Source organism: Schistocerca nitens, chromosome 3 (genome assembly GCF_023898315.1).
Source record: "Schistocerca nitens isolate TAMUIC-IGC-003100 chromosome 3, iqSchNite1.1, whole genome shotgun sequence".
Taxonomy (NCBI): Eukaryota; Metazoa; Arthropoda; class Insecta; order Orthoptera; family Acrididae; genus Schistocerca; species Schistocerca nitens.
Genome location: NC_064616.1, coordinates 610,284,714 through 610,573,071, shown reverse-complemented (window position 1 = coordinate 610,573,071; position 288,358 = coordinate 610,284,714). Strand labels below are relative to the sequence as shown.

At 42.8% G+C, this 288,358-nt stretch overlaps 1 protein-coding gene across 1 annotated transcript; it reads left to right on the top strand.

The window, feature by feature from the left end:
• Positions 1–137,851: 137,851 nt before the first annotated feature.
• LOC126249358 (uncharacterized) lies at positions 137,852–259,861 on the top strand. The gene is made up of 6 exons (XM_049951010.1): positions 137,852–137,897; positions 155,004–155,151; positions 219,895–220,037; positions 228,732–228,885; positions 241,312–241,426; positions 259,670–259,861. The coding sequence occupies exons 1-6, from the start codon at positions 137,852–137,854 to the stop codon at positions 259,859–259,861; spliced, it is 798 nt and encodes a 265-aa protein (XP_049806967.1).
• Positions 259,862–288,358: the final 28,497 nt, after the last annotated feature.

Genomic DNA, 288,358 nt, shown 5'->3' with positions numbered 1-288,358 from the left:
ACTCCTCACGTAACTGTATAGCCATTATGAGTTTTTGATCAATTTGCCACATGAAACATTTATAACCAGGCGGATGACTGTGACATGCTTAAGTAGCCATTCTCACAATAATGTTTTTCCTAGTCCTTGCAATTATATAAAAATGTCGTCATGCCAGATGTGGTTCTTTGAAACATTCACAGGTATAAAGATCATGACCTAGTTTCTATTGGTAGCTGATTAAGACACACCGTGTTGTTGTTATATTTCTTTGGGAAGGTTGTCGAGATTTTGTGAATATTCTTATGTTTTGTTTATGGTATTGGTATCAAGATAAACATTCTAATTCAGGAACAATTATTTAAATTAAAAAAATTTAATATACCATATATTTAATCGGTTTAAAAGAATAAAATAATTTCTCCTAGCCTAATAGAGATCCCTAACCCCATAAAGATATCCCTGAAAATCTATGACTGTGAGTTTTTAAGAACTATGAAAACGCTTGCATGATTTAAAAGGAAAAGCATCGAGTGTATGCAAGGATAATAGTAAGCAGCTGATCTCTTTATTAAGCAATTATGTACTACATACCTCCCACGTTTTTCTTTTTAATTCTTACAAGTATTTTCATAACTTTTTTAAAATTCACAATCACAATTTTTCAGGAGATTCTAAATAAGGTTAGGAATCTGTACGGAATTAGAAGAGAGAACCTTACCCTTTTTAATGGGATTAAAAACGTGATAAATTTAAAAAAACATGTTTTATTTAAATAATTACAATATGCTTTTAGGTCTTGTGTGCATGGAATTTTTCAATGGATTTTTAAATATATTTATGAGATTACAAGAGAGAAACGTGTTAAATTTCCGGGTACATCTCAGTGTCTTTTCACGTTATAATATTTGAAACAGAATAGTGTTACACCTACCTACCAAAAAGACGTCAGTTTCTTTAATTGTCCTATTCTTAACAAATATAATTAACAATCAAGCAAAATTAATTTCAGAATATTTTTATGAGAGTTTTATTTCCTTATTCGCACAGCCTTGCACGTGTATGCTTATGTACTGCACACGCCTCCTCCTTCCCCTCTCTCCATCTTCTTCTCTCTCTCCATCAGTACATCTGCTCCTCTGCCATCTCTCCCCATCTCCTCCTCCCCCTCCCTCTGTCCATCTACTCCTCCCCCTCCCTCTGTCCATCTCCTTCTCCCCCTGCCTCTGTTCAACTAATCCTCCCCCCCCCCCTATCTCTATCCATCTTCTCTTCACCTCTTCCTGTGTTCAGCTGTTCCTATTTAGAGTATACCGCCTCAAACGCATTCTGTTTCTCTCACAAAACACACCTGTCGTGAAGGAAGCCTAGATGTCTAATAGTATACTTTTTCAACCCCACCGTATCGAAAAGACCGACAAGAAAGCAAGCTAAAATTTCAGGTCTCTAGCTCATAAGGAAATTAGTTAAAAATTAATTACAAAATTTGTACTGAAGAGACAGACAGACAAGAAAGCGACCTAATAAAAATGTCGTAAAAATTTCCTTAAATTTCATTACCTTTGGCTATATCAATGTTATTTTAAAAATTTAATAGTGTAGTTAGTTGATCGGCTCTTTAGGTGTATTTCCTTATCAGATTCTTTAAGTTGCTTTATTAAAAGAATGTATCAAAGCTTAAAAGCGCAAAGATGGCTCTTACTTTCCATAGGCTGTATGGCTGTGTCCTTCTTCTGGTGAAATGCTGAATCTATATGTACTTTTCTAGCCCTTAACATTGCAAAACTAAGAAGGAATGAAAAGAGCTAAGTTTTAACTATACTACTTCAAATCTCTGCCAGGGTTCATCAGCCATAGTGTGTGGCGAATGGTGGCGTCCCAATCTATCAAACACCTATGATCGGACTTCTCTGCAGATAAGAGATCTGAAGAAAGTGCTGGCCAGGGAAACAATCTAACAACCTCTGCATCGAGGTACGTCAGGAGAGCATGAGCAACATGCAGTCTTGTATCATCCTTTTCAGAGATTTGCAACAGTATATGTGGCCGAGCGTCTCTAGGCGCTTCAGTCCGGAATCGCGCGACTGCTACGGTCGCAGGTTCGAATCCTGCCTCGGGTATGGATGTGTGTGCTGTCCTTAGGTTAGTTAGGTTTAAGTAGTTCTAAGTTCTAGGGGGCTGATGACCTCAGATGTTAAGTCCCATAGTGCTCAGAGCCAATTAAACCATTTGCAACAGTATCGGAGATCTCGAAGATAGGATGTAGCCGCCAGCGTTAACACGTTAGAAACGTGGTAGCTGCGGTCCAAATTACTGGCTACGCATACCACTCCATCCTTCACCCACGTGCTGTGTCTGTATGACGGTGATGAATGCATCGAAGCCTCGACACACAGATACCTCTATCGTGATGCTGTACGCAGAACGGAAACTTGTCGCAACATACGATGAGGCGCCATACCTGCGTCTGGTGTTGTTGGATGCAGCACTGTTCACAGGTTTTTCTGCGTTGCTGCGTCGAGTGAATCTGCACCAAAGGTCCCAGTGCTTTTGCGTCAAGTGAAGTTCCACCAATGGTCCCAGTACTGACAGACACTGGCACTCCAAACATCGTCGCACTATCCATGTGGACACTTATCCGCCTTCATGGTGTTGCAGTTTTGATAGCAAACAGTTGACTCCACTGACATACGTGCAGATGTTGTTCAAGGATACCATATGAGAATTTCGGCATAAAGGAGCCATGGTCTCTGGAGTCTCGTTACAGAACTATTGTACACTCCTGGAAATTGAAATAAGAACACCGTGAATTCATTGTCCCAGGAAGGGGAAACTTTATTGACACATTCCTGGGGTCAGATACATCACATGATCACACTGACAGAACCACAGGCACATAGACACAGGCAACAGAGCATGCACAATGTCGGCACTAGTACAGTGTATATCCACCTTTCGCAGCAATGCAGGCTGCTATTCTCCCATGGAGACGATCGTAGAGATGCTGGATGTAGTCCTGTGGAACGGCTTGCCATGCCATTTCCACCTGGCGCCTCAGTTGGACCAGCGTTCGTGCTGGACGTGCAGACCGCGTGAGACGACGCTTCATCCAGTCCCAAACATGCTCAATGGGGGACAGATCCGGAGATCTTGCTGGCCAGGGTAGTTGACTTACACCTTCTAGAGCACGTTGGGTGGCACGGGATACATGCGGACGTGCATTGTCCTGTTGGAACAGCAAGTTCCCTTGCCGGTCTAGTAATGGTAGAACGATGGGTTCGATGACGGTTTGGATGTACCGTACACTATTCAGTGTCCCCTCGACGATCACCAGTGGTGTACGGCCAGTGTAGGAGATCGCTCCCCACACCATGATGCCGGGTGTTGGCCCTGTGTGCCTCGGTCGTATGCAGTCCTGATTGTGGCGCTCACCTGCACGGCGCCAAACACGCATACGACCATCATTGGCACCAAGGTAGAAGCGACTCTCATCGCTGAAGACGACACGTCTCCATTCGTCCCTCCATTCACGCCCGTCGCGACACCACTGGAGGCGGGCTGCACGATGTTGGGGCGTGAGCGGAAGACGGCCTAACGGTGTGCGGGACCGTAGCCCAGCTTCATGGAGACGGTTGCGAATGGTTCTCGCCGATACCCCAGGAGCAACAGTGTCCCTAATTTGCTGGGAAGTGGCGGTGCGGTCCCCTACGGCACTGCATAGGATCCTACGGTCTTGGCGTGCATCCGTGCGTCGCTGCGGTCCGGTCCCAGGTCGACGGGCACGTGCACCTTCCGCCGACCACTGGCGACAACATCGATGTACTGTGGAGACCTCACGCCCCACGTGTTGAGCAATTCGGCGGTACGTCCACCCGGCCTCCCGCATGCCCTCAATACGCCCTCGCTCAAAGTCCGTCAACTGCACATACGGTTCACGTCCACGCTGTCGCGGCATGCTACCAGTGTTAAAGACTGCGATGGAGCTCCGTATGCCACGGAAAACTGGCTGACACTGACGGCGGCGGTGCACAAATCCTGCGCAGCTAGCGCCATTCGACGGCCAACACCGCGGTTCCTGGTGTGTCCGCTGTGCCGTGCGTGTGATCATTGCTTGTACAGCCCTCTCGCAGTGTCCGGAGCAAATATAGTGGGTCTGACACACCGGTGTCAATGTGTTCTTTTTTCCATTTCCAGGAGTGTATTTCGTTTTCATGCTTGCCCCAATTAGATTTATAGTTATATTACACTGAAAACAGTGCAAGTGTCGTGGATATGTGCTGTGTACCTTGTCTCCATTCACTCACAATACTAGCTGTTGACAACAGTAAAGCCCCCTTACACCGATGCCATCAAGTTTGCATTCAGTATTAGTCGACCACCTAGGAGTGAGGGTGCGTCAATCGACTTATCGTGACTTTCAGTTGTGATATTTCACGAGCACATGCTGAACCGCTAGATAGTATATGCCAACGGATCTTGAAATCATTCACAAAGAAATTCGTATTCCTTAGTCATCGCTGTACTTGTTTACTGAAATGTCACCGTGTCTTCAAATAACGGCCACAGGAGGCCAGGAGCAACAGTATCGTGGTCGGTTAATAACGCTCGGTTCTATCTAGGGTTTTGTTTGCTGACAGTGTTAATAGTACGTTAACAGTGACATAAAGAAATACTATGGATTTACCGAGGGAGTTTTGGCCGATATACACCTCGTATTTGTGTTCACTGAATGCAATGGACTAGCTGTATAACAGCACTACCAGTGGCAGCCAGTTACAGCACTTTAGTCTCTAAGCTGTATTACATCAACGTGTGTTTTGTTTTGTACGTTTTAGTGATTCAATGTTACAGGCTTTACCATTGTTCTGAAGGTATTTTCAAAGAGACAAGGGTCACTGCTGTAACAAACTGCATAAATAGTAATTGCGACATTAGTCTGTAACTAGCGCTCGGAGACTGTAGGTCCGTTGTACTGTAACACTCAGGTGGATTTCAGGAACCAACCTCGTCGTGATCATTCCACGAGATGTTTTCGAAATGAAGAAATATGTAGCCTGTCTACTCTTGGACCGTACATTCCAATAGGTGAAGCATTCATGTTATTTGATGTGACGAAAACTATTACAACCACTGTATCACTTCAGGCTTTGTTGACATTCATCAGGCCTTATGAAACAGATTCACATACTGCGTCTAAGCACTGTCCTCAGCTGTTTGCGACGCACGAAAATTTCTGCCGGGCCGGCATTCGAACCCGGATTTGCCGCTTACCGTGCGCGATCGCTTTAACAACTTCTTTTTTACTTGATGCTTCTTCTAGATCTATAATTGAAACTGTCAGTTAAAATGAGTTTGAATTTGTAAAAAAATAAAAAAGAATGAAAATCCACGGGCAGCATTTTATATACAGCATCTAACATGAGCATGTCTAAAGCTTTAGGGCTCACATACTTCAATAAATATTAAAACTTGCATTTTAAACATGTGCAAACGTAATATGAAAACCTAAAATCTTTAAATCCTCGCATACGTACTATTTTTCGCAATTGCCTTCATCAGCGTTATAGTGATTCTCCTAAAACTCTTCTCTTGAAAAGAGTAAATGAAATATAAGAAACTTAAATAAACTCCAGAGTTTTAACTCATTTCCGTGCATATGCACCTTCTCTGTCACTGATAAATTCGTGAGGTTAAGAGGTCTAATATTATTTTACATAATGGTCTTACTCAAGAAATTCGCAAAACTTTCGTTATAGTTTTTTCGATCGTGTCATGTTGAACGGTCAGGTATATCTTAAAATCTTCCTTTTTCTGATATTCTGTACTGAGAATGTAGTGTGTGTGTGTGTGTGTGTGTGTGTGTGTGTGTGTGTGTATGTGTGTGTTTTGTGTGTGTGTGTGCGTGTGTGTGTGTGTGCTGTTAAACAGTTCATAGAATTTAGTTTCGTCTTTGGAAATGGGATTGCTTTAGCGTTGAGAGAATCGGCTGTCATTATAGCTTTCCGAGAAGTCCTGCTGATTCCCGGGTTCGATTCCCGGCGGGGTCAGGGATTTTCTCTGCCTCGTGATGACTGGGTGTTGTGTGATGTCCTTAAGTTGGTTAGGTTTAAGTAGTTCTACGTTTTAGGGGACTGATGACCATAGATGTTAAATCCCATAGTGCTCAGGGCCATTTGAGACAGTCCTGCTGATGCTTTCCAATTTCTGTCTTATGTAATCCCGTATATCTTTTACTATTTTGAAGACGGATATGTGCTCATCACTATCAATGATGTTAGATGCTATGCACAATAATGGCTCTGTTAAATGGATTGCGTGGAGCCTGAACTTGATCGGAATTTTCCTGTTGACAATTGTGAACTATAACGCTTTCACATGTGGTGGCAAGTGCGGATTATGAATGTTTTCACACATCACATTCCAGTTATTGTTCGGAAATTTCCGTTCTACGAAGGGCGTTCAATAAGTAATTCAACACATTTTCTTCTGAAAGGAGGTTGGCTTTATTCAGGATTCCTATATACTGTCTTATCATCCCGCTCTTTTGGCTACAAAACCGTATTTCTCAACTTAATCTCCGCTCAGTGCGACGGTCTTATTCCACCTTACTGGGAGGGCCTGTATACCTGCATAATACCACCCTACAGGTCGACGTCGGAGCCAACCTCTTACTGCATTAATAACCTCCACGTCATCCACGTATTGCCTCCTGCAGAGTACATCCTTCATTGGGCCAAACTGATGGAAGTGGGAAGGTGCGAGATCCAGGCTGTAGGATTGATGAGGAAGAACAGCTTTGCGTAACCTTTTTGCGATGATGACAGATGCCTTGCCCAATAATTCTCCGTGCTTTTATTCACTGCCAGGTCTCCGTAGGCACTCTGAAAGTGCCTATTAATATCAGCGATGCTCTGGTTTTCCGATGAAAGAAACTCAATGATAGCTCTTTGCTTGGAAAGCACCATTTTGAAGGCTACGTATAAGCGCAGCTACCTATCTGGACTTCATGAAACTGGGAATATCCCACGATGTCCCACAACAAATTCCACATTTTTTCCACTGAAATTGGCCGAGAAAAATAAATGTGATATGTTACTTATTGCGTATGTTATTTGTTGATTTATTTTCCATCATGATTTTGTGAACATCCGGAACCTTCGTCATTTTCTGTAAGAGGACTCTCGTTTGTATGTAGCTGTATTTTGTGAGGAAATATCTGAACTGGTGTAGCACACTGGTTATATGACGTAAATCAATTTTTGGCTGGAGATCAGCGGCGCAATTTCGTTCAGAAGACGAGCGGTCAGACTTTTAGGTAACGTTCTCCACAGCTTGTAGGTTTTGCACACGTAAAGGGTTTGTGTCTTTAGGGATTGTGCTTTTTTGTGCACATCGGTGAACTTTAGTCACCCATTTCGTGTCGGAATAGTCACAGCGTAATATTAGACATTAACGATGTCGCCACGACATGTAAAGCGTATAACGGATATCAGTTCTTTGTATTGGTTTTGAATTGTTCGATATTTCTAGTATCATATTGCCATCGTTGGATTTTAGTTCGCGTAATATCTTTGTTCTTGCTCTTAAATTATCCAATGTCAGGTGATAGATGGCGCTCACTTCATCGTTTACCGTATTTTGGATTATAGTTCTGATCTTCAACATTGTATTGTAAAGATACAAACCCTGTATAAACACCGACATTGTAGCCGTCAATGATGTATCCACGCCTCGACCGGCTAAAATGACGATATAATAATATTTGTTTCCCTCTGCGTAAATCGCGAAATGTGCAACGAATAATGGTTGTGACTATGGGACATACGGAAGTCTGGATCGGGCCTGGAGGGGTGCGTGGATAGCCGAAGCGGCAAAGGTGGCTGCCAGCATCCTGTCGTGGACATATTTTCATGTGTCGAAAACAATTGACATCAATGCATAGTTGCAGAACACGAATCTATTTCGTAATTTTTAAGACAGCTGTAATAGTCAGTGACAATGTCAATACCTTCTGAAATGGATGCATGTTACAGGTTACTCTCCGCCATGCACCGTAAGATGGCCTGCGGTGTATGTATGTAAATGTAGATGTAGATGCAGATGTAGATGTAGATGTCTGAAGACCATTGTATTGCGAAGTACGGACATAATATAAACACAGACATTGTAACCATCAGTGCTCTATTCATCAGGCCACTTCCAACACGGGAAACAACACCTCTTACATCCATTCTTACTGTAGAGAGCAGATGCCGCTTGTTTACATTCGTGGATTGCACCCATACGCTTTTCTGCTGTCTTTGCCATTGAGAATTCCAGTTCCCCATTGAATTTAAGACCGTTGACAAGGTTTCGTGTGTACCCTTAGAAAGCGGTCACACTGGCTGCTCCCATTCAGAAAAAGGCAGATTCAAGTTTTTTGCAAGAGTCTGTTTCTTCTCCCCATTCTCTCCCCAGTGAATAACGTGATTTAGTCGCCGATGAGATCGAAAATCGGAAGAATCGTTTAAGCAATATCAGCTTTAGCCTAAACATAAAGAATATTGAGTATGTGAAATGTGGGCCACAAACTGGCACTTTATGACTCCGAATGTTTTCCAGCAACCACAAAACACGAACAGCAGATCCATGGGAACAAATGAAAATGTGCTGGTCCACGCGTGCTCCAAGCCAGAACCATAAGAAAATCGAACAGATGGGAGTTACAGCACTCACAAATAAATCGACAGAATTACACCTTAGGTAGTATGGGCACATCACCAGAAGCGACGACAACTTCATTACAAAAACTGCCCCCTCCCCCCCCCCCCTCCCATTACGGCCCAGTAAGATGCTGATCCGTGGTTCTCCGAAGGATCGATGGTTAGACCATGTAAGGTTGAACATCCTAGTGAGAGACCTCAAACCCGAAAATGCCCTCGACAGATAATTGTCACGGAAAACAGCTAAAGAAGTAGACCATGCATTAATGTAATGCACACACTAGGAAAGGAGAAGGACTCGCCGTAGAATGTATGCTCTTGGAATTATAACAGTGAACTTCTCCGTAGTGCGACCTGCAGAGGTATGCAAATTCAAACAGTGCAACAGACAAGGCAGCAACTTAGGAATCTCTTCCTGAAGTATCAAAACTGGTCTTCAGAGCTACCCATTTCTGCTTCTTGTACAAATATTATTTAGTAACTTAGGAAGCCCTTAATGAAGTGTCCTAAGCCCTTGATGGCTTCAAAACTGGTCTCCTGAGCTACACAGTTCTGTCTCTAAGACAAAGATTATTTATGTGGTGGGAGCTTTAGCCTCTTTTTTATTCGTTCATCTCGTTTGGTAGAAGCAAGTAGTTGGGTATGCTGGGAGATGCAAACTCGCTTCTTCCCGTGTAGCATATTGTGGCACTGCACCACCCCAAAAGCATAAGCAGCCATTCACCTGTGGTCGCAGGACATGGGAACGCAACGTTCTCTCACCAACTGTACCTGCCCAGTTCCATGATTTCTCTACTTGCTTCATTGTTTCAAGTGAATTTCGCGACTATTTCATTCTATCTCTGTTTTTAATCAGATGCCTTGTAACTGTCAGCTTTTTTCGTGAATCTGTTGTGCAGTTATTAGTAAGGGACAAAGACAGCAAGTGGACTAATTGTTAGTGGGGGTTGCCTACGTTCAGGTGCAATCATACATTCAGGGGCAAACCTATAGTTCTGTTTTGCTACACATGCCCTTCACCAATTGTACTACTAATAGGGTTATCCCCCCTGGGGATAATCCAGCACTTCGACTGACGGGTCCTTAACCTATTGTTCCTCAACCTATCCCTCTCCGCCTCCACCTTCCCGCCGGTCGGTGTGGCCGACCGGTTCTAGGCGCTTCAGTCCGGAACCGCACTGCTGCTACGGTCACAGGTTCGAATCCTGCCTCGGGCATGGATATGTGAGATGTTCTTAGGTTAGTTAGGTTTAGGTAGTTCTAAGTCTATGGGAATGATGACCTCAGATGTCAAGTCCCATAGTGCCTAGAGCCATTTGAACTATTTTCCACCTCCCCCTCCTCCTTCTCTATCACTCTGGGAACTCCTTCGCCGATACAAGCATACTTTTGATATCAATTTGACTGACTAATTAATTAAATAGATCAATTAACTCAATCCCCCCCTTTGGCAAACCTCCAGCCCTCCACTTCCCCTACCCCACCAGAAAATTGGCGGTAAAAATACTCTGTTGTTCGGCCATTTGCAGAGAAATCGATTGCAGTGTATGGAATATTGTTTAAACAATTTAGACATTATAGTTTATTTATTTATTCAAAGTATTTGGTGGGAAATCGATTGCAGATTGTTCAAACAATTTAGAAAAAGTGTGTAATATTGTTCATTTAAACAATTGATGGGATACAAGTCCGTGTATTGAATACTGTTTATTAAAAGAATTAGTCAAGAAATCGATTACACTGTGTGGAATATTTCAACAAATGTGGTGTTTTCTCATTCCGATCGCGTAAGGAAACACATAATTACAGCGTCACAGACCGCTTAAACATATATGAAAAACTTTCTTACGTCAGATGACAGACGTAGGCCGCCCTTGCCGCGCACTCAAGGGTCCACATCGACTGCCAGGCCGTGCCACACCGGCGAGAGCCTGAGAAGTAGCGGCGCGGTCGGGCTTATGCGCCAGGGCCTTGGAACCAGCGGTGTCCATGCCGGCCGCTACAAGTAGCAGCGAACTAAGTCATCCCTCAACAGAAATACACTTCCCGTCGGCCTTCACCGCCATCTTAAGTAGTGTGTATGCATGAACCAACCTGTTGGATATGGGCGTACGCTAGAGATGCCTTCCTTCCGAAGCAAATGATTTACTGGGAATCAATCCAAAAATACTTCTGCAGCTAATCAATAATTAATTCCAAGTCATATTATTGTGATGTATGGGATATAATGTGGACGTGGTAGCTATTTCACACAAACAAATTGACGATGTCACAAAGTTAGTAGCAGGTTGAACCAAAACACACTTTTAAGAAATGATTGTTGCATGCAAAGAGAGAGAGAGAGAGTTTTAGTTTGCTTTGCAGATGAAATAGGAAGTAGCATGGGATAGTTCATTCTCCCATGGGCTCTAAGCTTCCCCAGCCTTCCTGGCGCACACTTTTGTGCTGCATTTCGCGAACTGCTTCTGGAGTTATTAAATCTGGTGCGGAGTATGACATCTTGAAGATGTCACAAATGTTGCTTCAGGAGACGTGTCATGGGAAAATTTAATTAAATCGTTAATATATAGTGTTCATACAATTTGCTTCACACAATTTAAAAGTAGCCAAAATAAAAAAAAAGCTCGACACTGCACATTAGTTTGCGTGCATACACAACAGTGTTATGTTTTTGATGAGAAATTTGATAAAATAATTCAAACCCATTATTATCTGACGTCATGATTAGACGCGGTGATGTATGAAATGATGGCTGAAATTTCGAATTTCTATGTGAAACATCCGGAACAAAGAAAGTTCTTCTGCGTGATAGGATAGAGACAACAGCAAATACCACTGCAAGGTAGAGTTAACTGCCATGTGCTGAGAAGCACTAGATGCAACACACTTAAACCATGACACAGCCCATAGCAGTCGTTGCTGTGGGTAGATGTTGGAGGTCGCTGAAACACTCGCACATCCCATGCAATCACCTCCCAGATATCCACACAAAGTGCTCCCTTCCCCTCGCCACAGTCGCAACGGCAGTCGTGGATCCACACGTATGGCAGAGTGTACCACCACCGGCCGTGGAGGGCATCTGGGAATGACTGGATTGGTAGGGATGCGGATGTTATCAATATGCCCAACGCAAACATCCTTCATTTTGATTCTTCACTCAACCAACACACTCACGTCTGCTTCTGTTGCTCTCATCCAGCACACTGATCACTTCACCAGGTTCCCTGCCTTGGCCAAGATCGGAGAGGTCTGCGCATTATTTGTACCCAGTCCAGGCTGAGTTTATCTGTTACTTCTGGTTACCAACTCCTCGTGACCGTTGCTGCAGCTAGCCATGGTGCACTGAGAAACAAACAGCTGCAGCTAGGAAGTATACAGCAGTTCTAAACAATTACACCCTGATATAGACCTACCGGGATAAAATGTCTGATTTATCCAATCCGAGGCAGCGATGTTGTTGATAGAATTTCTCGAGCAAAATGTATATTCTTCCCGCTTATAATAGCTGTTTTCGAAGATAGAACCAATCGGACAATACATGCGTTTTCACATCGCTAAAGTATCGTTATTTGTTGTGAAAATCCTGTATAAGGACTATGGCATAGGCTACAATCTCGCTAAGTATTCTTTCATTAGGTATAAAAATATCTTTCCTGATCTGTCACATCCTGCATCAGAGGCCTAGAATATTAAACTCATTTCCGACTCATGATGGAATTTTAAGATCTATCACTGTCACAGAACGCCTCCTCAATTTTGGAATTTGTCTTAAGCTAACAGCACAGAGAAGTTGTAAATAAATGGTTTATACTACGTATTACTTTATAAATTCGGTAACACATCTACTTATATGCCCTAGCCTTCACCTCCACCCGCCAGGTGGCCTATCATTGGAATCAAATTGATAGGCTAATTAATTAAATTTATCATGAGAGTCAGTTTGAATGGAAAGCAATTTTTCTTTCTCAGTAGTCGGATTATACTGACCAGGTATGGGCATCCCTGTAGGGAAGGCGATGTCATTTTCGAGGAACACTATTGAGAACCGACATTGGAAGCTGACCACACAAGGACTCTACAGCCGCCAACATACGTTTCGCGTAAGGACTGCACTATTGAAAACACGACAATGACTATATTGCCGTCACCCTGCTTAAAAAGTGGTCTTCGCTCTACAGGTACACATGAGAGTAACTGACAGCATAACGCTTTCTTTCAGAAATTGTGTCTGTTATTTGGAATCAATTCTATCCAGTTAGCCACATAGTTGCACTGGATCCTATGCAGACGTCTTTTAGCGATTACAGCCACTGGTGAATCAAATTCATGCCACTCACATACCTCGAAATGAGTCACCTTTTTCGAATCTACCTGCTACAGCAGTACTCGAACATGGCTTTAGACAGTCCCTCTGCGTCTTGTAACTGTTCCTCAGTCTGTGCCCCGCCCTCCCTGCAGCTTCGTCCATGTGATCATCTCAGTTTAAGTCACAACTGAACAGAAGTCGGAGAGTGCTATATCTACCAGCATCTGCAACCCATGGAGAAACAGGTTGAGCTGAGTTAATGCGGCAGGGTCGTCTTTTTCGATCATTCAGTGGAAATGGGGACATTTTGTCATAGCTCCGCCAACAGCGTACGATGCAGATGGCGAGTGCCAAAATGAAGCTTTCTCCTGCACTACGAGGTGGTATAAAGGACAGTACACAGACTGAAAGAAAAATGAGGAGTTTGCTACTGCATCGCTGTGTGTCTCCAAACTACATACGTGTACTGCAGTCCAAAGGAGATCTACATCACTCATGGTGTATTCACTTTTGTCACCCAAACATTCTCTTTATCATCGCTATTTTGTACCAGCCAACAGAGTAAAACTACGAACTATAAAGGCTGCGCTAACTTCATCCGACAGAAAACTCAGTAAGATTTTATCGCAACTCTCTCTTCAGATATATCAAAAACAAACACCGTCTGTGTGCTGGCATCGAGCATATCTGGCAATCCTTTTAAATATACAGGTATTGATCCAATGGAACAGGTGACCAGTGATCGACGTCTCTTACACACACCAGTGTAAACTTTCATCACCTGTAGTGTAGGAGGACCATATCCCACAGACTATCAGCCACAAGAAAGAGTCCCTGTTTTGCTGTTTGGTACATTGTTTTTTCTGCTGTAACATATCAAAGCAGTGTATTACTATAGCTTTTTGTCACCATGATACACATTGCTTTTTCGATCATGTGTTCGAGGTCTGTGTCACGTTCTATACTGACATTAACATTCTTCAATGCATTGGCTCTCACTGAAAACTGGACATCGCACAGTGTAGATAACGTTGCTGCTGCTCCCACAACACACGCACTGGATGATTGAAATAAAAGACAGTCACGACATAAGGAATTTGGAAGAGTTTCTTGGCATTGTAGAGCGTTTCCAAGCAGCTGTCCAAAGGTGGTGATGACCTCTACTTTTAATCATCTTTCACAGTGATGGGGTAGCAGATGGCTCGGTGTTCCATTTTGATTGATTCCTCATATTGCAGTCATATATGCGATCACTGTTTTGCTGCTGGCCATTACCAGAAAGTGTTGTCCCCACCAAGACTCCCTCTCCATCTCAAATAAGTGATGTCAGTCAATTAATATGTGATAATCAACAGTGTACCAGTGGATGGATTTCATGGAAAAGATACCATTGATGTATTGTAATAAGCACCACAGTTGATAGTGCAATCAATTTTAGTAATTTTATCAGTTTTTTTCTGTAATTTCAACACCAACCACTGACATGGCAGCATGCTTCCCAATTTCTGTATCATCGCTAAACCGCCCCATCACTACTTTGCAAGTGCCGTTGAGAATTTAGATATGCAGTACGAACATTCATTGTTAATTCTCGAACATATACACGAAAGTATACCAGACAGCAATCTACATATTTCTAGCACTTCGATCGTAGGGCGTAATTTACGATTACGATTGCCCATCTTTTCCTATACGGATAGCAATCACAGAGCATTCTCACATTATTAGCATGAAAGATGTCCTCGCATTGTCTTTGACCAATGCTCCCTGCAACACTTCCGCTGATTTAATTTGTAGTTGGCCAAAAGTAGACTACTACATTCCATGTCTCGTGAAGGAAGAGAGCAAGCCGGATCTGTAACTGCTGTTCAGCGAACACTGTTCCGCACCAGTCGTACTCACAGTACCCATCCAAGTGCACAAGATCTCTCCAGATGCACACATGTCAGACAGGTTAGCACTCCTTATCGATGTATAGTAGATATGAGAGTGTTGTGGTGAAATAACAGACAGTTATGAAGAAGAAACGTGTGGTTTATGCATTACGGTGCTCCAGACTGATGCACTTTGAAGTATTTTACATAAATCAACTGTGCTACCAATTCATAAGTATTGTTCTAGTGTCTGAGGTCAGTACCAAGAAGGTATTGGTAAGAGAAAAATGATCATGGAACGTAAACACTGGCATTCCTAAGGCTATACTCTTCTGCACTTACAACATGCTATAAAGCTAGAGTGGGACAACTTCCGACCTATCAGCTGTGCAGAATGCAACACTGTTAACATTCCAGTGTAAGAAATATATCCCCAGCACATGACATACATTCTCCATGCAAGTTTCTCTATACAAACTATGGTGACAAACTGTAATGTGATAAAACTACTACCTTGCATGCCAAAGAAGACATCGATTCTTTGTAACACAAACATAACACAGGTTTCCAGAGGCGTATGACACCTGCTGTTTACGAAGTTCATGACTGATTATGGTTCAGAAATTATGATATGTTCACAACAGTCACATAAAATGATCGTCAACATCCGAAAATGCATACAAAGAAACAGTGACATTTTAGGAGGAAATAAACTTATGATCAATAGCCAGAAGAGATGTAATCGTCTTACCGCAGTTTGCCAGCGGCCCTGGTAAGCTTCCTATTGCACGCAGAAGTCATGGTCCGACGTTAGGATGTATCGCTCATATACGGGATAATATTGCCTTTTCGCCTTGACCTGATATTTTTAGAATCCTCCTCTCTCTCCACTATTAAGGTAGCATCAGTCTACTCTCGTCCTCCAAAACACGTAAGTTATTGATTTTGCTCAGTACTCTTTTGACGGTATTTGGCTCTAATTTTATGTATTCTCAGTCAATTTCCGTAATTTTTCTAGGTTTTCGCGATTCTACATATTTTATAGTATGTTACTCAATTTTTACGTATCTCACAAAAATTTTTCCTTATTATACCAGGTTTTTCTTGAATTTTACCGAGTTTATGTCATCTTCCATATTTTTACCACAGTTTTCCATATGTGTATGGGCATGTTGCTGACATATTCATGTGCTGTTTGATTTTCTACAAGAATATCTGCGCTACTTACACACCAACCTACTACAAAATCCTATATGAAACTGAAGACTCGATTAACGTCCTTTATCTGTCAGAGAAATGGCCTACTTCACGTACATCCTCATTCATCTAGAGGGAGGTATGGAAACAGTTTTTCCACTGATGGACATGTTTTATCACACGTGAGTTACAAGTTCTCTGATGACCGTGTTTTGGAGAGGTTTGCTTTTAACGATCACATGTAGACAGTGCTCTAAATCGCACACGGAACGTAATTGTATACGAGTTGATCGCATGTTATACCGCACATCTGATTCACCCAGAGAGAAAAACGGAAAAAAATGGTGATAAATGACCTGCAGCAACATCTCCCACTCTCTGTCTTAACTGATCACTCCATCTGCTTGCTATCGTCCTTTAACGGAGATCCATGTAAGTTTAGAGGCAGATGGTTCTCTTTTCCAGGAAAGTGTCAAAGACAGCAGTCATCTTGCATGTCACCCCACCCAGTAATATAACCCCCTTAGCTAAGGACACTAAAAAAACTTATAAGGCGGTTGCCAATAAGACTGAGGCCACACTTGGGCTTGTGATCTGACGTATGTGAACTTATTCCTCCCCCCCCCCCCCCCCCTCCATTTGTTGGTCATATATGTTAAACATTCTGTTCCAACCGTCTTATCGCTGCCGACGAAAACTGACAGTTTCCCTGGTTGGTGCAAGTATTCCCTTAAAATTCCCTCATTCCAGTCTTTTTTTCCTCAATTTATACTTATTTTCCATCATTTTTCGTAATTTTATACATTTTATGTCACTTGTACCCATACGATCATGACATCACTTCTCGTTCCGTATTCTAAAATTGTTCATCGACTTTCCGTATGTAGTGACTGTCTTTTACTTCAACCACCCAGTGTGTGTGTGTGAGACCTTAACTTTTACCGGTGAATCGAATGTTAAAATAACTTACGGGTTTGCTGCCGGGTGACGTCGTCGAACACCGCCGATATTTCGACAGGAGCACACCCTGCCATTCTCAAGGCACAAATGCAAGGAAGGAAAAATGTACAAGCAAATTTAATACCTCGGTTCATAGAGGAGAAACAAGGAAGACACCACACACAGAACAAATGTCAACACAACGAAAGATAACCAACATCAGAAATATCGATGGTTACTATTAATCAACAGGTGAGGTAGCACTAATTCTGTCCCTCTGTTATTTTGATGAGAGACAGAGCCGGATTCCAAGCAGCATTTAAACAAAATCCACCATCTCTGTTAATAAGGTTGCTTGATAGTCTGATTTCAACAGCTTCCTTAATAACACTATCCCAATAGCTTGACGTGCAAGCCAGAATCTCCGTGTTGTTTTAATCCATAGGATGACCGGTGTCAAGGCAATGTTCTGCAATAGCGGATTTGTTCGGCTGTTGTAAGCGTCTATGACGCTTATGTTCAATACACCGGTCTTCCACGGTCCTCATTGTCTGACCAATATATGACATGCCACAACTGCAAGGAATACCATAGACCCCAGACTTACGCAAACCAAGATTTTTACGGACACCAACAGGGCCTTAATCTTAGAAGGTGGTCGAAAAACACATTTCACATCATATTTCCGCAAAATACGGCCAATCCTGTTGGAAATGCTTCCTGCGTAGGGCAAAAAGGCCGTAGATTTAGGTGCCACTTCGTTATTATCGTCACTGACCTGTTGCACAGAAGGCTGGTGGCGCAACGCACGTTTGATCTGCCTCTCACTATAACCATTCTGACGAAAGGTGACTTCGAGATGTGCTAGCTCAGCCGCCAAACTTTCAGGGTCTGAGATAACGTGGGCCCTGTGAACCAAGGTGCGAAGTACTCCTTCACGCTGAGCTGGATGGTGACAACTATCAGCTCGCAGATACAAGTCAGTGTGGGTGGGCTTCCTACAAACAGAATGTACCAACGTACCATCAGTCTTCCTTTTGACCAACACATCAAGGAAGGGAAGGCATCCATTCTTTTCCACCTCCATAGTGAACTGAATATTCGGGTGGATTGAATTCAGATGTTCCTAAAACCGGTTTAAATTCTCACTACCATTTGTTATGGAGGACTCTGAGGAACGTGCATTGGAGTCAGCGACCTCGAAACCTGCGTGTTTTTTCAGATATGTAAACAATACTTTTGTTGTGTGGCCTCATGGTAGTGAGAATTTAAACCGGTTTTGGAACATCTGAATTCAATCCACCCGAATATTCAGTTCACTATGGAGGTGGAAAAGAATGGATGCCCTCCCTTCCTTGATGTGTTGGTCAAAAGGAAGACTGATGGTACGTTGGTACATTCTGTTTATAGGAAGCCCACCCACACTGACTTGTATCTGCGAGCTGATAGTTGTCACCATCCAGCTCAGCGTGAAGGAGTACTTCGCACCTTGGTTCACAGCTTCCACGTTATCTCAGATCCTGAAAGTTTGGCGGCTGAGCTAGCACATCTCGAAGTCACCTTTCGTCAGAATGGTTATAGTGAGAGGCAGATCAAACGTGTGTTGCGCCACCAGCCTTCTGTGCAACGGGTGAGTGACGATAGCAACCAAGTGGCACCTAAGTCTACGGCCTTTTTGCCTTACGCAGGAAGTATTTCCAACAGGATTGGCCGTATTTTGCGGAAATATGATGTGAAATGTGTTTTTCGACCATCTTCTAAGATTAAGGCCCTGTGGCGTACGTAAAAGATGATCTTGGTTTGCGTAAGTCTGTGGTCTATCGTGTTCCTTGCAGTTGTAGCATGTCATATATTGGACAGACAATGAGGACCGTGGAAGACCGTTGTATTGAACATAAGCGTCATAGACGCTTACAACAGCCGAACAAATCCGCTATTGCAGAACATTGCCTTGACACCGGTCATCCTATGGAATAAAACAACACGGAGATTCTGGCTTGCACGTCAAGCTATTGGGATAGTGTTGTTAAGGAAGCTGTTGAAATCAGACTATCAAGCAACCTTATTAACAGAGATGGTGGATTTTGTTTAAATGCTGCTTGGAATCCGGCTCTGTCTCTCATCAAAATAACAGAGGGACAGAATTAGTGCTACCTCACCTGTTGATTAATAGTAACCATCGATATTTCTGATGTTGGTTATCTTTCGTTGTGTTGACATTTGTTCTGTGTGTGGTGTCTTCCTTGTTTCTCCTCTATGAACCGAGGTATTAAATTTGCTTGTATATTTTTCCTTCCTTGCATTTGTGCCTTGAGAATGGCAGGGTGTGCTCCTGTCGAAATATCGGCGGTGTTCGACGACGTCACCCGGCAGCAAACCCGTAAGTTATTTGAACAGTGTGTATGTGTGTTTGGGAGCAGCAGCAGGATGATTTACACTGCGATGTCCAGTTTTCTGTAAGATCAAAGTTTTCGTAGAATGTTAATGTCAGTATAGTACATGACACAGATATCGAAGTCTGTGGGAGATAACCGTCGTACACCACAGGTGATGAAACTTTAGACTGGTCTGTGCAAGCTACTTCGATCACTGGCCACCTGCTCCAATGGATCAGTAGATGCCTATTTAATAGGATCGCCGCCTATGCTCAATGCCAGTACACACACGGCATTTGTTTTGTATATACCTGAAGGGAGAGCTGCGGTATAATTCTACTGAGGTCTCTGTCGAACGAAGTTAGCGGAGCTTTTATAGTTCGTAGTTTTTCTCTGTTGGATGGTGCAAAATAACGATGGCCGACAGAGTGTCTGGGTGACAGATGTGAATGCACCCTGAGGGGTGCAGATCTCCTTCGGACTGCAGTACGCACATGTAGTTTGGAAATGCACTGAAATGTAGTAGCAAAATCCTTGTCTTTTTTCAGTTCCCACTTTGTCTTTTATACTATCTCGTGATACAGGAGAAAGCTTCGTTTTTACACTGGCTTTACACATCGTACACCATTGGTTGAGCTACGACAAAAGTCCCCATTTCCACTGTGTGTTCAAAAAGGATGGTCCTGTCGCATTAACTCATCTCAGCCTATTTCTCCACGGGTTGCAGAAGCCTGAAGATATAGTGAGTTCCAACTTCTGTTAAGCTCCGACTTAAACTGAGATGATCACATGGACGAGGCTTCAGGGAGGGTGGGACACAGACTGAGGAACAGTTACAAGATGCAGAGGGACTGTCTAAAGCCACTTTCGAGTTTTGCTGTAGCAGATACGTTCGGAAAAGGTGACTCGTTCTGAAATATGAGAGTGGCCTGAATATGATTCACCAGTGGCTGTAATCATTAACAGACGTCTCTATAGAATCCAGCCAAAGTATGTGGTTTACTGGACAGACTTGATTCCGATACGCAGAAAGCATAACGTAGCCAGTGACTCTCGTGTATATCAATAGAACGAAGACCGCTTTTTATGCAGGGTGATGGTAACATAGCCATTGTGATCGTTTTTTTTTAATAGCGCGGTCCTTACGCGAAATGTATGTTGGCGGCGGTAGAGTCCTTCTGAAGTCAGCTTCCAGTGTCGGTTCTCAATAGTGTTCCAAAAAATGATATCGTCTTCCCGACAGGGATTCCCATTTGAACCACCTGGCGAGTGTAATCCGACTACTGAAAAAGAAAAATTACTTCCCATACAAAGTGACTCTCATGATAAATTTAATTAATCAGCCTAGAATTTGATCCCAATGATAGACCACCTGGCGGGTGGAGGTGAAGGCTATGTCAGCACGGATATGATTCTTGACCTGACATCTTTTTCGTTGCAGCGATATGTTTTAAAGATATCTGAATCTCTCACCTAATCAGGGAGAGACGACGATCGTAACAAAATCAGATGTATTACCGAGTTTATAAAGTGGTACGTAGTATAAACCTTGTAGTTACAACATCTCTGTGTTATTAGCTTAAGAGAGAGTCCAAAAGTGAGGAGGCGTCCTGTGACAACGGCAGCTCTTAGAAATCCATCATGAGCAAAAAATAAGTTAAATATTCTAGGCCTGTGACGCAGGACGCGACAGATAAGAAAAGATATTTTTCTACCTGATGAAAGAATACTTAGAGGGAATATAGCCTATGCCAACGCATATATCGTACGATTTTTACTGTCTTAGAAAACAACTCACATAGAAGGAGGAATATATACTCCGCATGCGAAACTCGAGGTGTATGCTCAGCCACATCGCTGCCGCAGATTGGATAAACTGGATTTTTTAAACTAGTGGTTCTATGTCAGCTTGAAATTGTTTAGCACTACTGTATACTTCCATGCTGCAGCTGTTTGTTTTGCAGTGTACCACAGCTGGCTGCAGAGGCGGTCACGAGGAGTCAGCAACCGGAAGTAACGGATCAGCTCAACCTGGGCCAGGTACAAAGAATGCGCTGAACTGTCTAGCCTTGCCCACGGCAGTGAGGGCTAGCGAAGTTACACGTGTGCTGGGTGAGCTCGACAAAAGTGGACACGGGTGTGTTGCGTGAGAGAAGATTCAAAATGATGGATGTTGGCGCTGGACATACTGATAACATCCGGATTCCTACCAATCCAGTCATCCCAAGATGCCTTCCATGGCCGGGGGTGATGCACTCTGGCACACACACGCGTTCACGACCGCGGCCGCGACAGCGTCAATAGTTCTCACCGACATCTGAATGTCGGCACTGGAGGTTTACGAGGAGACGGCGCGGTGTGTGTGGATGTCTGGGAGGTGAGTGCACGGGATGTGCGAGTGTATCAACGACCTCCAACATCTACCCATGGCAACTATCGCTACGGGCTGTGACATGGTTTAAGTGTGTCGTATATAGTACTTCTCAACACTTCGCAGTGGACTCTGTCTTGCAGTGGTATTTGCTGTTGTCTCTTTCCTATCACGCGGAAGAACTATTCTTGTTCCGGTTATAGTGGAGAGAACAAATTTAGGAATTCTATAGTGCTTTAAAAACCCAGTTGATGCGTCATATTCCCGATAGATAGCGATCTCTGAGATCTAGCCATGACAACTTATCACTATTACCTGGATCGTAGTTTAAGTGTGTTGTGTTTAGTGCTTCTCAGTACATTGCAGTGCACTCTGTCTTTCAATGGCATTTGCTGTTGTCTCTATCCTACCATGAAGTAGGCCTTCCTCGTCCCGAATGTAGCGGAGAGAACCAGTTTCGAAATTCAATAGTATTTCTAAAACCTAGTCGCGACGCCAAATTCCCGATTGATAGCGACCTCTGACATCTAGTCATGGCAGCTTATTACTACGGACTGGATCATGGTTTAAATGAGTCGTGTTTAGTGCTTCTCAATATATCGCAGTAGATTCTGTGTTGCAGAGGTATTCGTTGTTGTCGTTGCTACTATCCCCACATGTTGTATACACTTTCCTTCCTCTTTCTTCGTCCTGGTGTAGCAGAGAGAAAGTCAAATTAGGAATTCTATAGCGCTTTAAAAAAGAAAATACTTTTACCAGACCTGTAGTGTTCGGGAGCTCTATTACCTCGATGGTTTAATTTCACATCGAAATTCTAAGTGTGACGTCAGATAAAAATAGGTTTGGATTATTTAATCAAATTTCTCGTCAAAAACATAACACTGTTGCATATGCATGCAAACTACTGCTCAGTGTCGATCTTTTTCAATTTTGTGAAGCAAATTGTATGAACGCTATATTAAGGATATAATTAATAATGTTTAAACGCTGTATTAACGATTTCATTAATATTTCAGATCACACATCTTCTGAAGCAAATTTGTGACATCTCCAAGGTGGGATATTCCGCCCCAGATTTGATAACTCCTGACGCAGTTCGCGAAATACAGAACAAAAATGTGCGCCAGGAAGTCTGGGGTAGCTTACAGCCCATGGAGAAATGAAAGATCCATTGCTAGTTAATATTTGTTCTGCAAAGCAAACTAAAGCTCTCTCTCTTTGTATGCCATGATCTTTTTTTTAATAGTGTATTTCGAGCCAGCCTGCTGCTAGCTTTGTGACATCGTCATTTTGTGTGTGTGAAATAGCCGCCGTGTCCACCTTATATCCCCTGCATCATGATCGTGTGACCAGGAATTAATTATTTATTAATTTCAGCTCTATTTTTGGATCGATTCCCAGTCAGAATTTGCTTTGGCAGAAAGGCATCTCTCACGTGTGCTGGTATCTGACCGGTTGGTTCACGCATACAGACCACTTGTGATGGCGGTGAACGCTGACAGGAAGTGTGTTTTTGTTCGGGAAAGGCTTAGTTCTTTGCTACTTGTAGCGGCTGGCACTGTCACCGGTGGTTCCAAGGCCCCGGCCGTTAAGCCCTACTCCGCCACTACATCTCAGGCTCTTGCCAGTGTGGCGCGGCCCGGGAGCCGACGCGATCCCCCGGGATGCGCGGTTGGGGCAGCCTGTGCGGGCGGTGTAACGTTTAATAGATCTGTGACGGTGTAATTACGTGTTACCTTACGCGATCGGAATGAAAAAAGGGCCACAATTGTTTAAATATTCCACACACTGCAACTGATTTCCTGACTAATTCTTTAAATAAGCAATATTCCATACACATCCTTGTATCAAATAAATTGCTTAAATGCACAATATTACACACAGTGTCTAAATTGTTTGAACAATCTGCAATCAACTTCCTATCAAATTCTTTAAATCAAGGAATAAATTATATTGTCTAAATTGTTTAAACAATATTCCATACAATGCAATCGATTTTCCTGCAAATGTCCGTTCAACAGAATACTTTTGCCGCCCATTTTCGGGTAGAGGAGGGGAGTTGGAGGGATAGGGGTTTCCCAGAGGGGGTATTTAATTAATTGATCGATTTAACTAATTAGTCAATCAGATTGATATCAAAATTATGCTTGTATCAGCGAGAGGATTTCCCAGATGGATGGTGAAGAGGAGTGGGATCAGGAGGGGGAGGGGGAAGCGTCAGGGAACAATAGGTTAAGGACCTGTCAATCAAAATGCTGTATTGTCCCTATGGGGTCATAATCCTCTTAGCAGAACAATAGGTTAAGGATCTGTTGATCAAAAGAGAACAAGAGGTTTGCCCCTGAATGTATGGTTGCACCTAAATGTAAGCAACCCACACTAACAAATTGTCCTTGTGCATTCTTTGTCTCCCTGCTGATATTGCTCTAGATACATAGGAATTTTGTTGTTTTAAGGTGAATTTTTCATTACTAACATCCTTGTCTTGTTACAAGCACCTTAAACCCTTTGTGTACTGTAATTGCAGCTGCATCATACTACAAATATCTACTCTTCACCATAATACTAGGTGTCCATGGAGGAATGGTCAGTATTCATGAATATGACAGGAACAATCATTCGAAGCAATGTAGTCTAGCAAACATGTACTCTAGTGTGGAAACAAATCTTTTGTACTGCAAGATCTTTGCTTTCCTAAGTTTGGGAGGAGGTATTATGCACCAAACCAATAAAAAATTGTTGAGTTAAAACAGGCTCTAAAATGCACACCTTAAGAGCTACGAGCACTTGTTCAGTAGAAGAGATGTAGTTCACAGTAGCGAATTTGAACAAGTTCTTATAGCTGTTAAGGTAAGCACTTTACTGTCCATGTTTACTGGACTTTTTTTTCTTATTTTGGTCCATAACACCGCTTATAAAAATATGGAAACAATGTGTTTGCAGTAGAAGTGATTTGTTTCACAGTATCAAAGAAGTGGTCATCAGTACAGGTCTACAACGGAATCTGTAGTAGTTAAAAATAAAGAGGGCGATGACGAGATATGTAATCGTTGGAAAGAATACATAGAAGAACTGTAGGTTGATAAGGACTTCAAACATAAACGTAATGTAACTGAAGACATCAATATTTATGAAAGAACTGCAAGGTCCTCTAATTATGAGACATGAGTTCGAACGCGCCTTTCTTAGTCTCAAAGAAGGAGAAGCACTTGGTTTTGATGACATTCCTGCAGAATTGCCTAAAATTTAGGTAACAGAGTGTAAGACCAATTAAAAAATTATTGCTGCGAAAGAAGTATCATGCCAGAGGACTTCATAGAATGCAGAACCATTACCATATCTAAAATAGGAAAAGCATTTGACTGCAACCATTACAGATCACTGTCAGTGCTGTCTCATGCATCCTTAATACTCTCTCATATAGTTAAAAGCAGGATAAAGGAAAAGTAGATAAGGATATTGGAGAAGACCAATGTGTGTTTAGAGAAGGCACAGGAACAAGAGAAGCAATTTTGGCCGAGCGTATGCTGTTGAAGAGATGGATGGACATGAATAGAAGAACTTATCTTGCCTTCATTGACTCAGAAAAATCACTTGACAGTGTGAACTGGCAGATATTCTTCAGAAATGTAAAAAAATATGACTCATCTGGAAAGAAAGAAGTATGATTAATCAACTGTACCAGAACCAAAGCACAAAAATGAACTTCAGTGAGGTAGAGAAAAAGACTAGGTTTAGAAAATAAGTTAGGCAAAGACGTCCCTTACCCTCATATTTATTGGAAGTATTAGATGAGAAATCTATTCTGATCATGAAGGAGAATACAAAGCGAATAAAAGCCAATGTTGAAAGGCCGCATTGCATTAGATCTTTTGACGACGTGATAGTTGCAGACTCCGAGAAAGAAATAAACAGGATTATGCAAGCCCTATCATACACTCTTAAACTATGGAAATTAAAAGTGAAGAAACTAAAGTAATAGTAGCACGTAAAAAGTATGGGAGGAGCTAAAACTAATACAAAAATTGATGACGTCAGCTTTGAACAGTGTAAAATATTTTTTTATCTCGGTCGTATGATCAAAGACGACAATAGATGCTTAATGGAAGTGTAAATGTCGTGTGACTAGGGCCTCCCATCGAGCAGACCGTTTGTCGGGTGCAAGTCTTTCGATTTGACGCCACTTCGGCGATTTGCGCGTCGATGGGGATGAAATGATGATGATTAGGACAGCACAACACCCAGTCCCTGAGCGGAGAAAATCTCCGAAAATCTCGAACCTGGGCCCTTAGGATTGACATTCTGTGGTGCTATCGGGGCGGACTTAATAGAAGTGAAGAGGACGTATTGGCAAGACAGGCGTTTATAATTAATAAAAACATTTCAGCCAGCAAACTTACAAAAATATTTGCCAGAAAATCTTTGTAAAATCATTTGTATGGAGTACAGTGCTCTATGGTTGTGAAAACTGGGCTCTGGGTAAACTGGAAAGGAATCGAGTTGAAGTTGCTGAAATGTGCGTATGGCGCAAAATGACGAGAATGAGTTGTACGGAAGAAAAACCACCCTGAAACTCTTTAGGAAAGGCAAAGAATAGAAAAGATTATTAAAGGAAATGGAAAAGAGAAAAATGAAATTTATTGGACATGCCATCAGACCAACTCTGTCATCATTAAAATTCTTGAAGGGAAAGTGCTGGGAAAGAAAGGAGGAGGACGGCCTAGGATGAAGTATTTAGAATACATAGAGATATGTGACAATTACATGGAACTGTAACTAACAGTGAATGACAGAATAGAGTGGTTGCAACGGCAAGGCATTATCCTTTAGAATATGTGTATGAACTCGTTACATTCACACTCTTACCATGTATTAGATTCAAGACCACAGTCGTATACCGAATGCAACCATTTTAAATAGGTCATGATGTCTGATATGTATGTCAGCAGCTGTTTCATTTTTTATAACTGAAGGTGTGGAACACCTGCTGCTGCCAAATATGTCTGGAACTGTGTTGGTTCAGTTACAACGGTAATATTACTGTCTCCAAGTTATATGACTTTTCTACCAAAATCTGCACTCCATATCTGTCATATTTCTAATAGCGGTAATTTCTTCCCACAGTTTTTCCAAAGTAATACCTCATGAATGTACGCGAAAGCAGGTGGGGCTGGTGTTAGGGTTTTTTTTTTCGATCGAGCATAGTTTACTCAAGTCAATTACTTGATCACTCAGAAAAGCTTCCTCCACTGTACAAAGAATTAATTTGCAGGCGAAAAAACACAATCCATCTTCTTAATGTTATTTTTAATATTAAGAGTGGTTTGTTGTTGTAAACCACGTTTTAATTTTCTGCGCACATCTCTTCACCTTGGAGTAGCCATTGCACCAAACTCCAAGAATTATTTGACGAAAGAGAAATTCCGACATCAGATGCAACGGGGCACTGAAATTAATCCAATGACGAAAAGTGAAAATTTGTGCCAGACCGGGGCTCGAATCCGGATATCCCCCTTATGGCGAGCTGTCGTCTTAACGAGCGCGCTACCGGTCCAATTCAAATTCCCATATGTCCCCTGTCCATTATCCTGATTCCTCGCAGCCTCACTTGACATGTCCGAAAGAACAGACACCACCCATATGAAAGAAACCATGAATTATAATTTGTCGGATATGTTCCAGTCTATGCCTTCTCTCAGAATGGTTGGCCTCCAGTGCTCCCAATAGTACCAAGTAAGCTATTCCATCGCGTCTTAAAATACGTGCTGTCATCCTGTTCCTTCCAATAAGAAGTTTTCATATATTCCTTGCCTCGCCATTTGTGCGGAGAACCGCTTTATTTCTTATCCCAACAGACTAGGTATTTGATTCTCAGCATTCACGGTATCTCAAATGCTTCGGTTCTCCTATTTATCGGTCTTCCCACAGTCTGTATCCACTAGCTGTGCTACTTATGTGTATCCTAAATTTCTTATCCACGATTTCCAAATCCTAAAGCAAACCCTTCAAAAATCTTTACATAATTTATTGATTTCATTAAGATTCTCACTAAAATGTCTGACAAATAAATGTTCACAAGACAGAGGAAATGCCTGGAAATCCTTATCATTTGGCAAAAATGCTGTGCTAACCATACGACAGACAAATTACGGAACGTTAAACGCTAGAAAGGGACTAGTGCACTAAGCGTTCTTCCTTCGTAAATATTTACACAGTAATATGAACCTTGTATCCCACATTAGATACATTAAAATTTACAATTGAGTAGGAATATGAAACTGTAAATGATATTTTAACTACGTGAATTCAGCATGCTGCAGAGTCTCCATTGTGACACGGAATCATGATGGAGGTCTGGATGAGTTGTCGTGTAATATTTCTCTATGCTGGTAGCAATTGAGACCAGAGAGCTGCAACAGAGGTCGCTGGAGGACCACTCATGTTCCAGAGACGTTCATTTGATGACACATCTGGACAACATGAAGTCGGAGACAAAACATTATGACTACCCACAGCGGGATTAGAACCCGCCAGATGGAGTTCTGCGGGCACTACACGGTAATGAAAGCATACATGATGTATCACAATTAGCGGTATAAACACATACAGCTGGAAGTATGCAACATCAGAAGCAAGAAAGTCTCAATACACATGGCTTCTAAAACACTTACCTTGAGAACTATGAGCACATCTTCATCTTCGATGTTGTGAAACAAATCCCTTTAACTGCAAACTTTCCGATTCCATATTTTGAGAGGCGATAGTATGGGCCAAAACAGGAAAAAAGTGACCAGTAAATATGTGCTGTGAAGTGCATACCTTAAGAGCTATGAGCACTTGTTCATCTTCGATACTGTGAAACACTTCTTTTGTCCGCTCATAGCTCTCAAGGTATGCACTTTAGAGCCCATTTTTACTGCACTTCTTTACTTGTTTTAATCTTTACTATGTCCTACAAAAATATGGAAAGCAAAGAACTTGGAGTACAAGAGATCTGTTTCACAGTATCGGAGATGGAGAAGTGCACATAGCTCTTACGATATGCGTTTTACAGCCCATGTTATTCCCGGCGGGGTCAGGGATTTTCTCTGCCTCGTGATGACTGGGTGTTGTGTGATGTCGTTAGGTTAGTTAGGTTTAAGTAGTTCTACGTTCTAGGGGACTGATGACCATAGATGTTAAGTCCCATAGTGCTCAGAGCCATTACAGCCCAGGTTTACTGAGACTTGTAGGCTGTGTCAGTGCTATAATGGCGCTACAAAAATACGTGAAAGTGGCAACTGCTTTATTTAATTACGCATTTCCATTTATATATCATCATCAGAGTAATCAGGGTTTGCGTGAGCACGTTGTACATAGGTATGAAGTAACCTAACTAATCCATAAGAGAATGTGAAGCTGTCCGCCTCGATGGCTGAGTGGTACCTGCACGGTAGCTCAGCGTGTTCGGTCAGAGGGTTAGCTACCCTCTGTAACAAATGAAACTTAGTTACTGGATGAAGGATGAACTTGAACAAACGTCATGGTGGGACGTCCGCCCCGAACAAATAGAAGGAAAAAAAAGTGATCAGGGCGACGGAACGCCATGCAAAGGGGCCCAGGTTCGATTTTCTGCGCTCAGGGACGGGGTGCGTTGTCTTCATCATCCTCATCGACACACAAGTCGCCACAGTTACTTTAAATCAAAAGACTTGCACCAGGCGATAGGTCTACCCGACGGGAGGCCGTAGCCACACGACATTTCATTTCATTTCAGTGTGAAGGTTTTTTATGGCGTCCATTATTGCACTAATGTAACCTTCAAATTAAGTAAAAATGGGCGTATATCTCTCACGTAACTTCACATGACACCTGTTAGTGAGACTTTTTTGCTTGTACAATTGTATACTTTCAACTTTATGCCTTCAAACCACCAGTTATGATAAACACTGTATAAACAGAGCATAGATGAATGGGAAATCATTCTAGCAAACGTACAGGCTGAAAATTGGGAACTTAACACGTATAATGGATTTCGAAAGGGCGTGTCGGAAACTCATCACCCGTTGTAGTGCAACTGTTGTGAGACTCTATATGAACTTCTAAAAGGATCAGTGAAACCACCAATAGGTGTCGGTTAGACCCTCAGTGACAGACTACATTGCGTTCCTGCTGCTATTAGGGCGTGTACATCGTTCGTTATTTAAATTTTTTTATGGGCTACAAAAGCGGAATGACTTATTCTCAGTTATCTGTATGGTTACTACTTTAATTTTGTTAAATTTCTTGCGTGTTGAATGCTTACTAAGCACAGTCTAGAGCTCTAATAATTGTTTAGTATAGAGTTTTTCCGTCTTTGGTATGGATAGGAACTGTGATTGCTGTGTTCAGATGCGAGCTTAGTTTGGTGGCCCTCCACTCGCAACTCCAGGCAGTGTTGTCTTCGGTCTCACAGCTTGAGGATATTGCCAATGGGCATCACTGTACAGGACTGGGTGTGGGGATCGCTCCACTACTGAGGCTGCTCTGGGTACTGCCCACACGGAGGATGACCCCTCACCCATAGTCATTCAAAGGTGTGGCACGTAGCGAGAGACTTTCCAGGAGGGCCGACTGAAGGGCCTCCCCAGTCCGTCTGACGAACAGGTTTCGGGCAAATGTCTGATGACAAAGCCCATGGACCAGATACAGTCGCTCACCATGTTCCATAGGAAGCTTCTCAGCCTGCAAGGTCTGGAAATTCACAGAGGGTGGGTTTACTGGTAATTTGGAGCTCTAACGTTAGGCACATAATGTGGTGCCTTAGACATATGGGCGCTAAGGAGAGGAAGAAATCCAGTATGCATTCTGTGTGCATGCTGGGAGGAGTTGTTCCAAATGTGAAAAGGGTACTTCCAGATGCTATGAAGAGCACAGGGTGCAGTCAACTGCAGGTGGTGGCTCATGTCGGTACTAAACATGTATGTTGGTTTGGATCAGAAGAGATTCTCTCTGGTTTCAGGTGGTTAACCGAAGTGGTAAAGCCAGCCAGTCTCGCTTGTGAGATGTAGGCGGAGCTTACCATCTGTAACATCATCGACAGAACCGACTGTGGTCCTGTGGTACAGAGCCAAGTGGAGGGTCAGGATCAGAGGCTCATATGGTTCTACGATCGTGAAGGCTGCAGATTCCTCTTATTGACCCATTGGGTGGTGGGCACCTGGGTTATGCTTAATTGGTCAGGGCTCCACTACACACAGGAATCGGCGGTGTGGATGGGACTGGGTGGTGCATTAGGTTAGAGGGTCTCAGGAAACTACAGACAGTCGGCGTTGTAGATATAAACTGTCATAGCTTTGTTGTAAGAGAAGCAGAGCTACGCGCAGTAATGGAAAGCACTGAAGCTCAAATCGTTATAGGTACGGAAAGCTGGCTACAGTCGGAGCTATGTTCAGTAGATAGTTTTACCAAGAACTTAACCGTGTTCAGAAAGGATAGATTAAATACAATTGCTGGTGGAGTGTTTGTTGCTGTCAGACGTAGTCCACCTTGTAGTGAAATTGAAGCCGACAGTTCCTGTGAATTAATATGGGAAGAGGTTATACTTTACAATCGGAATAACTTAATAATTCGTTCCTTTCACCAACCCCCTGACTCAGTGATACATTTACTACGGAGTTCAAGAAAAATTTAAGTAACATTTCAAATACATACCCCACTCATACAATTATGTTGGCGAAAATACATGTTTGAAACCGAAAGCAGGAATAAAACGTCCTCCAAAATCGTACTTAAGGCGTTCTCAGAAAATTATTTTGAACAATTAGTTTAGGAGCCCACCCGAAGTGTAAATGGTTGCGAAAACATACTTTACCTCTTAGCAACAAACAGTCCTGAGCCGATAGGGGGCACCATGGAGGATACAGGGATCAGTAACCACGAGATTGTTGTAGCGAGACTGAATACCGTAACATCCAAAAGCTCCCAAAGTAAACGCAAACTACCTCTACTTAAAAAAAGAAAAGCAGATAAAATTTCTATTGACGTCTTCCTAAGAGACAGTCTCCACTACTTCGAATCTGATTATGTAACAGTAGAGCAGATGTGGTATAAATTCAAAGAAATAGTATCTACGGCAATTCAGAGATATGTACCAAATTAATTAATAAGAGATGGTACTGATCCCCCACGGTACACAAAACGTGTCAGAACACTGTTACAGAAGTAAAGGAAAAAGCATGCCAAAAGAACGGAAATCCGTAAGATTGGCGAAGTTTTACAGTAGCTCGAAATTTAGCGTGAACTTCAATGCGAGATGCTTTTAATAGCTTCCACAACGAAACTCTGTCTTGAAATCTGACAGAAAGTCCAAAGAGACTCTGGCCGTATGTAAAGTACACCAGCGGCAAGACACGATCAAAACCTACATTGCTCCATAACAATGGTGATACTGCTGATGACACTGCCACTATAGCAGAGTTACTAAACTCAGTTTTTCGAAATTCCTTCAACAAAGAAGACGACGTAAATATTCTAGAATTCGCATCAAGAACAACTGCAAACATGAGTGGCTTAGACGTAGATATCCTCGGTGTAGCGAAGCTATTTAAATCACTTAATAGACAAGGCCTCCAGTCCAGATTGTATACCAGTCAGGTTCCTTACAGACTACGCTGATTAAATAACTCCATACTTAGCAATCATGTACATATCCTCGCTCGTCAATAGATTCGTACCTAAAGACTGTACAGCTCCACAGGCCACACCGATACCCAAGAACGGAAATAGGAGTGGTTCAAATGGCTCTGAGCACTATGGGACTTAACAGCTATGGTCATCAGTCCCCTAGAACTTAGAACTACTTAAACCTAACTAACCTAAGGACATCACACAACATCCAGTCATCACGAGGCGAAATAGGAGTAATCCGCTGAATTACAGACTCATCTTGCTAATGTCGATCTGCAGTAGCATTTTGGAATATATACTATACTCGAACATTATGCATTACCTCGGAGAAAACGAGTTGATAAACAGCCAATACAGATTCAGAATATATCGTTCTTGTGAAACACAACTATCTCTTTATTCTCACGAAGTAACGAGTGATAACTACAAGAAATGTCAAATGGATTCCATATTTTTAGATCTCCAGAAGCCTTTTGACGTCGTTCCTCACAAGTGACTCCTAATGAAACCACGTGCCTATGGAATAGCGTCGTAGTTGCACGACTGCATTCGTGATTTCCTATCAGAAAGGTCACAGTCCGAATAACTGACGGGAAGAAGGTGTGAAAAGTGACAGTTGACTGTAGATAGTGAAAATTGTGAAGTCATACACATGAATACTAAAATGAATCCGATAAATTTCGGTTACACGATAACTAAAGGCTGTCGATTCGGCTAAATACTTAGGGATTACAGTAACGAATAACTTAAACTGGGACGATAGTATAGATAATGTTGTGGGGAAATCAAAGTAAAGATTGCAATTTATTGGCAGAACACTTAGAAAATTTAACAAATCTGCTATAGAGACTGCTTGCACTACGCTTATCCGCCCTCTTCTGGAGAACTGCTCTGCGGTGTTGGATCCGAATCATTTAGGATTGTCAGAGGACATCGTAAAAGTCAAAATGAGGACAGCTCGTTTTGTATTATAGCGAAATATGGGAGAGAGTGCCACGGATACGATACGCGGTTTGGGGTTGTAATCACTAAAACAAAGGCGTTTTTCGTTGCGGAAGGAACTTCTCATGAAATTTCAATCACCAACATTCTCCTCAGAGTGTGAAAATGTTTTGTTAGATGCCACCTACATAGGGAGAAATGATCATAGCAATAAGAGAAATGGTCTTCGTCGATAAGAGAAATCAAAGCTTGCACGGAAAGATGTGAGTTTTCGTTTTCCCGTGCGCTGTTCGACAGTGCAACAGTAGAGAAACAGCTTGAAGGTGGTTCGATGTACCTTCTGCTAGGCACTTAATTGTGAATTGCGGAGTAATAATGTAAATTTAGGTGTAATTGTAGGTGTTGGATGTTCATGCCTCGTCACAGAACCAGGAGGTCGCAGGCGGTACAATGCTGGTGCTGTTACGGAGAGCATCGTTCAGCGCACGTTGCTGAACGTGGAGCTCTGCAGTAGACGCCTGCAACGCTCTCCTATGTCATTCCAACGACATCGCCAATTACGATTGCAGTAGACATGGGATCACGGAGATTGGACCGTGGATCAATGGGAAAGTGTCGATATGCTGTCATTCAGGCGAACGACTGCCAGGAACAGGTAACGCGCTATGGACGCAGGTCGATGGAGCTGCAATAGCTCTCTAGCACTCAAAAGTATTTTGTAGAAAGTCGTCAGCCCTCTGCCTAGTTTGATGCGACGCACACGAATTACTCCTTTCGCCAATCTTTTTATCTAAGAGCAGCGTTTGCAACCTATGTCCACAGCTATCTGCTGTATGTATTCCAGCCTCTGTCTTCCGCTATAGTTTTTATCCTCTACAGCTCGCTATAGTACCATGGAAGTGGTTCCTTGTTGTCTTGCCGGCCGGAGTGACCGAGCGGTTCTAGGCGCTTCAGTCTGGAACCGCGCAACCGCAACGGTCGCAGGTTCGAATCCTGCCTCGGGCATGGATATGTGTGATATCCTTAGGTTAGTTAGGTTTAATTAGTTCTAAGTTCTAGGGGACTGATGACCTCAGAAGTTAAGTCTCATAGTGCTCCGAGCCATTTGATCCATTTTGAACCTTGTTGTCTTGACAGATCTCCTATCATCCCGTCCCTTCTTCTTGTCAGTGTTTTCCATTTCTTCTTTTCCTCGCAGACTCATTTCTTACCTTATCAGTCCACCTGGTTTTCAACGTTTTTCCATAGCACCACATCTCAAATGGTTTGACTTTCTTCTGTTCTGGTTTTCCCACAGTCCATGTATAACTACCATACAATGTGCCCGCCCTGCGTACGTTCTCAGAAATTTCCTCCTCTAATCAATGCCTAAGATTGACACTAGTAGACCTCTCTTGTCCAGGAATGTCTTCTTTGCCAGGGCTAGTCTGCTTTTTATGTCCTCATTTCCCCGTCTATCATGGGTTATTTCGCTGCCCCGGTTGCAAAGTAGCTTTTCTAATCCGTGATCCCTAATTTTAATGTCAACTTTCTAGATGTTTCATTTCTGCTACTTCTCATTACTTTCATCTTTCTTCGACTTACTCAAATGTTTAAAATGGCTCTGAGCACTATGGGACTTAACTTCTGAGGTCATCAGTCCCCTAGAACTTAGAACTACTTAAACGTAACTAACCTAAGGACATCACACACATCCATGCCCGAGGCAGGATTCGAACCTGCGACCGTAGCGGTCGCGCGGTTCCAGACTGTAGCGCCTAGAGCCGCTCGGCCACCCTGGCCGGCCGACTTACTCACATTCATTATTAAGTACTCATTAGACCGTTCATTCTGTTCAACACATCCTGCAGTTCTTCTTCACTTTTACTGAGGATAGCAATGTCATCAGCGAATCTTATCATTGATATCGTTTTACCTTGAATTTTAATCCCGCTTTTGAACCTTTCTTTTATTTCGATCACTTCTTTTTCGATGTAGAGATTGTACAGCGGGGACGAAATACTACACCCCTGTCTTACACCATTTCTAATCTGAGCGCTTCGTTCTTGGTCTTCGAGTTTTATTCTTACCTCTTACTTCTTATACAATTGTGAATTGCCCGCCTTTCCCCATTTTCACTCTTTTTCTCAGAATTTCAAACATCTTAAACCATTTTACACTGTCGAACAATTTTTCCATGTCGGCAAATGCTAGTCAACATGTCTTGAGTATTCTTCAGTCTTGTTTCCATCACCAATCACAACGTCATAATTGCTTCCCTGGCGCTTTTACTTTTCCTTAAGCCAAACTGTTCGTCGTCTAACAGATCCCCAATTCTCTTTTCTATTCCTCTGTATATTTTCTTATCAGTAATTTGGATGCATGAGTTGTTAAGCTGACTGAGTGATAATTCTCGCTCCAGTCGGCCCTTGCTATCTTCGGAACTGTGTAGATGATGTTTTTTCCGAAAGTCTGATGGTATATTAACATTATCATCAACGAGAATAGTATGATACTGCAGTGCCTGTGTTACTAATAACAAAGGCACTGCAAAATCATATTTATCGACACGAGGCAATGACTTTGAATTAACATGTCCTCCACTGTACGGGAAATACATAACGTGTGACGAGCAGAGGCTGTGACGCAGAAACAATATATATGAAAGTTTGTATCTGTCCGTGAGTCGTGCACGTGTAGCCAAAGCGTTTAAGGCGAGCGCTCGTTTAAAGCGAGAAGTACAGATCAGAGTCCCAGTCCGGCACAAATTTACATTTTCGTCATTCCTTTATACAGCTGATGATTGTCCATATTCGCAGCTGCGAATACATTTCAGGTATTTCAACGTGAATAACCGTTTTACTGCCACTTTCCTCAACGATTTTACAAATTCTAATAAATGGTATCAGTCCCTTCTTCTTTATTCGATCTTAAGTCATCCAAAGCTCTTTTAAATTTTGATTATAATACTGGATCCCCTATATCTTATCTGTCAACTTCTGTTTCTTCTTCTATCACATCAGACAATTCCTCCTCCTCATTGAGGCCTTCATTGTACTATATTCCACCTATCCGCTCTCTCCCCTGCATTTAACAGTGAATTTACAATTGAACTCTTAATGTTACCTCCCTTGCTTCTAACTTCACCAAAGATTGTTTTGACTTTTCTACAGGGTGGTCCATTGATCGTGGCCGGGCCAAATATCTCACGAAATAAGCGTCAAACGAAAAAACTACAAAGAACGAAACTTGTCTATCTTGAAGGGGGAAACCAGATGGCGATACGATTGGCCCGCTAGATGGTGCTGCCGTAGGTCAAACGGATATCAGCGGCGTTTTTTTGAAATAGGAACCCCTGTTTTTTTATTCCATATTCGTGTAGAACGTAAAGAAATATGAATGTTTTAGTTGGACCACTTTTTTCGCTTTGTGATAGACGGCGCTGTAATAGGCACAAACATATGGCTCACAATTTTAGACGAATAGTTGGTAACAGGTAGGTATTTTAAATTAAAATGCAGAACGTAGGTACGTTTGAACATTTTATTTCGATTGTTTCAATGTGATAGATGTACCTTTGTGAAATTATCATTTCTGAGAACGCATGCTGTTACAGCGTGATTACCTGTAAATACCACATTAATGCAATAAATGCTCAAAAAGATGTCAATCAACCTCAATGCATTTGGCAATACGTGTAACGACATTCCTCTCAACAGCGAGTAGTTCGCCTTCCGTAATGTTCGCACATGCATTGACAATGCGCTGACGCATGTTGTCAGGCGTTGTAGTTGTCGGTGGATCATGATACCAAATATCCCTCAACTTTCCCCAGGGAAAAAAATTCGGGGACGTCAGATCCGGTGAACGTGCGGGCCGTGCTATGGTGCTTCGACGACCAATCCACCCGTCATGAAATATGCTATTCAATACTGCTTCAACCGCACGCGAGCTATGTGCCGGACATCCATCATGTTGCAAGTACATCGCCATTCTGTCATGCAGTGAAACATCTTGAAGTAACATCGGTAGAACATTACGTAGAAAATCAGCATACATTGCACCATTTAGATTGCCATCGAAAAAATGGGGGCCAATTATCCTTCCTTCTATAATGCCGCACCATACATTAACCCGCCAAGGTCGCTGATGTTCCACTTTTCGCAGCCATCGTGGATTTTCCGTTGCCCAATGGTGCATATTATGCCCGTTTATGTTACCGCTGTTGGTGAATGACGCTTCGTTGCTAAATAGAACACGTGCAACAAATCTGTCATCGTCCCGTAATTTCTGTTGTGCCCAGTGGCAGAACTGTACACGACGTTCAGAGTCGCCGCCATGCAATTCCTGGTGCATAGAAATATGGTAGGGTGCAATCGATGTTGATTTAGCATTCTCAACACCGACGTTTTTGAGATTCCCGATTTTCGCGCAGTTTGTCTGCTGCTGATGTGCAGATTAGCCGCGACAGCAGCTTAAACACCTACTTGGGCATCATCATTTGTTGCAGGTCGTGGTTGACGTTTCACATGTGACTGAACACTTCCTGTTTCCTTAAATAACGTAACTATCCGGCGAACAGTCCGGACACTTGGTTGATGTCGTCCAGGATACCGAGCAGCATACATAGCACTCGCCGGTTGGGCATTTTGATCACAATATCCATACATCAAAACGATATCGACCTTTTCCGCAACTGGTAAACGCTCCATTTGAACACAGGTAATTTATCACGAAGCAAATACCGTCCGCACTGACCGGAATGTTACGTGACACCACGTACCTATACGTTTGTGACTATTACAGCGCCATCTATCACAAAGCGAAAAAAGTGGTCCAACTAAAACATTCATATTTCTTTAGGTATTACACGAATATGTAATAAAAAATGGAGGTTCCTATTTAAAAAAACGCAGTTGATATCCGTTTGACCTATGGCAGCGTGAAAGATTGTAACTCTAATTTGCTTTGCTGAATAGCGTAAGATTGTGACTTGAATTTGGTATGCTGAAATCGGGCGCTAATTAGACCATGAAAGCGGTTTAAAACTGTGAGCTGTCTTGGGAGGTTAACCGAGCGTTTACTGAGCCACTGTTTCAGCAGGTAACTAGTCTAGGTTTACCACCTTACCAATCAGACTAACATTGATTATAATCTTTTACAGTCATACAACAACCGGTAATATATCTATATAAAAGGAGAATTTAAATAAAAGAAAGAAATCAGTTTATATTTGCAAATTTATTTTAAAGATTGTTCATTGAAATTTCAGCATATTATACGTGAGTTATAACTGAGCTGGTGCCTTATTTACGATTGTGAAACTGTGAGATTGGAATATTACGGAACACATAAAATATGGAGCCAAGATTGGGAGACTGGATACAACACTGCATTCATAAAACAACACACAAAGAACATTGAAACACATGCAACAGAAAGTTAACCACAACCAATAGATTAAAATTTTCAGTTAAAGAAATTACTTTCGTAGCACAATCCTGTCCGTCTTGTAATTACCCTTCACGTGGTCAACTTGGTTTACAGAAAGCGTATAACTCCACAATAATTTAGATAATAAAAATAAATTAGATCAAAAAGCAAATTACAAAACAAAAACCTCGAACTGGTTACTAACGTCTTTCTATTAACCTGATGGGTCAAACAGTTATATAAGCACGTGGTACTGGTCTCACCAAGTACACGCCACGTGGGTTGAACATAAAGAAAAGTTGGTATATTCAAAATCTTTTCAAGACGATACGTTATAATCACACAAGCATTTGCATTTAAGATTGATCTTACTTAGAGTTACTGACCAACACGTGGTTCCACTTTACTCACAAAGTAGTAACAAAGCAACTACCGCAAATTAATCTGAACTGGACACGAGAATTACACTCCGCTGCAATTAAAGATAACCTTAGCTATTTTAAAGCTAACCCGAAATAAAATGATTAAATTCTCAGTTAACCTGAACTTAACAAATCCATTGTCCTATGGACTTAACAGACACGCGCTTGGCCGGAGATCTTACCACTTCAGACGCTCGCTACCGCCAGACTGCTACTGCTGGACTGCCCTGCGCTACCACTGGACTCCAACTGCCTACTGCTCGGCTGCAACCCTCCAACTGCCAGACTCCCACTGAACTCCCAGCGTGCTCCCGAGAGTCGCTCACAAAGACCAACGGAAGGCGCCAGAGGGGCAGCTTCCTATACCAACATGACAGGGGACGGACCGGACCATACTAAGAATGGAAACCTCTCTGCTTTTAGGAACCGTAGCTACCTGTTTCAACGTTGGTCCTACTGTTCTCTAGCAGACAGCCTTGTCTGCTACCCTCAAGCATGCAGCTACAAACACATTTGATCATTCATCCTCTCACACAGAAGGGAAGGGGGATGACAGTATCTTATCATACACAGTATATAAAAGAAAGCGGATGTAGGTTCCGTATGAGACTGTGTGACATGAATTACATATAAGAATTACATATAAACTGTGCTTTAAAGTGTAGTAGTGTGAGAGATCGTTCTTGTTTACGTGTAAAAGTAACACGTTCCACTACTCAGTCTCCTCCCAGATAGTCAGAAACGCCACAGTAAATTTAGAAGAGGAATTTATTCCTTAAAAGACAACAAATTTGAGAAATTAAACATGAAAGGAATCCAACAGAGACCTTTCAAGCGCCATCTAGCGGGCCAACTCTAGCGCCATCTGGTTTCCCCCTTCAAGCTAGACGCATTTCGTTCTTTCTAGTTTTTTAGTTTGATGTTTATTTCGTGAGATATTTGGCCCTGTCACTATCAATGGACCACCCTGTGTATGCTGAGTCAGTTCCGACAATCATTTATTTTTATATTTTTTCACATGTTTTTAAGTAACCATTTCGCCTTAGCTTCCCTGCACTTCCTATTTATTTCATTCCTAAGTGACATGAGTTTTTGTCTTCCTGAATTTCCTTCTTTCGTTGCTCAACTGAAATATTTCTTCCATTACCCATGGTTTCTTTGCAATTACCTTCCTAGTACTGATGTTCTTCTTTCCAACTTCTGTGACTGCCCTTTTTAAGAGTGTCCATTCGACGTCACCTTAACTGCCTATTGAGCTTTCTGTTATCGCAGTTTCTATAGCCTCAGAGTACTTCTAGCGTATCTCTACTTCATCATTATTAAATTGTAATCTGAGTCTATGCCTACTCCTAGGTACACTTTACTATCCGACATCCGATTCCTGAATCTCTGCCTGACGATGATGTAATGTAACTGGAATATTCCTGTGTCTCGTAGCGTGTTACAGTTATACCTCCTCTTGTGATTCCTGAATAGAGCATATGCTGTTAACAGCTGAAATTTATTGCAGAACTCAATTAGTCTTTCTCCTTTCTCATTTCTACTACCAAGCTCATATTCTCCCGTAATTCTTTGTTCTATTCCTTTCCCTACAACCGCATTCCAATCTCCCACGATTCTTAGATTTTTATGTCCTCTTACGTACTGAATTATCCTTTCAATATCCACATATACTTCCTATATCTCTTCATCTTCTGCTTGCAGCATCGACGTCTATACCTGAAATATGGTTGTCGGTGTTGTTTTGTTGTCAGTTCTGATGAGAACCTGCCTGTCACTGAACTATCCACAGTAACTCACTCTATGCCCTACATTCCTATTCGTAACGAGTTCTACTCCCGTTATACATTTTTTTGCTGCTGTTGATCTCATCCCTATATTCCTGTAACCAGAAATCCTTGTCTTCTTTTTATTTCACTTCACTGACCACCTCCCCCCTTATATTTAAACTGAGCCTTAGCATTTCCCTTTGAAGATTTTCTGTCTTTCCTGCCACGTTCAAACTTCTGACATTCCATCAGTTACAAGTACGTGAAGATACGTGTGTAATAGGAAAACTACCTGTGGATAACTGAAAAGTATGCAGTTATAATCTATTTAACACAAAACTACACTTAGTGTAAACAAAGTTATCTTACATCAATACAGAAATAACAGTTCTCCTGACTCAGAAGTAATTCGTAGATCTAAATATGAAAGAATGAAGCAAAACTATATTGGAACCTAAAGAACAAATCAGTATTTCGTTGCATACCCGTGGTCTTTGATCACAACTGCGCTCTATTTGGCACTGAATCCACAAGCTTGTATAATAGGTCAAATAGGAATTTTGACCTTTCATACAATCAGGCAGCAGCAGATTGATCCTTGTTTGAGTAGCTTCTACCACGAAAACGTCGATCCAATGCATTGAAGAGGTGTTCACTTAGATTTATTTCCAAGTTCTAGCGTGGACACTACAAAGGTTTGATTTTTTTCTGAAAAGAATTTTTTAAATGGCCGTGTTTTTAATCATTATACTTATTAAATATCAAATTACGTGGTGTATTCGTCTTCCCATGTGGAGCCATATTCTTTTCTAAAATTTCACTGTACAGCAAACGATTCATTTTGCGTCCTATTAGGACTATAGGACCAACACCACGACTAGAAACACGTCCCCACACCACGACGCTGCCACACTGTACTTAATTTCCAAAAGAAATCCGTTGGAATTCGATTACTCGATAAATAGTACAATTCTCAAGGCTGTCAATTCAACTAAGTACCTGGGTGTTAAAATTACGAACAACTTCAGTTGGAAAGACCACATAGATAATATTGTGGGGAAGGCGAGCCAAAGGTTGCGTTTCATTGGCAGGACACTTAGAAGATGCAAAAAGTCCACTAAAGAGACAGCTTACACTACACTCGTTCGTCCTCTGTTAGAATATTGCTGCGCGGTGTGGGATCCTCACCAGGTGGGATTGACGGAGGACATCGAAAGGGTGCAAAAAAGGGCAGCTCGTTTTGTATTATCACGTAGTAGGGGAGAGAGTGTGGCAGATGTGATACGCGAATTGGGATGGAAGTCATTACAGCAAAGACGTTTTTCGTCGCGGCGAGATCTATTTACGAATTTTCAGTCACCAACTTTCTCTTCCGAATGCGAAAATATTTTGTTGAGCCCAACCTACATAGGTAGGAATGATCATCAAAATAAAATAAGAGAAATCAGAGCTCGAACAGAAAGGTTTAGGTGTTCGTTTTTCCCGCGCGCTGTTCGGGAGTGGAATGGTAGAGAGATAGTATGATTGTGGTTCGACGAACCCTCTGCCAAGCACTTAAATGTGAATTGCAGAGTAGTCATGTAGATGTAGATGTACCTGGCTCTTTGGTTTTCTGGTCACGTATTTGTACATTCAATTTACTTTCATCACTCTACAAAATCTCAGACGAATCTGCAGCATTCAAAGTTTAAAATTTATTTGCAAACTCTATTCTGGCCTTCCTGTTACATGTATTAATGGATGTTTTACGTAATGGTCGTCTGCCATTTAAATCACCTGCTACTAGGCGACGCTTTATAGTAGAGACATATAGGTTCAGTTAAGGATGCTGCTCCAGATCATCCCTAATTTGTCGAGCCGATTTTCTTGGTTCAGCAGCCGACTGCTTACAAATCATTCTGTCCTCCCTCCTGGTTGTTCTTCGAGGACGACTTAATCTCGGCTTTTCGTTTTCTTTTTTTCTTCTTTTTTTGGGTCATAAGTCTTCTGACTGGTTTGATGCGGCCTGCTACGAATTCCTTTCCTGTGCCAACCTCTTTATCTCAGAGTAGTACTTGCAACCTACGTTCTCAAATATTTGCTGGGTGTATTCCAAGCCCTGCCTACCTCTACGACTTTTACCCTCTACAGTTCCTCTAGTAGCATAGAAATCATTCCCTGATGTCTTAACAGGTGTCCTATCATCCTGTCCGTTCTCCTTGTCAGTATTTTCCACATATTCCTTGCCTCTCCGATTCTGCGCAGCACCTCCTCATTCCTTACCTTATCAGTCTACCTAATTTTCAATATTCGTCTGTAGCACCACATCCCAAATGCTTTGATTCTCTTCTGTTCCGGTTTTCCCACAGTCCATGTTTGGCTACTATACAATGCTGTACTCCAGACGTACGCTCTCAGAAATTTTTTCCTCAGGTTAAGGCCTGTGTTTGATACTAGTAGGCTTCTCTTAGCCAGGAATGCCCTTTTTTCCAGTGCAAGACGGCTTTTGGTGTCGGTTTTGCTCCGTCCGTCATTGGTTATGTTGCTGCCTAGGTAGCTGAATTCCTTAACTTCACCTATTTCGTGACCATCAATCCTGACATTAAGTTTCTCGTTATTCTCATTACTTTTGTTTTTCTTCGATTTACTCTCAGTCCATATTCTGTACTCATTAGATTGTTAATTCCATTTAGCAGATCATGTAATTCTTCTTCACTTTTAGCCAGGATAGCAATGCCATCATCGAGTAGTATCATTGATATCATTTCACCTTGAATTTTAATTTCACTCATGAGCCTTTCTTTTATTTCCGTCATTGCTTCTTCGATGTACACATCGGACAGTAGGGGCGAAACACTTAATCTCTGTCTTACACCCTTTTTAATCCGAGCACTTCGTTCTTGATAGTACACTCTCATTTTCCCTCTTGGCTCTTGTACATATTGTACTCGTATATTACATGTCTCTCCCTATAGCTTACGCCTAGTTTTCTCAGGATCATCTTGCACCATTTTACATTGTCAAACTTTTTTCGAGATCGACAGATCGTATGAACGTGTCTTGATTTTTCTTTAGTCTTGTTTCCATTATCAAGCGCATCGTCAGAATTGCCTCTGTAGTGCCTTTACCTTTCCTAAAGCCAGACTGATCGTCATCTAACACACACTCAATTTTCTTTTCCATTCCTGTCAGCGACTTGGATGCATGAGATGTTAAGCTGATTGTGCGATAATTCTCGCACTTGTCAGCTCTTGCAGTCTTCGGAATTGTGTGGATGATGTTTTCCCGAACGTCAGATGGTATGTCGCCAGACTCATACATTCTACACACCAACGTGAATAATCGTTTTGTTGTCACTTCCCCCCATTAAGTTTAGAAATTCTGACAGAATATCTACCCATTCTGGCTTATTTGACCTTAAGTCTTCCAAAGCCGTTTTAAATTCTGATTCTAATACTGGATTCACTATCTCCTCTAAATCGACTCCTTTTCTTCTACTATCACATCAGACAAAGCTTCTCCCTCATAGAGGCTTTCGAGGTACTCTTTCCACCTATCCGCTCTCTCCTCTGCATTTAATAGTGGAATTGCGGTTCCACTCTTAATGTTTTCACCCTTGCTTTTAGTGTAACGGAAGGTTGTTTGACTTTCCTGTATGCTGAGTCAGTCCTTCCGACAACCATTTTTTTCTGTTTCTTCACAGTTTTCATGTAGCCATTTCGTCTTAGCTACCCTGCACTTCCTATTTATTCCCCTTCAACTGCACTGCCTAATGAGCTATTCCTTATTGCTGTATCTACAGGGTGGTCCCGAATTCATGGTACAAACTTTAATGGTAGGTGCAGGACATTGTAACAAAGATATATTGTATAGGAATGTATAGTCCCAGGTGACGCGGTGAGGCGTAAACAGGGGAAATAACGGCCGAAAGGAAAACGAAAGATTTTATTGAAATCGTTGTTGACAAGTGTCATGTTTACAGTAAGTGTTCAAAATTGCGTCCACCATGAGCGATACATGCTTGACAGCGTCGGTGCAGCGATTGGCGTACACGTTCAAAGATGCCTGGTATTTCACGCACACCTGCAGCAGCTACAGATATGCGAGCAACGAGATCCTCATCTGAGTCAACTGGAGTCTCATAAACAAGGCTCTTAAGATGTCCCCATAAAAAGTAATCGAGGCAAGAGAAATCAGGAGATCGGGGTGGCCAAGGGACTGGTCCACCACGCCCAATCCATCTAGCACCAAACGTGGCATTCAGGTGATTCCGTACAGCAGTGCTGAAGTGTGCTGGCGCTCCATCGTGCTGAAACCACATGCGGTTACGAATGGCGAGCGGAACATCTTGCAGCAGTTCTGGTAACACTTCTTGCAGAAAAATAAGATAGCTTTCGCCACAGAGTCGCGTGGGTAGTAAGTATGGCCCAATCAAAAAGTCGTTCACAATACCAGCCCACACATTAATACCGAAACGTTGTTGATACGCATGTGGACGCGTTGCATGTGGATTATCTGTTGCCCACACATGGGAATTGTGCGCATTAAAGACACCCTCGCGTGAAAATGTCGCTTCATCTGTAAATAGCACATGACCTACGAAATCCGGCTGCAACGCACATTGCTGCAACAACCACTGGCAGAAGTTCACGCGAAGAGGATAATCTGCCGGATTCAATGCTTGTACTTTTTGAAAATGGAAGGGGTGTAAGCGATTTTCATTTAACACTCTGCATACAGTCTGATGACTCACATGTACGTCACGCGCAACAGTTCTTGTGCTTGACTCGGGTCTATCAGCCACTATGTTCAAGATGCGTTCTTCCAGTCTTGGAGTGCGTACAGCTCTTAATCGACCAGCGTCATGTCTGTTGACGTCGAACGTACCTGTTTCACAAAGTTGACGATGTAACCGTTGAAAAATTCTATGATCCGGCATTCGTCGATTAGGATACTCCGCGCGATACATTCGTAACGCAGCTCTGGCGTTACCATTTGCACGGCCGTACATGTAATGCATGTCTGCTTTTTCTGCATACGTAAAGTCACCCATCGTCTACGGCAGCACAATTGTGAATGGCGCTTGTCCCTACTGCGATACATCATGTTCATCTACTGCCCTCTACCGGCAGTGACACCAACCGATCACTCCATTTCTCTTTCCCCTGTTTACGCCTCACCGCGTCACCTGCGACTATACATTCCTATACAATAAATCCTTGTTACAATGTCCTGTACCTACCATTAAAGTTTGTACCATGAATTCGGGACCACCCTGTATAGCCTTAGAGAACTTCAAGCGTATCTCGTCATCCCTTATTACTTCCGTATCTCACTTCTTTGCTTATTGATTATTCCTGACTAATCTCTTAAACTTTAGCCTACTCTTCACCCCTACTAAGAGGGGTATTCGGAATGTAAGGTCCGATCGGTCACAAAATGGAAACCACTGTGAAAATCAAAAGTGTTTTATTTGCAACTGTTAGCTGCAACTTCCAGCTGCTTATCTGCACAGACGCCGATCCGAAAAATTTGTGGTAAGGTCTTATGGGACCAAACTGCTAAGGTCATCGGTCCATTAGCTTACACACTACTTTATCTAACTTACGCTAAGGGTGACACACACACCCACGCCCGAGGGAGGACTCGAACCTCCGACGAGGGAAGCCCCACGGACCGTGACAATACGCCTCAGACCGCTCGGTACCCAGCGCGGCCTCGACAATCCGACTTAGACATTTGTCGTAGCGTTGTACCAACTTTCCAACACCCTCGTTATACAAGACAGCCGCCAGTGCTTTCCGCAAATTCTCTACGCTGGTCTACAGCTCGTTGTGTGCCAAAATGTTGTTTTCACAGCCAGCGGTTCATGTAAGAGAGATGAAACTAAGAGGGAACCAATTAAGGGCTGTATTGTGGGTAATCAAACACTTCCAATTGAAAACGCTGCAGGAGCATCTTCATAGCCCCTGCAGAATACGTCTGAGAATTGTCCAGAAGAAGAAAACGCATGACAGTTATGTGATATGGGCTGCATAGCTTCAGGCGAAATTTCTCAACAGGCCCTAGTACGTGGCGGGAGACATTATTTTCTAGGCATCTCTATGTGTTCACTGCGTGCTCAGAATTGAAAAGAGCGACGTGATGCGATCGACAGGCATACTAAAGACACTGCCCAATACATCTCTGCAAAGCTTCATTCGATTTTCACAGTGGTTTCCATTTCGCGACCGATCTGACCTTACTTTTCGAATACACCTTGTACATTGTGATCTGAGTCTATATCTGCTCCTGTGTACGCCTTACAATCCAGTGTCTGATATCGGAAACTCTGTCTAACCATGATGTAATCTAACTGAAATCTTCCTGTATCCGGCAGCCTTTTCAAAGTATACCTCCTCCTCTTGTGATTCTTGAACAGAGTATTCACCATTACTAGCTGAAATTTATTTAGAACTTAATTAGACTTTCTTCTCTCTCATTCCTTGTCCCAAGTCCATACTTTCCTGTAACCTTTTCATCTACTCTTTCCCCTACAACTGCAACCCTGTCCCCCACGACTATTAGATTTTCGCCGGCCGAAGTGGCCGTGCGGTTAAAGGCGCTGCAGTCTGGAACCGCAAGACCGCTACGGTCGCAGGTTCGAATCCTGCCTCGGGCATGGATGTTTGTGATGTCCTTAGGTTAGTTAGGTTTAACTAGTTCTAAGTTCTAGGGGACTAATGACCTCAGCAGTTGAGTCCCATAGTGCTCAGAGCCATTTGAACCATTTTATTAGATTTTCATCTCCCTTTATCTACTGTATTGCCCTTTCAGTATCCTCATCCACTTTCTCTCTCTCTTCAGCTTGTGACGGCGGCATGTATACATGAACTATCATGGTCGGCCGGCCACGGTGGCCGAGCGGTTCTAGGCGCTTTAGTCCGGAACCGCGCGACTGCTATGGTCGCAGGGTCGAATCCTGCCTTGGGCATGGATGTACTGCCTCGGTCATGGATGCATGTGGTGTCCTTAGGTTAGTTAGGTTTAAGTAGTTCTAAGTTTTAGGGGGCTGATGACCTCAGATGTTAAGTCCCATAGTGCTCAGAGCCATTTGAACCATTTATCATGGTCGGTGTTGGTTAGCTGTCAATTCTGATAAGAACAACCCTATCACTGAACTGGTCACAGTCACTCACTATTTCCATACCTTCGTTTTCATAACGAATCCTTCTCCAGTTACACCACTTTCTGTTGATATTGATGTTACCCTATACTCATCTGAGCAGAAATCGTTGTCTTCTTCCCATTTCACTTCACTGACCCCTACTGTATCTAGACTGAGCCTTTGCATTTCCCTTTTCAGATTTTCTAGCTTCCCTACCACGCTCAAGTTTCTGAGATTCCATGGCCCGACACACAGAACGTTATCCTTTCTTGGGTTATTCAGTTTTTTTCTCATGGTCACCTTCCCCCTTGACAGTCCCCTCCCCAGGATCGGAATGGGGGGCTATTCCGGAATCTTTTGCAAATGGAGAGTACATTATGACACTCCTGCAATTACAGGCCACATGTCCTGTGGACACACGTTACGTGTCTTTAATGCAGTGGTTTCCATTGGCTTCTGTATCCTCATGCCGCTGATCATAGTTGATTCCTCCGCTTTGGGGGCAGTTCCCCAACCATAGGACAAGAGAGTGCCCTGAAGTGGCAGAATAAGGGTGACTTCTTCTGCCGGAAGTCTTCGGCCGCCAATGCTGATTATTAATAAAAATTTAAGTAGTGGTGGGTTTCGAAACCTGGACATAAGAAGTTTTGATTACTTAATCAGAAATGCCACCCCTCCCTTTTTAGTAACTATTTTGTTCATTATTGTTTGTAGTATTTGTTATGTATTCGGAGCAGACGTTCCATGACAGCCATTCAAGTTCCCCGTTGATCCGTTCACTCAGTTTTTTTACTACAGAGAGCAGCTAACCCTCTGTCCGGACACGCTGAGCTACAGTGCCGACAATCCCTAGACTACGGGTTCTTGGATTATTGGCTGCTCCTCCATCCTGTTTTTGCTGTCGGCTTGGTTCAAATGGCTCTAAGGACTATGGGACTTAACATCTGAGGTCATCAGTCGCCTAGACTTATAACTACTTAAACCTAACTAACCTAAGGACATCACACATATCCATGCCCGAGGAAGGATTCGAACCTGCGACCGTAGCAGCAGCACGGTTCCGGACTGAAGCACCTAGAACCGTTCGGCCACAACGGCCGGCTTTTGCTGTCGGCTTCACACACTTATTAGTTGTTATGACATACCATAGTCTCGAGCAGTGATAGACGGCTACTTTCCCGTCTGAAAAGCATGCGAAACAACTTGTTTTCCATCCACCAAGTATGCTTTTGGCTTTAGTATGCTTCTAGTTGTCTCTAAAAATAAACAAACGCTTTTTAAATTCCTGAGTAACAAAACACTTTCGAGCTTACACTGTTATTGTATAAGCTTGCTTGTTTACTCGATATACACTCCTGGAAATTGAAATAAGAACACCGTGAATTCATTGTCCCAGGAAGGGGAAACTTTATTGACACATTCCTGGGGTCAGATACATCACATGATCACACTGACAGAACCACAGGCACATAGACACAGGCAACAGAGCATGCACAATGTCGGCACTAGTACAGTGTATATCCACCTTTCGCAGCAATGCAGGCTGCTATTCTCCCATGGAGACGATCGTAGAGATGCTGGATGTAGTCCTGTGGAACGGCTTGCCATGCCATTTCCACCTGGCGCCTCAGTTGGACCAGCGTTCGTGCTGGACGTGCAGACTGCGTGAGACGACGCTTCATCCAGTCCCAAACATGCTCAATGGGGGACAGATCCGGAGATCTTGCTGGCCAGGGTAGTTGACTTACACCTTCTAGAGCACGTTGGGTGGCACGGGATACATGCGGACGTGCATTGTCCTGTTGGAACAGCAAGTTCCCTTGCCGGTCTAGGAATGGTAGAACGATGGGTTCGATGACGGTTTGGATGTACCGTGCACTATTCAGTGTCCCCTCGACGATCACCAGTGGTGTACGGCCAGTGTAGGAGATCGCTCCCCACACCATGATGCCGGGTGTTGGCCCTGTGTGCCTCGGTCGTATGCAGTCCTGATTGTGGCGCTCACCTGCACGGCGCCAAACACGCATACGACCATCATTGGCACCAAGGCAGAAGCGACCCTCATCGCCGAAGACGACACGTCTCCATTCGTCCCTCCATTCACGCCTGTCGCGACACCACTGGAGGCGGGCTGCACGATGTTGGGGCGTGAGCGGAAGACGGCCTAACGGTGTGCGGGACCGTAGCCCAGCTTCATGGAGACGGTTGCGAATGGTCCTCGCCGATACCCCAGGAGCAACAGTGTCCCTAATTTGCTGGGAAGTGGCGGTGCGGTCCCCTACGGCACTGCGTGGGATCCTACGGTCTTGGCGTGCATCCGTGCGTCGCTGCGGTCCGGTCCCCGGTCGACGGGCACGTGCACCTTCCGCCGACCACTGGCGACAACATCGATGTACTGTGGAGACCTCACGCCCCACGTGTTGAGCAATTCGGCGGTACGTCCACCCGGCCTCCCGCATGCCCACTATACGCCCTCGCTCAAAGTCCGTCAACTGCACATACGGTTCACGTCCACGCTGTCGCGGCATGCTACCAGTGTTAAAGACTGCGATGGAGCTCCGTATGCCACGGCAAACTGGCTGACACTGACGGCGGCGGTGCACAAATGCTGCGCAGCTAGCGCCATTCGACGGCCAACACCGCGGTTCCTGGTGTGTCCGCTGTGCCGTGCGTGTGATCATTGCTTGTACAGCCCTCTCGCAGTGTCCGGAGCAAGTATGGTGGGTCTGACACACCGGTGTCAATGTGTTCTTTTTTCCATTTCCAGGAGTGTATAATCACAGCGGCGTGAATCTCTTGAAGGAGTGACACACACACACACACACACACACACACACACACACACACACACACACACCACAAGCTGGAAACTGCTTTAAACAACTATAAATATCACCAACATCCTTCATTGAAATGTATAAAAATTCTCCCCCCCCCCCCCCCCAATGAACCATGGACCTTGCCGCTGGTGGGGAGGCTTGCGTGCCTCAGCGATACAGATGGCCGTACCGTAGGTGCAACCACAACGGAGGGGTATCTGTTGAGAGGCCAGACAAACGTGTGGTTCCTGAAGAGGGGCAGCAGCCTTTTCAATAGTTGAAGGGGCAACAATCTGGATGATTGACCGATCTGGCCTTGTAACAGTAACCAAAACGGCCTTGCTGTGCTGGTACTGCGAACGGCTGAAAGCAAGGGGAAACTACAGCCGTAATTGTTCGCAAGGGCATGCAGCTTTACTGGTCACACCTGCAAAATACTAACACGAATTCTTTACAGACGAATGGAAAAACTGGTAGAAGCGGACCTTGGGGAAGATCAGTTTGGATTCCGTAGAAATGTTGGAACACGTGAGGCAATACTGACCCTACGACTTATCTTACAAGGGAACCTCCCCATCGCACCCCCCTCAGATTTAGTTATAAGTTGGCACAGTGGATGGGCCTTGATAAACTGAACACAGATCAATTGAGAAAACAGGAAGAAGTTGTGTGGAACTGTGAAAAAATAAGCAAAATATACAAACTGAGTAGTCCATGGGCCACATAGGCAACATCATGAACAATCTCAGTTCAAGAGCGCTGTAGTCCCGTGGTAGCGTGAGGAGCTGCAGAACGAGAGGTCTTTGGTTCAAGTCTTCACTCGAGTGAAAATTTTACTTTCTTTATTTTTGCATAGTTATTATCTGTCCGTTCGTTCATTGACGTCTCTGTTCACTGTAATAAGTTTAGTGTCTGTGTTTTGCGACCGCATCGCAAAACCGTGCGATTAGTAGACGAAAGGACGTGCCTCTCCAATGGGAACCGAAAACATTTGATCGCAAGGTCATAGGTCATCCGATTCCTCCACAGGAAAACACATCTGATATATTCTATACGACACTGTACGACACTGGTGACGGCATGTGCGTCACATGACAGGAATATGCTGTCGACCCACCTAACTTGTACACTTGGCGAATGGGTAAAAAGATTCTTCTACCTCGCCCGATTTAAGTGATGAAAACATAAGAGTTTGTCACATAAACTGAAAATAAAAACATTAAATTTTTCACTCGATAGAAGATTTGAACAAAGGACTTTCCGTTCCGCAGTCGCTCATGTTACCACGAGACCACGGCGCTCCTGCGTTCCCTGTGTACTTGATGTTGCCTATCTTTCCACGAACTACTCAGTTTGTATATTTTGTTTATTTTTTCACAGTTCCACACAACTTCTTCCTGTTTTCTCAATTGATCTGTGTTCAGTTTTTCAAGGCCTATGCACTGTGCTAACTTACAACTAAAACTGAGGGGGGTGCGATGGGGAGGTTCCCTTGTTAGAAGAAAGATTAAGGAAAGGCAAACCTACGTTTCTAGCATTTGCAGACTTAGAAAAAGCTTTTGACAATGTTGACTGGAATACTCTCTTTCAAATTCTAAGGGTGGCAGGGGTAAAATACAGGGAGCGAAAGGCTATTTACAATTTGTACAGAAACCAGATGGCAGTTATAAGAGTCGAGGGGCATGAAAGGCAAGCAGTGGTTGGGAAGGGAGTGAGACAGGGTTGTAGCCTCTCCCCGATGTTATTCAATCTGTGTATTGAGCAAGCAGTAAGGGAAACAAAAGAAAAAGTCGGAGTAGGTATTAAAATCCATGGAGAAGAAATTAAAACTTTGAGGTTCGCCGATGACATTGTAATTCTGTCAGAGATAGCAAAGGACTTGGAAGAGCAGTTGAACGGAATGGACAGTGTCTTGAAAGGAGGATATAAGATGAACATCAACAAAATCAAAACGAGGATAATGGAATATAGTCGAATTAAATCGGGTGATGCTGAGGGAATTAGATTAGGAAATGAGATACTCAAAGTAATAAAGGAGTTTTGCTATTTGGGGAGCAAAATAACTGATGATGGTCGAAGTAGAGAGGATATAAAATGTAGATTGGCAATGGCAAGGAAAGCATTTCTGAAGAAGAGAAATTTGTTAACATCGAGTATAGATTTATGTGTCAGGAAGTCGTTTCTGAAAGTATTTGTATCGAGTGTAGCCATGTATGGAAGTGAAACATGGACGATAAATATTTTGGACAAGAAGAGCATAGAAGCTTTCTAAATGTGGTGCTACAGAAGAATGCTGAAGATTAGAGGAGTAGATCACATAACTATCGAGGAGGTATTGAATAGAATTGGGGAGAAGAGGAGTTTGTGGCACAACTTGACAGGAAGAAGGGACCGGTTGGTAGTAAATGTTCTGAGGCATCAAGGGATCACAAATTTAGCATTGGAGGGCAGCGTGGAGGGTAAAAATCGTAGTGGGAGACCAAGAGATGAATACACTAAGCAGATTCAGAAGGATGTCGGTTGCAGTAGGTACTGGGAGATGAAGAAGCTTGCACCTTGGTGATATATGCAGTGCATCACTGGGACTACGTATTTTTCCAGACATCTTAAAATGTGCAGTTATTAAACCAGGTCATGAGAAAAGAGACAAAACAGATCTAAACAATTATCGACCAGCTTCCTTACTGACACCATTTTCGAAAATATTTCAAAAAGTAGTGTACTCGCGAATTGCTGCACAATTAAGTGGAAACTATTTAGTTAGCATATCATAGTTTGAATTCCAGAAAGGTTACTCGACTGAGAATGCTGTTTATACTTTCACTCATCAAACAGTAAAATCCGTAAATAATAATGTATATCGCCAGTTTCCATGGCGTTTGATTCTGTAGATATTGATACTCTCTCAGAAAAATTCAAGTTTTATAGAACCGATGGCTTTATGCACAGCTTGTTTGATTCGTACTTGACAAACAGAATGAAAAAGATTGTGCTGAATACTTCATACATTAACGAAAAGTAGAAAGTTGAAGTCACTAAGGGAAAAAAAGATCACAAAGTGAGTCACACTGGGTTTAATTTTGGATCCACTCCTGTTTCTAATATATATGAATTACCTTCCACTTAACACTCAATGAACAACATTGGTACTTTCTGCAGACGATACTAGAGTTATAATAAATTCGAATAGAGAGAAAGCGAGGGAAGAGTTGATAAATGATATTTGCCAGAGAATTTTAAGTGGCTCTTTAAAAATGGACTCTCCCTAAATATAAAAAAAAACACACACACACACACCCACACACATTCCCCTCAGCTCTGTACAACAACTAGAGTTGTACTAACAGATGATGTCCGTAGCTCATGGTCGTGCGGTAGCGTTCTCGCTTCCCGCGCCCGGGTTCGATTCCCGGCGGGGTCAGGGATTTTCTTTGCCTCGTGATGACTGGGTGTTGTGTGATGTCCTTCGGTTAGTTAGGTTTAAGTAGTTCTGAGTTCTAGGGGACTGATGACCATAGATGTTAAGTCCCGTAGTGCTCAGAGCCATTTGTACCATGAACAGCTGATGGAGCACTTGATCGGGAGTTAAAAGTAGGGTAGATGCTCCAAATTTTTTGGTGGAAAACATGAACTAGAAGAAGCATATGACTGAGATTCTCAGACAGTTAATTTCGGCTACTTTTGCTCTTCGTATAATTATTAATCTTGGAAAGAAACTTATCAACCTGCTGACATTTTTAGCATATGTCCACTCAATAATATCGTACGGAATAATTTTCTGGAGTAACTCATCACATAGAAAAAATGTACTGATTGCATAGAAGCGAGTAGTAAGGACAATATGTGGTGTTCACCCACGGAGGTAATGTACCTCTTCAAAGAGGTGGCGTTTCAGCTGCGCCATCATGGTACAGATACTCATTAATGAAATTAGACATAAATGATTCATCACAATTTGAGAAGAACAGTGATGTACATACCTACAACACTAGAGAGAGAAAAGACCTTTATTAACCATTGTTAAAGCTGTCAGTGTCTCAGAGACAAGTTAAATATACCCCAACAAAAATTTTTGATCGTTTGTCCAGTAACATAAAATGTCTAACAGGTGAAAGAACAAGTTTTAAATCTCATTTGAAATCATTTCTCCTAGACAACTCCTTCTACATCTCCACACATACTCCGTAAGCCACTTCAAGGCACGTGACGGAGGGTACCCTGTACCGCTACTAGTCATTTCCTTTTCTGTTCCACTCGCAAGTAGAGCAAGGGAAAAACGACTATCTATATGCCTCCGCATGTGCCCTAATTTATCGTATCTTACTTTCGTGTTTCTTACGCAAAATGTATGTTGACTCCAGCAGAATCGTTCGGTAGTCAGCTTCAAACGGCGGTTCTCTAAATTTTCTCAATAGTGTTCCTCGAAAAGAAAGACTCCTTCCCCGCAGGGATTTCTATTTGAGTTCCCGAAGCATTTCCGTGATTCTTGCGTGTTGTTCGGACCTATCGGTAACCCATCTAGCAGCCTACCTCTTAATTACTTCCATGTCTTCCTTTAATCCGACCCAGTACGGATCCCAAACACTCGAAAAGTCCTAGAGAACGGGTCGCACCAGCCTGCTACATGCTGTACCTTTACAGATGAACGACACTTTCCCAAAATTCTCCCAATAAATCGAGGTCGACCATTTGCCTTCCCTACCACTGTCCTCACATGTTCGCTCCATTCCATTTCACTTACGAACTTCTACTTAAAAATCGGTATCCACTAAAAAATGGATATGGTTGCATGAGTAGGACTAGAGATAACAATGTATTCATTAATGTTAACACTAGTCATGTACACGTACCCTGTAAACTGACTCGTTCCACATCATTTCCATAAAAGTATCGTTCAAATGATCTATGGAACAACACACACAGACACACACACACAAACACACACACAAATGCACACCCGCAACAGGTTGTGACATTCTTTATCCCGCTATGGTGTGAAACACTGTACTGTAGGGCACTGTCTCTGTTGTACATTATAATCCGAAGCAATGTTCGTTCGAATATGCATACATGCATGCTTTCCCGACGGCAATGGCATCTTCCAGCAGAATATCTTCCCGTATCATATGGCAAGATTCATGCGACAACAGTTTAAGGAGCATACTAGTGGAATGAGGTTGATACTTGGACCACCAAATAGCCTGATCTGAACCTAATGGAAGACATTTGGATCTCTGTCGGGTGCTAGTTCCAAGCAAACAAACTACCGGCCCGTAATTTATGAAAATTACGTGACCTGTGTGTAGAAGTCTGGTGTCACATATCATCGGAAACCTACAGAAAACGTTCCAAAAACGGACCAGTACGCTATTATGCGAAGGGTTATAGTGTTTTGGCTCATCACTGTATGCCCGGCTCATTACGTGAACGCAAGTGGAACAATCCTCAGGGTCCATAACATCTAATATCACCTTGGAAGCAAAAGAACTAGAATCACATTTGAAAGGCCCAGGGCAAGAATGAGTTAAGTCCAATTTTATAATTTTTACAGGGCATTAATATTTTTGTTTGGATATTTTCTTGATCTTATAGTTATGTAAAAATGTACAGTTGTTTTACAAATACAAACATTTAATAATATTCTGCAAATATTTAACAGTATTATAACATATTTATTCAAATTTTCGTTGCTACATGTAATGAAGTTCGCCGGCCGGAGTGACCGAGCGGTTCTAGGCGCTACAGTCTGGAACCGCGCGACCGCTATGGTCGCAGGTTCGAATCCTGCCTCGGGCATGGATGTGTGTGATGTCCTTAGGCTAGTTAGGTTTAAGTAGTTCTAAGTTCTAGGGGACTGATGACCACAGCAGTTAAGTCCCTTAGTGCTCAATGCCGGGATGGTTCCTCTGAAAGGGCACGGCCGACTTCCTTCCCCATCCTTCCCTAACTCGATGAGACCGATGACCACGCTGTCTGGTCTCCTTCCCCAAACCAACCAACCAACCTTAGTGCTCAGAGCCATTTTGTAATGAAGTTCAGTAAGGGTAACTTATTCAATGAAAAAAGGGGCTGAGCATATGAATTCAAGGTAACGTAAGCATTGCTTATTCTTTATGTACTTGAAGTAAGAATCAAACTGTATTTGAAAATCAGTTCGAGTTTGCCTGTTCCGATTGTGAGAACTTCAGGCAACAGGATGACTGTCATAATATTCTTGTGCTTCTGTCCCATGGAAACCTTTCAAAACCTGCAGGTATTTCTCATGAGGGACGGGTAGTTGGTCTGAAAATATAAATCAGAACATTTTATAATTTGAAACTATATCATAACAAAAAAATCAACAAGGTTTCGAGATTATCTTTACGTCTTATCGGTATAAGAAAACTCAGCCAAATCAAACTCTAGTCCATTGCGCCCTTCAGCTGAATGAGCCGATTTCAGCGCAACAGCCTCCCACGCTCCATTATACGTCGTCCTGAATTTTATAACCGTAGGGTGAGTTCTGTCTATGACGAGTTCTTTAACTGGACTGTTGGAAAAGGACACTTCCGCTTGTACAAGGTCTTCAGGAATGCTGTCCATTGGCGAAGTCTTTGACCGAGCTGATATGAACATATCTGTCCAATCTTTGGGAACTTCTGTATGAGCTTTCTTGCATATAAGTCCCATGTTTTTATCACATTCCAAATAAGAATGCCCTCTTATTGGAAATGTTGCTTTATAGTGTCAAATCTTTTCTCTGCTGTAACTAAATTGTGCAAAAATCGAATAAATGTGTAGTTCTTACTTTGACCAGAACATGAATCACAAAATATGTCCAGATATTTCATGGCCATGCCAAGGTAATTGTAACAAAATCTATGAATCATTGACCAAACTTCATCACTACCTTTTTTGGCAACACATTCAGGGTACAGGAAAAATGTACTCTCTGCACTTGATAAACAGTATATCTTGAAAGAATACATAAATAATTGCCGTTTATAGTACACAACATTAGTTATAATGTTAGGTAGAGACAGATTCTTTCCATGGTCTTTCGACTTTCCCTCTTAGCTTTTTTCTTCCTATCATAAAATGTGTTGACGTGCAGTTTTTGATAATCGTATGAAGTTTTCAAATTCTTCTATTGAGTTTCAATACCTTTTACTTCTACTGCTTCAGTGCACTTTTGTTTTTCTAGTTCCAGGCATTTCACTTTGGCTATATATTCGTCATAGGTACTATATGTATCTGTGCGGGGATATCCAAAGAAAATATTGAAGTTCGTATTCAGAATGTGTGTATATGTTTCATAAGATGCTTCAACTGTTGGGTAAGTCTGTTTGAATAAAATGAATATTTTACTTACACCTAGATACTCAGAGAGATGTACTTTACTTGCATCTCTTTACTCAAAATGACTATTTCTACTCGGAAAGGAGGCAATATGCTGCTTAATGGTATTAACTTTTTCATCACTTAATTTCCACGGCCTGTTCCCGTGTTTCCCTCTCTTATCAATAGGGGCATTCCCAGCGGAGACTAGAAACTAAATATTGAATCTTACTTTTTGATATGCTCTGAATTGCCATAATTACCTTACAACAAACTTCAACATCTTTCACCCCATCCTCTATTTGTCTTCGAACTCTGTACTTCTAGGTTGATTTCCCAGGGCTTCTACGCTGAACTGGAAATACAGTAATGAGACCACATTGATACGCATTCTGCAAATCTACAGATTCTATCAAATTGAATTCATTTAATATACTTTGTCTGGTGTCTTCAAGAACGTTGCAAAAGCTCTGTAGCCTACAATGGCAGTTTTCTCTCTTCTCGTGAGACATTAAATTAAACTTGTTGTTTACCTTTTCTTCATTAGTTGCTGACCTCCTTCTATACTTTCACTACAGGCGTCACTTAATGGCTCACGTTCCATATCCGTATTTTTGCAAAGTTGCAGACTCATTAGTGCGCTATAGAAAGACCTGCACAGAACAGCTTGATGTACCAACGATGCACATAATTACAACAGTGTTTGACAACTGTTTATCATGGTTGCAACCTATATCATTATTGAAAGACCAGCACTTAACGGACTAAGCCTTTTATTTCCCTGTTTCATATGGACTGAGCTCTTTCTTTTCCACTACTGCATTTTTTCAAACCTTATTTACAGTGTTTACAGTGTGGCTGAGCTTCTTTTTCCCTACTTACTACAGCAGGAAATACTGGAACCCTTCCATACATTCATATACTGTTGAAAACTTCAAAAATGAAAAAAAGGGACTTACCTCATTCTTCTCCTGAGCCCTTCATTTTTTTCGATCGGTTCATAAAGCATTACAATTTAGAGTTGTTTACTATAAGGAACAGTAAAGTCAAAACAACAAAGATCGAAAAAGTAAATAAACTGTTAATTATTTGAAAAGTAATTTTCATAACTGTTAAGCCATCTATCCCACTGTGAGGCCAGACGGCCAGTGACTTCATGGAAAAATGTTTGCTGTTCCCTACGGAACCACGATTGGACCTCTTTGTCCGAAGTAAATCAAAAGCCACGAATGTATTTCTTCAGGGCCCGAGAAATGAAAATGGCATGGTGAGAGATCGGGACGGAGAGGAGGAGGTGTAAGGCTTCCCAGCAAAACTGGTGCAGCGTAGTCGAAACAGGCTTAGCAACATGTGAGCGGGGAGTATACTGCAACAGAATGATACCGTATGTCTAAATTCGTGAGCGTTAGGACTTACTGACACGCTTCACTTTTTGCAAAGTGTCTATGAACCACTGTACTTTAATTTTGAAGTCGAGTTTTAGAAAGTTAAAGAGCAGTAGGATCTCGCAGTCAAAGAAAGTGGTCATCATGACTTTCCCGGAGCTGGCGTCCCTATTGTTTCGACTACACTACAGAAGTTTCGTTTGGTAGTCCTTCTACATCCTCCATACAGTCCTGATCTCTGCCCATACCATTTACATATGGTTGGAGCCCTGAGGAAACACATTCGTGGCCGTCGATTTGCTCCGGACGAAGAGATGCGTGCCTGGGTACAATAAAGTTTCCGTAGGAAATCGCAAACATGTTTCCATGAAGGTATTGACCGTCTTGTCTCATAGTGGAATAAATGTACACTACTGGCCACTAAAATTGCAACACGAAGAAGAAATGCAGATAATAAACGGGTATTCATTGGACAAATATATTATATTAGAACTGACATGTGATTACATTTTCACGCAATTTGGGTGCATAGATCCTCAGAAATTAGTACCCACAACAACCACCTCTGGCCGTAATAACGGCCTTGATACACCTGGGCATTGAGTCAAACAGACATTGGATGGCGTGTACAGGTACAGCTGCTCATGCAGCTTCAACATGATGCCACAGTTCATCAAGAGTAGTGACTGGCGTGTTGTGACGAGCCAGTTGCTCGGCCACCATTGACCAGACGTTTTCAATTGGTGAGAGATCTGGAGAATGTGCTGGCCAGGGCAGCAGTCGAACGTTTTCTGTATCCAGAAAGGCCCGTACAGGACCTGCAACATGCGGTCGTGCATTATCCTGCTGAAATGTAGGGTTTTGCAGGGATCGAATGAAGGGTAGAGCCACGGGTTGTAACTCATCTGAAATGTAACGTCTACTGTTTAACGTGCCGTCAATGCGAACAAGAGGTGACCGAGACGTATAACCAATGGCACCCCATACCATCACCCCGGGTGATACGCCAGTATGGTGATGACGAATACACGCTTCCAAAGTGCAATCACGCGATGTCGCCAAACACAGATGCAACCATTATGATGCTGTAAACAGAACCTGGATTCATCCGAAAAAATGACGTTTTGCCATTCATGCACCCAGGTTCGTCGCTGAGTACACCATCGCAGGCGCTCCTGTCTGCGATGCAGCGTCAAGGGTAACCGCAGCCATGGTCTCCGAGCTGTTAGTCCATGCTGCTGCAAACGTCGTCGAACTGTTCGTGCAGATGGTTGTTATCTTGCAAACGTCCCCATCTGTTGGCTCAGGGATCGAGACGTGGCTGCACGATCCGTTACAGCCATGCGGATAAGATGCCTGCTAGTGATACGAGGCCGTTGGGATCCAGCACGGGGTTCCGTATTACCCTCCTGAACCCACCGATTCTATATTCTGCTAACAGTCATTGGATCTCGACCAACGCGAGCAGTAATGTCGCGATACGATAAACCGCAATCGCAATAGGTTATCGTTCGAGCTATATCAAAGTCGGAATCGTGATGGTACGCATGTCTGCTCCTTACACGAGGCATCACAACAACGTTTCACCAGGCAACACCTGTCAACTGCTGTTTGTGTATGAGGAATCGGTTGGAAACTTTCCTCATGTCAGCACGTTGTAGGTGTCGCCACCAGTGCCAACCTTGTGTGAATGCTCTGCAAAGCTTCTTCCTGTCGGTTAAATTTCGCGTCTGTAGCACGTCGTCTTCGTGGTATAGCAATTTTAATGGTCAGTAGTGTATTAACTACATTAAATGAACTCGCAATTGCGAATAAGGACAGCCATCGGCTGCAGAATGGAATGATTACAATGAAAATCTGTGCCGGACCGGGACTGGAGCCCGGATTTCCCGCTTATCGCCAGCGGTTGCCTTACCATTTGGCTATCCGTGCGCGAGTTACGGCCAGACCAAAACTTCCATATGTCATCTACCATGCGTCTACGACCTGTGCTTGTACATCCAATGGATGCATGCATGTCCAAAGGAATTTTGTATCGTAATCAGAATAAGACAGGCACTGCAACATCGTAAATGTTGTGGCGATTACTTTTGAAATAATAAGCACTTCACTTACATTGTTCCCACCCGTCTCGTATTCATTAGACTGCCCGTTATACGTCGCTCAATAATGTAGTCTGTCACATTGATCTCATAATGCGCTGCTGGGCAATAAAACTGCTACGCCGTGAAGACAGAATTCAGCAAAGGTCATTCTGGCGTGAAGAATTCAGAATGCTTCGAAATGCAAATGATTTTAAATCCAACTAAACCGCTCCGAGTCGGTACGGGTGGCGTTTTCTGCATTCTGTACCTAAGAAGCTATAAGGCAAAGAAGTTTCTCATTCAGAAATCGCTTTGAAGGTTGCCTGTTTGTGATATGTTATGCTTCGTGTAAGAACAAAAATGTCTATAAACAAATGTCGGAATTCGATAGCGGAAGCATTGCCACCTACCGAGACTGATGTTTATCACTCTGTGATGTTGTTCTTTGCGTTGGACGGTATGCCACGAGTGTCACGTGACTATGGAGCCAGTATACAGTGTACAACGGGTATAAGTGCAGATAGTTTTGTATTGTGGTGCCTTAATATGTACACACATCAGTGTGTTGGCAGTTTTTTCTCTGCATCGAACATTTTTCCCACAGACATTTCACAAACTTTACGACTGTATGGTTGTAACTGCATCACTTAGTGGACTACACCTGTCAGTACAGAGTAACTGTTTTGCGCCCATGCGTCCACACTTCAGCACCCAACTTGCTGTCCACTGGAAAATAAGCATTAATGGCTTGCTCTTGCTACATGTGTACTTGGAGGTATTAATCACCTTAAAATATGCTACTCCTAATAGCTATCATTATTAATCTGCAAATAGTAATCTAATGTTGTTCAGTACACTGTCCTCAGTCACCAATGGAAGTATTAGGACTTACACCGACGGTCATACTCAGCGTCATTCGTGATGTCAACGGCCCACCATGTGAGACATATCGTCCACTTGACTACACAGGATTGTACAATCAAGTCGCGTTCCTACATTCATGAAATGGGTTTGTTAGCTGTATGACAAGTACTTAGAAAGACAGTACGACGCCGTCTGGAACGTCTTGTGCAGTCAGAACGGCGAACATTGATGCGTCTTCCCTTAACAACAGAAAGAAGCCTGCTGACAGTAGCGCACCTCAAGTACAGGCTGGACACCTGAGTGACGACAAGTCTTCTTTTCAGGCGAGCCTCATTTCGTACAGCATCACGTTGAACGTGTCCACATGTTGAGAATGAGCGTTGCTAGACCGCATTCTCCATAGTCACATGGGCGCAGCAGGCAACGTGATGGAATTGATCGCATTGAGTACACATCATGATCACCTATGGTTCGCATATGCGCTAATTAGGACAGCAGCTGTTACATTTCTGACGGTTTTAGGCCAGATAATGTACACTATCGTATAGTTACCTGTGACGTAATCCTCCAACAAAATAACGCAAGACAATATATTGCATCGCGAATTAACAATAAGTGTTCTGCCCGCTCGGACAGGAAACATAAATAGGAAAGAAAAGTTCTACAGGTTTTAAAATAAACATTGAAAACGAAACGCTGTTACAAGTTACCCTAGAGTGTTCTTTCACACAGGGAGCGGACTACTGAATGTCAGGAGAAGACATTATCTTGTTTAATGCAGTGGAGCATTTAGGCAGCTTATTGTTCGAATGTGAATCGAAATTTCTTGCCTGTGAGAGGTCGTGGCACAGTACCGCAATTATGGAATGGAAACAGGGAGTTTGGGGTTGTAGCGACGTGGACGTGTTGCGGGCCAGCATGATAGCAGGTGGTGTGGCGAGGGCGGCGGATTTTCCAGAAGCTAATCTTCTTACCGGTGTCCGGCCAGCTTAGAGCTCGCAGCCGCGCTGCAAGCTACGTTCAATATTTAATGCCCCTTTCTGCTCTGAATTCATTTGAAATTGGCTGTCTACGGTGTTCAACTCCTACATAACCAGTTTCTCCACTAGAACACCGTAGAAGATTCATTAGCCATTACATACGGAAAATAAATAAACAAATAAAAATAACTTTGGAGCTCCAAAGTTATTTTTATTTTTTTATTTATTTTCCGTATGTCTGGCGAGAACTTTATAATGACGGAAAGATCAACTGAATGTTGACACAAGCGAAAAAATGGTATGGAACGTAATTCCTGACGGACTGTAAATCCTAAGGTGAGTTACAACTCTTACATAACGCGGTGAGAGCTAAACGAGATGTGTATAAATAATAGGGATAAGATCAGTGTCCGAGCATCGTTTTCAAAACCATCCACACTGTAAATACCGAAAGTGTCAGTATGACATTCAAAGACTTACCGGTTGCTGGCATTCTGCTGGTAATGCATCGTATGTGGTGGCTCCCGGTGCAAAGAAATCTAGCTCCACCTCATATAAAAAGACAGAAATCCCTCGATCGATTGTGGACAAGAATGTGGAAGCACCAGTCTTTCTCAATACTCGATATAATACAGCACTGTTCCACAATGTTACTGCACTCTCGTAAACAAGGCTGGAGAGCCACCAGAGTTTGTTCCTCAGTGCTTTCAATCCCAAAGCCAACTAGCAGTCAGAGCAGACTTCTTCAGCCCAGCAATACTTCTTGCGAGTGGAAATCCCTAATGTCAGACTTCGGATTTGAGCCTTCCTCACACCTTCTGCTGTAGAACTGCTGCTGCTATCCACTGCGTAAATGGTCATACTGTTCAAGCTGCAACTACAGTCGGTATTACATGTCGTACCGGATTGTCATTGGCGCTCTTTCGCAGGACCCCGAAAGAATTGCATCTCCCTGGTTTCGAAGCAATAAAATGGTTGCAATACCTGCATATTGAACATTAAATTGTACTTAGTTTAGTCTGTTAGATGTTTATATTTTTGACTGTATATATTACAGTGCCGAAAGCATATGTTTATTTGTGAATGCCCAACAGTATCGAACTCAGAATAACAATAATAATACACTGATGGAAAAAATAGCAACACCAAAAAATAATTGATGTAGAGTAATGAAATTATGGGAATACATTTGTGTAGGTAATATATTTAAGTGATTAATATTGTAAGATCACAGGTTAATGTAAGCGCAACATAAGCCATTGCAAATGTGCAACGCTAGCACATTAATAACCGATGTACAAGCCAGAAGGTTGCATTCAAGGATGCAAGAGTGCATGCATTGTGTTGTACAGGTGCCGGACGTCATTTGTGGGATGGAGTTTCATGCCCGTTGCCGTTGGCCGGTCAATGCAGGAAGGGCTAAAGCTATCTGCGGATGACGCTGGATTTTTCATCCGATGATGTCCCATATGTGCTAGATTGGAGACAGACGAGATGATCGAGCAGACCGAGGCAATATCACAACTATCTGTAGAGCACGTTGGACTTCAACCGCGGTATGTGTGCGAGCCTTACCCTGTTGAAAAAAGAAAAAAAAACCTGGAATTCTGTTCATGAGTGGCATCATAACATGTCGATTCACCAGACTGACATACAATTTTGCAGTCAGGGTGTGTGGGATAGCCGTGAGAATGCTCCTATTGTCATACGAAATCGCACCCCAGACCATAGCTCCGAGTGTAGGTCAGTGTGTCTAGACTGCAGACAGGCTGGTTGCAGGCCGTCAACTGGCATCCTTCTTACCAACACACGGCCATCCCTGGTACCGAGGTAGAAACCAGCTTTATTCAGAAAACACAACAGACCTCTACTGTGCCCTCCGATGAACTCTCACTTGACGCCACACTGATGTCGCAATTGGTGGTGATTTGGGGTTATTAGAATGCACTCTACAGGCCGATTTGTAACAACTGCTTGTGTCACTGTGGTTCCAACTGCCACCGAGACATACGCCGATCATGACGGTTTCCCTCTCGGTAGTGCGACGTGGCCATTCGGAGCCCGGTCTTCTTTCGACCGTACATTCTCCTGACCACCGCTGCCAGCAATCGTGTGTAATGGCTACATTCCTGCTAAGTCTTTCTGCAGTAACGCGGAAGGACCATCCAGCTCCTTTTAGCCCTATTACACAACCTCGTTCAAACCCAGTGAGGTGTTGATAGTGGCATCTTTCTCGCCTTAAAGGCATTCTTTAATAACATTAATTCACCACGTCTAATCTCAAAGGAAGCTAACGCTCATGACCGTTAAAGCACGTACGTAAAGCAAATCTGATTAGCGTCTTCACTTTTATGAGACTTTAGAAAGAAGGATCCTTTATTGTATGATTATATGATAGCGGAACAAACACTGGTAGCAGTTACTTCTGTAAAATATCTGGGAGTATGCGTGCGGAATGATTTTAAGTGGAATGATCATATAAAATTAATTGTTGGTAAGGCGGGTGCCAGGTTGAGATTCATTGGGAGAGTCCTTAGAAAATGTAGTCCATCAACAAAGGAGGTGACTTACAAAACACTCGTTTGACCTATACTTGAGTATTGCTCATCAGTGTGGGATCCGTACCAGATCGGGTTGACGGAGGAGATAGAGAAGATCCAAAGAAGAGCGGCGCGTTTCGTCACAGGGTTATTTGGTAACCGTGATAGCGTTACGGAGATGTTTAGCAAACTCGTGGCATACTCTGCAAGAGAGGCGCTCTGCATCGCGGTGTAGCTGGCTCGCCAGGTTTCGAGAGGGTGCGTTTCTGGATGAGGTATCGAATATATTGCTTACCCCTACTTATACCTCCCGTGGAGATCACGAATGTAAAATTAGAGAGATTCGAGCGCGCACGGAGGCTTTCAGACAGTCGTTCTTCCCGCGAACCATACGCGACTGGAACAGAAAAGAGAGGTAATCACAGTGGCACGTAAAGTGCCTTCCGCCACACACCGTTGGGTGGCTTTCGGAGTATAAATGTAGATGTAGATGTAGATGCACGAAATTTGAATGGACATGGTCTTTACGTTTATATCGCACGACTGCTTCTTGGTGTTATGATTTTTTCCCGTCAGTGTAATAATAAAACAGAGAAATATTAGACAAATATACTGCAACTTTCAGATGATGGAACCTTGTGATTACGTTCGCAACAGTAAGGGCGTACATTTTCACAAAATTTTGAGCTCCATATTTCGGAGCCAACAAATATTTTTCGAATGGAAACATCTTCACAACGTACAGCGAGACCCTTTCGATGTTTTCAGCCGCCTAGTCGGATAGGGGTTTCGTTTCCTGCATAAAATGAGTACTTTCCATGCGTTGTGTCTTAAGTGCATCTGGTGAGTGTATGTGTGTATAATGAGTGTGTGTACACTTTGGTATAATGATCGTCTTTTATGATGATGAGAAAAACTAGAGGGGGAACCTAGTGCCCACATTCAGCCTACTCTTCTCGAACAGCACCAAGAGAACCACCGGGCTTAACGTCTCAGTCTGACGGCCGAATCACCTTCAATAGTGACACAAACCCTCATTTCTCGTACGTAAATATATGGCATATGCAGGCATCGGTTTGCATAGGACACGGCATCCTTTAGGAATTTAAGTACTGATAAGCCACCAGAGATCGCGTATTATTTGCTCCATTATTAATTTCACTCTACAAACGGACGCATCGTCTGATACTTATTGTCTTACTGGCTGCTTAGGCGAAGATGTGGAGCACAAATCGAAAAAAGATCAAAACCATCGTTCAATATGCGTCAGACAACTATGTTTCGAGCAAGGTCTTTAGGGATGTGCAAGACCCTCTGTAGTTTAATAGCCGCGTTAGAAAACTGACACTTAAGTAAAGAGATATTCATTACACATTCATGAGAAGCCAAAACCAGCTGACAAACAAAAGCAGAACGCAGCAAAAATGAGTGTAAGGAGAGCAATGAGAGAGGCGTCAATTGACTTTGGAAGTAAAATTTCGTCAATTGATTTGACTAAAGCCCATGAGAGGTTCTGGTCTTACGTGAAATCGGTATTCAGTTCGAAATCATCTACACACCTGGCCATTGAAATTGCTACTCCAAGAAGAAATGCAGATGATAAACGGGTATTCATTGGACAAATATATTATACTAGAACTGACATGTGATTACATTTTCACGCAATTTGGGTGCATAGATCCTCAGAAATCAGTACCCACAACAACCACCTCTGGCCGTAATAACGGCCTTGATACGCCGGGGCATTGAATCAAACAGAGCTTGGATGGCGTGTACAGGTACAGCTGCCCATGCAACTTCAACACGATACCACAATTCATCAAGAGTAGTGACTGGCGTATTGTGACGAGCCAGTTGCTCGGCCACCATTGACCAGACGTTTTCAATTGGTGAGAAATCTGGAGAATGTGCTGGCCAGGGCAGCAGTCGAACATTTTCTGTATCCAGAAAGGCCCGTACAGGACCTGCAACATGCGGTCGTGCATTATCCTGCTGAAATGTAGGGTTTCGCAGGGATCGAATGACGGGTAGAGCCACGGGTCGTAACACATCTGAAATGTAACGTCTACTGTTCCAAGTGCTGTCGATGTGAACAAGAGGTGACCGAGACGTGTAACCAATGGCAACCCATGCCATCACGCCGGGCGACACGCCAGTATGACGATGACGAATGCACGCTTCCAATGTGCGTTCACCGCGATGTCGCCAAACACGGATGCGACCATCATGATGCTCTAAACAGAAGCTGGATTCATCCGATCGTAATATGGCCCCTCCTTTCACTCATCGTAAGAACTTCTAAATGGCAGATAATTGATCGTGGAATAGAAGAAATAACTACAATTTCTGTGTAGGCGAAAGACACCAGGATCAAGTGAGATACCTGTAAGATTCCACAGAGACTATGTGAAAGAACTTGCTCCCCTTCCATCGGTAGTTTATCGTAGGTCACTGGAGCAAGAAAGGATGCCTAGCATCTCGAAAAAAGCGCAGGTCATACCCGTTGTAGCGTCACTACCAGGTTAAGAGTCAGATTTGGGAGAAGGTGCGGTCGAACGTTTCATTAGTCAACTGTGGCCGTCGAACGTTGCGCGTCGACATGTCGGTATAATGTCGTGTGACTAGGGCCTGTCCGCAGCTCGTGGTCGTGCGGTAGCGTTCTCGCTTCCCACGCTCGGGTTCCCGGGTTCGATTCCCGGCGGGGTCAGGGATTTTCTCTGCCTCGTGATGACTGGGTGTTGTGTGCTGTCCATAGGTTAGTTAGGTTTAAGTAGTTCTAAGTTCTAGGGGACTGATGACCATAGATGTTAAGTCGCATAGTGCTCAGAGCCATTTGAACCATTTGACTAGGGTCTTCCGTCGGGGAGACCGTTCGCCGGGTGCAAGTCTTTCAGTTTGACGCCTCTCCAGCGACTTGCACGTCGATGGGGATGAAATGATGATGATTAGGACAACACAACACCCAGTCCCTGAACGGAGAAAATCTCCGACCCACGGGGTCAGGGATTTTCTCTGCCTCGTGATGGCTGGGTGTTGTGTGCTGTCCTTAGGTTAGTTGGGTTTAAGTAGTTCTAAGTTCTAGGGGACTGATGACCATAGATGTTAAGTCCCATAGTGCTCAGAGCCGTTTTCTACGACCCAGCCGGGAATCGAACCCGGGCGCTGATGATTGACATTCTTTCGCGCTGACCACACAGCCACTGAGGGCGGACGACATGTCGGGTATGAGAATAAGCGTTGAAATTGCTGCGAGGCGGGATAGCCTCGCTTGGCATGGCGTGCCAGCGCCGCGGTAATGTACAGTGCAACAAAGCAGATGTCTCCATCATCCGGGTTTCAGTGGCGTTGCTGAGTACGTGACCTGAATAGGAGCATTGTCATGTCAAGTGTGCTGATATCTGTTGTCAATAAGAGTTGATTTAACATCAGATTCATTTGCACTCCAACAGTACCACCAGGATTCAGGGGTACACCGGATGAGGAGAAAACGTGGAGCCAGCAGCCGCAGTCGTTCTCGTCGGTTTACCTGGTCCTTGCACCCAGCAGCAGCCGGACTCGGGGCAGGAGGCAGTGGGTCGCACCCCAGGCACAGTAACTGCCTTTCGACAACGCGATGGGTTCACCTCTTGCCGCTCACCTTGCCCGCTTTGGTGTGGTCATTCATCGGAGAGGGATTACCTCTGCAAGATCCCAGTACAAGCCAATGACTTGGGTGTTGTGGCTCATACAACGTAGCCGCGCGCCCGACTTCGCGTGCAGTTGTCAGTCAAAAAGGTCGCCAACAGGTGTTGCAGTCACTCTGCAGAACCAATGCACAGTGTATAAAGTGTTAATTCTGGCAGCCACTTCTTCCTGGGCCTCATCGGCGTCCTGGTCACTCAGTCTCCTGGCAACATAACCACCCCACGCCACCCACGGCGTTGGCTCTATTTTTTTTCAAGAAGGCTCGTAGGAGACATGCACATAGTTGTAGGCATATATGGTTGTCGTCAATCTGTTGTAGAATTATGGAACATGTTTTATGCTCATATATTTTGACGTTCTTGGAAACAGGAAATGCCGGCCGTTGTGGCCGAGCGCTTTTAGGCACTTCAGTCCGGAACCGCGCTGCTGCTACGGTCGCAGGTTCGAATCCTGCCTCGGGCATGAATGTGTGTGATATCCTTAGGTTAGTTAGGTATAAGTAGTTCTCAGTTCTAGGGGACTGATGACCTCAGATGTTAAGTCTCATAGTGTCCAGGAAATCTCGTCTATAAAAATCGACTGGGCTTTTGCAACCAGAGAGCTTGCAACAACAGTTCCAGTCTCTCTGAATCTCCTCCATGTCCAAACAACATCGCTTTCCTTCTCTGAGATGCCTGGACACTTCCCTTGTTGGGAGCCTTTCCTGGCACAAAGTAACCATGCGGACGCAATCGAACCGCGGTATTGACCGTCTGGACATGGTTGAACTACAGACAACACGAGCCGTGTACCTCCTTCCTGGTGTAATGACTGGAACAGATCGGTTGTCGGACCCCCTCCGTCTAAAGGGCGCTGCTCATCCAGGGTTGTTTACATCTTTGGGCGGGTTTAATGACATCTCTCAACAGTCAAAGGGACTGTGTCTGTGATACAATATTCACAGCACAGTCAACGTCTATCTTCAGGAGTTCTGGGAACTGGCGTGATGCAAAACTTTTTTTGGTGTGTGTAGTTGATTGCGTCGGAAGCTCTTTAATGCTGTTTGCAAATGATGTGATTATCTATAAGAACAAAACAACCCCAGAACACAGTAAAAGGGTACTGATGGATTGTACAGGGATTGGCAGTTGACCCTGACATCAAATAAATGTAACGTATTGCACAAACACAGGAGAATATATGAGCTACTGTACAATTACACTATTGATGACAAATTGCTGCTAACCACTGTAAATTACCTATCAACCGATTCCTGAGTATTGTTCATCAGTCTGGGACCATCAGAAGGTAGGATAGAAATAAGAGGTGGGGAAGATCCAACGAAGAGCGGCGCTTTTCGTCACGGGATCGTAATCGGAGCGAAAGCGTTACAGAGATGCGCAACGAACTCCAGTGGCAGACGCTACAAGAGAGGCGTTGTGCATCATGAAGAGGTTTACTACTGAAATTCCGAGGGTTTACGTTGCAGCAAGAGTCGTCCGTTATATTACTTCCTCCCACACGCGTCTGGCGAAATAACCGCAGTGAAAAAAATCGAGGAGAAATTAGAACTAATACAGAGGCTTCCAAAAATGTTTCAAATGGCTCTGAGCACTATGCGACTTAACATCTGGGGTCATCAGTCCCCTAGAACTTAGAACTACTTAAACCTAACTAACCTAAGGACAGCACACACAAGACATTGGACATCCACGCAGTTGTACCACGAGTAACTTCGTCCATTGTCGGTATACTATAGAATCACTGAGAAATCGTTTTTCGATAGATGCGATTTAGCGGTCTTCATGAATCACTCAAGCAGTCTAGCGGGTTGATACGTACTAACAAAAAAAGAAAACACAAAAAATACATTGCAAATTTCCAATATTAGATGCCATGATATGGCCTTCTAGATGACATGCATATTTTTGCGTATTGCCATTTTCCTATGCTTCGCCATTTCAGCCGTACGTAACCTGTGTATTACTCAAAATCACTCTGCTTACAAGATGAGATAGCTTTATCTGTTATCATCAGCATAGTTTAATTCTCGGATATCCCAGTTGCCGGCCGGTGTGGCCGTGTGGTTGTAGGCGCTTCAGTCTGGAACCGCGTGATTGCTGCGGTCGGAGGTTCGAATCCTGCCTCGGGCATGGATGTGTGTGATGTCTTTAGGTTACTTAGGTTTAAGTAGTTCTAAGTAGTAGGGGACTGATGACCACAGATGTTAAGTCCCATAGTGCTCAGAGCCATTTGAACCATTTATCCTAGTTGTCTTCCTATGTCCAATAGCAATGTGATACATTGTTGTATTGGTAACGTATCCTAACTTTGCACTTGCCTTTCTTCTTTTTCTCATATATTTACTCAACAGAATAACACTGGTATTAGTGTAATATCGTATATTCATTACTGTAATTACTGTAAGTCTTATTAATGTCATATTTTCCTCGTCGGAAAATGAGTGAATTCCATATAGAGATTTAACGGAAAAATTGATGATCATACTCAGAATGCTGGTAGTCTACCTACGGTTCATAACCATGCTGTGTTCCGTGCTAAGTCACACTTTGTTTATCAGTACAGTACTTTTCACGCAAGTCTCTCGATGTGGTAGTCACCTGATCAGCCTACGTAAAGTTTTCTATTGTTAATAGTATATGGAAAGCAACTGCCAAAGCGGTTTGCACAGCATGGCGAAAAATTTACTGATATAATGAATGCAAGTACCATTTCTATTAAGTACAAGTAAATAAGTACAGGGAAATTATAATGCTATCGTCTTTACTTACGCCGACCTTAGTGGCCGTGCGGTTCTAGGCGCTACAGTCGGCCGCAGGTTTCAATCCTGCCTCGGGCATGGATTTTTTGTGATGTCCTTAGGTTAGTTAGGTTTAATTAGTTCTACGTTCTAGGCGACTGATGACCTCAGAAGTTAAGTCGCATAGTGCTCAGAGACATTTTCTTTACTTACCCCGTGTGTACTATAATGCTACCGCCTTAACGACCGTCGTCGTCGACGTAGCGTTAAACCTTTCTTATTTATGTTCGTTAATAAAACGCCGTACGAGTACTGTTATGTTTATATTTATTACATCACACATGCTTCGCTTTGTATATGAAAGGGAACTTAGGTAGTTAATTTGAAACGCACAAATGTTGTGTATTGCATGAATTTCAACTATGTTATAAGAGGACTGGTGGGCTTAATGATAGCACTTTTCCCTAATTTTTACTCGCTGTCTGCTTTATATCCATGTACAGTTTTTCCCTCTGAGGGATGGCAACGTTGGCGTAGCTTTCACGAAACTGCGTCTAATATTATTCGCTGAACAATGCGTGATGGAAATTGCGGAATTTTCTATGTCGGATAGAGGATTACTAGCCCAGTGGCTGACCATAATGCAGTTCGCCCTCACAGTACTGTTTTATTTGGCCACAGTAACCTTTGTTCCCCATTTATTGTACAGTCTCAGTCCCTTTGTTCGTTTCATACCCACCTCTGTGCTTTGTCTGACAGATAAATCTTCTGTACTTCTGATTTGTATCATTAATACAACACATGCAAGACAATATTATCCCACAAACAGTTCGTCAGAGCATGAGAGTCACCGCGTTTTTATTTGGGCCAAGGCGGCGCATGTAGTTCTCGTTTTAAACAGAATTTGGCGGAAGTGCATTGTTAAATCACGCGTAGCGCGCACCAGGTTTTAATTGTGGCCGCTGTTCCCAGCCCCGCCACATGCCTCCGCATAAACTCGCAGCGCTGCGCACCCATAAGCATTTAGCATACGTTCTAACTGAATCGCGAATGCATATTTCTGAAAAATTTAATGGCAAAAGAGCTGCCGTAGTAGCGCTCTACGAAGTAACGGAATTCTATTAGTGCCAGTTTTCTACGGCTAGTGTAGGGCGTGACTCTAGTTCTGTTACGAATATCTTTTCATTTGTATTCGCGTCAATGTTTCGCTAGACACACGTACGACGTGATTACTGGCGAAGGTGATCGAGTGATACGATACATTATACAAGCAAAAGCTAACACAAAGGCAAACTAAACATTACGTCACCTACGCGTACAGGTATACGAGGTTGAGTCAAATGAAAACATTAAAATGGTTCAAATGGCTCTGAGCACTACGGAACTTAACTGCTGAGGTCATCAGTCCCCCAGTCCCCCAGTCCCCCTTAGAACTACTTAAACCTAACTAACCTAAGGACATCACACACATCCATGCCCGAGGCAGGATTCGAACCTGCGACCATAGCGGTCGCGCGGTTCCAGACTGCAGAGCCTAGAACCGCTCGGCCACCCTGGCCGGCTGAAACTTTAAATTTTTTTTAAATATTATGTATTGTGCAGAAGTGGTACAAAGCTGTATCATTTTTCAACATAATCTCCCCCACGCTCAATGCAAGTCCTCCAGCGCTTACAAAGTGCATAAATTCGTTTAGAAAAAAAATTCTTTTGGTAGTCCGCGCAACCACTCATGCACCGCTTGGCGTTCCTCTTCATCAGAACGGAACTTCTTTCCTCCCATTCCGTCTTTGAGTGGTCCAAACATTGGAAATCACTTGGGGCAAAGTCTGGTGAGTATGGTGGATGAGGAAGACACTCAAAATGCAGTTCTGTGATTGTTGCAACTGTTGTACGGGCAGTGTGGGACCTTGCATTGTCATGGTGCAAAAGGACCCTGCTGACAGCAATCCACGTCGCTTTGATTTGATTGAAGGCCGCAGATGATTTTTTAGGAGATCTGTGTATGATTCACTGGTGACAGTGATCCCTCTAGGCATGTAATGCTCCAAAATGACACCATTTTCGTCCCAAAAGAGAGTCAGCATAACCTTCCCTGCTGATGGTTCTGTTCGGAACTTCTTTGGTTTTGGTGATGAGGAATGGCGCCATTCCTTGCTCGCTCTCTTCGTTTCCGGTTGGTGGACGTGAACCCAGGTTTCGTCCCCAGTAACGATTCTTGCAAGGAAGCCATCACCCTCTCGTTCAAAGAGCAGAAGAAGTTCTTCACAAGCATCAACACGTCGTTCTCTCATTTCAGGAGTCAACTGCCGTGGCACCCATCTTGCAGACATTTTGTGAAACTGGAGCACATCGTGCACAATGTGATGTGCTGACCCATGACTAATCTGTAAACATGGTGCAATGTCATTCAGTGCAACTCGGCGGTTTTCCTTCACTATGGCTTCAACTGGTGCAATGTTCTGTGGAGTCACAACTCGTTGTGCCTGACCTGGACGAGGAGCATCTTCCACTGAAGTCACACCATTTTCGAACTTCCTACTCCATTCGTAGACTTGCTGTTGTGACAAACATGCATCACCGTACTGAACCTTCATTCTCCGATGAATTTCAGTAGGTTTCACACCTTCACTAAGCAAAAACCGAATAACAGAACGCTGTTCTTCCTTGGTGCAAGTTGGAAGTGGGGCGGCCATCTTTATACTGATACTGCGACGGTGTGTGTGCATCTGCACTATGCTGCCACCTGCAGACCATCCTGCACGCTGTTTGTAGCACGCTTACCAACATAAAGGATAACGGCGCGAAATTTCGATTTGTTATTACAAATTTAATGTTTTCATTTGACTCACCCTCGTATTTCATAACAATTTAATGTGGTTTAATGCGAACAATCACTGATTATGTACTTAAACTATTATAGGGCTTTATATTTGTTTATGGGCAATGAATAAATGTTTTATATTGGGAATGACATGACAATCCCTCCACCAGCATCACTCCTCTGCAGATGTTCCTGCATTTTGCTACAGTCTCCTGTAGTTTGACTGGGTGTTGTGTGATGTCCTTAGGTTAGTTAGGTTTAAGTAGTACTAAGTTCTAGGGGACTGATGACCATAGCTGTTAAGTCCCATAGTGCTCAGAGCCATTTGAACCATCTCCTGTAGTTGTGACTTCCCTGTATACAACAACATCTTCTTGAACAGAATCATTAAGCTTCTATTTTATCACCCTATCTTTTCGAATGTTGATTGCGCAGAACTTTATTACACAATTTGACTTCTGATCATAACCATTCAAATCCCAAACTGCAATGACTTAGTTATTGTTTCTGTTTCGTTTCCGTCAGACTCCAGTAGCCCCATCACAAGTTGCAAAGACTCTTTAGAAATAGTGTAACTTATGTGATTTAAGAGTTCTGATTCCCTTTAGATATACAGGCAATAAATTATCATAAAATTTTTTGAATATCTCAATAATATGAGTAATGTCTTCTTTCCCTCATTTGAAAATAGTAATAATTTAACATTTCTGCTGTCATCATTATGTGCAACATGGTTTTAATTGTATTCCGAGGTTTCTCATCCTACTTTCAAATGCTTTGTGCATCTCTAGTAACACTTCTTGATCCTTGTATTATTTTCTACTATGAGATGCTGCAGACAGCTCTTGATATTACAGTAACCTTTGACAAATTTCTCCTGTTTTAGCTCGTTAGTCTACTGCTTTGTGGCATCCATGTTTCATGTTTCTTAGTGAAAAGCAGGTTTCATAAAATTTAATGTATACAGGGTGTTACAAAAAGGTACGGCCAAACTTTCAGGAAACACTCCTCACACACAAATAAAGAAAAAATGTTATGTGGACATGTGTCCGGAAACGCTTAATTTCCATGTTAGAGCTCATTTTAGTTTCGTCCACCTACGCTCAATGGAGCACGTTATCATGATTTAATACGGGATACTCTACCTGTGCTGCTAGAACATGTGCTTTTACAAGTACGACACAACATGTGGTTTATGCGCGATGGAGCTCCTGCACATTTCAGTCGAAGTGTTCGTACGCTTCTCAACAACAGATTCGGTGACCGATGGATTGGTAGAGGCGGACCAATTCCATGGCCTCCACGCTCTCCTGACCTCAACCCTCTTGACTTTCATTTATGGGGGCATTTGAAAGCTCTTGTCTACGCAACTCCGGTACCAAATGTAGAGACTCTTCGTGCTCGTATTGTGGACGGGTGTGATACAATACGCCATTCTCCAGGGCTGCATCAGCGCATCAGGGATTCCATATGACGGAGGGTGGATGCATGTATCCTCGCTAACGGAGGACATTTTGAACATTTCCTGTAACAAAATGTTTGAAGTCACGCTAGTACGTTCTGTTGCTGTGTGTTTCCATTCCATGATTAATGTGATTTGAAGAGAAGTAATAAAATGAGCTCTAACATGGAAAGTAAGCGTTTCCGGACACATGTCCACATAACATATTATCTTTCTTTGTGTGTGAGGAATGTTTCCTGAAAGTTTGGACGCACCTATTTGTAACACCCTGTATATGGACGAAATCATTGTATTACCTCATCGAAGTCGTTTACCCTGCAGACTACTAGCCACTGATTGTCCTTAAAGACTTTACAAGTCTGTTAGTGAGTCTAAATTTCTTGCACATCTGTGTATGCTGTTGAATAGGGCGTGATTCTACACCCACACCCACACTGAGGCACTTCACAGGATTAGCATACAGCCTTATCGACTTTCAACTACGTTGTTGTGACGTGGAATCTTCAGAAGCGCTAAGCTCAGGCAAGTTATATTAGACCAATAAAATTAACTTATAGGTAGGGGTGAAACTGAAACCGTTCTGTACAACTCAGTCGTCACATCCTGCTTGCACCTAGTGGGTCTTCCATTCCTGTTTACGTTCTAGATTAATTCGTCTTAAAATCGAGCAAACAACATTTATTCGCTGTGATTCTGAAAGAATGGAGGCAAATTCCGCCTCCATTGTATCAGAAATTCGAGAAACTTTTTATCGAAACGTTAAACGTTGGGAAAGTAGATAAAGTATGTACAACAAATAAAAGTAATGGAAATACTGAGGTCGCTGACAAAAATAAGACACTATAAGACTAAACCTTTGGTTCCAGCATAGCTACAATATTTATTGATAAGTTCCTGTAGCAATAGTAAGTCACTGTCTGCCATTAATCACATTCCGTCAACAACTTGTAATATAAATCTCTATATTGAACTACCAACGCGGCAGCACTTGTGTAAACATTTTTACATTACTCCACACAATCTTACTGATAGCAATTAAAAGTTCATTCTTCGTGGAGTCTAACAAGGAAACCATTGAGTGTGGGGTCGCAAAACGGCCAATGATGTTTACGGCATTCGACAGACCACATACTGTCTACCATGCAACCACAAATTGGCTGCTATTGGTAACAGGGGTCGGGACTAGACGTATACAGTGGTGAGCACAGCACGAGACTACGGAGCGTAATTGAACTGCTTAGTCGACGAGCAACTGACAACAGTGCTGTTGATACAGTGCAGACCAAACGCTACATTGTATCTACAACATTTGTCGGAGTTGACATTTCGTAGGAAAGGACCCCGAAAAATTCCGCAGACAAGGAAGAAGGGGCAGAGGAAATAGTAGCGTTTCCGCAAGATGAATCATTGGAATGTGCGGTGTCGTATACGCTCGATTGTGAGCACAATGTACATGAGAGGTACAAGGATGACGATACGTCCTTAACTAGTGAAAGTGATAGTAAAACAGGTGTCGAGCCATTTAGTTCATCATCCTTGTCGGACAGGGAGCCACAAATCCCGTCTCCAGTAAAACGTAGTAAAGGGCAAGGAGCTGGTACTAAACATAATTACGTACATGGGAGGTCATCCGCGGCATAGTAAAAAGAAATAAGTCCGCAGCAATATGAACGTGTAGTGAATAACAAAAATTACGGATATTCACGGGAGGACAAGGCGCATTTGTTCCAGAAATGGTGTCTGTACGTTACAAGGACACTAGATACAATGATGTGCGTGACAGTGACCGACTACGTTATACACATCAAACTGGGCGAGACATACATTACAGTGATATCAAGGGAAGCCGTGGATGGTTGCATAACTTCCAATAGTGCTACAGAGTAGGAGACGTAAGATAACGAAATTTCAAACAAAGCGTCAACTGGACGATGTACAGCAAAGCATGAGATCGGTCCGAAAATTTGTAGTTCAGATAAACACTCTTATCCCACCGTTTAGTAAGGAATTTGTGTTCAACTCCGATGAGTTGGAATTTGAAAAGGAAATACATATGAAATGAACCCTGGAAATTGGAAATACCGACAGAGTTGTATCGAGGTCAACTAACATCAGTGCTGTAACGCATTCGTATACAAGTATTCCAACAGTTAATGCTCCGAGAAAAAAAAAATGGTTTAAATGGCTCTGAGCACTATGGGACTTAACAGCTATGGTCATCAGTCCCCTAGAACTTAGAACTAGTTAAACCTAACTAACATAAGGACATCACACAACACCCAGTCATCACGAGGCAGAGAAAATCCCTGACCCCGCAGGGAATCGAACCCGGGAACCCGGGCGCGGAATGCTCCGAGAAGTTGGAGGTGCTCTGCTCCTAGGATTGTTTCTCGTGTGCGTGACCTTGCAAGGATAGCAGGGAATATTACGTCACACCAAGCAAGAGTGGGAAAATGGGCGTAAGAGAACGACAAGTATAATATGGACACTGCTTTCGGTCAATAGCTGGCCAAAATAACTTGCTTTTGCTTGATTCCTGGTCTGAGTATAAAAATCATACTCCTTTAAGCGAACTATACCTCCTGAAAAGTAAGTGACATTGTAGTTCATACCACCTAGAACCACTGGACAAATTCAGCCTCTGGATATTTGTTTTCTCCGTGCCTATAAAACATATTATCGCATTATCTGCAGTTACGTCTTAAAGGATAGCCAGTTTCACGATAAGCTCCACAACAGACTGTTTCGCATTCGGCTGCACGCCATCACATTTCATCAATTCTCATCGCCTTGTTTCACCAATATGGTTCAGTATGGATTCTTTAAGAGTGGATACCGTCCGCTCCCGGTAGGTGAGTGGTCAGTGTAACAGAATGTCAATCCTAAGGGCCGGGGGTCGATTCCTGGCTGGGTCGGGGATTTTCTCTGCTGAGGGAGAGAGTGTTGTGATGTCCTAATCATCATCATTTCATTCCCATCGACGTGCAAGTCACCGAAGTGGAGTCACATGAAAAGACTTGCACCGGCGAACGGTCTACCCCACGGGAGACCCTAATCACACGACATTTACATTTTTATTTAGAGTAGATACCTAGCTGAACGTCCTGCACGGTTTGCAACTCCTAAGGGGTTCGCCTTCGGCCTTGATGGTGCGAACATTTTTTATCACTGTGGTGACTCATTTTTCATTGGGTGTTCGTTGTTGTGTCCTGCCTACTCTTCGAATGTTGGGGGGGGGGGGGGGGGGCTAGGAAATCTGCTTTTTCAGATCGCTCTAACAATTCAAGCAAATCGTATTAATGAATTTTTATTACAACAAGATAATTGACAATACTTAACTTTGGGAATTTACAATGGTGTGTCGCATACAATTGGCGACAGTCATATAAGAAGTTTCTTCATTGTGTACAACTTCTAATACAAGTGAAAGAATACAGATCATAAGTCGCTACTGTAGCTTTAGTAGGATGGCTAGTCTTCAATTGTGCCGCTGCCAGACGACGCGGCGCTTATGTCCTCTTCATTTAGATGGCGCTAGTGTCTCGTTGTCGTCCTAGAGGGGGGTGGGGGGGGGCGGCCAGCGTACTATTGGCTGACGTCGTCTGACAGCCCTCTCTGCTCTAACGTTCTTGCCCGTCGTGCCAGCGCTTGACTTTACGCCGGAACATTCACAGTGCAAGTTAATGGTTTGTTTTGAAAACTTCTTGAATGTCGACAATGTCCGTTTCGTGGAGTGTAATAGATACACCCCATAGAAGGCTGATCTCTGGACCTCTCGGGCGCTAATTTCCTATCGCCCTCCTCATGCACATGGTGAGTCATAAGCAGCTAATGTTCTTCCTGTCATAACTATTAACACAACACTTTCAAATGAGCTTTATTAAAGACTGAAACTGCGACCTCGAACTGAAAGATCCTTGTAAGCATCGCACAGGAATTGCCAAATTCTGTCGAAAAGAGAATCGGAGAGATAACGTAGAATATACCGAGCATAAAATAAACAGTGCCCAATAATAGATCACTCATGTGACAGCTGCATGTTGTGGCGTGTGTAATACGCACTGCGCAACACAATTAAAGAATCACTTTTTCTAAACAATGTAATTGTCTCCCATTGCGATGTAGAGGTTTGACATTTGACTCAAAGGTGACAACTACATTCCTTTGTACTGGTGCAAAAGTGTGGCGACCTGAGACGTCACCTCGGACTCGAACACGCTTGAAAGAGCAAAGCGTCGATATATGCCAAAAAAAGCCGACAGCTCAGAAGTTAAGTAGGGTTAACGACGTCGCTTTGGAACCAAATTTCACAAAAATTCTGCCAATCGCCATCATGAACGTATCACGCGATGGGAAGAGCGTCACACCCCCTCTTATCCACGTGTTATCCGTTCTCTAGACGCCTCTGCCAAGAAGGTCAGAACCGCGACTCCCAGCGGTAAAATCATGCGGTATTCTTATGGGTGGCCGAGGAAAACATTTCAGACACACCTCTGCTCAGAACAGGCACGAGAAGGCCTCAGGGGATGACATAACGAATGTCATTCATCCACCATACACATCGCATGTACTTCCGAGATCTGGTATTTTTTCGCATGTGCCGACACCTTGCTGTTTAAAGTGACGTTGTGCCTCAGGGTGACATCTCACCGCATCACGCTTTTTCACGGCTACAGAGGAATGTTGCAGGCACCTTTGAGCCAAATTTCAAACTTCTGTGTCCTAATGGGAGATAATTATGAGGTTTAGAAAAATTAATCCTATAATTGTGTTGCGCAGTGTAGATTAACATATAAGAAATCATTCACGTGGTAACGTCTTTAATACAGTCAGAGATTTATATTGAAGAGATAATACAATTCAAAGATCAGTTACAGCATCGTTATCATCCTCATGATGCAGCTACTTAAGTGAAGCTGAGGACCTGGCTTTCTTCCCAATTACATCTCAAGGAACTTGCGTTTGTGATGATATGGTAACGGTACTTGTTTGAAATTAGAGAAACAACTGAGCGTGGCACCAAAGGGTGCAGGCTGGTTTTCGTCCTTGGAGGATACAAAAATTATCAGTAGCGTCTGCAATTTTATGTAACTGTATTTCGTTAAGCTGGACGACACCATAAGAAAACCAGATGGAACCTCCGAGAATTTTTATCCAATAAAAGGATAATGCTAGGGTTTTCCTTGATAATGGGGCTACAGTCTCGAAATCAGTCACAAAGAGAGAAAGTTGAATAAATAAAACAAAAACTAAGTATAGCTGTGGAACGTCAGTTTCCAAATCAAATACTTCATCAGTTACAGGCCATTCAGTAAAACTGTCCTTAAAAAATAACAGAAAAGTTAATGAAAAAACTGTTTTTCACTGAGTCTGTCTTCTGGCAACAACATGAGTGTTTTTTAGGGTTAAATTAGTAACTGAACTGCGATAGTTTTGTTGTGGAAGACAGGGAAGGGCTGGGGAGGAGAAACGGAAAAGGCGGCGGTTAGAGGTGGTGTTTGGAGACGAGGGGAGAGCTATACGTTATGGAAGATGGAGTGGGGAGGCTTGATGTGAAACTCTAAGGGCTTATCGCAGATCTAACAACCACACTTTCTGCTTTGTAAGTTATGTATATACTGGATAGCTTAAGTTTCAAGGCACCACCCTTGATTTAAATTTGTAATGATCAAGACTTAACGATAGGGAATATGAGCCTGGCTTGTTTTTCGCATTGACATTGTTGAAGGGAAGAGACTGACTACCTGACACTCCTACTAGGGAAGCAAGCGTGACGACCGTATGCTAGCGGATGGTCTGGGGAAGGTACTAAGTACCGAAACTGGTAGCTCGCGGACAAAATTGCAAATTTCGACTATAGACTAAGACACATATTTTTCTTATTGTGTTGTTCGCTGTTCCAAAGGACAGTATGTCGGGAATATGTAGCGCACGTTTAATGAAAAACGAAAATATAGTGATCTTACGTAATTAAACGTTACATTTTTCACCCTCAACCCAAAAAAATATATCAGATCGACTAAAAAGCTGTCGAAAGGGGCTCTAGAAAACCAGAAGGTGGTTGATCTGCAACAAAAACGTACGGATATCGTGAACTGCGTTAGTGTTTCAGTAATTGCAACAGGGTGTGATGGTATAACCTTGAAACTGGACTTGCTACTTAATTACAGTCAGTTAGAATTTGGCTAACATTATTGATACTGTAACTTCCTCTTCAAGAGGATTGTTAAGTCTTAAGTACCTTTCCAAAAATAATATGCTTCCCTCCGTTTTCTGGGTTGCACAGTTTCCTTAATGTGTTCACACAGTTGGTACATTAGGGGAGAAAAAGTATACATCCAAATAAGATCCCTGGCAGTTCACACTTTCTTTTATGTACAACCTCTCGTACGCCATGATAATATACGTCCTCATTCTAGCTCGCGATCGCGTTTTTCACCGCAACAACCACGTTGTTGTCACTGGCGAAATGTTGCTCTGGTGGTTGTTCATGAATTTCCGAAACGGAAAAAAGCATTTGGGTGACAGATCCGGCGAATAAGGCGAAGGAAGAAGAAAGGATAGGGTATAATTTCCCGTCGACGACGAGGTCATTAAAGGCGGAACGAAAGCTCTAGTTTGGGAAGGACGTCTGCTGTGCCGGAAGTTTCAAGGCACCACCCTGAAAGAAGCACCCCAACATTTTCCTTCAGCGAAACAGTAAAACCTCGAAAAACTAATACTGAATGAATGGACCCTGAGTAGAACTGTCGTCTTCACCAACGCGAGTCTTCTACCTCGATCGTTGCGTCATCTCGCTTGATGCAAATATGGTGGATATGGTAAGGTCTCGTAGCCGAGAACAAACAACCATAGTTCCTTGAACAATATTAATTTGAACATTGTCTTACAGGATTCATTCCAATTTCATAATCTCATTTCGCTCTACTGCTTGATCTCAGTCCTCAGAATGGTAAGAATACTGTGTAATACAGCGCCGAAATGGTGTGTCTCTTTCGTAAATAATCGGGAAGGATAACTTCTCAACAGTCCCAAGACCTTACCGGAAGAGGTCTGTGCCTTTGCCCAGTCTTTTGGGCGGATATCTGAGTCTTTCCATTAAATAGGGTTTCTTTCGTTTTTCCATCGTAACAGTGACGTCAACAGACGTCCAGTATGATATGATGGCAGAAGAACTTGTCTTTATTTTTCTTGCACTCTCTGATTCTTTCTGCTGTGCGGGGGCGGGTCGAGGGTTTCGTTCCAGAGGGGCTCACAGGCCACTGTTTTTTGGCGCTATCTTCAGCACGTGTGCCCCGCCCTCCCCCGTCTACATCTACATCTAAATCCATACTCCGCAAGCCACCTGACGGTGTGTGGCGGAGGGTACCTTGAGTACCTCTATCGGTTCTCCCTTCTATTCCAGTCTCGTATTGTTCATGGAAAGAAAGATTGTCGGTATGCCTCTGTGTGGGCTCTAATCTCTCTGATTTTATCCTCATGGTCTCTTCGCGAGATATATGTAGGAGGGAGCAATATACTGCTTGACTCCTCGGTGAAGGTATGTTCTCGAAACCTCAGCAAAAGCCCGTACCGAGCTACTAAGCGTCTCTCTTGCAGAGTCTTCCACTGGAGTTTATCTATAACTTCCGTAACGCTTTCGCGATTACTAAATTATCCTGTAATGAAGCGCGCTGCTCTCCGTTGGATCTTCTCTATCTCTTCTATCAACCCTATCTGGTACAGATCCCACACTGTTGAGCAGTATTCAAGCAGTGGGTGAACCAGTGTACTGTAACCTACTTCCTTTGTTTTTGGATTGCATTTCCTTAGGATTTTTCCAATGAATTTCAATCTGGCATCTGCTTTACTGACGATTAATTTTATATGGTCATTCCATTTTAAATCACTCCTAATGCCTACTCCCAGATAATTTATGGAATTAACTGCTTCCAGTTGCTGACCTGCTATATTGTAGCTAAATGATAAAGGATCTTTCTTTCTATCTATTCGCAGCACATTACACTTGTCCACATTGAGATTCAATTGCCATTCCCTGCACCACGCGCCAGTACATTGCAGATCCTCCTGCATTTCAGTACAATTTTCCATTGTTACAACCTCTCGATATACTACAGCATCATCCGCAAAAAGTCTCAGTGAATTTCCGATGTTATCCACTAGATCATTTATGTATATTGTGCATAGCAACGGTCCTACGACACTCCCCTGCGGCACACCTGAAATCACTCTTAGTTCGGAAGACTTCTCTCCATTGAGAATGACATGCTGAGTTCTGTTACCTAGGAACTCTTCAATCCGATCACACAATTGGTCTGATAGTCCATATGCTCTTACTTTGTTCATTACACGACTGTGGGGAAATGTGTCAAACGTCTTGCGGAAGTCAAGAAACACGTCATCTACCTGAGAACCCGTGTCTATGGCCCTCTGAGTCTCGTGGACGAATAGCGCGAGCTGGGTTTCACACGATCGTCTTTTGCGAAACCCATGCTGATTCCTACAGAGTAGATTTCTAGTCTCCAGAAAAGTCATTATACTCGAACATAATACGTGTTCCAAAATTCTACAATTGATCAACGTTAGAGATATAGGTCTATAGTTCTGCACATCTGTTCGATGTCCCTTCTTGAAAATGGGAGACCTGAACCTTTTTCCAATCTTTTGGAACGCTACGCTCTTCTACAGACCTACGGTACACCGCTGCAAGAAGGGGTGCAAGTTCCTTCGCGTACTCTGTATAAAATGGAACTGGTATCCCATATGGTCCAGAAGCCTTTCCTGTTTTGAGCGATTTTAATTGTTTTGTCCTCCTCAAAAATATAGCTTGCCTTCTCCCTCACTTTTAACGTGCCAGAGACTTGTGCAATTTTAATAACGATGAAATATATAAACTTTTTAATATAATAAAAGTAAATTAATTAATTAGCATAAAATACAAAAAATAAACTGTAATTTTTGTAATCCACTGCCACGTTCGTCTTACGTTTCATGCTACTTTGTTCTCCAATCGTTAGGCCAGAAATTTGTAAATTGATATACAAAGTGTGTTCTCAATGTAATGGGAGTTTTTTTATTCCACGTGTTGTATTAGACTGATTCACACAATTCTTTAGTTGTTGCGTTGATTGACATGTCTGAAAAATATCTGTACAGAATTAGCCTTCACAGTCTGTTGTGAGCTGTCAACAAGGTTAGCTGTGTCATACAAGGGGAGCCTCCATCCGTCACACTCTGACACAGACGAAATTTCGCAAGGTGAAAGAAAGGTGAAAATAAAGGACACCTATTTTGGTTTTTCATAACGGCCGGGAGAGCGCTGTGCTGGCCCCACGCCCATCCTATCCGCATCCTCAGCTGAGGATGACACAGCGGTCGGATGGTCCCGGTAGGCCACCAGTGGCTTGGAAACGGAGTGTTTTGTTTTATTTTCGTTTTGGTGCCAACATTCAACAGTTTCCGAGAAAATAACTGTCAAACTTTCAACATTACTTTATTAGTCTGCTCTCGAAGTATGAGACTAAATGCGTCGGTTGTGTAATCGTTGAGAATACAGTTTCTGATTTTTACGCACCATAATCAAATCCAATGTTACACAGGGTGTTCGGAAATTCGAGTCACACACTTTGAGGACTCGCAGAGGGAAATAAATACATAATATTTTGAATAGGAGCCCATATCCGGAAACGTACCGTTCTACAACGGTTTCAATTCAGATATTTAACTCATGCTCTTTTGCTTGAGGAATTGAATTAGGCGTGACGTAGTACAGTTATTGCGTAACAAGTCGAAAGGAAACATAACTAAACATCCATTTATCACTTAATCACACTATTTGTATTAATACTTGAACATTATGTGTTCGCACTATTGCAAAACAAAACAAAATGTCCCAGCGTACCTTATGTACAGGACAGTACTGACACGTTACAACAGCGACTCCATGTAACGCGCAACAGTGTTGTTACATTGGACCTACGAAGCATGTTCTGGTACACACACTCTATCCGTCCTGGTGTGTTTTCAGTTTCAAGTACAGCGGCCAGAACTCATGGCAGCAGATCTTCCTCTGTGTATATAGGAGTCTCATAATCAAACTATGCGTAGGATCCCCACAAGTAGTCCATAGTAGTTAAATCCAGCAACCTCGGCAACCACACGGCTGGACCACCTCGACTTATCCGAAACTATGTGACATCAATAGTTTTTATGCCATCGTGGAATACAATTGATTACTGACAAGAGAAATGAGCATTTCAAATTTTGCTGAAGATAGGTTTTATGATCAGAAATCTAACGTAATCTTATACCGTTAACAATAATAAAAATTAAAAACACGTGAAATGCACCATTTAATTTTTTTATTTTATTTTTGCATTTAGACTTCAAGAGAACCAATGTATTTCCAGTGGCGGTATCTACTATATAAACTGTTGTGGCGTAACAAGCTAGCTACGCCACACTGAGAAGTAGCCGGAAGGGCACGCGTCAACTCTCGCCGTCTTGCGTTAAGTCTGAAACAGGATACTTATGAATGCTATAAAGAAAAGAACGGAGCTTAGGTTTACTTAACTTTAATTTCCTTGTGGTACATATCTCTTGATAATACAAGTGAGACTCTCTCCAGATATGGTTAACTGCGCCTTGCTAGGTCGTAGCCATGGACTTAGCTGAAGGCTATTCTAACTGTCTCTCGGCAATTGAGAGAAAGGCTTCGTACGTGTAGTCGCTAGCAATGTCGTCCGTACAACTCGAGACCTGCCGTGTGGTGGCGCTCGATCTGCGATCCTGACAGTGGCGACACGCGGGTCCGACATGTACTAATGGACCGCGGCCGATTTAAGCTACCACCTAGCAAGTGTGGTGTCTGGCGGTGACACCACATAAACATTTAAAGCATAAATATTCGGAGCATCACACGCAATGTGAGAAGGCACTTATACCGCTGCCACATTTTTCCGTGTGAATATCATTCGGAAAGCAACCTCGAAATCTGAAGCCTGGAAATGATGATGGATAAAGGCCTGTATTTAAAAAATTTGAAACTTTGCTCTGTGTCACTACACTAAGGAAGCTTCTTCAGTCATATTGCGCGAGCAGACTGATAAAGTGGCGTCAGAAGTGATGGAGTGTTGGCACCTACGTCCCAACAGGAGTTCCTTGAATTTTTAGAAACGTTAAGTATTGCTTTTTGGAAGCCTTAGGAGTTCCTTGAATTTCACCATTCTTTCACCCTGTGGCGTTTCGTCTCTGTCAGAGAGCGACCTGTGGAGGGTTCCCTACGTTATTAATGTTCGCGACTATTAATTTGTATAAACATGTATCAGAGAATTTGCATTACATTTTGTTCTAAGAAGGGAATGAAGTGCAGAAAAGTTTTAGAAACGTTAAGTATTGCTTTTGGGAAGCCTTAGGAGTTCCTTGAATTTCACCATTCTTTCACCCTGTGGCGTTTCGTCTCTGTCAGAGAGCGACCTGTGGAGGGTTCCCTACGTTATTAATGTTCGCAACTATTAATTTGTATAAACATGTATCAGTGAATTTGCATTACATTATGTTCTAAGAAGGGAATGAAGTGCAGAAAAGTTTTAGAAACGTTAAGTATTGCTTTTGGGAAGTCTTAGGAGTTCCTTGAATTTCACCATTCTTTCACCCCGTGGCGTTTCGTCTCTGTCAGAGAGCGACCTGTGGAGGGTTCCCTACGTTATTAATGATCGCGACTATTAATTTGTATAAACATGTATCAGAGAATTTGCATTGCATTTTGTTCTAAGAAGGGAATGAAGTGCAGAAAAGTTTTAGAAACGTTAAGTATTGCTTTTGGGAAGTCTTCTATGAGTAAAACAAGGGTTTACAAATGGTATACTATTTCCCAAGAAGGCTGCGAAGTCGGTGAAGGTGACGAAAGTCCGGACGTCCCTGCACATCATTAGACGAAGAAATCGTCGAAAATGTGAACAAAATGATTTCGAATGATCGCCAAATCACAATCAGAGAAGTTCGTGTGGGTTACGTTTTATTTACAAAATATATGTTGTATGCTTAGTAGCTGCGTAGTACTATGAGTGGAAAATGAGCTGCGTATTTATCACACCCACATATAATTAAATATTACGGTATTCATTCATGTATAGACTAGCATAAGAATGTAAATAGATAATTTAAGGTATATGTTAACAAAAATTCAAAAATCATTGGTCGCGATGGTACATACTAAGATAATATTACTTTCGTGAGTGAAATTGCATAAAACATTTTTATTCATTCATATGTAACCCAGAATAAAATTGAAATACTTAGTTAAAGTCACCGAAGAACAGTAATTGAAAAATTACAAACAGTAATGTAACACACTATGAACCTATTGCCTCTGTGTGTGAAATTGCCTGAAGCAAGTTTTGTGTTTCAGAACACATAAACATACATTGTGATTTTCGCATTGGAATTTGGTTCTGCTATTATGTGAAGTTAATCTACATAATCGTGGAGAAGTTAGATTATCAAAGAGTGGGAAATGATGATAACCATCAAATCTCTTCCTATCGCAAGGAATAGGGGCGCGAGGATTGCAATATTCGGATCTTTTAAGTGACCAAGGCTCAGTTTCATATTCAGGATTGTGCACCTCAGGACATTTATTCAAGGTAGTTGCTATTTCCATTCGAAATTTCATCAACTTCTTAATCTATTTCTATAGAACTTTATTTCGTTTTCCGGCTTTTCTTTGTTCCATCCAGCTGTTCACTGCAGCAAATCGAGGGAATGGAGACTTGTCTTCAAAACCCACTTCATTGTCGTAAATCAAGTACGGTAACACTCAATTTGTTGATCACAGATATTCACCCCACTCGCTGTCTGGTTATACCTGCGTCGACTAGAGAAACATGATAGCTAAATATATATTTACCTCCTTTTTGGGCTAGCAATCCATCTTGATTTCTAGGTGAATTTCACAACATGGACATGCCATTAGCATCCGATTGCTTTCTTTCCATTGTGCCTAAACTATCTGATCATAACTTTGAATCCTTACTGATTCTCGGATCATGCATATTATTAAATTTAAACCAAATAATTCTTAACTTCATCATGATTCGTACTATTTTTTGCTGCCGAATACATATACAGTGAAGTGCCAAAGAAACTTGTATAGGCATGCGTATGTATGCTGCTCGGTATCCTGGACGACATCATCCAAGTGTCCGGACCATTCGCCGGATAGTTACGTTATTTAAGGAAACAGGAAGTATTCAGCCACATGTGAAACGTCAACCACGAGCTGCAATAAATGATGACGCCCAAGTAGGTGTTTTAGCTGCTGTCGCAGCTAATCCGCACATCAGTAGCAGACAAATTGCGCGAGAATCGGGAATCTCAAAAACGTCGGTGTTGAGAATGCTACATCAACATCAATTGCACTCTACCATATTTCTATGCACCAGGAATTTCATGGCGACGACTTTGAACGTCGTGTACAGTTCTGTCACTGGTCACAAGAGAAATTACGGGACGATGACAGATTTTTTGCACGCGTTCTATTTAGTGACGAAGCGTCATTCACCAACAGCGGTAACGTAAACCGGCATAATATTGGGCAACGGAAAATCCACGATGACTGCGACAAGTGGAACATCAGCGACCTTGGCGGGTTAATGTATGGTGTGGCATTATGGGAGGAAGGATAATTGGCCCCCATTTTATCGATGGCAATCTAAATGGTGCAATGTATGCTGCTTTCCTACATAATGTTCTACCGATGTCACTACAAGATCTTTCACTGCTTGACAGAATGGCGATGTACATCCAACATGATGGATGTGCGGCACATAGCTCGCGTGCGGTTGAAACGGTATTGAATAGCATATTTCATGACAGGTGGACTGGTCGTCGAAGCACCATACCATGGCCCGCACGTTCACCGGATCTGACGTCCCCGGATTTCTTTCTGAGGGGAAAGTTGAAGGATATTTGCTATCGTGATCCACCGACAACGCCTGACAACATGCGTCAGCGCATTGTCAGTGCATGTGCGAACATTACGGAAGGCAAACTACTCGCTGTTGAGCGGAATGTCGTTACACGTATTGCCAAATGCATTGAGATTGACGGACATCATTTTGAGCATTTATTGCATTAATGTGGTATTTACAGGTAATCATGCTGTAACAGCATGCGTTCTCAGAAATGATAAGTTCACAGAGGTACATGTGTCACATTGGAACAACACGAAATAAAATGTTCAAACGTACCTACGTTCTGTATTTCAATTTTAAAAACCTACCTGTTACCAACTGTTCGTCTAAAATCGTGAGCCATACGTTTGTGACTATTACAGCGGCATCTATCACAAAGCAAAAACAGTGGTCCAAATGAAACATTCATATTTCTTTGCGTGCTACACGAATATGTGGTGAAAATGGGGGTTCCTATTTTAAAAAATGCAGTTGATATCCGTTTGACCTATGGCAGCGCCATCTAGCGGGCCAACCATAGCGCCATCTAGTTTCCCCCATCAAGATAGACAACTTTCGTTCTTCGTAGTTTTTTCGTTTGACGCTTATTTCGTCAGATATTTGGCACGGTCACGATCAATGGACCACCCTCTATAAGACAAGTAGTGTTTGGTGCAGTTGTTAGATCGGTTACTGCTGCTACAATGGCAGGTTATCAAGAACGTGGTGTTATAGCTGGCGCACGAGCGAGGGGCCACGGCATCTCCGAGGTAGCGATGGAGAGGGGATTTTCCCGTACGACTCTTTCACGCGTGTATCGCGAATATCAGGAATCCGGTAAAACATCAAATCTCCGACATCGCTGCGGCCAGAAAAAGATACTGCAAGAACGGGACCAAAGACGACTGAAGAGAATCTTTCAGCTTGACAGAAGTGCAACTCTTCCGCAAATTGTTGTAGATTTCAATGCTGGGCCATCAACAAGTATCAGCGTGTGAACCATTGAACGAAAAATCATCGATACGCTCTTTCGGAGACGAGGGCCCACTCGTGTACCCTTGATGACCGCACGACACAAACCTTTACGGCTAGCCTGGGCCCGTCAATACTGAGATTGGACTACTGATGATTGGAAACATATTGCATGGTACTAGTCTCGTTTCAAATTCTATCGAGCGGACGGGTGTGGACAGGTATGGAGACAACCTGATGAATCAATGGATCCTGCATGTCAGCAGAGGACTGATTAAGCTGGTGGAGGCTCTGTAATGGTGTGGGCTGTGAGCAGTTGGAGTGATATGGGACGCCTGATGCGTCTAGATACGACTCTGACAGGTGACACGTACGTAAGCATCCTGTCTAATCATCTGCATCCATTCATCTTCATTTTGCATTCCGACGGACTTGGGCAATTCCAGCAGGACAATGCGACACCCCACACGTCCTGAATTGCTACAGAGTGGCTCCAGGAACACTCTTTCGAGTTTAAACACTTCCGCTGACCACCAGACTCCCCAGACATGATCATTATTGAGTATATCTGTGATGCCTTGCAACGTGCTGTTCAGAAGAGATCTATACCCGCTAGTGCTCTTACGGATTTATGGACAGCCCTGCAGGATTAATGGTGTCAGTTGCCTCCAAAACTGTTTCAGACGTTAATCGAGTCTATGCCACGTCGTGCTGCGGCACTTCTGTGTGCTCATGGGGGCCCTACACGATGTTAGGCAGGTGTATCAGTTTCTTTGACTCTTGTGTAAGTAGTGTATGTCAACAAACCTGTTTTCACTCATAAGTTTGATTATCTTATTACATTACACTATCTTTTACTATACTTTTGAGTATACTTTATAGAACAGTTTGTAGGTTTATGTAACTTTCCTCGTGCATGTGCGAGTCAAGCTAGGTGGTGTTTGTAATCCTATAACGAACTGGTTTAGTACTGAATACTGAAAGACGCGAAGGATAGAATACCAAAGAAAATCGAAGGAAAGTACCAGCTAAACTTAATTTTGTAATTAAAGCGTTCTTCACCCGCGCACTGTGTAGTTTTTCCGTAGTGGTGGCGAACTGTATAGCGTCCTGCTCGCCCCAGCGTTTGTGCGGGTAGGCGGTGGCATTGGCTTATGCGCATTGTTCCTGTCCCCGGCGTCTCAACCGTTGGAGCTGGCAGCCCATTCCTGTAGAAACCATACTCTCTCAGCCGTTAATTAAACCTTTTGCTCCGTCAAAGTAATCTCAGGCGTATCGCTTCTTTATGAATCTGTACATGATTGTTAATGGAATTGAAGCCGCCAAAGGGACCGGAGCGCTACCAAGAAATTGCCTGCTCAGTAGTAATCTGCATTTGACAACCAAAGGCAGATGTTTTGGCATTTCATTTATTTAAAAAAGGAAACGTCTGTGAGTACGAAAAGCTTTTTGGCTGAATAGGATAGACTTATTTTGTCTGATTCAAGGATGAAAGTTATTTCCAGTCTTTTAGAAAATAATACCAGTTTTCAAGTGTGATACTATGATACAGGGTTTATGAACGATTGCTTACTGAGCATGAAGTGACTTACTGTAGGAGATAGAATCCATTAATAGCCGAAACGTTCACAGAGCTCAAGACATACATCCAAAGTTATGTCTCCATTACAGAAGTCTGGTTTTTCAGTTAAGAAGAATTCTGTCTATTAGGTTATAGTGTGCGGAACGTTGACAGCAATGTGTGAGGTACCGCTTGCAGTCGATCACTAACCAGTAAAACTGCCATTTTCCGCAAGTGTCCTAAAGATTATTTCCCTCTGTGGTTTAAACTAGATAGCATACCTTATTTAATCATAAAACTATTCAAAACTTTGACTGATGTATGACCGGTGGTGGCCGCAGCGGATCCTGACGCCTGTTATTGTGTTCCCGGTCTGAACTGGTGGGGAAACATCTATCAATAAACTAGTGGCAGTCACTGTGTTAAAATCCACTTTAGTATTAATTGTGACGTATTCCAATTTATTGTATTACCAACTTTCTTATAAAATGACTCAAGGCAAGAACCAGAGCACTGTGATCGTTATATTGAGTGAATATGGTGTTGTAACACATGAAATGCCGCTAAAATGCAGTCCATACGATTTCATGTATGTTAAGGTACTGTGAATCACATTTCAAACTAAGGCCTTTACGTGTCGAACATCAACTGATTTCTCCTCTCTAAATTTCCATAGGTACATCGGCATTTGTTTACATAAATCATTGTTGGCACCTACAATAACAAATAGCTTCAGAGATAGCAGAACAATTTTGATTGTCACTAAAATTGATGGTTTTATTGACAACATCCAATATTTCGACATATTACTGTTGTTACATATTGATGTTGTCTCCCAGATCATATTGACACTGAATTCCTACAGAACTTGAGAATGTTTCATAAAGAATTTGTGATAAATCGTCAGAACTGAAACGAAACAAGTATCTAAGTATTCGCAAGGACGTTTCAGATGTTTTCCGGCACCATTAAGCAACTGAGAAATGGGATCCAAATTAAAAATATGACAAGAAAAACATAATAACGCGATTCAAAATTCTCCAGTCTCCAGTTCATTAAAATTTCTAGTTAGAATGCGTTGCAGAAATCGTTTTCGAAAGATCGTACTCTATTTTTAAACTAGGCATAAATTATTCGGAATGAATTTTCACTCGGCATTTGAGTTTGTGCTGATTGGAAATTTCCTGGCAGTATAAAACTGTGTGCCAGAGTGCTACTAGAAACTTGAATCTTTGCCTTTCTCAGACAAGTTCTATACCGACATTTTTCTTTCTTTTCCTTTGTTCTTTTCTTTTTATCAGTACACATTGTCTGTCCTGTCTTGCCACGTGTTAAATCCTCTTATTTCTTGCATATTGCTAAATAATGAAAAGTAATATTTCTTGTTCAAAACTTCGTTCAATATAGGAAACTAAAAGGTCTTCTTAATATGAGAGAAGAAAATTAAAAGTTATTGAGCAACCAACACATTACTCTAAGTTTATCTTATCGCATTCTCTGTACTTAAAAAACAAACTAAAACATTGCCACTTATAAAAATTATTAATTCATAGGAATCGACTCCTTAAAAAGAAACTGTTAAATAATATTTTATAGATCATGTGTTTTTCAATATTATGGTGTTCTTTCGCATAGTATTTGATGAAATCTTGCGTGGTGCATTGTTTCGTCGTTAGACTGCAGTAGACATAATTTTCTGTAAGCCAGGTAAAACTTTTTTATTTTTTTATTTATTTTTTTTTTGCATAAGGGATGAGTTTTCACTGCGGATGGGACACATGGATGCTATTTATTGCTCCATGTTCAACCTTGTACGATGAACATTGTACTCCGAAACAATTGTGCGTGCACCAACACTGTGATCTTTCGGCAGAGATGCCACAGATCACCATCTATCCTATTTTACAGAGCACACAAGCCCCAGCAGCCCACATTCTGTGAAGAGTCGTGGGCGTCCGACAGTTTAGCGCTTTGTGATAGTTTCACTGCACTTCTGTCACTTTCTATACATTCTCACGAGAGTAGCACGAAAACATTCGACCAGCCACACGTCGGCACCCAACATTGCAGTGGATAGTGGTCATGTTTTGGCTCATCAGTGTATGTTAAACTAGATATACTCTAAGGAAAAAAAAGGCGACACCATATGAAGGAATAATTCGAATGAGACGGAAATCGGTAGATGTAATGCACATGTACATACAAACAAATGATTACAATTTCATAAAAACTGGATGATTTATTCAGGAGAATGAGATCCACAAATTGAGTAAGTCTACAAAAAGTTTGTCCACCTCTGACCCTTATGCAAGCAGTTATTCGCCTTGACATTAATTGATAAAGCTGTTAGATGTCCTCTTGATGGATATCGTGTCAAATTATGTCCAGCTGACGCTTTAGAACGTCAAAATCTCGAGCTGGTTAGAGGACTCTGCCCATAATGCTATTAACGTTCTCAACTGAGGACAGAATCGTCGATATTGCTAGGCCAGGTAGGATTTGGCGAGCACGAAGACAAGCAGTAGAAAATCTCGCCGTATGCGGGTGGGAATTATCTTGTTGAAATGTACGTCCAGGATGGCTTGTCACGGAGGGTAACAAAACAGGGCGTAGAATGTCGTTTGTGTACCGCTATGCAGTAAGGATTCCGCGGATGACAGCCAAAGGGGTCCTGCTATGAAATGAAGTGGTACATCAGACCATCACTCTCGGCTGTCGTACCATATACAGGGTGAGTCACCTAACGTTACCGCTGGATATATTTCGTAAACCACATCAAATACTGACGAACCGATTCCACAGACCGAACGTGAGGAGAGGGGCTAGTGTAATTGTTTAATACAAACCATACAAAAATGCACGGAAGTATGTTTTTTAACACAAACCTACGTTTTTTTAAATGGAACCCCGTTAGTTTTGTTAGCACATCTGAACATATAAACAAATACGTAATCAGTGCCGTTTGTTGCATTGTAAAATGTCTATTACATCCGGAGATATTGTAACCCAAAGTTGACGCTTGAGTACCACTCCTCCGCTGTTCGATCGTGTGAATCGGAGAGCACCGAATTACGTAGGGATCCAAAGGGAACGGTGATGGACCTTAGGTACAGAAGAGACTGGAACAGCACATTACGTCCACATGCTAACACCTTTTTATTGGTCTTTTTCACTGACGCACATGTACATTACCATGAGGGGTGAGGTACACGTACACACGTGGTTTCCGTTTCAATTACGGAGTGGGATAGAGTGTGTCCCGACATGTCAGGCCAATAGATGTTCAGTGTGGTGCCCATCATTTGCTGCACACAATTGCAATCTCCGGCGTAATGAATGTCATACACGCCGCAGTACATCTGGTGTAATGTCGCCGCAGGCTGCCACAATACGTTGTTTCATATCCTTTGGGGTTGTAGGCACATCACGGTACACATTCTCCTTTAACGTACCCCACAGAAAGAAGTCCAGAGGTGTAAGATCAGGAGAACGGGCTGGCCCCAGAGGATATGAAACAACGTATTGTGGCAGCCTGCGGCGACATTACACCAGATGTACTGCGGCGTGTATGACATTCATTACGCCAGAGATTGCAATTGTGTGCAGCAAATGATGGCCACCACACTGAACATCTATTGGCCTGACATGTCGGGACACACTCTATTCCAATCCGTAATTGAAACGGAAACCACGTGTGTACGTGTACCTCACCCCTCATGGTAATGTACATGGTTCAAATGGCTCTGAGCACTATGGGACTCAACATCTTAGGTCATAAGTCCCCTAGAACTTAGAACTACTTAAACCTAACCAACCTAAGGACATCACACACACCCATGCCCGAGGCAGGATTCGAACCTACGACCGTAGCAGTCCCGCGGTTCCGGACTGCAGCGCCAGAGCCGCTAGACCACCGCGGCCGGCGTAATGTACATGTGCGTCAGTGAAAAAGACCAATAAAAAGGTGCTAGCATGTGGACGTAATGTGCTGTTCCAGTCTCTTCTGTACCTAAGGTCGATCACCGTTCAAACAGCGGAGGAGTGGTACTCAAGCGTCAACTTTAGGTTACAATATCTCCGGATGTAATTAACATTTTACAATGCAACAAACGGCACTGATTGCGTATTTGTTTATATGTTCAGATGTGCTAACAAAACTAACGGGGTTCCATTTAAAAAAACGTAGGTTTGTGTTAAAAAACATACCTCCGTGCATTTTTGTATGGTTTGTATTAACCAATTACACTAGCCCCTCTCCTCACGTTCGGTCTGTGGAATCGATTCGTCAGTATTTGATGTGGTTTACGAAATATATCCAGCGGTAATGTTAGGTGACTCACCCTGTAGACAGCGACAGTCAGGTTGATATGCCCCTGCTGTATGGGACGTCTCGAAACACGTCTTAGCTGTTCATCAGGGCTCAGTTCGACGAGGGATTGGTCACTGAAGACAGTTATACTCCAGTCAACGAGATTCTAGGCTGAAGACGTGTCTGGAGACGCCCCAGACAGCAGTGGGATACCAACACAACTGTCACCTGTCGTACAGTCCAACTACTGGGGGTAATTGTCTGGTGTACTCACATTTCAGAAAAACAATGCCCTCGGCCCTGCAACCGGGAGTGATGGTCTAGAGTGCTTACACTTCAAAAAAATAATGCCTGTCTGCACACAGCGAGAGTTTCTACTTCTCGTGCTCGTGCTTGCCAGACTATTCCTTGGCCGGTAGGTTTGCCGGATCGCTCCTCAGTTGAGAACGGGCAGGATCCTGCAATCATCGCCGGATTTTGACGCCCTAAGGCGCCATTTTGGCTAGTTTGGCACGATATAACTTAGGCGGACATTCCAACAATGCCACCACTTGCTAAGTAGGTTAGAAATCAGATTAATAATGTTGCTCACGCAGCATATGTTCACTTTATCGGGCAACAACAAAGTTATTGACTGTGGATGGTATCGTCAGAATGGAAATAATGAAGTCACTGTAAAAAAGTAATTAATTTTGGCACTTATCTTGAATGGATTCCCACGTAGATTTCGTCGAAGTTGTTATGGCTCATCTTGTTGATTCTAGGGTGATTCCACTTTGACTGCTAGAAGGTCTGGATCTGTATTTTAGCAATATTTGAAGACCTAACAAATGCGTTTTTCAGGAAATTCTTAATGATCAAACAATCCCAGATCAGAACAATGGTATGGTAGAAATAATTTTTGACTTGGTGTTCACGATCCACATTTTTATTGAACTTCTTGTAAATTCATATATACTACTTCTTAATTGTTACATCATCAAGAAAACAGTTTTGTATCAATATTCATATATTTAATTTCCACTTTAACCAAACACAAGACTTGACTGTTCTTTTACAAAGCGAAATAACAACTTAACTTCTGCAAAGTGAAACAAAGACTGCTCTGTGCGCATTCGCGCCAAAACGGTCACAAGTAAGTCAAAGATTATGACAGTCTCACAGAAATGAATACACACAAGAACCATATCACTGTAATATATCGATACATCGGAGTACCTATACATTAATAAAACCAAATGTGAATATTGTCACAAAAATATGTCTGTTACTTCGCAGAAAAGTAGTACGATATTACTGGTATCGAGAACTGGAGTTGGAGTGCCGTAATGGTCACGTAAATAAATAACTATTACAACATCCAACAACTGTATCACTCAATGACAAGCCGAATAACTGCTTGCATAAGAGGGAGAGGTGGACCAACGTTATTGACTTGCTTAATTTGTGTAGCTCTTTCTCTTGAATAAATCATCAAATTTTATTGAAATTGTAATCATTTTTTTATCTGTACATGCACGTCGCATCTACTGATATCTGTACCATTCGGATAATTCTACCGTGGTGCAGATCACCCCTACATGTTTACATGGGATTCGACCGTCGATCAATGTAAACGTGTAGGCTCTCCGAGTGAATCACACTTTTGCTACTCTAGGGCGATGGTCGCCTCCACAAACGCCATCATCGAGGTGAACATCGGCTCGAAACGTGCAGCGCGCCACTGACGCAGGCTTGTGGGAGCAGTATTATGCTATGGGAAACATACTCCAGCGCTCGCATGGGACTTGTGGTACTCATCGAAGGCACGCTGACAACTACGAACCACCTGCATCCCTTCGCGCTTGCTGTCTTCCCTGACGGCGATGTCATGTTTCAGCAGTATAACTGTCTGTGTCTTGGAGTCAGAACCGTGCTACATTGTTTAGAGGAGCATCATAATGAACTCACGTTGATGTCCCCGCGACCAGATTCGCCTCATGTAAATCCTATGGAACCCATCTTGTTCGCTATCGGGCGCCATCACATGCGCATATCAGCGGTCCGCTATTTACGCGAACGACATGACCTGTGCATGCACATCTAATGCCACGCACCTCCACAAACCTACCAACAAACTGTCGGATCCTTGATACGCAGAATCGGTGGAATCAGTGATATATTTCGCTCCAAATACGGTCACATAAGCTATTAAGCGGTTCGTAATAGTGTTTTTTGCACATCACTGTATAACCATCAGCGAATTTTGTTCTTTGAAACCTATCAAACGCTTGTGTACAAGACCCTTTAGGCGCTGATCATAAGACGTTAAGTGTATTTTCCGAGTTGCCTTTTGACATTTGTGTTGGATTAGGTTTCAGAATCATAGCCAAGAAAGTTGCAAATGATGTATGTAGAGAACGAGAAGCATTAATTTCTAGGCGTTTATTCTGCCTCCGATGCCTTTAGCGAAATATTCAGTTATTCGTTTTAGTATTCCAAGTCCCTCATTAGTATTCACTTCCACAATGGCATAATCTGCGTATGCAATGGAATGGTTTTGATAGTTAACATATCCAAGCCTTTTAACGATGTCCTAAGTTTTCAATTCTTTGATGAAGCTGTTTATTGTATTTGTCAGTATTTTATAGTCTGCATTCAGGAGACTGACAGGCCCAAAAAACATTGCAGCGTATTCGGAATCACATTTATATAAGTAAGAACTAACATTTCATCCGTGAAAAGAGGTACGAAAATCTCGTTGTATAGTATCTCATTAAGCATTCGGGTTGACTCCTAAGAGTAGTGTAACTACGAGGCCTGTGGCACATAGCATATGTACTTGTGATGCCACCCGCCTGGTAGCATATGTACAGAGACAGACTGGACGGCGAGGAGACACAAAAGGAGAAGAGTTGACGTATGCACGTGTGCAGACCGACACTTGCACCCCATGTGGTGCAAGACACAATAGACCATCAAATTAAGTGCTACGAAGTTATTTCCACGTCCCGCACACTCACTCGTAATTTCCAAGACAGGTTATACAGTAAGCAACTGCAGTCAGCAGGTGAAAAACTTATTGTACTACTGCGAGTCTCAGGAGTAGTAACGTTTTTGGACAAGGTTCGACGCAGAGGAAAGTTCAATCTCTGACCGAATTAAAATTCAATCTGTGCGTCAAAGGCAAAAACAGCGCTTTAAAGAAACCAAAAATTGTGTGTATTATTTATTAAAATACGTAAAAATTTGTTCTGTATGTCAGTACAAAACTTATGTGGCTCATTTTATGCTCATTAATGGTGTAACATACAGAGTAACGTACACTTAGCAGCAACTGTGGTTTAATCTTTACACCCCACTTGATGCAAGGCGCAGTTGCCCTACAAATTGTCAAAATGTTATTTCCACGTCTACATTGTGTGTATTAATGATCTACAACAGTATAAATCTCATATGACTCACTTCATTGATACTACTGGTGCAACGTAAACTTTAATGTACACTTGACGTCTAAAACACGAATGTGGACCGTCAAATTAGGTGTCATAATGTTATTTGCTCTCTCCCTGTCTCTCTCTCTCACACACACACACAAACACACACACACACACACACAATACATTGTCACTCATTAATCAAACTCACCTGACTATCTCGGTAACTGGTAAAATGCTAATCTGAATTTCAAAACCGAAACTCAAATATTATCGGTCGGATGCCAGCGACCAGTTATTTGGGTGCACAGGTGCTACTCTCTTCATTTAGCAGGACGGGCAGCATGCCAACGGGCCCGTCACGTTAGTGAAATGCCACGAGCGCCACAAACCCCAATACTTCACCACCTTGTTGAAAATGTACTCAAACATAGCCCTAATAATACAGTTTCGTATGTACAAAGCGTAAATTGTGGTTGGCTGGGAAGGAGGATTCGTTAGCCAGGAATAAATAAAACCCAACTGCAATAAACCTTCAGATGTAATTGAGAGACACAATGTCCGCAAATCAACAGAATTTATAATAGTGAGTGATTGATAGTTAGAGCTGTTTGTTTTGGTTTGCTTTAGGGCGCAAAAATCAACTGGGGTCATACGCGCTCAAAGGTAGAGCTGTGTTTGGCGCCTATTTAAGAGGAGAGCACACGAAAGACAGCGGGATCAGTCGAATATCCTTCTTGGATGAACTTCCATCGGTTATGGTAAATATGAGACTCTGTTTAACGGATAACTCACTACAATCTTACTCGCGTTAGCCATTTGTAGGACTCCAGAAATCTATCTCAAGGACTTAATAGTTTAACACAGGTACAACACGGAAAAATAATATAAAATGAGGAACTTTTCGCTTCCGTTAATAAATTTTGCACTGCTATGCAGGTCTTTCAATAACGATTCTAAACTATACTCTTGCTCATCTGCGCATAATAAACGGAATAAAGGACGACCATTTGCGTGATTAAACCTGATGACACGACCATCATATCTTTCGCAAGAAATGCACTGAAATAACTTGAGACAGCATAATGACTTGAGAACGCGATTCTCCCTTCGTTATAATAATCGGTACAGTTGGAAATGATACTTTCACACACATTAAAAGTCACTTCCTGCTCGTACAAGTTACTACGTGTAATATTTGCGGGTTAACCTTAAGCTACTCAGATGCTGTTTTGGCTGCATGGAGCAGGGTCCAAAACGCGATAGTACTATATTAAATCAGAAATGAACATTTATGCAGAGCGTTCATCTACGTGACTTGCCTCTTAGGCAGCCCAGTAGCGACTTACTCTTTCGAGCGCGCCAACACCTTAGCTGGCGTCCCTCCACTACACGTACACTTCTGTGCTCCCGAGTCACAATAGATGTATCCTTTTTTGAAAATGAATGAAAACATATGAACTGAAACAGAGGACTCTGACCCATTAGTTATTGTTCCCTATTACCATCTTTAGATCCACTTAAAAGGTTGAGAGCTCCTGAGACCACTTTATGTTCTGGTGTGATATCGATCTATTGCATTGCAGACTATTACTGAGACTCCCCTTCGGCATAGCCATTCCGCGTACTTTTAAGCTAAAGCAAAGGCCTACCTATGCGAAGATGCTTCTAGAACAATCGAGACGTTCTCTGTGTTCCCGCGCAAACGCCACGCCCATATACCATTCGCCAACTTCACTCTTCCTTCCCACTCCAAGCAACTCCACGCCTTCCACATATACCGTTCAGTCATCGTCCTGCCTAGTGTCATTTCAGCATCTCCCTCTTACTTTAATTGGAGTAAAAAGTAAATACTTTACTTCACGTTGTTGCAGAGCTGGTGCGTAATTCTCCTTTTCAAATTTTGGTGAAGTCTTTAGTTATTACTATAATTAAAAAATGTAATTAAGAGGAAAAAGAGAGGTGGATACATTTCCACATTACTACATAATTTAGTTGCTACATTACACCACACCTCCATTGTATTAAAAGATAATCATTTAATTCAATTAGCAATAAATTTTGAATGAATTAGAAAAAATAAAAAAATTTATACCTAGAACAAATTTTTAATATTTCCTACATTGTCACTGAATATTCATTAGCTGAAGTTTATAAACTTCCCAAAGGCGCAATCAAATTAATTTTCTACTACATTTCATTACTATCGTATGAAAATTTATTCTTAAATCCATCAAATTGTGTATGCAAACCTTTGGTTGCTTCATATACCACAAAATTTTTACACTGAAACTTTGACTTTGCCATCAGACAGTTAAGAAATCAAATAATTAAATGCACAGCTCTTGAACCATTCCGGCCACTCATGAAAATTATACAGATATGAAAATTATATATATTTTAATTCGGCTGAAATGACCGAACAACTCGTGAATCATTTGGCCACTACTTGGAAAATTGTACACAAATTAAATATTGACTTCAACCCTTTAAAAATGCGTATCATGTAATTATCATAATTGTTTTTCTCTTTTCTCCCAAAAGAAAGTTAGGTAGCAACCTGTGAACCTATTTGACCACGCCGCCCGGGATTAGCCGGGCGGTCTGAAGGACCTGCAGTCATGGACTGTGCGGCTGATCCCGGCGGAGGTTTGAGTCCCCCATCGGACATGGGTGTGTGTGTTTGTCCTTAGGATAAGTTAGGTTAACTAGTGTGTAAGCTTAGGGACTGATGACCTTAGCAGTTAAGTCCCATAAGATTTCACACACTTTTTTTTTATTTGGCCACATTAGGTTCAAAAATGGCTCTGAGCACTATGGGACTTAACTTCGAAGGTCATCAGTCCCCTAGAACTTAGAACTACTTAAACCTAACTAACCTAAGGACATCACACACATCCATGCCCGAGGCACGATTCGAACCTGCGACCGTAGCGGTCACGCGGTTCTAGACTGTAGCGCCTAGAAACGTACGGCCACCCCGGCCCGCGCCACATTAGGATTGGGGCTCAAAAAGGAAAACTTGTCTCACGTACACATAACTTCTTCGCAGTTAACTGACGTTTAGGTTCTTCAATGCTAGAAAATTCTAAGTTTAACAACTTAAATCGATGCCTCCAAAGTTTTCTACAAATTGTTAATGGCCGAGCTTTTGTTTTCCCATTTTCGTCCACTTTTCTAATTCTGCGTCACGATATGTATTCACTTATAATTTGTCATAATTCGGTATATTTGCTTAACACTGTTTAAACTTCACACGTTCACTGATTGCTGAGATCTACACTATTTTGTCTACAAGAAAAATTTTAAAACTATTAAGCCTCATGACTTTATCACTAAAATAAGAGTCTGTTTCACTCTCATGGTTCTTAACCTAACAAATTATACTACCTACCAAGGTGGAATGTCACATTTCTGCAGTAATTTACAGCTACAGTGTGACAATTATTGAACTTCATGAATTAAAATCATTGTAACTTCTGAATGGTTTGCGTTAGGACGTTCAAACTGTACGGTTGGCCGCGAGGCATGATGGGAATTAGTATACACATGTATGGTTTGGTTTAGCGACGAAGCTCTGTTTCATTTGGATGTGTACGCCAATAAGCCAAATTTGGTGCATCTGGCGGACTGACAATCCGCATTTTAGGATCGAGGAGTCTCTTCACCCTCAACAGGTGACTAAGTGGTGCGCAACTTCCAGTCATGGAATAATATTCGTTGATGGCATGGTGACTACCGAATGGTACGTGAAGGTTTTGGAAGATGATTTCAACCGCATTATGCAAAGCGACACTGATTTCGACAAGATGTAGTTCATACAAGACTGACCTTGACCCCATCGAAGCAGGAGAGTGTTTGATGTCCTGGAGGAGCACTTTGGGGACTGCAATTTGGCTCTGGGGTACCCAGAGGCCACTGGCATTAGTCTGCGCCACATCATCGCCAATGATGACAGGCATATCGAACATATCATAACCTAAATCCTAATATCTACAGCGACATTTACCTGTTGAATAAAGTGTGTGCACCCCATACTTTATAACTAATATACATTTCATTTCATATAGTTCAATAACTGTCATCCTGTATGTTTCTTAACAATAAGGGAAGAATTTATAAATCACTGCAGTTCATTTATTCTAAAACAGCTCTTTCCAGTTTCTCTGTTAGCTGCACTCGCCAGGCAACTGGTCAGTCAGACCAGACAGTATTAGGTCGTCGAGTTCAAGATCAGGCCAGACCGTCACCCCTCAGGCATGGGTGAGCCCTGGCTTTTTGGGAGATGACCACCTCTGCACCTGAAGGCACTACTAAAACATCATTAAGAAACGGGAAGTTATTGGTCCAAAATACATTATGTCTTCATTTATGGTAGCCATCACTGGCGTCGGGCATCAGGGCTCTTGCCTCGCCAGAATACACTGACGTCTACCAGCGTCACTCCCTCTCGGCCGCTGCAGCGATTGAGGCACGTGCTCAGCACCCGGAAACATCGTGGCACATTGGCCGCAACTCGGCCAGTATTGTCTACGCTGCCTCTGGTTAGCAGCGTGGAGCAGTGGGTTACCAGGGCGCTCTCTCTGACATCGAAGTCTGCGACCTAGAAAGTATCCACTGGCCCTACACAGAGCGTGTGACATTGACTGCCTCCAACTGCGACTTCCGACAGGAGTGAGGCCCACCGCAATGGAGTACATCCAAGGAACGGAAGGCGGAATGCGGCTATTGCACACCCGTCTGCGATGACGCTTGTTCACTACTCCCATTACCCAGTAGGAAGGCCTCCAGAAGCCCCGACGCCAAATGTCACCCACAGCTTCTCATCAGTCTCCGCTCGAACGGCAACACTGAGGCTTGCAGTGGCAAAGTCCCTTGGCAGGACTCGCTGTTGTATCGGAGTTCGAAGACGGGCTCCATGAACAAAGTATAGACTGATACAGATCCCACCTCCAGGTTGGTTGAAGACAAGTCGATCAAGAAACTCGATAAGACTAAATTTATACAAGAACTGTCTTGTGCGGGTTGCTGTTGCAAGGCTATAAAGACTTCAGCTGGCCTGAATTTCTTGATAGGTCAGCTTTCTGGTTGCTTCGGACATAGTTGATAGGTGTCTTAACTTTCCCTTTCAGAAGCAGTGGTGGACGTATTCTACAGCATCAGTACTCTGAATAAGTGCTCTTATGGCCGATGTATGACTTGTTACTTCATTCTACCTGATCAACACAAAGGTGGAATCTTCTGTGATGTCATTCTTCTGTATTGTCGTTTTGGGCACCCAGATCTTATAGCGTGTGGCCATATTGTATGTAACGTAAGCTTATTGACAATCTGTTTGGCAGTTGCATATTGACTTGCTTTGCTCGCCTCTTGCCTTACAAAGGCAAGAGTTGTAAAATTCTACTCATTTCCCAAGTCTGTCATTTCGCGGAACTTCGTATCATTCAAAGCATAAGCTTTCCTAATTGCATAAAATATTATGTACAATATAAAACTATTGATCAGTATTCATGGGCTACTCCATCAGTTATTGGAGGAACATAGACATATTACAAACTGGAATCCACAGTATTAATGTTTCACAATAATGTTTCTTTTATTTAGACTGAAGTGGCGAGTGAAAATTTGTACCAAGGCCGGGAATCGAACCCAGGTCTCCTGCTTACTAGTCAGGTGTATTAGCTACGAAGCCACCTTGGCACAGCAGGTCACACAACTGCATGGATTGTGCACACCTCCCTCCTTGATCCAAATTTTCACTGCCACCCCAATTTATTTTAAATTCCCTGTTCATGTGTAAGGGTATGAATCGATCTAAATTCTTCATATCTGTTCTGGTTTATTACAAAGTGTGATCGATCATTGTCACCAACTTTACAATATTCAGTTGAATTATGACGTGAGTGGGTCGTTATTTAATCCAGCAGTCCCTTCTTCTTTTGACAGTATGGGTAGGAGGGCATAATTCCAGTCAAACTCATTGTATACAAATTCATGTAGTTTGTTTACCAGAAGCTGGAATATTATCATAAATATCCCTTAATAGAAGTTCAGATAGTGAGTACCCACATGGCTTTACTGTAGCCGTTATGGCTTCTTTTGCTTCATCACTTCTACACAGTATGGAACGAGAAATGCGAAGCATTCTCAGTTAACTAAAGAACAGATTTTTAGTTAATTGGTTTACTAAGGCTTCATTACAGCTAATAGCCGCTGGATACAATGATCTGGTAGAAATATGTGTGCCAAAATTTTCAGTCATTCTATCATTTATAAAATATAAAGTACATGTCCTACATGATCCCGTGTGGTATTTTTGGAATCTGTGGAAGGTGACCTCCAACTATAAAAACTGAAATGAGGCTAGGTTAATATCAGTAACACATGGCAGTCCGAGCCACTCAGTGGATATGTTACAAAAGGGCAGAAATTTGTATAAGTTTATATGAATAAGCCATTCAATAGACATCAACATACTGAGTTATCAAGTGGTTGAAATATATTTTTAATTATTGCAACCTATTCCATATTCAAACCCACATGGTGGCTGATCCAGACAGTAATTATTAATACAAAGGAAATCTTCCTATAACAGACTCGAACATAAGCATATCTTGTTTGTTACCATCCGTCCAAGAAAGAGTGCGGTTAGCAGATCGAAAAGTATATTTCTAGGACCTCCAAAGCTTATGTGATGTCTGACATTCTCCTACATGTACCATGAAAATAGCTAATTTAATGGTAATCATATCTCCGAGAGATTTAGCCCCTAAATGTCCAAATAAACAAGACTCTTCTGTCCTGCACTTTAACACGAACAAATTCCATCAATATACTTCGGAATATCTGATCAAATTCCATGTTATTAACGACATTTCTACCAAGGTGTCGGAGCAAACCAAATGCCTGAGTTACTCATCATGTGCAGGGCCGCAATGTGGCTTCTGCATTGCCCCCTAGCCCACCTGAGACTGTTGGAGGTGGGTGGGGCGGGGCAGGGAGAGGGGTGAGTGGAATGGAAGCCACTACCTGTACAAGTCACAAAGGTAACTGTCCACTGTTGTGATCAAAGTGACCACTCTGAATCTCCTGTTAGTCAGCGTGGTGTCAAGCCTAATACCACAACACTACTTTCTGGCTCTGAAGGAGGGCATCTGAAATGCTCCTGAATTTTTGGTTATTAATTCCACTTTCATATAGCATGATAACGATGGTGAGGATGACGGACTGCAGTAGGGAAAAGAAATGACGAAGCGCAAGAGCATTCTCCTTCACAATTGATGGGTTCACTAAGCCCAGCATTGAACGAAATTAAATATATACATTTATTAGCTGGTACAGACAGCATAAGTGAAGTTAGTGGCATATATTCCACGCAAACTACTTAAATACCATAAAAGATGGGCCTATTGTCCCCTTTCACTACGTGAATGTAATGTCCTCATTACAGTCCTCTGTACAAATGTTGAAGTTCACTGAAGTCTCTGGGCGAAATACGCACAGGCCAATCAGAATCGCGGGCAAGTAGGTCTTGTATATTTAGCCTTGTCTTGTGGCGCGTATGAGTGGCGTCCTCCCCTCCCCTCCCCCCCAATCCCCCGCCCACCGCCAAAATCAGAGGCAGCGAGCAGTGGAAGAGCGAGCACACCTGGTGGCACTCTGGGGAGTGCGTCAGACGTGCCATTTCCCGCGCAGCTGTGAGTAGCGTACGGCATGCCGAGTGCAGTTGACGAAGATGCTGTCTATACCGCACTCCTAGCCTCCCCCCCCCCTCCCACACACATACATACAAAATGGCAAAATGGTGCACCGTCATCGCATAGTGTGAGTGTGAACGACGACGAGGTGAAGATCTGTACCATGATGCTGCTGATGGGAATGGTTCTGTCGCGGTGACAGATTGTGCCAACCAACCAAGACCCAGAGGACCCAGAAAGCAATACAGCTGATGCAGGCTCGATGTCCGTGACTGCTATTGCTTCGAATGGCGACGGGCGCAGCGGCTGTGTTGCGGCTGCGGAGGCGGCAGTGGCTGCGCAGGTGGGCAGGGGTCGATCTTCGTGGCAGAGTCTTCGGAAACACTCATGCGACAGGACGTCAAGTACAGGCAAGGACCGCTAGACGGCAGCAGACAGGGTTGAACGCAACGTGTCTGAAAAATGAAAATCTATGTCAGGATCATCACAAACACGATAACAAAGTTGATTCTGGTGCTGCCGATGGGTGCCCAGTGTACTGTGTGTGATATAATGAGCACGACCAGACTTTTGAGTGACGACGTCAGATTCCAAGCTGTGAGGTTTTTTATAACTCGATAGAAAACTTGGCGTTGCGAAATTAGTATTGGAAATGGAGTAGTGAGGGTGGAAGAGATGCAGCAGATTGCGATGGCGACGACCATGTAAGAGTTCTGCTGGCCACGTGTCATGAGCGCGCATAGAGCGATAGGTGCTCGCAAGGGAACCTCCCCATCGCATCCCCCTCAGATTTAGTTATAAGTTGGCACAGTGGATAGGCCTTGAGAAACTGAACACAGATCAATCTATAAAACAGGAAGAAGTTGTGTGGAACTATGAAAAAAATAAGCAAAATATACAAACTGAGTAGTCCATGTGGAAGATATGCAACATCAAGGATAGGCAGGGCTCAGTAGCGCCGTGGTCCCGTGGTTAGCGTGAGCAACTGCGGAACGAAAGGTCCTTGGTTTACACCTTCCCTCGAATGAAAATTTTTACTTTCTTTATTTACGCAAAGTTATGATCCGTCCGTTCGTTGACTGACGTCTCTGTTCAGTGTAATAAGTTTAGTGTTCGTGTTTTGCGACGCAAAATCGTGCGATTAGTAGACGAAAGGACGTGCCTCTCCAATGGGAACCGAACACATTTAATCGCAAGGTCATAGGTCAACCGATTCCTCCACAGGAAAACACGTCTGGTATATTCTATACGACACTGGTGACGGCATGTGCGTCACATGAAGGGAATATGTTGTCGACCCACCTAACTTGTACACTTGGCGAATGGGTGAAAATATTCTTCTACCTTGCCCGATTTAGGTTTTCTTGTGGATGTCATAATCACTCCCAAAAATGTGATGAAAACATAAGAGTTTGTCAGATAAACTGCAACAAATGAATGCAACAGTTTCACAGTCGCACAGTTTTCCCTGTGCTCTCTCAAAACATATGTTTTTAACGTTTTCAAATTTTTCCGTGTGTAGATTGTTAAATCCTGGATATGTCCAAGCAAATCTGAACATGTCCTGGAATCTTGGAGAGCGAAGTTGATTATGTGTGAGTACCTGAACTTTGATAATTGTCTGAAAATAAAAAATAAAATTTTTCACGTGAGGGAAGACTTGAACCAAGGACTTTTCGTTCCGCAACTGCTCATGCTAACCACGGGACCATGGCGCTATTGAGCACAGATTATCCTTGATGTTGCCTATCTTACGCATGGACTACTCAGTTCGTATATTTTGCTTATTTTTTTCATAGTTCCACACAACTTCTTCCTGTTTTCCCGATTGATCTGTGTTCAGTTTTTCAAGGCCTACCCACTGTGCCAACTTATAACTACATCTGAGGGGGGTGCGATGGGGAGGTTCCCTTGTCAGAAACAACAACAAAGCATTTTCCCTCGAGTGTGTAGTACGAAATTTGGACATCTGAGCCTTGGAAGTGCGAACGAAACATATGACTTCACTGTTCGATTGAGGAAAGAGCATTGCCATTCGTATATACTGAATTCCGTTTTGTTGGAAATTTGTTTAAATTCCCACAAAGAAAACCACGGACCATTGTCCCAAACAATTGTTTCCGCCAGACTTTCTAAGCAAAAGACAGAAGCGAATGCTTTGACAGTGCTAGCGCTAGTAGTAGAATGCACTGGAATGAAAAAATGATATTTTCTGTGTGCGTCAACGATAATGAACCACACGCTTGTTCGTTAGGAGAATGCAATAAATTTACTCCATCCTGAAGAGAAAGGCTGTTGCGTTGTGCCTGGTATTTGTTAATTACTGTATCTGAGATTGATTTTGGATTGAGGTTAACCCATCCGAATGTAGTACTTGGGCATGATTGTGATTCAGCATGTTCATTTTCCTCTGTGATCTGCCGAGAATCAGTGGAAAAATCTTGCAATGCTTGCGAATTAGAATTATCAGTTTTAAGAAAAGAACCTTCTGATGCTTCGAAATTCGGACCATTTCCCATGGGTAAGTGGAGCAGAGTGCCTAGAGTTGCATGGTGCGCCGCAGGGCGATAAGCAATTTCATATTGTTGATTGGAAAGAAGCAGCGACCAAAATTCCAGCTTCTGTGTAGTACGATAAGGTGTCGCGCGGAGTGGCCGCGTTGTTTGAGGCGCTATGTCACGGATTGCGCGGCCCCTCCCGCCTGAGGTTCGAGTCCTCCCTCGGGCATGGGTGTGTGTGTTGTTCTTAGCGTGAGTTACTTTAAGTAGTGTGTAAGTCTAGGGACCGATGACAGCAGTTTGGTCTCTTAGGAATTCACACACATACGATAAGGTACATCGTTCACTGGACGTCAAAGAGCAGTCAACATCAGTCACAAGAAAAAATTTTCTATCTCGCAGATATTAATGAAATTTTTTGATACCGTAAATTATGGCTACAGCTTCCTTTTGCAACTGACTGTAGTTGAATTGGACTTTTTCCATCGTCTTAAACCAATGCTACGGGGCGTTCTTTCTTCCCAACCTAGTGAGATAAAACTGTGATGATGCGTCAACTGCAAAACATTACCGGCTTTTGCCGATCGAATACACAACATATGGGCGACTAAGTAAATTATTCATATTCTGCGTTCCATTTAAAAGGAACGTCTTTATGCCAAAGACGATATAAAGGAGCGACAATCTGTGCTGCATTCAGAATGAATTTTATGTGATAGTACCTTGTCCTTTTGCACAGAACAGCTCGGATTCCAGGCACATTTGTAGGAGAATGTAATCTCCGCATGTACTCTAAATTATTAGTCGCGAGACGAGTGCCATGAGCGTCAAAGATATGCCACAAATGTCCGATTTTGGTGTTGGAAAATGAACATTTCTGTAAATTATACTCGATCCCTGCGTCAGTTAAATCTTGAAAAAAGGGACTTAAAATTTTTGAGATGCAGTCGTGGTGTTTGATTGGAGCCAATGATGTCATCTAACTAATTTGAACAGGACGGAACTCTCGACGTCACTTTTTCAAGAAAGCGTTGAAATAACGCATGAGCAGAGGCACTTCCGAAGGGAAGGCGCTGGTATTGAGACAAGCCGATGTGCGTGTTACCGACAGTAAAATTTTTGTTTCCACATCCAGGAGAGGTTCAAGATAAGCATTGGCTAAATAAAGTTTTGAAAACAATCGCGCTCCTGCCAGACGATCCATAAGCTCGTCAATACATGGAAGCGCAAAGAAATCAATCACTGCCTGAGCGTGAACTATAGCTTTAAAGTCGGCAGAAAGTCTGAACTTCCCATTCTTCGTGATCACAAGGGGAAATACCCATTGAGTTGCAAAAAATGCTTTCAGAACTTCGATTGGTTCTGATCTGTCGATAAGGAATTATCATTGGCAGGGGACCACAGTCATGTAGAATTTGATCAAAAAGAAAGAATATTCAAATGCAGCTTTATCACGAATGGCGTGAAGTACCTGACAATTGTGGTAAAACTTACGTTTTGCATTGTGATTGAGTGCAGTATGTGCGTGAAACTTCTTCGAGTTCTCTAGTGTGCCGTCAGACAGATGTCATTATTTTTCACAAAACTGATGAACATTGGTATGGGAAAGTAGCGTATCGATGGCATGAACATTGTCCTAAATATCCAAACTAAATAAATCAAAAGCATCCATACCACAAATATTGGGAGAAGAACGTGTAAAGGCAGTGATGTAGATGTTTTTCTATATTCTGCTTGAAAAGTGCACATTTCGAGAACAGGGGTACTTTCAACATTGTAGGCTATCGGGTGCAGGCATGGTTTTAGTAGGCGAGATTGTTCCGATCGTTCATAAGTATTTTGATTAATCAGTGTGACTGAAACATCAGTGCCTAATTGAAAAGGTGCAGATTGATTGCAGATCTGCTGAAAGATTAACAGTTTACGGTCTGTCCGCTGGATGTGAACATCTGTTCTGACCCGTGGAAGACTGTCTTTGTGTGAATTGTGATTGACGAAGAGTTTAGCTGTATGTCTATTAGAGAAGCGCTCGTTAGAATGAGGAGAGTTTTGACTGAATATTTCACTGTGTGATTCTGTACTTTCGTCCATGGTTCCCGTGTGGACTGCGAAGAAGAGTTGGTAGGGACTGAGAATGAGAGATAACATTCATTTCCATTTTCTCAGGTCGAGATTTGTGTGGATCATTATTTACTTTGCGGTTCTTTTGCGTGCAAACTTACTGTATGTGTTCTGATCTACAGCAGTGTCGGCATACCACATGGCAGCGAGGGTCCGTTCCATTAGCTGAATGGTCAGCGCGTTGGATTGCCACGCACGGGCGCCCAGGTTCGATTCCCGGCTGGGGAGGGAGATTTTCCCCCCTCAGGGACAGGGTGTGGAGCTGTCCTCATCATCATGTCATCCCCATTGTCGTTACACACGTCGCAAAATGTGGTGTTGCACTCAATAAGACCTGCACTTAGCGGCCGAACTTCCCGTCCGTGAACTTTCCGGCCACTGACGCCATAGGATCATTTCCATTTCCATGGCAGAGAGATCAGTTTTTGCAGTCCTGCGTTATATAACATTTCACACAAGACTTTTAAGGGGAGCCTGAGGTGGTCAAATCCAAAAAAATTACGATTTTTTTTTGCTACCGAAAATTAATTGGAACATTCCTCTTTAATGTAAACTTTGAATTATTGTTCTACTCGCCCTAGAAGTGGAGTTATTACCATTTTCCCCCACGCCTGCAGAGGAAATGGGCGGCCGCTGAATACATCTAACACCATCTCGTGACTTTCTGGCGAACTGCTTGGGATTTTCTCGGCCTGTTACGCATACAGCGCCTTATGTTACGCATACAGCGAGTGTGCAAGGGATCGCTACATTGTTTTCTGTGACAAATATTACCCGTATTTCCTTACAGCTTACTCTTATTTTCCTCAGAATTTCGAACATCTTGCTCCATTTAATATTGTCGTACACTTTTGTTCTGGTTACGATGCCACGTTTTAGTAACCGTGTATACAAGAAGAGGAAGAACATAGGGAAAAGGAAATTAACACTAATACCAAGTTGCGATACTACAATGAATAAGAGCACGGAACATCGTCTCTTTGCTGTTTACCGTTTAGAATTAGTTCAGTGTTGCGCCTGTTGTTGGTAGTATTATACTTCTTGTGTAAAGCGGGTAATATGCAGTATGTACAAGAATCAGGAGGGAACAATAAAACCAATTTTTCATGACTTAGCACAGCCAGAATTGTTACACAAATGACTACACGGAAAGACGCAGAATCCTAATGAGAGCGTAAAGAATTTGATTTGGAAAGTGATTCCTAAAACGGCGTTTGTAAGCATAAAAACACTGCACTTTGGCATTTATGATGCAATAGCAACCTACAACCAAGGGAACAGTGTGATGTGTGAAGTTCTGAAGGCATTAGGATTTACAGCTGGGGTGAACACTGTACGAGCACTAAGAAATATTGACAGAGAAATGATAAGAGGAGCAGAAAGAAGAGAAAGGCATATGAAGTATGATGGAACAACAGGCCAGAAAAGAAGACAGAAGAGGAAGCTTTTGGAGGATGAAGAAGAAGACCCTGATAATCCATCCTATAGTGTAGGAATGTATTGAGAAACTTTGATAGCCATTTCCCGTAAATTAGAATTTTTCGAATATAAGGAACATTTTCTCAAAATCCACTCAAGCTAGAGAGATGAAATTTTTATACAGCACTCCTAGTGGTCAAACGTACATTTTAACACAGCCATTTGGCAATATGTTCAGTAGTTTCATTTCAGTTTTATTATAAAGCAATTATTTGTAAAAAGATTTGGGTCATTAATAAAAAAATAATTGGAAGGAAACTAGAAAAGATACTCCAAAATCCCTCTGTCATAACTGCAATACTAAACCACTCTATATGTAAAAAAAATTCAAATTTTTCTATTTGGTAGTTTATTCATAAATGTTCCTCAAACTTAGTGATTTTAACATGGGCAGCATAGGCACCTCCGGTTCCCCTTAAAGGTTTCAGCTAGCTGAGCAAACGGCGGGAAACGTCTTGCTGTGTTTATACTGTCACCTGTGGCTGCGGTTGTTCCGTGTTATGTGAAACTGGGGCCGCTCGAGCCATCTGCTGCCAGTATTGTAGCAACAGACACATCTAAGTGAAGTTCAACAAAGTCTTGCTCTTCCTGCTCTTCAATTATTTCAAGCACAGCATTGAGACCAGCGTTCTGATGCCTCAGAATCTCAGTCCGTATTCTGTTATCAGCAAGGTTATGAATAATAGCATCACGAAACATTTCGCCTTGCAGTGAGGCTCCACAAGAGCTGTTAAGTTTGCATTTACTAGTCGTACTCTTGAGTTCATTGTTATAACTGATTTTTATGACGAAGCCTATGGAAAAATTTTAAACGAGCAACAGCTACACTAGTCTGAGTGTCAAATTGGTCATTCAGTTTGTTAACAACGTCTTCATATACACTCCTGGAAATTGAAATAAGAACACCGTGAATTCATTGTCCCAGGAAGGGGAAACTTTATTGACACATTCCTGGGGTCAGATACATCACATGATCACACTGACAGAACCACAGGCACATAGACACAGGCAACAGAGCATGCACAATGTCGGCACTAGTACAGTGTATATCCACCTTTCGCAGCAATGCAGGCTGCTATTCTCCCATGGAGACGATCGTAGAGATGCTGGATGTAGTCCTGTGGAACGGCTTGCCATGCCATTTCCACCTGGCGCCTCAGTTGGACGAGCGTTCGTGCTGGACGTGCAGACCGCGTGAGACGACGCTTCATCCAGTCCCAAACATGCTCAATGGGGGACAGATCCGGAGATCTTGCTGGCCAGGGTAGTTGACTTACACCTTCTAGAGCACGTTGGGTGGCACGGGATACATGCGGACGTGCATTGTCCTGTTGGAACAGCAAGTTCCCTTGCCGGTCTAGGAATGGTAGAACGATGGGTTCGATGACGGTTTGGATGTACCGTGCAATATTCAGTGTCCCCTCGACGATCACCAGTGGTGTACGGCCAGTGTAGGAGATCGCTCCCCACACCATGATGCCGGGTGTTGGCCCTGTGTGCCTCGGTCGTATGCAGTCCTGATTGTGGCGCTCACCTGCACGGCGCCAAACACGCATACGACCATCATTGGCACCAAGGCAGAAGCGACTCTCATCGCTGAAGACGACACGTCTCCATTCGTCCCTCCATTCACGCCTGTCGCGACACCACTGGAGGCGGGCTGCACGATGTTGGGGCGTGAGCGGAAGACGGCCTAACGGTGTGCGGGACCGTAGCCCAGCTTCATGGAGACGGTTGCGAATGGTCCTCGCCGATACCCCAGGAGCAACAGTGTCCCTAATTTGCTGGGAAGTGGCGGTGCGGTCCCCTACGGCACTGCGTAGGATCCTACGGTCTTGGCGTGCATCCGTGCGTCGCTGCGGTCCGGTCCCAGGTCGACGGGCACGTGCACCTTCCGCCGACCACTGGCGACAACATCGATGTACTGTGGAGACCTCACGCCCCACGTGTTGAGCAATTCGGCGGTACGTCCACCCGGCCTCCCGCATGCCCACTATACGCCCTCGCTCAAAGTCCGTCAACTGCACATACGGTTCACGTCCACGCTGTCGCGGCATGCTACCAGTGTTAAAGACTGCGATGGAGCTCTGTATACCACGGCAAACTGGCTGACACTGACGGCGGCGGTGCACAAATGCTGCGCAGCTAGCGCCATTCGACGGCCAACACCGCGGTTCCTGGTGTGTCCGCTGTGCCGTGCGTGTGATCATTGCTTGTACAGCCCTCTCGCAGTGTCCGGAGCAAGTATGGTGGGTCTGACACACCGGTGTCAATGTGTTCTTTTTTCCATTTCCAGGAGTGTAATAGGGTTCTGGACTGTAATTGGAGGAATATCTTCCTACACAAGCTAAAAACATACACTCCTACCCACGAAAAAAAGAGCGTCGTGATTCACCTGAAATGTTGCATACAGCGAATTGATGCTCGTGTGTCAGACGGTGCTCTGTCCATTCCGCTTGTATTACATTCAAAAAGGCGAAGGGTGGAGGCGGTACCTGGCCGCTGGCATTCTGTGCTTCAGTCGTCGATGTTTGCTGGGTTTGTTGTGCGCCCATCAATCCGCCAGCGGCAGTGAGCAAGGACGTGATTTGTTGACTCTAAAAGTAATGATAGTGCATTGAGAATGGCTTGTTTCTAGCTGAAATCTAGATCTGCCAGTAAAATTTCAAAAGGACGGCTGATAGCTGAAACCTATTATTTGCAAGACTCTAAAAGTGACTAAGTGTGGTCAGTGATAGCTCTCCAGAAGTTACCATTGCATACACAAAATAAAGACACTTGAAACATGTGGGAGTTCCACGAAAAAAATTATGAAAAGTTTCCTGAGTGCCGATCACTGCCACAGTGAAATCAGACTAGTCACCAATGGGTGAAAAAAAACCAAACATAGAGCCAATGCATCGGTAGCCTGAGATGGCCAATAAATACAATCAGAGATGTACAAACAGATAACACATTAATAGAACTATTTACCAAATGTACACTTAATAATTGAGGTATAGATAACTTCAGAGTGCTGAAAGTCGTTCTGTGCTGTTGAGTTACATGCAGTGGAGTAATTATGTTGATATAAGCACATAGCTTTGAATGCAGATACAATCTAACAAGGCACTGACACCTAGTAATGTTTAGTAGCATCGCGCTGTGTCGATGAAATGTCCTCATTGCAGTCTTCCATATTAATATTGATAAGTATGTCAGTTCACTAAAGTGTTTGGGCGAAGCTCTGTGTGCGGTTGCTTATAAAGACGCGCCGGCCAGGGTAGCGAGCAGTGAGGTTATGTAAATTTAGCGTCCTCTGCTGGCGTGTACGGGTTGTGTCTTTCGTCGGAGACAGCGAGAAATGGAAGGGCAACTTCGCCTGGTGGAGTGGTGGTGAGAGGATGAAATGTACCATCTCCTGCGCAGCTGTGAGCGGCGCATGGGGTACTGGGTGCTGTCGAAGAAGACACCGTCGATACCAGAATTATCATACATGGACGCATTCAATTTCCTTGTGAAATATGAAATTGAAATAGCTCCTTCTATCGTTCCTCTTACTGAACAGAAAGATTGCTCAGTAAGTAATGTAAGTTACTGAGATTAAGTCGTCAAGAAGTTTTACATAAATAAATACTTGAAGTTATAGTTCCCTTACAAGTATTATTCAAAATCGAAATTCCAACATCTCATAGAGAGCTTTCATGTTATAACGTGTCAACGTAAACATATTTCTCGAAGAAATTTATTAGTATCTTATTTTTTCATTAACATATATCGAGCAAATGTGGAATATAACATCTCATATTTGATGAATAAGTAAAGTAAAATATGTGCACAAATTTACCATCAACTGTTTACATTACGTTTACACCGCGACTTCTAGAGTACTGGTGCAGTATTGTAGTCAGTCAGCTTGTAAAATACCGTTGACATTGTAAAACTGTGCCTCCATTTGATACTACACGCAGAATGGGACACTTTGCGATATCTGCCAGTAAATGAGCAGTGATAGCAATGTTTTATATCTAATTTGAGGAAGTCATTCTAATAAAGACAGCAAAGTACTGGAAGTCCTATTTCCACACTGGGTTTTATACTCGGCATTTTATTTCCTAAGTCGCTGGATATCCTGGGTTGCCTGGGCATGTATTTATTCCAATTCTATTCGCCCATCTCCTCCTTTTCCTGTCTATGTCCATCTGCTTCACCCCTACTCCCTGTCCACACTCCCCTGCTCCTCACTATGTCCGCCTCCTACGCCCCCTCTCTTCGTCCATCTGCTCCAACCGACTCTTTCTCCATCTACTCCTTTCCCCTTAGTCCGCCTAGTCTTTCCCCCTCTGCCCATCCCATTTTCCACCCTCTTCATTTCCTCCTGCCCACCCTATCTCCTCCTCATCCCCTGTATCTTGTCTTCGCCCCTCTCTCTTTCCATCTCATCTTCCTCCGTTTCTCTGTCCATTTCTTCCTGCCTCTCTCTGCCCGTCACTCCTCCCCACATCTGTGTTCACCTCCTCCTTTCCTCTCTCTGTGTGTCCATCACTTCCTCCTCCCATTCCCTCCCTACGTTATCCCACCTACCCCAATTGAACGTCGCTGGCTCTTACCCCCCACAATATTTCTTTCTATGTAGTAAGTAATAAGCGTATCAAGTTTGGTTGAAATCGAGCCAGAGGCTTAAAATGAATATGTAGCCGCCACTTTGCCAACGTATGTATGTAAATGTGACATATACTTCACATACATGTAACATATTTCAAACATAACTGTACACATATTCCATTTGTATCTCTAGCGAAATTCGCCCTGCAGTTTCGTTTTCACACAGTTCAATGTTTATGACGCCGTATACCCAGAACTAGGTCTCATAAAATGATGTAATTTTGTAGGTACGTTGAGTGGCACATGTGGATACTATACGCGAAACGCGTTGCGAATGGTGCCACTAGTAAAAAGTAGTAATTTCGAATGGCATGTGTTATGCAGCAGTTTTCTGCATATCTCAGTGACAATGACGTCTTGTCTTCTAAACTATGTGTCGTACAATGATGTAGTTTTACAGGTACGCTCAGTGGTATATGCGAATACTGCCTGAAAAATGTGTCGTCAGTAAATCTAGAAATAAACAAGTAATAAATTAGTGATTCATGCCTGATTCGGCAGTTCACTGCTTCAACAGCGAAACTATAGAAATCGTGGAACTTCCTTCCTTTCATCATTTTGTGGGAGTTGTCAGCGATAAAATGTTCCTAAAGGTTTGTTGCAAGTCACTAAGTGCTCTCATTCTCAGACACTGGGTCAATAAAGTCTTGGTATTCGACTTTCAGGCCCCAACCCTTCGATAAGTAAATTGGTCTTACACCCACAACGATTCTTTCCAGACAGCCGGCCGCGGTGGCCGTGCGGTTCTGGCGCTGCAGTCCGGAACCGCGGGACTGCTACGGTCGCAGGTTCGAATCCTGCCTCGGGCATGGGTGTGTGTGCTGTCCTTAGGTTGGTTAGGTTTAAGTAGTTCTAAGTTCTAGGGGACTTATGACCTAAGATGTTGAGTCCCATAGTGCTCAGAGCCTTTCCAGACAGTAAGTGATGTGCGTACCAAGTTTTGTTGGAATGTGCCCAATTGGTTAAGAGTATGTGTGGAACACATATACATACTTATACTGTAAATACATACATACACACATTTTTAGGTCGGCCTTTTTGTCCGTGCGGTTCTAGGCGCGTTAGTTCGGACCCGCGCTGCTGCTACGGTCGCAGGTTCGAATCCTGCCTCGGGCATGGATGTATGTGCTGTCCTTCGGTTAGTTAGGTTAAAGTGGTTCTAAGTCTAGGGGACTGATGACCTCAGATGTTAAGTTCCTTAGTGCTCAGAGCCATTTGAACACATTTTTATAATATGCATGAATGCATATTTCACTCTATCCTACGCTATGTATAGTCTGTATTTTGAATAATCCTTGTTGATCCTAGGGTGCATGTATGAGCTATGCAGTGTGGTGTACACACATCAATTGGTCGGAGTTGTTAGAACCGATACAGTGATGCATACAACACTGCCGTATGTCACAATAGGTAGCTTTAATTTGTTGCCGAGTTTTTTAAACATTGTGGCCGGCCGCGGTGGTCTAGCGGTTCTGGCGCTGCAGTCCGGAGCCGCGGGACTGCTACGGTCGCGGGTTCGAATCCCGCCTCGGGCATGGGTGTGTGTGATGTCCTTAGGTTAGTTAGGTTTAAGTAGTTCTAAGTTCTAGGGGACTTATGACCTAAGATGTTGAATCCCATAGTGCTCAGAGCCATTTTTAAACATTGTGTGCTTATTTCTTCTGTCAGACATAGATAGATGATTGTTTCAAAGTATGAGCAGACCATCAGATATGCTGTTAATATTTGTTTCGAATGAAAATAAAATAGGTAGTGTTACTAAGCTACAGCAGAACGATTATACTAGACTGTAATATTGCCAGTTGGTTTTTATTTGAGAGAAGCAGTATTATCGATCTGCACCGTTAAAAGATTTACCTGTTTTCCGGGACGATGATTGTATTGTGATGTAGAGTCGTACAGCTATACACCTCTCCATTTCTTCATATACTATCCCTCCTCTGACCATCCCTTTAGAAACTGTGCACTAAACACGATGAAAATTGATGGAAAAAAGGGGTCGTCTGTTGCGGAGCCCCATTTTCAACAATATGCGCTGAAAGATGTACTCGGAAACACTGGTGCCTACACCAGCATTGTTCTCTGTCGTCAGATCTGCCACGAATAGCCACCTATACTGCTTTACAGAGTGGGCAAGCCTCCGAACAGCACGGTCTGTGATACGGTGCGGACGTCCGACACCATGTCAAGTACTTATTGTTTCACCGTCCTTCAATCACCTTCGATTTATGCCCATGACAAAAGCACGCAAACAGACGACTAGCTTTGCTGATTCCGAGATGCTTGTTCCCAATTCGCCTCTGTTCAGCTTATATAATTTCCTTGCTGCTTCACGTCTCCGCAACGCCACAATGCGGCGTTCAATCTAGCGATGAGCAATGGTCACAAGATTTTGGCTTATCAATGTATTTTAGATAGTAAATGTAGCATTCTAGATAACAGTAACTGTGTTTTAGTTTCGTAAATAATCTTAATTTTACTGTATGGAACAATCACCATCATTAGTGCCCTTTCCAAAGGCAGGTTTTCACATAATAATCCTCCATGCTGTCCTGTCTTCTGCCATCCTATACAGGTGTGCGTAATCTCAGCGTCCCTTTATGTCATCTGGCATTACACCTCCTCCTTCCTACCCATCTCGTTCCACAAACTGGGGCTTCCAAAGCGTACGTTAGCAAGCACTCCTATGTCAACTTACGCCTCATCTAGTTCTTCTTCCTTTCTTCTATAACTTGCAGCAGTCTTCTCCTTCCACCAACCTTTTCCAACCCTCTTTCGTTACTCACTTTTTCCATCCAGCTTATCCTCTCCATTCTCCTCCACATCCACATTTTAAGTACTTCTAGCTTTTTTTCATCATCGTGTTTCATGATCCACATTTTTGCCCCATAGAGTGCCACATTCCACGTAAAACACTTGCCAAGTCCTCCCTTCACACATTTATCCAGTTTGCCATATAATAATCTTCTCTCTCTATTGAACGGTTCCGCTATAGTAGAGCAATGTTTCACCTCCTGCTGTCATATCAAGTCTTTAGTGATCGTACTTCCAAGATACATAAATAATCTTACCCGACTAATAATAATTTGTCCTATCTTAATATTTGCCAGTCTGCTTCCCGTGTCGATCGCCATACTCTTTGTTTTTGCTGTACTGATTCTCACCCCGAACTCCACACAAGCTTCATTGAGATCTTTTAGTAGTTTATTTACAGTTCGTACATTTTCTGCCGCTAATACCATGTCATCAACAAATCTTATACATTCTGCTCTTTTTCCAACAATACACAATGCTCTTTTTCCATCTAAGCCTTCCGCAATAATGTCTTCCAGGCGTAAGTTGGAAAATGAAGGGGAGAGGCAACAACCTCGTTCAACACCCCATCCAATGCTGCTTCAATCTGACATTTGATATCCAATCCTTATTCTTTCTTTCTGTTGTAGGTATAGATTCTGTATCAGTAGTCTCTCCTATTAATCTACAAGTTTCCTCTTCAAAATATCCACCAGCTTGTTCCACTTCAACTCTGGCAAAAGCATTTTCTAAATCTATAAGAACAGCATGCATTTTTCTACTTTTCTAAAAAGATTTAAAATAAAATTTCATGTACTTCATCCAGCTGAGTGAGGTACTCTACCAGATTTGTGTATGAAATTAGTCAATAGATTGCTTTGCAGTGCCACTGAAACATGTGCAAAGGTACACATGTAAATCAACTTTTTCAGAGCTATGCTCCAATAGTAGGTTTACTATGTTATATTGGGCTAACTGATTCCGATTTCGTATTTAATAGAAGTGATACCTTTCTGTATTATCATTCTGCAACATTACTATATGTACATTTTTCTGCAAATGCATTCAAGAAATATATATTGCGCATTAAGAAATAAGGTGTTTCTAAATGATTAGGATTTGCTAAAAAACACAATTGGATTACGATAAGTTGTACCAAAATTTTATGCGAAACAGTACAGTTACCTAATTTCTAGTTTTGTATTGAACTAAAAGTTTTTCTGGTATGTAAAATATAAGAAATTTTGTAAGAAGACTCCATTCTGACACGGGAACTCACAGATATGTCGCTCTTTCTTAGTCTTCAGTTACTTAGATAACATCATACATTCCAAGCAATAGGTCGTTACAGTTCACGAATTTCAAATATAGGTCTACAACTTATAACCAAGCCGTAACAGTATCACTTGCTTTATAATAATCAAATCACACTTCACTAGATTACCAAGCTAGGTGAAGGAGTGGTTAGCACGTTGGCCCTGCATATCCACGTCCGACCATTCAGATTTAGATTTTCCGTGATTTCCCTAAATCGCTCCAGGCAGATGCCGGGATGGTTCCTTTGAAAGGGCACGACCGATTTCCTTCCCCATCGCTGAAACAGTCCAAGCTTGTGCTCCGTCTCTAATGATCTCGATGTCGACGGGACGTTAAACCGTAACCTTTCTTCCTAAATCAGATTATTTGGGGAAGTCGAATACAGCAAAGCAGCTAGTTCTTTCGAATATTGCCTTGAATAGCTATCAGTCAGGATGTGCTCTTGCTTGGAAACCACGAGGGAAATAAATAGAGTTATATTTCTGCATAAATCTGCAAATGTATCTTAGGTATTAATCTTCAGATCAGCTACCAATTCTACACAGAACTTCATTGTACTGCGCCTCAATAGAACTAAGAGTTTATCCTCCATTCCCTTACTGCAAAGTAATCAACCCAATTCGATTTGCACCTTTCTCACAAAATTGCGTTATTTGCTGTATTATCGAAAAATAATGTGTACTCCTGCTGTATTCGAGATTTCTAGTTAGATGTTACATATTTTATGTTGCCGTATTCTCCTCGGTACAAGCCCTTAATACATCAACACGTGGCTCGTATTGAGTCGAAACTGGTTGTGTCAGTTAAATTACAACATAATTATAAAATGTAGCATTTAACATGGAATCAGTAATTGCAAGAAACTCTCCGATGTTCAACCACTCCCTCAACAACAATATATGCCCATCTCTATTTAATCTTTCTCATGGTATACACTATTCGGCTTAGTCAGATGCCCCTATTGTAAGGTCAATCATCCACGTTCATTCACAGTTGACAGAAATATTTCATTACTCCATCTAGAAGAATTTTTCCGTCATTGAGACAGATTAGAAAGGGAAATGGCTTATATTTCGTTTCAAACGTGTTTGAAATACTATAGGTGTTCTGGGCACTGTGTGTTAAAGGATGGTTTGATCGTCGATCTATCAGATAATTCATATCATTACAGAGAAGACATTATTCACCTTAGATTTTCCTTCCAGAATACAGTAGATCATAATTAGGTGCTGAAAGAAGTTAGCGAATGTCGTCGAGTAAGAATGTTGAGTTTGACCAGGCTGTACTGTGATGCTCAGGTGGCTACGACTGCCAGACATTTGTATTCTGCGTGCAACGCTCCCGACGCGCCTCAAACGAAAAGCTGCAAGCACCGCTATATTCTCTGCGAGCAAATGTGTTGAAGTACGAATTTTTGTTAAACCACAAGTTAGTAGTGTTTCTTTGGGTTTCGCTCTGCATACCGAGTGATGCGCGCCTGTGTGTGGCTGACTTAACGCTTCTCGGACCCGCCTTTTCCACAAGCACGTGCCTGCACGCTTCCACAGCAGCAGTAGGATGTAATTCCACTCGTTTCTGGAAGTGCAGTTCGTTAACTGTAGCTAATTTTTTTTACAAGGTGTATTGCACCGTTTTGGTTAATTTTTGTTTCAAAAATTGTTGCATAAGTGATTCTTAGAAATCTGAAGTAACAGTATGTAATGGTTAAAATTTACTGAGAAATACATATTTTTCGAATCCAGAAAGAATGTTCTTGTTGTTGTTGTGGTCTTCAGTCCTGAGACTGCTTTGATGCAGCTCTCCATGCTACTCTATCCTGTGCAAGCTTCTTCATCTCCCAGTACCTACTGCAACCTACATCCTTCTGAATCTGCTTAGTGTATTCATCTCTTGGTCTCCCTCTACGATTTTTACCCTCCACGCTGCCCTCCAATACTAAATTGGTGATCCCTTGATGCCTCAACACATGTCCTACCAACCGATCCCTTCTTCTAGTCAAGTTGTGCCACAAACTTCTCTTCTCCCCAATCCTATTCAATACTTCCCCATTAGTTATGTGATCTACCCATCTAATCTTCAGCATTCTTCTGTAGCACCACATTTCAAAAGCTTCTATTCTCTTCTTGTCCAAACTGTTTATCGTCCATGTTTCACTTCCATACATGGCTACACTCCATACAAATACTTTCAGAAATGACTTCCTGACACTTAAATCTATACTCGATGTTAACAAATTTCTCTTCTTCACAAACGCTTTCCTTGCCATTGCCAGTCTACATTTTATATCCTCTCGACTTCGACTCTCATCAGTTATTTTGCTCCCCAAATAGCAAAATTCCCTTACTACTTTAAGTGTTTCATTTCCTAATCTAATTCCCCCAGCATCACCCGATTTAATTCGACTACATTCCATTATCCTCGTTTTGCTTTTGTTGATGTTCATCTTATATCCTCCTTTCAAGACACTATCCATTCCATTCAACTGCTCTTCCAAGTCCTTTGCTGTTTCTGACGGAATTACAATGTCATCGGCGAACACAAAGATTTTATTTCTTCTCCATGGATTTTAATACCTACCCAGAATTTTTCTTTTATTTCCTTCACTGCTTGCTCAATGTACAAATTGAATAACATCGGGGAGAGACTACAACCCTGTCTGACTCCCTTCCCAACCACTGCTTCCCTTTCGTGTCCCTCGACTCTTATAACTGCCATCTGGTTTCTGTACAAATTGTAAATAGCCTTTCGCTCCCTGTATTTTACCCCTGCCACCTTCAGAATTTGAAAGAGAGTATTCCAGTCAACATTGTCAAAAGCTTTCTCTAAGTCTACAAATGCTAGAAACGTAGGTTTGCCTTTCCTTAATCTAGCTTCTAAGAAAAGTCGTAGGGTCAGTATTGCCTCACGTGTCCCAACATTTCTACGGAATCCAAACTGATCTTCCCCGAGGTAGGCTTCTACTAGTTTTTCCATTCGTCTGTAAAGAATCCGCGTTAGTATTTTGCATCCGTGACTTATTAAACTGATAGTTCGGTAATTTTCACATTTGTCAACACCTGCTTTCTTTGGGATTAGAATTATTATATTCTTCTTGAAGTCTGAGGGTATTTCGCCTGTTTCATACATCTTGCTCACCAGATGGTAGAGGTTTGTCAGGACTGGCTCTCCCAAGGCCGTCAGTAGTTCTAATGGAATGTTGTCTACTCCCGGGGCCTTGTTTCGACTCAGGTCTTTCAGTGCTCTGTCAAACTCTTCACGCAGTATCGTATCTCCCATTTCATCTTCATCTACATCCTCTTCCATTTCCATAATATTGTCCTCAAGTACATCGCTCTTGTATAGACCCTCTATATACTCCTTCCACCTTTCTGCTTTCCCTTCTTTGCTTAGAACTAGGTTTCCATCTGAGCTCTTGATATTCATACAAGTGGTTCTCTTCTCTCCAAATGTCTCTTTAATTTTCCTGTAGGCAGTATCTATCTTATCCCTAATGAGATAAGCCTCTACAGCCTTACATTTGTCCTCTAGCCATCCCTGCTTAGCCATTTTGCACTTTCTGTCGACCTCATTTTTGAGACGTTTGTATTCCCTTTTGCCTGCTTCATTTACTGCATTTTCATATTTTCTCCTTTCATCAATTAAATTCTATATTTCTTCTGTCACCCAAGGATTTCTACTAGCCCTTGTCTTTTTACCTACTTGATCCTCGGCTGCCTTCACCACTTCATCCCTCAAAGCTACCCATTCTTCTTCTACTGTATTTCTTTCCCCCATTCCTGTCAATTGTTCCCTCATGCTCTCCCTGAAACTCTGTACAACCTCTGGTTTAGTCAGTTTATCCAGGTCCCATCTCCTTAAATTCCCACCTTTTTGCAGTTTATTCAGTTTTAACCTACAGGTCATAACCAATAGATTGTGGTCCGAATCCACATCTGCCCCTGGAAATGTCTTACAATTTAAAACCTGGTTCCTAAATCTCTGTCTTACCATTATATAATCTATCTGAAACCTGTCAGTATCTCCAGGCTTCTTCCATGTATACAACCTTCTTTCATGATTATTGAACCAAGTGTTAGGTATGATTAAGTTGTGCTCTGTGCAAAATTCTACCAGGCAGCTTCCTCTTACGTTTCTTACCCCCAATCCATATTCACCTACTACGTTTCCTTCTCTCCCTTTTCCTACTACCGAATTCCAGTCACCCATGACTATTAAATTTTCGTCTCCCTTCACTACCTGAATAATTTCTTTTATTTCATCATACATTTCGTCAATTTCTTCGTCATCTGCAGAGCTAGTTGGCATATAAACTTGTACTACTGTAGCAGGCGTGGGCTTCGTATCTATCTTGGCCACAATAATGCGTTCACTATGCTGTTTGTAGTAGCTTACCCGCATTCCTATTTTACTATTCATTATTAAACCTACTCCTGCATTACCCCTATTTGATTTTATGTTTATAACCCTGTAGTCACCTGACCAGAAGTCTTGTTCCTCCTTCCACCGAACTTCATTAATTCCCACTATATCTAACTTTAACCTATCCATTTCCCTTTTTAAATTTTCTAACCTACCTGCCCGATTAAGGGATCTGACATTCCACGCTCCGATCCGTAGAACGCCAGTTTTCTTTCTCCAGAGTAGTCCCCGCCCGGAGATCCGAATGGGGGATTATTTTACCTCCGGAATATTTTACCCAAGAGGACGCCATCATCATTTAACCATACAGTAAAGCTGCATGCCCTCGGGAAAAATTACGGCCGTAGTTTCCCATTGCTTCCAGCCGTTCGCAGTACCAGCACAGCAAAGCCGTTTTGGTTAGTGTTACAAGGCCAGATCAGTCAATCATCCAGACTGTTGCCCTTGCAACTACTGAAAAGGCTGCTGCCCCTCTTCAGGAACCACACGTTTGTCTGGCCTCTCAACAGATACTCCTCCGTTGTGGTTGCACCTACGGTACGGCTATCTGTATCGCTGAGGCACGCAAGCCTCCCCACCAACGGCAAGGTTCAAACGGCTCTGAGCACGATGGGACTCAACATCTTAGGTCATAAGTCCCCTATAACTTAGAACTACGTAAACCTAACTAACCTAAGGACATCACACACACCCATGCCCGAGGCAGGATTCGAACCTGCGACCGTAGCAGTCCCGCGGTTCCGGACTGCAGCGCCAGAACCGCACGGCCACCGCGGCCGGCTAACACCAACGGCAAGGTCCATGGTTCATGGGAAGAGGCATGTTCTTAGAAATTATTATTGTAAATTGCTCCAAATAGAAGTACGATGTCGAGGTGTTGAATATTTTTGCGTAGTAGTTGCTGTTTCATTATTTTGACTCTACTGAAAATATGGAAGATAATGTTATGAATATTTTGCCAATGAAGAATCACAACTTTCTAACATATTTACCTTAAACATGCCAATTTAATATATTAAACCTAAGAGCTCTTGGGGTGGAAGGAGGAGAATGAGAGTAGTGTTTAAAGTCTCGTAGACAACGATGTCATTAGAGGCGGAGCACAAGTTCGTCTCAGGGTATGGGTATAATAGATGCTACAGAATGATGTGTATAAAAGTCCCTGCAAGCATTGTGGAGCTGTATATAAGGTGATCCCAAATGAAGAGGAGATAACAGTTGTATGTAACGAAATTTTAATAACTGCCTTATCATTACAGTTTATGTGGAAGGGTACAACTACACATAAATACCAGTGACACTGAATAACCGATCCCATCGTGTAGTAAGGGAGTGTATGTTTACAACGTCGTGTTCTAATTTGGATAACCACTAAGAATATTTGAGTAAAAAGTAACTGTACCTGACTTTAGGAGATATCATAAGAAATCTGTACAGTATTGGAAGCTTGGTGCTTATTCACAGAAACATAATTTCAAATCGTAGACTATAGTGAAAATTATTTCAAAAAATACTTTTATAATACCATGTGTCCTTCACAAATACAGTATCTGCAAGGCATTACGGCACTATCAGTGTTTCCCGAAGATCTTAAATGAATTATCGAGTTGAAATTCCACACTTTTTTTCGTACGTGTGGAATTGCACGAAGCAGTACAGAGGAAAGCTCATACTTACAGTTAAAGACAGGGGACAAAAATAAACAGGCGGTCATAGAGACAAAGACTGATGGATTGAATTATGTAGATGTAGAGAATTATTTTCTCAGTCTTATTGACCTCAGTTGCTACGTGTTGACAGAAAATAATCTCACACACCTGTATCTGAGACTAGCTGTTGTGGTGCGAACTAGAAATATCATGAAACTTTATTATATTATTACTTTTTTGGCGCCACAGCAGTGTTGATTCCTTTCAAAGAATCTATATTGGTTCCAAATTGGTCAATGTATTCAACCAGTATACTTCGAACGCATCTCTTGTTTCAGTATTTTACTCGATAATAAACAAGCAGTTTGAAATCGATTATACGTAAAGGAACAGTAAAGGGAAATTATGAAAGTCGAAACAGAGATAGTGGAATATTCTTTATATTGTTAAACATGTACACGCCTCTTTAGTAAGTTTCTTACCTAGTGGTATGTTCTCTCACTTGGCTTGTCTTCGACATCTGCTCACCCTACACAGTTTCACTACTTTAACAAAGAAAAGTGTAACACATATTTGTGAAATTTCAACTAAAACCTATATAGTATTTGATCTTCAGATGTACGGCCGGAGCTACGAAAAATTAGTAAGCATATTGACTATCTGGCAAAATTCACCGCCGAAACATCTCACCGTACTGCCACAGCCTTCCCTTCTTCCATTGGCATTGTAATTGTACTTTGTGAACATCTCATCCTCTTCTGCGTAGAGTATACATGACAGATAAACATTTTTCCTTCTTCCCTTATAAACAATTCTTCTGTTGATGGTTGCAGGAATTATTCACCAAACACTATGGCAAAAGAATTCACTGAGATTCCGAGCATTCAACTGGGAAAGTACCATAGAACTAGTGTTTGTAAGAATGGGATGAGTACCATTTAGTTTTGGAGGTTCCATAACCGACTGGTTTATCAGTAACAGTACTGGAAACGTAGAAGTAGATTCGGAAACGGATAGCTGCTTTTCAAACTGCATTCATAATGAAAGGTATGTGAATAATTTTAACACGTCTACACTTTGACTGTGAAATTCTAATGCGAACATCTGACACTTGTGTACAATGAAGAAACGAAATGACTACGATATATGCAAAACTGGTAATGTGTCCTTACGATTGATCCAGCTAAATATTTTTTGTATTGGCAGGAACCTCTCCCCTAAATTTTTAATACTCAGTGCTGCGGTATGAACACTTATGTGCCATAAATGTACAGTCTGTGTTCTGAAACGTTCAGCCATATTAGGTGGCCACTTAGTGTCGTTCAGTTTCACTGATAAATGATTTCAGGTATGCAAATTTTATTCTAGTGCTGTCCGCAGTTGAAGGAGGTGGCTAATTCTCATAATATAGCTGCTCACTGTATATGTGCATATATGCAAGAAGTATGTTTTACGTTTTTTATTCACCTTAACGCTGTTTCAGTTTTGCATAACACAACTTTATACATTCCTGCCCACAAATAAGCTTCAATAAAGAATCCTGAAAGTAGGATGGAAACTAATTTACAATAAGTCTAAAATAGTGTAAATATAAACAGCAAACCAAACATAAAATATTACAAATAAACAGTGGAGCAATATAACCAGTATATGAGTTTTTGTATTAAGGTCCGTTGAATGAAGTGATTAAATGGATAGGAAAGGCAACAAGCAGAAGAATGAAAATAGCGTTTACTGCTCTCATCTTTCATTTGCTTATCTTTAACTTGTATTCAGTTATGCGCCTAGTATTAACATAATTTTTAGTAATTTTAAACGTCCCTTATTTTCAGTCTGAAGGTCAAGCATATCTCAAGATCGCGCTTCAATTCCCGTCGCAATCTTCCATTGAGATGAAGATGCTAAGTAGAGTCCAGTTTTGTATTCATTCAGGCACATGCGTTCCTTCTGTTGTATTTCATTTCTGTTATTTGAATTTCACTTACACTAATAAAAGTAACAGTCAGTCAACCAAGAAATTGATTGGGTAAGAGCGATTCACTACCAGGCTCTGTAGCTTATGTGGCTCAGCGCTATCCAGCTCAGCCCAGAAAATATTAAATTAATCTCATTATCACGTAGGAATAAAATCAAGCACAGTGGACAACAATATGGGAGTGTAACAAAGACTAAGATAATATCAAATACAAATAAAAGACCGATGTAAATGGGCACATCCTAATTTGACAGACAACTTGCGAGTAGTAATTCCATTCAAAAATCCCGTTGCAATTCCTTTAGTGCTCCCTAGATATTGTTTCTCGTGTGGAACAATGTCTGCAGTAGTTAATTTTACCTGTTCGACTGAAATAAAATGAACTCATAAGCCCACAGTCGTCACATAAGCGTACGTTAAAGAGTAGTTTCTAACGTTACAGTTCGATAGCACATCAGTCACCACCACACCTATATTAACACGTCCTGTCTGTAATAATTTCTCCTAAATAACTGAGGTAGTGAGGATACAGTCAGATCTACCATTAAAATGGCTATCCCGATATCAGCTCTTGATTGGTTCGAATATTTAATGAGGGATCACTTACAATATCTAATTTATGACCTTCTAAAAGAACCACAGGTTCTATGCTGAAGTGCTTTCTGGTTAAGTGTACCATACGTTCAAATAACAACCATGGCGTACTGAAGAACACCACCTCTTCCGTTGGCATGTAAGCTCTGAATACGCTCCCGCGTCCGGCCATCCTGATTTAGGTTTTCCGTGATTTCCCTATATCGCTCCAGGCAAATGCCGGGATGGTTCCTTTCAAAGGGCACGGCCGACTTCCTTCCCCGTCCTTCCCTAATCCGATGAGACCGATGACCTCGCTGTCTGGTCTCCTTCCCCAAACCAACCAACCAACCAACCAACCATCTGAATACGCGGGCTGAACGTACTTCAAAGCCAAAGACCTTCAGAAAGTCCATGTGCACATTCCATGATGATAAAATTGTACAAAATACACTGATGGAAAAAATCTCAACACCAAAAAGAAACTACTGTAGAATAATGAAAATTCGGGAAAACATTTGTCTAGGTAACATACGTAATTGATTAACATTGCAAGATCACAGTTTAATGTTAGTGCGTGATAAGCCATTGATAATGTGAAATACTGGCACATTAATAACTGGAGTAACCGCCATATTGTTGAATGCAAGCATGCAGACATGCATGCATTGTGTTGTACAGTTGCAGGATGTCAGTTTGTGGGACACTAGGTCGGTCAGGACAGATATAGTTATTGCTATTTGTGGATGACGATGGAGTTATCATCCGATGATGTCCCATATGTGCTCGAGTGGAGGCAGATCTAGTGCTCTAGTAGGCCAAAGCAACATGTCTATACTCTGCAGAGCATGTTGGGTTACGATAGAGGTTTATGGCAGAGCGTTATCCTGTTGGAAAACAACCCCTGGAATTCTCGTCACGAATGGCAGCACAACAGGTCAGATCACGAGACTGACGTACAAATTTGAAGTCAGGGTGCGTGGAATAACCACGACAGAGCTCCTGCTCTCATACGAAATTGCACCGCAGTCGATAACTCCAGGTGTAGGTCCAATGTGTCTAGACGGCAGGCATGTTGGTTGCAGGCCTTCAACTGGCTTCCTTCTGACCTACACACGGCCATAATTGGAACCGAAGTGGAACCAGCGTTCATCAGAAAACACAAGAGACCTCCACTCTGTCCTACAACGAAGTGTCGCTTAACATCACTGAAGTCGCAAATGGCGGTGGTTTGGCATCAGTGGGATACACGCTGCAGGGCGTCTGGCTAGGAGCTGTCCTTGAAGTAACTTATCTGTAACAGTTCGTTGTGTGTGGCACTGTCGTGCTAACTGCTGCTGAAATTGATGCTGTAGAAGCAGTCGAATGCTTCGGAGCCATACGCCAAACACGATGGTCTTCCCACTCGGCAGTGCTGCGAGGCCGTCCGGTGCTCGGTCTTCTTACGACCACGCATTCTCGTGGCCAGCGCTGTCAGAAATCATTTATGGTAGCTACAGTCCAGCAAAGTCTTTCTGCAGTGTCGCAGAAGAAACATCCAGCTTGCTGTAGCCGTACTACACGACCTCGTTCAAATTCAATAAGGTGTTGAAAATGGCGTATTTATCGCCTTAAAGGCGATAATTAACGCTCTTGACCGTTACAGCGTGTACTTCAAGCAAAAGTGATTAACATCAGCATAGTGGCGCTACTATGTTACCCGACTGTCACGACGTTTGAATAGACTTGATCTTTCAGATGTAAATCACCCCTACCAACTTTCGTTTATGTCGCACAACTCCTTCTAGGTGTTGGGATGTTTTCCGTCAGTGTTCTTTTGCTATGTTCTACACAACGGTTAACCACCTGTCACATTGAATTTCAACTACGTAAACTGGAATTTGAGAGTTAGATTCAGGTACCTGAAACGCAACTTGCATATGCAGGTCATCAGATGGTCTCATGTCGCTGATAACGCATTAAGGTGGAGACAGCTTTGAGCATGTATGTGTATTTTCAAAAACACTGTTTTAGCCTAAATATCAACTACTACAGGAGATACTGCAGGGTGTCGATGGTGTGACATAGACGACATTAAGTGAGAGCAGTGATATCCCTCCACCGGCAAAAGTAAAGCCAAACACAGTGTTTATATTTGACGACGTTGCTGTGGAAAACGAAGATCAAATTTGAGTATATTTCTGTTTCGGTCGCCATATGGCTGTTAATGCATTTTATCTGAGTAAGACGTATTCCAGAATCCCAAAACAGCTGGTGAGGGATAATACAAACCTAATTATAGCATTCAAACAGGACAGTCTGAATTTAAAACACATTTACCAGCCTCATGTAGGAACCAATACGTCGATCAATGATTTTGTAAAGATATGTGCAGATTGTTGGAATCACATCATGGTGTGGGTTTCTCGTTATCGATTAAACTAGAAAACTGATGGATGGCAGGTATAGACGGAACTTCAGGGGTTCTTATATATACCGATGCAAAGAGGTGAGTACATCAGTATACACTTCACCATCGATAAATTCGCACGCATGCCGGGAGCCTATTTTGGCAGGGTGGGTGTGCATAAACAAAACATTCGATTGTATATGGACGCGAAAATTCAGCATCTACTACGTGAAGTTGGAAGCATACGCAGGGAACAAGAAACGTATTGTCATACCCTTTTGAGACTGAACAATACGCTGATTGATGGGGTTAATGCAGTCGTGAAGAAATTAAACCACTTAACTGAAGGGGAAATAGCTGTTATAGTGAAGAGGACATTGTATGAAGGGGTTAACGCAATTGAAAAGAAAGTAGGTGACGTAACTGAAGGGAAAATAGCTATTACCGAGAAGGGGCAGCAGCATAAGAAGAAGAAGAATAGCGGGTATATAAAACCTCACGCCACACAGAAGTCCGATTAATATACAACAAAACGCCGAGTAAGCATAAAGTCATCGAGGCACGGCAGGGTGTTCGAGGGAAGATACGGTTGCTAAGATTAGGGAATTTTACACTACTGGCCATTAAAACTGCTACATCACGAAATTGACTTGCCACAGACGCGAAATTTAACCGACAGGAAGAAGATGCTGTGATATGCAAATGATTTAGCTTTTCAGAGCCTTCACACAAGGTTGCCGCTGGTGGCGACACCTACAACGTGGTGACATGAGGAAAGTTTCCAACTGATTTCTCATACACAAACAGCAGTTGACTGGCGTTGCCTGGTGAAACGTTGTTGTGATGCCTCGTGTAAGGAGGAGAAATGCGTACAATCACATTTCCGACTTTGATAAAGGTCGGATTGTAGCCTATCGCGATTGCGGTTTATCGTATGTCGACATTGCTGCTCGCGTTGGTCGAGATCCAATGACTGTTAGCAGAATATGGAATCGGTGGGTTCAGGAGGGTAATACGGAACGCAGTGCTGGATCCCAACGGCCTCGTATCACTAGCAGTCGAAATGACAGGCATCTTATCCGCATGGCTGTAACGGATCGTGCAGCCACGTCTCTATCCGTGAGTCAACAGATAGTGGTTTGCAAGACAACAACCATCTACACGAACAGTTCGACGACGTTTGCAGCAGAATGGTCTATCAGCTCGGAGACCATGGGTGCGGTTACCCTTGACGCTGCATCACAGACAGGAGCGGCTGAGATGGTGTACTCAACGACGAACCTGGGTGCACGAATGGCAAAGCGTCATTTTTTCGGATGAATCCATGTTCTGTTTACAGCATCATGATGGTCGCATCGGTGTTTGGCGACATCGCGGTGAACGCACATTGGAAGCGTGTATTCGTCATCGCCACACTGGCGTATCACCCGGCGTGATGGTTTGGGGTGCCATTGGTTACACGTCCCTGTCACCTCTTGTTCGCATTGACGGTACTTGATCAGTGGACGTTACATTTCAGATGTGTTACGACCCGTGACTCTACCGTTCATTCGATACCTGCGAAACCGTACATTTCAGCAGGATTATGCACGACAGCATGTTGCAGGTCCTGTACGGGCCTTTCTTAATACAGAAAATGTTCGACTGCTGCCCTGGCCAGCACATTCTCCAGATCTGTCACCAACTTAAAACGTGTGATCAATGGTGGGCGAGCAACTGGCTCGTCACAATACGCCAGTCACTACTCTTGATGAACTGTGGTGTCGTGTTGAAGCTGCATGGGCAGCTGTACCAGTACACGCCATCCAAGCTATGTTTGACTCAATGCCCAGGCGTATCAAATGGCTCAAATGGCTCTGAGCACTATGGGACTTAACGTCTGAGGTCATCAGTCCCCTAGAACTTAGAACTACTTAAACCTAACTAACCTAAGGACATCACACACATCTATGCCCGAGGAATGATTCGAACCTGCAACCGTAGCGGTCGCGTGGTTCCAGACTGTAGCGCCTAGAACCGCTCGGCTACAACGGCCAGCCCAGGCGTATCAAGGCCGTTATTACGGCCAGAGGTGGTTGTTCTTGGTACTGATTTCTCAGGATCTATGCACCCAAACTGCGTGAAAATGTAATCACAAGTCAGTTCTAGTATAATATATGCGTCCAATGAATACCCGTTTATCATCTGCATGTCTTTTTGGTGTAGCAATTTTAATGGCCAGTAGTGTAAGTGGTAACAGAGACTGCAAGAAATCTCTAAACCAGTTACTGAATCTCTCTTGGAACTTTCAGCGAAATTCCACAACGACAACGATGACACTAATGGGAATTTCATTAGCCGTTACAGCGTCGCTTGGATAGACAAAATATTCGTTGTCAGTGGTGAAATACCATACATACAGCCAGCCGCCATTAATACTGCTATTTATTTAGGTAAATAGTGCCGTAACCGGTTTCGAACTGACAAGTTCATCATCAGACGGCTGTTCATATGATTTGCAAGATACACATTACATAATCTTCAGTTTTCGACTTTTATTCTTCCACTGTGGCGAAATATTCTTGGTGTGTTGGTGCCCTACGGTGGAAAACAGTGTTAGAAGCGCCCTATGTGAAAGTAACTAACCTCCAAACGATGGTGGTTCAAATGGCTTTGAGCACTATGGGACTTAACATCTGAGGTCATCAGTTCCCTAGAACTTAGAACAACTTAAACCTAACTAACCTAAGGACATTACACACATCCATGCCCGAGGTAGGATTCGAACCTGCGACCGTAGCGGTCATTCGGTTCCGGACTGGAGCGCCTAGAATCGCTCGGCCACTCCGGCCGGCTCCAAACGATGAAATACAAATATGTGAGGTTAAGTGGTTATGGTACTTACGTCGAAAATTCAGCGTAATTCTGTTGCGAAGATGCAGGATTGTATTTTTGGAATATTCCAAAATATATCCAGCACTTATGTAATCTGTACAACACCATATTGTGCAAAGCAGCACACACACACACACACACACATACACACACATACACACACACACACACACACACACACACACACACACACACATACACACACACCAAACACAATTTGCCACATGTGAAATTATCACAAAGGTTGCAGATTTACAAACACAACAGTGTCAGAGACGTTCTCTCTCAGACACATTACAATATGCAGACTGCTTTGTTCTCACAGTATGACTGTTTTTAAAGAATAACATAACATAATCAAAATTAAAACACAAAGATAAACCTTACATTATGAGCATATAATATTACAGATGAAGTTGACAGATGTAGTAACCAGCTTGTGCGAATGCTACTAACATGGTGTTATGTAAATACTGTGCTATATGCAAGGAGCAACATAGAGGTGAGATAAAATGAATAATATGACAGTAACAATTATATTAACGTCAATGGTGCACTGAAATTTTGAATCAAGTATAGTTGCAGTAAAGTTTTTTTTTCCCAAGGAATCAAGGTAGCATTACAAGTATTTATATTACAAAGACTAAACGTTACATTGTGAGCATACCATAGTCAGTGATCATTAATTACATATAAATTGGGAAAATGTGGTGGTCAGTTGTTAATTATATGGTACTGTGTAAATACAATGTAATAAACAGGTGACAACATATACATGAGATACATGAATGATGTGACATTAGTAATTATATTAATGTAGTATGGCACACTACTTTTACCAATTGTACAGTTGCAGTAATGTGTGTCTGAGCAGGCAGCCATATTATGATTTAATACTTTATTTGGATTATTGATTGCAAGTTGTTGTTAAAAGGAGTAGTGTTTAGTTATGTTTTAAACTAGTTAATAGGTGAGTGAAGTTTTGTAGGAAGGTTGCATTGGCTAGCTCTGTCTGTTCATTGAGAATATGATGTGCTGATTTGCTTTTATGTTTATATATTTCTATCTCTTCAACCAGATTCATGAGGCTACCTTTCTCAACATGACGCAATACTTGGATGTGGTCTTCAATGTTTTTTACTCCATGTTTACTGAGAGCTGTGTGGATTGCAAATGCAGATTTGAAGGATTGTTCAGACGTATGGCATCTACATGTTCTTTGAATCGAATCTCAAAGTTTCTCCCAGTCTGTCCAATATAGAAGGAGGGGCAATTTTGGCATCTGAGTTTGTATATACCTGATCTTTTGTATGGGGGGTTGTTATTCTTTATGTTATGAATGGTTATCTGATGAAGTTTATGGTTTGTGTGGAAGCTTATATTTGTGTTTTTGAAAAGATTACTTATTTCATGGGATATGTTCCCTAGGAAAGGAAGTGAGAGATATTTTCTGCTGCTTTCTGCAGACTTTTGTGTTGACTGCATAGATGTCTGGTGTGGGGCTTTGTTGTTTGCTGTTTTTTGGATTTTTTGTGATAATTTATCAATCATGTGTGGATTATATCCATTGTTTAGAGCTATGGCATTGATGATATAGGTTTCTTTATGTTGTTCAACTGGTTCCAGTGGAATTTTGTGCAGGCGATTAAGCATGGACCTGAAGTATGCCATGTTATGTTGGTTTGGATGGCAAGATGAGCTGTTGATGCACACATCTGTGGCTGTTTGATTTCTGTAAATTTCAAAGTGATGTTTCTGGTTTTTGCTGAAAATTTTTAAATCTAAGAAATTGATGCTGTTATTGCATTCATGTTCAACAGTGAATTTGATGTTTTGTGCATACGCCTCAGCTTGGTTGCTAATGCGTCAATTTCTTCATTATTACCATCAAAAAGAATAATAGTATCATCTACATACCTTTTATAGTGGATGATTTTGCTGTTGATGTGACTGTTAGTTTTGAAAAAATGTGTATTCTAAGTGGTTAATGTAAATATCTGCTAACTTCCCAGCTAGGCTGCTACCCATTCCCAACCCAACATTCTGTTTGTAAATTTTGTTATTAAACCTGAAGTAATTGTATGACAGCACCAATGTGAGTAGCTCAATGAGCTCATAGATTTCTGCCATACACAGATTGTGCTTGATTATATTTATGGTGGCCTCTATATGGATGTTAGTATTGAGATTTACAATGTTAAGCGATGCAAATCTGGCTGTAGTGGAATGTGCACATCCTTAATTTTGTCAATGAGCTCATACGTATTCCTAATATGTGGTGTGTATGTATGTATGAGTGTGTGTGTGTGTGTGTGTGTGTGTGTGTGTGTGTGTGTGTGTGTGTGTGCTGCTTTGCACAATATGGTGATGTACAAATTACGTAAGTGCTGGATATATTTTGGAATATTCAAAAAATACAATCCTGCAACTTCGCAACAGAATTACGCTGAATTTTCGACGTAAGTACCATACTTAACCTCACATATTTATTTACTCTGTATTTCATCGTTTGGAGGTTAGTTATTATCACATAGGGCGCTTCTAACACTGTTTTCTACCGTATGGCACCAACACACCAAGAATATTTCGTCACAGTGGAAGAATAAAACTCGAAAACTGACGATTATGTAATGTGTATCTTGCAAATCATATGAACAGCCGTCTGATGATGAACTTGTCAGTTCGAAACCTGTTACGGCACTATTTACCTAAATAAATATCAGTATTAATAGTGGCTGGTTGCTGTCTTCTTCTCTGTAAGAATTAACCTACATTAATTGTACACAGCCACGGTCTCACCATGTCAGTTTTAGACAAAATAGCTTAAGGTTCAGCAGACCGGGTTTTTTTGAAACTGTATATCACCGATCTTATTGTTTTTTTATTTAAATTTATAGGCTGCATGCCCAACATATATGGTTTTTCACCACTGACAACGAATATTTTGTCTATCCTAGTGACGCTGTAACGACTAATGAAATTTCCATTAGCGCCATCGTTGTCGTTGTGGAATTTCGCTGAAAGTTCAACGAGAGATTCAATAACTGGTTTAGAGATTTCTTGCAGTCTCTATTCCCACTTACACTACTGGTCATTAAAATTACTACAACAAGAAGAAATGCAGATGATAAACAAGTATTCATTGGACGCATATATTATACTAGAACTGACATGTGATTACATTTTCACGCAATTTGGGTGCATAGATCCTGAGAAATCAGTACCAAGAACAACCACCTCTGGCCGTAATAACGGCCTTGATACGGCTGGGCATTGAGTCAAACAGAGCTTGGATGGCGTATACAGGTACAGCTGCCCATGCAGCTTCAACACGATACCACGGTTTATCAAGAGTAGTGACTGGCGTATTGTGACAAGCCAGTTACTCGGCCACCATTGACCAGACGTTTTCAATTGGTGGGAGATCTGGAGAATGTTCTGGCCAGGGCAGCAGTCGAACATTTTCTGTATCAAGAAAGGCCCGTGCAGGACCTGCAACATGCGGTCGTGCATTATTCTGCTGAAATGTAGGGTTTCGCAGGTATCGAATGAAGGGTAGAGCGACGGGTCGTAACACATCTGAAATGTAACGTCCACTGTTCAAAGTGCCATCAATGCGAACAAGAGGTGAAATCTCCATTAGCATCATCGTTGTTGTTGTGGAATTTCGCTGAAAGTCAACGAGAGATTCAGTAACTGGTTTAGAGATTTCTCACAGTCTCTGTTCCCACTTAAAATTCCCTAATCTCAGCAACCGTATCTTCTCTCGAACACCCTTCTGTGCCTCGACGACTTTATGCTTGTATTGTATTGTATGTTAATCGGGGACCTAGAAACGACGGAGAGGCTCCGTCCCCGCCGCAGCCGCAGTGGTCCACAACCCCACGACGACCACCGCAGTCCACTGCAACCCTCTGCCGCCCCACGCCGAACCCAAGGCTATTGTGTGCTTCGGCCCCAGGTGGATCCCCCAGGGAACGCCTTACACCAGACGTGTGTGACCGCTATGTTTGCGTGGTATAGTAATGGTGGTGTACGCGTACGTGGAGAACTTGTTTGCGCAGCAATCGCCGACATAGTGTAACTGAGCCGGAATAAGGGGCACCAGCCCGGACTCGCCGAGGCAGATGGAAAACCGCCTATAAACCATCCACAAACTGGCCGGTTCACCGGACCTCGACACAAATCCGCCGGGTGGATTCGTGCCGGGGACCAGGCGCTCCTTCCCGCCCGGAAGACTTTATGCTTACTCGGCATTTTGTTGTATACTACTCGGAGTTCTGTGCGGCGTGAGGTTTTATATACCCGCTCTTCTTCTTCTTCTTATGCTGCTCCCCCTTCTCGGTAATAGCTATTTGCCCTTCAGTTATGTCACCTACTTTCTTTTCAATTGCGTTAACCCGTCCATACAATGTCCTCTTCTCTATAACAGCTATTTCCCCTTCAGTTAAGTGGTTTAATTTCTTCACGACTGCATTAACCCCATCAGCAGTCCCAAAAGGGTATGACAATACGTTTCTTGTTCCCTGCGAATGTCTCAAACTTCACGTTCAAGTGGCTGAATTTTCGCATCCATGTACAATCGAACTGCAGTTGGTGCAGAACCTGAAGATAACGATATGTGCACTAAATGTGATGTGTTGTTTCAAAACCTAAATACTGCTCTCTCAATAGCCAACTATAGTGAGAAGGTAGAGTTACTGACACTGATACCAGGTAGCTACTCTAAGCAGCTGATACAGAAATACACTCCTGGAAATTGAAATAAGAATACCATGAATTCATTGTCCCAGGAAGGGGAAACTTTATTGACACATTCCTGGGGTCAGATACATCACATGATCACACCGACAGAACCACAGGCACATAGACACAGGCAACAGAGCATGCACAATGTCGGCACTAGTACAGTGTATATCCACCTTTCGCAGCAATGCAGGCTGCTATTCTCCCATGGAGACGATCGTAGAGATGCTGGATGTAGTCCTGTGGAACGGCTTGCCATGCCATTTCCACCTGGCGCCTCAGTTGGACCAGCGTTCGTGCTGGACGTGCAGACCGCGTGAGACGACGCTTCATCCAGACCCAAACATGCTCAATGGGGGACAGATCCGGAGATCTTGCTCGCCAGGGTAGTTGACTTACACCTTCTAGAGCACGTTGGGTGGCACGGGATACAAGCAGACGTGCATTGTCCTGTTGGAACAGTAAGTTCCCTTGCCGGTCTAGGAATGGTAGAACGATGGGTTCGATGACGGTTTGGATGTACCGTGCACTATTCAGTGTCCCCTCGACGATCACCAGTGGTGTACGGCCAGTGTAGGAGATCGCTCCCCACACCATGATGCCGGGTGTTGGCCCTGTGTGCCTCGGTCGTATGCAGTCCTGATTGTGGCGCTCACCTGCACGGCGCCAAACACGCATACGACCATCATTGACACCAAGGCAGAAGCGACTCTCATCGCTGAAGACGACACGTCTCCATTCGTCCCTCCATTCACGCCTGTCGCGACACCACTGGAGGCGGGCTGCACGATGTTGGGGCGTGAGCGGAAGACGGCCTAACGGTGTGCGGGACCGTAGCCCAGCTTCATGGAGACGGTTGCGAATGGTCCTCGCCGATACCCCAGGAGCAACAGTGTCCCTAATTTGCTGGGAAGTGGCGGTGCGGTCCCCTACGGCACTGCGTAGGATCCTACGGTCTTGGCGTGCATCCGTGCGTCGCTGCGGTCCGGTCCCAGGTCGACGGGCACGTGCACCTTCCGCCGACCACTGGCGACAACATCGATGTACTGTGGAGACCTCACGCCCCACGTGTTGAGCAATTCGGCGGTACGTCCACCCGGCCTCCCGCATGCCCACTATACGCCCTCGCTCAAAGTCCGTCAGCTGCACATACGGTTCACGTCCACGCTGAGCGGCATGCTACCAGTGTTAAAGACTGCGATGGAGCTCCGTATGCCACGGCAAACTGGCTGACACTGACGGCGGCGGTGCACAAATGCTGCGCAGCTAGCGCCATTCGACGGCCAACACCGCGGTTCCTGGTGTGTCCGCTGTGCCGTGCGTGTGATCATTGCTTGTACAGCCCTCTCGCAGTGTCCGGAGCAAGTATGGTGGGTCTGACACACCGGTGTCAATGTGTTCTTTTTTCCATTTCCAGGAGTGTATATACCCACTTCCGCACATTATTTGGTTTCAAAAGCTCGTAAAATAGAAAATGAAAAAGGTATTTGGGCTTGCCCATATACTTACTGTGGTCAGTCCGTGAAGGAAGTATGCACATTTATTTACTGCACTAATTTGAAACTTGTTTGTTTCACCATAACCAGTGGCACAGAAAAGAAGTACACAAAGACGGATCTTATGCTTTTGTGTATATGTTAAGAGCTGTAAGATAAATGTCGGTTGCACGAGTGTGCAATGTGTCCTGATGCCGAAGTGATACTGACAATGCCTTAACTTATGTGTTGTGGGAGGGAGGAGAGTTGGTGAAGATGACAGAAGAGACAAAAAAGTTTGTCATAGAGGTTAGGCATTGGGTCATGAAAAGAATAGCTCACTATCATATCCGGAGGATCCAGGGACAGGCCATAGCAGAAGTAAAATCAGCCAACTCACAGAATACTGACACATTAGTTCTTCATTTTGCTGAGAACTGGTCTGTAGCTTTCCATAAGGAAATTTAAAATTACCACTGGCACACTTCACAGGTATCAATATTCACATGAGTTGCTCACTTTCTTGGAACATCACACTGTTTTGCTATTGTCAGTGATGATCTCTTTCATGACAGTGCACATGCATGCTGTGTTGTCAGCATGAGAACAGATGACATGGCATCTAGAGATCATGTAGTTTCTAAACGTGTGTTTGTGATTGATGGTGCAGCACCTCATTTTAATGAAGCCTGTGGTAAAAATTTAATCAAGTCACTACTGGGCTGCATCCTGGAGAGGCACATGCAGTACATTGCAAGAACGGTTCTCCACTAAATGCAGCCTGTTACTGTGTGTGAAATGCAGAGACCACAGTATACGTTAGAAGACTTCGTAGTGAGCCACTTCCTTTCTTGTAAGTATGACAATCAGTGGTGGATGGGCCAGATAATAAGTGTCTCTCATGAGCTGCAAGATATAACCGCCAACTCATGGTTCTGCTTATGCTTTCAAATGGCCATCATCAAAAGATCGGTGTGCAGTTCCCATTTACCAAGTACTGCTCTTGTTGGATCATCCTTGTACAAGTGCAAATTCAACTCTGCTATACAAGTTCAATGAGAAGCAAATGAAAACAAAAAGAACTCTTTAAGAGTGCTGTGTTGATTGTTACATTGTAGGCAATTTTAATTCATGGAAAGTCATGAAGAGGTAAAATCGTGGCAGAAGACAATAATAATTTATGAATAATATATTTAAAAAATGGGTATAAATATTCTATAGCTCATTTTTGTTATAAAACGCTTTCGAAAAAATTTGTGAATTGTTTTCCCACTCACTTACAATGTTGTAAAGTAATTATTTTGATTCAGAAATACCGGTTTTGCATGACATTTACTTAAAATCAGCGATAAATTTTAATATATAAGTGTCAATGACTTTTTACCTTGAGAGTAGAGGTAGTGCACCTAAATATTTCTCACGTTTTGTACACTCTAATTGTACATTCCCTAAGTACAGTGACCAACTAACGCCCCATGAATTTCTCATGGAAAAATTCCTGTAGTAGTTGGTGTTAGAGCTGCACCTTTTTTAGACTGAAGTCAGCTGATAGGTATACCTGCTTAAAGGAAGTGCCTCTAATTAAGGGCTCACCTCCAGAGGATGTAATGTTTCCAAGTAGAGAAGGAATTAGCATATTTCATCAAAATATAAGAGGTATTAGAGATAAAGTTAGTGAACTGCTAATAGATGTTAACTCTGACATTATTGGTATATCAGAGCACCACTTAAATAATTTGATAATTTAGAGGCTTCCTTTACCAGGCTACAGATTAGCTGGCTGTTTCTCAAGGAGTTCCTCACGGGGTGGGGGAGTGGCTCTGTACGTAAAACACGGTATTTCATTTGAGTACATATACGTATCACGACACTGCACTGAACAGATACTTGAAAGTTGTGCAGCATTAGTTGAATTTAGTGAAACTAAACTTCTAATTGCTGTTGTTTATAGGTCCCCTAACTCCGACTTCAGAACGTTTTTGCTCAAGCTAGAGAGGGTTCTTGATTCACTTTGTAGGAAGTACCAGAAAGTAGTTATATGTGGTGACTTCAATATTAATTTTGTACATGATTGTGCAAGAAAAAGGATGTTAGTAGATCTCCTAAATTCATATGATCTGATGCAAACTGTGTTTTTTCCAACTAGGGTGCAGGGGAACAGTAGCACAGTCATAGACAATATTTTTATTCATTCTTCATTACTAGATGGGCATTCTGTTAGTAAAAGGGTCAATGGCCTTTCAGACCATGATGCACAAATTTTAACATTAAAAGGTTTTTGTACTCAAACCAACGTCGTATTTAACTACAAACTACGTAGGAAAGTTAATCCAACAGCAATAGAGAGTTTTTCAAAACTTTTCAAGGAACAAGAGTGGCAAGTTGTTTATAATGCCGATAATATAGATGATAAATACAATGCTTTCCATAACACATTTCTCATGCTCTTTGAGAGTTGCTTTCCATTAGAACATTCTAAACGGGGTACTAGCAGTAATGGACAGCCCGGTTGGCTGACTAGTGGGATAAGGATATCATGTAGAACAAAGCGGGAATTATATCAAAATTTTAGAAGTAGTCACAATCAAGCTACGGTAGCCCGTTACAAACAGTAATGTAAGGTGCTTAAAAATGTTATTAGCAAGGCAAAAAGTATGTGGTATGCAAATAGAATAGCTAATTCACAGGATAAAATTAAAGCCATATGGTCAGTTGTGAAGGAAGTGTCTGGCCAGCAGCACAAGGTTGATGATATAAAGTCAGTTCGCAGTAATAATATTTCTGTTACTGATAAATCAGATACATGTACAGTATTTAACAACCATTTTCTGAGCATTGCTGGTGAATTAAATAAAAATTTAGTTTCTACAGGAAATCATATAAATTTCTTAGCAAATGCCTTTCCGAGATTGACGTCTGAAATACACCTCTGTGATACAGACAAGAGGGAGATTGAGTCAATAATTAAATCACTGAAGACTAAGGACACTCATGGTTATGATGGAGTGTCTAGTAGAATATTAAAGTACTGTGCTGCACATATTAGCCCTGTATTTAGCCATATTTGTAATTTTTCCTTTAGGAAAGGTCAGTTTCCTGAGTGATTAAAGTACTCAGTAGTAAAGCCGCTTTATAAAAAGGGAGAAAGGGATAATGTAGATCATTTTATACCTATTTCTATGCCATCAGTGTTTGCAAAAGTTATCGAAAAGGCTGTGTATGTAAGGTTAATTGATCATTTTATATCACACGATTTACTATCAAATGTACAGTTCGGCTTTAGAAGTCGTTTGACAACTGAAAATGCTATATTCTCTTTTCTCTGTGAGGTACTGGATGGGCTAAACAAAAAGTTTCGAACGCTTGGCATATTTTTTGATTTAAGAAAGGCATTTGACTGTGTTGATCTCACAATATTGCTCCAGAAGTTGGACCATTACGGAATAAGGGGAGTAGCTCACAATTGGTTCACCTCTTACTTTAGCAACAGGCAGCAAACGGTCATTATACACAATGTTGATAACGGCTGTGATGTGGGATCTGAGTGGGGTACTGTCAAGTGGGGGGTGCCCCAGGGATCAGTGTTGGGGCCGCTCCTGTTCCTTATTTATATAAATGATATGCCCTCTAGTATTATGGGTAACTCTAAAATATTTCTGTTTGCTGATGACACTAGCTTGGTAGTAAAGGATGTTGTGTGCAACATTGACTCGGTTTCAAGTAGTGCAGTACATGAACTCAGTTCATGGCTTGTAGAAAATAAACTAACGTTAAATCACAGTAAGACTCACTTTTTACAGTTTCTAACACACAATTCAACAAAACCTGACGTTTTAATCTCACAGAACGGGCATATGATTAGTGAAACTGAACAGTTCAAATTCCTAGGTGTTCAGATAGATAGTAAGCTGTCGTGGAAAGCCCACGTTCAGGATCTTGTTCAAAGACTTAATACCGCCATTTTCACTATTCTAACGGTATCGAAAGTGACTGATACTTTGACACGTAAATTAGTCTACTTTGCTTATTTTCATTCACTTATGTCGTATGGTATTATGTTTTGGGGTAACTCTTCCCATTCTAGAAGGATATTTTTGGCTCAGAAACGGGTGGTTCGGGCAATAAGTGGTGAGAGTTCACGAACCTCTTGTCGACCTCTGTTCACGAGTCAGGGTATTTTGACATTGGCCTCTCAATATGTATATTCCTTATTGTCGTTTCTTGTTACCAATATTAGTTTAATTCCAATAATAAGCAGCTTTAACTAGGTTAATACTCGGCAGAAATCAAACCTCCATTTGGATCGGACTTCCTTAACTCTTGTGCAAAAAGGTGTGCAGTATACTGCTGCATCCATTTTCAATAAGCTGCCACTCGAATTCAAAAATCTTAGCAGTAATCCACGCGCTTTCAAATCGAAACTGAAGAGTTTCTTCATGGGTCACTCCTTCTATTCTGTCGAGGAGTTCCTTGAAAAATTAAGCTGATTCTCATTGTAATACTGATAGCGTTTGCTTAAACTTATGGACTGATTTTCTTTCAGGTTCATGAATATTTATTTTTATCTGTTATTACTTTTATGTTATAAGTTCATGAACTGACACGTTCCATGACCTTGGAGATTTGCTCCTCAATTTGGTCCTAAGGAACTTGACATGTAAATAAATAAATAAATAAATAAACACTTAGGATGGGAAGTTTTGGAGAAAATAATGTCAAAATAACCAAAAAATTGCAGATTCTTTCATCTTTATGTACAAATATTTTGATAGTTCAAGAATTTCCTGCATTAATGTCATAGCTGACAGTTAGCAGTCCTTCCACTTTATCATTTCTCAAGACAGTTAATATCCTGCGACTATTCATGTTTTAAAAACATTATTTTGAAATTCGCAAAAAGTTACAAACTTCCATGGCTTACTTTTCCAAAAAAAAGAAAGAAATGAAAAAAATTCAGACTTTGTATGTATTAGTCATGTCTCGTAGAATTTGGAACAAAGTATATATTGAAAATAAATTCAGATATCTATAACTTTTGGTTTCCTTATTACAATTTTTCAATTTTTTTCTTTCGTTACGACACTTTCTCAAGTACTCTTATTTACAGAAGTCTATAGCGTTTTAACAAATCATTAAACAATCAAAATATTGTAGTTTTGAAGAGGTATCACGTGGAATTTTAACATATATTTTTTTCAGCAAACGCTGAAATAGTGATGTGACACATTCACACTTATCTGTATGATGTCAGATGAAACCGCCCTTGTATGAAATGTGGCTGCAGTCCTCCTTCAAATACGTGCATATCATACAGCTATTGAAAGCTGCTCTATCCTTCACAATCATTTCATTGATCGGACACATCGCGATGCTTCCACAACGACAGTTCAGCACAGACTAAACCTCTTCCACCAGTTTTGGTCATGTGAGAAGAGAAGAAAAAATTTCCCCCTGATTTGGATTTCCCGCCAATTTCTGTGTGACGGTGTGATGGTGGGACGCCGGCACAGCCCTAGGACAAAGAAACTCCCACCAAAATTCGAAATGCCCGCAAAAATTCGAAATTCCCGCCAATAGGGCGGGTGGAGAACGATGCATACAGTATACAGTATGACGTGACTCCAGAAAGTAAGTTACACACTATTACGTCAAGCCAAGTAAATTTTATTGAATGCTGCACTACACTTAAAAGTGACATAGATATATGACACTAGTTTTCAACACAAACATCAAGTCCGGCAATGGCCGGAGCCTTCTACCAACTGTTCAATTCCTCGACGACAGAATTCCTCTACTTGTTCATGGAGCCATTCGATAAATGCTGTGTAAGCGTCCTCCTCGTTGTAAAACCTCCCCATCCCCCCACTCCCAGATCTTCTTTAAGTTGGCCGAAAAGATGGAACTCGCATGGTGGAAGATCTGGACTTCTCGTCTGAGTGGCCTTCGTCAATTCATAAGCACCATTTCACTACGACTGGACGCGAAATCGCATTTGGTCCATATACCGCTACTCATGACAAATCTGAAATGAGCCATAGCTATAAAAAATGACAGCACAAAGAAATACCCTAAGCCGCAATACCTTGAGCGTAAACGTATCTGCGATGAATAGTCCGGAAGCCTTCTTGATTTCCAGGTTTCACAGAATTTTAGTATCGGTACTGATTTGCCCGTTGCCAGAATTAATCACACTTTGGAGAAAGAGGCAGCAGTCAGACAACTAGCTATAATTCCGCATTCACCTCTGCAACACTGGTTCGCCTCTTTACATGTTCCAATATTAGTTCTAGTTTTCATTACAAATTAATATTTCACTAACAAATGAACATTTGCTCAAATGATATCTACTGCTCAAACAGAGATACATCTGCTTATTAAGACCCACGTTTCTGAGTTTGCCGGTAGATGTCGGTATCCATTTCTCGGTACAATATTTTAGCGACTGAAGTAATGCTTGTCGACAGTAGTTGCAAAAGAAGATATCAGCTATGCAGCAATAAGCAATCGATAATTCGATAGAACATCCCAGTAATTTATATTTTAATAAATTTCTGCCATCCCGAAGATGACTTAAGAATTAAGTCCTTACTCCTTGCAGAAGTAATTCTTTTTGAAAGTCAGCAAAGTGGCGCAAAGGTGGACTCTAGTAGAACAGGGATCATCATATCGATATGTTGCATAATTTACGTATACTCGATGGAAATGAATGAAACAGCGGGAGCATATTGCCAGAGGTCTTCTACTCTTCACAAAAAGTTGGAGGTCACATGGCGTGAGATCAGAGCGAATGCAACGGCTCAAATGGTTCAAATGGCTCTGAGCACTATGGGACTTAACATCTGAGGTTATCAGTCGCCTAGAACTTAGAACTACTTAAACCTAACTAACCTAAAGACACCACACACACCCATGCCCGAGAGAGGATTCGAACCTGCGACCGTAGCAGCCGCGCGGTTCCGGACTGAACACCTAGAACCGCTCGGCCACCGCGGCCGGCGATTGTAGCGGCAGATGGGTCTGTCCCCGCAAAACTAGGCAGCTGAAGGAAAGAACAGCACTGTTCCACATGCTAAGGGAGCATTCCAGACCACAGGCACTGATGCCTGAAGAAGAAGTGCTGGTTGACCACCGTCAATTACATACCCTTACAGCAGTAGGTGACCGCTAAATTGTGTAACAGGCAAGAAAGGACCGATGTCAGGACTGCAAGGCACGCAAGCTAACGCTCCACAGTGACACAGCGACTGCATTGGAGTGGTCCCTTTGCCCGGCAACCACTACGTTGGGTTCCGTTAACACCCGCACATCGGCGGCATCATTTACGATGGTCCCAAGAACACGGAGTCTCGGTCGCGTGCTCTTCTCGGATGAGAGCAGTTTCAGTCTGAGTAGTGATTCAGGAAGTACTCCCATATGACGAGAGTTGAAACACGTAATGTAGCCACGAACATTGTCAAACATGATCGATCCACGTGTTATATGGTGTGGGCAGAGATAATGTTGTATGGGTTTACTGACCTCCAAATCTTTGAATACGAAACACTTAACACGGATAACCGTGTTATTCATAATTTTTGTGAATAACAATACCCGATCGCATCGAAAAGCGCAGGTGGATGAGCTCTTGGAACGAGAGCATAATCGGCGAATGGACTGCCCTGCCCGTTCTTCCGACTTAATCCCATTGCGCACGTGTGGGTCGCAGTAGTGAAGCAACTCAAATCACTTAATAAAAGCAAGTCTTCTGGTCCAGATTGTATACTAATTAGGTTCCTTTCGGAGTATGCTGATGCATTAGCTCCATACGTAACAATCATATACAGCCGTTCGCTCGACGAAAGATCCGTACCCAAAGACTGGCAAGTTGCACAGGTCACACAATATTCAAGAAAGGTAGTAGGAGTAATTCACTAAATTACATGCCCATATCGTTAACGACGATATGCAGCAGGATTTTAGAACATATATTGTGTTCGAACATTATGAATTACCTCGAAGGAAACGGTCTATTGACACACAGTCAACATGGGCTTAGAAAACATCGTTCCTGTGAAACACAACTAGCTCTTTATTCACATGAAGTGCTGAGTGCTATTGACAAGGGATTTCAGATCGATTCCGTATTCCTGGATTTCCGTAAGGCTTTTGACACTGTACCACACAAGCGGCTCGCAGTAAAATTGCGTGCTTATGGAATATCGCCTCAGTTATGTGACTGCATTTGTGATTTCCTGTCAAAGGGGCCACAGTTCGTAGTAATTGGCGGAAAGTCATCGAGTAAAACAGAAGTGATTTCAGGCGTTCCCCAAGATAGTGCTATAGGCCCTTTGCTCTTCCTGATCTATATAAACGATTTGGGAGACAATCTGAGCAGCCGTCTTCGGTTGTTTGCAGATGACGCTGTCGTTCATCGACTAATAAAGTCATCAGAAGTCCAAAACAAACTGCAAAACGATTTAGAAAAGATATCTGAATGGTGCGACAAGTGGCAGTTGACCCTAAATAAAGAAACGTGAGAGGTCATCCACATGAGTACTAAAAGGAACTCGTTAAACTTCGGTTACACGATAAATCAGTCTAATCTAAAAGCCGTAAATTCAACTAAATACCTAGGTATTACAATTACGAACATCTTAAATTGGACGGTGACAGCTAACCAAAGGTTGCGTTTTATTGGCAGGACACTTACAAAATGTAACAGACCTACTAAGGACCCTGCCTACCCTGCGCTTGTCCGCCCTCTTTTAGAATACTGCTGCGCGGTGTAGGATCTTTATCAGATAGGACTGACGGAGTACATCGAAAAAGTCCAAATAAGGGAAATCAGAGCTCGTACGGAAATATATATGTGTTCATTCTTTCCGCACGCAATACGAGATTGGAATAATAGAGAATTGTGAAGGTGGTTCGATGAACCCTCTGCCAGGCACTTAAATGTGATTTGCAGAGTATCCATGTAGATGCATTCCAGCATGTCCACATGCACCAATGGCCGTCTGACAGTTGTCAACCGCGTTGATGGAGGACTGGGACCTTCTACCTTAGGAACAGCTTGTGGCCAGTACTAGAGCACGCGACTTCAAAGTAATTATTGTGTCTGAATAAGAATGTCGATTCAGGTCGTCTCCTTGCGTGTTTCTTTGAGTTACCTACTGTAGTGCACTCTACTGTAGCTGTTCCTTGTATGTATGGTCCAGTTTCATCTATGTATGTCACTTGGCAGTGATACAGCAAGCGAAATTTGCTTTCATCCTTAAATTTTTGCACAGAAGTATTTATGAATCCCCCTCAGTGGCCGAGGTCGTTACCGTACGCATGTGTAGTGGTGCTCGATCTGCCGGTAAGCCCATTCGAATCCTGGTGAAGGAAAAAATTTCACTGCCGGTATTTGGCCGGAAGAGGGAAGAGAGGTGGTGGCGTAACGTTCCTGACCATCAGATTTTGCCCCTAAGTCCTGGTAGAAACACCAAACCTTTCCGCAGTGTCTCTTGAAGTGAGGGCATATAACACTGATGATGGTTATCCTTCCGCCGGATGTGGACGTTAAGCTTGGCGGCCCTCTTAATGCTATTCGGGAGTGGTAGGTTATGTGCCGGCATTGGGTTTCACCCTCTCTCTTCTGTCATCACCATATAACGCACACACACAATACATACACGTAGTATTACAAACACTGTAATGAGCATGTTGTAACTAAATAAACAAAAAATAATAATAAAATAAAATAAAAAATCGGTATATATACTACTCCGCATACCATCCTACTTTTCATGGCAGAGGGTACTTCTAGTTCCGCTGTCGTTTCTCCTCATCCGTGTCGCAATCCTGAATAGTACGTGAGAAGATTGACAGCCTCCTTTGACCCTGAATTTTTCTGATTTACAATCGTATTTGTATCTCTATTAGTGCATGGGAGGAATTTATATGTTGTCGATTATTCTTGGAATGTACGCTTTTGGAATATTGCTAAAGCAAACCTCTCCATGACGGGCAAGGCCTAACATGGAGCATCTGCCACTGGCGTTGGCGGAGTGTCTCCACGAAGCTCACGCGCTTACTACACGAATCCGTTCAAAAATGGTTCAAATGGCTCTGAGCACTATGGGACTCAACTTCTGAGGTCATCACTCCCCTAGAACTTAGAACTACTTAAACCTAACTAACCTAAGGACATCACAAACATCCATGCCCGAGGCAGGATTCGAATCTGCGACCGTAGCGGTCTTGCGGTTCCAGACTGCAGCGCCTTTAACCGCACGGCCACTTCGGCCGGCCACGAATCCGTGACGAGCCATAGCGCTCTGCTTAGAATTTCCATATCTCATCTATTACCATTAATACTCCCTGTAAGAACGTCATATTGATGAGAACCAACAATCGGTCGAACGAATATCTTCTAAGCCATTTCTTCCGCGGTTGAATTACATTGCTTTACCATTCTTCCCATGAACCTCAATCTGGTATGTGCTATTTGTACACCTAGTTTTGTGTGGTCATCTTATTTTCGGTCACTTCATATTTATACTCCTAGATATTTTACGGTTTTTAATGTTTGCCGCATTTTTTTTGCCAATATTGTAATCGAACGGTGACTGACCTTCTGTGCAATACTTTTCATTTTTTTTACGTAGACGGTCAGCTGCCAGTCTTTGTATCAAATGTTGACCGTCTATAGGTCATCCAGCATTTCAGTAGTCTTATTATGTGTTGCAACTTTTTTACATCTGCACATAAGCTTACACGCATCTCTTCAGATCCAGATACCTTTCTTCAGTTAAGCAATTTTTGTTGATTTTGTATTTCTGGGTCATGTATCTTAATATTTATCAAAATCTGCAATTTAGGTGTTCGTTCGATAATTGATTGCAAGCAAAAAATTACGATTTTTCACAATGAAGCCACTTTGCATTTGTGATTTCTCATTTAGTTAGCTGCAGCAGTACTGGGTGATTGAAGCGATGACTCTAAGACTTATATTGATCTATCTAAGACCAAAACGTCTTAGGATTCTTTGTCAACACTAAAACTTCTTAGGATTCGTCGTCGGACCTGTCAGCAAAATTTTCGCTTCACTCATTGCTCCATTCGCGCTGATATTGGCTTCGTCTAGCTTTCCTTTGCCAAAAAGGCTTTTAATCCACTTAAATCAGTGATAAAGCTTTTTTTACTTTTGTAGCATCTTTTTAATACGGTTTAAAGTATTTAGGATTAAAGAATATTCCTGCTACTGGTAAACCAAATACATTTCAGTGTTTCATATAATTATGAAATTTCGTATGATGCAGTGCCACTTTCAGTAATGTTGTAGCATTTTATACCAAAATTATTGACTGTAATATTGTGCCTCTCATCCGTCTTTTAAGCAGCAGTATTTGCCTGTGTTGCAGCAACGTGCATTAGCGCGCAGAAGACGACACCCGAGGGCGATTGCGCCCAGGAGCGGCTGGCACAGTGTTCGTCCTCGTTGGCGATCATAACAGACCAGAGTGACCTCGGCTTCATTGCCAACAAAGATGAACTCGAGAAGGTTTGCCCGTACGTATTACTCAATATCTTGATATGAGAAAACTTTCTATTGAGTTTTTCCTCCTGCTGTACGAGTATTATCCTCAATATCTCCTAGAACGGAGCAGAGGTAAGAAACGGATTGGTCATCTACAACGGTAAGATTATATTAAGTGCTTCCTGATTAAATTACTATTAAAATAAGAATAGTGCCCTTATACTCATGAACTTGTGTCTGAGTTTAATTACATCTGAGCATTTATTATATATATATATATATATATATATATATATATATATATATATACAATGAAACGCCAAAGAAACTGGTGTAGGTATGCGTATTCAAATACAGAGATATGTAAACAGGTAGAATACGAAGCTACGGTCGGCAACGCCTATATAAGACAAAAAGTGTCTGGAGAAGTTGTTAGATCGGTTGCTGCTTCTACAGTAGCAGGTTATCAAGATATAACTGAGTTCGAACGTGGTGTTATAGTCGGCGCGCAACGATGGGACACAGCATCTCTGAGGTAAAGATGAAGTGAGGATTTTCCCGTACGACCATTTCACGAGTGTACCATGAATATCAGGAATCAGGTAAAATATCAAATCTCCGACATCGTTGCGGCCGGAAAAAGATCCTGCAAGAACGGGACCAAAGACGACTGAACAGAATCGTTCAACGTGGCTGAAGTGCAGCCCTTCCGCAAATTGTAGATTTCAACAAGTGTCAGCGTGTGAACCATTCAAATAACCATCATCGATACGGGCTTTCGGAGCCGAGGGCCCACTTGTGTACTCTTGATGACTGCTCTTGATGGCTTTACGCCTCGCCTGGGCTCGTCAACACCCACATTCGACTGTTGATAACTGAAACATGTTGCCTGGTCGGGCGAGTCTCCTTTCAAATTGTATCGAGCGGAGGTAAGTGTACGGGTATAGAGACAACATCATTGACCTTGCATGTCAGCAGGGGACTGTTCAAGCCGATGCAGGCTCTGTAATGGTGTGCGGTTGGAGTGATATGAGACGCTTGACACGTGTTGATACGACTCTGACAGGTGACACGTACGTAAGCATCCTGACTGATCACCTGCATCCAGTCACGTCTATTGTGCATTCCGACGGACTTGCAATTCCAGCACGACAATGGGACACCTTACATTGCCAGAATTGCTACAGAGTGGCTCCAGGAACACTCTTCTGAGTTTAAACTCCCCAGACATGAATATTACTGAGCATTTCTGGGATGGCCGGCCGAAGTGGCCGAGCGGTTCTAGGCGCTGCAGTCTGGAACCGCGAGACCGCTACGGTCGCAGGTTCGAATCCTGCCTCGGGCATGGATGTGTGTGATGTCCTTAGGTTAGTTCGGTTTAACTAGTTCTAAGGGAGTAATGACCTCAGAAGTTGAGTCCCATAGTGCTCAGAGCCATTTGAACCATTTCTGGGATGCCTTGCAACGTGCTGTTCAGAAGAGATCGCCACCCCCTCGTACTCTTACGGATTTTTGGACAGCCCTGCAGGATTCATGGTGTCAGTTTCCTCCAGCATTACTTCAGACATTAGTCGAGTCCGTGCCACGTCGTGTTGCGGCACTTCTGCTACTAGATTCTTTGGCTGTTCATTGTATATTATATAGGGCGAACACTGAAAACTTGTACCGCAAACATTGTGGAAATGGAAAGTGGCACTGATGTGCAGTTTTCATAGACTGGATTGGTAGTGGCCGGCCGCTGTGACCGAGCGACTCTAGGCGCTTCAGTCCGGAACCGCGCTGCTGCTACGGTCGCAGGTTCGAATCCTGCCTCGGGCATGGATGTGTGTGATGTCCTTAGGTTAGATAGGTTTCAGTAGTTCTAAGTCTATGGAACTGATGACCTCAGATGCTAAGTCCCATAGTGCTTAGAGCCATATGAACCATTTTTTGAAATATCTTGACACTAATCCCTTTCGCTTCAATTTATTCGTCAAAATGCGCAGTCCATTCGTCGAATCAGTCTCCAGTCCCTGCAGTCAGTACTACGTATACCTTTATATTTTTCTTATATCTGGATCATAACATTACACTTCTGAATTCTCAGTTATAACTGACTTTAGTACTTTACATTATTTATTGCATTAACAACTGTTGAGTTCCTTTTTACATCTTGAATAATGTGATAATCCTCTAAAAATAGTTCTTTTACGCCTGAGAAGTGGTCCTCTTTAGAATCACCCAAATTTCGAATTTATATTTATTTTGGTGCATAACAATGCGTCATTAGTAAGATGTATATCGAGCTCGGTATAAGATTTACGTATACAACTTACACAACAGGAGTCATGCTAAACACTCGAAAATCGCCTAAGGGCCTGACGTGAAACAAGCGCTGTATCATTGTAAGAGGAACAGAGGCCAGCGAGTGCGCCGGGGCTTACCCCAGCTCTTTACTACTAGCGCAACGTAATCATAACGCGCCAGTGCTTAACACACAAAGGACTGTATCATAATTTAAAAGTGAAATTAAAAATTCAAATAACTTTTTCAAACTTTGTCAATATATACTTGAGTATATTAGTGCCAACAATGCAAAGTTTCATAATGATCAAATGAATATGTTAGACAAAATGTACGATCTTAAGAAAAAAGTCAGTGGCAGTGAGTAATAAAATTAGACTGCTAAACAGTCATCACAATATGCAAATGTAAGTCACAGTTAAAAGTTATAAGTCTCAACTTGACCTGAGAAATATTTTGATTAAAATTGGCGTTTTTACGAAAATTTAAGCTGCTATGTATATTAGACTCAGAAACCTGAAATTTCGTATGTAGCAACAGTTTCATCTAAAAAAATTAAATATGTGACACCAATAAGCTACTGCTAGTAGGTTGCAAGTTATTTACTAAAAACCAAATTTGGAAAAAAATGTTCTTTCTCATAGTAGATTACACTCATGCAATAATACAGCTGTGCCAAGTTTCAGTACTCTATTGTAAATAACAGTGATAACAGGGAATCTTAAAGAAACAGTTCAGAGGTCATGTTCTACTGTCGCTTTCGTTTTAAGAATTCTAGCCAGCAAAGTTGAAATGCAGTCAAGCAAAAACCTTTTCAGTAACTAAGCTAACTTAACTCTATTTATATAAAAATTAAGATGATTTAAATTATTAAACAATAGAGCTTTCAATTAATATGTGTCATTTAGATACTGCTACCTGTGCCTAGAACTGTTGATAACAGGCATTCTGTTCGGCGGTCCGTTGCGCCCCTATATAAATACAGCCAGAGAGGCAATGGGTCCCCCTGCTTGCTCCTCTCCCATCCCCACCCCCTGCCACGCCTTCACTGTTGTGTCCCCCCTACCCTCCATCTCTACACCCTTCATCTCCTTTCCCAAGGTGGCTTCCATCTACTCCCCCTCCAAGATGATGCCCTCTCTCCCTCCATTCATCCCTCCTATCAACTCTGATCCTCACCCTTCCTCCTTTCCTCTGTCTTTCCCTGGGCTCCCTCTTCCCCCCCCCCCCCTTCTATCCTGTGTTTCTCCCCGCCTAACCTCTCCCTACCTCCCTTCTCCCCCCCCCCCTGAGTCCTTTCGTCTTCCCGTCCTCTGCTTTCCCCACTCCCTGTCACATCTACCCAGCACCCCCCACCCCCCTTATGAGTCCACATCCTCCTTTGCCTCCTTTTCCCCCTCCCCCCCTTCGCTTTTCCTCACCTTCCCCACTCTTTTTATTTTCCCATCATCTGACCAGTTTCCCCCCACCTGCTCTTGGCTGTGGTATGTCATATTTTAGTGCAGTGTTACAGTGACTGTTCAGTGTTGTTTCGTCTTTTCCCGTATTGCGAACAGAAACCATGCTTTCGCTGGGTGTGAATTTTATGTCTTTTGCGAACAGAAACCAGACTGTCGCCGTGTTTTTTAACTGCCTATTATTTTACCTGTCTGCTTCATATGTATTTTATTAGCATCATCATCCCTTTGTTCTAAGTTCCACGATTTTTTCGCCATGTTACCCTTTGCCTCCGATTTTGTCGCCTTTTTTTATTATATATTATTGTCTCCTTTTTTAAAACAAAGTCTGCAAGCTAAAGAGCGGTATATTATGCTGCTGCCAGCCCACCCCCTTCGGGGGGGGGGGGGGGAAATTGAAATTCAATAAAGGAAAAAAAAGGCAATGGGAAGAGACTCTTTGTCTCGAGAAGTCGATGTGTTCGCTTCAGTCAAACGCCTGCGTGCGTCGGATGACGTCAGCGCTGGGCACACTTGAATGCGTTTTCGGTAAAAGTAGGAAGTGAACTCGCGAGGACTACACACCGTCCTGGATCAATTAGATTTCACAGAAGTAACAGATGGTGTGCCGCCCGTAGTGCAGACAAAACCGCGTGGCAAGTGGCGAGATTATTTTCCACTTTTAAGGCGAGAAATTAACCTCCGATGATCAGAAGTCAGGGCGATAGACGATTTTACTTGGAAATTCCCGTAGAGGTCGCCTCTGAACTGTTGGGCGTGCTGTTCCGATAGAGATATTAATATTCTTGTTAGGGATGTTATTATATTTTGTGTGTGTGTGAACTTCTACAGAGTATATCAATCAGTTAAAATTCATGCTTTTATTTATAGTCATAGGTCCTGATTCCACTGAGTGAATAGCAAGTAATAACATTTTCTTTCAGTGAGCACAAAGAGTATTGTGGACTTGCAGACGGGAAATTACTGTCAGTATGTTCTCTCTCGCGTACTGACTGACCGTAAAAATAGTTTTCAGGCTCTTGTAAATGCCGAAGGTAGGTGTAAAGCACTCGCAGACAAATTAACTGTCTTTTCATAGTGACATAACTAAGTATCGACCATCTGAAACCTGCCATCCCGCTGAGAAACTGAACTATGAAAGTGGTCGGTACAAAACTGGGAACTTGATGGGCACTAACAGGATGCCGAAGTGAAATATGCCGAAACGAGTGCGAGAACAGTGTTAACATTTGCTCACGAGCGAGGAAAAAGTAAATGGTGAATTTTAACCACAGTAACCCCAAATCTAGCTTGATTCGTCGAAAAATTTCAGGTTTTAAGTTTCCTTGGATCTTAATCAACTGTCCCAGATAAAATATTCGTTAACATTTTTAGACAGTTATTGTTCAACGTTATTTGTTTTCCAGTTACCCACTTGTTGTGCATAGTATTTGTTTTCGACATATTTCCCTTAACACCCACTTTTTCGCTACTTTCAGGTAGCCCTTCATAGAAGATTCCAATCCTATTGTATTGTGGGCTAAGACTCGAATATCGTCTACAAATCTCAGCTTGGTCAGTCTTTTCCAATTTATTCTAATTCCTCTTTCTTTCCAATTAACTTTGAACATAGCCATCTGCAGGACTGCTATAAACAATTTCGGTGACAGAGTCAACCTACTTTACTCCTCTTCACATGGAAAATTCCCTCATGTGTTTTCCTGCGCTGACAGAAGCCACCGAGGTACCATAGATGTTACGTAATATCCTTATGTACTTTGTTTCCACCCCACTTTCAGGCAGTGCATGTATAACTGCAGTGTGGCTGGCAGAATCAAAAGCCTTTTCAAAATCTGTAAAAGCTGTGCATAATGGCATTTCAGATTCATAGCCTCCACCAATGATAATGTGCGTAGACTTTTTTTGTATATCATATGAGCCTTTATCCAAAAAGTAGAGTAGAAAAGTTCACAGTTGAATTTGGTTTTGTTAAAAATTATTTGGATGCGAAACGGAAAAGAGACAGAAATTGATACTTTTTTGGAGATAATGACATTAAATGTATTAAAATAGCCGGCCAGAGTGGCCGAGCGGTTCTAGGCGCTACAGTCTGGAACCGCGCGACCGCTACGGTCGCAGGTTCGAATCCTGCCTCGGGCATGGAAGTGTGTGATGTCCTTAAGTTGGTTAGGTTTAAGTAGTTCTAAGTTCTAGGGGACTGATGACCACAGATGTTAAGTCCCATAGTGCTCAGAGCCATTTGAACTTTTTTTTTTTTTTTGTGGCTGGTTACACCTCAACAGTTTATCTATGCAACTATATAAAGACAAGTCGTTGTTTAACGTTGTTACCTAAAATCTCGAAACGTTCATGATCGATCTTGGCCGTGTACAGAGACGTTATTTTGCTAACATGGACATATAGATAGAGCTATGGTGTGACTTACGTCCACTTCACAAGTAGTAATAACAATTTTTTCTATAAAAAATATCGAATGAAACAGATTTTTGTAATACCGTCACAAAAACTATTTACAGTCTAATTAACTTCGTCCAAAGCCGAAACAAACCAAAATTTAATTCGTTTTAATAGTGAGGGGATAGCAATTCACTTTACGCGCTTTATTTGAAAAGGGTTCAAATGGCTCTAAGCACTATGGGACTTAACATCTGAGGTCATCAGTCGCCTAGACGTAGAACTACTTAAAGCTAACTAACCTAAGGACATCACACACATCCATGCCCGAGGCCGGATTCGAAACTGCGACCGTAGCCGCATCGGAGTTCCGGACTGAAGCGCCTAGAACTGCTCTTCGGCCACAGCGGCAGGCACGCTTTGTTTAGTTTTGGTGTCAAGAGTGTCTGTCAAGTTCATGCAAGTGAAGTCTGCTTCATAGTCAGCTGCACAGAGGAACTAGAATTCAAAAACTCCCACTGCAAAAATATTGTGACGCTACTACTGCATATATATATATATATATATATATATATATATATATATATATATATATATATATATATATATATATATAATAGGACCGGTATTCAAGATACTGGGTGGGTACTGGATACAGATATCCATGTCCTGAATGCAGTTTAGGCGATCTTTGTCTGCAGGCTAATACTTCCTGGTGAGTCTAAACTAGACGCCAAAAAGCTACCCAGTTCATTGCCAAATAAGTGAACGCTAAGAAAGAGGCTCAAACAGACTAGAGAGATGTGATGGTGTTTGGTTTTTGGGGTGCTCAACTGCGCGGTCATCAGCGCCCGTGAAAAGACCAAATTGTTAAACAATCCACTTTTTTTCACAGTCTAATCTAGCTAAAATACCCCATCACCAGACAGAAAAAATCCCCAACCCGGCCGGGAATCGGTCCTGGGACCACGTGATCCAGACCGCAATAAAATCATCAGTTTTGACATCATATACAATGCGGGCAAGTACAACGAAGATAAGAAATGAGACATTAGCGCTCATACGGACTGGTTGTGGTTTAGGGTACCCTCCAGCACTTACCGTACGGTGGCTTGCAGAGTATCTATGTAGAAGTTGAAGTAGATGTAGACACGTTCACATTGTCGTGTATCACCAGTGGCTCACGCTAGATGTTCCCATTGGATGGTGTGTATCACCGGTGGATCACACATCTACCAGCAATACTCTAACGTATGCTGTACTACCTGTCAGCCAGGTGCAACGAACAGCTGCAAATACAATTTTGTGAGACCCATCAATGAGAGAGCGTTTTTGAACAAATGAGATATGACATAATTCGTGATTTTAATTTACTGCAAATTTCTTTTATGTGATCTCTCTTTGTTATAAAAGAGTGGACTTACTCCACTGTCCAAATAAAAAATTAAGGTATTAAAATACTAGCCGAGGACATTTGAATATGAATGCTGCACCACAACGAGAGACAGGAAAAGCAATGCGGCCAGATGAAGGAAAGCATGAATACGTGAGCCGCCCCATAACACGAAATACAATTCTCAGCACCAGCTGGAACATGTTAAGGTGGTGGACATCAAGAATTGCCTTGACTCGTCCTTTCCTGTTTCCCATGTGTTGTGTTTGTATTATTAGAGGACTAAGCGCTCCCACGTGAAAGTGAACATCCCACATCTATTAACGCAACCTTGTGAGGGTGTCAGGCAAACAATCAAATCCAAATTATTTCCGAAAACGTGTTATGTAAGGATAAATAATTATAAATTAGATCAATCATGATAAGTAATTATAGATGCTTGCCGGCCGGAGTGGCGCTACAGTCTGGAACTGCGCGACCGCTACGGTCGCAGGTTCGAATCCTGCCTCGGGCATGGATGTGTGTGATGTCCTTAGGTTAGTTAGGTTTAAGTAGTTCTAAGTTCTATGGGACTGATGACCTCAGAAGTTAAGTCCCATAGTGTTCAGAGCCATTTGAACCATTTATAAATGCTTCTACGGCAGCATATTGTCATTAGCATATCGTCATGGATTTGAAACACATTGTCTGTAGCGTTAGAGCAGTAGGAAAACCACATCGAAAACATTACGAACCAACCAGTGACGTAACGTGATTTTACCAGTTTTGTCAATATGCGCTCTAATTTTAGCAGTCATAGCCTGAAGTGACGCCATGATCACATGAATAACCTACAATACGTATGTTGCAGTTTGTAAGGCTCAAGATATAGTTGCAAGCGTCCAACTGTAAGCGATGTTTTAGCCGCGATACTTCCATGCAGGCTTTAGTACTGTCGGCATATATGGAGATGGAAACGCTTTGACATGTATATACATTAGTATCTTGGAGTTCAGAGATGTATATCTGTTCTTTGAATTCTCAACTTTACTATTATCTAGACAATGGTTTTCACTAGATTACTCAATATTCTTCACATCCTTAATCTTCTTGAACATCTTGTTCCATTAAAACAGTAGAGTTTTCTATGGTATACATACGTCTACTGATTTTGAAATGCTTTTTGTTTAAGAAGAATAGTAGGTACCTGAACAGAGCGATGGGAATGGATGCATAGCAAGGATTATCACACAGCCTACATCCAAGCCTTTTTTTAGATCGAGCCCTTCAGAAAAACCATATCTGAAAGTAGCCAGTTATAATTTATACCATTACTTGTTTTGTTATGTTTAAATAATGCATAGTTGTAATACTGTTAAATCAGAGGATGGCGACAAGCGCTTGCAGGCTGTCACACATTGGTAACAGGCGGCCCCATTGATTCAGTGGTGACACCCGAACCCTCCACACAACAACGATGTGACGTGGGCGGTATTCTAGCTGGCCACATTTTTGGCAGTCTCTCCTACGTGCGAAGGCATTTCCAAAGATGTCAAAAATGTGCAATGAACATTACCACTGCAGTTATCTGTGTGCACTGTAAATGTGCATTGCATGTTTTTGACATCTTCGAAATGCCATTTTGGACTACGTTATGATGATTTGAAAACGGATAGAATAAAAGGCTGAGGAAGGAGAGGGGAGCTTGGATGTTATTGGTTCAGAGCGGCAGTCTCTCTCGTCAGCCATCGAAGATACCAGCAAATAGTGGTGGTAGGAAGTGATCATTCATCAGTGTGCTTGCAGAAGTTACAAGCAAGAATGGATGGATTAACATCTTATCGGCCATTTCACAGAATATATCATGTCATTGCATTTACTTGTGTATCTTTGATTGAAATTGTGGGGATTTGGGGGAAAGTCGGTCTAAAATGTAAATAGCGATCGGAGGTGTACTATTTATGCTGCAGCAACTTGTGCTGTTTATGTACAAGGATTGTCTCGACAGCTCTTCAGAATGAAACCACAGCTCTTGGGGGTCACAGACAAATATTGCGTGCCCAAGTTGAAGGCACAGTGCTAAATGGAGCTTGTCCTAGATATGTCTGTGGGAAATATCTTGTCAACTGCATTGCTCGCTTTTTGCCTTTCCTGTCCACGTCTGAAGGAAATTTCTGGGTGTTTCCTCCATTTCGGCTCGAGGAATAAATGGATAAAATTTTTCAGCTGTTTTGCAGAATTTGAATGTAAAACATCTAATAACTCCCAAGAACAAAATTTAGGAACAATGTCATGCTTTGTGTGGTGTCACCGCCAGACACCACACTTGCTAGGTGGTAGCTTTTAAATCGGCCGCGGTCCGCTAGTATACGTCGAACCCGCGTGTCGCCACTGTCAGTAATTGCAGACCGAGCGCCACCACACGGCAGGTCTAGAGAGACGTCCTGGCACTCGCCCCAGTTGTACAGCCGACTTAGCCAGAGATGGATCACTGACAAATACGCTCTCATTTGCCGAGACGATAGTTAGCATAGCCTTCAGTTACATTTGCTACGACCTAGCAAGGCGCCGTATTCAATTGATATTGAAATTCTATTAATGTATCATCAAGAGCGATGTTCTACAAATGTGGATTAAAGTTAAGTATTCCAGAAGCTACGTACTTTTCTTTATAGCATTCATTACGTATCCTGTTTCAGACCTCACGCCAGCCTGCGTGAGTTTAAGCGCGTGCCTTTCGGCTTCCTCTCATTGTGTCTAGGCCGTCTTGTCTAGACACAACACTTTGTAATGAATGTGTTGGAGTCTTCCACCTTACTGGACAAATTTTTCAATATTTTCCGCCATTTTGCTATGACGTCATTACACTACGGTAACTCAACCACGCAACAGTCATACACTGCACTGTCAAAGCGTCTTCCGTCTTTAATTGTGTTAATAGCCATGACTTCATTAAATTACAGTACCTTTTATCACTAGGACAACGCGTTCATTGTAGCACATACACTACTTTATGACGTCATACACACACTAGTATTGTAGAGGTGACGTAGATTTCGTAAAATGATAATAATTCAGCCACACGCTGCACTAACAAAGTGTCCTACATACTAAATTACGATATTATTAACCAACAGAATGCAGAATATCCAATGAGGTCATTAATTTATGCATAATAAATGTAGTCAAAGTGTCTTATCTCGTAAATCATGATAATAATCACCTTAATTATTTATGTTGCGTGACTCTGGTGCTGATGCTCCTTTACTACCGTGCACAGACCCCAAATGGTGAACCTCACGTAATTATACTAATAACACAAATAATTTCATTTTATTATTATTTATAACAAATACACACACCCTGAGACCAAGATAGCCTGATCCTCTCACTACAGCGTATAGACATCGAAAGATGAGCGAGCTCTGAAAAGTGTTCCAAGGTACAACACTCCATTAGCGTAAGGAAGGCAGATCAGATACGGTAACATACACAGAAAATATAAGCCATGAGTTAGCAGGAAATAAAAACTGTAGTGAAAGCAGTAAAAAAATTATAAAAACGACAATCTTGTCGTCTAGATGCATAGAAACTGACATAGGGACCCTCAGATATGTTAATCACGCACTGCGATGAGGCTTAGGTATGTTGTAGAGGGATCTGCCCAGAGGACCTGACTAGAGGCTTTTCATATGACGACCTATGTTTTCAGAGAAAATCCGAGCTGACGTTTCATGTGTACCTCTACATCTGTAAGTAAAGTTGTGTGTCCTCCAAGTGTTCGTAGCGCAGTGTCTATACGTTACGGCCACGATGCTGAGACTATGGGTTCAAATCACACACATATATTTTTTTCTATTTCATCGTGTAGAATAACATTAAATAGTATATGTCATGCAAAATTATTCGAAAGTAGTAAGTTTCGCCGTAGTAAAGTCTTTAATAAATCAACAATTACAGCAAACTTTCTTCAAACGTATGTTCCGTTTGTTACAGAATAGATTACAGAATCGTCTTGCTCGTCATCGCTTGCATCACTTGTGCTAGAACAGGGCTCCAGGTGGTATTTGTCAAAGAAGCAACCGAAACACAAAACCGTAGAACACCACATACATTTAATGAAAGTTACTGCCTTGCAAATACGCGGATTTTCAGAAGCGATACCGGGAAACAGTTCGTTTTAATTCAAAGAAGACTATTCTCTCTTCGTTCAACTTCGATGCTAACCACGCGGATTTCATCGTTAATGTGGAGGTTGGTGCATTAAATTGATGACGAATTAAAGAACCTATTTTATGGAATGTTTCCTCGAAGCGATTTTTCTATTAATATTCAGAAAGTCGGGAGCATTTTTAAGTTTTTTGGTGAAAATTTCAACCTAATTGTAAACATGAACATCACTGTTCTCAAAGTGGAGTACATTCCAGTGGATGATTTTTTATAATTTTGATCGTAAAGTGTCTGATCAGTCAGCTCTTCCCATGTATGTAAAATGTTGAGAAATTTTTCTTGTCTCTCATATGGAAGAATTATAGATTTTAAAATCTCTTCATGCATCGCTTTCGTAAACATCCGTGATTTTGTGTAGGTCGAAATTACGCTTTTTTTAATTTATAAGATAACTCTTCGATTATTTTTTGAACATTCCGACCAAAATTCCCGGATGGTTCTTGTATACATAAGAAAATGTAAGGGGTATTTTTCCTGACGCAGTTATACTGTGCTGTCAATGAATGACTCGTCTGCCGCAAATACGTCTTTGCTCCTTGTTTCGCAACGGATCTATTGTACGTCATTTGGTACCTGCAGCTTGTTTCATCGGCATTAATCACATAACTAAGATCAAAATTGTGGATAAGTATCTTTGTCTGTGTCAGGAATCCTTCCGCAACTGCTAATACTTCGTCCGTCATTGAGAATTCCTGTGAACTACTAACCACAAACAGAATACATATTTGAAGAAAGTGTGCTCTAATGATTAATTTAGTAATGAAATTACTGCGACGAAAATGAGTATTCTTGAATAATTTTGCATAACATATACTGTTTAATGATATTCTCTACGATGAAATTAAAAAAAAAAGAAAAAGAAAAGAGTTTGACCCTGCGAGCGTGGTAGTCGTGAACCTTAACCCCTGTGCTACACTTACTCGGATATAGAAGGTACGCGTAAGACTACAACATCGACTTTCTCGGAAACTAGCTGCCGTCTCACGAAAAGCCGCTATCCAGGTACGCAGGGCAGGTCCCTCTACAACATACCTAAGACTCATCACAATCCGTCATTAGCAGGTCTGATGGTTCCCTTGTGAGCAGCGATTCAGTGCCATTTGGTTCCGTGTATATGTGCTTAGTGCAATGTGGTTAGCGCAACAGCCGAATGTTCCGTAGTTAAGCGTAGAAAGTTTTGAAAGTGAGAGCTATGCGCTACGCTGAATTTTTAAATGATTCTGGGAATCTGCTCCTTAATTATTAGACTAAATAAGAAGAGACAGCTTTCATTAGCAGTCATCTGATTGGAAATTTTTTCACATAAGATACTGTAATAACAGCTGCGTCTAGTTTTGTGATAAGTTCTGAGATTAAGTTTGGAGCTGAATAGTGTTCCTAAGAGCAACAACAGGCCGTTTGAACTAATTTTCTGACGGGGAGGAAGATAAAATGGTTCAAATGGCTCTGAGCACTATGGGACGTAACATCAGTGGTCATCAGTCCCCTAGAACTTAGAACTACTTAAACCTAACTAACCTAAGTACATCACACACATCCATGCCCGAGGCAGGATTCGAACCTGCGACCGTAGCGGTCACGCGGTTCCAGACTGAAGCGCCCAGAACCGCACGGCCACACCGGCCAGCCGGAGGAAGATAAGATCCATTAAATGATAACATGGAAGCATGGTCCCAAATGTTCGTCAATACGATTAACTATTACAGAAAAAAATTGGATTCTCAAACCACATTGCGAATTGAATAAACAATAGTTCACATATATGTGGATGGCTAGACGGGAATTTTAAGCACCGTCCTTCCGAATATGAATTTATTGTCTTAATCATTTGCTCAGTAAAATTAATGGTGTAGCAAGTATTCAAGTGTGAATGTTAGTCGCTGTATGTGGTTATTAATTTCTTTCTTTCCTAGGCCCGTATTCGGGTGCAGCTCCTGCACGCATGCCGGCATATAACATCTGTTCTTAATTTTATGTTCAATATTTTTCCATGCATGGGAGAAATATACTTACTTTTTCGAACTATGTAACTGTTATGTGAGACGTTAAGACCACATTGTGAATGTTCTCCCACGCGCCACCCCTTTGGCAGCGTAGGTGTCTCTTTCATGGAGCCATCTGAACATGTCATGATTAAAATTTAACAAATGTTTTAGAATTTATATTGCGTAAATGTCCTTGTAGTTAGCTGTAGACATATGCATGCTCTAAATCAGTATTCATGTGGTCTACGTTTATTGCTAGTATCCATGATCTCGGAGCTAGTTCTGTGAACAAAGATTTGTTATTGCGTTTGAAGGATTTTTATAGAGTGTTAGGATTCCTTGATGTACATCGCTGCACACAGAACACGTTGATCCTGAAGTCCTACACATCTCTGTAAAACTGACAAGGAAGCCGTTTTCAAAAGGTCTTAATAATTCTGTCGCTCCATACGAAATTCTGTATTCGAGCCGCTAAAATCGGTGTGGGAGGGAACACTAAAGCCATGTTGCTGATGTTGTACAGTATATAAAAAGACAATTCTGTCTAGTCTGTCCGCAGCTCGTCGTCTAGTACGAGGAATGTGAATACGATATGGTTACGAATCATGACAGTTCACCTACCGACACAAATTGCTTGCCTGATACACCTAACAGTATGTGTTACAATGCCAGCCAGTATGCTACACTACTGACCACAAAAAGATACATAAGTTGACCTGTCTGGACTGATTTGAAGAAAAATCGATATATATCTACACTGCTTAACAACTATTGAGGAACAAATGACACTTGCTAAGGAACAACTGCCAGCTGCTACGGAACAATCGACAACTGCTAAGGAACACCCGACCAATGATAGTAAAAGGAAATGTAGAGGGCGGGACGTGTTAACTGCTGCGAAGCGTGAGCACGCAGCTCCGTGTGCAGTCGACTGCTCATGCAGTACGGCGTTTGACGAAGGTTGTTGTGGAACTGATTAGTGCGACATTCCATGTCGTACGACGACATGTCTGCATGACATCATTACGGTCGTGGACGAGCAGTTGGACGGTTCGAAGCCGATCGAAGTGCCACTACTATGCCTACAGTAATGGTTGTGTCCAAAAGTGTCATCTCTTGATTTAAAAAGACAGCTGAATGTGGAAATGCTGTGCTTAAGTATGGCGGTGATCGTAGACGGACGAACACTTCGCAAAAATGTCGATAAGTAGCCCTAATGGCGAGAAGCAACAGACATTTCACTCCTAGGCAGATCGCTGCAGACCTTGTAACCTCTACCGATACACGCGTCTCTGCCAGAAACGTTTCGCGGCGATTAAATCAGGCTGGTTGTATGCTCGGAAGCCTCTTAAATGCATCCCACTCCAAACACTCCATCACCAAGAAAGGATTCGTTGGTCTAGGGAGTACGTTATGGTTGGGGTTAGCAACAGTGGTCCAGAGTAATGTTGTCAGATGAATGCTCCTTCGGGAACCCTTTACACTGCGCAGAATGTTTTTGAACATCATCGGTATGGCCTAGGATTCATGGTGTGGGCATGCATTATGCATAATGGACAAACACCGCTGCATATCATTGCGCGATGTACTGTTACAGCGCAGTGGTACTGCAGGGAGATTATTGTGAATTATCTACGTCTGTTTAGGGGTGCGGCAGGTCCCGACTTCCTGTTTATGGACGACAAAGCCAGCCCACACAGGACCGCTGACGTGTCGGACACATTGGAAATTGAAGATACTAAACGTATGGAATGCCCTGCATACTTTCACGACCTGTGCCCTATATAACATACCTGGAATGCTCTCGGCTCTCATCGAACACCCCGCCCCTGAAGCGAACAGGAACACTCAGCAGTTTGTTAGCCAGCATGAATAAACCGTGCAAAATGTGCATCAGTGCCCGAGGAGGGTATATTCCTTACTGATAGTCCGATACCAACCTGTATGTTGGGAGACTGAACTGTGTCAAACATTAATGTTGCTTATGTCTCTTTTTCCTGCTTTCCATTGTGGAGAAATATCTTCCAGTTTTCGTTATGAATATACCATTTCCCCTCCATTACGTATGTACTGTTTTTCATATCGCCCATCAATGACTGTGGTTTAATCCTGTCCAACAACATCTCTGTTGAAACTTCCTGGCAGATTAAAACTGTGTGCCGAACCGAGACTCGAACTCGGGACCTTCGCCTTTCGCGGGCAAGTGCTCTACCAACTGAGCTACCCAAGCGCGACTCACGCCCCGTCCTCACAGCTTTACTTCTGCCAGTACCTCGTCTCCTACCTTCCAAACTTCACAGAAGCTCTCCTGCGAACCTGCAGAACTAGCACTCCTGAAAGAAAGGATATTGTGGAAACATGGCTTAGCCACAGCCTGGGGAATGTTTCAAGAATGAGATTTTCACTCCGCAGCGGAGTGTGCGCTGATATGAAACTTCCTGGCAGATTAAAACTGTGTGCCGGACCGAGACTCGAACTCGGGACCTTTGCCTTTCGCGGGCATATGCTCTACCAACTGAGCTACCGAAGCACGACTCACGCCCCGTCCTCACAGCTTTACTTCTGCCAGTACCTCGTCTCCTACCTTCCAAACTTAACAGAAGCTCTCTCTAGACCTGCGGTGTGGCGGCGCTCGGTCTGCAATCACTGATAGTGGCGACACGCCGGGTCCGACGTATACTAACGGACCGCGGCCGATTTAAAGGCTACCACCTAGCAAGTGTGGTGTCTGGCGGTGACACCACATTAGAGGCACCTCTCTTTTAGTCAGCCAACTGCGTCCACACGCCGGAACCAGTCGGAACACTTCGGGTCGACTGCTTTCTCTATATCATTACTGTCAACGTCAGTGCTGTAACGGTTGTGGCACTATGAATAGCGTGGTATTACAAGAGTCCTGTTGTAATACCATATTGCTTACTATAAATAAGTGTCATTTTCAAAGATTACCGTCGGTTCAGTGTGTATTGACGAATCCTCGTCGCTTATGCGTTTAATGTTTACTGTTGCAACTCATAGGTACGAGGTGCACACTACCGTAAGTAGTTTGCGCTGGCAGAGGAAAGTGAAAACAGATGCCCTCTCGCGTCCTCTCACCCCGCAGCAGCAATGCTATTTTTCCTCTGCGCCCCGCACTGGCCAACTAAAGGTGCGGCAGCTGTATTTAATTCATCTCTAGTACTGACACTGTTTATCTCTGTATTGTTCTTGAAAATACAATGTTGCTCTCTCGTTAAATATAAACTAACAATGGTGTTACCAATTTTGCTCTGACTTTAGGCGCCACGGCACAGATACTGTAGCTGTGAAGGCCCAGCAAAACTTTTCCTCACTGATTCTGCATCACTGGAATAGTAGTTAGATAAATAACCCAAGACAGTCCGAGTAATTGATTAAAGAGGATTTGTCACTTCCTGCCTCCACTGTCCTGCGTTAATTTCGCCTGTACTCAAATCCTCTTCATCAACACATCTGCCTGGGTCATAATCTGTCGCAGCTGTCATTCGAAGCTAATTGTGCAGGCACATGAAGCCACTACGAGCACTTTTGTTGTCTCAACTTTCAGAGCAATTGCCCTTCCAAAGATACGAAATCCTGACGCCAGTATTCCAAAACCATTTTCACTGACTCGTCGCACTCTTAATAAGCACTAATTAAATTTTTTTTCTTCCAGTGACAGTAAGTTTGTTTGAAGTGGAAGAGTGTCATTTCCCACGTTCATGCCAACTGAGCAAATTATTCTCGAGTGCTAGAATAGGACATTGTCGGATGTTTTCTTACTGACCCCTTACTAAAATTTTGATTGGTAATTGTGAACATGTTTGTATACTACTATGTAGTCATGTATTCACATGACGATGTGTCTGTGATGACAAATGGTGGTGCCAACAGATACGAAGTTCCTGTCAATGACAGTCCTCTACTAGCTACTAGATACTGCCTGTCAAGGAAATAATATGGTCCAAGTGTCTCAATCAGATAATTCTTCAACAGCGGACAGTGAGCATTTAACGACACCACCAAAGACGCAGAAAAAAAGCTTGAAAGGACAATCTGATTCCCTGGCAACTCTGAATCAGTCTATTGCAAAACTTCACGAAATCGTAGCAATAACATCACAAGATGTCACTCAAGATGAATACCACTTATTTGCAATGTGAATTGCATCTCAACTCAGAAAACTTGCGACGAGGAGTTTCATTATACTTCAGGACAAAATACAAGTATCATCACAGAAGATAAATTGAATACCTTTTTTCTCCCGACGAAACTTAACACATAAGTCTATCTTCAATTACTCACTTATCATCACAATCTACTCCATTCAGTGGTTGCCCTTTACCTGGTCCTACTTGTCAGCCTGTTCTCCAGTCGTTACGAATCTGACAGGAAAACATTGATGAGGAGACCACTGTTCTCGATGTAGGCAATCTCTCTGTCTCTCACGCTCTCTCTCTCTCTCTCTCACACACACATACACTCTGACTCACACAGACACACAAGCGCTCGCACAAGCGCGCAATCCAGTCAAACGAACTATGAACCATACCCAACATGCAATTCTGAACATTTTGCAGCAATGTTACAAAGTGATTTTATATGTTCATGGTCCAAGTTTATTTTCATTATGCCTGTTTCATAATGTGTACCACAAAATGAAGATTATAAAAATGTTAATAACAGCAATAAAGTTTTTCATTCAGATGTATGTCTCCACTGAAGTTAGATTTATATGTCTAGAATAAATAAGGTAAACAAACAAACTTTACGTTCCAGAATGAAATTTTCACTCTGCAACAGAGTGTGTCCTGATATGGAATTTCCTGGTAGATTAAAACTGTGAATCGGACATAATGGCTCTGAGCGCTACGGGACTTAACATCTGAGGTCATCAGTCCCCTAGAACTTAGAACTACTTAAACCTATCTAACCTAAGGACATCACACACATCCATGCCCGAGGCAGGATTCGAACCTGCGACCGTAGCCGTCGCCCGGTTCCAGACTGAAGCGCCTAGAACAGCTCGGCCACACCGGCCGGCTGAATCGGACAGAGGCTCAAACTTGGGACCTTTGCCATTGCGGGCAAGTGCTCTACCGACTCTATTTTACTTCATTTATTTCGTCATTGTTCTTGTCATTTGGTCTAGGCTAGCGTCACATGACACCCCTTCAATTTCATCGTTGAACACTTTATTCGGTTTTTTTCTTTTTCTTCTTTTTGGATCAGGAAGCAGATTAAACAAAATATCTTTATGCGTACAAGTATAAATACAACATAAAGGCCTTCGTTCCATCGGCAACAATGTTTGGGTCAATGAAAAAAATGAAATGAAGCTGAGAGGTGTGCGGATAGATAAAATCGGACGAAGGGGAGGGAGCATGGTATGAGTTGCAAGCATCCTTCTGCTCGGAAGATGGGGCGTGGGGGAAGAGTGGGCAGGGCCACGGTGTCCCCAGCACTACTGCTGAGCAGAAGCGCACGAAGGGAGGGCGGAAGCCAAGGAGGAGGGGACAATAGAGTAGCAAAATGCGCGGCTAGGCCTGGTATTGTGCATAAAAGAAAGGGGGCGTGTCCATATGCCTACCTCGCTGTGGGGTACGATATAGATTTGTAGTGCAGGGAGCCTCAAACGTCAGCAGGTGGGTGGGAGTGCCGACCGCGTGTGGCACCATCCAGCTGACCGGGGATGACGTAAAGATCCCACGAAGGCGGAGAAGGTGCGGCAGTGAAGTCCATGCTCGATTTCATTGTCGCGGTTTGTAAGTACTGCCAGAAGCCAATCCATGATTTATCGCCATCAGTATACAGAGAAGTGATCATCCATCCTTTCACCGATGAAACGGCGTGATTTTTAGGGGCGGGGAAATGAGTGTCCTCAGGAAGGAGAAAACTACATGAGTTTGTCGAATCCAGCGGAACGCGCAGTTTGCAGGCAAGGAACTACCGGCGCAGTTTCCAGACGCCACTGGTGACAGCCAAAGTCAGGTGGTGGGCGTTGTCGTCCACGAGGTGGCAAATTGCACAAAGCGGAGTGTCCGACAGTCCAACAGTTTTCCACGCGTGACATGGTACTATGTTGCCCAGACGTTAGAGGGAAGGAAAGGCTGGTGTACAAGACGCCAAATCGTGGGCCACAGCGTCGATTGGTGTTCGAGTTCGACGTTGTTACCGGACATGCAACAAAGTAGTTGAGTGCAGAAATTTTTGATTTGAGGAAGGCGTATGTTCGGTAAGTGAATGTGAGCGTAACTAAAGTCGATAATGAAATCAAAAATGTGCGCCAGATTGGGCGCGATGTGGCCTACTGGAACTGATGGGCACATGTATGTGGGCAGTCCAGCAAGCTATGTGTAGGAGACTGCTTGAGCATGGTGACCATCTACAAAGACGCCACTCAAAGTCACAAATTTTCAAAGCTGAGGCCCCTCGCTCGTGGGAGCAGGGTCAGAGTTTTGTAACTGATCTTAAAGCGCATAGCGGCCATAAGAAAGTATCCGAATGCGGCCCGGAGTACCTGTGTCATATGGACCATCTTGAACGCAACATATTGATTGGTACTCAAGATATTGTAAAGAATTGAGTCGGCGGAGGAGATTTTGTCGCATTGCCATGCAGATAAGTTGGAGAGTACGCCGAAAATTGATGACAGCGGAGTGGTGCACGGTGGAGGCGAAAATGATACCAAGGCATCGTAGATTCTGTAATTACGGGAGGGGTGCTAAGTCGTCGTGTGAGAGATCGCGTCCAACGGGCGTCGCCGAGGACTGAGCTGCATTCATGGTACTGCCCGTTGCAGCTCCGAACTTTGATGTCAAATCGAGTACATCAGTGTTTCGATCCGAAAGCGAATTAAGAATAGGAGGTCGTCCGTGTATGCTTTAAGCAGAGTTAGGGGGCAGTAATGTGCGGTCGTCGCTCCAGGTGTTGGTTTGTGGATGGGCGTAATAATTCCTGTGACAAAGGTTGGCGGTATGGTGTTGTCTGTCAGCAGTTCATGACACATTGTCGTCTACTCCATTAGCGCAAGGGAGGCGCGATAAAATTCTATCGCCAACAAATATGATACGTGGTGTGGTGTTCCTGTTCCGCTGAATCTTGACATCTGGTTCTCATCACTGCCCCCTGCAGTCTACGGCACGTCAGTTTCACGATTTGTGCCATAATCCTGCTGCGTTCCCTCTGGATTTCAGGGATGGGTGAGTCGGCATCTGGGAAGCGGAGAATGGCGTAGAAATGGTCGGTAGTGTTCCAGCGCTAGGCAGCTGTTTCCTTTCCCTACAGAAGCGAGGCACGTCGAATGACAAGTTTGAGACATTCCAGCCACCCAGTCAGGGTTGCGCAGTACTTGGGCAAGCAAAGTTCGCAGGTGACCCATGTCTTGGTAAAGTGTTGAAGACGTTTGGAATCGTGGAGGTGGGAGGTGCTTAACTTCCACGATGCACGACTGCACCAGACCACTTGTTGCGGGAAGAGAATATTGAAAATATAGGCACAGTGGCCCGGAAAGGCCAGCCAAAGTTCTACACCTTGGAGCGCAGGTGTGAGTTCCCTAGAGATATAGATCCTGTCAAGGCGGCTTTCAGAGTGACCCATCTGATAAGTACGTCCAAGTGCATCGCCGTGCCAAACTTCTCAATTGGCGAAGAGCAACAAATCATGGATGACAAGGTGGAGTTAGTGACAGGTGTTGTAATGGTGCATTTGATCGTTAGGGTGCAGGACACAATTAATATCATCCCCAAGCAAATAATGGCACAGGGCCCGAGAAATAAAGGAGTGATTTCTTCTGAGTAAAAAAATGCTCTGTCATGTTTGTGGGTGGAGCCTGATAAGACGTAAATGTTGGCGATACGCGTCTCCATGAGGGTGATCACCATGCTTCTGTCGGAAAGAAGGTATGTGGCGGCAGCTACTGGGATGCCATTGCAGGCATAGATGGCTATGTCACGTCCTAGGTGGTCACCTGGGGAGGTATAAATGGCATAGCCCGCGACGTGCGGAAGTGTAGCAGGGTGTAGTTCCTGTAGTAGTGAGGTATAGACGCCCATATCATCTCTCGCAACAGTTGAATTTTCACATGGGAGCTAATGTTAGTGATGATCGTTGGCAGTCGAGCCTTGCCGTGATGCGGGGGAGGAAAACTCTATCAGAGGGGAAGGGGGGGTGAGGAGGGAGGGGGGGGTGCAGCGACGAACTGTGCCGTACGCCACCTGACAGCATTGGCGTCGGCGCAACTTTGTCTGCGTTAACTCCATCCCCAAAGTGTGGTTCGGGTCATCGTTGATGTCGCCACTATACGCCATCGAGGGAACTGTAATTGTGGCGTTCATATGTCCCAACTCGTCCGTAGGAGTGGAGGATCTCCCGATGACAGGCGTAACGGTGGAGTCTATTTGTACAGGTGCACCTAGGCTAGCCGGCGGTGTAGCTACCGGCGTAGTCAGATTCGATGCTACGTTGTCGTCACTGTTGTCATCGTGTAGGTTCTACGACGCCTCGTCGGGCCGGACGGCATCAGAAGCGTCAGGAGAAGGTGAGTTGTCTCGTTCCGAGACAACACGACGTCTGCTTCGTTATTTCCGTGTCCGCACCTGTGTGTTGGAAGACGAGAGGGAGTCAAGGTGGTCCGGCATGAAGGCCGTCGCGGGAACGATGAGTGACGTGACGTCCATATCATCAGCTGGGAGGGGATCGGCGGTCACAGCGGTTGGTAATAGAGCTGGGGTCGCGTTAGATTCTGACCATGATGCGTTGACCTCTGCGTTATCCATGGCAGCTCAAAGAGACACTGGTAGATGGTCCGATTGACGACGGTCGGGGGGAGGAGAAGAGAGATCCGATGCGCAGGTGATCGGTGAAACCGCCGTCGAAGTTGGAGACGCCCCTGTAGAGGGCGTCAATTGGGTGATGGCTGCTGAAGACACTCAGGCCTGGGAGGGACTTGCTTGCCGTACCCTGGAACATGTCTTGGGTTGGCCGTCGTGTGCACGGTGAATGGCCTGAAACTTACACCGCAAATTTTGCGGAAATGGTAGGAGCTACAGATTTGCGGTTTGCAAAGAATGGATTGGTAGTCGGGGTTCGTGTTTTTTGCCAATAAATAGATCGTGATAATACTTCGAAAGTAAATATTTGTGCAACATACACTTCTTTAAATGGACCTATGCCTACTGATATTAACAGACCAAAAGTAGGGTTAATTAGAATGTCAGTGGTGTTTGTTGCATCATTCTAGTGTGGGTCATTTACAAGATATCGTATTTTGAAAAGTTCCCATACCGACATTTGTACAATACCTGTTGTACCACACACTAAAATAGCTCTGAGCACTATGGGACTTAACATCAATGGTCATCAGTCCCCTAGAACTTAGAACTACTTAAACCTAACTAACCTAAGGACAGCACACAACACCCAGTCATCACGAGGCAGAGAAAATCCCTGACCCCGCCGGGAATCGAACCTGGGAACCCGGGCGTGGGAAGCGAGAACGCTACCGCACGACCACGAGCTGCGGACGTACCACACACTAATGAACAACACAAGTGCATACACTAGTTAAGTGGTTTAAGGCAAGAAACGAGACAAGTGGCATCACAGGTTGAGTTCCGAATGACCACCGGCAGCGGCAATACACGCTTTCAGTCTGGTATGGAACAACTGCTGCATACATGCTAGCATTTCAGCGGAGATGTTCGAGCAGGCTGCAGTAACACGTCATTGCATATTATCGGTTGTAGTTGGCATGTCCTTGTAGATAGCGTCTTTCAGCTTTCCCCGCGGAAAAATGTCTACAGGCGTCAAATTCGGGGAATGGGCTTGCCAAGGTACAGGTCCTCTGTGTCCAGTCCAACGATTTGGAAACAATTCATGAAGTCATCCTGTAGCACTTCGTGCCCTAAGGGCTGGACAGCCATCACGTTGGTGTCGCAGGTTCCTCCTAATCTGCACAGGAACGTCTTCTAGCATCCATAGAATATGGTTTGTCAGGATGCTGCAATACTTATGAACGATCAGTCTTCCGTCTATGAAAAATGAGCCTATGGGCTGATGGCTTACTAACCCGCACCACACGTTTACACTCCATGTATGCTGGCGTTCAAACTGACGAAGCCAACAGGGTTTGTCAGAACATCAATAGTACATATTTCGACGGTTTACCTGAGCGTGATTGCTAAATTTGGCTTCATCACTAAATAACATATGTGATACATCTGGAGCATCCTGTCTCAATGAACATGTACAGAAATTAAGAGAGATGCGATAGCGATGGAACTACGTCGATGAAGAATGCTTAGGACACTTTCCTGAGTCACGCCACTTCCTCGTGCGATTGCGCGGAAGCTTACGTGCAGATCAACTGCAACAGCAGCAAGAACATTAATTTCTCCCTCTTCTGTCGTCACTTGTTTCCTTCTGTTAGATTATTTGGGTGTTACGCTACCACTTTCATGTAACTGGTTGAGGAGGTAGATAAATGATTACGGAAATAGTTGACGTCTATTAGGATATCTTGCCACATACACCGTACAAGAACGAACTGCATTCTTCCTACATTCACCATACACCATAAGCCTGTCGGCTTTTTCTGCATTGGTAAATCCCATCGTGTACTCTACGACCTACTGCTTGGACTGTCATACACTACCTGACTAGCAAGTCGCAGTTCCCTCAAGGAACACACAAGCACGTTGTAGCAATAATAAGAATATCATACCTAGCAACTAAACAGGTTGAATGGCACAAACAAGTGGCGGTGAGAAAACTTTACAAAATACGATATCTCGTAATCGACTCACGCTAGAATATTGCAACAATCTCCACTGGCATTCTGATTTACCCTACTTTCAGTTTGTTAGTGTCAACAAGCACTGTCCCATTTAAAAAAATGTGTTTGCACAAAAAGTACTCTTTCTGACCATTATTACAATCTGTTTATGGGCTAACAATACGAGCCCCCAACTAGCAGTCCATTTCCACAATATTTTCAATGCAAGTTTTAGATAATTCGCCCTGTATAACTAGCGCACGGCACCCGCTGATTTTTGGATAAGACGCCACCTGGCAACGGAGACCGATGGTGATCTGTCGTACTCTGTTATCAACGGGTACGTTCGGAATTGCGCCCAGTGTTCGGCAGTGTGACCAAGTACAATGCCATAGTGGTGGAAAGCCACCGGGAGCTCGAATGGAAGTTCGAAAACTCGTATGGTGCGCATGCCCAAGCCTGCGTGGGCGACGGTGACCGCTGGTTAAATAACACAAGGCAATTCCTAGTTTGGTCCTTCATGGAATCGCACTTCTCAGTAGTGTATCTTTGTTCATAAGACGGCAGTAACCAATTCAAGTAATTCATCAAACTTTAGTTTAATTAACCGTGGAATATTTCTGTAGGCAAGTGGATCCTCCGAAGCTAGTTCTTTCAAAACCAACGCAAAAACACCCAATTTTTTTCGATTAATCAACTTGAAAACCTATTTTTTTTGTTTCAGATGTTTATCCAAACAAATCAATCATTTTTAAACTATACGACACTGTAAACGAGGAATGAGGTTTGTACGACACTCTGCTACCTACCAACTACTCGTACAAACTAAGACCTCAGTGTGGCCACACGCCGCGAGTAGTAGCAGCGACAGAAATCGTCCCTAGTTATACGGCTTGTGTCACACGGGGTGCTTCTTGTCGTTGCTGCTAGCTGCCGCTACGAGCTGGTCACACAGAGATTTCGGTTTGTACGACTAGTGGAGTGTCGTAAAAACTTCATTCCTCATTTATAACGTCGAACAAAAGAATTCGTATGGTTTTGAAACGACTGATTCGTTCTGCTTGTGCTGTATTGGGTGAACATCTGTTAAGTGAAATACAAAGACCTCGAAAGAAACCAAAATGGGTGGATTAGTCGAAGAGACGAAGTGGGTGTTCCTGTGTTATCTTCGAGAGAACTAGCTTCAGAGGATGAGCTTGCCTACAGAAATAGTCTACGGTTAACTGGAGGAAAGTTTGATGAATTACTTGGATTGGTTACTCCGCAAATTCTGGAAAAAAGATACATCGATGAGAATTACGATTCCATGTAAGATCAAATTAGAAATCGGTTGCTTTATTTAGTGAGTGGTAGTTGCCTTAAATCATTTCAATATTTATTCAGAATTCCGCACAACACAATATCTACACTCCTGGAAATTGAAATAAGAACACCGTGAATTCATTGTCCCAGGAAGGGGAAACTTTATTGACACATTCCTGGGGTCAGATACATCATATGATCACACTGACAGAACCACAGGCACATAGACACAGGCAACAGAGCATGCACAATGTCGGCACTAGTACAGTGTATATCCACCTTTCGCAGCAATGCAGGCTGCTATTCTCCCATGGAGACGATCGTAGAGATGCTGGATGTAGTCCTGTGGAACGGCTTGCCATGCCATTTCCACCTGGCGCCTCAGTTGGACCAGCGTTCGTGCTGGACGTGCAGACCGCGTGAGACGACGCTTCATCCAGTCCCAAACATGCTCAATGGGGGACAGATCCGGAGATCTTGCTGGCCAGGGTAGTTGACTTACACCTTCTAGAGCACGTTGGGTGGCACGGGATACATGCGGACGTGCATTGTCCTGTTGGAACAGCAAGTTCCCTTGCCGGTCTAGGAATGGTAGAACGATGGGTTCGATGACGGTTTGGATGTACCGTGCACTATTCAGTGTCCCCTCGACGATCACCAGTGATGTACGGCCAGTGTAGGAGATCGCTCCCCACACCATGATGCCGGGTGTTGGCCCTGTGTGCCTCGGTCGTATGCAGTCCTGATTGTGGCGCTCACCTGCACGGCGCCAAACACGCATACGACCATCATTGGCACCAAGGCAGAAGCGACTCTCATCGCTGAAGACGACACGTCTCCATTCGTCCCTCCATTCACGCCTTTCGCGACACCACTGGAGGCGGGCTGCACGATGTTGGGGCGTGAGCGGAAGACGGCCTAACGGTGTGCGGGACCGTAGCCCAGCTTCATGGAGACGGTTGCGAATGGTCCTCGCCGATACCCCAGGAGCAACAGTGTCCCTAATTTGCTGGGAAGTGGCGGTGCGGTCCCCTACGGCACTGCGTAGGATCCTACGGTCTTGGCGTGCATCCGTGCGTCGCTGCGGTCCGGTCCCAGGTCGACGGGCACGTGCACCTTCCGCCGACCACTGGCAACAACATCGATGTACTGTGGAGACCTCACGCCCCACGTGTTGAGCAATTCGGCGGTACGTCCACCCGGCCTCCCGCATGCCCACTATACGCCCTCGCTCAAAGTCCGTCAACTGCACATACGGTTCACGTCCACGCTGTCGCGGCATGCTACCAGTGTTAAAGCCTGCGATGGAGCTCCGTATGCCACGGCAAACTGGCTGACACTGACGGCGGCGGTGCACAAATGCTGCGCAGCTAGCGCCATTCGATGGCCAACACCGCGGTTCCTGGTGTGTCCGCTGTGCCGTGCGTGTGATCATTGCTTGTACAGCCCTCTCGCAGTGTCCGGAGCAAGTATGGTGGGTCTGACACACCGGTGTCAATGTGTTCTTTTTTCCATTTCCAGGAGTGTATATGTCTGTCAGATGTTTATCAAGCCTTGCGATCATTTATTAGGGAAGGTTTATTAGTTTAGTTAATTGTTCTAGATTTATTATTTTATGTTAAGTGAATACATACATTTGAATGTAAAACTTTATTGCTGTTATTTACATTTTTAAAAATAAATTTAATACGTTTGGTTTTCTGATATGCATTAAGTAACAAACAGGCATAATATAAATGAATATATACTATCATTTTGTAACATAACCGTAAAGTGTTCAGAATAACCTGTTGGATAGAGCTGATAGTCGTTAGACTGGATTGAGTGTGTTCATCTGCATCGAGAACGGTGGTCTGATCAGTGTTTCTCTGGTCATCTTCGTAATGAGCAGAGGAGTGAGGCTGCCAAGCAGGGTCAGGTGAAGAGCAACCACTGACTGGACTACATGGTGATGACAAGTGAGTAACTGAAGATGGAGTTGTGTTTGCACTTTCGTGGGGAGAAACTAAGGTGTTCGATCTTTCTAATGTTATGAGACTTTGTATTTTGTCCGGATGTATAATGAAACATCTCGTCTGAAGTTTTCTGCGTTGAGATGCAATGTACTTTGCAAATATGTAATATTCATCTTGAGTAACATCTTGTGATATCAGTGCTGCGATTTCGTGAAATTTTGCAATAGTTTGATTCAGAGTTTCCAGGGAATCAGATTCTCCTTTCAAGCTTTTTTCGGTGTATTTGGTGGTGCCGCTAAATGCTCGCTGTCGGCTGTTAAAGAATAATGTGACTGAGACACTTTATCCATATTACTTTCTCGACAGAGAACTGTGACAGGAACTTCATTGCTGTTGACACTATCATTTGTCATCACAGACCCACCGTCCTGTGAATAAATAACAACATAGTGCTACAGCGTTTACAATTATCAATCAACATATTAGTAAGCAGCCGGTAAAGAGGCAGGATCAAAGTAGACACAACCTAGTGAATACTTAGCCTGATTGAGTGAGCTAAAAACATCACCATAAATAATTTGTTGTTAAGTGAAACATTACATTACGGTTTCAAATCCTATGTGTAGGTAGGTGGGATGATGAAACCGTACGGTAAATAGGTCTAGTATTATTTTCTATTTTTTTCCTGTTCCTGACAAAGTTAAAGACCGGCAAGCCATCAAAAAGTAATTTAAAGCGAAATGAAACTTTCCTAATTGCTGTAGTGCTTTAGATGTAAAGCATATTGGCATAATGCTTCCCAGCGGCGGCACTTCAGTATTTTACAATAAAAATGCTTTTACAGTATTGTGCTGTTAGGAATGGTCGATGCTGGATACGGCTTCAGATACATAGACGTCGGATGTGATTAAAGAACTTTCGACAATACCACATTCCGCTTGTCTAAATTGAATATTGTCCTTGAGAATAATTTGCTCAATTGGCCTGAACGTGGACTTTGTGCGGCAAATGACGCTTTTCCACTTCCAACACACCTACTGAAGCCGAACAGCCACAAATAACTTTTTGAAAGAACAAATTTTTAATTATTGCTCTCAAGAGCGCGACGATTCAGTGAAAATGGTTTCGGAATACTAGCGTCAGGATTTCGTATCTTTCGAAGGCCAGTTGATCTGAAAGTTGAGACAAAAGAAGCGCTCGTAAAGCCTGCATGTGCCCTGCACAACTAGCTGCGCATGACGGCTGCGACAGACTACGACTCAGGCAGATGTGTTGATGAAGAGAATCTGATTCAAATGGTTCAAATGGCTCTGAGCACTATGGGACTTAACATCTATGGTCATCAGTCCCCTAGAACGCTGTTCACATCCAGCTGCCACTGCCCAACACTACAATGGCAGACAACAATGCAAACTAGACACAGACTGCACACAGCACAGCCAGTGATTTTTATACAGAGGTGGCGTTACCAAAAAAAAAACCTAAACAGCCTACTTACATAGCCCCCATGCTCCCCACAAAAAAAATTTACAAATTGTTTTGGGCAGTGGCCAATAATGATTTGATAAAATTTTTTATAATTACAATAACAAAGATATCAAATGCACACACTTATTGATACATTGTTGGTCAAAAGCTAAACTTTCTCACAGTCCATAAAGACAGTCCTAATCGTTCATCACAGTAAAATAGCAGTGTTTTTCTCAAAGTCTGAGCAGTAAAAGAAAATGCACACGGAAGTAGTGGATTTCCATGCAGTCTTGAAGAAGTAGTGTTGTCCTTCCAACGAAAAGACAGTGCTGACTCTTGACATGCAGACAGGTAATGGTCCACAACAGAGCAAACCCACAGCAGAGTCAGTCGAAATTTTGAACAGTATTGGTAGGTAGGTCATCACATAGCAGACCCCCTGTAGTCCTGGTAGAGATTACGGTATTGGTGGGCCACCAGAGGTGCAGACCCACTATAGTCCTTGTAGAGATAATGGTATTGGTGGGCCACCAGAGGTGCAGACCCACTGTAGTCCTGGTAGAAATAATGGTATTGGTGGGTCATCAAAGATGCAGATCCACTGTAGTCCTTGTAGAGATTACGGTATTGGTGGGCCACCAGAGGTGCAGACCCACTGCAGTCCTTGTAGAAATGGCCAGTAGTCATCTGTTGTGACTGTGCAGGTGCACAATCACCATTGAAGAGTCTTGCGGATAATATAGCAAGTCCATAACCACCACTTGTGCACTCACAAAGTTTTTGGAATTGTCCTTAGAACCAGCAATGCTGTTATCCAGTCCCTTGCTGAATTATTAACACACATGCAAACACTATCAGTCCCTACTTCTCACATATTGTCCATATACTATGACCAACAGAAACGTGTGCAGTGAAATGTAACTTACAAGTTACTTAATTTGATGAACTGGTGTCAATTACAATATTATAACATAAGAATACAATTACAAAGGTACAAAATACATCATTAAAGAACATAACGATACAGATAACATTTGTAGTAATAGAGGCTTTACAAAAGAATCGAACTAACATATACCTCAGTGTTACAGGAATTATGACATAAGTAAATACATAAAAGATCAGAATAACAGGAAGAAAACAAATACACAATGGTACAAAAACACATAGTGGGATAACACAAACGGAAAGGACAGGGTTCGTTTTCAGTGTAACATTTGGTACTGCAGTCCAACCCAAAACTTCATTCCATAGATCTTTCGTCTTATTTCGATATTTGCTCCAGCCAAAAAAATCCTATCCAAGCATGCTTTCTGTATTTTTCTCGTATAACCTCTCAGTGCATTTCTTCAAATTCATCGCAACTCATTTTCTTATAGGCTACCCCCTCTTAAGCTAACTTAACTCTACTGAGCTCAGATGCTAAACTAAGGGACGAGGCAATGCAGCAGCACAAAACAATTAACACGAACAGCAATGACAAAAAAATTCAAATTGGCAAAGTAAGCAACAATATTACAACTAATACAAGGCAATGAGCAGCAAACAAGAAAAATAAATCAGTAGTAAACTGACTTAGCAGAGTAACACAAAGTCAAATTCAGTAACACTATGCCTGGCAAACAGCAGCAGCAAATGCTATAACTAATACCTAAGCATGGCAAAGTTCAAGCAGAAAAAATATTACACTAAAGACAACAATGCAGAAAAAGGGAAATGTCTATTCACATCTTAATATCTATGTCATTAAAGTGGTGCACCCCAAAAAACTAATTCTACAAAAAATTACCAAGTACTTGAAAAGAAAATTATATATGCAGTTATTGTTATCAGTCCCTTCTTATTGTTCTTTCCATTCCAAGAGCTCCTTTTTCGAAGAATGTGGATCATAAAATAGTTATTTAATAGATCTGTTGACAGAAAGTGTTCACATTAGCAAATGCATCTAAGTTTATTTTATAAAACTAATGCTGCAACACAGCTGGAAACCAGATATCAAATGAAATAAGCAACTATGTACAAAGTAAAGCGTAAGAACATCATTCAGTAGTCATGAGGCATTTCATAAGTTAGTAGAAAAATCTCTCAACTAGAGAGACAGTAGTCATAATCAGGTGTATAGACATAAAAATATTTCTCGTCATTTCATTAGGCATTTCAGTAAATATCATAAATTAAGAGCTCCACAGTGTAATCATATGTTTTCAAGTTCGAGCGTGTCGTATTTGGGATGCTTTCTACAAAGGAATGTCAATAGCGAGGATAATGGCCTCCTTCTCTCTTTTTTTTTTTTTTTTTTTTTGCACCTAATGGCTTTCTTTTGTCAGACATCTACCTCTCAGCTGGGCGCCCAAAACGCATTACGCCAAGGTCACTTACCTTTCTTACTGAAATATTTACGACAGCAGTTTCCGCTACAGTGGCAGTCTCATATAAAAATTTCAAAGGTCGAAAATTTGCGTTACAAATGTGTAGAAACAAAATCTTATGAATATAACAGTGTCCAAAAAATTTTCGCTGGCATTGTGATACATTAACGCATTTACACACATTTCATAACTCTTAAAGTATGATTCTTTGTTTCCAACATCCTTTTTCACAAGTCGGAGTCCCTAACTACTATTCATTACTCCTTACCTTATTACACATAAACATATTCGTCGACTCGTCAATCTTGCGATGACACTTCAATATTTCATCATAATAAATGCATAGCATAATCAAATTCCTCATATAGCATCAGCTTATTGATCATAAACATACCTCAACAGCATAATACACATTGTCATCGTAATAATAACATCATAACACCTCAGTCAAATCTCAAAAACGTCGTAGCTTCCTCCAATAATTTCAAAACCTAAAAAAATTCTCTGCTCATGTCAAAAGTGTCATCTGCCTCAAACGCACTTCAAAAATCATGATCCCATACCAAATATATCATTCAAAGCTCTCATAGTATCACAATGGTTCCGAAAAAATATGAACAGTTCACAAAGTACAGACAAAATACAGTTTCGTAAGTGTGAAGTTATCCAACTGTGTAATTGCGTAAACATCTGTCACTGACGTAGTAAAAAGAATGTTTGTTTCTCTGTCAAATAATCAGATAGCTGTGTAATTCTGTGTTAGAGAAATATGGTACCGAAGTGTAAAGTTGTATAAGCAAATACCATATTAGCTAGGGCTCCTTGTGCTTGCCAAACACATGGTACACAAAGTAAGCGTGTACCCCCCTGAGGATTAATGTAATTATACCCTCAGGTGTTACAGATTACAGCAATGGAATGAAATGTATCACGGAAAACCTTTGTATCACCGTAATTCAAAAATCTTTAAAAATAAAGTATTTAAGTGCAAAATTAATCACTCAAATACGTGTCCTGTAGCGCTAAATGTGCGTCTTGTTGCAACATAATCTCTGTGGAAGTGTCGTAGTTATCGTCCTCCGAAAGCTAAGTTCTGCAGAAGTCAATGTACTTACCTCATGATAAACAAAAGTGAAATGCTTTGCGTATAGATATCTTAGTTATTACGCTTATTGCCATGATGAAGAAAGTACTGTGCTGTAGCGTATTGTTGTGCTACGGAAAAGGCTGTCACATTGTAGCTATACCACAAAAGTTACTACTAAAACATGTTTTACTTTCCAGAATAATTCAGAAAAACTGTGCAGATATAAAACAGAAACACTGAAAAAGCAACATTGTAAATTGTCACTCATTAGTAGCGTCGTGATAAAATCGTGTAACTGTCACATAAACTAACCACTGTGTCATCTGGTATTTCACAGAAAGTACTTTAAATCCAGAATGTATTTTCTTGTTGTGTTCCTGTTTTCGCGTTCCGCGATTGTCAGTGTCAATTTCTAATTCTTGTAAGAGTCCCTGAAAAGCTTCAATGTCGTCTTTGCAACGTCCTGCCAAAATAATATGTCGTAAATGTTCAGGTAATTTGATTAAGCAAATGCGGATGAGTTCTGAGGGGCTGTATGGGTTTGACAGGTGGACATCTTGGGACTTGCTGAGACTAGGTGGAGAGGAGTTGGTAAAAAACCACTAAGTAAAGGATGTAAACTGTACTGGATAGGGAATGAGAGGGGAAGAAATGGAGTGGCAATAGTGGTCAGAGAGGGTCTGCAACATATGTAAAGAGGCAGTACTTCGAAAGAACAAAGCCTTCAGAGAATGGTTCCAGACCCGAACAGAGGAAGCTAGGGTAAAATATAAGGAAAGCAAGAAAGCAGCACAGACCATAGTAAGGGCGGAGAAGAAGAAGTGGATGGAAAAATGGACAAGAATGTTAGAAGAGGACAGTGAAGGGAACAAAAAAGTACTTTACACCATGGTAAGAAATAAGTCCAACCCCTCGTCCAAGTCGTGGGAGATGGGCAACGGCACAAAGTAGGGGACTGCCTATAGGGGCGATGTACAGCGGGGACTTCGTGTGCCCCAGGACCGCTACGGTAGCTGGGAAGGCCCTATGGGAACCCTGAAACGTGACGGCTAACGGGGCTCTGGTGAAGCTGCGATAGGCCTAGCAAGCCAGTAGTGGATAAATCAACTGCTTTTAAAAAGGGAACATGCCTCGGATCACGGAACGGATTTAAAGGAAACCGACCAAGCAATGGAAAAGGATTACGAGATGGTTTACGACTGGGCACCTTAAACGTAAGGACTCTAACTAGGAAGTTAGAAGAAATTGTAGAAATGATGGAAAGGAGGAAATTGGACATCTTGGGACTTGCTGAGACTAGGTGGAGAGGAGTTGGTGAAAAACCACTAAGTAAAGGATGTAAACTGTACTGGATAGGGAATGAGAGGGGAAGAAATGGAGTGGCAATAGTGGTCAGAGAGGGTCTGCAGGAGGAGGTGGAAGGTATCAATGATCGAATGATAAAAGCCAGAGTACGAGTGAAAGGAAAAAGCATTGAAATCATCCAAGCATATGCCCCACAGGTGGGGTGTACAAAAAAGGAGAAGGAGGAATTTGAAGATGACATGCAAAAGCAGCTAAATGGAGGTAATCAGATTATAATAGGGGACCTCAATGCACATGTCGGCACAGACAGGAAAGGGTTCGAGGAGATAATGGGACCAGAGGGCTGGGGGAACCGAAATAGAGAAGGAAAATTGTTGCTGGAATTCTGCAAGAGGAATGGGCTGGCGATCGCAAATTCCTGGTACAAGAAGAGAAGTAGCCACAAAATAACTTGGTACAGTGGAGACTGGTCCCAAACTTCAGTAGTAGACTATGTACTAGTGGATAGGCAGATGATGAGCAGCCTCACAGATGTTAAGGTCATTCCATCTGAGGCCTTAGACAGTGACCATCGGCTGTTGGTAGCCACCCTGAGAGAGAAAAAAGATAGGAGGGCAACAGATATACAGGAGAAAAGGTTGAAGACATGGACGCTGAAAGAGGATGAACGGAGGACCCAGTACCAGACACTGATCAGGAAGAAGCTGCCAAAGGAAGATCAGAGAACAGTGGAAGAAGAATGGGGAGATTTTAAGAGGGCTCTAGTTGAGGCAGCTGAGACTGTGTGCGGAAGAACTAGCACAAAGAGGAGAAGTAAGGAAACCCCATGGTGGAACAACATATGTAAAGAGGCAGTACTTCGAAAGAACAAAGCCTTCAGAGAATGGTTCCAGACCCGAACAGAGGAAGCTAGGGTAAAATATAAGGAAAGCAAGAAAGCAGCACAGACCATAGTAAGGGCGGAGAAGAAGAAGTGGATGGAAAAATGGACAAGAATGTTAGAAGAGGACAGTGAAGGGAACAAAAAAGTACTTTACACCATGTTAAGAAATAAGAGGAACGACAGAAGCGAGTGCCTGAGGATCATGGATAATAATGGAAGAGTTGTGGAGGAAATGCATGAGCTCAAAAAGATTTGGAAGGAGTACTTTGAAGATCTGTTGAATGCCACCAAGCAGGTAACTAACAGCGATGGAGAGCCTAAGGCAGCAGACGATTATATTAGTGGGGAAATTGATGATCTAACTTGGAATGAAGTGGAAGAAGCCATAAAGAGGATGAAAGGGGGCAAGGCACCAGGTTGGGACGAAGTAACAGTGGATATGATACGAGCAGCAGGAGTAGTAGGAACCCAGTGGCTATATAGAGTGCTGAGGGTAGTGTGGAAGGAGAACAGAATTCCTGAGGATTGGAAGAAAGGAATTATAGTCCCGATCTTCAAGAAAGGGGATAAAAGGAGATGTGAGAACTACAGAGGAATCACCCTGCTATGCCACTGTGGAAAAATCTATGAAAAGATCCTGGAGAAGAGAATAAGAAGCAGTATTGAAAGTAGACTGCAAGAGGAGCAGTACGGTTTCAGACCGGGAAGATCAACAACGGACCTCATATTTGCGGTAAGGCAACTGCAGGAAAGGCACTATGAGTACGGGAAGGACTTAATCATGGCCTTTTTAGATATTGAGAAGGCGTATGACAGTATCTGTAGGGACAAGCTCTGGGATGTGCTGAACGCAAAAGGGATAGATGAAGAGATAACACGAAAAGTCAGAAAAATGTATGAGGGAAGTGAGAGTTGTGTGAAAGTGGGGAGGGAACGTACTGCATGGTTCAAGCTGGAAAATGGGCTGCGACAGGGAAGTGCACTTTCGCCTTTATTGTTTATTATTGTTATGGATGAAATCCTACAGCAAGTATCAGATGCAATTGGAGATCATAAAATGAAAGCAGTGCTTTTTGCCGATGACCTGATGTTATGGGGAAATTGCGAGAAGGAGGTGCAAGAGCAGTTAGATGTATGGGAGGCAACGGCAGCACAATATGGAATGCATTTCTCTGCAAAGAAAAGTGAAATAATTGTCACAACAAGGAAGAAGAATAGGCCAAATGTGGATATAACTTGTGGAGGGGAAAAACTACAAGTGGTAGAGAACTTCAAGTACCTGGGAAGCATGATTGAAAGTAAGGGAGGAAACGCAATGGAAATAAATGAAAGGTGCAGAAAAGCAGGGCAGTTCTACAAATGCATTAGGGGGCTTATTTGGAGCAAGGAGGTGCCACAGAAATCCAAGGGAATTATATACCGAACATACTTTGTCCCCATATTGACATACGGAAGTGAGACATGGGTAATGCACAAAAGCGACAAAAGTAGAATACAGGCTAGTGAAATGAAGTTCCAGAGGAGCAGGTTGAGTGTAACAAGACGAGACAGATTGCGAAATGTGTATGTGAGGGAAAGACTAAAGGAGGAACCAGTACAGGACAGGATAGAAAAATCAAGACTGCAGTGGTATGGACACATGAAGAGAATGGATGAGGGAAGAATTCCAAAGAGGATGTTTGATCTGCAACTGGAGGGGAAGAGGCCCAGAGGAAGACCAAGAGATAGATGGGTGAAGGGAGTGAAGGAATGTGTGACGAGAAGAGGAGAGAACTGGACGAAGGTGGAAGAGGGGGAATGGTGGAAAGACAGAACACGATGGAGAGGCTTGTGTTCCCGACAGACCCAGCCAGTGGCTGGAAACTGTCCAAGATGACGACGACGACGACGACGAGTACTGGTAAATGTTCAAGTATGTGAGCCTTATAGTCGTTACGTAATCGTGCAACTAACAAGCAAGAATGTACAAATAACAACATTGTGTCGTCTGTTCACTATAACAATGCATTCATAATTTCTGTTGAAATAAGTTCTCTTGGTTCTTGACTGAATATTTAACTTCAAACATTGTTGCATATTAACAGATTCTAAGTTTGACAAAGCATACTAGTAATGTAAACTGAAAAGTTATATGGCGAAGACAAAGTTAAAAAGCACATTATCTTTCAATAAACGGTTTTACATGTGAAATGTGGTGCAATCCTTTACTCTTCCTAGTACGCAGAGGTTCAACTTGAACGGAATTATCATGTGGTATACGTCGGTGAGGAATGCTAAAATTTTTCTCCAGGTTAGCGTCTATGTTATTTTTCTCTGAGCCAGCACGCGGCTGCCTGCGGTGCGTGTCATTGTCTGTTCCTTTGTTGGCGCGCATCGTTATTGGGATTAGGAGACCTAGCTTCTACAAATTCACGTTGTCGAAAGTGCCCTGCTCTGTTTGAATCCCGCCAGTTCTGATGAAATTCAGGTCTGTCGTTATGATTATCTCGTCTGTCGTCATGTCGGTAGATTTCATAATTTCTTTCCTGTCGGTCATGTGGTGGAGAATTTCTTCCTGAATCGTAACTGCGCGCTGGACCGTTGCGTCTAAAGTTATTCTGTCTCCCTTGATAATAATTATTTTGGTTCCCATATTGTCTGTTTCTCTGATTGTCTCTGTGATAGTCACTGCCGCGGAGAGGTGATCTTTCCCTGTAATTATTACTACTCTGCCAACGGTTGTCATACGGGTGGTGTCTGTTTTGGTCACGATATGTGTTGTGAGAATAGCCTTGTCGTGTCCAGTTATTATTTCTTTCATCGCGGAATTGTGACAGATGTGACCTGTAATTGTTGTGTTCCTGTTTTCGCGTTCCGCGATTGTCAGTGTCAATTTCTAATTCTTGTAAGAGTCCCTGAAAAGCTTCAATGTCGTCTTTGCAACGTCCTGCCAAAATAATATGTCGTAAATGTTCAGGTAATTTGATTAAGCAAATGCGGATGAGTTCTGAGGGGCTGTATGGGTTTGACAGGTACTGATTCTTGTGCAACATGTCTTCAAAATATTTCACAAGACTGGAGAATTCAGATTGTTCGAAATGTTTCGTCATTACGATGCTATGTTTTACTCGGTCTTGTGTAGCTTGAGACCAATACGCTGAGAGGAAGGCATGATAAAATTCTCCTTCACTGTGACAATCGTGAATGACCGATCGCATTCTTACAGCTGGTTCATTCTCTAAGTAGCCACACATAAATTCTAATCTGTGTTCTAACGACCAGTTGGGAGGAAAACAATGAGAGAACTGATGGAGCCACGCTTGTGGATGAATGTCGTTGCCAGAATTCTTAAATGTTTTGAATTTACGTGTAGTAATGAACAGCTTATAGTCAAAATCATCGTGTCGGCGAGTAGCATATCGGTTATTGTTACGTCGTGTCGGCGGTTCCATTTCAAAATTCGGTGCATCTTGCCAATTTCTTTCATAACTTCCGAAATGCGCTGTGTTATTATTTTGTGGCTGTTCCGTATTTCTATGTCCCTCTTCCCGTGTTGGAGCGCGAGTGTCCTCTGAAATACGTAATTCTTGTATTACCTGTGTCAGCTGATCTTGTACTTCCCGGATTTCTCTTTGGTGTTGCGTATTAATTTGATTCAGATTTTGTTTCAGTTTCCTAATTTGTTCACACTCTTCTGTGTCATTAAAGACTACCGGTTTTGTGTCATTCAGATTATCATCTACCTTCGTAGATAAATTAGTGAACTGATCCGAAAGTTCGGCTACTTTCTCCGATAGTGTACTGATTTCCTCAGTGTGTTTTTCTGAACCAAGTTTCAGAGTGTCTACTGTGTCCTTTAAGTTTTCCTGAGTTTTTGCAAGTTGCGTAACCGAATAGGTAGATGCAACTGAGTCAAATTTAGCTTGCAAGGTCTCATGATTTTCATGAACAATAATTTGCAGTTCTTTTATGGCTGCTTCGTGATTCTGTAATGCATTTTCATGCCGCGAAAAAATAGGTTGAAAATGCTCACAAATTTGTGTTTTTACGTCATTACAGACTTTTTGACATTTCGATTCAATGTTATGTAACTCAGTAGTTAAATCTTCACGTGTTTGTTCAAGCGTATGTTCCACTGAGTCTAACTTTTGAAGCTTTTCTTCCATTGCGTCTAACTGTTGCTGTGTTTGTCTCTGGTGTTGTTCCATTGTGTCTAACTTTTGAAGCTTTTGTCCCATTTGTCTCTGATTTTGTTCCATTTGTTGCATTAATTGCAATAATAATGTATTAGTGTCTGGAATCTGTTTCTCTATGCTTTTTGGCAGTGCATTTTCACCGGCAACATTCACATTTTGACAAGCAGAAAATGTGTCTTGACTCATTTGAGAAAACGGTGAGGACCCAAAACCTAAGTCTACAGTATTTGCAATATTGTGTTCTGTCATTTCGGATTCCTAAGGCGAGCTGTTGCCGACCGATCGATCGATAATGCTTCCCTCTTCACTAATTGTTTCACTGTCTACACCATTGTTTGCAGCCCGCTCCATTTCCCTATGCACAATTACCAAATTACTACTTTGAACATCAGTTAATTCATTACTCGGTGGCGCTAACACACTGCTTTCGTTTTCACTGTCATTTCTCAGTTTACTTTGGAGCCTAGTATTACGTTTTTCACACGCCATTATTGTCACAATATTTCACACGATAACACAGAAAAGCACAATTTGGAGAGCAAAATAAGAGAACACATTAACATAAGACTGAAAATAATATCTAGTTAATTGCAGCTGCGAAATACTTGGTGCAAATCTACATGCATGCCACAACTGTTTTACTGTACAACAACGAAAGACTGCAACTACAAAGGAGATTTTCTCTACAATTACGCGCTAGCAATAAACAAAAGCTATACTAATTACACAAACTACAAGAAAAAATCAGAAGATTCCAGTGAGGTATCCTAGGCTAAGGGTCGACATATGTAACGTCCCCTTTTAACAATTTATACATGACTGTGCTTAAACTGACACACAATATTTTTAGCGCAACGCAATCTGACTATCAAAGATCCCTGCAAAAGAATGGCCCTGAGTAACATTAAACTATACCTTTCACAAATCACTTACCTCACAAAAATCTTCATTACTCGAACTACTGCAATACAGCGAGCGCCACTACTGCCAGCTAAATAAAAGATTCAAACTACGGAAGGCACTAACTACTGATAGGGATAGTTAGCAAATGAAAGATATTAATAGAGAACAAACAATGTATTTACCTTAATAGTCATAATATATATAGCAGTTCATGACAAATTACAAAACTCCGCCATCTCTCTCCCCAAATCCACCACTGCTGGCGGCTCACCTCCAACTGCGCAACGCTACGCGCTGTTCACATCCAGCTGCCGCTGCCCAACACTACAATGGCAGACAACAATGCAAACTAGACACAGACTGCACACAGCACAGCCAGTGATTTTTATACAGAGGTGGCGTTACCAATAAAAAAACCTAAACAGCCTACTTACAGAACTTTCGACAATACCACATTCCGCTTGTCTAAATTGAATATTGTCCTTGAGAATAATTTGCTCAATTGGCCTGAACGTGGACTTTGTGCGGCAAATGACGCTTTTCCACTTCCAACAGACCTACTGAAGCCGAACAGCCACAAATAACTTTTTGAAAGAACAAAATTTTAATTATTGCTCTCAAGAGCGCGACGATTCAGTGAAAATGGTTTCGGAATACTAGCGTCAGGATTTCGTATCTTTCGAAGGCCAGTTGATCTGAAAGTTGAGACAAAAGAAGCGCTCGTAAAGCCTGCATGTGCCCTGCACAATTAGCTGCGCATGACGGCTGCGACAGACTACGACTCAGGCAGATGTGTTGATGAAGAGAATCTGATTCAAATGGTTCAAATGGCTCTGAGCACTATGGGACTTAACATCTATGGTCATCAGTCCCCTAGAACCTAGAACTACTTATACCTAACTAACCTAAGGACAGCACACAACACCCAGTCATCACCAGGCAGAGAAAAGAATCTGGATACAGCCGAAATTAATGCAGGGGAGTGGAGGCAGGAGGTAGTAAATCCTCTTCAATCAGTTCCTCGGATTGTCCTGGGACATTTATCTAATCCGGGTTCGATTCCCGGCGGGGTCAGGGATTTTGTCTGCCTCGTGATGGCTGGGTGTTGTGTGATGTCCTTAGGTTAGTTAGGTTTAAGTAGTTCTAAGTTCTAGGGGACTGATGACCATAGATGTTAAGTCCCACAGTGCTCAGAGCCATTTGAACCTTTAATTAACCACTATTCCAATATGATTCTTGAAGTTTTCCAGTCATACTGAATGATCTGTGAAGTTTCGGGATTGCAGCCGGATAATGTTGACTTCATAGCAGGATATTTCGGCTGGGAACCGTCCAGTCATCTTCAGATGAATGTCCGCCGCTCGTGTCGGTGGCGAACACTGAGGATGACTGAACGGTTCGTAGCCGAAATATTCTGGCAATAAGTCAACATAATCCTGCTGCAGTCCCGAAACCTGAATTCCAATGATGCAGAATCAATGAGCAAAAGGGCTCCTAGGGCCTTCACAATTACGTCGTGGCAGCTGAAGTCAGTGCAGAATTGTTAACACCATTGTCAGTTTATATTTAACGACATACGAACATTGTCACTTCAAGAACAATGCATGAATAAGAAATGTCAGTACTCGAGATGTATAAAACGTAGGCGCCGCACTTTTAGTTGGTAGATTCCAGAGGGGCATCATGGATTCAGGAATGTTCACTGAACCGACGGTCATCTTCAGGTAGTGGCGCCTATAATGTACAATTTTTTGTAAAGTGTTTAACTTACCAAATTTGAGCTGGATTGACGACAACTCATGACATTTCTCAAGAAAGACTCCGCTTCGTTAAACCAAATTAACTTGGGATTATATACGTTTTCTGCTCCCATGCCACTTTTCAAGGATTCATTCGCTTTGTTTTATTCATTTCTGTATCAGTCCTTAATGCTTTTAATTTTTTTTTCTCAGATGTTTCTCAGTGGATATGGTGAATCAAATTTCATTCAGTTTTACAGGCAATCTCTGCATTTATTTTGCTGTGCGTTCTTCTTCATGTAGTTATTGTTATCTGTGTCCCACAGCCCCTCATATTTCCTATAAACATTTAAAATTTCAACACGTCGTTGACTGACCACCTGCACACATTTCCTTCCTGGTTCTCCATCGTGATGACAAAGAAACATATCCTACGAACAAATCAAATAAGCTGATGATAACAAGAGAGCGAATAGTGACTGAGATGTCAGACGATGCAACAACAGCACTGTGTAGCGACGACTAGCTCACATTATCGCTGGATGCTGCTACCAGGATTGAACGTGCTCAATTCCAGTGGCCACTAGTTTTTAGTAACTGCTAGTCGAGTCAGTAGCAGCGAGTACATTGTCACATGAAGTGATTACTCGCTGCTATTCAAGTAGCGACAAAAAACGCCCCGTGTGACACAGGCTAGGCAGCTCGCCAAATCGCTTTGTATTGCGTTTTTTGAGTTGCGGTAGGAGTTGAGATTGTGTGAGACCGCACAAAGCCAAACCAGAAGAAACATGAAGCTTCAAGTCTGAAGAGTAGTTAACCGTCGAGTCATTAGTGAAGACCTTAATTGTTGGCTTAGAATTTTAAGGGGCTCCGGAAAGGCTCAAAATCATGAAAAGTTCAATTTTTACTTTTTTGCGTTTTCTGAATCTGCAGACTATTACCTTTTAATAGATATATAATTTATTCAATTCCGAAGACTACAACTATTTTTAAATTTTTTTTTTTGAAATGTGTTCTACATGCGCGTGACCCACTGTGGCGCTGTTAAACTGCTGTCAAATGGTGTTATTATTAACGTCCGTGTTCATCAGGTACATTTTAGTGATGTGAGTTAAAGTATGTGTTGTGGCTAACCTGTGATGGTTCAATATATATCGCTGGTGTGATTGTCGATTGTTTAATATTTATTTACTCTGTCGTTATCTCGAAAATATTCGTAATTAATTCTGTTTCTTGAGTCTCTGTTTTGTTGAAGTATAATAATGAGTAAAAGTAAAGTTATTAGAAATCCTCTGAAGGCTTTTAAGAAAAGGAGAAATGTTGGAAAGCCAAAGGTATGTGTTATTACTGTAAACAATAAAGACGATGAAAATCCCCAACATAGCTTGTGTCCCAAAGAAGAAGACAGTTGGTGTAAATATAACAAAGGATTGCTAACTGGTGAAGTGTACACTCATAAGCATAGTATGCCTCATGCAATAATGGAGGTGATAAAACCTATTTTCAGAGACTTAGCAGCACCTGAACTGTTGAAAAAGTGTATTCACGGAAAAACTCAAAACCCCAATGAAAGTGTAAATAGTGTTATATGGTCGAGAATCCCCAAGACTGTATTTGGTTCAAATGGTTCAAATGGCTCTGAGCACTATGGGACTCAACTGCTGAGGTCATTAGTCCCCTAGAACTTAGAACTAGTTAAACCTAACTAACCTAAGGACATCACACACATCCATGCCCGAGGCAGGATTCGAACCTGCGACCGTAGCGGTCTCGCGGTTCCAGACTGCAGCGCCAGAACCGCGCGGCCACTTCGGCCGGCGACTGTATTTGTTGGAATAGAAACACTTCACTTTGGTGTGTATGATGCTGTTGCGACTTTCAATGATGGCAACATTGTAAGGTGCAAGGTATTTAGAAATATGGGAATGAAGATAGGTTCTAACATGGTACGAGCGATGCTTGCTTTAGACAAGGAACGCCTTCGGGCTGCAGACAGGGCTGTAAAGAGTCTAGAAATACAAGCAAGAGTAAACAGGAGGAGGAACAAGAGGAACCTGGAGGAGGAGTTTGCAGAGGATGAAGATAATGCATCCTATGGACCTGGAATGCACTAAAAAGTTAATCCAATCTTTGTCGCTCGATTCCCAAAACTTTTATTTTCTCATATTAATTACATGTTTTCTAAGGATCTTCCAAACATATTTGTTTCAAACTTTCAGTAATTGTTACACAGTACCTTCTGCATAATTTAACACAGCCTTTTTCCAAAAAACTGTATATTTTGGAATATATAAATAAAAAATTGCAAAAAAATGTTGTGAATTTTCATTACAATTGAAAAAAAATCATCTTTAATAACTGAACTAAAATTTTGTAAAATCCCTGTGTTAAGTTGTAGCCCATATTCCAATAAATAATCTGTAAAAAGTTCAACTTCCTACCTCAAATACTTTGTGAGGAAAGATGTAATTTATAAGCGTTATTTTAACATTGCAAGTATAGGGCGTTCCGGAACCCCTTAAACTGCTCCGCTTCTGATTATTCGTCCATTTTGTCTTATTTTACCTGATGATGTATTTGCTCACTGATATATGACAGCAGTCTGGTTATTGGAGACGGCATTCTTCTAAACTGCATACGTTCAGTAACTCTCTATTTAGGCTTCTTCATGCTGCATTATTTCTATCAACTCTCTCCTGCCACGAAACTGAAGTACTTCAAGACAGTTACTCAGTTTTCACACTCTTTTAGATCTTTAGTGTCTTAATTTTCTATATATTCATTTCTGTATGTGGAGATATTTTGTAGCTCGTGTTCCAGTGGGTGAATTCCGGCCAATATGTCCAAGGTCTAGGGTTAGATTCCCAGTCGGTCCTCGAATTTTTGTGCCACCTATCACTTCTTTCCACCTGGTAATTATTTCTTAAAGTAAAAACCACAAAGTTGTGCCGTAGTGCGTAGTCCGCATGAGACTGTGGGTTTCCTTATAACGGGTGATAAGTCAGTTACAAGTTCGGAAGAAAGTAAGTGCATACCACATACGATTTGCCCATGCACTTACTGTACGTGTCCACACCAAACTTGGAGAAAATGTGCCATGTTTACTTACTGCGCGCAATTTGTAGGTGTCCGTTCATGGGACGGGAGCGCCTAGACGATGCTTGTGTACCTATCGTTATGCTGCCTCATGTAATCAGAATCTGACCGTCACATATGCATCTTCTCTCGTATTCATGACCTTGTCACATATTTGTTGTGGTTGTTGTCTTTGTGGTGTTCAGCCCTAAAGCTAGTTTTATGCAGCTCTCCGCTGAAGTCTGTTCAGTGAAAGCCTCTTATCTTTGCGTTGCTGTTGAAACATCCATCCATTTTAACCTAGTTACAGTAGTCAAGCCTTGGTATACATCTACAATTAGACACCTTAAGCTTCCCTCTGTTACGAGCTAACTGTCTCAGGATGTGTCCCATCAACCATTTCCTTCTTTTAGTCAGTTGGTGCCATATGTTTCTTTTCTCGGCATATCTACTCAGTATATCTTCATTAGTTATACGACAACTCATATAATCTTCTGCATCATTTCGTAGCACCAAGTTTCAAAAGCTACAGGTCCGAAATATTTATCGTCTGCCTTTCACTTGCGCGTAAAGCTACAATGCAGAGTTAGTAAAGATTTCCTAGCAGTTAAACGATGTTTCCAAATTTCCGTCTTACAGTAACTGATCTATATTTTATGAATTCTGTACTTTGGCCATCGTCAGTTGAAAATTCACCTACTACTATTAGTGTCTCATTTCCAATCTAGTTCCCTCAGCAGTGTCCGATTTAATTAAACTGTGTTCCATTACTCATGTTTTACTTTTATTCATAACCTAAAAATAAAAGTAGGTTCAGTAGTAGTCTCTCATGAGGCTCTCACGGAAGTCGCTGTCATCCAACTGGCCAATAGACGGAACACATACAGACAGAAGATCGTCTCTCGTAAGTTCACGTCCAAACAGTTGGCAGAAAGAAGTGTAAAACGCAAAACGCTTGGCGACTAGCAAGGGGACACAGTAAGACGATGAAAAAGTTTTGGGAAGATAAAAAATACAAAAAGTCTGTACGTCACATGCTCTTTAATAGGGCAAACGAAATGATAATAATAACAGTAAAATAACAACAATAATAGTGATAAAACTTCCTGGCAGATTAAAACTTTATGCCTAACCACGCCTAGATTCCGGTACCTGTGTCCTTCACGGGCAAGTTATCTACAAACTTTTATTTCTATCTTCTTTTCTTCGAGGTTTCTTCAAGTGACAAACTAAATATAATTTCTCAATGTTCTGAAACTAGTAAATTATCTGCCTTTTAAAATATTTTTTTTCTTTATTGTCAGTGGCAGCTACAGGCTGGAGGAGACAAGGTGGTCAGGGGTCGAATCCCAAGGCCTGGCCACGATGCCTTCTCCCTCCCATCGATGAGCTGTATCCTGCTCACAATGTTCTTTTTTTGGTATATATATACATTTGAAAAAGAAATTAAAACTAGTCCACCCATGCGGAACCCTGGAAAATCCGCAAGGCGATAAAGGATGGCAGGTGGACGGAGTCCATGGGTACCCGGGTCATGTTTCGTTCCTAATCGGGAGGACGCCTGCCACGCCGAGAACATGCGTGGTAAAAAAGTTGGTAAGATAATTGGCAAAATTCCCTTCGATAACGGGAACAGTGGACAACCTCCGCATGTGCTGTCTACAAATACTGCCAAAAATCAGGACCCGAGTATCTCTATATAGATATGCCGAGGTCCATCCTTTTATCTTGAGAACCGCCCGAGACTGTCTCAAGAAAATATTCCACCGCTGGATAAAGGAAGGGCTGTGTGTCAATAACACGCGGTGGCACTCTCTAGAACTACGCGACCGTTTGTCGCCCCAACAAGCAGTCATCCGTAACGGCTACACAGTTGAAGCGGTAATGATCATCATCGACATTACGGGAGACTGCGCAGATGGAACAGTCCACCAGTCCTATAGCACGGAGCTTCTGATTAGTTGGATACTTCCCACAGGTTGCAGAATACCAAGTCGATCTGATGATATGATTCAGAAAGAAACTGTGATGACTGCGCCGCCAAATCGGAGTCCACCCCAACAATGAGCTCTTGCGTTATACGACGGTAAAGGCGACGTAGACATCCCTTGCCTGCGGCCGGCACGTTCGTGGAAGTTCGGCGCGAGCATAACTGATGTCCCACAATGAACGCCGCGACGTGTGCAAACGTAGGCATGATGCTACCGTCTCGGACCGGCGGGGAAAGCGACACTGGTACAACGGCGGCAAGTAAGTGGTGCGTAATGGAGGCCTCGACACCGCGTCATTGTTTATACATCGTGACCATGTACAGTGCCGCCGCTCGATAGCGTACATTGGTAAGAGCAAGCCCTCCTGCACGCGGCGGGCGAGCAAGTGGGTCACAGCGGACTTTGAAGATGGACCCAGCCATCAGAAAATACCCGAGTGTCGCTTCAATATAACGTCCTACCGCAATCTGTATCGATAGAACCTGCGCAACAGGAACCATTCTGGCTGCCACAAAGGCATTCAGGTAGGCAACAAGCTGCAAAGGATCGAGCCGGCGTAGAGAGTTGTGACTGATCATCATACGTGTAACTCTCAAAACTTGACGAGAGTTGACCGCCGCTGTACGGCATGTTGACAACGTAAAGGTGATTCCAAGATAGCGGAGACGCTGGACACAGGGCAGGGTGCCAGATCTTCCGATGATAGACCGCGACCAGTAGACAGCGCCGTGGATTAGTGCACATTCATCACACTTTCAGCCGCCCTCCTATGAGCCGAAATGGTATCGAGGATCTGTGCGACCTCCTCTCGAGACCCAATCAGCAGCAGGATGTTATCTGCGTATGCGAGATATCGAAAGGTGTAACAGCTTAAGGAGAGTCCGGATAAGCGCACCGTCAGCAACCTATAAGCGGCTCCAGCGCCACCACATAAAGATACATGGAAAGGGCTCTGAGCACTATGGGACTTAACATCTATGGTCATCAGTCCCCTAGAACTTAGAACTACTTAAACCTAACTAACCTAAGGACAGCACACAACACCCTGTCATCACGAGGCAGAGAAAATCCCTGACCCCGCCGGGAATCGAACCCGGGAACCCGGGCGTGGGAAGCGAGAACGCTACCGCACGACCACGAGTTGCGGACTACATGGAAAGGGGTGTGTCTTGGTGGATCGACCGTTGGACCGTTATCGGACCCACTAATGCCCATTGCCCTGGAGAAACGAACGGGTGCTATTAAAGAGCCGCCGAAGGACGCTGATGAATCACGCAGGGAAGCCCACCCATTCGAAGACAGAGTATAGAAACACATGGCGCACCTCGTCAAACGCGCTGTCAGAATCTACGGCTACGATAGCCGCACGAAGTCTTCATGCCTCTGCCAGTACAGTAACGTCACGACTACCTCCAGTGGCTGTCTAGACTTTACTGTCTCACCTCGGTGGAGAAGACATGTGGTAAGAGGGGTCCGCAGCGCGCTGCCAGTAACCGCGCAAAGATCTTGTAACCAGTATTTAATATAATGTGACAGGGTAATTCCAGGTGTCAGTTTATGAACGGGAACAATAATGTCCTCGACAAATGCTTGCGGAATCGCAACTGCAGACGTGATCAATTCATTATACATCTCCCTCCATTGCGTAGACATGAGACCACAAAATGCACCATAAAATTCAATAGGGATTGCCGGGCGGGATGGCCGAGCGGTTCTAGGCCCTTCAGTCTGGAACCGCGCGACCGCTACGGTCACAGGTTCGAATCCTGCCTGGGACATGGATGTGTGTGGTGTCCTTAGGTTAGTTAGGTTTAAGTAGTTACAAGTTCTAGGGGACTGATGACCTTAGATGTTAAGTCCCATAGTGCTCAGAGCCATTGAATAGGGATTCCATCGATGCCTGGCGACTCACACAGCGCAGCCCAAAAAAAGATGTAGTGACCTCCTCGGCGATAAAGATTCTATTAACGTAACCCCCTCCTCATCAGTGACGGCGTGTGGAACGTCCTCGGCGTCAGGATCAAAGTCCTCCACGGCACATCATCAACACGGCAAACTCGGCGATAATGTTCGACAAAGCTATCGACTATATCCGCTTGACAGGTGAGCCACTGCGCACGGTGATCGACATGTTCAGTGACTTTTTTGTGCGGTGTCTGCGATCGTGCACAATATGACGCATGGAGGTACTTTCCAAACGTAATACATACACCCCTGCAGTTTCCGGTGAGTAATCGCTAGTAGATTCGCCTTAACCGTGCTGCGTTCAGTTTGCACTTCCGTGGAAGGCGGCTAGCCGTCGGGTAGAGGACGGCGCTGAAGTAGATATCTGTAGCGTACCTGTGCCAAGCGGCCACCTCCTGGCTTTAAGTGATGAATGTTCAGTATGACTCATTCCTGCCACCAGTCCAGCACGGATGCATAGGATCGGAGACGCCGTTCACACCTTGTCCACGTCTCAGTGATACGATGGCAATGTACGTGCAGTGGTCAGAGAACACCAAAGGCCAACGCTCAACATCGAGCACCGCATCAGCCCTCCCACGGGAGACATAAATGCGGTCTAATAGACTTGCCGAATGGCTCGTGATAAAACGTGAATCCCGGGTCGTCTGCGTGGCGTGTCTCCCAGGTATCCCGTAAGGCTAGTTCGCGAACAGCGAGATGCAGCTACTAGGGCGTTGTAAAATTCGGGTATCGATCTTTCCGGCCGAGTACACAGTTATAGTTACCTGCAAAGAATAGATATTCATGTGACCTACAAACAGTGGGCCATCCCCTCATTATAAAATCGTGCACATTCACCCCGAAGCCCGGCAGCAGAAGGCACATAGACATTAATGACACTTGTGGACCAAATCATAAACGCCATACCCGTGGCAGACGAGAGGTACATGATGTCGCCAATCAGGGTGCCTTCGCGTACATACACCGCCACCCCACGGCCAAGATGACTGCCATGAGAGACATGGAAGTCATATCCTGTTGCCCGTTGCAGCGCTGCTAAATGCACCTCCTGTAATAGTGCAATGTCTAGTTCCGAGTCCCGTATCATTTCTTTCAGGAGATGGGTACTAACGGGCGCCCGGATGCCGTTGACATTCAGTGTCGTGATACGGTATGCGTGGAGCCACGCCCTACCGTGGTGGCTGAGGGGGGGGGGGGGGGCTACAAGTCGCCCCGGCGTCCCCATACGGGGCAGAAGTTATCAGCAGGTTTCCTCCTCTGATGGCGAAGACTCCAGTACGGGATCTACTGTTTCTTTAAAATCCTCGCTCCACACCAGCGGTGACTCCGTCGCCGTGGTATTCATACGTTTAACGCCTGCTGACACCGTCAGAGCGGCAGGTAGCGTTCCTTCTTCGGTACGGACTTCAGAGGCAAAAAATGCTGTCCCGTCGGTGCGAGAGCCACTGAGGGCCGCCGTTCCACAGACGCACTGACGACGCCGTCGTCTACAATCTCAGACGCTGATACGTCGGTTTGCTCAACAGGTAGTGTACCATCTGGACAGGGTGGAGAGTCCCGTTCCGACGCCGTACTGCACTTTCTTTTGCAGCTATTAGGGGAGCGTTGTTTACACAGTCGTCCTTCCGTGTCCGTAGACGGGAGAAAGTCGCGCCAGCCAGGCAAAAAGGACACCATCCGAAAACCAGAGAGTCGCCCAAGGAGTCACGTTCGACATGGTTCACATGCCTCTGAGCACTATGGGACTTAACTTCTGAGGTCATCAGTCCCCTAGAAATTAGAACTACTTAAATCTAACTAACCTAAGTACATCACACACATCCATGCCCGTGGCAGGATTCGAACCTGCGACCGTAGCGTTCGCGCAGTTCCAGACTGAAGTACCTAGAACCGCTCGGCCACACCGGCCGGCGTTCGACATGGGTCAGCTACGAAGCAGCCGGAGTAACCACCGGAATTGAGGACACGGCTGAAGTCACATCGTCAGTCACGTTGTCCATAACCGGTTCAGGAAAGATCGGAACACTATCCATCATCTGTTCACGTGATTGCGAGAGCCGCCGGGCGGTCGGTGACAACTTAAGCGCCATGGCAAATGTCATAGGAATTATCGTAGACGACGAGGGATGTACCACTCCTCCAGTCGGTAGTTGCGTTATCCGTCGCTGCAGACATTCAGATCTGATGCAGCCCTCTTTTCCACACCCAGATTAAGGAAGCGGCTGTCCATCGTATACGATTACGACCCGACATCCGCTGATGGTCAGTTAAGACGGAACGTGGTTGCACAGATCAACCGCGATCTGACGCACTCGGTTATGAACAGGGTATGTGAGGATGTGCACCCGGCGTTCTGCCTTATCACATGTACAATGCCATACGGACGAAATGCAGGTACCTCGTCTGCCAGTTCGAACACACGAGTAGTTCCAATGTCTAATCCCGCATGTTCGACTTCGATCACGCCGAAGTTACCATCAACGTGACGGAAACGGACTACCTGTTTGATTGTGTTTAAAACGCTCTCACACTCAGCCTCGTTGATCATTTTAATGTAACTGTGTTATTGAGAATCGACAGAAGTATACCGAGAAGTTCCGATGGCGGGATCGTCGCCTTCTCACTGAGGAAACGTTCCATATCTAAGGCATTCGGGCGTGCATATTCCGAACTAAAGCTGAAACGTAATGCCGATTTTCTGAACTTATTTGCAATGATCGCAGTGCGCGAAGTCCGTGTGCAGGCTAAGTCGCAATATAAACGAACGCTAGGTCACACATTTTACACATTTTGCGGGCAGAAGCACGGCACATCCTCTTCGGGCGGTCGCTGATGCCACAATACTTCTTGCCGAGCTAACTGAGCGGGAATTTTTATCCGTCCTCAGTACCTATCTTCTTCCTTCCAAACTTCACAGAAGTTCTCTTGCGAAACTTGTGGTACTAACAGCCGTAAAAGAAAGGGTACTGCGGAGACATAGCTGGGCCACTGCCTGGGAGCTTGTTTCCAGAATGAATTTTCACTGTGGGGCATCTTGATGTAATGCCCGCTCGTTGATTATAGCGCCAAAGCCACCAGTGAACGAAACCGATCAGTAATGAACGACGTCAGGCAGATCAAAATGGGCTCCTGTCTTTTACATACGGTCCTTCTGAACTGAGGCGTGGCCTCGAGAAAGCATAAAATCCGTGAAAACTATATTTTGCAGGAGTAGCAAAAAACACTTCGTATGTTAGAAAGGATTTTTATTGGTGCAAACTCGTAGTGAAAGGTACAAAACTCTTGGAAAACAATGGAACTCAAGTATCTTGAATGAAACAATGCATACAGTCATTACCAAAGATATGACAAAAAGGGTGTAAACAAATTTTAGATACACAAGCTAATTTGAGATACAAGTTTCTCTGTAAAATAAATGATATTTTTCACACAAAAATTCAGTCATTGAAGCATTTTTTCTCACCAGGGATCCCATGTCAGTGATGGTGACCTATCTTCAGATCATCGGGCTTCATAGAGACGAAGGTGAACGGTTGTTCGTTCGTCGTGTCTCTAATATGACCTTCTGCCAGAAGAAGTAGCAAATATGATAAGAGTGGGCAGACACTAGACATTCAGTTACACTGTTTAGAATTTGTTATTAGTTTCAGACAGTTACATACTATAAGAACGAGACGAATCTTATTCTGCCCTGCATAATCGCCACATCAGATTTCAGGATTTTCAGGGTTACACCTAAGTAATGCAATAACTTAATAGACAAGACACGACGTCTTTTAGCCGTCGTTCTCCTGCTATGCCCTGGTGCTTCGTGCCGCAAATACATGACAATATGCAAGTATCACCATTCTGCATCGCAGATTATAGTTGTACAACTGTCTGCCATAAAACATGTTAGAATTGGTTAACGTTGGTGTGAATACTACTTTTTTCATTCCCATACAAGTGTGCAGATGATCTTTGAAAGCATTTGAGATTTATTGTTATCAAATTAAAGGATTCTCGCCGATTTATTCGTTTGTTGTAACTGCTGTTCTTTTTTATCTACACCTCTAAGCTTCTATGGTCTCGTAATTACTTTGGCTTTGGTGGACACAAGGCCACAAGTCACGCAAGTATCCGAAAGGGGTGACAGAACCGTCGAACAATGATTATTGTGGGATGAGGTAACTGAAATATATGAGAATTCCTTGTGTAAGTTTAAATATAAATTTACGAATAAGTTTGTTGGCTTATGTACAGCATAACCATTTTTTTTCTTTCGGGAAAGAGCAAATGTACGGTGTGATTACCTCGCCACCCCGGCTTGTGCATTTCAATTTGTGGGAATGAGGCTAGTAAGTCGTTCATTGGGGCTTGCAATTCGTGGTCTAGTGGTTAGCGTTACTGCATGTAGATCATGGGTGCCGGGTTCGATTTCCGGCTGGGTTGGAGATTTTCTCTGCCCGGGGACTGGGTGTTTGTGTCATGATCATCATTCGTGACAGTGGCTAGATTGGACTGTGTAAAAAATTTGACTGTGTAAAAACTGGGACTTTGTACGGGCGCTGATGCCTCGGGCACGGATGTGTGTGATGTCCTTAGGTTAGTTAGGTTTAATTAGTTCTAAATTCTAGGCGACTGATGACCTCAGAAGTTAAGTCGCATAGTGCTCAGAGCCATTTGAACCGTTTTTCACTGGAGTCACCGCAATTCATGATGATCAGCTAGACGTTGCAAAACGGGACGTGTTTCTAAATAGGAAGTGTGATCACAAAGGAGGGCAGAGCATGCTTTTCAAAGCGTTCCCATGCTGGTCACAATGTTGGTAAGGAGTTTTTGTTGTAGGGCGTTTCAGTCTTCCACCAGCTCGGTTGACAACTGCTAGATGGTCGTTGGTGCACGTGGATACGTTGCATTACGTCTCCCAACGTGTCCCACATGTCCTCGATGGGATTTACGTCGGGAGAATGGGCAGGCCAGGCCATTCGCCGATTATCCCCTCGTTCCAAGAGCTGCTTCACTCGCGCCGGTCGATGAGGTCGAGCATTACGATCCAGAAAAAGGAAGTCAACGCCGAATGCGTCCCTGACATGACGCACTTGGAGCAGCAGGACAGTGTCACAATAAGGCTTCACCGTGTTCGATGATTTGAATTTCATTACGCTGACGCAACATTATGCCTACTCATATCATAAGACCTGGATCAACAAAACGATCATGACTGACAATGTGCCTGTATGCAATACATACCCTCATATGACGAGAGTTGGGAACAAGTATTGCAGTACGCTCATATGCACCAACGACCATTGGTGGAAAAATGGAAAGCCCCACCACAAGAACTGCTTATCAACATTGTAGCCAACATGAAAGCACGTTGCACAGCAAGCATTGATCCCCGTGATGATCACACGCTCTATTAAGAATCATGTTCCACCTTTTGTAAAGTCCAGGGGACCATCATGAATCACAGTTACTTCAGTGTAGTTATTGTCTTTCAATCCAAGTGTCATTTCAGTTCGTCTCATTACGTATTTATTGCAATTAGCTTCTGTGCAGCCGGCCGCTGTGACCGAGCGGTTCTAGGCGCTTCAGTCAGGAACCACGCGGCTGCTACGGTCGCGGGTTCGAATTCTAACTAGGGCATGGATGTGTGTGATGTCCTTAGGTTAGTTAGGTTTAAGTAGTTCTAAGTCTAGGGGACTGATGACCTCAGATGTTAAGTCCCATAGTGCTTAGAGCCATTTGAACCATTTGAGCTTCTGTGCTACGCTGTAGCAGTTCTTTGTATAGATATCCCAATTTTCATCGATCTATGTTACTTGGCCGTGGCACATCATGCGAAAGTTACTTTCAACCTTAATTTTTGGGCACTAGTGTACCTTCTGTAGTGATTCACTGGATATAGCCCCCTACGAGGGTTCAGGACGACATAGCGGGAGACGGTGGCGAGGACCTGCATCACGCCTAAGGCGTTAATGATACAGCATTAAATTAACATATATTTATTGCTGAGCGTTTTACAGTGAGTCAGTTTCCTACTCGACGCAGCCTGGTAGCAACTGTGCTGTGTGTGTGGTGCGTCAGCGCCCGTCGTGGAATTTGCCCCTGGTGTTGCGCGCTGTCAGCTCCGTGGCCTCTTACAGGGTTGAGTGGCGGCCAGTGTGTCCCCACAGTCTACCGTGACTATGTACGTCCACCAAAGCCTCACCACTCTGGTTGAGCGTAGTTGCACTTAGGCTTGCTCTCAGAAATCTGCATATCCCTGATGATAGTTGTCAAGATGGCGAGTGGGTGGCAGCCTGAGAGATGCTCCCATCATGCAGCCAGTAAGGTGGTACATGAACTGCCAAGAAGTGGTGGCACCAGGCATCCTGCTCCCAAGTCGAACAGCTTACAGGCAGACAGATTAGTTCTTCGTCCACAGAAGACCTGCCAGGCCCTAGTCTTCAGTCAATCACCACTGTGGCCAGCAGGAATGACAGCTCACGGAACTGAAGTCCTCCCCCCCCCCCCTTTGCCCTCCCCCAACACACACAGCTGCACACTCGTTGATAGATTCCAAACTGCCAACGGTTGACAACACATTGTTGTATCATGACGACTCATCCTGCAACTAACGGAGCTGGCCTTCCATCGGTATCAGTGATGGAGATGGAACGACCAGACTCTGGGCAGTGAGAGGAAAGAAGTAGTGGACGGTTATACAGTGGTCGATGACACGATTACCCCATACATGTGACAGAGTGTGCCGACAAAAACATCCAGTGGTACAAACAAATACACTTTCTGTTGTGATTATTGCCACCTTGACGCAAGGACTACCACTGATGCATATCCTAGTCCTGACATATATATAAAAAAAACACTACAATTTGGGTCAATTTAGTTTCTGCTGAACCACAGATTTGAAGAGTGGCTACCTTGAATTAGTTCCAGAAGACTGCCACAAGATAGCCTTTACCACATCATTCTAAACCTAGCTTTCAAAAACTCGTTTACGGTAGAGGACTGCAGCACCATTTCTAAAAATGGTTCAAATGGCTCTGAGCACTATGGGACTTAACATCTGTGGTCATCAGTCCCCTAGAACTTAGAACTACTTAAACATAACTAACCTAAGGACATAACACACATCCATGCCCGAGGCAGGATTCGAACCTGCGACCGTAGCAGTCGCGTGGTTCCGGACTGAGCGCCTAGAACCGCTAGACCACCGCGGCCGGCAGACGTAATTAATAAGGAAGGAGTGAAAACTGATCTAAAGCTAATATCAGGTACAATCATTCTTAGGCCTCTGTAATCATTGCAGAAAATTTGTGAGGGATTTTACTCATTACCAAGCCCTTAAATCATTTATTGCAAAAAGGAGTGAAATTCGAATAATCAGTGGAGTGTAAAGCTGCATTTGAGTAATTAAAAGGATGTATTAATATGAAGTCTTGTGTTGGCATTTCTAACTTCCAGCAAGAGTTCATCCTAGCGTGTGATGCGAGCGATATGTTTGAGTTTTGAGTTAAATAGTGGATCACAGGGAGCATGCAGTGGCTTATGCATTGGGGCAGTTGAACTAGTAAAAACATAACTATTCCGCAACAGAAAAAAATGCTAGCTGTTATTTATGCTACTACCCAGTCTCTGTGTTATCTACATGGACAAGCGTTTAAGATTATTACGAATCATGCTTTCCCCAAGATACTGTTGAGATTAAAAGACCGTTTCAGTAGTTTAACGCCGCGCGGTATTAACCGAGCCGTCTAAGGCGCTACAGTCATGGACCTTAGCAGTTAAGTCCCATAAGATTTCATACACATTTGGACATTTTTAGTAGTTTAACATGGTGAGCGTTGTAGCCAAGTGAGTTTAATTATGAAGTGCTCCAAAAAACTGGGAAAAATCACACAAATGCGGTCACACTATGCAGTAAAATTGGAACTCTGCAAGCACAAGGTGTTTGTCAGAACGACAGAAGGAACAAGCTGCAGACATAGACCGTGAGACGTTTAGGCCGCAGCCACATTCGAGACGTACAACTGCTTGCTATGGTGAAGTACAAACTGCAGACCGCGCGTGTTCGTTGCCACGTCGTTTGAAAACATAGTACTGCGACAGGCATATAACCATCTGTTGGCGGGTCATGGCAGGTTTAGGACAACAGATAGGAATTTAACTGAGAAAGTTTGATGGAGAACTAGAAAACAACATTGTGGTTGAAATGGTTCAAATGGCTCTGAGAACTATGGAACTTAACTTCTGAGGTCATCAGTCCCCTAGAACTTAGAACTACTTAAACCTAACTAACCTAAGGACATGACACACATCCATGCCCGAGGCAGGATTCGAACCTGCGACCGTAGCGGTCGCGCGGTTCCTGACTGACGCAAACAAGATTGTGGACAGTATGTGAAAGACCGTGTGCCATGTTCGCAAAGAGCGGTTCTTAGCCACCAGAGCATTCCATTAAAAATATTGGCGGAAAGGTCAAAATCTTTTGGAGTGCTTGTTTTTGAAATCTTTGGACTATTTAACGGGTAGCAGCTGGAATCTGCTATTTCTGACGCTCTCTCTCGCACAGTCTGCGCTCCTTGTTTGTTTGTGTTCCATGGCCTACCGAGTGTTTGTTCTCGTTGAGACAGCATTGCGCAGCCGGCAGGCGCGCTACGTCTGAACATAACCCTAGACAACTAAAAAGTTTTATTCTTCATTCTAATACTGTTTTCCTGTGCAACAGTTGTCTTTCTTAAGGCCCTCACACATTCCGCGAATGCCATCTTTGGGGAACTGCAGAAAGTAAAGCATTACTAAGTTTTCGAAAACAGCAGAATTCGCATTTTGTATTTTTTATTATAACATTACAATTTTATTATGATAAAAATACAAAGTGCGACTTGTGACTGTTTTCGAAAACTTAGTTTTAACAGTCGCACCCTTTGAAGACAGTGCCTGCTGTTGTTAAAGTATGACATCTAGCGACTGCTTTCGCGATATTACCGGCAGGGTATCTAACTATGTTATCTGTCAAAAACTGATGTTCGATATTTTTTTGTGATTTAAGTGCTTTCCCATGTCGATGCCTCAGTTATGAGGTCTTCCCCCTTTTGTACCATCCAGGACACCAATTAACTTCAGTTTCCTTTCCGTTAGGCAAAGTAATGATTTTTTTCCTCCAGTTGTGTAAGCCGTTACTGCTCATTCAAACTTCCTAGTGCCATTCAGCTTATCAGTGATGTTCTTCTGCACCAACATTTTCTTAGATTTCACCTTAGGGTGTTTCTGTCGGCTCCCAAGTATAACATATTTTCTTGTACAGAGAAAATGAGTTTCGTCAAGGACGGTGCTTTAGTTGTGCCTCACAGCGTCTGGTGTCCTTACATATCATCTGGCTGAGGATAGCGTTACGAGAATGAGGAATGTAGCACACTGTCGTTGGCTCCAAAAGACGTTGGGTGCGTAGGTTTCGAAGAAGGAACGTTAGGGGCGATGACTTGATAGCTGCCTTTTTAAAGAATTTAGTGAGATATAATTGTGACTGTCTGACTTAACGCAAGCTTCACACAGAGTTGCAGGCATTCCACAGGCAGAAGATACGTTTTAGTATCATATTGCCAGTTTTTAGTCGTAGCATTACGATAGTAAACAAATGATGGCAGAAGACGCACTTACTTCCTTACACTGAATAGAAAAGTAATGTCACGTCAAAATCATCTTTTGTTCGACACATTGTCATTCTCAGATGATATCTAAATTTACTTGATACTAATTTACATGCACTCTCACTTAGCAGAATTTACTGATAGCCGGTCACCACGGGTTCTGAATCATTTTGACCAAGCGTCATAAAGTTTGTGGTAGTGCCATTCTTGACCATTTTTCTGTGTGCCTTGGATTGTACCTTTTACCCCAAGTGACTTCTACGAGGCTATGCATGAAACTACAAGTTTGTTGCCCCCAGCTTTTTATGTGTTAGTCGCAACTCCCTTGAAGATAATAGTGCTAAATCAGTATTTATTCATTTAATGCCAATATTTTCAAGAATTACCGTGTCAAAAAAAAAAAAAAATCAAATGGCTCTGAGCACTATGGGACTTAACATCTGAGGTCATCAGTCCCCTAGAACTTAGAACTACTTAAACCTAACTAACCTAAGGACATCACACACATCCATGCCCGAGGCAGGATTCGAACCTGCGACCGTAGTGGTCGCGCGGTTCCAGATTGAAGCCCCTAGAACCGCTCGGCCACCCCGGCCGGCAGTTAACATGTCCATATCCTTCTTCGTCCGCAGATAAAACACAATAAAATTACATTCAGAGTTATTATGTACGAGTAATCCTCATACTTTCTCTTTGTCGTCGTCGTCGTCGTCGTCGTCGTCGTCGTCTCCCCCCCCCTCCCTCCCTTGGACCCGCAGGTTCGAATCCTGCCTCGGGCATGGATGTGGGTGATGTCCTTAGGTTAGTTAGGTTTAAGTAGTTCTAAGTTCTAGGGGACTGATGACCTCAGAAGTTAAGTCCCATAGTGCTCAGAGCCATTTGAACCATTTTTGTCTCCCCCCTTAATCGATGTTTTTGCGGTACACCGTTGACACGGCTGCATGAGAAAAGTTCATTGAAAGGTGGCGAAATGTGTGCACTTCCGCTGTAATATACAAAGGTAAAGGCTAAGAAGGGGAAGAGCACACTCGAACGTTACAAACATCCGTTGTACTATAGAGTAGGTGATTTCTTATTGCTGCATATCTTCCAGTTTAAATAGTCATATTAGAAAATTCTGCTAGATATTCGTACTATATTACAAAGTGGATCACGTAACATTTGTGTTATATATAAGAACACCAAAGACTTCGGTGATGCAATGCTATAACGGCCTACGACACGGAAACGATAGTAAACAACCGAGAAGTCATCCAACGTGTAATTACTGTGCCAGTCAGCACAGTAGCAATATATACGCGAAATATGTACACTAGTCGGGTCCTCCTATGACCACAAACAGAAGCTACCATATCTTTTATAGGATAGGGTGAGCGCCGAAAGATAACATACTACATGAATTTCCAGAAAGCAACAGCTGCGGTTGAGATCAGGCTTTTCTCTACTATGTTCACAGCTTAGACAATATATTCAAGGAAAGACGTCATTAACAATGCCAGTACACATAGATAGACTAGATGCTAGCTACACTACATCATCACCTGATTTATAGAGAAAATGAGTAAAGCCGTCTGGATTGCTTAATATATATATATATATATATATATATATATATATATATATATATATATATATATTTAACGGCTTTTTGGTCATTGCCGTCATCATACGTTTAGTATGAGCACAGAAAAAGAATAATGAGAGGTCTTAGTTGTACGTTATCAGATAATAAAAAATGAAAGATAGGAAATAAAAAAATCTCGTGGTCGTGCGGTAGCGTTCTCGCTTCCCACGCCCGGGTTCCCGGGTTCGATTCCCGGCGGGGTCAGGGATTTTATCTGTCTCGTGATGGCTGGGTGTTGTGTGCTGTCCTTAGGTTAGTTAGGTTTAAGTAGTTCTAAGTTCTAGGGGACTGATGACCATAGATGTTAAGTCCCATAGTGCTCAGAGCCATTTGAACCATTTTTTGAAAATAAAAAGTTTAAAAGATTCAATCACGAAAATTTAAATCCTGTGAAAATGTTCGCTCTCATCTTCAATAAAACCTAAGCTTAAGCAGAGCGTCATCTCAGCATGGTTTTACAGGTTCTAAATTTTGGTGACTGATTTTTTAAAATTATTTTGCTTTTTAATTTTCATCTTTGTTACCTGGCAGTGCGTGGCTGACACCTGTCATTCCTTTTGATTCGTTTAATCTGAATCAAAAACCAATAGGTACCAGTAACGGAAGCGTCGTTGTAAATAAAGTAATATACTAAGTGATATAAATAGCTTTATTGACAAAAAATCCTGGCTTGAGTTTACACAGTTGCAAAACTTTCGTTACACTGCCCAAATATTAAAGGCGAAATATAGCGTGTCATGTTCCAGAATGACGACATTCTCCAATTGAGAGTACGAAGTAAACTGCAACGACCGTTAGGACAGAAGTCATAGGATAGAGACACTTCTCAAGCAAGGATCTGAGTATAATAGGAAGATAAGCTATTAACGTTCCGCCGACAGCGAGGACATACGACATGGAGCATAAGCTCGGGTTAGCGAAGGATGGGGAAGGATATCTGTTGTGCCCTTTCAAAGGAACTATCTTGGCTTTGCCTTCATCCGTTACGGAGATCAGGGAAATTCTAAATGTGGATGACCGTCGTCCTACCGAAAGCGAGTTCATTGTGCGTTGTAGTAACCACTCCATTTTTAATATTTTTTGCCAACGTGCCACCACACTCAGTGCACTACTGCTGAACCGCTGAGGTAAAAGCAACGAAACATAAATGAAGAGAGCTGACTATACTAAACACTGTTCACTTTATAGATACCGAACCGTCAGCTGGAAAACTATGGCGATAAACGAAATATCGAAATCCTATATTGCTGTCAGGAGAGTTTAGAGCACACCACCCACAGTAGAAATGTAGGAAGGAGGAATATCTGGGGAAATTGGTCGTAGGATTCATAGAAGAAAAATCAACATGTCCCCTACAAGTGAAGCCGACCGGAGTGGCCGAGTGGTTCTAGGCGCTACAGTCTGGAACCGCACTACCACTACGGTCGCAGGTTCGAATCCTGCCTCGGGCATGGATGTTTGTGACGTCCTTAGGTTAGTTAGGTTTAAGTAGTTCTAAGTTCTAGGGGACTGATGACCTCAGCAGTTAAGTCCGATAGTGCTCAGAGCCATTTTGAACCTAGAAGTGAACAAAGAGCAATGGAAACACCATCAGTAGTACGGAAGAGCACGGCTACTCTATAATTAGCTGTGGTAGTGAAATGAGAAGCAATGGCAGGTGTCTTAGACACTGATCATATGCTTGTATTAATTAGAGATCACGCTCTAATGAAGAAAAACGAATCAGAACGAAGAAATTATCCGAATGGGACGGAAATCGGTAGATGTGATGTATGTACAAAGAAAAAGAAATGATTTCAATTTCAGAAACAGTGGATGATTTATTGAGGAGAAAGAGCTTCATAAATTCTGCAAGCCAATAATGCGTTGGTCCACCTCTCTCCCTTATTCAAGCCTGTATTCGGCTTGGCATAGCTTGATAGAGTTGTTGGATGTCCTCCTGACGGATATCGTACCAAATTCTTCCTATTGGCGCCCTTAGCTCGTCAAAATACCGATGTTGTTGGCGGGCTCTGCCCATAATTCCCGAAAAGTTCTCAGTTAGGGAGAGATCCGGCGACATTGCAGGCCAAGGCAGAGTTTGGCAAGCACAAAGGCAAGCAGTAGAAGCTCTCGCCGTATGCATGCTGGCATTGTCTTGCTGGAATGTAAGCCTAGGATTACTTGCCATGAAGGGCAACAGTACGGGGCGTAGAATGTCGTCGACATACCGCTGCGCTGTAAGGATGCCGCGGATGACGACCGAAGGGGTCCTGCTATGAAATAAAATGGCGCCCCAGACCATCACTCCTGGTTATCAGGGTGAATGGTGGGCAACAGTCAGGTTGGTATTCCACTGATATCCGGGGCACCACCAGACACGTCTTCGCTAGTCATCGGGGCTCAGTTCGAGGCGTGACTCGTCACTGAAGACAATTCTACACCGGTCAATGAGATTCCAACCCGAAAACAGTTTGGGGACTCCCCGGACAGCAGTGGGATACCACCATACGCCCGTAACACGGTCGACAACAAGGAGTTAAGCTCTGTAGGGCCATTTCTTTTCATAGCAGGAGCCTTTCGGTTGCCATCCGCGGCACCATTACAGAACAGTGATATGACGACAATATTCTACGCTGCTTTTGTTGTCCTTCATGGCAAGTCAACTTGCGCTTACATTTCAGCAAGATAATGCTCTCCGGCACACGGAAGAAGATTCTACTGCTTGTCTTTAGGCTTGCCAAACCCTACCTTGGCCAGCAACGTCACCGGATATCTCCTAAATTGAGGACATTTGGAGCATTATAGGCAGGGCCCTCCGACCAGATCGGGATTTTGACGACCTAATCATCCAGTTGGACAGAAGTTGGCACGATTTCCCTCAGGACGGCATCCAACAACTATGTCAGGCAATGACAAGCCGAATAACTACCTGGATAAGAGGTAAAGGCAGACCAACGCATTATTGACTTGCTCAATTTATGAAGCTCTGTCACTTGAATAAATCATCGAATTTTTCTGAAATTGTAATAATTTGTTTGTCTGTACATGTACATCACTTCTAAGATTTCGTTCCCATTCTGATAATTCGTTCGTGGTGCGTCCTTTTCGTTCCTTAAATTGTAATTAGAGATAGCTTGTAGAATAATAAGTCTAAGGACAAGACTGAATATGCGGACGGCAGACTGATTTTTTGAGTGGTAAATTAGAAATAAAACAATAAGCTGCTAGCAGTGGCTGCCATAGAAGATTCGCTAACCATGTGGATTATATAAATGAAGATGAGGAAAACACTCAACATTTCCATCAGCCAAAGACGAGTTTGACACAATTGTACGATGATGAAAGTACTGATGCTGTACAGAAACGTAAAAAGCATTATGGTATTATAAAACAGCACGAAGAACCATGATCACATTCTCCTCAAGAAGGCACAAGTATGAGCGAAAAGAGTTCTGAAAGCGAAGGGGAGATAGAACTGGAAGGATTTATGCTCCGCGGTTACTGAATATAAAACGATTCGCTACCTCCACCCACATACAACTTGTCAAATTATCACGACGGTAAAATCATAGATATTCAAGCTGATACAGAATAAAAACTTCGGAGTTTGCCAATGATATTTGATTATGTCAGAGAGGCAGAAGACTTAGGAGTTGGTCGGAACGGAGAGCGTCTCCAAAGAAACTACAATATGAAAATCAACAAAGTAAAACATGGGTAAGGGAATGTAGTAAAATTAAATAACGTATTTTGACAGAATTAGATTAGAAAATTTGACACTAAAACTAATAGACGAGTCTTGCTATTTCGACAGCAACATAAATGACGATAATAGAGGTAGAGACGATATAAAATGCAGACTGGTAATAGGAAGAAAAGTATTTCAGAAAAAGAAAAAAGAATTTGCTAACATCTAACATAAAAATAAGTGTCTTAAATATTTTCTGACAGTATTTGTATGGAGTGTAGGCTTTGATGGTACCGAAACGTGGGCGAGACAAGAAGACCATTAAAGAATGTTGAGAAATGAATGGGTAAATCGAATAAGTTTTCAGGAAGTATTGAATCGAACTGAGAGAAAAAGAACTATGTGGCCTAACTAGGCTAAAATTGCTGTCGGTTGATAGAACACATTCTGAGTCATCAAGGACTCGTCAGCTTGGTAATGGAAGGAAGTGTGGGAGCTAAAAATTGAAGAGGGAGACCAAGGCTTGAATAAAATAAGCAAATGCAAATGGATGTCTGGTTGGTGTAGTTATGCAGATACGAAGAGGTTTGCTCAGGGTAGACAAGTGTGGAGATCTGCATCAAGCCACTCTTATGACTGAAGACCACGGGATCACCATAATCACTACCACCACCATCAACAACAACAACTACAACAACAATATAGACGTACTCGCATGTGTTTCGATGTTCACTATTAATCATCGGCTACTGACGCGTTATTTATTTATATTTGTAACGTGCAGTAGTTCCTAGTGTATAGACTTCGAAACGTATAGCTGTCGTCTATTAGCTATAGTCTAAGAAAGGAAGCATTTTATCTGTTATTAATTTTATACTGACCATGACCCCAGTACCAAGAAATTATTAAAAATGCTAAACAGACGATAGATGAATTGTACAATTACGTTAGTTTAACATACACCCGGAACACGTCTAATGGTGGTCGAAACCGAACAGAGGACTAACAGAGGGTACTTCACCAAAAGTGTTTCTAGTAGCATTGATTAATAGGAGTATTTGGTGCAGGGTGCATAGCTGACGCTAGGGGAATGACGCTTTCTGACACGAGGAATTGGTCTGATGTTTTGCAGAGACCTGGCCGGCGGGCTGCGCTGTATCGAGAGGTACACGAGGCGCTGCATGAGCGAGGAGCAGCGCAAGCATTTCAACCGGCTGTACGCGGGCACCACCATGGTCATCCAGCAGCTCTGCCGCGACGGGCCCTACCGCGCAGGTACGCTTGCTTCACACATCTCAGTCAAAAAGGGAGCGCTTCTCGGTGCATGCCATAAATAATAAACGGTACTGTGAAAAATGAGTGATGTTTCACTTGTATTTAGCGATACATTGACTGTCGTTTCTGTTGAAACAAATAATTGATTAAATATCCATAATTATTCCTTCACTTATTAATTATTTAGTAAATATTGAGAAGTATTTTTTCAAGTCCATTGTTAAAACTGTTCAAACTCTGTAAACAAGCTTTCTGGGGATAGTCTGCGTCTACCTTCAAGTGTCTGTAAATTCAGCTTTTCTGCATCTCCGTGATACTTCCGCCTGGGTCATGCAAATCTGTCAACATTCTCTGTATACGTTCAGTATTCTTCGCAAGTCCTAATTGTTATGGGTCCCACGCACTTAAGCAATATTCTAAGATGATTCACATGAGTATGTTGTGAGGAATCTCCATTGTACTCTTCAAAGGAGATCGCATTTCCCTACCAATTAACCGAAGTCTATCACCTACTTCACCTGCGACTGAGCATACTCGTATGTCATCGTTTCATTTGATACCTCTGCTAATTGTTACAACCAGATAAACTATGTGATCAAAAGTATCCGGACACCCCCAAAAACATAAGTTTTTCATATTAGATGCGCTGTGCTGCCACCTACTGCTAGGTACTCAATATCAGCGAACTCAGTAGTCTTTAGACATCATGAGCGGGCAGAATGGGGCGCTCCGCGGAAATCACGGACTTCTAAAGTGGTCAGGTCATTGGGTGTCACTTGTGTCATACATCTGTACGCGAGATTTCCACACTCCTAAACATCCCTAGGTCCACTGTTTCCGATGTGATAGTGAAGTGGAAACGTGGAGAGACACATACAGCACAAAAGCGTACAGGCCGACCTCGTCTGTTGACTGACAGAGAACGCCGACAGTTGAAGAGGGTCGTAAAGCGTAGTAGGTAGACATCTATCCATACCATGACAAAGGAATTCCAAACTGCATCAGAATCCACTGCTAGTACTATGACAGTTAGGCGGGAGGTGAGAAAACATGGATTTCATGGTCGAGCGGTTGCTAATAAGCCACACGCTACGCCGATAATTGCCAAACGACGCCTCGCCTGGTGTAAGGAGCGTAAACACTGGACGATTGAACAGTGGAAAAACGTTGTGTGGAGTGACTAATCACGATACACAATTGGCGATCCGATGGCAGGGTGTGGGTATGGTGAATGCCCGGTGAACGTCTTCTGCCAACAGTAAAATTCGGAGGCGGTGGTGTTATGACGTGGTCGTGTTTTTCATGGAGAGGGCTTGCACCCCTTGTTGTTTTGAATGACACTATCACAGCACAGGCCTAAATTGATGTTTTAAGCATCTTCCTGCTTCCCACTGTTGAAGAGAAATTCGGAGATGGCGATTGCATCTTTCAACACGATCGAGCACCTGTTCATAATGCATGGCCTGTGGCGGAGTGATTACACGATAATAACATCCCTGTAACGGACTGGCCTGTACAGAGTCCTGACCTGAATCCTATAGAACATCTTTGGGATGTTTTGGAACGCCGACTTCGTGCCTAGGCCTCACCGACCGACATCGATACCTCTCCTCAGTGCAGTACTCCGTGATGAATGGGCTGCCATTTACCAAGAAACCTTTTAGCACATGACTGAACGTATACCTGCGAGAGTGGAAACTGTCATCAAGGCTACGGGTGGGCCAACACCATATTGAATTCCAGCATTACCGATGGAGGGCGCCACGAACTTGGAAGTCATTTTCACCCATGTGTCCGGATACTTGTGACCACTTAGTGTATATGAACGTGATGATCAATTCCAGTCGTGACTCGTTGATAATGTAGCGAGAGAACACTGTTTTTAAGTTTTCTGAAGTACACAGTTTTATATTTCTAAACATTTATAGCAAGTTGCCAATATTTTCCCCACTTTGAAATCATCTTAAGATTCCGCTGAATATTTGTTCCGTTTTTCTCAGACACTACTTTACTATAGACAACTGTGTCATCTGTGAAAGATCTAGGGTTACTATTAATATTGCCTTCAAGGTCACTGACATACAAGATATACACCTAAAGTCTCAGCACACTTCTCTGGGGCATAACCGAAATTATTTCTACGTTTGTTGTTGACTCTCCAGCCAGATTAACATGCTGTGTCCTACCCAACAAGAATTTAGCTTGATACCCGACACTGTCGTACTTTCATTAATAGGCATTGGTGTAGTACTCTGTCAAATTGTTTAGGAAATCAGTAAGTACCTCTACCTGGCTTTCAGATTGTCATCTAAGAAACGTGCGAGTTAGGTTTCGCAAGACCATTGTTTTCGGAATCCATGCTGGTTGGCATGGTGGAAGTCATTCTGTTTGAGATAGCCGACTAGATGTTGATTATCCTGCAAATATACGTGATCTTCAGTCCAGTATCGTGCTCTTACACGAAAAACGTAGGACTGTCGTCTAACAACAGAGGTCCATTTGTTCTGAGACAATGAATTTCGGTTTTACGTAATGAGAAGAATTACGTTATTCATTTTAGGATTGTAAGATATTCTTTGCATTTCATACATAACCTAATTAAATTTCACAAAATACCATATGTCTGACATGCTCCTTGGCTCAAACTGTACATTGATTTTAATGCTGAGAGGTGTATTAATGTAAATAAAGAAACTGACAGAAAGTCTTCAGATTTTTGAATGATCGTGTATTGTGTATAAATATGATATGAGGCATGCGTGGAAAATAAGGAATGTAAACTTATGGAATACTGGATGATCAGACAGTACAGCACATTTATTTGCTGTAGTAAAAAAAGAAAAAAAATCGCCATTCGAAACCTTCAGCTGCTGGCTGCATGCTTGCAATATAGGAGGAAAGAAAAACTGGCATATCTCACCTCCCATACCCCAATGGAACATTGTGTGGACTCAGCATTCATGTGGAGGAAAGAAAACGAATACGACAGAAAAGAACGTAGCGTTTTGCCTACCAGAGAGACTTATAAAACATCTTCAGTAGACTTTTTTAACTTTAAAAACGTTAAGCAACATTAAACGAAACTCGGCCGAAGATCTCTAGACACAAGGGAATAGGAAATACGTCAACAAGTGGCTCCGAAAACTTCAACAATTTTGTACATATCAAAGTATCTGATATCCTTTTGTTAAGGGGCTTAATTTCCCATAGATGGGATTACATCGTTGAAAGGAATGAAAATGATTTTCCCTATCCATCAATGACGAATGCCACTAATCCATCTCAACCTCGCCAACAACTTCCACGCACTCGCTTTTGCCATATGGGGCTACTGTGTGTTTCCCGTACCTCCTCCTAAATAATACTGCAGGTGAAGAAGCCGTCAATTGCCCTTAAATCCATTCCTTCATTGTGAAGATTTCTACGCTCGTATTATATTTAGGGGTTCACCAATCTCTGTCCTAGGGATTAGAGCTGTTCAGACCGTGCCGGCCGAAGTGGCCGTGCGGTTAAAGGCGCTGCAGTCTGGAACCGCAAGACCGCTACGGTCGCAGCTTCGAATCCTGCCTCGGGTATGGATGTTTGTGATGTCCTTAGGTTAGTTAGGTTTAACTAGTTCTAAGTTCTAGGGGACTAATGACCTCAGCAGTTGAGTCCCATAGTGCTCAGAGCCATTTGAACCATTTTTTTGTTCAGACCGTCGCGTCTTCATAAATTTAATTTCTTCTGAGCATTTGTCAATGCACGGCGTCGATATCAACCAAAGATCTCTCAACATACTCTCCCACTCTCGTTGACACTGCTCAATGGCAAGTTATCATCGATTTATGTTCCAGTGAGTATTTCGTGGTCTGGATACACCTATAAGATTGAGCAGGAATGCAAAGGATGCCGCAGTTGTGGAAGCTCAACCATGATAACTGGACGCTGTGCAGTCAGTTGTCTGTGTTTGAACACCATCTCTACAAATATCATTTCCGCACCCACACCACTGTGTTACAACTGCAGTGTTTTCCCTGGTGGAGCAAAGAGTGATACTCTGCCATCTGAGAAAGGGGTGCTGCTTCACGAAGCTTCAGATATTGACCTGTTATAGAGCACTTCAGGTCACTACACAAAAGAACTGGCAAACTGTTGAAGAGAGCAAGAAGAATTTGTGAAGAGTGTTCATCGACTATATCAGCCATTTTAGTTGCTTTACACAGTAATGGGTAGCACCGATAAGGGTTTCGAGTGAACCCAGTGGGCCACGTATACCAGTTGTAATGAACGAACAGCGTCTCCAAGCAACATATGGAGACGTTTAGAAAAGGATGTAGTATTTCGCCAAAACTGGCTCCAGTATCTCAAGACCACTGTGCCGTCTTAGAGAAGGGTTAGTGGGACTATTGTTCTCACTGAAGAAGAAATGTAAAGCTATATTTATAGAATTTGTAGATTCAGGGAAAGCTTTTGACACTGTTGACTACACTCTTTGAAATTTTAAACGTAGAAGGAACAAAATACAGGCAGCGAAATGTTATTTGCTACATGTACAGAAACCGAACTGCTGTTATAAGAGTCGAAGGACATGAAGTGGAAGCAATAGTTGAGAAGGTAGTGAGACGGCATTGTGGCCTATCACCGAGGGAGATGATGCAGTTGTTAGCAAACTTAAGTAATCTCGTTACAAACTTCTAGGGCTTGTAGAGGGGAGTGAGTACATGATATTTTAAATAGCAACCCATGTCCGGAAACGTACCATTTCCGTTCTACGGCGGTTTCAATTCAGATGTTTAACTCATCCATTTCTGCATGCGGAATTGAATTAGGCTTCACGTAGTTCAATTATTAGATAACAATTCGCAAAGAAACATAAAGAATCATCCATTTATCACTTAAGCACATTTTTTTGTATTAACACTTAAACATTACGTGTTTACATTATTCCAAAACAAAAAAAAATAACCCAGAATATTGTGCGTACAGAACAGTACTGATACATTACAACAGCGGCTCGATGTGCGACTACCAACATTCTTACAATCATTGTACCTAGAAAGTATTTTCTGGTACACACTCTCCATCCCACCTTGAGTCTCTTCAATTTCTAGTGCAGCGGCCAGAACACATGCCAGCAAAATTTCCACTGTCTCTACAGGAGTCTCATAAATTAAACTTTGCACATAACTGCACAAGAAGTAGTACATGTCATCGTGTCTGCCCTATTGCATACCTGGACAAGAAACTCTGGGGCTTCTCTCTTTCCCTCAGCAGACGTCAACACTTCACACATCTGAACTGAGACCATCGTAGAACGGAAATGGTAAGTTTCTAGACGTGGGTTGCTGTTCAAAATATTTACTCACCGCCTTCTACAAGTCCTAGACGTCTGTAACAGGGATTTCCGAACGACTTGTATATGTGCTGTATGTTCCTTTGGACATGTCCGAAATACAAGACACCACATGTATAATATACACTCCTGGAAATTGAAATAAGAACACCGTGAATTCATTGTCCCAGGAAGGGGAAACTTTATTGACACATTCCTGGGGTCAGATACATCACATGATCACACTGACAGAACCACAGGCACATAGACACAGGCAACAGAGCATGCACAATGTCGGCACTAGTACAGTGTATATCCACCTTTCGCAGCAATGCAGGCTGCTATTCTCCCATGGAGACGATCGTAGAGATGCTGGATGTAGTCCTGTGGAACGGCTTGCCATGCCATTTCCACCTGGCGCCTCACTTGGACCAGCGTTCGTGCTGGACGTGCAGACCGCGTGAGACGACGCTTCATCCAGTCCCAAACATGCTCAATGGGGGACAGATCCGGAGATCTTGCTGGCCAGGGTAGTTGACTTACATCTTCTAGAGCACGTTGGGTGGCACGGGATACATGCGGACGTGCATTGTCCTGTTGGAACAGCAAGTTCCCTTGCCGGTCTAGGAATGGTAGAACGATGGGTTCGATGACGGTTTGGATGTACCGTGCACTATTCAGTGTCCCCTCGACGATCACCAGCGGTGTACGGCCAGTGTAGGAGATCGCTCCCCACACCATGATGCCGGGTGTTGGCCCTGTGTGCCTCGGTCGTATGCAGTCCTGATTGTGGCGCTCACCTGCACGGCGCCAAACACGCATACGACCATCATTGGCACCAAGGCAGAAGCGACTCTCATCGCTGAAGACGACACGTCTCCATTCGTCCCTCCATTCACGCCTGTCGCGACACCACTGGAGGCGGGCTGCACGATGTTGGGGCGTGAGCGGAAGACGGGCTAACGGTGTGCGGGACCGTAGCCCAGCTTCATGGAGACGGTTGCGAATGGTCCTCGCCGATACCCCAGGAGCAACAGTGTCCCTAATTTGCTGGGAAGTGGCGGTGCGGTCCCCTACGGCACTGCGTAGGATCCTACAGTCTTGGCGTGCATCCGTGCGTCGCTGCGGTCCGGTCCCAGGTCGACGGGCACGTGCACCTTCCGCCGACCACTGGCGACAACATCGATGTACTGTGGAGACCTCACGCCCCACGTGTTGAGCAATTCGGCGGTACGTCCACCCGGCCTCCCGCATGCCCACTATACGCCCTCGCTCAAAGTCCGTCAACTGCACATACGGTTCACGTCCACGCTGTCGCGGCATGCTACCAGTGTTAAAGACTGCGATGGAGCTCCGTATGCCACGGCTAACTGGCTGACACTGACGGCGGCGGTGCACAAATGCTGCGCAGCTAGCGCCATTCGACGGCCAACACCGCGGTTCCTGGTGTGTCCGCTGTGCCGTGCGTGTGATCATTGCTTGTACAGCCCTCTCGCAGTGTCCGGAGCAAGTATGGTGGGTCTGACACACTGGTGTCAATGTGTTCTTTTTTCCATTTCCAGGAGTGTATAATTAAAGCGAGGACGAACAAGTGATTATTTAAGTGCGGATGCATGCCACCTTCGAACTATCTATATCTATCTATATCTATATGGATACTCTGCAAATCACATTTAAGTGCCTGGCAGAGGGTTCATCGAACCGCCTTCACAATTCTCTATTATTCCAATCTCGTATAGTGCGCGGAAAGAACGAACACCTAAATCTTTCCGTACGAGCTCTGATTTCCCTTATTTTATCGTGGTGATCGTTTCTTCCTATGTTGGTCGGGCTCAACAAAATATTTTCTCATTCGGAGGAGAAAGTTGGTGATTGGAATTTCGTGAGGTGATTCCGTCGCAACGAAAAACGCCGTTCTTTTAATGATGTCCAGCCCAAATCCTGTATCATTTCTGTGACACTCTCTCCGATATTTCGCGATGATACAAAACGTGCTGCCCTTGCTTGATCTTTACGATGTACTCCGTCGGTCCTGTCTGGTAAGGATACTACACTGCGCAGCAGTATTCTAAAAGAGGACGGACAAGCGTAGTGTAGGCAGTCTCCTTAGTAGGTCTGTTACATTTTCCAAGTGCCAATAAAACGCAGTCTTTGGTTAGCCTTTCCCACACCATTTTCTGTGTTACTTCCAATTTAAGTTGTTCAGAATTGTAATACCTAGGTATTTAGTTGAATGTACGGCTTTTAGATTAGACTGATTTATCGTGTAACCGAAGTTTAACGAATTCCATTTAGCACTCATGTGGATGACCTCCACTTTTCGTTATTTAGGGCCAATTTTTGCACCATTCGGATATCTTTTCTAAATCGTTTTGCAATTTGTTTTGATCTTCTGATGACTTCATTAGTCGATAAACGACAGCGTCATCTGCAAACAACCGACGACCGCTGCTCAGATTGTCTCCCAAATCGTTTATATAGATAATGAACAGCAAAGGGCCGATAACCCTACCTTGGAGAACGCCAGAAATCACTTCTGTTTTACTCGATTACTTTCCGTCAGTTACTACGAACTGTGACCTCTCTGACAGGAAATCACAAATCCAGTCACATAACTGAGACGATATTCCATAAGCACGCAATTTCACTACAAACCGCTTGTGTGGTACAGTGTCTTATGGGAATCGGTGAAATGCCGCGAGTAATGAGGACAAGGGGCAGGAAGCAATACGTCAGTAGTGTTTGGATAAGTTGAGAATTTGAGTCTTACGGGAGGCGTGCTAGGGTCTCCACATAGTTGCGATGACCACTGTGTGTCCAGGTAATGCAGTAGCCACCGCATTTCCTTAGTAATCAGACGGCTTAGGTCGGAGTCACAGTTCGGCACAAATTATCAATTCGCCTATTGTAAGGCATTTTTATGATGTCCTCTTGTCATAATTCAAACGATAGTTAAACTGATGATTCATATGATCTATATTATGTCCAAGACAAGGTCTCATCGTCTGTGTTTTAAGAGGAAATAGGCTGGCACCTGTAATAACGTATGGGAATTGAATAACTGTGTTTGCAAAATGGACATTTCTAGAACATTCAGTTAGCCACGTCGAGTGTTTTATCTAATCCTGAATCGGCGGAAATTCTTTCACCACCATCATGTCACGTTTGTTTGTGAATCGACCTGAATTAACTTTTGACGTAAATTGTAGACGCATACATGTCCGCTTGAAAATAGCAGGCTTAATCTGTGCACTGGTAGCTATAACGAGGTTCGTAGACAAATATCTTCCTAGTTGTATAAGTAGTAACGAAATTCTATCATAAGAACCAGAAACTAAATTAAAATAAATGATATTTCTCATGCAAATATTCTTTTTCAGAATTCCTGAGACACGCGCCCTGCATGCGTAAAGCAAGGACTGACTACGAAGTATGCGCCACTGTATACCAAGAAAGAATCCGAGAGTTGCAGACATCAATGAACGGTAGCTCTTTCGTTATTGCAGGAGAAAATCAGCTAAAACTCGTCTGCTGGTAAGAATAATTTTACGGTCAATTAAAGATGTTTATTTATTAACTGTAGTGCGATTAAAATGATGTGTTCGCTGGATAAGTGTTTATAAGCTATGTGATGAAAAGTATCCGGACACTTGTTACTGGGCATTAACAATAGGTGTGTACATTTATTATGGTTTGATCTCTTCTACGGACACTTTCAGTGAGTTGTCTGAATGTCTGTAGAGGAATTATAGACCACTCTTCGAAAAGAACCGAAGGGAGAGAAGGTCGTGATGTTGGACACTGGAGTCTGGAATCTGTTGAGAAGTCGACGATCTAACGCACCCCAAATGTGTTTCATTTAGTTCAGCAACGACGTAGACTTTCTGACTCACCCCAAAGGTCTCCCTTTTGTTCAGGTCATGGCTCTGGACAGGCAAGTCCATTTCAGACATGTTATTGTCCACAAACAATTGTCTCACGGACACTGCTGTATGACATGGAAGTATTGTTATGCTAATAAAAAGAATCACCTTCTCTGAACAGATCCTCAGCGTTACGCAGTACACCACGTGTTCATATCCTTCCACCCTAACTACGAAAACCCCTTACCATAGCAACACCTCTTCGATACTTCACTGTTGGTAGTATACGTCATAGCAACTAACATTCTCCGGAAATACGTCAAACCCAAACCCTTCCTTCGGATTTCCACTCGGCATAGCGTGATGCACCACCCCAAATCACTCCTTCCATTCATCTACTGTCCAGTGTCTTTACACCATCTCAGGCGTCACTTAGCATTGACTTGAGAAATGTGTTGCTACTGAGGAGCTGTCAGTCATTGCACTCCATACTCTGCGCACAGTCATTGTGCTAACTGGAAGGCTAGCAGCACTTTGGAAGTAGCGGGAGTCCCTGCGCTGATTTCATATGACTTTTACAACCAAACTTCGCAATGCTCGACGGTCTCTGTCCGCCAGTACAAGAGTTATGCCTGGTTTTGGTGGAGCTGTGGTTGTTCTTCGCGTTTCCTCTTCGTAGTCGCATCACCGACAATCGACTTGGGAGGCTTTACAATGATTAAAACGACCCCCATCGATTTGATATTCCGATGACATCCAATGACTAGTTTACATTTGAAGTCTCTAAGGTTTTCTGATCGACCCGTTCTGCTGTTACTGGTTCTGTATTGGAAACACAATACTCCCCGGCTCCTCTTATACTGACCGGTTCGCCTCTTATGTCATCTAGTGGTCAACTTCGCATTACGTAGGGGTGTCCGAATACTTTTCATCAAATGGTGTAGTATTCAGGGGATTTTAATATAGAAGCTACATTAACTGTAAATACCTGTTTTCCATATACAATATTTCAAAAATTCGCTCACAGAATTTTAGACGTTATGGAATAAATGTAACTAGATATTTATTAGCATAAAAAATTACGTGTTTTTGCGAAGTTACGAACAGGTAAGTCATTTTTCGGCGACTAATTGGCTCGTTTGTGATTTTAGGACCTTGGATAGTGTTGGTATTGGACTAATTTCGAATCATGTCGATTCTGCCACACACCATATAATACCAATTTTGCTCGTTTATATATGCTTTCGGTGTATACAAATGCAGGAGACTCATAGGTAAGAAAGAAATATGAGAGTCGATGAGGGTTAAGCGACCAGGCGACGACGAGCTTATTAGATGTGGAAGGAAATTGGTCATTCCCTTTCAAAAGAACCATCCCGGAATTTGACGTAACTGAAAATGGCGGAAAATCTAAATTTACATGTCCAGTCAGGGATTCGATCCACCATCTTCCCGAATACGAGTAGAATGTCATATATCGATTGGTAGGCACACAGACATACTTATCATTACACACCATGATCAAAATGGCCTTCAATTTCACGAACAACCACTGCGTCTTCTGCAACATGTCCAATACGGTCTTTGCAGCATTTATCGAAGTACTGTACAGCAGGCCCTTTGTATCTGTGGGGAAAGAAACGAAGATGCAAACTATCAAGGTAGTAGACCGTTCTTGCCGAAACTATCATCTGGATGCCCTCTAATGTCAGCATCCGTGAGTGTAGGTGTGCTATTATTTAGCACCGCTTTTCTGACTGATTTTTGACGCATTAAGTCACATTATCTTTTTACGTGCTTTATCGATGTTTAAGAATTTGAAACGTATTTTTCCGACAACCGGTATTTTTTCTGTAAGTGACCATCAACCTTCTTCATACACTGCCCGCAAAAAATTAAAACCCTCAAGGACAAGGTCACTATAGTGATGTGAAAGGTAGTTCGTCATTGCAGAAGTGTAAGACCACAAATTCAGACCAGATGGAACACACATGTCACAGAGAAGGGTGTACAAACATTCGCATTATTACACAGTGCACCGCCTTCTAGCGACAACGCAGGCGTGTATTCTCACGTGTAAATAATCATAAATGTGCTGAATGGTATCCTACGATAGACTGACGCAAGTATCGTGCACCTTTTATTGCGGTTCGGCAATGGTTCTTCCTGGCTTTGGAGAACGAGTAAGTTTCCGCTTCACCATGTACCACATGTGAGCAATTGGCAAGTGATAGAGAGACCTTTCTGGTAGCGCAGTTGTTTTGCACCACGAAGAACACTTTGCGTCGCGGCAACCGTATGTAGACATTTACTGTTCTGATGAAAAAGCACATCACCTTCATGTCGAAGAAATGACAACAGCACGGGGATAAGAGCCTGGGCAATGTAGCGGGCACGGGTTACTTTATGCTGCAGAAACACCAGATCTGACCGCAAGTTAAAACATGGCCCGCCACACCACACAGCCTGGGTTGGGGCTTGTGCGACGTGGAACAATGCACTCCGAAATAGGCAGCTCACCAGGTTGACGTCATACATGTGTACGTCCATCACTCACATACAGACAGAACCTAATCTCATCACTGAAGACAACATAGCGTCATTCCACTCTCCAGTCAACTCTTTCACGGCACCAGGGTAGCCATCCCTGGTGATGTCGTGGTGTGAATGGTAGCCTGGCCAGAGGCAGTGATCTTAGATCTGCTCCAAGCAGACGATTCCCAGTGGTTCTCGGTGACACAGCAGGTACAACATGTGCCCGGATTTCGCCCGTGGATGACGTTCGGTCGGCCACCACTTCTCGCACAATGCGTCTATCTTGACGTGCGCCTGTACTACAATGAAGTCCAGAACCTGGTGTATGGGTGTGGAAGTATTCCGCAGACCTCTGCTCAAAGCAGCGACCCACCAACGATAAAATTTGCGCAACACGTGCATCAGTCCGTTGATAACTTCGTCCAGCTTCCTGAAGGCCCACTGTGTGACCCCTTTCAAATGGCTGAAGCTGTTCAACAGCAGTACGCACTCGTCGGTGGAACATGGCTGTATCCTCGAATAAATACTGCAAACGCCGTTCACCCGCTATACTCAGCATAGTTACAGCCTGCAGAGTCAAAACAGACGGTGCACAGACAGGTCTTTTAATAGCTACCTGGTCGCTAAGAACCATGACAAATGAATCACTAATACTAAAACCCCTCACTATGCACGTATTATACCAGGTGCCACTGAACACGTTCCTTGAGGGTTGCATTTTTTTTCTGGCAGTATAGGAAAGGATTATTATCGCCAGTAAATTGTCACTTCATGATTCTTGCGAGAGTTATTGCACACTTCCACTTGCTTCGGTAGTGGAACTCATTTCTGATACTTGAGCATGCAGCTGCTGTCATACATTTAACTACAATTTACATATATAGTAAAGAACAGAAATACATTTTATTGTGCGAATTTCGAAAGACCAGCATGTAGTGTGTGGTTATGACAATGAAATTTTGTACTTACAATTCATGATAGTCAGTAATGACTACATAATGAACGCTGGTATTATATAGCAGCTGCACTAACTGGTGAAAAATAGGGGCTTTTGTTTCATTATCTAGTAGGAAGTGTTGTAAATTTATTTTATGCAGGGTGCAGTGTAACCTTTGGCTGTAGTCTCTCGTCTTTCTGAGTTATCTTTCAAAGTTCGTGTAGCATGAGAACACCCTCATGAGAATGGTCTTTACACGTCTAGCCAACATGAATAAAAATCGGTTTTGTATTAGACTCGTTGCGTGTGTGTATACTTCTTATGATATCGCAGCCGGATAACACGTTCCTGTTATTCCAGTTGTTCGACGGCTTTTGTTACGGACAGAGTATTGGAAGAGATTTGTTGGTACAGATGGGATCAAACTAATCCACTTTGATCCCATTCGGTAACGTACTTACGAGGCCGTGCTTAAAAGTAACGCCTCGGAACTTTTTATTCTGTTCTCAGTATCGATTGAGGTATTACGTGTCATGTATGTTACTCGGTCGACTTTCCCGATTTGCTGACGCAAGTAGCGTCCCTCTGCCACTAGAGGGCTCCGACCTGTAGCATGTAACATGGAGGTGTGTAACGTAACTACGTCGGTTCGTGAAAATAGAGTCCTGTAATCTAGTTTCTAACGACACAAAACGTGCCTCTAATTGAAATCCACAGAAGAATTAAAGCTATGTATGGTAAAGGTTGTAGAGCTATCAGCAATGTTTAACGTTGGATTGTTCGTGCTCGTAATGAAGGAAACGGTGGTGCTAACGTGTGTGATAGAGCTCGGAATGGACGACACCGTACGGCAACCGAGGAGATTTTTCGGGATCGGGTTGATGAGCTCATCAGAGAAAATCTTCTTCCAATCTGGGGTGCATTTGGAATTCTTGCCTAAACGCACCACCATAAACTCTGCAAGGTACTGCGAGACATACAGTTCTGACTTGGTCCCATCCGATTCTCATCTGTTTCCAAAACATAAAGGAAACCTTCGAGGAACTCACTTTGATGTTGATGAAGGAGTATAAGCAAACGCGAAGTTGTGGCTCTGTTAAACAAGTCAACATTCTACAGTGGCGGTATCAACAAATTGGTCTCCGCTGGGAGAAATGTGTTCGTCGCCAGGGTGACTGTCGTGAGATATAAACACGTAGATATGAAGAACAAGGATTAAGAATGTTCACGGAGTTTGTTTTATTTAAAAAGCTTTAAGAACTTTCATAGAAAAATTCGGAGCCATTACTTTTCAGCACGCTGTGACGATTAATAAATTTTCGGTGCCTACAGTGTCACGTCTTTCAGTGTCACACAAATTTTTATTTTTAAAGGGGATCACTTAAGACTATTTCCATGGGTTCGCCCCTCAAATTTCTTCCTCATATGACAAAATTGTCGTCTGATGTAGTACAAACTGAAAAAATAAATTCCTTTTAAAGCACAGTTTCGTATATAATTTATATTCAAAACCTTACTCCTGTCTCACAGAACAAAACCTAAATCGAGAATACTTTACACAAGTTTAAGGGAAGAAATGCTTCTGATAATTATTACAGTATTTAAACATAAAAATATGAACAAGCTGAAATGAACAAACAGTACATGAAACTGTGTTAATCAATTCAACTGTAAAAAGCTAAGGAACATATTATTAGCAAAATGAGAAATATGAAAAAGTGAAATTCCAAAATGAGCACTTCTCACTTGGGAGTAAATCAAAACAATCAGAATGGTTGAAAGAGAGCACAATAACGTGAGCCATAAACGAATAAGAGCTAAGCAACTAAGCAAACAAGAGAATAGGCAAAAATGAGATGCCAACAAAATGAGAGCTGGTCGAACTCCGTCGGCACTTATACACTCCTGGAAATGGAAAAAAGAACACATTGACACCGGTGTGTCAGACCCACCATACTTGCTCCGGACACTGCGAGAGGGCTGTACAAGCAATGATCACACGCACGGCACAGCGGACACACCAGGAACCGCGGTGTTGGCCGTCGAATGGCGCTAGCTGCGCAGCATTTGTGCACCGCCGCCGTCAGTGTCAGCCAGTTTGCCGTGGCATACGGAGCTCCATCGCAGTCTTTAACACTGGTAGCATGCCGCGACAGCGTGGACGTGAACCGTATGTGCAGTTGACGGACTTTGAGCGAGGGCGTATAGTGGGCATGCGGGAGGCCGGGTGGACGTACCGCCGAATTGCTCAACACGTGGGGCGTGAGGTCTCCACAGTACATCGATGTTGTCGCCAGTGGTCGGCGGAAGGTGCACGTGCCCGTCGACCTGGGACCGGACCGCAGCGACGCACGGATGCACGCCAAGACCGTAGGATCCTACGCAGTGCCGTAGGGGACCGCACCGCCACTTCCCAGCAAATTAGGGACATTGTTGCTCCTGGGGTATCGGCGAGGACCATTCGCAACCGTCTCCATGAAGCTGGGCTACGGTCCCGCACACCGTTAGGCCGTCTTCCGCTCACGCCCCCACATCGTGCAGCCCGCCTCCAGTGGTGTCGCGACAGGCGTGAATGGAGGGACGAATGGAGACGTGTCGTCTTCAGCGATGAGAGTCGCTTCTGCCTTGGTGCCAATGATGGTCGTATGCGTGTTTGGCGCCGTGCAGGTGAGCGCCACAATCAGGACTGCATACGACTGAGGCACACAGGGCCAACACCCGGCATCATGGTGTGGGGAGCGATCTCCTACACTGGCCGTACACCACTGGTGATCGTCGAGGGGACACTGAATAGTGCACGGTACATCCAAACCGTCATCGAACCCATCGTTCTACCATTCCTAGACCGGCAAGGGAACTTGCTGTTCCAACAGGACAATGCACGTCCGCATGTATCCCGTGCCACCCAATGTGCTCTAGAAGGTGTAAGTCAACTACCCTGGCCAGCAAGATCTCCGGATCTGTCCCCCATTGAGCATGTTTGGGACTGGATGAAGCGTCGTCTCACGCGGTCTGCACGTCCAGCACGAACGCTGGTCCAACTGAGGCGCCAGGTGGAAATGGCATGGCAAGCCGTTCCACAGGGCTACATCCAGCATCTGTACGATCGTCTCCATGGGAGAATAGCAGCCTGCATTGCTGCGAAAGGTGGATATACACTGTACTAGTGCCGACATTGTGCATGCTCTGTTGCCTGTGTCTATGTGCCTGTGGTTCTGTCAGTGTGATCATGTGATGTATCTGACCCCAGGAATGTGTCAATAAAGTTTCCCCTTCCTGGGACAATGAATTCACGGTGTTCTTATTTCAATTTCCAGGAGTGTATATGGTTGCGCTCGTGGCGGCATCTCGCGGCCCGTACGCAACACGCGCGCCTGCGATCGCAATGCACTCTTAGCGCTCGCGGCGGCGTCTAGCGGCCCTTACGCAAGTTGTGCGAATGCTGTCGCAGGTCAACCTTTAATATATGATGTTACAACACCTTTGTAATTATCTCTCGTTCGTCCATAACTTCATATTAATTTTGAGTTCTCGTCTGTTAACTATCTTACAGAAAACACAATGTACTGAAACTACAAAATTTTAGGAAAAGTTATTGCATTATTTTCTTCCGACTGGATTACATGCGGTGTACTCTCACAAAATTTAAGTGAAATTTAGCCTTGAGATTGTGTCGCAGATACGTACCATGGCTATTTGGATGTGTCATTGTAGGTATGTGTCTAATAACCGAAGTGTAACAATTCATCACGATGAGCATAAAACTTTTTGTACCCCTGCTGACAAGAAAAACGCTATTTAAGCTTTTACTGTCAGATGGAAGAATTCATACTGTCCGTAATACTTGAGTAATTGAAGCTGGTGAGCTCTAGATGGAGGAATGGTGAACTCCGTCTTCAAATGTTGCTTCAAAACTGAAACTCTAGCCGTACTACCCCTATTCTGTCACTACACCACTAAAAAGTGATTAGAGTAGTCATTAAAAACTGAAAACAATCGTTGAACTCCATAAGATAAGATGACACGACTGAAACTGTATATAAGGTTCAAAAGATTTCTTTCCGTCATAAGGATAATTTTCCGTAAAATCCCTGTTTGTCAAGAGGAAACGAACAGTAGCATGTCACTTCCAGACGTTCCGTAACCACACCAGTCACTCTAAGCGGACAGTTGATCTGATTGTCTGACCTACATTCTAAATCGTTTCTACATCTGTAGAAATGTAGAGAATATTCAGTGTTCAAACAAGTAACGCAACTAACATAAAATTGTTTTCTGCTTAGAAATCACAAATACAGAGAAAAGTTTATACTTTATTGTATGGTAGTATACACCTACACTAAGTGCATGATGCTTTACATTAGTGAATATCACATTTCATTCACATTATATTTAGTCAAAATTTTAAAACTATGTATCACAGATGTGCCCCCGCTTCAGTTGTATGCCCAGTATATAGAGGTAATTTTAGAATCTTTGTGTGAAGTATACCGTATTACACAAGGTCTAGCGAACATACATTTAGTTGTGAGATCTATTCACTTTGGCGGCACAGAAAGAAGTACTGCTTGGTTAAGAACTCTATATACAGAAACATAGGCAACTCAGGGAGACTATACATTGTCACAGGAACAACTGATTCTTCGTAAACAAAATTATACTCTTAACCACACACACACACACACACCAATATAAACAAACACATCACCTCTGTAATGTGTGTGAATTCCTAAGGAACCAAACTGCTGAGGTCATCGGTCTCTAGTCTTACACACTACTTAAACTAACTTATGGTAAGAACAACATACACACCCATGCCCGAGGGAGGACTCGAACCTCCGGTGGGAGGGGCAGCACAATTCGAACATGGTGCCTTAAACAGCGCGGCCACCAAGTGCGGCCCACACATTACCTCTGTTCGTAATTGTACTATAGTGGCCGGCACGAAGATAGGGTTTTAAAGTCCTCTCGCTCGTAAAAATTTAAAAAAAATGGCAACTCTATTTTTAGTCTAGAATAGTCTAGAATATGATGGAGTACTTTCCAAAAGAAAATTCTCACTAGCTGCTAGGGGAAAAAAATGAAAACTAACGTTACAAGAAATTCTGGAGGAAAATAATATTTTACTTCAACCTGTGATAGTAACAGAACCACTAATGTAATTGGACTGAAAAGAAATAAATATACATGAACATCCTCAAAGTTTACAGATGCATATACTGCCTCTTTTATTTCGGAAACATAAAAATATTCTGAGATAAAAAATAAAATATTATATGAGATGTGAAACTGGGCCGACAGCTTAGCGAAAAGTGTAGTCGCTGATTAATTTTCTTTCTGTGGGACTGCGAAGAAACTTCCTGGGAGAAAGTTGTTAATAAACTACAAAATTATTTTTGGTAACATTTCAGACATCATTATTGTATCATATCACGTACAGAGGCAAATTACTTCCGCGATATTCCGTGCGCAGCAGTGCGCCAGTCGTTGTAGGCCGTCGCCAAGAATTTTGTTCGGACGGCTCGCTTTAATATGACCGAGAATATTCCTTACTTCCCGCAAATATTTTACTGGTTGCTAATACATATCATTCGTCACTGCATCCATCACTCAAAACTACGCAAAAGTAATTGTAGTTATTTTGAAGCCAATATTATCACTGAAGTCGAGCAAAATATTTGTTCGAAAGGTTTTGTGAAACCCGAGTTTTATCTAAATTTGCTGTAAGCCTATTATTCTCAGCACGCAATATGTGCTTGGTACACTAAAACCTCATTCTTAATACTGCAATGTTCCTGTCTTGGTTTACAAATTTCGTCCACCATTACAGTTTCAGAATTAAAAACCAAGTTTGCGGAGAAGACAGTGCCTTGAAGTGACTGGCCAGAATAATCAGTTTTATCTCGGACATAACCCTATATTTCTCTAGCCAGCGGATACTATCCTCTGTCATACTGAATTAATACAATTCTACGTTCTAGCTTTTTGTAAAAGTCGTCAGATGTCATAGATTTCTATGCTCTTTTCGGAAAATCAGAATAGGTGCTGGGATTGTTCTGATGTTACTGCAGTGTTTATATACGAGTATACAATCGATACAGAAGCACCAAAGGTTTTGTCATTTTAAAAACTGTATTTCCCTTACTACTAAAAAGCCAGTACATCCTTCTATGAAAAAAGGAGTTAAATTTCGAAAGTACAAGTAAACTGAATGCAGTAAGGTTATATACGAATGTAAAGACATTCAATACAGGATTTTAGGAAAAACTGTCGTTAATTAATGCACAATTTACAGTGTTATTTTGATTGACAGTTACTGACGAGTAAACTAATCGCCACCACTTGTGATAAATTTATCAGACGTCTACTGTATGGGAAAAACATTGCCAGTATGTCCTCTATAAGTGAAATCAACAGACAAACATTTAAATCAAGTCAGCTTTTTACATAGTCGGCACTTACATAAACTGAAAAATCTTCTGGCTCCGTGTCTTCAGATTCACTGTCGTTTGTTTCAGCCAGGTGTATCATCACAGGTTCCACTATGTAGTCTCTTAAACCCTGGTTCAAGAAATCAGTTTCTTGCAATGCTTCTGCGTGTTTTACGCACCTCTCCCAGTCCTGCTGAATAACATTCTCAAGAGCTTCGTGTGTTAGCTTCTCGACATCAGCAAGTTTGAAAGTAGTATTTCTTTTCGCTACTTCTCGCTTTACTTCTGCCCATATCAATTCTATGGGATTATACTGGCAGTGATTCGGTGGTAGGTGTACCACTTGGTGTCCCATTTCGTTTGCCAGTTGATCTAGTTCGTAAATCTTTTTGGCACCTACGATTTCCTCCTTGGACAGGAGTTCAGCCTTCGTTTCATCGACTGAAAATGAAATATTTTTTTTCTCTTTAACCACTCCATAATATCTGCCGTGCGCCAATTCGAACGTGGCAGGTTTTCTATCTGAATGGAGTGGTAGCTGGTGTTATTCCTCACGATAATTGACCCTTCTTCCAGCGCAGAAAAAAATGGTTCAAATGGCTCTGAGCATTATGGGACTTAACATCTGAGGTCATCAAATGGTTCAAATGGCTCTGAGCACTATGGGACTTAACATCTCAGGTCATCAGTCCCCTAGAACTTAGAACTACTTAAACCTAACTAACCTAAGGACATGAGACACATCCATGCCCGAGGCAGGATTCGAACCTGCGACCGTAGCGGTCGCGCGGTTCCAGACTGAATGAAGCGCCTAGAGCCGCTCTGCCACACTGGCCGGCTCCAGCGCAGACAACAGTCGAATAAACCAATTCTTAAAAACTTCGCCATTCATTTCTGAATGGTTATCGGATTGGCAAGAACTTTTCCCACCACGAAAAACAAGTTTGGCCATTGGTACGAACCCTGTGGTTAATGAACCAGCGTGGGCGATGATTAATGGCCACCTCTACTAGTAGGCACTTTCAAACGGCCGTTTCCTTTGGAGTCGTGCCATATATACTTATTGGTGTGGTTCTGTGAAACCCAATTTTCATCCAAGTACACTACAAGCCTGGTGTCTCCAGCACGCAAGAAGTGCATTCTACTCAAAAACTTCGCTCTTACTGCTGCAATGTCTCTGCGTTCCATTTAGAATTTCCGTCCGTCATTAAACTTCCTGAATCGGAAACCAAGTGAGCGTTGAAGAGGAAGAACGCAGGTCTCTGAGCCTGAGTAATTAATTTTTTCACCGAGGTCAGCCTGTATTTTTTTAGCCGTTGGATACTCTTCTCTATCGTAATATCCAAGTACAGTTCTACGCACGAGCTCTTTGTTGAAATCGCCAATGTCGGTTGCTTTCCGTTCACGTTCGTATACCTTTCTTGGGGAATCGAAACACTCATTCATGTCTGGAGATTCTGCCAATGACACAGATTTGCTAATACGGCCTTCGGTTGACTTGGAGACACCACAAGCTTTAGCAGTAAGTTTATGAATTTAGGCAAAATTTAAGTTATTCCTCGCTTCTTCATTGTCGGCCAAATCAGTAAAAAACTTGAGTACATTCGATATGATAATTTTCGATTGTTTACGAATGTCTTTCCGCCCTTTACGCAAACCGACTGGAGGAGTACTACAAGTAGGCCGTTGCTCCTGCAGTGTTGGCCACCACCGAACACACGTCAAAGCACCTTTCTAAAGACAGTAAGACACTGAGATCAGACGAGAACACTCGATATAGCACGGTAACACTGAGCTTTCAACTGCTCTGACCTACCGCACCGCTAACGGTACCTACATGGCGACAAAGCTGAGAAGCGGGAGAATCACAGCCCGCAGCCCCTGCTGGCGGCAGACAGCGGCCGTGACCTTGAGGACTCTACTTTTGTGCCAGTCACTTTTAGAAGAAACAGTGAAAATGCTCCCGACACACCTTACATATTTCGTTTCTTGAGATTGCCAGTCCTGTCTGAAGTAATTAATACACATTGTGTCTTAAGATTAATTAAAGTAGTTCACTGTGTTCTGGACTGATACCAGAAATCACATGTATTTTACCTGTATTTTTTTGCCAACGTGAGAACTTCACCATCTAAATTAATTTGCTTTCGCGTGCAGGCTTTCTGCTGCCCATAACCTTTTCTGTGTGTTTCAGCTCTTTTCAGGACTACCTACAATGTTCGCTGAAAATCGTTCGTCAGATATGTGGGGAGGAAACTGCCAGATTCACGAAGCATTTCCTGGATCGAATGTCATCGTCTTTGATAAAGGTGTGTTGGAAAATTTCTCTTGGCATTTGCATCGTATTTTGATATAAGCTGTTGATCTCGATGTTATCATTATCATTGATCTGTTTGTAAAGGGTGATTTCGTGATGCCTTACAGGGATGATGGAGAAGGGCTACTGTGTGAATCTTAGCAACAACATTATCGGTACAAGCATTCCACTGTCAGTGGTATCAGAACAATTTTTAATTGTAGCTTTCGACTAGGTCGTTTCCGACAAGGTTCCTTACTGACACAAGTAGGCTTTTCCATCATCCCTTAATGTTTGTAACATCATCACGGAATCACCCAGTATAATGCACTAATAACTGATGTTGCTTCTCGATGAATTTGTTAAATACATATATAGGAACACCAAGTCTCGCAACCCGAGGTTTTGTACAGTGCCTGACCAAAAAAATGAAGCACCTAGAATACATGGTTTGATGTCAATGTAACTTCATACGTGTACACAACATATGCGTGTATGTAAGTGATTACAGTTGCACGTCTCTATTACAGGTAGAACGCCCATCAGAGTGCATTACTGTTGTTCGTGTTCAGTGTTGTTCAAAAAATGGTTCAAATGGCTCTAAGCACTATGGGACTTAACATCTGAGATCATCAGTCCCATAGACTTAGAAGTACTTAAACCTAACTAACCTAAGGGCGTCACCCACATCCATGCCCGAGGCACGATTCGAACCTGCGACAGTAGCAGCAGCGTGGTTCCGGACTGAAGCGCCTAGAACCGCTCGGCCTCAGCGGCTGGCTCAGTGTTGTTACCAGGCCTGGTACATAATGGGCGAAAACAGCGTCAGGAGTTGAATGATCACTGTGAAAAACACGGAAGGTACCTCGTTCTCGTCTGAGACAGCGTTATCAGAACCTGACAGACTGTGGAAGGTGCCCTACTGTGAGTCTGCATTTAGTCGGCTGGTCATATCATGCAATATCCAGGTTTTTGGGCCATTCACACGTGACAATGAACCGAAGCTGAGCTGCTGGGGAATGCGAGGGCATGCATGCGCTTCGTCAAGGTTCCAGCGACCACATCTGAACAAACGTCTGAACGTGTACCAAGAACAATTTTGTGACATACAGCACCATTGTTAGAGGACTAGCAGCAGCCGGTCTATTGAATTACCGTCCCATGCGTATGCTGCTTAGCAACTCAAAACAAATGGCTGCGTTCGGAATAGTGCCATGACCTGGAAGCACGAGCTGCTGGCGAATGGCGTCGCATAGGATTCTGTGATGACTTGCGTTTCTACACTACCCGGATGACTATAGTTGGCTAGTTTGGCGGCGATCTCTTGAGAGATCCCACTCTTACAGTATTTTGGAAAGGCGTGACGATAATACTCCTGGCGCCAAGGTGTGGAGAGCCATCGGGCACGATTTCGGGTCATGGCCGGCAGTGATTGAAGGAATTCTGAGAGCGTAACGGTACGTCACGGCATCCTGCATCCTCGTATGCCACCAGACGTGCAACAGCATCGTGGTGCCATTTTCATCAGGATGATGCTCATCCAGACAAGATGCTTGTTTCTATGAACTGCCTATGTTGCGTTGATTTATTCACTTGGCCAGCAAGATCCCCAAACTTGTTTCCAATGGAACAGTGTGAGACGAACTAGGACGACACCTCCGTCCTAGCGCCAATATTCGGAATATCTAGAACTCACAGTTGTGGGCCAACTTGCCTGCCACGGTCTTATGACAACCTTCCGAACTGAATCAATGAATGCATCCAAGCAAAAGTGAACGCAGTGTCACAGTGATAAGTTGGCTGATATTGGCAAGTTATTTGTCAATTTCACTCTGTTTTATAATTACTGAAATAACCTCCTAACTTGTGATGATTCATTTCAATTTCTCCTCCTCTTCTGCGTCCTTCACTTTATTTGTCAGGCAGTGTATATGATGAGTCAAAAACTTCAAGATCGTTGCAGGCTACGAAACTTAATGCCGGCTCGTGGCTTTGTGGTCACTTGACGCGATGAAAAATGAGCATAAGAGGAACAGAGACGAATGGGGAATCATTCTAGGGACGTCGCGGGTCGAAAATCAGGAAATTCGCTGACATAAACGACTGCGCCAAATGGTGGATTGTTATGGCCCTGAGCTTGAGAAAGAACATATCAGAAAGGCGAAGCTTGTCAACAGTTGGCGTGATACTTCGATGGACATCCATGCAAAGAGAATGAAGAAAGATGAAAAAGTTGTTGGACGTGCACACTTCATTGCAGAACGTGGAGGCGGGAGGCTTGCCGCCTATGAAAAGCAGGATAGGCGGCGATCTGTGCCAGACTGACTACAGAGTACAGTATTGGTGTAAGTAAAATTGTTTTGGAGCGCACTGTTCAGGTCACATCTTGATCATGGGGCTCCGCAGCAGAGGGCGCCCATGTCAAACTTACTTTTCGTCTATTGCGATTGCAGTGGGAGCGGGATCATCGACAGGGGGCCATGGCTTCTTGGAAACGTGCCGAATGGTAGGATGAATTACATTTCTCGTCACACCAAGTCGATGATCGTGTCCTGATGCGCCGTAATGCTGACGAACGGCTGTACGAAACTTGCTCCGCCCCATGGATGTGGGCAGATGGGGGCAGTATTATGGTATCGGAGAACGTTAACCTGGGCTTCCGTGGGAGCTGTGGTAGTAATAGAAGGCACCGTGACAGCTGTGGACTATGTCATCCCTTCATGTTTGCTGCCATCCCGGCAGTGATTAAATCTTTCATCAGGATAACTGTCGGCGTCACAAGACCAGAATTGGTCAACAGTGGTTTGAGAAGCATGGTAGTGAACTCGCGTTCATATCTTGGCCACCAGATTCGCTTGATGTGAACCCTATGAAACATATCTGTGATGCTATAGGGCGCCGACACCGCACCCACAAACCGCCGGCCCTCACTTTACGGGAAATGAACGACTTGTGCGGGGGAATCTGGTGCCACATTCCTCTGGAAACCCACCAAAGACTTTTCGAATCCATAACACATAGAATCGCTGGTGTACTGAATTCCAAAGGTGGACGAACACAGTATTAAGCAAGTGGTTATAATGGTTTGTCTCATCCGAAATTCGTTTGTGCCGTAGTTAGGCACAATGTGACAGGGCGTTCCCAAAGTTGTAGCCGTGTATGGCCATTAGTCACTAGGCAGGTTACAAGTTTTCATGACGACTACTTCGTGCATCACAATGTTAGGAAATATCATAAGAGCTACAGTTTTATGTTGTATAGCGTCTACACTTCTATTTACCTGATGTGTCAGATAGTCCGACTTCGTTTTCCCTTTAATTGTCACTGGGTGCCTGAAACAGAATCATTCATAGGAATCTCTATAAATATATCAAACGCTCTCACTTCTTCATCTGAACTAGGACACCATCTCTAATGACCTCGATGTCCCGCCACCAAGAATCGTAAAGTAGAGAAGTCTCATTGAAGCGTTTAGCTATACGCTGTAAGGTCAAATGTATCCGGACATCTATCAGTGGACATTAGTATGGTTTGTGTCACACTTCGTCTTTATGGTGGCTTGAACTCTGCTGAGGACATTTTCAGTGAGGGTTCTGAATATTGGTGGAGGAATGACAGTCCATTGTTCCTCAAGCGTGGAAACCAGAGAGGTACTGGTGTTGGACACTGGGCTCTGGAGCGAAGTCGACCTTCTGACTCATCCCAAAAGTGTTCCATTGCCGTCAGGTCGGAGCTCTCGGCAGGCCAGTCCACCCAGGAATGGTATTTTCAACTAACTATTGTATAACAGCTTCTTCTTTAGGACAGGTGGCAATGTCACGCTGATACAAACAATCGTGTCCTAACTGTTCCTCTACTGCACGCAGTACAAAATGCTGTAAAACGTGTTCATACCCTTCCGCTTTTAGTGTTTTCTCAAGCGCAACTAGGGTACCACACCGTAACCGCGGAAAACACTCCCACACCTCGACGTCGCCTTCTGCATATTTCAGTGTTGGCATTACACACAATGACAGGTAAGGTTCTCCAGGAATTCACCAAACCTAAACCCTTCCATTGGATTGCCACAGAGTATAATGTGATTCATCACTCCAGATCATTCCTTTCTAGTCATCCACTGTCCAATGGCGTCGCTCTTAGCACTGACTACAGAAATATGTGTGTTATGAGTAGCTGATCGTAAGTGTACCCCATGACTTTTATCTCCCTGCCCAATGTCATTGTACTAGTAGGACTGCTGCTGCTAGCACTTTGGAACTCGCAAGTGATTTCTTTCGCTGATTTCAAGCGATTTTACACAACCACTCTCCGCAAACCTTGATGGTCCCTCTCCATCAGTACATGAAGTCTAACTGGTCTAGGTTTATCTTTGGTTGTTCCTTCACGTTTCCGCTTCAGAGTCACATCATCAACAGCCGACTTGGGCAGCTTTAGAAGGGTTGAAATGTCCGTGATTGATTTGTTACTGAGGCGACATCCAGTGACTAGCCCACATTCTAAGTCCTGTACTCTCCTGATCGACCCACTCTACCGTTACTACTTCTCTACATGTAACACGATACTCCTCGCCTCTTTTTACATCGGTGGTACCGCCTCTCGTGACCTCTAATGGTCAGTTCTGCATTAGATAGGGACGTCGGGATACTTTTCAGATAGTGTATCTCCAGTTGTAGCAACTTTAGAGGACGTTTACAGGTCTGATGAGTGTCAGAGGGTAACACGATCGAGGCTCTGTTGTAATAGCATTCGTGCTACTAAACTTCGAAGCGAACGCCTTAGTAAAACTGTAAACAATAACAAGTTACTCTGTGGCATTAAGGAAGCGAGTGGCGTTAGGAGGGCAGTAACTTAACATTGTGTTCTTTAGGACTCATGGCGCCTATACGAGACTTGTTGCGGAAGGATGACAGTAGGGCTGCAACTGTCCTGTGACGAAGATGTATTGCGACAAGCACTGCGCCCCGGGCGGCCTTTATCCTTCCACAGAATGCTGCGTACTTATTTGGACAGCGCGCTGAGGCAAGGAACGAGCTGCCAGAAAGATATCAGCGCGCAGGAACTTTACTACTGCTGGCTGATGCTGAAAACACAAGCAAGCAGCCACAGCAGAAGAAGACAGCCTGATCACTGATTTACTACATTTTCATAATGGCTTCAAATAGCGCTCAATAAATTCCATTTCAGTTAATAATGCATTATAAATCATAGCACTTGCACTCTTTAAATTGATAGGTCATAAAATGGGCGAGCAATTTGCCTCTCTAATTAATTTCTCGAATAAAGACCCGTATCTAAAGCCTTGACAGTTACGCAGATTACACCAATACACAGACAGAGACATTAAAGCAACAAAAAAAATCATAAACGCAGACCACCAACATCGATTTATAGCAATATTCTGGAATGTCTATTGTATAAAGGCATTATCAAATACCCCGAACATAACGACATACTAACACATAAACAGCACGAATTCAAAAAAAATTATGGATTTGAAACTTATGTGGATTGCTTTTAGACTATGCAATGAGTGTTATTGACATATTACATCAAGATCATTCCAAATTCCAAGCTTTCTAGAAGGTTTTTGAGACAATTCCTCTTAAGCGACTTACAATCAAATTGCATGTCCATGGAATATCGTCTCAGCTAGGTGAATGTATCATGATTTCCTGCAAAAAATGTCAGTGCGTAGTAATTGCCGGGAGCTCCCCTAAAAAGTATGACACTCTCTTTGCGTTCTTGATAAATTTATATTATTTAGAAGACAGTTTGAGCTGTACTGTTAGTTTGTCTGTAGAAGATGCCGTCGTTTACCGTCTAGTGAAGTCAGTACGAATTACAAAATGATATAGACACGATATATGTGTTGCGAACAATGGTGATAGACCCCTATCATTAAAAATTGTGAGATTCTCCACGTAAGTACTGAGATATTTCCGTTGAATATTTGTTACATAATAAATAGCACAAATTCAGAAGTTATCGAATCCACTAAATATCTAAGGATTATAATTAGGAATAACTTAAAAGGAACTGTCATAGAGAAATATTTGCAGTGAAATGAAAATAATGACTTCATTTAATTTGCAGGACCTTTAGAAATTACAGATGCACTAAAGAAACTACTTGTACTACGTTTTTCGTCTGATTTTAGAGGAGTAACAGAAGTCACCGAAAACGCTCAAAGAACGGGAGCTCATTTTGTGATATCGCTAACTAGAGTAGAGAGTGTGACGGATTTAATGAATGAGTAGGGATGTAAATCATTAAAACAAAAATAGTTTGCTCTAAATGTAAACGAAAAGTTTTCTCTTCCACATATCAAAATATTTTGTTACCTACCAATTGAGGACGAAAGACCATCGCTATGCCGGCCGCGGTGGTCTCGCGGTTCTAGGCGCGCAGTCCGGAACCGTGCGATTGCTACGGTCGCAGGTTCGAATCCTGCCTCGGGCATGGATGTGTGTGATGTCCTTAGGTTAGTTCGGTTTAAGTAGTTCTAAGTTCTAGGGGACTGATGACCACAGCAGTTGAGTCCCATAGTGCTCAGAGCCATTTGAACCATTTGAACCATCGCTATAAAATAGGGGAAAGTATGGAAATCAAAGCTATCAAGGAAATATTTTTACTTTCCTCACAGGCTATTCCAAAGTGTAATTACAGAGATATAGTTTGAAATTGGTGGCTTCCATCCCCTACCGAGAATTTAAGTATGAACTAAACATTACTGTAATAAGTGGCGATGTGAGAAAGAGTTATACAATCCATTATCGAATTATTGATTCAGAAATACGCAAATGTCTAGAAGTTACACATGGCGTTTTTAGTTGTCATGGTTTATCGTTACATCAGCTGCAAGAGCAGCAGTAGATATGATACTGTCCATGAAAATTCCCTGCATCGAATTCAGGTAATGAAGTTTCTTGCCTGTCTTTCTGCAAATATAAGAAATGATATGGATTTTTCAGAAAGCTCATATACCTGGCAGTATTTTGTCAACGTAGTGAAGCGAGCAACCGAAACACTAAATGTCACACAGTTACTGTGTATTGCAATTCATTGTTAATATTACAGTCAAGGCATAACCTTCTTCAAATTCACAGTAGTGACAGACAGTTGTCTGTGTTTCCACACAGGTAAGGGCTTTGCATTAGCCATAGAGTTGAAGCTTCTCTAATGCGGGATATCGTAATTTTTTTCCGCACTCAGTCTTCATAAAAGGGTTATAATTTAGGTAATTCGTCAAAGTTTACGGCTGCAGCGAAAATATATACAGTGGTGTTAACTGCTGAATTTGTTTTCTTTATTCATTATAATAATTGCTTCAAATGGCTCTAAGCACTATGGGACTCAACTTCTGAGGTCATCACTCCCCTAGAACTTAGAACTACTTAAACCTAACTAACCTAAGGACACCACACACATCCATGCCCGAGGCAGGATTCGAACCTGCGACCGTAGCGGTCTCGCGGTTCCAGACTGTAGCGCCTAGAACCGCAAGGCCTCTCCGGCCGGCTTACAGTAATTCTTAATAGTGATGAATAATGTATCGTTTACTATGATTTATCTTTGGAGTCTGTAAAAGGAACCAGATGTACCTCTAACTCTGCGCACGTTGTTTTATGGTATCCACGGCTTTATAAATTGCATCCACTTCGGTCATGCCTATTTCGTAATGTCATCGACCTACCTTACGATAATCTCTGTTGGTCCATTGACATTGACAGTTGTTTTACAGCGGGTTATTGCATTGGTCCTTTCTTAACTCTTGGAATTCAGCAAAGAACTTCCTTGATCCACCTACTAACCGTTCACTCGGCTGTCATGCCCTGCTGTTGTTCGCATAATTTTCATCGTGGTCATAATTATGTCTTCCACTCCAGGTTGCGTCGTGACCAATGTGTTCGTTTTTCTGACTGTCATATTTACCAACATGGATATATCCATTGGTCACTCAGCAACCCCGAGGTTTTGAATAGCTCTAGCATTATAAGACGTTATACCAGTGTTAGAAGACAAATATGGTAATACACAATGTTGTTAACATTCCATTTCTGAAACACTGGAAGCATGGCTTTTGAATATCCTATGTACTTCACCAAAAGCACCCTAGCCATTGTTTGATGAGCTGTTTATTTATTTTTCTTTTTCTCTGGTTCTAAACACGAAAAATCATCAAGTGTCATATGACTTCATTCCTAAAAAGTACTTTTTTGAATTTTGAATAGACATAGCTCTACTGTTAGCGTCATTGTTTTCTACCTAAAAACTTGCCTTAATAAGTTCTTCCATTAGTGGTTGACGTTTATTTGTGCTAGAGACAAACACTACAGAATCATTTCTAAAACAAAGGCGATCCATTTATATCCCGCATGTATTTCATCTCCTTGCTCCCACTTCAGTGATTTGAAATCTTAGTCTAGATATTGTGAGATTAATTTTGGTGAAATAGACGTTTCTTACCTGAATTTCCTTCTCTGAAGTTTGTTGGAAAAAGGAGAACTGACGTATGTATTTTTCAGTGTAATAGTAGACGTAGAATCAGTTTCTTATTTATAAAGTGCGGTTAATGCCAATATTATTTAAATAATGTGAAAAGCTTCCTCAGTACCTATAAATAAAAGGCAAAGTGATAACTCATGTACATTGCTCCGCTCTATAATTTTCTTGAGAGTCTGTGTATTATCCATTCTCTTATATCCACTTTAATTTTCCTGGATGAATCCAATTGTTTCTCTACGCCGTTGAGGATGATTTTATTGAATACTTCTGATGTTACAGAGAGGTATCTGTTATGCCTATAGTTTTTTTCTTTCTTTTCTGTCCCTTCAAGTTAGAGAACAGTTCCTTTCTGCCGGCAGGAGTGGCCGTGCGGTTCTAGGCGCTACAGTCTGGAACCGAGCGACCGATACGGTCGCAGGTTCGAATCCTGCCTCAGGCATGGATGTGTGTGATGTCCTTAGGTTAGTTAGGTTTAAGTAGTTCTAAGTTCTAGGCGACTGATGACCTCAGGAGTTAAGTCGCATAGTGCTCAGAGCCATTTGAACCATTTTGTTCCTTTCTCGCAAAACTCTCTTATTATAAACAACTCCCGTCCATATCTTTGAAAATTTATTTGTAAAAAAATTTGCTTCCAGCTTTAATTATTTGTACTGAAAAAACACAATCTCACGCCATCTTCGCTTTAGTCAAAGGAATCTTCTCCAATAACGGCGAAAGTTCGTTTACAACGAATTCTCGATAACAAGGCTCTGTTACACAATACGGAGACACCAACATGTGAAATCAACTGACTGTCTATGTTACCACATCACATTTACAGAGAAGCGTACATGAACACGTGTCTCCTCAAAGGCATGTGGGTTATCGTAGGACGTATGTGTGTTATTGACAGCGTTACGAATGGAAGTGGCTTTCTAGTGAAACAGTACCGATGCGATTATACAGCGATTACCAATTAGGTTACGAGAAAATCCCTGTCTTCTACCTTCATCTCCTTCTGAAAGTATTGGAACAACAGGAAAAGATATGACTAGAGATCTTCCATACGTAATGTTCGTCATATTCATTTACGAGAAACACCGATACCTATAGAAATTCTGTGGAGGGACGTGTTGTTCCAACTGAATAATATCTTCTGCTTCATTCACACTCCATTCATTTGTACGTTCATACGAAGTATGACTGCTGGGCATTGCTCCAGTCTCGCGCAGTTAATGTGGAAACACGAGTAAACGCTCTTGAACCTGAAACTTCCTGGCATATTAAAACAGTGTGCCGGACCAGCACTCGCCCCGTGGACCTTTGTCTTTCGCATCAAGTGCTGTACCGACTCAGGTACCCAAGCACGACTCTCGATCCGTCTTCATAACTTTACTTCCGTCAGTACCTCATCTTCTACGTTCCAATGTCACAGAAGTTCTCCTGCAAACTTATAGGACTAGCACTGCAGGAAGGAAGGATATTGTGGAGACATGGCTTACCTGGAGTATATTTCCGGGATGAATAAAAGCTGTGAGGACTGTCTTGAACCGTACTTCGGTAACTTAGTCGATAGAACATTTGCCCGTGGAAGACAAAGGCCCTGGTTTGGCATAAAGTTTTTATTTGCGGTCAGTTTCATATCAGCGCACAGCCCGCTAAAGAGAGAAAAAATCATTCTGGAAGCACTCTTGAACGTGGTACTCCACGGTATTGTATACAACTATTGTATACAGTATTGTATACAAGCAGCAGCAGCACCTTGTCCATTACAAAACCCCTACAGAAATACCATACTGGTAGACTGAGAATTTTTAAGTGCAACATGCTTAAATGATGCAGTCGAGTTAGCCAAAAAATCGCAATCAATGTTGAAAAATTCACTTACGTAATCCGAAGCACAGCTTCACAACCTGGACTTCAAGTTAAAAATGACAGTCGATAATTGAACCCATAGCAACTGGAGTACCAACACATGAAATAAAAACTCACGCCTGCAACCAGCTTTATCTCTGCAACCAACGGAAATTAAACACATGTTATACACAATGTTTCATTCGAAGCTGTGTTTATTACCACTTCCCAAAATGTTGACTACTTATCCTGAAACAATTCGTAAAAAGAGCTTCTGAAATCTTTTAATCCTTGTACTACTGATGTTACTTATTGTCCCCACTGAATCCTTAACTGATGGAACGCGAATACTTCCCAAAGTAAGTTCTTCTTCGTTTTCGTCATATTTTTACTATTTTCAGTCTTTTCTTTAATAAAATTATCATTCCACCTTCTTACATCTTCGCAAAGATGGTTCGGTTTTATTCAGCATATTATTTCATATTCCCATTATCGCTTACTCTAAACTCTAGCCTTCCCTTTAAAAGCTGCCTGTTTCTATCAGAAATGTTCTCTTAATTTGCCTTCATCAAATCTAAAGCTCCCTTTGATGTTTATCTAAGTGAATATATTAAATAAATATCCTTTTAGTCTGAATCTGTATACTGTTCATTTTGTATGATCTTGGTGTTTAATTAATACACGTATATCGTCCCATTATCATATAAATTCTCAGAATCTACATTTTTTTGTATCCTGTAGGTCACTTTGCGTTCGGAAGTGTATAGGACAGCCAGATCTGATAAATATTTTTACTGTTTTATGAATTAAAAAGTTTCAGTTCTACTTCTATTCGGCCCTTGCAATGACCGTTTCTCATTTGTTATTTGCCGAAGATGTTCAAAAAAATGGTTCAAATGGCTCTGAGCACTATGGGACTTAACATAGGAGGTCATCAGTCCCCTAGAACTTAGAACTACTTAAACCTAACTAACCTAAGGACATCACACACATCCATGCCCAAGGCAGGATTCGAACCTGCGACCGTAGCGGTCACGCGGTTCCAAACTGAAGCGCTTAGAACCGCACGGCCACACCGGCCGGCTGCCGAAAATGTCTTTGAGGACAAACATGTTGTTCTTCTCAGAAAATTTCACGTATGTCTGGCATTATCGTTCTTGTTATCATACCCTAAGTTTGCCACAGAAGAAACGTTTCGTATACATCTAGTTATGCCTTAAAACCCCAGTATTAAAGAGATTTGCTAAATCCGTAAAAACTGAATGCGTCAGCAGTGCTACAATTGAACGGTGTACACTAAAGCGAATTGGGATCTTGATTTCAGATCGAGGGGATTTTATAAGCAAAGAAGAAAAAAACAAAACTATTAGTCGTGCTACATGTCGAGGGGTGGTTGGAAGGTAAGGCGAAACAGTGGGACATGTCAATGGCACCTGCCACACATAAAATGTAATACGTTGATGCCTTGTTGGACGGACATTTACTTTCATAGCTGCTTACGGGAATTACGTTATACCAAATCCTTCGTTTAAATACGCCATGAAAGAGATATATATGGATTTACTCAACAAAGAGGGCATTATTTCACCAGGAATTTTGTCTCTCAGTTGTAACAAATGGCTCTGAGCACTATGAGACTTAACAGCTGAGGTCATCAGTATCAGTTGTAACATTACATGCTTCGTAGAAAATGGCTCCTTCAATAAAGTATCATCATTTTAGTTTCTGAAAGGTTACCGCATATTACGGAAATCTTTGTATATGGAAACAAGGTTTACACACTTCCAATCTGCTTCAAGCTTCACAACTACACAATGTCTGGTTTGTTGGGGATTAACTAATTTTAACTACCTTAGTTTGGATGAGTTACCTTTGGTTAGCCAAGATTTAATGAATGTAGGACTGCAGCAGATGAAAACGAACGGAGCGGGTAAAGTGTGACCCCAATCGAAAATTTAATGTAAAGAGTAAATGGTGAGCTAGCGACGGCAACTGCCTTTACAACCACATTTAGCTCTGTGGTCCTGCAAAATTTGTAACGGTTTGATTCCCCCGTCTTCATTTGAGACAGTATGTTCTAATTCCAATGAAGTAGTACTTTATGTGTCACAACTATGGACGTACTACCTTTAAATGCTAATGCTGTAAATGTGGAAAAGTTGCATGTTAAAGAGAGATGTCTTGCTCACCATCACTATGGTATACCAACCACACTACGTGCCATTCTCTTTGGAGTCGATAGTGCACAATGCATTTTGAGAAGAAGAAGATACAGTAAATAAAGCTCATGAAAAAATTATTGTAATCTGAAAATTACAAACAATATGAGGCCATAATACATCGATCGTTTGCGCCTTCATTCCCTTCTAGTGCCCAAACAGAGATGCAACCAAGAGTATGTCAGCTGAGACTACCACAGACATTTTAGCTTGCTGATGCTCCTACTATGGTGGATTTGCTAGAAATACGTCAGGAAGAAAGCGGCTAAAAGGCAGACGGTTAAGTCATGAGAACGTTCGTTATAAGTGCTGTCTGATGAGTCAGAGCTTGACCCATTCAAAAGCGGTAGATCATTTGTGTCTACCGAAGGGACTGTTGGATTCTGGGCCTACGGTTTATCTTACATTACGAATATAAATGACATCTTCCCAACGATGAACGTTTGGCTTTCTATCAGAACCTCTTACTACTCCTCTGAGGACTTGACCTCTCCGTGCAAGACTTTCTCCTGTGTGGCCCCTAGCATGAGGTCCGTTGTGGTGAACACTGATTACGTGTTGACTGTTCGAAGGAACTGACGAAAGCGATGCTCCCACTGACCAGGAAAGTGACACCACCTCGATACGTGGGCCACGCTGAGCGAAAATCACAGCACGATATTCCGCTGCCACTTTCCCTCCTCTTATTCATAAGAAGGTAAATATGGTATTCGGACTATGATTGGTTGGAGCATCACGGTAGTTTACTAGGAATTGGCCTATTGGAGCTGGCCTCCTCCGATTCTGAACTGACTTTTTCAGCCAATTACTGGGGGATCTCTAGTTAAATGCGGATTGAGAAACACAGGAAAGTGTTCTGCAAACGAGTATCGATCCAAGCCCGTTTATATTTCCAGTTTAACGCTCTGCGCCTATGACAGTTCGGCAGATCATCATGTTTATATTATTGTTGCTCTCGTGGATGCTGAGTTGTTTTAAACAAGGAATCCTTTGAGTGCAACGTCGCAAAAGACCAGTGATTTTTATGGCATTCGACGTCCCACATATGCAACCATTGGCTGCTAATGGCAACAGGGGGCGGTACTGGATGTATCCAATGTTGAGCACAGCATGATGCTACGGAGCGTAGATGAACAGCTTAGTCGACGAGTAACACACAACAGTGCAACACCGCTAATGGTGTTGATACTAAGCAGACCAATGGCAACAATAAACAAAGCAAATATTGCGTTATGTCTACAACAACATTTGCCGAAGTTGGAATTTCGTCAGAAAGGAACCCAAGGAATTTCACAGAGTGAGAAAGAGGCGGCGGATGAAGTATTAGCGTTTCTGCAAGATGAGTCAGTAGAATATGTAGTATCATATACGCTCGACTGAGCGGACATTGTACATGAGGAGTACAAAGATGACGATACCTGATTAACAAGTGAAAGTGACATAGAAACATATGTCAAGCCATGTTGTTCGTCATCCTTGTCAGACAGGGAGTAAAAAATCCCGTATCCAGTGAAACGTAGCAAGGAGCGAGTACGAATCATAATTACGTACATAGGAGATCATCCGCAGCATAGTAAAAAAATAATTATCTACATATTTCTAGTAAGTTCGTGTCAATGTGGCCGTGTAGTGCGTAAGAAAAACTATGGATGTTCAAGGGAGGGAAAGGCGCACTTGTTACAAAAACTGATGTTTGCGCATTTAGAGGATGCTTGAAGTAATGTACAGGATCTGCATGATAGTGAACTCTTACTTCATGCACATCAAGTTGCGAGCGACATAGATTACAGTGATTTCAAAGGAAACAGTGGATGGCTGCATAACTTCAAACAGTGCTACAGAATTGTAAGACGTAAGGTAATGAAGTTTCAAACAAAGCGTCCACTTGACGATACATAGCAAACTGCGGAATCGGCTCGAAAATTTGTAGCTGAAGTACGCAAACTTATCCCATCTTTCAATAAGGGATTCGTTTTCAACTCTGACCAATCGTGATTTGAAGAGAGAATGCATATGAAAGGAACCCTGGGAATTAGAAATACCAAGGAAACTGTATCAAGATACTCTAACGTCAATTCCTTACAGCATTCGTATTCGACTATACCGAGTGTTAATCTAGATGGTAAACTGGATGAGAAGTTATTTATTGTGCTGTGAGAAGTTCGATGTGCTCTGCCTCCTACGGCTCCTTCTCGTGTGCGTGATGTTGCACGGGCAGGACAACTTACGTCACAGAAAAAAAAAAAAAAAAAGTGGGAAAATGAGCATAAGTGAAATTTAACTATGATAAGAGTACTTACTTTTGCTTCATTCCTGGTCCATGTATAAAAATCACCCTCCCTTACAGCCAAATATCCCTCCTGAAAAGTGTGTGACGTAACAGCTCATACCATCTGGAAGCACTGGACAAATTGAGCCTCTGGATGTTTGTTTCTTCCGTGCCTATAAAACGTATTATCGCATTATCTGCAGCTGTGCCTTAGAGGATAGTCATTTTCACGATAAGCTGCACGACAGACTGTTTCTCATTCAGTTACGTGCCATCAAATTCCGTCAGTTCTTATCACCAAATGACTGTATATGCTTTCTTAAAGTTTAGTTACCTAGTTGAACGTCCTGTACGATTAGTAACTCTCAAGGAATTCGCCATCGATCTTGATGGTGCGAAACTCTGTGATGACAGTGACGTGCCATTTTCCCTTTTCGTTCAGTGTTCATGGTGCTAGTAAGCGGTCTTTCTCTCTCTCTCTCTCTCTCTCTCTCTCTCTTTTTAGCATTTCTTGAACGTCGACGGTGTCCATTTTGTGAGGTGTAATGCATACATCTAATAGAAAGTAGATCACTGCACCTCCCGGACACTCATTTTCTGTCACCCTCCTGATGCACATGGTGAGTCATAATTGTTAACACAGCACTTTCGAATGAGCCTTACTAAAGGTTGAACATGGGACCTCGCACTCGAGGGGTTCCTTGTAAGTGCGTTTCACCTGGTCCCTTTAGGACCAGAGGAAGTTTAATGCAATTAAAGCCTTATGTTTGTGTAGTATGAGCAAACATTATGTTAAATATAGGTTCAAATGGCGCTGAGCATTATGGGACTTAAACTTCAGAGGTCATCAGTCCCCTCGAACTTAGAACAACTTAAACCTAACTAAGGACATCACACACATCCATGCCCGAGGCAGGATTCGAACCTGCGACCGGAGCGGTCGCGCGATTACAGACTGTAGCGCCTAGAACCGCTCGGGCACCCCGGCCGGCGTTAAATATAGGTTTACTAATTACTCTCACAGTAGCAAACTCCGAATTTTTTGCTACTGAAGTCATAAATGTTCCCTTCAACGATTGCTTGATTGCGTAGGGCCGTTAGATACTGACTGGCTTTAGGGATAACTCTAGTGAATTTCTCTGCCATTGGCTGCGCAGTGTCTCCTCCGCTGAATTCATACTTCATTATATAATTAACGGGAGAATTTCGTTCTTGACAGAAATTCTTCTAATCATGGCACAAACAATCGAACGGCGGTACATGGTTCTTACTATCCGAGAAGTCGCGAGGTTCTCAGCCGATCATCACGTTTATAGTTTTAATGCTGTCATGGCACTTTAACCATGACGATGAACATCTTAGTACTCTGAGTGCGTGACTTGCGCTCCATCCCTGGTTTGTAATGTGGCACTTTTAGTCCAGATCGCTGCTCTGACGACTCTGGAGCAGCTCCATCAGCGTCTTGATCGATCGTGTAAGTAAGATGATCCAGCCATTCCTTGAAGTTGTCTCGATCTTCAAAACAATCCGTTAGCTGCATACCGTCCAGTTCGTCTTGCAGAACATCCATTCCGATGTCTTTCTGTGCGATACTGCTCAGTTTGCCACTTGTATCCAGTACTGGATATTGTCACTGGAGAGAAAATCGTTGACAATATACCACTCAGAAATTTGGGTGAGCGCAGGAGAACATATTGAGAAATGGAACACGGACGATGCCATTGTAGTGAGAATTTCCGGACACTACCCGTGTTCTGAAGATATAAAACAAACGATGTAAGGCTCTCAGTATCTTGATTCTGAGGCAGGAGATAGTAAAACCCTGTACAATATTATGTGCAATAACGGTACAACATAGGAGAATGGAAAGTGCAGATGTGCAAAAAGGCATTGAAGGCCTCTCATTGTGGGAGTTTGTATAATATACATGGATTACATAGTCCTCTTAAATGGTACAAAGACCCTGACGTCTGCTAGCAGGATTATGTGAGGAAGACATGCACCCCACCCTCTAAGAAGCAAATTGTGGCTTATCGTCACTTCGACGACGACGTCATTTGACGTGGAGCCTAAAATCTGATACAACGAGGATGACGGGAGGAAATATACTATTTCTTGTTAAAGGTATCAATCAAGAATTTACATGCCAGTGCTGTTCACTAAAGTCACCTTTTTGTGAAGGTTATATTCATCTAGAGCAGTGGCTTCAGAAATTGAAATTTTTTTTAATGATATGAAAACAATTGTTTTAAAAATCCAGTTCCTCCAGATGGATTATCAGTCCACTATTGTTACACTGTAATGTGTCAGCCATATTAACCGTGAGCCAATTGTCATCCTTTTCCTCTATCGATTCTTCGAGTAGAAAAGACTGTGACATCAGGGCATATATTGAGAATCTAACAGTCAAGAAATTTCTCACAACTTACAGGTACAACAGCTTCACGCGCCATGACGAAAAACTTCAAGTGAAACTTGGAAACACAAAAACGGAGCTTGCGCTCGAAAATACGTATAGGAAATAAAAACCGAAATATAGAGCGCTAACGGGCCTTTATTCGCAAAACATATCCCTTCAATCCAAAAAATTTCGAGACTTGATTAATAAAAAAACATAGAAAAGTTAATATCGTGGTTCTATTGCATCAGGTGTTCTACATAGTTCCCCCACCTCCTTCACCCACGCCCCACCTCACGCTTGAGTACAACGCACACAACGTTCACACAACTATGCGGAACTGTTAGAAAAGTCCTTCTTTGGAATGTTGTTCTATTCGCGCGTCACGTGCGCGCCTTCTTGGGACTCGGCGAGCCACCAAAAACCCATTGTCGTTTTGAGGTAGGTTCGTATTCATAACACCAAGTCTTGCGAATAAATGTTGCCTACATGTTGCAGTTCAATAAAGTGGCGGCAGGCGTTCACGTGTCGTTGTTTTTGAACAGGAGAAAAGGTGTGCGGGACGAGTTTTGCACACACTTTACCCTTCTTCGAAACATCCTGGAAAATGTCTTAAAAAGTTGATTTATGGATGTTCAGTTCGTTGCTCTATCGTTATTTGTGACACATCAACACCGATACACTACTGGTGCACGTCCACTACTTAACACTGCCTGCTCATAGCTGCCTGGTCGAATGCTTATCTCTCGTTTGTAATTTCGAGCTGCCATCTAAGTACTGCGCTGTCGTCGCTTGTACGTCAGTAAGGAAATCAGTCTCGGAGCTTTTTGGGTGGATGGTGTATCTTTCTCTGCCACCAAAAAATTGTTATAAATTCGTTAAAATTTGCTGCAGTAAGTTGCTTCAGCAGCTCAATGTACTTCTTTCAGTTGAAGTTTTCCTATATGCTGAAAAATTTGGAACGTGCTATCATATTTATTGCTGGGCTGCTAATCTGGAAATGTGGAGCTGAGATCTTGTGTGTGTCCGCAGATCCACTGTGAGCAGTATCCTGTGGACTCCCTGGTGTGTCGCGGGCCAGCCGATCCGGAGAGCGCCAAGAGCAGCAGCAGCAGCAGCAGGAGGCAGCCACACGCAGCCACGCACTCCTTCCTCTCCCTGGCCACGGCACCAACTGGCATAACCTGCATCTCTCTGCTTCTTGCCGTCATTTCCAGATTCTAAATCTATCCCTTGACCTAGTACTGGACTTCGTACACCGGAAGATCAACTAATCTATACGACCGTCACTTTACCTCCTGGTGGCAACTCAGTAGTTGCACTGTATATAAGAGCAAGCAAAAACTTTCGATACTTGTCCCACCCAGAATAATTATCAGTCACAACGAGATTATCTGTGTAAGCACTTAGTGCTTTTGTAATTAGAACACCACCTTCCGTCATCTCACGAACGCGGGAAACAAAAACGGTTGATCGTTTCTGTATGTCAGCTTTCTTCGCATCAGCGCTAGATTCTAGAATTATCTTGCCACTACTCCAGTTAATAACGGTTTCGTACACCCTTCAAGCGACTGCCGTACGGTGCTGGAGCTCTTCTCCCAGACTGCCGTGCTATAGTTTCACCAGTAGTGTGAACAGCTCACAAAAAACGAAATTTGGTTCCAGTAATTTAGCATTAGTCATAAGCCCTTCCGGAGCTTCATAAGCTATGAAACTTGTAGTGTGTCTCTCCATGGCTTCAACGCAAATGATTTCGTGGCTGCGTTTTTGAGATGTTAAAAAAAAACTGATCAAATATATAAGCTAAATTATGTAACTTGGACACTGAAACATTTTGTAAACAGTAAACAGCGAATGACTGTACGCGAAGAGGCAAGTACTTTTCTGTATTAGTAACACCTGTATATTTTTTATCTAACGTTACACAAAGCAAAAGATCTGTTTTAAGGGAAGGATTAACTTTTGTTAATGAAATTCTAAATCTCTTGGACAGATAATTTCACTGACAAAATGTTCGCGGAGGGTTGCAGTGTGTTTTCTTTTTTCAAAAACTAGTTAGACAATTATCTAAATGCGCGACAGGAGGTATCCCCACCACAACGCATCGTTTTTAGCATCCGTACCGAGCTCTGTTCAACGATGTTTACAGCTACAGTAAATGAGATATAAAGACTTGACCCCTACCTTGGATCTTCTATTTACAGAATTACCTATTTATTTTCGGGAAATTGTCAACAAATCACTGAACATCTCTTTCCGAAACGTTTCGAATGCCAATAAAGAAAGTGAATGATTCCATTAAAACATAGTTGCGTCAGTATTTCCATAGATACAAAAGACAAAAACGTTAAAAATACAAGAAATTACTTGCTGAAAACTTATTTTCGATGCCTAAAACAATTTTCGAATTATGTGAGATGTCCATGTCATGCTGTACACGGTCAGTATCAACGACTGAATATCTTATCAGCCCTTGTGAATTTTCCAGGTAAATTGAAGTCAGAAACACATGAGCTTTGTGCTGATAAGAAATAATCAGATTCAATAATGTGGAGCCGATATTATCAACAATGAAGCAGAGGAAAGTTGTGATGAGAAGCACGTCTAATACGGCGAAACTTCGACGGTACCATGACTCGCTCCACTTCCTCGTGAAAGGGGTGATACTGCATTTTGTAACAGTAAAATCTCACACAATTTCAATGAGTTTATTAACAACACTGGGCCTATTTTATTTTTCGGGCAATGTAGAAGGACTCTTCTTCGGTATATCCTTCTTCGGTATATCTGATTTACGATAAGGATTGACTGGGCGCTCTCCACTTTCGTCTGACCTGTGTATCTTTCTTAATCTTCTGCCACCTGTGTCAATTTTTTATGCAGTAGAACATGCCAAACCTTCTTCTTCCTCTCCCTCTCTACCCTGCAATCTTTCTTTCTATGACCTTTCGTTCCAGAAAATTTAATCGTAATTTGTTCTAGCTAAAATGATTTCCCTATTCTTATCACTTTCACCACTATCCTCCTATTCTTAGATGTACTTCTTCATTTTTTATTCTGTCAGTCCGTTTAACTTTTATTCGTGTCTCCGCAACATCATTTAAAATAACCCAGTTTTCCTGTTTCTTTTTGCTTGTCCATGAGTCACCGCCACCTAAAACCGCACTCCAGGCAAAACATGCAACCAATCTCTTCCTTAGTTCTTTGTGAATTTCTTTTAGCCCCACGCATCAGAAATATTCTGCTTCCATTCGCTATCACTAAAAGTGGTCGTACATCCTCCTAGGATTCTCTGAAGGCTGATTGATCATCTGCCTTCTTAATTATCTTTATCATTTCTCCTTCTAGCGTTGTGCCTCTTGCGTTTTCTATTCCTGTGTAGCGTATGCCAGCTTACTAGTCAAAACAGTGAAAAACGTTGACGACAAACGAACCCATGTCTAAAAAAGACTTCCAACATCCGTTTTATCTGTTTCCTCGTCACCAGTCTAATGTAAATTACCTATATCAGTCTACTGTTCCTCTACGAAAATTTTTAACGTCTGGTGGAGGATACTCATGCCAAACATATCAACTGCCTTTTCACAATCAACAAAACAAGTGTACATATATCCCTGTTAACTTCTAGCATTATTTGTCCTGAAATCTTCAAATACGAATGGCATCTCGTTTTTCTTTTCCTTTGGCTGATGAAAAGTAATCCTGCCCTAAACTTTACTCAGCTTTTCCTTTGTACAGGCCTGCATATGATCTTCCTAACATGACATATGAAATTTATTGTCGTATAATCTGATACATGCGAGTAAAATGTTCTAACATCGCGGCCTATTTTGGAACATTCTGGAACAAAATTCACTGAGTTTACTCAGAATATATACTTGGACAGATTCTAAGTAAATCTATGTCAGTTTTTTTTTCTGTCTCTTGTAGTTGCCACGCTACTAATTTCTGGAACCTCGTACGAGTAGACTTGTAAGGCCTTGAACATAGTCAGAACTTATGTCAAGGTAAGAATGTAGTTTTAAACGAACATTTGTAGTTGACGCGGTGATTTTCTTATACAGACAAATAAAACATAATTTCAAGAGGGTCTGCTACTGACAATTGTAATTTTCCATCATTTCGCTGTAGTAGACTACCTCTTGAAGAACAGCCCAGTAGGCGATAACACGGTTACACCACAAACAGCCAAAAGCAATGCCAACTAAGCTGACGCAGAGGTGATTATCTTGAACAGAAATTAGACCTGGAGATGACGCATGTGTGACATGGATTAGAATTCTGAACCGTGTGCAACGCAGACTATACTATGTTTTTCGTAATCATTACGTCGAGATGACTCAATAAAATAAATGAAGACGGAAACGCGAACGTTCACTGATGTCCTCATAAATCTTTGTTCGTATATATTGAAACCTGGATGCGTATTCCACATCTTGTATGATATATGAATTACAAAGTAATGCACTGTGTAGTTACAACTAGATATTGTTCAATATTTTAAAATTAAAGCTGTATGAAGAGATTCATACGTATTTTGTGAACTAAGAGAAAGATAATCTTTTAAAATTCTACTGTATTTCTTTCTTTTTCTTATGAAATTTGCATCTTGTTTTATGTCACTAACTGACTTTTTCACATCATTCATAAGAGACTGTTAAACGCTTTGCTGATAGGACAGAGGGGCTTCATATTCCCAATAACTATACCATTTTTGTGAGGTTCCATTAATGTCGTGTGTTTAAATTACACAGAGTGTAACAATTATTAACGCTAACATCGAAGCTGAAACATATTTTTCTTATATTTTTCTCGTGAATTTATACCAAAGGTCTCACCATTTCAATTTAAACCAGCATATAATGGGTGCTGGTAGTTAATTTTCGTTTGTAATTGTCTTCGTCCTCATGCAATTAAATATACTGTATATATACTTTTAAGAAATTCTTATATTCAAGTAACTGATTTGCTTGACAGTCTCCTAATACTGAAATGTAGATATAACATCACAGTGTAAACTTTGCTTCCAGGCGTTACCCCTTGTTATACACGAAAGTACAATACGAGAGTTACATACAGAATAACTATCTACTTTACGTTTCTTATAGGAATTGTTATAGTGTTGATGGTAAGACTATTTTGTTTGACGTAAATTTATAAGATAAGTAGAATTAAGAAATGTATATTAATTATTGCTCAATTTTGAAAGGCTCTAAAACTTAACTCGTGATGTAAACTGCAGAGCTTGATTAATCTGACACAATGAAATACGACTCTCCAAGATTCTGTGAGCCAGATCAAACCTGCAATACATCTGTCCAAATATGAATCCAGAAAATAATATGCGTGCTTAGTCCTTGCTATGTAAAAAAGCTTTATTGTTACTTGTGGTTGTGTTTCCAAAATTAAACCAGTGCTATGCTCAAGTGTAATAAAGGAAACGTTTGTATAAAACTGTTTGAACTGTACCAATAGCCACGAATCACCTTATAAATTGCTACAATGAAACTGAAACTGAACTTGACCTTTACAATATTTCTTTATTCGTGTAATATTTGTCAGATTATAGCTGGTGTCTGTTACCAATGAGTTTTCTTTTTCTTTTTAACAACTCACTTGTTTCATCGTCGAAGGCACGTTGTTAAAATGAAAAATTTCCTTTACAGTACACATCCGAAAACAATGACAACGTGAGGCTACTATTCGATGTTATGCTTAAGAATAGAAATAAAACTGAAGAAAAAATAAAACACTGAAAAGTAGCCTTCAGTATTCTCCCACACCGTTATTTCGTTAACTGTGATTCAAGCAATTAATTATGTAACGTTTTTAAAACCTGATATTTTTGAGAAATTATTTTTTATCAAAAGAAAAAAAACAAGTAACGCAATACTTTTTTGTTTGTGCCTTTATAACATGGAGTAGTTACGTCCTGTGATTAGCTTGGAAGGTGGAATTGTGGATTTCTTTCATAGTAATCCGTGACATGTACACAGGACAAGCTTATACTTACGTTGTGCAATGCGTCTACCACACCATTATCTCAGTAAGTGATATTTTCATATCAACACAGTTACACACTCCACTGAAGAAGCGAACTTTCTGTTGCCATGTTCAACTCTACATCAGTTACAAAGCTGCATTATATCAATGTACACTCATGTTCCTAAAGTAATCATCGAGAACCAACAAAAACGTGTGCACTGAAAGGTTGCCGGCACATTGTCGTAGAATGTCAACCAAGAGCTGTGCATGCCGAGTGTGGTACCCCTACACTGGTGAAATACCATAGATTGTAGTGCCATTACAATTCAACACAGGATACCAGGTGGCTTCTGGTATTTTATATCAAGTTGGCCTGCATGGCTTAATGGAACAACGCCCACTGATGAGACTTCAGCAATGATTCCCAGAGAGAGTACTGCGTTTGGAGTCTTTCAGCTTCAAACATTTCCAGTATGTTCAGCAGGAATTTTGTCTGGATAACTAACTCGTGATTCGACACCCTTGATACCCTCGTTTCACAAGTACTTGCCTATCAAGCCCCATGTGATTGGAAATTATGAACCGTATGTGTTCATACATAAAAAAACAAAGCTGCAAATATCATTGCTGGATGCTATCTTTACAGACCCAACTCATCATAGAACCCTCAAGAACACATACAGCGACAATGTCAGCCCCTTTCCAAGATACCAGTTCAATTAAACTCGCCCGAATAAAATGTATGAAGTCAAGGAGGATGAAATCAATGATATACACTCCAGGAAATTGAAATAAGAACACCGTGAATTCATTGTCCCAGGAAGGGGAAACTTTATTGACACATTCCTGGGGTCAGATACATCACATGATCACACTGACAGAACCACAGGCACATAGACACAGGCAACAGAGCATGCACAATGTCGGCACTAGTACAGTGTATATCCACCTTTCGAAGCAATGCAGGCTGCTATTCTCCCATGGAGACGATCGTAGAGATGCTGGATGTAGTCCTGTGGAATGGCTTGCCATGCCGTTTCCACCTGGCGCCTCAGTTGGACCAGCGTTCGTGCTGGACGTGCAGACTGCGTGAGACGACGCTTCATCCAGTCCCAAACATGCTCAATGGGGGACAGATCCGGAGATCTTGCTGGCCAGGGTAGTTGACTTACACCTTCTAGAGCACGTTGGGTGGCACGGGATACATGCGGACGTGCATTGTCCTGTTGGAACAGCAAGTTCCCTTGCCGGTCTAGGAATGGTAGAACGATGGGTTCGATGACGGTTTGGATGTACCGTGCACTATTCAGTGTCCCCTCGACGATCACCAGTGGTGTACGGCCAGTGTAGGAGATCGCTCCCCACACCATGATGCCGGGTGTTGGCCCTGTGTGCCTCGGTCGTATGCAGTCCTGATTGTGGCGCTCACCTGCACGGTGCCAAACACGCATACGACCATCATTGGCACCAAGGCAGAAGCGACTCTCATCGCTGAAGACGACACGTCTCCATTCGTCCCTCCATTCACGCCTGTCGCGACACCACTGGAGGCGGGCTGCACGATGTTGGGGCGTGAGCGGAAGACGGCCTAACGGTGTGCGGGACCGTAGCCCAGCTTCATGGAGACGGTTGCGAATGGTCCTCGCCGATACCCCAGGAGCAACAGTGTCCCTAATTTGCTGGGAAGTGGCGGTGCGGTCCCCTACGGCACTGCGTAGGATCCTACGGTCTGGGCGTGCATCCGTGCGTCGCTGCGGTCCGGTCCCAGGTCGACGGGCACGTGCACCTTCCGCCGACCACTGGCGACAACATCGATGTACTGTGGAGACCTCACGCCCCACGTGTTGAGCAATTCGGTGGTACGTCCACCCGGCCTCCCGCATGCCCACCATACGCCCTCGCTCAAAGTCCGTCAACTGCACATACGGTTCACGTCCACGCTGTCGCGGCATGCTACCAGTGTTAAAGACTGCGATGGAGCTCCGTATGCCACGGCAAACTGGCTGACACTGACGGCGGCGGTGCACAAATGCTGCGCAGCTAGCGCCATTCGACGGCCAACACCGCGGTTCCTAGTGTGTCCGCTGTGCCGTGCATGTGATCATTGCTTGTACAGCCCTCTCGCAGTGTCCGGAGCAAGTATGGTGGGTCTGACACACCGGTGTCAATGTGTTCTTTTTTCCATTTCCAGGAGTGTATATGTATGTATATTGGCCACGACATCTTGGTAGATGATTGTTGCAGTGTCTGTGTGTTTATGGGTTGCATTTTTTCATATGACTTGTCAAGCCAATGGCAGCACGGCATCTCTTGCCGCAATTGTCACAAGTGTATCTGGCTGCTGAGGCAGGAGCAGTGGAAGCATTGCAAAGCTTTTTCTGCCTTAATCTGTCTAACAAGCCTTCATCATGCTTCGACATTCCAGATGATATATCATCACACCACTCTGGTCTCATGCTAGCCCGTGCCTCCCATCTGTTTGTGTCGATTCCAAAGCTCTCCATATCTCGTTTACAGCAGTCCTTGAACCTCAATACAGGACGTCCTACAGGTCTTTTGGCTATAGAGATCTCTCCAAACATCACCTCACGTGGTAATCTGTCAGGATCCATACGGTGGACGTGTCCCAGCCAGCGGAGTCGTCTCTGCTTCAAGATAGCTGAAATACTGTTGCAGTTAGTTTCAGATAGCACTGCTTCGTTGGTCACTCGTTCCTTCCACGTTGCTCCGAGGATGGATCTCGGGCACCGCATGTAGAAAGCATTAAGGCGACATTCTTCTTTGGCATAGATATTCTATGTTTCTGATGCATACAAAAGGATGCTGAGGACGAAAGTTTGATATACAAGAATTTTGGTGGTCAAAGAGAGTTTGTTGTTTTTCCAAACACGTGTAGAGAGTTTGCCAAAAGTTGTCGCAGCTCTTCCAATGCGAGCATCAATTTCCTTGTCAACAGACATGTTTGATTCTATAGTAGATCCAAGATAGCAGAAGTTATCTACGACTTGCAGAGTAGAGCCATCTAGTGTGATATTCGGGTTTGTGTTGGCACCCTGAACCATAATTACGGTCTTACTGCTGTTTACACTCATCTAGAATAGGTGGCATGCGTGACTAAATCAATGAAGATGCGATGATATTAAATGATGTTTGTGGAAACCGCTCAGAAATACTAAAACAGCTGCGTAACTAATATGTATCATTTTATCCCCTTTCTTGATGTTTCGTCCTACTCACGCCACATAAACTGGTGTAGGTCGTCAGCTGTACAAAAATTCCACTCATCTACATCTACATCTACATCCATACTCCGCAAGCCACCCGACGGTGTGTGGTGGAGGGTACCTTGAGTACCTCTGTCGGTTCTCCTTTCTATTCCAGTCTCGTATTGTTCGTGGAAAGAAGGATTGTCGGTATGCTGTGTGGGCTCTAATCTCTTTGATTTTATCCTCATGGTCTCTTCGCGAGATATACGTAGAGCGAGCAACATACTGCTTGACTCTTCGGTGAAGGTATGTTCTCGAAACTTCAACAAAAGCCCGTACCGAGCTACTGAGCGTCTCTCCTGCAGAGTCTTCCACTGGAGTTTATCTATCATCTCCGTAACGCTTTCGCGATTACTAAATGATCCTGTAACGAAGCGCGCTGCTCTCCGTTGGATCTTCTCTATCTCTTCTATCAACCCTATCTGGTACGGATCCCACACTGCTGAGCAGTATTCAAGCAGTGGGCGAACAAGCGTACTGTAACCTACTTCCTTTGTTTTTGGTTTGCATTTCCTTAGGATTCTTCCAATGAATCTCAGTCTGGCATCTGCTATACCAACGATCAACTTTATATGATCATTCCATTTTAAATCACTCCTAATGCGCACTCCCAGATAATTTATGGAATTAACTGCTTCCAGTTGCTGACCTGCTATTTTGTAGCAAAATGATAAGGGATCTATCTTTCTATGTATTCGCAGCACATTACACTTGTCTACATTGAGATTAAATTGCCATTCCCTGCACCATGCCTCAATTCGCTGCAGATCCTCCTGCATTCCATTGTTACAACCTCTCGATATACCATAGCATCATCCGTAAAAGCCTCAGTGAACTTCCGATGTCATCCACAAGGTCATTTATGTATATTGTGAATAGCAAAGGTCCTACGACACTCCCCTACGGCACACCTGAAATCATCCAGCTAATGATATTAAAGTACGAGTATATGTACACAGTCCAGTCTCATTAATGTGACCGCCAGTAAGAAACATTTCTCTGTTGAAGATTCATAGTGGGGACAGTTCGGTCGAGGTCGTTCCAGATATTCTGACTGGGTTTCAATCTGGGGAGTTTGGTGGTCAGGGGAGTACGGTAAACTCATCCTGGTACGCTTCGAACCACGCACCTACACTGCGAGCTGTGTGACACGTTTCATTTTCTTGCTGGTAGATCCCATTGTGCCGAAGAAAAACAGACAGCATGCAGGGGTGAGCATGGTCCTCAGTGTTAGATGAATACTTACGTTGATCCATTATGACTTCTACAATGACGAGATAATCCAGGGAACGCCATGAAAACATTCCCCAGACCATAACACTCCCTCGTCCGGCCTTCACCTTCCCGACGACTATAGCACGGTGTTTGTTTCCAGACGTTTCATGTCTTACACGCCAAGGGCCATCTGTCATCTGGAAAGGCCACCTGTCGCCACTCAGTGGACGTCCAGTTGTGATACTGGTGTGCAAATTCTAGCCTCCGTCACCGATGAACGGCATTCAGCACGGTTGCATGAACAAGGCGCTGCTGCGGAGGCCCGTGGGCGATAACGTTCGCTGAACAGCCGTTGAGGAGACACTGTTGGTAGCCCCTTGGTTCGTCTGGGTGCTGAGAAGCTCAACAGTTGGACATCTCTTCACCTGTAAACATCTCCACAGCTGTCGTTCACCCCTGCCTTCTATGGCCCGTGGTGCACCACCACTGCCTCAGCAACGGTTTCGGATAGTCCGCCCCCGTTAGCTGAGTGGTCAGCGCGGCGGAATGCCACGCCAAGGAGCCCGGGTTAGATTCCCGGCTGGGGCAGGAGATTTTCTCCGCTCAGGAACTGGGTGTTGTGTTATCCTCATCATCACATCATCCCCATCTGCGACGCGCAATTCGCCCAATGTGGCGTCGAATGCAATAAGTACTTGCTCCCGAATGGGGGACTCCCGGCCCACAAATTCCGTACGCTCATTTCCAGCGACATTCTGCCTTTGCTAATACTGACACCTGCCGTCTCTGAGTCGTTATTGACGGTGAAAATAGTGGATGGTCACATTTATATGACTACACCGTGTAGTAGTACCATGTTGGAAGATGTTTGTTATCTGTGTGAATTCATCCAATCTCCTAGAGCACGAAGCAGACTGCTAATGTCAGAATGGGTGACAGGACGTGTAATACAGTGCTATACCCATACTACGGGAACGGATACGAGATGTATACGTACTAGTCTTATTGTCATCTTCTTCAGCGTCTCAGTCTACATTTTGGTCACAAAGTGCGGTTCATAGTTAATAAGACATCTCCTTGGCATAGCAGACTAAGCTAAATTATATAGTATGCAACAGTGGAAGTTCACCTTGTCGAACTTCTCTTAGTGCGCGTGAACTCACTTCTACTACATTTTTGTGGCTGAGAGGACTTGTAAGCAATGTGTGTTAAGAGCTTATTCACTGGCAAATTATCTCTAGAATTCTATCAGCCCCATAAATGCAGTCTTCGATTATGGGAAATTGTGGGCTGGCTGTACATTTTCTGGATAGGATGTGACCCTTGAAGCACAAAAGAAGGCGGCTGTCAGCAAATTCACCCCAAAAGGCAATCGGTTAAAACGGTAAGTCCTTCCAACATAAAAGAAGACCACTTCGGTTACAGCTTACTTTCCTATTATGCTGATGTCAGATATGACTCACCTGGAGTTGTACTTCGTGAAACTGTTATGACAAACAACATATCAGTTTCAATGGGGTACTCACTTTTTTTCATCAGTCACAATTGTACTGTCTCTCTAACGCAAATGACACTTTTGGACTACTGCAAGAACTCACAGCAGATTCATTGATGTTCCCTTCTAGCATCTGGCTTGACTAGGTCTGAGTCTAAAGAGGGACATGAAACTTGATCACGAATTAATATTCACACCAGTATTGCTTGGCTGCTGCAAAATACTTTTTGATTCAACTTTAATGATTTTATCTGCCTTGTTGTTCCACTTCTAGTAAGTATATAATTTTTACAATTTTTATCTCATTCACACTTACCCTCTAGTCTTTCACACATTAGTATCTGCAACTATTACGAAGTCTGAGACTTCTTGGTTAAAGTTCATCATATTGTACCCTACAGGTACTATATGTGGCGATGAAAAAGTTTCGATTTGGAGGCCGTACAGTCCAAAATCGGTATGCCAATCAGACAAAGCCACCGTGATCACTGAGATAAACATCCCATAGAAGCACTAGGTTGAAGATACCCGTTTAGTAAAATATCTTCGCCTGCTGCGTGAAGAAGTCCTTTACTGCCTACTGCGCATCCTCGTCCGATAGGAATCTTCGAGCCTTAAAGGCCTTTTTTAAGCGGCCGAAGGAGTGATATTCACGTTGATAGAGATCGGGGCTACAGGGCGGGTGCTCGAGTGTCTCTCACTTCAGTTGGCTTAACTTTTGCGTTACGACACTTGCAATATGGGGATGTGTGCTATCATGAAGCAGTATGGAACTTGGTGCACTATTCTATAAAGGAGATTTCCGACAGACATGTTACCACACAGACTTCCTTCACTCTCCGATGGATGTCTACCTATGTTTGTTCAAAAATGGCTCTGAGCACTATGGGACTCAACTGCTGAGGTCATTAGTCCCCTAGAACTTAGAACTAGTTAAACCTAACTAACCTAAGGACATCACTCACATCCATGCCCGAAGCAGGATTCGAACCTGCGACCGTAGTGGTCTTGCGGTTCCAGACTGCAGCGCCAGAACCGCGCGGCCACTTCGGCCGGCCCTGTGTTTGTACTTTGGGTGTCAAGGAAAGATGAACAGCACGTTGGTCCTGTTTGGACCCATTTGGTAACAACGTGTCATAGTTCACATTTCTGCATTTACCTCACGCAAGACAGAAAGACATGAATGCCACACTAATCTCTTGTCTACACGCCGGTGCTTGTGCAGGGTGATTCGGCTGCCCCTACTGCTGTCATTTTATGCAACCCGCAACGTTTTACCTGGTATTCATAAACCATGCATGAGATTTTTATATTCTCTGGCTCGCTAAGTGCAAACTACTAGTCCTATACAAAAATGAGCAGGACCTTTTTGTGCCAAATGTAATCAGTTTATGAAGGGCTTACATAAAAGGACAGCGGCAGAGGCAGTTGAATCACGTTGTATAGCCGCATCTGAGTCGCGTTACGTTGCAGTAACGCACTCAAATGGAAACTTTTTGATCATCCTTATAGTATAGTATACTTTAAGTTCCTTAATCCCATTCCATGCTGCCAGTTTCTATATTATCATGTTTTATCTTATACCTGTGTGAGGTGGTGGGTTATAATCAAATGACCGTCACCTCATTATGTTGTTATGAAAAGACTCTTAAACTGCTTGTGCGTGCTTTTCACCTACCTTCGCCGTCTACAAGAACCTGAAAACTATTTTTGCGGTCAGCCAGAAGCGACGGAGAACATACTGACCATAATTTCCAGTCTGCAAGTCCAATTTACTCTTTGCGCACATTGAAAAAAATGTTTGATATATTCTGCAAAAGCTATCACTTACAAAATATAAGTGTTAGTATTGTAAATAATATCCCTATCGGAAAAAACAGTATTAACAGTTCAGGGGCGCCCTCTATGGGAAGTTCCAAGTAAAATGGTCTGTTGCCATGACTTCTAACCATCAAAAGCTAATTGCTCACCTTAAAAGTGGAAAAAAATCTCGTTACTTTCCACTAGATTTTGTCAGCATTTTCCAGGACGGTTCGCAGTCCTCGTGAGTTCACTTCCAACTTTTACTGAAAACGCATTCGAGGCTGCCCAGCTCTTACGCCATCTGAGGCACAACGCACGCAAGCGTTTGACTGACGTGGACAGTTTGATATCTCGGTGCGAAATGTGTCCTACCACTGTCTCTCTGGCTGTATTTATGTATGGTCACAGGGGACCGCCAAACGGAACATCTGCTGTCAACTGCCCTAGGCACAGGTAGCAGTATCTAAATGGCCCCTTTCTCAGACACATATTAATTAATAGCTCTTTCATTTAACAATTTACAATCTTCTTAATTTTTATGTAAATAGAATTAAATTTGCTTTAATTACTGAGAAAGTTTTAGTTCGACTGCATTTAGACAGCTTGCTGTCTCTAAATCTGACAGAAAATCCAAAGAGATTCTGATCGTAGGAGAAGTACATCAGCAGCAAGACACAATCGATACCTTAATTGCACAACACCCATGGCAACATTAGCGATGACAGCGCTACTAAATCAGAGCTTTTAAACACAGTTTTTGAAAATTCCCTCACCGAAGAAGACGAAGTTAATAATCCAGAACTGAATCTTGAACAGCGTAACTTAATAGTAGATGTCCTCAGTGTAGTGGGGTAGCTTAAATCACTTAATACAGTCTTTCAGTCCAGATAGTACACCAATTAGGTTCCTTTAAGAATATCCTGATACAATAGCCCCATACTTAGCAATCATAATCATACAAGCGTTCGCTTGACGAAAGATCCACATGCAAAGAATGGAATGTTGCACCGGTCACGCCAATACTCAACAAATGGAAATACGAGTAATCTTCTGAATTACAGGCCCAAATCACTGACGTCAATTTTCAGGAGGATTTTGGAACATATGCTGTTTCCGAACATTATGAACTACCTCGAGGAAAATGATTTACTGAGAAAGAGCAAGCACGCATTCAGAAAATATCGATACTGTAAAACACACGAGCTCTTTATTCGTACGAAGTAATGAGTGCTATAGATCAGGAATGTCAGATGGATTGCATATTTTTAGATTTCCAGAAGTTTATTGACACCTTTCCTCAGACGAGACTTATAATCGGGTTTCGCGCCTATAGTGCATCGCCTCAGTTCTGCGACTCGATTCATGATTTCCTGTCAGAAGGGTCACAGTACGTAGTAAACGACAGAAAATCATTGAATAAAACAAAAGTGATATCTAGCGTTCCCCAAGGAAGTGTTATAGGTCCTCTGCTATTTCCGATATACGAGGGTCGTCCACAAAGTAAGTTCCGTTTCTATTTCTATCCGGGGCAGCCCTACGATCACAGTTCCGAGCATGCGTGGTAGTTACTCTGACTCAAGGAGAAGACATGCAAGCCATTTTCAGATCGCTACTGCCGACGTGTGCTTTGTAGTGCTTCTTTATAATGTCAGCCGTAATTAAAAATACCGACGCGTGTGAAATCAGATCTGTGATTCGTATTCTAAATGCGAAGAAAGTTAAACCAAAAGAAATTCATCGACAAATCTGCTATGTTTACGGACAAAATGCTATGAGTGATTCAATGGTTAGAAGATAGGTCAGACTGTTCAATGAAGGACGTGATCAAGTGCACAACGAAAAACGAAGTGGACGCGCGTCTGTGGTTACTGATGAACTCGTTCACACAATTGAAGAGAAGGTTAAGCACAACTGTAAGTCGCTCCTAGCGACTTTCATCTCTTCTTACACCTAAAATCTGCCCTTGTTGGTCAGCACTTCAACGATGATGATGAGCTGAAATAACATGTTACCACATGGTTGAATACACAGGCGGCAACCTTCTTTGAAGAAGGCATACAAAAACATGTGCCACGCTATGGCAAATGCCTATAAAATTTCGGAAGCTATGTAGAAAAGTAGTGTAACAGTTTTAGATTTTTGTACAATAAGTATTTTTTCCGTATCTGTACACGTTTATTTTATATAGCCAAACGGAACTCACTTTGTGGAAATGCCTCTTATATAAAGGTTTAGGAGACCATCTAAGTAGCCCTCTTAGATTGTCTCCAGATGATGTTGTCATTTACCGTCGATTAAAGTCATCAGAAGATCCAAATCAATTGGAAAAAGTTTTGCAAAAACGTTAAATTACGATTACACCATAAATAATAGATATATAAAGGAGTTATTTACGAACAACTTAAATTGGAACGATCACTTAGATAATGTTTTGGGAAAGGGAAATCAAAGACTGCCTGCATTACGGTTGTCCTTCCTCTCTTATAGTAATGTTGTGCGGTTTGGGATCTTTACGAGACAGGATTGAAAGAGGGCACTGAAAAGACCAAAGATGGGCAGCTCGTTTCGTATTACCGCGAAACTGGGGAGAGCATGTCTCGTAGTAACCGAGTTGTGGTGGCAATCATTAAAACCAGATCGTGTACAAGAAGATATAAGCGTTCATTTTTGCCACCCGCTGAGGGAGAGAGAGAGAGAGACAGAGAGAGACTTCTTTGGTAAAGAAGTAGGCCAAACAAAATGTTTCTGCCATGAAGTTGCATACAAACTGGTAAACATTATATCTCCTGCTTTCTCTCTGGTCTAATCCCTTCTCACTGACTTGTACCTAGTCCACACTCATTCCGGCATGAATTGTGCCGACATTGGAGTTCACTGTCTACATAGCCTACGAAGGATTCTGGTTAATATGTTCCCTTTTTTCAGTGTGTTATTTATGACATGAGTGTTTCAATCAGGCATAATAAGAAATTCCTTCTTTATTTCGTCTGGCACTGTTCAAAGTTGGCTTGTGCTAATCCAGAGCAGGATCGCCGTGTGACATCTGTTTTTCTATCGAAGTTAGGTCTTGTTTACGCGCGTCATGTTCACCTCCCTGTGTGTCTGTCGGATGAATATCCAGATTCATCGACTGCAACTAATACATGATAAATATGAAGCAGTGGAAATTATTTAGGCAGCTCTCCTCTTCCGTAGCTATCACAAGTATATTAGTTTTCCTGCCTTAAGCTAACAAGAAACAAACAAGTTCATTCAGCTGAATCTTCACGAGACGCTATCAACATTATGAGTAAACAACACTCATTTTAAAACTGAATACTTCAAAACAGTTTTTATTATGATTACTTTCATTGGTACCGCCTCTAACAGATAATAACACAAATGAAAAGACAACGTAACACTTATTACAAAACATGAACATACATAAAGAAATTTCATTCAGCTGCGAGTAGCATACAGTTTAAAATCAGAAAAGCAAAATTTGCAGGGAAATCTTTCGCTATGGCCGAAAAATAGTACTAAAAAGTGACGAAGGGAAATAAACAGGAGGATAATTACAGTGCAATTTCGGTTCCAGCTTCTGTTAATATCAGAGGAGAAGCAATTGTGATGAGAATGTTAAATAAGGAACAAAAAATGTCGACATTAATGTCTCGAGTACACTGATAAGCCAAAACATGATGACCACTGCCTAGTACGAGGGTGAATGTCATCTGGTGGCGTTGCAGGCACGTGACGCGGTAACAAAACTATGTAAGCGGAGCAGACACGGACGGGGATCACCCTAGCGAAGATACGGGCTGCAAATGGAGAAATCCATTGAGATACGTGACTTTGACAAAGGGCAGATTATTGTTAAGCAGAGCCTGTGACGAGTATCTTGAAAACGACGAAACTGGTCGAATGTCCATGAGCTACTGTCGTGAGCATCTACGGTAAGAGGTAGAAGGACAGTGAAACACCACTGTGCGCTAAATCGTCCACGACTCTTCACAGTACGTGGGGTTCATAGGCTTGTTTACTCTGTAAAGTAGGATAGATGGTGATCTGTGGCATCTCTGCCGAATGCTGGTGCACACACAAGTGTTTCGGAGCACACCGTTCATCGTACATAGGTTGAAAATGGAGCTACGCAGCCGTCTACCTCCTACATGTTCACATGTTAACTGAGCAATATCGTCAATTCCGATTACATTGGGATTAGACCGTAGATCAACGGAAATGTGTCGGATCTTCGGGTGAATCACATTTTTGCTACACTAGGTCGCTGGTCGTCTCCACAAACACCGTGATCGATGTGAACGGCGGCTGGAAACGTTCAGCGCGCCACGGACGTAGACTGGTGGGAGCAGTAGTACGCTATGGGAGACATTCTCTTGTGCTTGCATGGGATTTGTGGTAGTAATCGAAGACAAGCTGACAGCTGCGAATCACCTGCATCGCTTCATGCTTTATGTCTTCACCTACGGTGACGTCATCTTTCAGCAGTATAACTATCTGCGTTTCGGATCCAGAACAGTGATACAGTGATTTGAGTAGCATTATTGATTATGAACCCTCGTTGATATCTCGGAGACCAGATTAACTTGATGTAAATCATATGGAACCCATCTGGGTCACTATCGGGAACCATCACCGTGTACGCAAACCAGCGGCCCGTTATTTACCAGAATTACACGACCTGTGCGTAGACATCTGATGCCACATACTTCCACAAACTTACCAACAAACCATCGGATCACTGATGTATTTCGTTCCAAAGACAGACAACCAAGCTAATTGAACAGGTGATCATGATATTTAGGCTCAGCGGTGTATGTCATTCTTAAGCTAAACTTTTATTCATCCTATAAAAACGAAAGGGACGAAAATTATGGTATGCTCGTAACAACTGCAGTCTGACGAGATGAAGCTTTATCAATAAAGGCCAAACCCGCTTGATGAATAAGCGTTTCAACTTTCAGACACCTTAAGACAAAGAAGAAGCAAAGTAACAAGAAGAGGTTACACTAGATGAGCATAAGACAGAATTTCTACAGCTACATATATACTCCGCTAGCCACCAAGCGGTGTGTAGCGGAGGGCACAATTCGCGCCAAAGTCATATTCCCCCCTCTCCCCCCTCTGTTCAACTCGCGGATCGCGCGTGGGAAAAACGACTGTCTGAACGCCTCAGTACGAGCTCTAATTTCCATTATCTTTGAATGGTGATCATTGCGCGATTTGGAAGTTGGTGGTAATAATATATGCTCTACATCCTCGGCGAAGATCGGATTTCGGAATTTAATGAGCAGCCCCTTCCGTTTAGAGCGTCGTCTATCTGCAAATGTGTCCCACTTCAAACTTTCTATGAGATTTGTAACGCTCTCTCGATGGCTAAATGTACCAGTGACGAATATTGCCACTCTTCTTTGGACCTTCTAAATCTCTTGAATCAGACCCAACTGGTAAGGGTCCCATACAGACGAACAGTACTACCGGCCTCGAAGCAAACTCAAGGTTTGCACTCGTACGGCAACACTATGGCGGACGCCGCGGCCCACTGCACTTCGAGTAGGGACGAGTCGAGGCCTGTCCGTAGCACCAGGTAGCATATTCGCCAGTGACGTCACAGGGTGTTGCATTTTATGTGCAAACTCTGTGACTAGAAACAGTTAAAGATGATTCATTAGGTAACACCACTCTAAGGAGGACTCTCCCTGCTGTCTCTCCTCCCACGACGTTTTGTTCAAAATGGTTCAAATGGCTCTGAGCACTATGGGACTTAACATCTATGGTCATCAGTCCCCTAGAACTTAGAACTACTTAAACCTAACTAACCTAAGAGCGTCACACACATCCATGCCCGAGGCATGATTCGAACCTGCGACAGTAGCAGCAGCGCGGTTCCGGACTGAAGCGCCTAGAACCGCTCGGCCTCAGCGGCTGGCCCAGTGTTGTTACCAGGCCTGGTACGTAATGGGCGAAAACAGCGTCAGGAGTTGAATGATCACTGTGAAAAACACGGAAGGTACCTCGTTCTCGTCTGAGACAGCGTTATCAGAACCTGACAGACTGTTCAAAAAAAATGGTTCAAATGGCTCGGAGCACTATGGGACTCAACTGCGGTGGTCATAAGTCCTCTAGAACTTAGAACTACTTAAACCTAACTAACCTAAGGACAGCACACAACACCCAGCCATCACGAGGCAGAGAAAATCTCTGACGCCGCCGGGAATCGAACCCGGGAACCCGGGCGTGGGAAGCGAGAACGCTACTGCACGACCACGAGATGCGGGCGACGTTTTGTTATACAAGCAGCTAGAGTACGCCATCCCGCCACGCACAATGTTACCATTGTTGAATTTCCTACCGCAGTCATAATAAAGCGGTCAAAATAAATGTTGCATTTTGCCAAAACCTTAATACTGAACCTTCTGGTCCAGAAATACTTTATGATCTCAATACACTAGTTTGTTTGTACTGTAATTGTACCGCAAACAGTACATCTTTCTACCTTGAGGAGGCAGTATATGCAGACTATGGCGTCATCTGTAAGCATTACAGTACTTGTACTGTGTGTCATTATGAGAGTTGTGTTGCTTGAGGATTATTTGAACGGCAATAACGTTCGCTCAGAGGCTGCGTATAGGCACTCAAATGGAGCAGGTAATGAGGCTGGTGGGCGTCGCAGCGAATGTCGCTGTGGGTCAGGGTGATGTCTCTCAAATGTGATTCACCTTTCTCGTGACAAGATCAGCTGAGGACTGTCATAGAAGTGGTCGCGACAGAAAAGCAACAGGTGTGCAGGATCGATATGTGCGTATAACAGCAAGCGAAAACCCTTAACATAAGGTTACTCGTCTACGACAGCCGTTCGAAACAGTTACAAGAGTGCAGGTGTCAACACAAACGCACAGTGACAGTATAGAGATAGGGATTAGTGATCATGATGTTATCAAAGCTACGATGGTTACTAAAGTTAACAAAGCCTTCAACACGGCCGGAAGAGTATGCTAGAGAAATCAGATAAGCAGTTTTTAGCATACCGCTTGGACAATGAATGGACATCTTTTAGCTCCAGTATGACGGACGTAGAGGGATTAGGGGGAAAGTTGAAACAGATTGGAAATCGCGCTATGGAGACATATGTGCCAAAGTAAGTGGATTAAGGATGGGAAGGACCCTCATCAGTTTAAAAATGTAATTCGGAAAATGCTGAGGAAACAGATTGTTGCAATCTCGTATCAAAACAGAGTGCACAAATGTTAACAGGTGAAAGTTCCACGTCCACACCGTGGCCAAAGATCTTGCCGAGAACTTGAGAAAATTCTAGTGATACGTAAAATCACTAACTGAGTCGAAAGCTTCTATCCAGTCACTACTCGACCGTCTAGGGTGGCAATAGAAGACAGCAAAATGAAAGCTGAAGCTTTAAATTCCACGGTGAAGAAATCATTCAGGCAGGAGGATCGTACAAATATGCCGTAGTTTGACTGTCTACAGACTCCAGTATGGAAATCATAGAAACTGGCATGGAGAAGCAACTGAAAGAGTTGGAAACAAATAAGCTGTCAGGTCCAAATGGAATCCTATTAGGTTTACAGAGATTACTGCCGAGCGAGGTGGCGCAGTGGTTAGCACACTGGACTCGCATTCGGGAGGACTACGGTTCAACTCCGCGTCCGGTCATCCAGATTTAGATTTTCCGTGATTTCCCTAAAACGCTCGAGGCAATTGGTCCGATGGTTCCTTTCGAAGGGCACGGCCGATTTCCTTCCCCATCCTTGACACAATATGAGCTTGTTCTCCGTCTCTGATGACCTCGATGTCGACGGGACGTGAAACCCAATCTTTCTTCCTTCCTTTACAGAGAGTACTCTGCGGCATTGCCTCCTTACTTAGGCTGTAATTATCGTGGATTCTCTCCCCCAGCGAAAAGTCCCAAGCAACAGAAGAAAAGCGCAGGTGTCTCCTATGTATAAAAAAGTAAAAGAATTGACCCGCATACCTCCAAAGCAAAATCCTTAACATCGTTTTGGTACAGAATTCTTGAACACACTCTGAGTTCCTTGAGACAGAAAAAACTGTGCACAAATCAGCACGGATTTAGAAAGCGATAATCGTGCAAAACTCAGGTTCCCTTTTAGCATATAATATCTTACAAACCATGGATGCAGGGCAGCAAGCCAATTCCATATGCCTAGATTTCCGGAAAGCGTTTGACACGATGCCCCACTGGAAACTGTGGACAACAGTCCGAGTATACGGTTTAGGTTTCGAGGTATGTTAGTGAATTGAAGACTTTTTAAATAGTAGTAAGTAGTAGAACCCAGTTTGTTGTCCTTGACGGCAAGTGTTCAAAAGAATAAATATACCGTAGGAGTGCTCCATGGAAGTGAGATAAGACCACTTTTACTCTCTATATACATAAATTACGTGATGGATAGGGTGAGCAGCAATTTACGGCTGTTTGCTGGTTATCAGCATGGGGGAAGGTGTCGTCGTTGAGATACTGTAGGAGTATACAAGACGACTTCGACAAAATATCAAGTTGGTTTGATGCCTGGCAGCTAGCTCTAAACGTAGAAAAATATAAGTTAATGTGGGTGAGTAGGAAAAACAATCCCATAATATTCTAATGTAGCATTAGCAGGCTGCAGCTTGGCGTAGTATATGTTAAGTATCTAGGCGTAAGGTTGTAAAGCGATATGAAATGGAATGAGTATGTCAGGTTAAGTAGCAGGGAAGGTGGCTAGGGCGACCCATTCTTGAGTACTGTTCGAGTGTTTGGGATCCCCACCTGCTCGGAATAGATACCGAAGACATTCATTGTTACGAGTGGGTCCGATCAGCAAGCAAGTATTACGGAGATGTTTCGTGAACTCAAAAAGGCACTATTGCGGAAATTTAGAGAACCGTCATTTGAGGCTGACTGCAGAACGATTCCACTGCCGCTAACGTACACCTCTCGTAAGGACCATGAGCATAACATGCGAGAAATTCGGATTTTCGACAGTAGTTGTTCTGTCACTCTATTTCCAAATGGAACAGGAAAGGAAACAACTGTTAGTGGTACAAGGTACCCTCCACAGTTCATCGTACTGTGGTTTGCGGAGTATGTAAGCAGAGGTAAACCAACAAAAAGGTTACGCAGTTTCCTGTCTTCTTCCACATAAGAGGCACAGACGTTAGCTACGAGTTTGATAGAAGAATTACACAAGTAAAAACCATTGAGACTCCACAAAAATTAAATGCACAGGGTATGAATCAACCGGAATGTGAAAATATTTTTTTCGAAATTACATGGAATATGTGCCTACTCCTCAAACAGCCCGCAGTGGACCGCAATTTTTGATGTGGTGGTCAGAAAGCTTTTTCTTTTGGTCTTGTCCTACTAAGTGGAGCTTACAATCTCGATTCATAAACATAGTTCGTGACAGCAAGAAAAATATTGATTGTATGAACCATTTATGGAAGTTATGAATCCAATTACAATTTGCGAGGCTCTTGGTCATAACGAAGTTCTTTGCAGTTGTAGCTTCAATTATTGGTTTTAATTTACGTCATTAGTCGACGTTCTCTTCGGTAAGGTACAGCATGGAGAGACAAATGCACACTCTGCCCTTTAGGCAGATTCAGCGTTTGAAATAAATATTATCAACATCCGAGAAGAAATCGACATCACCAGTGATAATGAACCTACTCACTGTTCAATGAAGAAAAGTAATTTTGAGGATACAGAGAGGAAAAGAGAGCCGAAGGTTGTGTGTGATGCAGTAATTCCTAAGGTTAAAAATAGTTTTAGTTTCTCAAGTTAACTTGTAGCGTCATAATTGTTTCTTCTAGAAAAGTTCCCCTTTATTGTTCTAAGTTCCTTGAAGATATCATAAAGCAAGTGTATATCTTTCTGGATAAGCTGAAACGACGTCATGAACTATCTTCTATCCACCTAGGGAAAAAGATTTAGACCGTTGTCTGGTGCTGTTAGTCCAGCCAAGTTTATAATTACCAAAAATTTAAGGAAGACGTTCACCAAGTGCTCTAAACTATTGAAACTAAGTCTCACATTTCCTATAAGGCAGAAAGGTGATTTTTGACTTTGAAAGGAATAAAATCAATCTTACACAACTCTATGAGCCAGGAAAGATTATCGGTGTTGGCGATGCTTTCCACTGAAAAAGATCTCGTGATGGAGATCGCAGACTTCAATCAGTGGTTTACTGACTGCATCAATAAAAAACAGGAATGCAAATTTTCAGTACAAGTAAGATGAGAATACGTGTACTTACAATGTATTTCAGTTCCACTAGGAATTTAGCTCATTACGTAATAGTAATAGTTTTTCTAGATAGTCAGTGAAACGTAGGGTGCTCTTTGCCACAGATGTTTTTTTGTCGTAGATATACCTTCAACTTTTCGCAATATCGTAAATCGGATTAAAATAATTTAATTTTGTGGCCTTCATATACAATGCATTCTAGAATTTTTACACCATAACAGACGTCGGAAAGCAGGCGCTGAGATAAAGAACTGTATGAGTCTCATATAAAAATTCAACATTGAAATTTCGGTGCGTCACCTGACTTCGGATACCACCTGCCGCATGTTCTCTAGTCACAAAAGTTGCTGAGAGAGCCATGGAGTTACGCAACATGTATTATATTTCAACAGAAAATTCAGGAAACTCATCGGGAACAGCTAGAGGCAGTGTCTAAGCTAACATCAGAATTAAAAAAAAAACCTACGTTACAAATGAATATACTTCATGACCTACTTGACTTCCCTCAGCTTCAGCTTCAGCAGAAAAAGATGAATTCACTCTTCGAAACATTCACTACTTATGTGGAAAATATTTCGAAGTGAATGCTTCAGCTGCTACTGCTGAAATACGTCGTATTAGGCCCCACATTTCTTTACTGAAAGATGTTCATCGAGAAGAAGGATTTTTACGTTGACAACTTTATAATTATTAATCTGGACAATTAAGTGAGAATAATAAGAATATTTTAACAATCACTGTGTCAAATGCTACTTGTGAAAGAAAATTTTTCCAAATTAAGGCTAATAAAAACCTGTCAGAGATCGACTATGAGCCATGAAAGATTAAGTAACCTTGCAATTTTATCAATTGATCTTGTAATTATTATTCTAGGTTTAGAAAATGAATAGTTTTGAAATTGGGTTTTAACAACTTACGCTGGGGCACAAAATTTTATGTTACTACGGACGCTCAGAAGCAGGAGTCTGGACGTCGGAGAGACGGGTATCGCTCCGCTAAACCGTCGACTTGTCGTGGATTTCCGAAACCTACGGCCACTGGAATTCCTGTGACTTAAGCCATATTGAGGAATTTATGAAGTAAGTGATACGTGAACCTAGGACTTTCTCCGTGCCTAACTAATGATTCAGTGCATGACTATTTTCGCTTAATACTGTAACACTGAAACCAGCAAACTCAGCCATCCACTCCCTATAGGACTGTCCGCTTTGCTTTAACAAGAAACTGTGGGTTCCTACCACATTAACTTGTAAATGAAAATAGTCCTAAAACACGTTTCCTAATGTTCATAAGTTAAAGGATGGGCTTCTACTCTATGATTTAACTGTTAAAAGAAGTAACAGACATCAGCCCAGTCGTAGGTCAACAAAAAGCGTGCTACTGGGTATCGCCTGAGATCCTGCGGGTGATGAAATGATGCTCAAGGCATGTGACGTAGTTCGCCCGTGGTTCCGTCTTCTTGTCAAATCCTGGGATGGGCGATAGCGATATCCGGAAGACTTTCGACATGTAGTCAATGATAGGTAGTCGACTGGAGACATCAGGTGATATGGTTGTCTAACACCAGTTACTTTGTCTGTTGCACGTTTTGCAAAATCAGTAACACTTGAATGGTCATGTCTGTTGGTAAAACCGTTCCTTTCATACATCAGGTCAGAGCTGCTCACTCACTGGAATCAACTAGCTTTTCTTCTTGACTTACCACTTACCATTCACTCACAAAAATAAATAAACGGAAGGTACCTTGCCTTTTTAGTTCAGGTAAGAGAAGTAAGAGGTTTGTTTTATACCCCTAGTTTTAGTATAGCTACCTTTCATCTGCTGTAAAACTTAAAAATATTAAACTAAAGTCCTAAAATTCTTTTTATCAAGCGAGAAAAGCTTAAAAGTAAGATTGATTCTTGTCTTGTTTTCATAGTAACAATTATAAGATAGCCGGCCGAAGTGGCCGTGCGGTTAAAGGCGCTGCAGTCTGGAACCGCAAGACCGCTACGGTCGCAGGTTCGAATCCTGCCTCGGGCATGGATGTTTGTGATGTCCTTAGGTTAGTTAGGTTTAACTAGTTCTAAGTTCTAGGGGACTAATGACCTCAGCAGTTGAGTCCCATAGTGCTCAGAGCCATTTGAACCAATTATAAGATACTTGAAATTAATTTAAGTATCTACAGTCGTAATTTAGCGAGGTGGTGCAGTGGCCAGCACACTGGACTCACATTCGGGAGGATGACGGTTCAAAACCGCGTCCGGTCATCCTGGTTTACGTTTTCCGTAATTTTCCTCAATCGCTTCATGCAAATGCCGGGATGGTTCCTCTGCAAGGAAACGGCCGACTTCCTTTCCCATCCTTCCCTAATCCGATGGGACAGATGACCTCGCTGTTTAGTCCCCACCTCAAATCAACAAATTAACCAACCAGTCGTAATTTACAATCACTATGGTTCAAATGGCTCTGAGCACTATGGGACTCAACTGCTGAGGTCATTAGTCCCCTAGAACTTAGAACTAGTTAAACCTAACTAACCTAAGGACATCACAAACATCCATGCCCGAGGCAGGATTCGAACCTGCGACCGTAGCGGTCTTGCGGTTCCAGACTGCAGCGCCTTTAACCGCACGGCCACTTCGGCCGGCCAATCACTATGACTATAATGTCCGCAACAATGATAAATTAATCAATATCAAGATTTAGTTCAAATGGCTCTGAGCATTATGGGACTTAACATCTGAAGTCATCAGTCCCCTAGAACTCAGAACTACTTAAACCTAACTAACCTAAGGTCATCACACACATCCACGCCCGAGGCAGGATTCGAACCTGCGACCGTAGGGGTCTCGCTGTTCCAGACTGAAGCGCCTAGAACCGCTCGGCCACTCCGGCCAGCGATATCAAGATTTATGAATAAAATTTGGCCTATTTTTCTCAAAGTGAATCAGTTTCTTTTCTCGGCGATATTTGCCTTGCTTTTGAAAAGATATGCTCACAGGACACAGACGTAGCTGGAATACATAATACTTTCAGAACCGTTTGGTATTGTTTTGGGTACAGCAATTATCTGGTTTTCTATCATCTTGAGGGATTGCTGTGTCTAGGTACATATGCCTCAGACGAATATTTATCTAGTTCGACTATCGCGGCACGTCCATGGTCGTGACATCCTTAGAGATGAGAACACTCTCCAAACAGTTGTTCATATAAACTCTTTCAACATCTTAGAAAATACTGTCATATTCATCACAGAAATGGACATACAGAAGAAGGTAAAAAAATATAATTACGTTAACAGAAATACCTATAAAACTCTCAGAACTAAAGTAATAAGGAAATAAGCATTACAAAACGATCTCAGTACCAATTATGACATTTCGGAGTGAGTGCTGGGCTGTATCAAAAAAGAAATAAACAAAGAATACAAGCAATGGATATGCATATCCTAAGAAGAGTAGCTGGGTACACACTACCTGTCAGGAGGCTGAATGCTGACATTAGAGAAGTGCTGGGAGTGAAAAGCTTAAGTAATACAGGAAAAACTGAAAGGGCTATGTGAGAAGAACTGAAGACGACATAATACTAGAATTAATGACGAATTATTACTCAGTGGTCAGAATTTGTTAAGGAAGACGAAGATAAATGTGGAGAGAACAATAGTTTCAATCAAGAGGTCATAACAGCCAAATGCCTAACACATGCAGAAAGAAGAAGTCTTCCATTTGTTTAAAAAGTGTGATGTTTTAAGAGATTATGAAGTAATAAGTTTTGTAGTTACATATAAAATCCTGGTCCAATGCATGAGGGGTCATGAAGCTATAAATTTTGCTAGGCTCGATAACTCAGTAAAAATATGGAAACAAATAATGTGCACATTTAATATCATATTGTTATGTAAAAATAATTATATAGTCTAATTAAATCGGGTGATGCTGAGGGAATTAGATTAGCAAATGAGAAGATTAAAGTAGTAAATGAGCTTTGCTATTTGGGGAGCAAAATAACTGATGATGGTCGAAGTAGAGAGGATATAAAATGTAGACTGGCAATGGCAAGGAAAGCGTTTCTGAAGAAGAGAAATTTGTTAACGTCGAGTATAGATTTAAGTATCAGGAAATCGTTTCTGAAAGTATTTGTATGGAGTGTAGCCATGTATGGAAGTGAAACGTGGACGTCATGGACTGTGCGACTGGTCACGGCGGAGGTTCGAGTCCTCCCTCGGGCATGGGTGAGTGTGTGTGTTTGTCCTTAGGATAATTTATGTTAAGTAGTGTGTAAGCTTAGGGACTGATGACCTTAGCAGTTTCACACACATCTTGAACATCTTGAAACGTGGACGATAAATAGTTTAGACAAGAAGAGAATAGAAGCTTTCGAAATGTGGTGCTACAGAAGAATGCTGAAGATTAGATGGGTAGATCACATAATTAATGACGAGGTATTGAATAGAATTGGGGAAAAGAGAAATTTGTGGCACAACTTGACTAGAAGAAGGGATCGCTAGGTAGGACATATTCTGAGGCATCAAGGGATCACCAATTTAGTATTGGAGGGCAGCGTGGAGGGTAAAAATCGTATAGGAAGACCAAGGGATGAATACACTAAACAGATTCAGAAGGATGTAGGTTGCAGTAGGTACTGGGAGATGAAGAATCCTGCACAGGACAGAGCAGCATGGAGAGCTGCATCAAACCAGTCTCTGGACTGAAGACCACAACAACAACAAAGAAAAGGAAATCCCACAATCAGGCTGTGAAGATCATGCGATAGTTGACCAACTGCTGCATTATGCTCTGTCATTCATCGTCAGATACAGTAGGGAGAAGCTATCAGTTAGCACATCGTACTTGCGGCCATTGTCAACAATCTAGGAGCTGATACCTGTCAGTCAGGTGGGTCCTCAATTGGGATTGTGAGGCTGAGTGCACCTCAGACTTGTCCCTCAGAGGAAAAATCTGTGCAGTATAGGGAATCGAAACCGGGTCCCTTGCATGAGGGTCTGTAACATTGACATTTCAGCTACGGAAATGGATTTACATGAATACATACTGTTATTATTATGATTAGCAATATGCAGTAGAACTGAGCTCAGAAAGGTGCTGAGTCAAGAAAGCATGTGCTAGCTGAATGAGTGAGAGAGCCATCATTGCAGAGAATGAAGGAACTCCTGAGTTGCTTCGTGATCCACTCCTTGTGAGCTTTTGGGAACAGAGTCACTCTTGAGTCAGTTTGAGGTCTGGTCCATATGAGGAGCAGTGAGCCAGTGAGTCGAGGAGCCGTTCGCAGGGAAGTGACTCCTGAGTCACTTTGCAGTCTGCTCCGTGTGAGCAGCGGCTGATGACTGTTGCTCAAGTGACTCACATGATCACTGACAAAATATTCTATGTGTGATGCTGTGCCAGAAGATAAGAAGTAACAACTTACCCAAGAGTATGAAACGTTTATTGGTGTTCTGAAATTTGAGGTTTCCATTTCAGATCAAGAGCAGAAGGTCGTCAATGATAACTCTTTACAATGTACCACAGTAATGTAGAGAAACTCGAGATTAACGATTTCATATGGGGCACTTGTGGTCTATCAAATCGAGAATAGATCTCAAATTGGCCTACGAAGACTACATAAGCTACAGCACACGTATATCATGCAAGATTTTCAATATTCTTTCATTCTTTTCACTCAGATTGTTAGTCCTAGAGAAAAGATGAATATGG

Excerpts from the sequence above, each read along its gene's own strand:
- LOC126249358 (XM_049951010.1), top strand. The coding sequence starts at position 137,852 with ATGGTGTTATGTAAATACTGTGCTATATGCAAGGAGCAACATAGAG. Across the intron at positions 137,898-155,003 it reads ATGCAAGGAGCAACATAGAG|CAACGTGCATTAGCGCGCAG; the intron begins GTGAGATAAAAT and ends CCTGTGTTGCAG. Across the intron at positions 220,038-228,731 it reads CGACGGGCCCTACCGCGCAG|AATTCCTGAGACACGCGCCC; the intron begins GTACGCTTGCTT and ends ATTCTTTTTCAG.